The sequence below is a fragment of the Nycticebus coucang genome, chromosome 3, assembly GCF_027406575.1.
Source record: "Nycticebus coucang isolate mNycCou1 chromosome 3, mNycCou1.pri, whole genome shotgun sequence".
NCBI lineage: Eukaryota > Metazoa > Chordata > Mammalia > Primates > Lorisidae > Nycticebus > Nycticebus coucang.
This window is the reverse complement of record NC_069782.1, coordinates 32,561,897-32,850,254: the sequence shown is the minus strand read 5'-3', so window position 1 is coordinate 32,850,254 and position 288,358 is coordinate 32,561,897. Positions and strand designations below refer to the sequence as shown.

At 41.6% G+C, this 288,358-nt stretch overlaps 4 protein-coding genes, 1 long non-coding RNA gene and 1 other non-coding gene across 9 annotated transcripts; 2 read left to right on the top strand and 4 right to left on the bottom strand.

Annotated features, from left to right (window-relative positions):
- Positions 1-36,310: 36,310 nt before the first annotated feature.
- On the bottom strand, positions 36,311-36,372 carry LOC128582828 (U7 small nuclear RNA). The gene has a single exon (XR_008379258.1). It is a non-coding gene; the product is annotated as a U7 small nuclear RNA (small nuclear RNA).
- A 56,726-nt stretch (positions 36,373-93,098) lies between these two features.
- Positions 93,099-98,109, bottom strand: DUSP6 (dual specificity phosphatase 6). The gene is made up of 3 exons (XM_053583592.1): positions 96,680-98,109; positions 95,641-96,078; positions 93,099-94,589 (listed from the first exon to the last, which is right to left on the bottom strand). Exons 1-3 carry the CDS (start codon positions 97,077-97,079, stop codon positions 94,282-94,284), a joined length of 1,146 nt encoding a protein of 381 aa, XP_053439567.1. The 5' UTR covers positions 97,080-98,109; the 3' UTR covers positions 93,099-94,281.
- Positions 98,110-98,327: 218 nt separating this feature from the next.
- LOC128581440 (uncharacterized) lies at positions 98,328-142,603 on the top strand. 3 transcript variants are annotated; one of them, XR_008378838.1, is made up of 4 exons: positions 98,328-98,917; positions 130,926-131,044; positions 135,052-135,270; positions 141,856-142,603. It is a non-coding gene; the product is annotated as an uncharacterized LOC128581440 (long non-coding RNA). The 3 variants fall into 3 exon arrangements; XR_008378837.1 differs by having other exon boundaries at positions 134,898-135,270; XR_008378836.1 differs by lacking the exon at positions 135,052-135,270 and having other exon boundaries at positions 98,660-98,917.
- On the top strand, positions 137,223-138,474 carry LOC128581439 (L-lactate dehydrogenase B chain). The gene has a single exon (XM_053584271.1). It carries the CDS (start codon positions 137,273-137,275, stop codon positions 138,275-138,277), a length of 1,005 nt encoding a protein of 334 aa, XP_053440246.1. The 5' UTR covers positions 137,223-137,272; the 3' UTR covers positions 138,278-138,474.
- A 15,120-nt stretch (positions 142,604-157,723) lies between the features above and the next one.
- POC1B (POC1 centriolar protein B) lies at positions 157,724-270,539 on the bottom strand. 2 transcript variants are annotated; one of them, XM_053585158.1, is made up of 12 exons: positions 269,835-270,539; positions 269,129-269,213; positions 245,377-245,548; positions 240,320-240,499; positions 219,579-219,686; positions 219,339-219,454; positions 210,625-210,758; positions 208,010-208,078; positions 206,786-206,938; positions 198,852-198,932; positions 162,516-162,734; positions 157,724-158,073 (listed from the first exon to the last, which is right to left on the bottom strand). In XM_053585158.1, the coding sequence occupies exons 1-12, from the start codon at positions 269,847-269,849 to the stop codon at positions 157,969-157,971; spliced, it is 1,437 nt and encodes a 478-aa protein (XP_053441133.1). In that variant the 5' UTR covers positions 269,850-270,539; the 3' UTR covers positions 157,724-157,968. The 2 variants fall into 2 exon arrangements, with proteins under 2 accessions (XP_053441133.1, XP_053441134.1); XM_053585159.1 differs by lacking the exon at positions 269,835-270,539 and adding an exon at positions 248,386-248,483.
- GALNT4 (polypeptide N-acetylgalactosaminyltransferase 4) lies at positions 263,768-268,877 on the bottom strand. Its single transcript, XM_053585157.1, has one exon. The coding sequence runs from the start codon at positions 268,594-268,596 to the stop codon at positions 266,848-266,850; it is 1,749 nt and encodes a 582-aa protein (XP_053441132.1). The 5' UTR covers positions 268,597-268,877; the 3' UTR covers positions 263,768-266,847.
- Positions 270,540-288,358: the final 17,819 nt, after the last annotated feature.

The following is a 288,358-nucleotide window of genomic DNA, read 5'->3' as shown; positions in this document are numbered from 1 at the left end:
TCCATGATGTTCATACCCTCTAAGGCGAGAACAACAGGAAATGAGGCGAGCAGGAAGGCTTGAGTTAAATAGAGAGGAACTTACCTGGCTGAAAACATCGCTAAGTTCTGAAAGGTCCAGCAAGAATGATGCCTTAGTTCCTTTTTCTCCAGAGCTCTACAAACATAGGGGAGGCTCCCCACCGACTAGAATGTTCCCTATGCAATCCTGCCTCAGCTCAGGAACAGAATTGTACAGTTTCCAAATGGGATGTAGACTTTTGGCACCCAAGGAACACATGACCTGACAAAGTTCTTCCACCTCTAAAATCTCGGAGACAGTATCTCAGAAGAACTGAACTCAACTGTTACATTTTTTCACGAAACACTAAGCCCCTTTGCTAAGCCAGTCCCTGTGTTAGATACCATCATAATTACTAAGGCACGGCTTCTTCTAACAGAGGAAAGAGCTGATGAGTGTATGTGAGCTTATCCTTGCAGGAGCATGACACTGCAGCTCTCAGAACTCTGTGGACATGTAGCACAACCACCAAAGCTACTGGCATTTCCTCTGCATGACACTCACCCCCAGCTGCTCTAAACTCCAAACCTTTGTGTGTGCTTTTTCTTCCACCCCAGTGCTCTTCCCCCAGTTTCTTACTGAGATATGGCTCAGGCGTCACCTCCTCCAAGCTGTTCTGTCGTCATAGCTACTAATCCTTTCACCCGCCCTCTAGATTGTGATACTGCTCCATGATTTCTGCCTGCAAGCATTAGAAACTGATTCAAGGTAACCCTCATGAAGGATAACTTATTGGAAGTATATCTAGGGGGCTCAACAGTAGCTAGAAAAACAGGCTTGCAAGTGCCTAAAATCCAGGGGAGTTAAAGCTCAGAAGCTTAATTGTCTACTATCCAAAAACATCAGAGCAAGGTGATGAATGCCCTGAAAATACTCCCTCCCAATGTAGTACAAAGTGCTAGAAGACGGTCTAACTGGCCAACCATAGGTCTTGACCGCCTGACCACCTGTGGCTGCACTCCCTTCACTTTTCCTAGTAGGAATTGGTCACTAGAATTTAACCTCCCACTAGCACATTAACACTCACACAAATATTCTCAGAACTGAAGTCCAGGACAGTCAAACGCAGCGTTGAAGCATTCATTTACATTTAAGTGAAACTTTGGTAACCATCAAACTTCTCAGACAACACAACCCGTGGACTGAGGTAATGGTGCAAGGAGACAAACAAGAAGAAGAAAAATAATACCAGCAGGTCGGGGGTAAGCTTTAAACATAGCAAATAACCTAATACAATAAAACTTAGTGCCTCTACGTGTCCAGGGTCACCATCGGACAGGTGAGCACCGCTGGCTTGGTAAGTCCACTTCAATGCTGCCAGTGTTCCCTGACAGAGTCTACGGTCATTCAAGCCTGCAGTTTTGCATGGTTTGCTTAATCCAATTCCCATTTCATTCTGAATCATACTTGGCCCTGCAACGAGTATTGCTTCATCGAGATGAATAAATGCACACCTTGTTCGAAAGGGTAAAAAGGAGTCTTTGGGAATTCATTGGCAACATTTCAAAGGTTCAGTATTTAGATCTTACAGATGACTAAAAGGTAAGTTGATCTTTCTTTGAGGACACATCGTCATGGACTTTGAAAATGTGAGTCAGGTGCCTTATGTAGTGTCTATTACATTAGGTTTTACATCGGGAAGGGTATGTCAAAAAAAAGAAATTCGCTTCGGATTCCAAACTTCAGATCAATATCCATTAGACAAGTGGTCCGGGAATCAGGTTCTGTTCCCTTCTTCAATAAATATTTCTCAAATAGCTTACATATGTGCCCATGTTTTCTATATCACTAAAAAGGACAAGTCATATAACAAAATTTCTGTACATTCAATTGGCTGGATTCAATTTCCCAGGTGTCTGGGGAAATAATGTATGCAGTAAGATCTTAGCAAGAGTGTTACACAATGCCTATTTTATTTTGAAGGGTTTGTCAATTCAAGAACATTTTATATTCAAATTTAGAATCACAGTAGTATATGGTAGTAATTTTTGCATATTTATCCCAAGATTGCCCCCATCCATGACATAGAGCTCTTAAAAATCATTTTAAAAGCAGGAGAGTTAGATCTCGTTGGTCCAAACCTGGATGTATAGGTTAGCTGCCTCTCTGGATATGAAGGACTTGGAAGAAACTGTCAACTACCCTGAAAATATTTGCTCTTTACTGATGTGAATCTATGATGGGGGACCAGTTTGGCAATTCTGAATTGTTTTCACTGCAGCTGTGGATTACCTGCGGTTTCAAATGAACTACTGTGTATGCTTTGTTTATTTTATCCCTTCTTCCTGTCGGAAAAACAGCTGGAGAACAGACATCCTGCTGTTCAGAGCCTCTGGCTTTAGAATATTAACAGGAAGCCACAATAAGCATCTTCATGACTTCACCTGTGGCATAAATGGCAGAGAAAATAGAGCCCGCGGGAAGGAACTTATTTAAAACAGAATGAAGCCATTGCAGACCATATGTCTGAACATCCAAGTAACTGCCTCCAGTCTAATAGATTGGCTTCCTTCATGTAGCATTCAACCAGGGGAAGAGAAAAAGTCAGTTTCCTATAGACAGGAGTAAAGGCAGGCCTCAAAGCCTGTGGCAATAAATGGAAAAATATATTTGGTGCATTAAACCAAGAAGTAGTATCACAAAATTTCTATCAGTTGCTTTTAGCTTTTAGCCAAAGATGTGGGAGCAGATAGTAGGGCTATGTGGATGGGAGAGGAGGAAGCTAATGGCCTTACAAGATACTTTCATGTGTTTTCCATCACGTGTAATTACTTATCCCAAGGCAAGAGCGCTATGACCTAAGCATCATTCCAGATACCTTCCCATTTGGGGAAAGTAGGGAGGGTGTGAATGGGGAAAGGAGAAATAAGTATAAAGAATCAATGTCCCTGTTCTCTCAATAAGGAGACGGGGCCAGAGAGGTTATATGACATAAGGCTCTTTATGTAATGCCCACATAGTAATGGGTTAGATACATTCCTGGAAGTGGAATTATCTGGTGCAGATCCTTCTTCCTCTCTATAGAATAAGTCTGTGAAAAATAAAATTATTCTGGAGGAAGGATTTCCCCTTAGGCTACTGAATGGGAGGATAAAGGAAGGAATAGCAATCTTAGCATTCATTATTGAGCACACACGGGAACTCTCATTCCGCTGCCTGAACCTAGTAATCACTCACGTGCCTTTAGGGTACTTGATTTCTTAGATCCTGGCATGCATCCAGTTGACTAACTTTGCTACATACACTTAACAAAGAGAATGCAACAGCACAATTACAGACACAATTTCTTTAATGCAGTCCATAGAGATGGGATTCTAGAAATCTAACATCCTATGCAATCACGATGAACACATGAGTCAGACAGGTCTGGGTTCAAGTCCCAGCTGTCCCATTTTTTCCACAGGATGGACGTGGATAAATTACTGTATGTTCTTAAATATAAGGAATTTCCTCCATTTATAATACTTAATTTATTAATTTCATCACAAAAATATTTAAAATCATGTAAAATATCAATTTAGAAATTGTTTTCACTCTCACATTTCATGAAGCAATTTTGATCAAATTCTTAAGACACGGCCTTGACACCAGTGTCACCTGGCAGTCTTTACACTGCATCAGTTTTATTTCCATGTGGGTCGTGTGATGCTCTCATCAGAAATGTTGTCCCAAACCACAAGCGCCCATTCACATAATATTAAGACAACTGTTTTGTTCATTCCTCCTGTCAGTGAATATTTGCACTGTTACATTTACCGAAGACAATATAATAATTGATATATTGCTTCCAAAAGATCTCTTTTTGAAGGCTGCTTATGATACATTTAACCCTTGAAACTGTGAAGTCACTGCTCCACCCTTCAGCACCAAGAATAATTAATAAATATCTGTCACATTTCTTTGTCTTTTTTTTAAAGGTGACTTCTTCCATAAGCTTTTAAGGCCAGAATCATCAGAGGTCATCTGAGGCTTCTGTGGAAGTTGACAAGGTGCCCCATAATTTGAAAGACTTTATAAAGATTGGACTATAATGCATGGGTCATTATGAAAGTTTTGAGATGCACAAAAATCAAGAAACCATAAAATCCATGTAGAGAGAAACCAATAAAGCCCTCCTAGCAACACCGATAAGCCAAGTTGGAGCTTTTGCAGGTGCGTCAGAAAAGGAGCTGTCGACTGTCCCTTTCTGTCACACTTTATGGGGGCAAGACATGATTGCAAGAGGGACTTTACCTAACAATTGCCATCAGTGTAACCTGGCTTATTGTACCCTCAATGAATCCCCAACAATAAAAAAAAAAAAACATAAAAATAAAAAGATATGCATAAAGATGAAAAAAAAAGGGAAATAACAGACCATAACACAGTCTGTCTCAGAACTTTTATAGTGACCCATGTATAAGGTGGCCCCTTCCTTTCTGAGGGGTAGGTTTGGAAACTAATTCATCTTATTCTCTAGCATACGTAGTACTTAATTTCTCTAAGCCGCTGTTTCCTTTGCCAGAGAGCAGAGCTAGGAATGGTACTTCGCTCAGGGAACAGTGGTGAGGAGTAAATGAGACAACACACTACAGTGACATTCAGCGCAGTGCTGTTCACCTAGAAAGAGGCAGGTACCACCTGCTGACACTGCCCAGGTCTGGGGTTCCACAAATTAAAAACATGAAGATATGTCCAAGATGACACATACAGATCTAAAATGAAGCAGATGAGGACAGGTTAAAAGAGCTTGGATTATTATCCCAAAGAAGGAAAAATGAATAATGTGACAAATTCATTTCTAAAACAGAAAGGTTTCTTGCACAAAGAATGATATGTATTTTTGCTCTTCTTCACTCAATAAGATAGCCATGCTATGTGTAAAGGACTTACGTCATATAGAAAGGAGAATTTATAGTCAGTGAAGTTTTGATAAATTGAATCTTTTTCTGACAGAGGCCGTGAAGGATTTAAAAGTGAAAAATCATTTTGTATGGTTCTGTCCACAGGCAATGTTATTGGAGGAAAGATTTTTCAAGGTCCCAAATTATCCCTAAGTCTCTGCACATCAAGATGAGCTGCTATGTGAACTAGTAGAATGTAAAATGCAGGGCAGGGTTGGAAGCTAAAAAGATGACATATTTTGCTGAGCTGGGGATGCTAAGCAAATTTAGCTTTTATTGTCTTAATTGTCTATGCTCAGGGGATTACTTTACCTCCATAGATTGCCATTACTCTTAGAAAAAAAGCATAAACCCTGCAACTACAAAGACTTGAGTTCAATTTCCAACTTTTCTTCTTACTGTGTAGCCCAGAACAGGCTTCTGAAGCTCTCTCTTAGTAAGTTGCATCATCTGCAAACAGTGCAGAAAAGCATCCGCGTGACAGGGCTGTACTAGGGGTTACACGAGATATCTGTGAGATAGTTAAGCTCAGTATCTGGCACATCGTGGATACTCTAAATGTTGCCTCTGTTCTCCCCCCCAAATAGTGCTTCCAAGCACACTCCAGTTTTCAGAAGCCTAAATTATCACTCTGCATTGTCAGCAGACACCGTTTACAACCGGAGGAGATTGATCCCTAAAAACATAACAAAGCCACATCACCGTTTGTTTTATTTTCAGGTAACAAGTTCTCCAAAGATGGAACTGGATGGAGGTGAACAAACTTCAGCCGAGTATGTGGTGTGCTTATAAAGTCTCTCATTCAACAATGTGCTGAAAATGGTTCAGTGGTTTACATGTCCCCTTGAAGGGAACCTCATTCTTGGTCATAGGACTTCCTCACAGTTGAGACAAATATCTTCACAACATCCTCTTCATCCGGATATGAATGATTTGAAATGATTTCAGGTACTCTAGCAAGGTATATAAATTAGGACAAAGCTCAGTGGCCTAACCAAAAAAACCCTATATTCAGTGACTTACATAAGACAGAAGCTCTTTTTTTCTCACGTAATAGTTCAACGGTACAGGTATGACTTTCATCTTTGGGTTCTAGGCAACTTCCATCCAATGAGAAGGGCAGAAAGATTCAGACAATGCCCTATGTAGAAAAACAATACTTAAGAATCACAATACTTCAAATCACAACCCATTGGCCAAATTTAGTCATGTGGACACACCAGCTACAAAGGAGTCTGGGAAATGTGGCTTCATGTTGGAAAGCCGTGAGCCCACCAAGAGCTCAGGGAGTAGAGAAAGGGGAGTAAGAGAGAAGGACCATAAACAGTGTCTGCTTTGCAAAATTAAAGTGGGAAGTTTACCCGGACAGTTTAACTTTTTGTTAAAAGGCAGATCTTGGAAAGTACAGGCAGTACTATGTACACTTTTTCGTCTGCAACTTGATGTGATAGGTATGGATAAAATCCAATGAATAAAGACCCCAATAACATAAATTGAGGCAGTAAGTACCTTGCTGTTTATATAACAGAAACTTGAGTCACTGAGTCTTACTGGGACCAAGTTACATCTGGGAAAATCTGAATATGCTGACCCAGAAAAAAGTTGGAGAAGAGATAGGTTGGATTAATAACAGCAGTTAGCCTCCATCATTTAAAAACTCAAAAGTTATGGGAAGGGCCCCTGAACAAGCCCGGGCTAGCCTGGAGAACTCCAAAAGAAGAACCAGCCCCACTCAGATGCAGAGTTTATAGTTTATGAAACACCAGGTCAGATGAAGAGGAACAACACCCCCCATTTGACTGTGAGAAAATACCTCTGGGCTGAAGAATAATAATTCCTATTTGTGTCAATAATGAGTTTCCCAGGTGCCATTTTATAAATCTTTTCGAACTTATTTTAGAGACTTTAGTGTGTTACTTTATTTCATTATCTGAGCTTCACATATATTTTACTCCTGCAAGGAATCCAGAATTTTTTTTCATTAATTACTCATTCATCAACTTAACAGAGTTTGTCCTAATCTCATGAATGTTCTCATTAATAATCGTTTCTCTTCTCTGGGAGGAACCTCCATGCTTTGCAAAGCACAGGTGATTTTTCCCCTATTTTTTCCAACAAGGCTAAGTGAACACACTGGAATTTTTAAATCCTACAAGAATAAAAAGAAAACTACTAAAACACAAGCAAACCATGAATCACTCTCAATCACTTCTTTGAAATTGATTCAACTAAGAGGAAGTATATCCCTCGAACTGCTTGACAGAAGAACTGAAGAAATTTGCTATGAAATTAAAGTAAACAAATCATTGCCAATTTTGAAAATTATTAAGGGGAAAACCACTTTATTTTCTGATGGAGCAAATGCTAGACTGAGATGCCAGAAAATTCAATTCAGATCCCAGATGAGCCAGTAGCTAACTACATGGGCTTGTGCAAATTTCATAATGTCTTTGGATGTCAAGCTCCTTATTTGTAAAATCAGAACTTGAAAGATGTTATTTCTAAGGTCTTTTCTCATTTGAATAGCCAATGAGTTTATGAAACTGCTGCTTATTGAAATTTTTTAAAAAATTCCAGCATCACAAATGTCACAGAATTATGTTAACTTTTTCCCTACTTTGCCAAATTTAGTAAATGATATAAACCCCACCCCCCAACGACTAGTGGGAAATCCAAATTCTAAAGACAACTTACAAAGTTAAAATGTGTTAAGGGAAAACTAAACTGACTTCTAAAGAGCTCTCTGTTTAGCCTTTATAGTTGCATGTGTCACTTTATTGATTCTTATTGCCAAAAGGGTATTTGGAGAAGGTGGCTGTTGCCTCTAAACTCGGATTATTTGTGATTCATATCCTGCTGCCAGTAAAATGTTTATAGCAGATGATCCCCTTATTAATGTTGGTTTCGAAGGATTAAAGCTAATTATGGCATTGGCCTGGATCACACTTACATTGACATAAATTTGCTCCAGAATGACATTACGATGAGCTCCTGATTCCAACCTCAAGCTCCCCAGCATCTGCTTATCAATCTTCCACATAAAGCCAGGGCTCTTCCTAAAACACAGGTGGTAAAGTGCCTCAATGACCCCACCAGCTTCCTTTCACACCATACAAGCTATGCCATCCTAGTTCACATTTCTGGGGCTTTGTATTGAATACCTGGAGGGCTGGTCCCATGTCTTCTTCGTGGCTATAAGAAAACTTCAGTGCAAATTCTCCACAGGCAGATATAGTTCTATAGCCCCCTCAGGAAGTGGAAGAAAATGTTGTGCAAAGGAAAAAGTACTGTCTCCCCAGGGGGGGATGCAGAGCTGCCTCAGACTGTAGGCAAGATATGGAGCCAAAACCACATAGTGGTACCAGGTAGGCTGGGCTTTTTCCTCCCCCTTGCTCTTATGGCCTGCCGTACAGACCCTATTCCTCTTTCAGGATCAGCTAAGCTCTCACCTTCACTACCAGCTACACCTCCTCCACGAGGCCAGAAGCTTTCTGTTCTCGAGCTGTTAGTGCCCCACTGCCCGCCTCTGCCATGACCCAATTTGCCTTTACTGAGACCCCATTGCTTTCTCTATTCCCTCATGTTAGGACTATTGGTTTGCTTGTTTCTCCCTAATAAATTATAACTTCCCCATGGGGAAGCCATAGTCATCTCTACCCTGGTTGTCTAAGACAATGTCTGTTCACGTTGAGTCCTTAGTAAATGCTCATTTAAAGGAAAGTTGGTCTTGTGCTGTCAAAGCAGTTACAGCATTTAAAATCCATACAACCAAAAGTCTAACGGCAATATCAAATGTTGGCTTTTATTTCAAATGTATCTATTATACACCATTATTTTCCTCCTCAAAAAATCATAGTGGATTAATCATTTTATTTCTTTTTTAATTGAGATGTAAGTTTCATTTTCTATTAAAAATTTTAGAAGACCCGGGCATAGTGGCATGTGCCTATAGTCGCACCTACTCAGGAGGCTGAGACTGGAGGATTGCTTGAGCGCAGGAGTTGGAGGCCAGCCTGAGCAATGTAGCAAGGCGCCATCTCTAAAAAAGAAAAAAGGAAGGAAGAGAGGGAGAGAGGGAGGGAAGGAGGGAAGGGGGAAGAGGTGGGTAGGGGAGGAGGAAGGAAGAGGAAGGGAAGGGAAAGGAAAGTGAGGGGGAAGGCAAGGGAAGGGAAGAGAAGAGAGGGAGGGAGAGAGACAAAGAAAAAGAAAGAAAGGAAGGGAGGGTGGGAAGGAAGGAAAGGTTTAGAAGTACAATGTCTAAAATAATTGATTTTCAAATGTTGTTTTATACCTTTCTCTGCAAATTTCCTTCCTCTCACACTTTCATAAATCTCTTTTTCACAAAATATAAATCAGCTCCATTCTAAAATGAAGAACTGATCCCCATTGACTCTGAAAAAGTCATTCCTTGGCAAAGGAACAAAGGTCTCCTATTTTTAAAGATTAACAATCTAAATGGACACAGCTAATCTGCTATCATTTGGTGAGGACCAAAGCATGCACTAAATATTCTAAACAATAGGGCCTAATTTTCATGTTTCTCAACCTCAACAACAATGACACTTTGGGCCAGATAATTCTTTATTTAGAGGGTCACCTGTACATTATGGGCTGTCTAGCAGTGGCCCCGGCCTCTACCCACTTGATTCCAGTAGCAGCAGGTGTAACAATCAAAAATATGTCTAAATATTGTCAAAGGCCCCCAGCGTGCAAAATTGCCCCCATTTGAGAACCAATGTTCTCAAAATACTTAGGTGGTAGATATAACAATCTATAGAGCCAGATGAGGTAGCAACTATCAACTCCTCACTTACAAACTGTGTGACTTTGAGCAAATTATTTAATCCCCCTAATCTTTAGTTCATTCATCTGTGAAATGATACTAATAAGACTCACTTTCAAAATTCCCATGAAGATAAATGGAAAAAGTACATAAAGTGTTTAGCATAGTCTCTTGTACATTGCAAAAGCTTCATATTTATTTTTGTTGGTTATTACCATACATTATCAATTTTGTTGCAGTTAAAACACCACAAAATACACTTTATTGTAATACTAAATTCAATTTGATTTTTAAAGATTTCTGAACTAGTAGAATCTCTGTAAGTTGACTACCCAAGGGATAGCAACAAACTGGTGCACATAAGGAGCTAGGCCTACTGTCCTGATACACACAGGGCCATGTCTGGTCTAGTCTATGAAAATTAGGTCATAGGAGTTGGGCAATGTGGGGAGGTGGTCAACTATGGAGGTTCTACTGTGTCTCAGACTGTGTTCCTCACTGCAAATATCAATAGTTACCGTACTATAGCTGAGCAAAATATGTAAAGTAAGCAAATTATTGTGATTATGATAAAGACTCTAGTTGTCCTCCAATATCTAATCTCCCTTCTTCCACAATGGTAAGGATCTCAAATATTCAGCAACTTTAAATAGAGTCAAATTTCCCAGACTCCCTCCTAATTAAGAGGGGCCATGTGACAAAGCTCTGGCCAATAGTATATAAGAAGAACTTGGATGCATAACTGAAGTGTATCTGCTCATTATCCCCTGTTATTCATCCTATTGCTCGGAACATGGATGTGATGGCTGGAGCACCAGTTGGGACCATAGCAGCAAAAACCACAACCAGGAGACAGTGAAGTGGAACGTTGGAAGCAGCCTGGGTCCTAAAGATATGCAGTATGGCACGGCCATGTCAGCTCTGAACTGCCTACATCTTGGCTTTAAAGTGAGAGAGAAAGGAAACTGTTATTTAAGTGTCTTTAAGGCACTGTTATTTTGAATCTCTGCTAGTCATAGAACAGATTGAACGTGTTCTACTAGCTCACAAATGTGAGATCAGGCAGCAAGCATGCAGACACTCCAGGCCTGCCAGTGTGGCCCCATTATGCTACAGTATAACAGGTGATTAAACCTTTATGTGTGGACCAGTTTGTTGCTATCCCTTGGGTAGTCGACTTACAGAGGTTCTTCTAGTTCAGAACTCTTTAAAAATCAAATTGAATTTAGTATTACAGTAAATGACCTGTGACTGGGAAGAAGAGCACTGTTATTTATCAATAACAGTTGGTAAAATGGGTTCCACATGAAACATTGAGCTATTTTTTCAAGATCTGAAAAGTATGGCACAGCTACTTTAATGGGGATTGCACTGAATCTGTAGACTGCTTCAGGTAGTATAGCTAGTTTAACAGTATTAATCCTGACCATGTCTGGTAATTCATGCCTGTAATTCTAGCAATTTGGGAGGCCAAGATAGTCAATTGCTTGTGTTCAGGAGTTTGAGACCGGTCTGAGCAAAAGCGAGACCTTGTGTCTAGTAAAAATAGAAAAATTAGTTGGGCATCATGGTGGGCACCCGTACTCTCAGCGACTCTGGAGGCTGAGGCAAGAGAACTGCTTGAGATCAAGAGTTTGAGGTTGCTGTGAGCTATGACATCACAAAACTCTACCCCAAGGAGACAGAATGAGACTCTGTCTCAAAAAATAAAAAAGATAGAAAGAAAGAAAAAGAAAAACAAGGTTGATTCTTCCAAGCCATGTGCATGATATGTTCTTCCATCTGTTAACATCCTCTGCAGTTTCTTTTCTCAGTGTTTCATGATTCTTTCTGAGACATCCTTCACATCCTTTGTTAAATATATTCCAAGGTATTTTCTTTTTGTTTTTTTTGGATGCTACTGTGAAGGGTATTGTGTCTTTGATTTGGTTCTCAGCTTGACTGTTGTTGGTGTATATGAAGGCCATTGATTTGTGTACATTGATTTTATATCCTGAGACATTGCTGTATTTCTTTATCAATTTCACAAGTCTCGTGGAAAAAAATTGATAAAATTGTGCCCCATTACACCCAGCCAACTCAAACTGTGGCTCCATGTCACATGGTTAAAAAAATTCAAAATGGTGGTTCTGCCCCTTTTATTTTATTTATTTTTTTATTTATTATTTTTTTTTTATTTTTTATTTTTTGCAGTTTTTGGCTGTGGCTGGGTTTGAACCCACCACCTGCAGTATATGGTGCCAGCACCCTACTCCTTTGAGCCAAAAGGGCTGCCCTCTGCCCCTTTTAGCAAAGAATTATGAAAGAGATTAATTAGTTCCAGCTAGAACTAACAAAGTGCAGAAATGGGAGTGATACTTCCACCCACCTAAGTTATTGGACAAGCCTATTAAATTCAGGGCCTTTTAAGAAAAGAAAAGCTAGCTGGTTAGGTTTGTACCCACACTGCATCCTATTTAAGGGGAGATAAAAATTCTGTTGTCAGCCTCTCCCAGCCTCATTTAGGAGTTTTCTGCCTGACTATGGAAACCAGCCTAGCAGCAAAGATCATGTCCAGGACATTGCTTTCCCATCCAAGCCTACTTTCTGTGGAACAGGAAAGGTAGTGTCATGGGCCAAATTGTTTTCCCCCAAAATTCATGTGGATATCCCAACCTCTGCCTCTCAGAATATGACTGAAATTTGGAGATAAGGTCTTCAAAGAGGTAATTAAGTTAAAACAAGGTCATTAGGGTGGGCCCTCAGCCATTATAAATGGAGTCCTTATGAGAAAAGGAGATTAGGGTGCAGATAGACAAAGAGGAAGACCATGTAAAAGTCACAGGGAGAGGACGGCCATGGACAAGCCAAGCAGAGAAACCTCAGAAGAAACACACCTGCTCACACTGTAGCTCCATGAGTCCTGACCTCGCTTTTGGACTTTTGTCTTCCAGAACTGTGAAACTTATACCCTTCTGTTGTCTGAACCACCCAGTCTGTGGTACTTTGTTACAGCTGCCCTAGGTAACTACTGGGAGAAGACAGAGTGGTGAGCAGAGCACAGAGGTCAATATGTAAAGGACCACAGTCTTAGGTTCAAAAACCATGTGAAAATGCCTACTCAAAAGGGGTACCAACCAGAAACAAATAGACCAGACACTTATAATTTGGGGAGGAAATTATATTGCTAAAGAAACCACAAGCCTGGCCTTACAAAGCTTATAATCATTTAAGCCCTAAAGCAACCCTCAGCATCCAAATCCTCAACATGCAGGAAGGAGGCTGAGAAAGAGGGCAAATTGTCCATGCCATGCTCCAGATGTGATCAGAGAGGATAATGAAAGATGACAGATCCGTTCCTGAAGTCTAGAACCAAGAGCTGCCAGATGTGCTAGCACAAAACTTACTCCCCTACCAGGACCAGGGTTCTTCCCAATTCTAGTCTAACAGGATCTGGTAACTGCTATAGCCTTGTGACTAGAAAGGATTTGCATTGCATTTTTTCTTTTTTAGATGGGAGTTTTTGCTGCACTGATCATCTTGTGACTCTACGGCAGTGTATCAGATGAGATGGGACCTAACAGAGCTCTACTCTGACCTGACGGAAGGAAGGAAGCACCACCCAGAGACCCTGGACTTTGAGCTCATTGCAATAACTGAATGAGATTCTGAATTGTCTCCCTTGGGAGAGGTTGAGTGTACTGCAAGTGTGGGCAGAATATATACATAGATTATGTAGGTTTCCAACTGGATAGAGCAGGGTAGAGATTATTGGCTATCTCTGAATTTGTTTTTCACTTTTGAAAACCCCCAAATTGTAGCTAGGTATTGATTTCACTGCCCAAAATAAAGACATTACTCAGACTCCCCATGGCCATGTGATTTAAGTAATGACCAGCAGGATGTAAGCAGACATGATGTGTGGAACTTCTGAGATCTGTCCTTACAGGAGGAGTGCATACCTTCCTTCCCCCTCTCTCTATCCCGCTGCATGGAATTGGGATGTAAAGGCCAGCACTTTAGAATGAAGGTCATGAGGAAGAGGGTCATGTGCCCAGTCCACCAGCCTTGGCAGGATGAAAAGTTGGGAGCAACTGGTCCTGGATGACCAGGAAGCTATCATTTCAGCCTCTGTATAGATGTGTGAGAGAGAAACAAATATATGTCGTGTGTAAGCTAGTGATATTTCTGGGTCCCCATTATTCACAACAGAACAGGCAGTCCAACTATTAGACTGATATTCTATGTTTCCTTTTATCTGCAGACCTGGAAAGAAAAAGAATAAAAGGATAAAAATAAAGGCAGAAACCTACCATAGGATTCTTAATTCTAATTTCCCTGATCCCTTGAGAAAATGTTCCACATACATTCCACTCTATAGGAGAATTATTTGGATAGCAAAGAATTCTGGGGAAAACAAAGGAGACTAAGTGGGAAGGTGAAGTCAGAAATGGAAGAGACGTTCAGAATCTGGCTGTAGGGCTTAGAAGCAGACCAAGGTGACTCACCTCCCTGAACACTGCCCTCATGTTGAGTCAAAAGGAAAAATACTGATAGAGATGGAAAAGAAATTCAGATACTTGTCCTGAAATGGGTTATGCTAATTTTCCCAATTATCCAGGTCCATCTTTATCCTTAAATAATTTCAAAGTGAAACGATGACTTTCATAGTTTTTTATGTTGTTCTGAGATAAAGGAAAAGGGAAATGGCATCTTGTTTGAAAAGAGCCATTTGGTACATACATACTCACCAAGAGCGCTGTGCTCACCACACATTGCCCATTTCTATTAATGAGAATGTGTTGATGAAACTCCAGCCAGCATATTCCATCTTTTAGTGAGTCTGCTAGCTCAGACCTTTCAATGCTTAGAAAGCTGTCTTGGGGATACCATAACAATTATTATAGCAAATAGCATGTGTTCTTGTACATATTTGATGTCATAATCATTTTTGTAGACTCCATCAGCCAACACATTTGGAGAGACATGTTGTTTGGCCCAGTCATCTGATAATCGCAATTACATAAATCAGTGAGTATGAAGTGTGAAGTTAAGGAGTTATAGGTAGAGAGAAGCAAAGCATGAACTCTTTTTAGAAGAAATTACCTCAATTCAGTCAGAACTCACTGCAATGGCCCAAGTGAACATACTTCTTTTTCCAGACTGCTACACTAACCACATTACTTTTTGCCCCTACTTGTAAGGCTGGTTACAGCCTAATCTAAACCCCTTACACATTATAATTCTCTACTAAGTGAGCTAAAGAGCACATGGCCTTAGTCACCTGCTAAACATATGACATAAGGTGCAAATTCATTTATTTGAGCCTTAATATTAATGGACCTTCTTGAATTTAAATCAGACAATACCAGGTGATGCTTTCAATCCAAAACAGACATGCCCTGGAGAATTAAGGGACTTTTTTGAGGTTTCAAATACAAAGAAGGCTTCTAACCTGCTCACAATTAGCCACTACATGCTATTAGGAGCTGTTTAATTGGGACTGTCACTCTCAATTAATCAGTGACAAGTGCATAGAAGAGTGAATAACCAAAATTAGGTACACATGTTACCAATTATTTCCATTAGGGATTATAATGCAATCTTATGTTTTGCCTTGGTTTTGCTTTCTTCTGTAGCTCCAAGAAATGATGTAAAATTAAACTAGTGATGTAGAATTAAGCATAACTTTTTCCTTCAAACTGTAAAGGAACCACCTGCAGCAAAGCTCCTGTAGTTCCTCAGCTGTGATACTATGTTCTGTCCTCTGCATTTGCTCTGCGCTGATCAGAATTCCACGTGAGAGTCCCAAGGATAACCAGGTGAGTCTCCTTGTGATTCAAACATAAGACTCATTCCTCTTTGCTTTACTGAGAAATAACACCAGATTTAGCCCATGAGATAAAACTCCCCTCTTGTTCACATGAGTGTTCAGTTTCCTTGTTATGATTCACTAGGCTTCTCAGTGGTAGTCCTTTAAAGAGCATTTTATTGGGGTGATGGGAGGAAAAAGAAGAGAAGGGCTGCATACAATGATGATGCATTGAGCTAAAAAGATCTTCAGCTTAGATCTGCATTTGGAGCTGGTTTAAATAGCCATCCCCCAGAATTGCACTTCAAATTTGAATTTCCTGGTCCTGACAGCTTTAAAATTTATGTTTAAATATGGGTGTTTAAATATACATATTTAAATGCATGCATATTTAAATATAGATTGTTTTTAAATTTTTGGATTATGCCAAGCACTTTATATAAATTGAGCATGATTTAAAGATAAATTTTAAAGAAAATGTGTACCTGAACGTGACTCAATTACCATTAAATATTAACCTGTTTCGTATTTTCATTTGTAGTTTAAAAAAACTGCAAACTCCAAATATATTTGGAAATTGTCATTTTTTTTCCTCATAAACATGATCTACCTCTTTCTGGATTCCACTGAAACATCATCCTACTGTGATAGTTTGACAGGTTACAAAACACCACAGATTTAAAGTCTGACTTTAGACTGTTCCACAGAGCATGGAGATACCATAATATGCAGCTGATGCAAAACTTAAATCACTTCCCGTGACTGGTCCTTCTTATGCTCAAGAGTGCTGAGAATTTGAGTCTTCCAGTTATGGACAAGGTCAAACCAAGAGCTCACGACTTTTTCGAGCACAGAGATCAGGAGTTTTCTGTAAGAGCCAAATAGTAAATATATTAGGCTTTGTGGGCCATAAGGTCACTGTTAGAACTACTAGACTCTGCCATTGCCATGAAAGCAATGCGTAGACACTATGTAAACAAATAAGCGTGGCTGTATTCTGATAGAACTTTATTTACAAAAACAGAACACAGGCTAGATTTGGCCCTTGAGGGTCCTAGTTTGTCAATCCCTGTTTCAGCTCCCAAACCTCTACTTCTCTCTAATCACTTCTCATCTTTCATCTCAACATTCTAGAAACTAAAAAGACTTTGATGTTAAGGATTTTAGGATTGAAGGGAAGGACCCAGAATTATTTGGGGAACTTAATCCCCATTGATCCACATGTCCTACCCCCCAATTTTTATTTAGTAAATTTTATGCAGGTCTCAGACATGTGAATTTTCTTGAACCTTCCCAGTTAATTCTGATTCAAAGCCAGATTTGTGCTTTTTCTGCTCTAGATAATGGCCCCCAGCCTCTGCAGTGTAGAGTCTACACTAACAGTGGAAATATCACCTTTGACATTAGTCAAGGTAACTAACACTAGCTGGTACGACAATACACCCAAAATCTCTATGTCTCAGTCCAGTGAATATGTATTTCTGTCCCATTTAACCCTCTTTTAGTTCATATTTATGCCATTTGGAGTTCTTGGAAAAAAAGAAATGGAGAAGGCGCATCAGCTCTTAGTTGTCCTAACATGTGCAGTATCTCTGCTCTGGCTATCTGAGCTAACCAGATGACTATTCCTATGGCTTCAACATCACTGCCAAGGGCGACTGGAAATTAAAAAGAGAGCACATTGATATTTGGTGAACTCTAACAGCTCACCTGACATGTTTGTGTCTAAACTCCTCATCTGTCAATCTGGGACACCACCTAACTCCTCCAGACCACACAGAAAGAGCAGATGTTCCAAGTACAGGTGGCCATCAATTAAGTTCTGTGCAACTCTAGAATAGACAGATTAATGTCCAAACCAGTTATTACACCCACCTTCTTGCCAAGGTTAAGTTCTTGGAATTTCGGAAGGTAGCAGATTTTTATTAATCAAACTGGGTCTCTTTTAAACATGAAATGAATTCATTTTGTGAAACTGGGTCTGTGTTGATCTTTAGCTTCTAAATTGGATACCCACAGATAGAAGTCATGGCAAAAAAGAAAACGGCAATTAGCGGATGTATGAATTGTCCTCATGTTTACAAAGTTTGAGTGTTTGTTTATATAATACTGTGTGTATCCTTGATACATCATGTTGGAAGATGAGGAAGAAACATGGAGATTGCCAGCTCTCAGCCAGCATGCAAAGCGGCCCATTCCCAGCTCTCATAGGGGAGGAAAATATCTAACTGGGAGGCATCTGCTTGGACACTTACAAACACAAATATAATTTCAAAATGTATAGCCCTCTTTTAAAAAAAGAGACAGAGGAGATGAGGAGACCTCCTTCACCAAAAAAGAAAAAAAACAATGTTGTAATGTTGTAGATCCTTAAATTCCTAGGAGAGAAAATAGGGGTTTCTATTAAAGGATGGATTTCAGTGAGACGTTTGAAAAATTTCTAAAATACCTAAGAAGTTCTGTGGTCTTCCCCACGCAGAAACTTACGAGCCTATGAAACCATTGGCTGAGGAAGATGTAGGTCTATCTGGGAGGAAGAACTAAAGAAATACTTGGGAAAATCACAATTTTCTTTACCAAGAATGACATGATCTTTGTCCATTTGATCTGTTTGTTCAAGGTAAAAAGACACGCTAACCAACAAAAGGTACTGTCTTTCTGCGTACAGCACTTGGTCAGCACAAACTGTGATCTTGAGGACAGCACAAGACTGGTTTCCTTCAACAGACTTCTGGGTTTATCACCAAGTGAAGCTGCTGCTATTTAAACCCTGCCTCTTAACCTTTCATCTCAGGGCCTGTATCTGAGTGCTGTGTTTATTTACCTGATAACTATCTCACCTGTTTATCTTTCAGTTGATCCAGCAGTCTCAATATTTCTGGGTAACCAGCCACTTCCGAGAAAGCACAAAACATTGTTCAGCCAACGTGGCAATATTTGGCTCTTTCACCAGCCCCAAGGAGAGATAGGCTTATACACAACATATAACACGGCTATCTCTAATACGTTCAGCTGTGAGATGCATTATTTAAATGCTGAAAAATCCTGACAAATAAACCCCCTTCTTAAATATAAAGGAATTAATCCCTGATCCATTCACCAGAGAACTAAATGTTAGAATTAACTGTTAAAGCACCATGGTGTACAGCTAGTGGTATCCTCAAAATATTCAATAATATCTTTTAAAGAGTTCAAAGCAAACTTTCTAGCATATTAAGCTTAGAAGACTGGTGTTTTGGAGGAGAGATGGGGTTGTATTTCCTTTAGAATACAGGGTCCCTCTGTATCTCACAATTACACAAATCTTATACATTAGGTTGGTTTCCAATAAAAAACAGGTCACTATCCTTTTGATAGGTAAGAATTTGAAACTGTGAGAAGTTATCTAATAAAGTTTTAAAATGTAATTGTTAATTTAGAATAATGCATGATTAATATGCAAATCTAACAGAAATTGGGAGTTTATCATTCATATACCCCAAAGCCTAGAACAAGTATATCACATTGCACAGTTTAGAGATATTATTTGTTGATTAAAGTATATTGCAAACAAATGCCCTTTCCCCTGATTTCAAGAGCAACAGGAAGTTAAGGAGATATTGCCACTTACTTAAGGCCATGGAGTTCATAAGTCATACATATTTAGAGTAGAAGTGATCTTGAGGGATTATCTGAAAACAGCATCATTTTACAAATGAAGAAAGAGATGCCCAGAAAGGTTAAATAATTTGTGAAAGGAATTAAATCTGGGCAAAACCTCTCTGGGTTCCCATATGGCCTCAATTTTCCAGCTATACATAACAGCAAAGGGTGGTTTTCCATGGATGGGCTGAAGAACTGGACACTAGAAAGATGTCTGAATGACAGGCATAAATGCTCCTAAAGGAAGCAAGGATTATTGGCTTTGAAATAACCCAACTGCTATTCACATGTGCCGAGTGACAACTTCTGGCTCATCTGCTGAAATTTACTTGTCATAAAAATAACAAACATTTTCCACTTGTCCCTAACTTATTCTTGTTAACAATGACAAATGACTCATTGAGAAACAACTTTGACAGCTTCCAATTGCTTGGTGGATTCTCATAACTGCCTTTTACGAGGTCAAAGAGCAGCCACGTTTAGCCCTTCGGGGCCGTTACTGGTCATAAACTCTGTGGCAACAGCCCTTGCTACATCATTCATTTAATTGGTTCAAGAATAACACCAGGGAGACCAAAGTTAACCTGATCACACTCGGTATGCCTCATCCCAGGCAGGAAAGAGAAATGTCTACAGCTCCAACGAAAACCACATAAGCAACCATTTAGGTGAAGGGGAACAAGCCTTTTCCCAATAGTATAGCACAATCCCAAGAGCATTTTGAAAAGCCCCTCCCACTTTTATTTCCATATACAAAAGCCTGCACATATATTTCTACAAAAAAAAGGTACAGAACAGAATCTTTTGTGTCATAATATTTTAGAGCTCAAATGTATTATTTTATTTTCATAGGCAAGGGAGGAGTCCAGAAAGTCGAAAGCATTTGTCTCCTGTAGGTCTCACCACTAGTTCCCAGCAGAAGAATCTACTTCTGCTAAGTTAAACCCTAAGTGTTCTCACTCTCAGGTGGAAGTGAAAAACAAAAGTTTACTGCATAGTGGTGAAGAGTAGAACAGAGGGTACAGAGGATAGGAAGGAGGGGGATAGGGAGAGATTCGTTAACAGATACAAAGTCCCAGCTAGCTGGGGAGAGAGTAAATTCTAGCTTTCTATAGCACTGTAGGATGCCCTTAGTCACCAATAAGATATAGTTTCAAATACCTAAAAGAAAGATATTGAATGTCCCTAATAAAAGAAATAATCAATGTTTGAGATGATGGATGAGCTAACTCCCCTGATCTGATCGTTGTATATTCTATGTATCATGACATCACTACGTGCATCACAAAAATGTGTAATAGCTATGTGTCGATCAGAAAAATTAAGAAGTTTTTTTAATTTAAAAAAAATCCATTTCTCCTGATACCTACTCTAACATTCTTTTTGTTACATTCCTAACTCACAGTGACTCATTAAAACTTCTAACAGGCTGTGTGTAAAAAGGATCTTACATAATGGCAAAATTTAGATTTCTAATTGTATTCTCATCTAATTCTAAGCTATTTCTGAAGACTCTCTGTATGAAAAGTTCTATTGTAGATTACTACTATAACGTCTCTTTTTCTCTTCACTAAAAAACTAGTTTAAAACTGACCAACGAATGTATTACTCTGCCCAGTGACGCTCACTGTGCCTGAACCTAAAGCAAAAATTATTTTGTCACAGTGGAGGAAATTTGAAGGAAATATTTTTCACTTCCTTTCATGATGTTTTAAAGTTGATTGCATAATGACGACCTTTTGAAAAATTGCTGATGCTCTCGCTTTGAAAATTATGATGGGGCCTTTCTGAAGAAGAAGGGGGACCTGAATTTAAGATGAACCTTGAGTTAAAAAGGGAAAGCAGAATGATAAGATCAAAGGCAAAATCAGCCCTACGAACTTCAGGTTCTCTGAAAAATTTGTTCCTTTCCCAAATATCAGTTAGAATAAAGTAGATGTATAGTTATTTACTCCACCAAATACAATCAAAGCATTACCTTCTATATCCATGGAACAGGAATTTCCATGAATTGGTAAGGTTAAAGGAGTCCTTTTTAAAAGTTCATTAGAACTTCTGCCAGTACACTTTTCTCCTCTGCATTTATTTCCAGGAAGCAAGAGGTGAAGATTATAGTGCTGAAGAAAAAAATGTCGTCCTGAGTCACAAAGCTAAGAATGTCTATAGTCACTATCCTAATAAAAAATTTTTCTGGAGATTTATACTTGTGCTGATTCACAACTTCCCACACACTCAGGGGATGAGGGGAAAAGAGTATCCGCCTCTTCCAGTTAACTATAAAATGTATGAAACCAAAAAAATGTGGTTACTTTAGAAATTAAGATGCTCCCAATTAAATGTATTTTTGAATGAGTCATTTGTTGGGTGGGGGAAGATAGCATTATGGAGAGAAGAGGGTACTCCCTCTGATTTTACATTTTAAAAAATCACAAAAGCAAACGGCAAACTGGGTGGCACAAAGAGAGATCATCCCAGCTGATGAGCTAAACTTTCAAACTGTAAACCAGGGAGATGAAAGACAACTGGCCAAGAGACCCGGCTGCGATAAACAGTAGACACCCAGCCCAGGGACATGAATACTCTGATACTTTTTCCTTTGCAAGCAACAATTTCTCTCAAGGATAAGGGAAGGGAAACTGACATTTATTTAGGCCTTACTGCATGCTATCCCACATATCGGATGCCTTTAAGCCTCAGCGTATGACTCATCTCATTTTATACAGACAAGAAAGGGCCAGACAGAGAAAGGGGACCCCGTGTATACTAACTACTATTCTGTGCATTTATCCAACAAGTAAATATTAATTAATTGCTCCACTAGACTTAAGAGAATTAAAAAGATCCTAAGGTAGTTCAAAACTAAAATAACAAATCTAACGTGCGTTGGAGACATCAGGACTAAGGGGAATATAAAACGTTCATCTCAGTTTACCAGCCAGAGCATCGAGGACTGTTAACATGCGCAGAGAATGTAATGATGAGCGGGTTGTTCAGAATCCACATTTGTGTATGAAATAATTCAACATCTGCATTGTCCATTACAGAATCCACTAGCAATATGTAGCAATTTAATTTAAATTTAAATCAGTTAAAAACTCAATCGTGAAAACTTCAGTTCCTCAGTAGCTACACATCAAGTGCTTCACAGCCACACGTGGCAAGTGGCTGTTGTTTTGGAAGGCACAGGTATAGAGCACTCATCATCTCAGAATGTTCTGTTGGACAATACTGTGAAAGTCCAAACACTCTACGAGGAATTTAACCTAGGAGCTCATTCCAGAATTTCTTGAAAAATACATTACATTTGTATAGCACTTCATGATTTTCCAAAGACTGAAAAAGTTTATATATCTGACCCATGCCAAAATTACACCCCTCCTGCGGTAAAGGAACGTGAAATCCAGAGAAGGAAAGGGATGGTCATGTATTAGTTCTCAAGAACAGAAAGGAGAATCCCAGTCTCCCAGGTCAGCCTTTCCAGGGCATAGTGCAAATACACTCCCACAGCCATCCAAAGTGGCTTTGAATCCCAGCTCCAGTATAGACCAGTTATATGCTGTGGAAAAAGTAACTTTTCTGGGCCTCTGAAAAACTAGGTGGATAATGGCAAGTCCACAGAAAGTATCATTAACTACTGGATAGGGAACTTGGCATACTACCCAGCGTGGCTACCTCCTCTTGAACATCAAGCAAGATTTTTTCTTTTAATCTTAATTAAACATTTTTTTCAATGTTATTTTCTACAAGTAGAATCAACAGAAGTGGTTTACAATTTAGGAAGCTGATTCTGGTACGTTGGCATTTCCAACTGTTACATACACTCACCTCTCAGCTGCTACACTTGTGCTACCTCACAATTATCAAAATTAAATGAGAATTTAAATAGCACGTAAGATCTGACAGGTAGACGTTCAGTGGATACGGGTTCCTTCTTCACCTCCCTTCTCTTTAAGTCTTCCTGGCACCACACAATTCAAGAAACCTTGATTCTATCCTGAATGTGTAAATGACTCTGCAAGCTTATTTACCATGTGATGGTGTAACATACAGATGGTGTAACATACAGTTTCCATAGACTATATAGTACAAATTATAATAGAAAATAAAATTAAGTGTTGAGAAATTCATTTTGCAGTGAGATTTAAGAAGATAGCTGGCCCATATATTGACGATCCAGCCAAAGACAGGTATATTCTAAAATGTTTCTTCCAAAATAAAATAAATAGAAATGAAATGTTTCTTCCACTTTGCTTAGAAGATCTGAAACAGACATATCTTCCTAATTATGTTGGGTTCAAGATTCAAAACTAAATCTCAAGGATTTATAACTGCAGGTGAGCTCTCTGTTTGGGAAGCAACTATATTTTCCTTAACCTCAATTTTTCAAAATATGTTTATGCTATATGGATATATAAAAGAGTCCTAAAATAAAAGAATGACGACAGAGTAGTCAAAATTCAAAGAGTTCGTTGTTTTAACCATCTTTTGGCTGGTGCTTGAATCCATTGACCTCAGAATAGGTTAAAAGATGTGAATTTTAAAATACATGCCAAGAATCCACCTGTGGATGGGGAATATTTTGCTTCTCAGAGCTTAGAGAAGCTCCACATATTTGTTTCACTGGAATCTGATACCAACCCTGTCAAGCCTAAAGCAGAGCAAGTATTATCCCCATTTTCCAGGTGAGGAACTTGGGAATTTAAGAGTTTACATAACACAGATAATTATAAAGCAAGGAGTTAGATTCAGGAAACTTGATCCCTCCTTTGATGGCTTTCCTCTTATCCAAATTACCAAATTAAGTGAAGCTTTTATTAGAACAAGCCTCAACACAGTAACTATCTTTTATCTATTAAATGAAAATCAGTATCTAAAGAGCATGGCCACGTGGACCAAACCACAGAGAGCCAGTAAATGGAAATCAGAGAAACCCACAGGGGTTACACAGGCAGCAAAGTGGAGGGACTTGTCTCTGGGCTCCATGATCACTTCTGTTTTCTACAGAATTTTTATTAATCACTGGGAAGAGATATAGACAGAATGCACATGGGGTTTACACATGGCACAAATTTGAAAGAAATGGTGAAAACTCTGGGAAATAAAATCAGCATTCAAAAAAGTCTCAATGAACAAAAATCTAACCAAAGGAAAGTGTTAGTGAGACAAATGGGAGACCCTGCCGTCATGGGCAGTGTTCGCGTCCCCTCAAAGTTTATACCATGAAGCCTTAATCCCTAGTACCTCAGAATGTCACTGTATTTGGAAACAGGCCCTTTAAAGGGGTGATTAAGTTAAAATGTGGTCCTCAGGGTAGTCCCCAACCCCATCTGACGTATCCTTATGAGAAGAGGACATTTGAACACACACAGACACTAGGGATGTCCATGTACAAAAGGAATGTGAGGACACAGCCAGAGACAGCCATCTGGAAGCCGGGCAGGGCTGACCCCTTGATCAGAAAAAAACCAAACATGTCAATACCTTAATCTTGGACTTCCAACTTCCAGAACTCTGAGAAAATACATTTCTGTTGTGTGAGCCACCTAGTTTGTGGCATTTTGTTACGGCAGCCCTACCAAACTAATCCATCCCCATTTGGGAAACAAACAAAACACCTGTTGAGTGTAAGAGGAACAAACTCTGACTGAACAGGGTGAGCTGGCAGGGGAGAGGGAGACGCTTCCACAGATAGGAAGCTCTTGTAAGTTCATCAGGTATTTGACTACCAAAAAAAGCACAGCACACAATGAATTAGTAAAGGTCTAATATTTGCAGTCATGAGGTTTCTGGTCTCAGACACATGGTTTGTTTCAACTCTGTCACGTCCTAGTTGTTTGACCTTGAGAAGGTCAGGTCTCTCTGTGCCTCAGTGTCCCCATCTGTGAAATGGGAATAACATCTACTTCAAAGGATGGTTGAGAGGACCGTGACAGATAATAAACATCTAGTGCTCAGCACAAGGCCTGACATGGGGAAGACAATAAATAAAAGCCACTGTTTTTAATATAGTGTCATCCTTACCGTCAACATTGTAGGATGAGAGTCTCAGCTGCGCTTGAAGAAACTCAGATCCCATCTGAAAATGGTGTCAGTATTGGCTCTTCAACTTCCCCCCTTAAATATGTGAATGAAAATGTCAGCAAACACCACCATTTGAGTATCTGCACTGTGTCAAGTATTGTGCTCCGCCCCTTTAATTTAATCTTCACAGCTGTTCTTTAAACTCTGTGTCATTACCAACATTTTATAAGGAAACTGAAATTGAAACCCGTAAAGCCAGGACGTGGTGGAGCCGGCATCCACAGCTGGGTGTATCCGACTGCAGCTCATCTTCTCTTCTTCCCGTATGCTCAGAGAGAGGGGACTTGCAACAATATCTAATAAGAAAAATGACCTGGGGATATTAAGAACACACAAAAGAACACACCCTTGTTTTTAAATGTTACAAAGTTGGCTACTGAGAAGATGGACTCAGTTTTGCGTTATCAATAGAACCAAACCAAGAGATGGAAGTTATATGGGGGAGAGTGCCCTTCAAGGAAGAACACTGGAATGGTGTAATCAAACACAGAATAGGTTTCTTCAAGAACAGTTGCATAACCACTTCGCAGGAATGCTATAAATTATCAGCCACATAGTTGTGAATAGGTAACTTTTGGGGTCCCTCTTAGACTTAAAACAATTCATGAAACTATATCCAGGCCTCAAAGATACAGAGGCCGCAGGAATCCTGAGACAGGCAGACACTAACATTTGCAATGACTGGTCATCCTAGCAAACTATTACCAGCAAGAAAATGTACTAAATCTCCAACCATGGGGACTAAGATGTAGGACTCCAGTCCCAGAAGGATCGAGGTCCAGATGGGGAAAGATGGAGGGTGATGACAGAAGTGAACATGGTCCAGTATTCTGGCTGCCGGGCTGTAAGTGTCAGACAGGGTGCTGTCTAAAGTAGAATGGGTTAGAGCAGTGGTTCTCAACCTTCCTAATGCCACGGCCCTTTGATACAGTTCCTGTGGGTCGCGACCCACAGGTTGAGAACCACTTGGTTAGAGGCTCAGTGTGGTGAATGGCGTAAATGGCCAAGGTACATAGTGAATGCCCACTAAATGTTGGTTCACATTACTATTATTCCTAAATATAGATTATGTCCCAGGATACGGGGCAGAGCCAAAGCTAATCTTCTTCTTTTCCCAGAAAATGACAGCAAGTAGAAGTAAGGACTTCAATAAACTATGAAAACTTCTACTTTTAAACCAGAAAATATGAAAAATTCTACTTCTGAGAACTGATACCTACTTATGGAAGTTTCTGAACTTAAGAAAGGATGAAGCTTAAATTGTGGTTAAAGTTTCCTGTCGCGGTTCTTCTGTTAAGTAGAATAGTTTACATACATAGTTCAATTCAAAATGCATTTGTGGGTAGGGAACAAGAGTTAAGAATGTGGGCCCCACGGCCATATTTTCTGTGTGCAAGTTCCTTCCCTCTGCGTCATTACTTCCTGGATGATCTTGCCAAGTTAGGTAGGATCCCTAAATCTCAGTTTCCCAACCTGTAAAATTGATGATAGACAGTACTTACCTCAAAAGGCCAGTGCAAGGATTTGTAAAACACAGAAGTGCCTGCATTCATAGCAAGAGTAACCTATTATTACAATTCAAGTTAATCTTCAGCATTGTGACAAGCATAGAGACTTGGTGATAAATAAGGCATGATTCCTGATCCTAGAGAGCATCTGGACTAGTCAAGAAGATTCAAAAGCAGAACTCCAATAAAGTGTGGCAACTCATACCACTGGATATAATAGGGCCAGAAGGCAGAGGTAGCTAATTTAACCTGGAAAGCCTTCCTGGAAGAGGGAATACATAAAGTCTTCAAGTATGAAGAGTCCAGGTACAGTCTTTGGAATCTTTTAGTCAAAAAAGATTTGACCCTAAATGTTAGCAAATAAAATCCTTTCTAAAAGTCCTGATTTGAGCCGGGTGTGGTGGCTCTGGGAGACTGAGGCAGGTGGATTGCCTGAGCTCATAGGTTAGAGATCAGCCTGAACAAGTGCAAGACTCCGTCTCTAAAAAATAACCAGGCATCATGGTAGACGCCTGTAGTCCCAACTACCCGGGAGGCTGAGATAAGAGAATCACTTGAGCCCAAGGGATTGAGGTTGCTGTGAGCTGTGATACCATGGCACTCCCAACATAGTGAGAATGTCTCAAAAAAAAGTCCTGATTTAATAACAACAACAACAAAAATAATAAACCAACCGTTTAAAAGACTGTGATCATAATAGATGGAATATGACAATCATTTTGTCGAATTTCTCTCTAGCTTTTACCCAATTATTTATATGAATGTATTTCAGTTGGCAAGTATTTTCCCAAAGAACTGGAGAAGAAAAATCACTTGAAAACAGGGAATGAAACTCACCTTTCAAAGTATTCAGGAAAGGAAAGAATAAGGAAAAGAAGCTACCTTACAAGTGGAAAAATATGAAATAACTAATGAAATATCACCTGTAACCCTGCCAATAAACAGGATCCTCTTCAAGGGCAGGGGTATTTCTTTTTCTCTCTGTCGCTCCAACTCCTAGTGCAATACTTGTTCATAAATGTTTGATTAATTAACACATAAATATGGCTGAACAACTGGCTGTCTAAAAAATGACATTTTTAAAAACTGTGCCTCCCAGGCATTTTTTTTTTTTTTATTAAATCATAGCTGTGTACATTGATATGATCATGGGGCATCATTCACTAGCTTTACAGGCATTTTATTATAAAAGGTTGGGGTACTTATATACATAAACCAATATGAACTGAAACTTCATCATGCATTTACTTCATTTTTTAGCTTGACCTTCTAGTAAATCTTTAACTTCCTTGATTTGGGCTATAAAAGGAGACCCTCCTTTTTCTGGGTGATTTAAGAGCATAATTTGTTAATAAGCATGTCTTCTTTTCCCCCACAACCATATCATCATTTGTCTTTTTTTCCTTAATGGGCAGTAGGGCTTACATGTGATATTAATGCTGCTTTGTCACTTTGTCACTTTGTTCAAACCCGCCTCTATAATAGCCACCACCAATGGCAGATTTTGGTAGACTCTGAAAATCTCATTTTACTCAAGGCTCCGTATGTCATGGCTTGCAAAACATAACAGCCTACAAATCCTGCAACGTCAATGGTTAGTCCGGCTGCTGCCACTGTACTGGCTGAGGCTCCTGCTCTGCTCCCCACATATCATCCCAGCCAAGAGGTCCTGGCCACCCACTACAGACAGTCAACTGCTTTTTCTTGTTACTAAATGCACTAAGAGCCAAATAAGTAGAAAGTTAAGTTTATTGTTCATCTGCTATTCATTTTGGGTTTTGTTTGTTTGTTTTTGTTTTTATTTCAAAAAATGTAGAGAGTACAAGTGTTTTTTATTACATAGAAGAATCGTGTTATGCTGACGTCGGGGCCTTCAGCTGTTTGGCACTTACTATATGATGAACACCGTGTTCATATTACACATGGATAGTCACAACTTAGTTTTGTGAAGTCAGTCCCATTTTTATCCCCACTTTGCAAATTTGCTTTAACACGGATTTAACAAATATTTCTCAGAGCCCTAATACTTTCCAGGCACTACTTCGGGAGCTGTGGACAGAGCTGGGAACAAAATAACTAAGTACCTGCTCTCAGGGAGGTTATGTTCTAGTTGAAAGGCAAATAGTAAATAATGCAATATAACATTGTAATATAAAGTAATGTAACATATATATGATTTAATACTGTTTCACATATGTGGCAGGGAGCCCAGCACCAGGATTGGCCATTCAGAGCCACCCAAGATGGATCTAAGCATCTGAGCCTTTGCATCTGGGTAGTGATAAGTATTCTAGTGTGAGCTGTGCTGGCAAGAGTCCGTGACCTTGCTGAGGTAGCTGCCTTCAGCCAAGGGCAATTCCCAAAGAGAGCTGACAGATGAGGGCTGTCATCTGGCAACACTCCCACCCAGTAGCTAGGGAGAAATCCTTCAGCCTTAGCTGTTACCCTGTGGCTTCTTGTCCGTCTCTCCCCCACTAGAGTGCAAACTCCGCAAGGGCAGGGTTGGTTTTGATTTTTCTCTGATGTGTCTTGGCTGTCTCAACAGAGTACCTATACATGATAGACACATCATAAGTGTTTGCTACATTCATGACTTACCAATAACCCATTATTCCATCATTTTATTCTATCAAAACCAAAAGCTTCCGAAGAATGAGTTTGCAATGTAAAGGTGTGCAGCACACCCCCTGGGTGAAAAGCTCAACTACCACTTGTTTTTGTTTTTGTCTTTTTCCATTTTAAATTTTAATTTTATTTTTGAACAGGCAATACATTCACCTGGTTCAAAAATTGAAATGATTTAAAAAGCAAAATATCTGACTCCATGTCAACTACAATTTGAACTTTACCTAACAGATGCAAACAATGTAACCTAATCATTTGTGCCCACATATTAATCTGAAATAAAATTTAAAAAATTTTCAAGTTGGAATATAGGATATGTAAAAATAAGTTGGATTTACTATTGGCACAAAACTTTTGTAAATAGGCTTCTTTTTAAAATCTTAGCTCGAAACAGTGATCGGGGATTTGAAAGTCTGTCCATAAGCTCAGTTTGTTATAATGCTTAAAATTAGGCCATTGTTATGGATTGAATTGTGTCCCCTTAATTCATGTGTTTAAGTTGTAAACCCTCAGTAACTCAGAATGAAACCATATTTGGAAATAAGGTTTTATAGAAGTAATTGAGTTAAAATTTGTAGGCAGGGATATGAGGAGTGCTCACAGAGGAAAGACTGGGAGAGGGTGAGGATGGACTTGTGTAATTGGGAAGAGGTGCCTCAAAAGAAACAACAACAAGTTGAGCTCAGACATTAGAATGTCCAGAATTATGAGCAAAGAAATCTATTTTGTTTAAACCACCTAGTAGTCCTCTGTAATAGGAGCCCTAGAAAACTAATCTAGCTATCATAACTAAAAAACCCACAGTATACCCAATGTAATGAGGACCCTCATTAACAATCGTGGATGTGAATCTACATTTTCAACAATTTTCTTTCTAAGTGAATAAAAAATGACTTTCATTCTTAATAGATCTGACTTTATCGTTGCTTTTTCCTTGTCATATGGCTAAACAGGCAAAAAGCCACCACTAAGGGTGGCGCCTGTGGCTCAAGGAGTAGGGCGCCAGTCCCATATGCCGGAGGTGGCGGGTTCAAACCCAGCCCCGGCCAAAAACCACAAAAAAAAAAAAAAAAAGCCACCACTAAGCTGGACATGGTGTAGTATGCCTGTCATCTCAGCTACTCAGGTGGCTGAGGAGGGAAGTTTGCTTAAATATGCGGATTCCAGTCCAGACTGGGCAACACAGCAAGACCCCATATCAACAACAATAAAAAGTCTCTACCATTGTATTATTGTTCACTTTTGCTTACATTATAAGTTTTTTCTTGCTTTAAAGTTTTTCTGCAAGGGTCATTGTCAAGTTACCTGTCTATATGGTGAGCTTTCATTCTTTAAAACAAAATAATATAAATCTGTAAAGCCACAAAATTGTGAAAGCAACAGAAGAGTAGACATACTGGTCTCCTCCCCACCTCCTCCCTGTACATCTCTGTTCTCCTTTCGGGAAAACTTTCATGCTATCCAAGACACAAGGCTATCTGACACACAGACCAAAGGAGGGTCTGGGAGTGAGTCTTAAGCACCAGTCCTTTCCATATGTGCCAGGAAGTTTCATCTCTTTATTACATTTTTTCAGACAAAAATAAATAATGATGCTAGCATTTTCTTTGCAGATCCCAAGTGATTTTCTGCAGTCAACCCCCAGGATGCATGAACTGCCACCTTGGAAACCAGTCTCTTTGAACAAACAAAGAGAACAGCTGTTTCTTGAGTTACTTCTTAGACAAATGCCATCTCTGCCCATGTTCCATTATGTGTAGAATTACTGAAGCTCTGAGTGACCCGTCACTCTCTGCAATGCCTCTTGAGCAGCACATGCCAGCTCTCACATTCCGTATTCAAGGGTATTCACTGTCCTGTGGGTTGTATCTCCTGATGGCCCTGAAGCGTGCCTCTCTCTAGCAGACACAAAATGGTGAAATCACTCAGCATTTCCTAAAGGAAATCCAGGGTTGAGTGTTATTCTTTGGTATTTGGATCTCTGAGTTCAACCCGGAGGATGCACAGTTTAGAAACTGTATAATTGAATTTCCTTTCACCAACCAGCTGGAGCTTGTGTCTGTCACTCATCAAAGCCAGTGTCTTTGTAAAGGGCTTTGAGAACCACATCTTAATGTCACTGAACAGATAACACATTAACTGTTAAGTGACACAGGAAAATGCTCCAGGGTTGTGTTCCTGTCCTGTTAAGGGATGATGAGTGAGTTAGTATTTGCCAGCGCCATTCTTTCTTATAGATTTTAGGGAGGATATAATCTAAACTCCTCCTGTCCCCCGAGTGTTGGTTTAGGTCATAATTTCTCTGTTGTGGTGGTACGATTGTCTTTGTTATTAAATTATAATACTACCTTTCTGAGTTTAAATGATTTTGTGATTGAATTTCCCTTGGGGTGATGGTGTTTTGTTTTAATCTCACTAACAAAATTTCTCCGGAGGGTATCATTTTCTTTCTTAGAATTAAAAAAAAGTTATGATAAAGTATGTTTAAATATTTAGTCCTAAACATTTGTCTTCAAATTGTCTTCCTTTCATTGTTAAGGTCTTCATATGGATATATAATGTTAAGTAGAGCATGTACACATTACCTTCTTTTGAGGTTTTTTTTTTAACTAAATGTAGTTTTATGTAAATATCAATCAACTAAAGAATGTGGGTGACTTTCAGTTTCTCATCTTTATTTTTTGTTTTTTTGAGAGAGAGTCTTACACTGTTCACCCTCAGTAGAGTGCTGTAATGTCACAGCTCACAGCAACCTCCAACTCTTGGACTTAAGTGATTCTCTTGCCTCAGCCTCCTGAGTAGCTGGGACTACAGGGTGCCTGCCACAACACCCAGCTTTTGTTGTTGTTGTTGCAGTTGTCACTGCTGTTTTAGCTGGCCAGGGCTGGGTTCGAACCAGCCACCCTGGGTATATGGGGCTGGCACCCTACCCACTGAGCCACAGGCTCTGTTCAACTTTCTCATCTTTAAAACAGAGGGAGTAATATCTACTTGTCATGATTAGTTTGTAGATTAAATTATGCAACATAGATGAAATAACCCAACAAAATGAGGGAAACACAGTTAAATCTGAATGTATTAATCAAGTCCACCAAATCATAATTTTTTATTTTTTGCAGTTTTTTGGCCAGAGCTGGGTTTGAACCCGCTACCTCCGGCATATGGGGCCAGCTCCTGACCCCTTTGAGCCACAGGCGCCACCCCAAATCATAATTTTTAATAACAAGTAATCCCCTCTTGTTATTTCAAGACAGTTTATTTAGCCAGTTCATTATCGATGTCTAAATGTGAAATTACTAAATACAATTAGTATATTCATAAACTGTATTCCACATGTTTCTGAAAAGGATAAGTAACTGAAATTCATTACCTTTCTTATCAGCCTGTTGATAAAAACCAGAAGAAAAACTTATATTTATACGATGCTTTATCATTTGAAAATTTCTCCCATTTGCTTATTTAAACCTATTACAAACTGTATAATGTTGACAGATGTTGTCATTCAAGAGAAAAACTGAGCTTCAGAAAGGTAAACAATTCGCTCACAGTTTAAGTCCTTAGATTTAAGTCTTCACACTCCAAATGCAACATTCTTTCCACCATAGCATACAGCTTTGTATATGTTGCTCCCCAGAAAGAAGTGAACTTACAGTTTTTTTATTGTTGTTTATTTTTGTGAGTTTAATAGATTTTCAAAGATGTCGTATAAGTTTTTTTAATGTGCATTTTGTTATCTGCAAACAAGGCTGTGTAATTTACCACATGTGTGCCTACCAACTTTCTGTTATGTAAACTGTCTATTCACATCCTCTGAATAGACAGGAAGCAGAATCTTTCACCACATCCTCTTTTGCCTGCTTCTTCACCCTCACAACAAACAGAAATTCTTTTTCATTCCCTGTCATGCTCAGCTGACTAACAATAATCCCCCAGTGCAATACACTTGTTGGAGAAGACCATTCTTATAAAGCTAAGGTATGCAAAAAAAGCCATGAGGGCTAGTGCAGCCAGTAACCTTTAGTGTGCCCAGAATCCCAGACAGCAGAGACTGTTGAGACTCAGCGACTTAGAAAACAGGATGCTCTGTCTGTACAGACCCAGCTAAAGTCCATCAATTTAGTCTCATTTCTGGCCATTTCAGCACTGCTTTGAGTGCCCAAACACGTTTCCCATGTGTCTCTCAGAAAGGGAATTTCCTAACTCAGCAGCTGACCTCCACTACCCTAGACTGTCTACACTCCCAGGGTTTACGCCAAGCCCATCTGGCCTTTGAGATTGGGGAAGGGGGACAGCAGTTCCCTGGGTCTTCATTTCCACACGGCCTGTCTCAGCGAGGGACTTTTCACGGTTGCTACCAACTTGCAAGCCCTGCCAACCTCAGCATTAAAGCAGTTAGGCACAGGGACACTTCCCACATGGAAAAGAAGAAAACACTATATCAAGAAAATCTCTCTCTTTTTAAACTCCTGACCTTATTAAACATTAGAAAGAATGAAACGTTTTGACAGTTTTTAACAGGTTGAGTACAATAAGCCAAAATTAATTCTCAGCTCTAAGTCATAGCCATCTGACTTAAATGATTTGGTCATTACCTTTTGGAAAAACCAGTATGAACAATAGGATTGTTAGTAATTCACAGAGGCCTGGAAAGAAACAACAAATTGTTTTAGCAATAAAAGCTAGCATGGTAGACTAATCCAAGCCAGCCTATCACTGTAAGTTTCTAGCACAATAATGGTGAAAGTGATGAGTTATTTCTTAATTGATACTGGCTCATTGCCTATTACCATGTACAAGGATGCATTTTTTTAAGTGTACATTTCATTTGTTTGATTAAATTTTTTTTATATTTTAATTTTTTTATTAAATCATAACTTTGTAAATTGATGCATTTATGGGGTTCAGGTTACTGCTTCGATTTACAATGTGACATGCTTACATTGAACTTAGTAACACATCCATCACAATTATACTCATTTCTTAATAGTTTTGAAATGTACCATTGCATCATGCAAATTAGGTGAGGTCTCCCCAAATACATTCCCTCCTCCCATATCCTCCTTCCCTCCCCACTCTCTCCTCTTCCCTTCTACTTTCTGGACTATAATTATGTTTTGCCATTCATATGAGTGTGTAGGTGGTTAAATATTGATGTCATAGTAGTATTGAGTACATTGGATACTTTTTTTTCCATTCTTGAGATACTTTACCAAAATGAATATCTTCCAGCTCCATTCAGATAAAGATAAAAGATATGAAGTCTCTATCTTTTTTATGGCTGCGTAGTATTCCATGGTGTACATATCCCACAATTTTTATTATTAAATCATAGCTGTGTACATTAATGTGATCATGGGGCACCATACACTGGTTTTATAGACCGTTTGACACATTTTCATCACACTGGTTAACATAGACTTCCTGGCATTTTCTTAGTTATTGTGTTAAGACATTTACATTCTATATTTACTAAGTTTCACATGTACCCTTGTAAGATGCACCGCTGGTGTAATCCCACCAATCACCCTCCACCCGCCCACCACCCCCTTACTCCCCTCCCTTTCCCCCTTCCCCATATTCTTAGCTTATAACTGGGTTATAGCTTTCATGTGAAAGTCATAAATTAGTTTTATAGTGGGGCTGAGTACATTGGATACTTTTTCTTCCATTCTTGAGATACTTGACTAAGAAGAATATGTTCCAGCTCCATGCAGGTAAACATGAAAGAGGTAAAGTCTCCATCTTTCTTTAAGGCTGCATAATATTCCATGGTGTACATATACCACAATTTATTAATCCATTCGTGGATCGATGGGCACTTGGGCTTTTGCCATGACTTAGCAATTATGAATTGGGCTGCAATAAACATTCTGGTACAAATATCTTTGTTATGATGTGATTTTTGTTCTTCTGGGTATATGCCTAGCAGAGGAATTATAGGATTGAATGGCAGATCTATTTTTAGATCTCTAAGTGTTCTCCAAACATCTTTCCAAAAGGAATGTATTAATTTGCATTCCCACCAGCAGTGTAGAAGTGTTCCCTTTTCTCCACATCCATGCAACATCTCCAGTCTTGGGATTTTGTGATATGGGCTAAGCTTACTGAAGTTAGATGATATCTCAAAGTGGTTTTGATTTGCATTTCTCTCATGATTAAAGATGATAAGCATTTTTTTATATATGTCATAGGCCATGCACCTGTCTTCTTCAGAGAAGTTTCTCTTCAAGTCCCTTGCCCAGCCTGTGATGGGATCACTTGTTCTTTTCCTGCTTATACATTTGAGTTCTCTGTGGATTCTGATTATTAAACCTTTGTCAGAGACATAACCTGCAAATATCTTCTCCCATTCTGAGGGCTGTTTGCTTGCTTTACTTACTGTGTTCTTGGCTGTTCAGAAGCTTTTTAGTTTGATCAGGTCCCAGTAGTGTATTTTTGAAGCTGCTTCAATTGCCCAGGGGGTCCTCCTCATAAAATACTCGCCCAGACCAATTTCTTCAAGGGTTTTCCCTGCACTCTCTTCCAGTATTTTTATAGTTTCATGTCTTAAGTTTAAATCTTTAATCCAATGAGAGTCTATCTTAGTTAATGGTGAAAGGTGTGGCTCTAGTTTCAGTCTTCTACAGGTTGCCAGCCAGTTGACCCAGCACCATTTGTTAAATAGGGAATCTTTTCCCCACTGAATGTTTTTAATTGGCTTGTCAAAGATCAAATAATGGATATACCACAATTTGTTAATCCATTCAGGGGTCGATGGGCACTTGGGCTGTTTCCATGGCTTGGCTATTATGAATTGGACTGCCATAAACATTCTGGTGCAAATGTCTTTGTTGTAAAATGATTTTTGATCATCTGGGTATAATGATGCATCTTCTTATCTAACACCCAAAGGAAACAGGGAAAATATTGTGATTTCTCTCCCCATTCCCTCCACCCTTGGAGTTTTCTGGTAAAACCTGGAAAACCTGCCAAACAAATCCTAAAAGACCTGTAACACTTCCCCTTTTTTTTTAAACAAAGGTTCACAAAAATGTTAAGATGTTTTTTCGCTCACAAGCTAGTGCCAGATAAAAGACTAGAAACAGCTTATATCACTTCCCTGTGGCTAATCTATTTCATCTCCTATCTACCAAAAGGGAAGATGTTTTACGTATGTGTGAATATGTATCCTAACATCTATCACAAAATTTTATACCTTTATGAAATTGTTGGTTTCTCTGAGCCTGTTAGCACCATTTCAAAATGATAATAGCACCCAGTGAAAAGCACTGGTATTAGTGAAATAAACAATTTGATTCTGAATTGGAGAGCACAGTTGCACCTGACGAACAGGATGGCTACATGAGGGTTTAGGTGGTTAATGCACACTAAGCAAAATAGTCTCATCACTGCTAATTAAATTAAGCATAGATTTTTTTTTTAAGTCTATAATTTCAAGAATTTACTTTTTAATTTCCATAGTTCTTTCTCTCTTTAAAGTGTTCCTTGCTTTCCTTTCAATGTCATCTTTTTAGTTGTGTTTTGCTGCTTTTCCCATTTCTATATGGAAACCGAAAGAACACGGAAAGCCATCTGAGTGTTTCTACCTTAGGAATTACAGTGATTTTGTTCCATCCTCTCGCCTTCAAATTGTGTTCCTTCCTGTTTAAGTTGGATAACTTTTCACTTAGAGAAGCTAAATGTATTCTACTGAGTTCTTCCGTTTGCATTCTCCACCATGTGTGGTCAATTAAATCCCAACAGTATGGAGCAGTTTTCATCTAAACTACTGCACTTCCTGGGAAACAGCAGGGCTTATGTCTAGTTTCTAAACATTGTTGGAGCTTAAAGAGTACAATTTCTTCTCAACAGCCTCAGCAGAGAACACATCAAGTTAGACACCACCCCACCGCTATCTAATTTGGCAGAGAAACCCTCTTTTAGGAACCCACACTGTTTTCATTAAAGACCTCCATCATTCCTACTCATCATAGGATTGACTTTTCTTTTCCATAAATGCTTTCATGCAGAGATGCACCTGGATTTTAAAGTGGATGCACCATTCAGAAAAGCGTACAGAAAATTACCTCTAGCAAAATAAAATGGGAACACAAAACAGATGCTGAAAGATGATCACCAAAAAATGATGAGGGTCAAACAAGGAAAGGATATTTCGCACTAATTTCAGCAGAGGTTTTCTTACTGGTGATGGTGATGGTCTAAAAATGGCCAAATCAATTCTTGAAAGTCATAAGATACTGTGTGGTTCTTTTCGGAAGTGTTCTTTAAATCTGATCACTTTAAGGATATTTTCTTTTGTTTTTTTATCTCCTAATGTGCCAGAGATAAAATGATTCTTGTTTGGTGACACATAGAAGAAGAAAGTATGTAATTTATATCGAAGAAGGATTAAAAATATTTTATAACAAAGCTCCATCAACATGAATTTTCCTCTTTAACTATATGGAACTCTTCTTCCTTGAGACTAGCATTTTACAATTGCTGACAAATTTAAGTAGCAATCAGGCTGCCGGGGAGGTATTTCTCTACTTAGAATACAAACTGTGTTCTGGACAATGGGATATATATATATACATTTTTTATATTTACTTAATTTTCTGTTACTTCTTACTTTTTACTTTAATCCAGAAGAGTCTTGTTTATCATAATGGAGCCTCTGTGAATTACAGCTATTGCAACACAACCACACTTTCATAACACTTTCTTTTATAGGTGTAAGCTTTCAAATATAATTGTTTTCCTGTTCAAGTCACAAAATTCACCCTAAATAGTTTCAATTAAAGAAGGTCTCTTATTCTGGTTGCAAAAGGCAAAACATCAAAAAAGAATAAAGCTGAAAAAAGAGAAAATGTTACCCTATTACATAATTCCCAAAGCCAGATAATTTGCCTCTATGACAACTGCATGTGCTCCCAACACTTAGGTGAGAAAAACCATTATAATAAAAAGGATAAATCTAGACTGATCTTCCCAAGCAGTGGTGGAACCTACTATGGCCTTTACAATGACTGATACATAAAAGAAATGCCTTCAGTACAGCTGATTTGAAAAAGGTCTTCCAGAATAGATGCTTACAAGAGACTGAAACAATCAGGCTTTTTGAAAGGGCCCTATAGCTTGCTATGGTCCAGTGACACTGGCCTCTCATCTGTTCCTAAAACAGGCCCGCTGTTCCCTCCCCAGACATTCACAAAGTCTGTTTTCTCTTCTTCCGATGCTCTCGTCCCCTCTGTTCACTAAACTGGGCCCTTCTCTCTCTTCACGCTTAGGTATCCCCTTCTCCCCAGCAGCCAGTGCAAAGTCGGTCTCCCGTTAGTCCCCTCATAACACTGTATCTTCGTAGTTCTAGCCGTAACGTATCTATCCAATACCTCATAGAAGTGAGTATACCAGCAATTGTTGAATAAGTCACTGTATTATACACCATAAAGGAAAAAAGGGTCATCACTTAAGCTATGACACTACTTTAGGATGTATGCTGATGTCACAGATATTCAAATATAGGGGAAATGTGCTCCTTAGAATCAATAGATCGGCTTAGTGCCCATAGCACAATGGTTACAGCACCAGCCACGTACACCAAGGCTGGCGGGTTCGAACCCAGCTTGGGCCAGCTAAACAACAATGACAACTGCAACAAAAAATAGCCAGGCATTGTGGTAGGCGCCTGTAGTCCCAGCTACTTGGGAGGCTAAGGCAAGAGAATTGCTTAAACCCAGGAGTTTGAGGTTGCTGTGAGCTGTGATGCCACAGCACTCTACGGAGGGTGACATAGTAAGACTCTGCCTCAAAAAAAAAAAAAAAAGAATCAATGGAACACTGTATAAGGGTCTGTGTCCCCCACTGATCAAAAATGTCACCCATGAGAATAGGGACCCTACTTACCTGTATTGTTTCCTCTCCAGGCTTAGCAATCAGCATGCTGTCTGACACATGGTACACACTTATTGCCTAAATAAATATAGTAACCTGATGGATATATGACCATGATATGATATTTTGTGGCTAAATAATGTTTTATGAATTTGTCTGATTCTCACTCATACACTCACATTTTTCGCTCTCAAAGAAGTGACTGTATTTCTTTATAGCAAAAGATAGGAAATAAAAATTTCTGCAACCATCCTTCCCCAATGCAATTTCCCTCATTATAAAGTGCTGCTCATTTTGTAAATTTTATTTTATCTGACATCTTTTCATTTTTTTTATTTTGAGACAGAGTCTCACTTTCTTGTCCTTGGTAGAGTGCCATGGCATCACAGATCACAGCAACCTCAATGTCTTGGACTCAAGTGATCCTCGTGCCTCAGCCTTGCAAGTAGCTAGAACTACAGTTGCCCACCAAAAAGTCTGGGTATTTTTAAGAGATGGGGGTCTTGCTGTTGCTCAGGCTGGTCTCAAACTTGTGAGCTCAAGTGACCCACCCAAGTTAGCCTCCCAGGGTTTTGAGATTACAGGCATGAGCCACTTCACCTGGCCTCATTTTGTGAACTTTTCAGTATCTGATCATTGAAAGAGACCACATACTGCCTCACCTGTACAAAGAAAAAAATAAGCTAGACAATCTCAATGGTCCCTTTTAGCTGCTCAACTCTGAGTGGGTGGTACAGAAATTAATGGTTCATAGGGCATAAGTGTACTATTTATTCCACATTGTATGCATTATCTTTAAAAAAGAAGAAAGAAAGAAAGAAAGAAAGAAAGAAAGAAAGAAAGAAAGAAAGAAAGAAAGAAAGAAAGAAAGAAAGAAAGAAAGAAAGAAAGAAAGAAAAAGGAAGAGGCCAGGCACAGTGGCTCATGCTTGTAATCCTAGCTCTTTGGGAGGCCGAGGCCAAAGGATTGCTTGAGGCCAATAGCTTTAGACCAGCCTGAACAAGAATGAGACCCCATCTCTACATATATATATATATTATACAGGCATAATGGTGGGTATCTATTCTATAGTTCCATCTACTTGGGAGGCTGAGGCAGGAGGATCACTTGAGCCAAGGAGTTAGTTTGAGGCTACAGTGAGCTGTGTTAATGTCACTGCACTCTACCCAAGCACCAGAGCAAGTCTCTGTCCCCAAAACAAAAGGAGAAAGAAGTTGTTTAGCCAGCCAATATTTGAATCTATGCTAGACTTTGGATCTACTTTTCATAGATTTCATACATTTTCTTAATTACTTAGTTAGATATGTTTTACCTGAGAATCAAACACTTGATAGTACCGTTACCCCAGCAGAATTTTCCTTGGAAGCAAAAAAGAAGTAGAAATTCCTATTTAGCTAGTTACATAATTGCTTTTGTAAAGTAAAAATGATCTTGGAGAAAATCCAACTCTCATTAAAGCTATCGTTAGTGATTTCTAGCCTTCACTACCACGTATATGTAAAAATATATATTAATAGGAGATTAAGTCAGTCATAGAAATGGCAGAAAATGTATGTTTTGGCATCCTTTTAAATGATGTGTTTTTGTTTGTTTGTTTTTTGTGGGTTTTTTTTTTTTTTTTTTTTTTTTGGCCAGGGCTGAGTTTGAACCAGCCACCTCCGGCATATGGGACCGGCAACCTACTCCTTGAGCCACAGGCACCGCCCTTAAATGATGTTATTAATTGCTTCCTAGCAGTATTGCTCTCCTCCCTTTATTTTTAGTCCATAAACCATGACCTCAGCTGATGTGGGACAGTAGCAGACGCAATGCTTTGCTGACATAAGAAGGAAAGCACCAAAGAAGTTGCCTTGAAAAAATTTCAGGTTACTGAACTGGTTCAACTTAGGCTAATTTAGGCATAGCATTATTTTGAAGTTCTTCAGTATTCTTAGCTGAAAGGAGAGATGACAAGCACAGCCTTTCAAGTGTTACTGCTCTATTGCTTTTTTGCTAGGTGTGAGACAGTGCTCTGCCCTGTTAAATCAAAGCAAATAATGTTATAAAGTCATTTATAGATTTATAGCTCAACCCAGAAGGTTGATGCTAACTGAGAAGTCTCCAGAATTGGATCAAATTTTCAATTCAAATGAATAGAGCAACTACGCGTCCTGTGCCTCATAAATCTCCAAATTTAGCTCAAAGCCTGTTCCCTTCCTCCAGATGGCTAGTAGGGGGTGGGGGAGGTGGCAGAATTAGCAAGCAAACCCAAAGAGACACTGATCCTCTGTATTCGGTGGTGTCTGTCTCCCAACCAGCTTTTACTGAAGCTAGTGACAGAAATTACCCAGGTAAGCAGTGAGTACCAAATATGTGGAAGGTTTTAACCCCTCAGGAATTTCCCTCTGTAGAGCTGTTAAACTGGAAGATTTTCTTTTTCTTTAAAACTAAAACATCAACAACAGGACATTTGCCCGGAAGATATCTAGGGTCACTTTTTTTTTTCTTTTTTGAGACAGAGTCTCACTTTGTCACCCTTGGTAGAGTACCGTGGCATCTTAGCTCACAGCAACCTCAAACTCTTGAGTCTCCCAAGTAGCTGGAACTACAGGTGCCCACCACAATGCCCATCTATTTTTAGAGACAGGTCTCCCTCTGGCTCAGACTGGTCTCAAACTCATGAGCTCAAGCAATCCACCCGCCTGGGCCTCCCAGAATACTAACCAGGATTACAGGCGTGAGCCACCGCGCCCGGCCCTAGTTTACCACCCTTACAGTATTCATCTTCTCAGGAATAGCTTATATCACCTCACATCAAATGACTTAGCACAAATCTTTGGGGTTGTTTAGAAGATGAAACACTTCTGTCATCCTCATCCCTCCCTCATCCCCAGGGGAAAGATGTGTCAGGTGAGGCCGAGGAAGGTAGAAAAGGAAAGAACAAGAAGGAATCAGACTTCACCTCTCTTCTCTTCAAATCTCCAAGTTTTGGGCGGCGCCTGTGGCTCAGTGGGCAGGGTGCCTGCCCCATGTACCGAGGGTGGCAGGTTCATACCCAGCACCTGCCAGACTGCAACAAAAAATATAGCTGGGTGTTGTGGCAGGCGCCTCTGGAGCCTGAGGCAAGGGAATCGCCTAAGCCCAGGAGTTGGAGGTCACTGTGAGCTGGGCGCCAGGGCACTCTACCGAGGGCGATAAAATGAGACTCTGTCTCTACCAAAAAAAAAAAAATCTCCAAGTTTCTTACTATCAAAAAAATGTTACAAAGATACTGGATATATACATTGGCTGGAAATCGCAGTCAATGAAGACAGGCAAGCATACAGACTACAAAACATTTAACGCTGACTTACTACTTGCTTTCCAAACTCTTCCAGTGACATTTAGATCCTCCTTGGAGAAGCTGTATTGATTTCTTTATCTATATTTTCTTATTGTTTTCATTTTGCTTACCCCATCATCCTATCCTTATAACCTGGGAAACTCGGGACTCAAATTAGGTAAAAGAAATTTTTGTTCGAAGGTATTAAATGTCACTTTGTCTCCAGGTGGGTGATAAAAAAGCATTAGACTGCCCACCACTGCTCAGACCATCTTTTCCTTTGCTTCATTCTTGATCTTCTTCTCTTCCTAAAATGTTTAATATTTCTTCTCCATCTTTTCCATCTCAGAATGTTTGATTGTCCTGAAAACACTATGTCTCATGAGTATGGCAAATGATAAAAAGCTATGTGCGGGAGCAAAGCAAAAGGTAAAAAGTAGGATCACATGTTTATAAATATGTGAGCAACTGGAAGGCCCACACACTTCTGGTTGCCATGCAAGCTGGACCACTGCTTCAGAAAACTGTCTAGCTGTACATAGGCCCACTCCACAACTCAGAATTCTGCTCAAAATAGAATATACACATATGTACACCAAAAGACCCATAGAATGCTCACAGCAGTGTTAGTCATTAGCCAAACCCTGGAAATAACTCAATTGTCCATCAACAGTACAATGGACAAATCAATCTTATAACGAAATACAATATAACCATTAAAATGAGAGAAATTACTGCTGTACATGAAGTTACTGTTGCACATAACTTGGATGATTCTCACCACTACTACTGTAATAGTGAATGAAAGAAATTATTTTAGAAAGAGAACTATAAGAAGGGAAATTTTAAAACTTCACAAAAATAATTTATGGCTATAAAAAAGAGTAAAGGTCACCTGAAGAGGCAGAACTTAATGACTGGGACTGAGCAAGAAGGGGCTTTCTAGTTATTGATAATGTAGTTATCGATAACTGGCCGTTGGTTACCTGGGGGTATTCGTTCTCTAAGATTCATAGAATCTAAGATCCACACATACTGATATATGGGTATTAGTCAGGATTCTCCAGAGAAAGAGAGCCAATAGGATATATACACATACATATCACGTAGGATTCACACACATACACACACACACACACACACACTCTCATATAAGATTCACTAATAGAATCAGATCATAAGATTATGGAAGCCAATAAGCCCTATGATCTGCCACATGCAAGCTGGAGAATCAGAAAAGCAGCGAGGAAGGGGCAGGGGCCTGGCGTAAGTCTCAGAGCCCAGAGGCCTGGAAACCAGGAGCCCCCATGACTGAGGACAGGAGAAGGGGGAAAGTCCAGCTCCAAAAGAGACTACATTCATCCTTTCTTCCCCTTTTTTTAGGCTCCCAGTGGATTTTTTACCTGCATCGATTATGGTTGTCTGCTTTATTCCATTCACTGATTCAAATGTTAACCTCTTCCCAAAACACAGATACACCAGGGAAAAATGTTTTACCAGCAATCTGGGTATCCCTTAGCTGGTCAAGGTGACATATAAATTAGTCATCACAGTATATGTAAATGATACCCTGATTTTTTTAAAGCCATATTAATACTGTAACAAGCATTCTTTCTCTCCCGAATTTCTCCTAAATTATACAGCTTAGAATTCAACCCATCATCCAAATGATCTGACTAGCACTGAATCAAACTAATGAAAATCATAACCAGATGTCGGTGAGCTTCTCCATTCACGTTCCACCCGGTGTGTGGTACTAAAAAGTCAGGATTCTATATAGCAATGAGCTAATAATTTTTAAATGGAGATAAGACAGAGAGAGCAATCGTGTAACGATACTTCATAAGTACAGAGGAGACCAGAGGAATATCTGCAGACTGAGTCTGATTGCCTTCTGACTCAAAGCACTTAACTAAAGCTTCCTTAAATATGTTCCACGAGAAAAAGTGGAGAGCACAATGGTTAACCAAAGAAAGTTAAGACGGTGATATCACGACAATCGCCAACACTTATTTAGCTTCAGAGCCTTGCATTTACTGAACGTCAGCCAGCCTTTGCTTTTTACCAGCGTTATATTGCTACTTTATTCCTGCAGTATTTCAATGTACCCTGGCGTCACATTTGGCCTTTCTCAACAAAACTGCAGTCAACTTAGGCTCAACTTAGTATCTACTCCAACCGCAGATTCTATTCTGACAGATAGTTACTGTTCCACCCCCCAAAAGTTAGCCATCAGAGTGAAATACAATTTTGTGAATGGATAAAATTAATTTATAACATAGATTTAGGATGGTTACATGTATTTTACTATTATTCAGATATGGGTTTCAAGTCTGAGATTGGACAGAGATGACACAGAGCTTTATACAAGCTTTCATGAAGAGCCGAGGGGGACCCTAAGGACCTGATTAAACAGCATTATAGGGCTGACAAGGCGGAGGGGCCACAGAAATTGTAATCCCAGAATGAATCTCTCCTAACTACTGTTACCCATCCTAAAATGTAAAGTACACACCAACTAATGTTAATGTTAATCTAAGAAAAATATTTTTCAAAGAACTGTTATAAAATACATATGCATGCATTGAGTGCTTAGATATAATGTACCCAAAGCCAAATGAAACTGATATTTTAAAATTATTATGAGCCGGCTATATCCATATCACTCCTGTCAGCCACTAACACAGATAATCAAACAGTGATCAAAATTGCTTTGGAGGTAAAAATTTTTTCTTTTTCCAGTATCTTCGGGGTCCTTAGGTTATTTGTTATACACCCGTTTTTAATTTCCATTGGTAAATGTGCTTCATTCTTGGAGCCAGATATGTGACCCATGTATAATATTCATTCAGTATATTACCCCTCTCTGGGCTCCATTCTGCTTTCTTTATTTTCGCATTTCCTGATTTCCTAATTTTCCTAATCTGCTGTGCATATTTTAAATGTCTTGACGTATTGCTGGCATCTGTGTAAACCATTTTACACTCTTTTTTTTGGAAAAAGGCAGTTGTGCCAGTTGAGATCCTTCAAGAAGCATACATCAAGACCTGATGAGCCACACGAACGATTTGTTTGGGGAAATTCTGATAAAGGAAAAAGAGAAGTGGAAGCTGCCAGGGAGAGGCCGAGTGCAAAATGCAGATGTGAAGCTACAGAAGAAAGGGGCGGCTGGAGAGGAAAAGTCTCAGCCTGCAGGGAGTTCCGTGGAAGTCTCAGCAAGAAGAGCCAGGAGGTGCTGAACCAGGATTAATTACTAGAAAAATCCTGGATCACCCCATACACACACACAGTGCAGCTATTAGCTGGGGTAGCCCTCAAAATTGTGGCCCTTTGGTGGATTCTCGGGAAGGGTGGCTGAAGCTGTCGTTCAGCTTTGTTCCCCATTACAGATTCTCCAGAAGGAGATGTTAAAAGCAAATTTCCATGGCCATCAAATAAACAAGAAACTTGTTACAACTGTCCAAAATTCATATGTTGAAGCCTTAACCCCCAAGGTAATGACATTGTAGTCATTCTATGCAAATAAATATGTATTAAAACCTAACATTCGTAGCCGGGCGTTGTGGCGGGCACGTGTAGTCCCAGCTACTCGGGAGGCTGAGGCAAGAGAATTGCTTAAGCCCAGGAGCTGGAGGTTGCTGTGAGCTGTGTGAGGCCACGGCACTCTACCAAGGGCCATAAAGTGAGACCCTGTCTCTACAAAAAAAAAACAAAACCTAACATTCTAATGCTTTCAGATTAGAGTAGATCAGAACCACACTGAGATTTATAGAGGCTGATAAACATGAGTTTGCCTTCTTCATATTAGATAAAAATCCATAGGTCATGGGACTGAGCCTTCCTGACACCTGGAATATTGGATTTGCTGCGACATGTAATCATGCTATTACCACTATGGTTATTTTTCATTCTGCCACATGGCAAGATAACAAGGAAGGGAATCTCAGGTTTTGCTTTCCCTTCTGTTTCCATGGACACAGGCTTATAATTTTGTATGAGAGTCAAAATCTGTCACTCTCATTAAGAATGTACTTGGAGCTACTTTGCTAACAGCTTAGACTAATGCAGTAAAGTAATTAGGAACCAGCAAAGATAAAACTCAAAATGAAGGGAAGGGAGTTCCTTCTTTAAAGATATGAACAAGCAGGAGGTGGCTGTGGAGTGAGCTCGTGGCTTGGGAAAGGGATGAATGGAAGGCAATAAAGTACTTAATGAAAGCGGGTGCTGTGGAGCGTTGGACCAACTCTCAGCATGCAGTGTGGACACAGTTTGCTTTTAAACCATAACCTTTTAAACATAGCACATCCTGCAGTGCATCTTACAAGGGTATATGTGAAATTTAGTAAATGTGAAATGTAAATGTCTTAGCACAATAACTAAGAAAATGCCAGGAAGGCTATGTTAACCAGTGTGATGAAAATGTGCCAAACGGTCTATAAAACCAGTGTATGGTGCCCCACGATCGCATTAATGTACACAGCTATGATTTAATAAAAAAAATAAATAAAATAAACATAACACATCCTAATGGTGAACACTATATCCATCTCCTGCTGTCTCTTATACAAATATGTGACTGTATCTGCTTGACAGTCTCAAGAATCATACTTTCAAAACATTTATCAGTCAAAAAATGCCTAATTGGTGATGGTCTCAGCTTTATTTTCACAGGCCTGGGTCTATGGAGCCATGTCATACTATTCTCATCACATAAGGTCTTTATGTGTGACGGACACTGATATAAAGAACCTAAAGGAACTGTTTTGAGATAATAATATTATATTCAAAAACATACATTTAAAAAAGCAAGATTAGGAAGAAATTATTACATGATAGAGTTCTTTGTTTTTCTGGAAGAATTTACTAAGAATGTGCAACTATTATGAAATCAAAATGATTTCAAAAAAAAAAAAAAGTGTGTACCAGCCACATCCCCGAAAGTTGTGGCGTGGAACTGGGCCGTGCATGCAAAACTGCCCATCTGATTAGGTCCAGCCCCCCTAGGATAATCTCCTTTTTTGAGTCAGCTAGTGTGGGAACTACATTCCATTTGCAAAAGCTCTTTGCCTTTGCTATATCGTGTAACCTACTCACCGCCGTGAAATCCATCTCATTTGCAGTCCTGCCCAGACACAAAAGTACCCGAGGCTGTCCACAAAGGGCAGGAAGCTCGGAGGCCCTCTCCGAGTTCTGCCTTTCAGAAGTGAAGACTACCTTTTCACCTGAGACAGAGTGGTGGATTTTTATTACAATGTTGAAATTATAACTGGATTTAATTATTAATCCAAATACTATGCCAGATGAGCATCATTACACATGTTTAACTAGATTTAGAAGCTTTCATATAGAGAGACTTTAGTTAGAGGTAGCCATGGTAACCGGAAATTCCATTACAGTCTTAGTACCAGTATTTTTCTCCTCTGAGTATCAATCCCAGTACTGAGGAAAATATGTGGTGTGTGTGCTGCACGCGCGCAGTCTAGAGGTGGTGAGGGTTGGGGAGGTATTTTGCCTATTTAAGTAGAAAGGTTGCTGTTTTTAATTAATTACAAATACATGCTTGTCAAAGGGCAAATGCTTTATGGAGGACGCAAGAACTAGGCTTTTGGTAGTGGAAAGAATGTGAATATAATCGGGACCAAAAACACAGGAATAGCTATGATGTGTTCATGCATTCAGTCTCACTCCACCAAAAGTTCAAAGGGAAATTGGGAGATATAAGGATGAATTGGATTCTTTTTTTTAAAATTTAAAACCCTTCACAAAGGAGGCCAGAATTCAGGCAAGGGATGCATTTTGGGCTTTTTACAAGAGAGATGTCATGGCATAACCATAATTACCTTTATTCTTCATTTCCTAGAGTTGACAAGGATTCATTGTACATCTATTTTAGGTGGATGAGTATACTGGGTAGGAGTGTGGATTCCAGAGCCAGGCCACCCGGGTTTGAACTTGGCTCCACCACGGACTACCCGTTAAGTGACCTAGGCTCTTTGCTCACGTGGAAAATGAAATAATAATCGTATTGCCTTACAGATCTTTCTTGCAAGCTCAATGAATTAATCCACATAATGTAATTAGACCAATGCCTGGCTCAGAATAAACACTGCATAACTTAGAAATAATCATAAGTAGGTCTTTAATGTCTAATATTACCCTAAACATCATAGTAGATGGATTTTTTTGAGACTCTCTCCTCAAAGAGTTTATAATTTATTTAGGGTGTATGGAGGTGGGAGAAGTGGTCACTTCAATATATGGTAAAAGGTACTTAAGATTATGAGAAAATATTCCAATATATTGCTAAGGGAAAAGGAAAGACATGAAACTACAATAGAGAACAAAAAGTATGATCCCAAATTACTGGCACCTATCTCTGGGCGATGAGTGATTTTAAGAAGCATTATTGGATTATAAACTCAAAAGAGGCTGTAGGTGCAATGGAATTCATGGGCTTTCGGATTACACAACTGTGGGGTAGCTAAATCCACTAAGCCTTTTTCTGTCTGTGCGTCCTTGAGCTTTTGTTCTATATTTTTTAACTTTCTCAGCCTCTATTTCTTTGTCTATAAAATGGGAGAGTACCTGGAACACATTCGATGGTTTACATGCTGAGGTTATTTCTGGAGAATAAACTAATTCCCTCATAGCGTTCATCCTTTGCCAGCTAAACATAACCTGGCTACTCAGCATTAGCCCTACAATGTGATCATCTTGGTCTCAGACATTGGTACATGCTCAATGATGTTCAAGGTGGTAGAAAACCACATTTGTATCTTCATTCATTTGCCAAGAATTTACATGAATACCTGACTTTGCTCTGCTTGGTTCTGGGTGACAGACTTGTTACCAAGCATGAAATAAATATCCCTTTTACATTAGTTAATTTATTCATTCATTTGGCAACAATTCATGAATTATATTCACTCTGCTAAGCTGTGCATATGAAATTAGTTTCTTCCCAATTACCTTTCTTCCAGCTTTTTGCAGAAACTACGTTTGGTTCTGCTTGTGGTTTCAAAAGGAGACCTAAAATTATATTTACCTTTGACTATAAATAGCACTGGAATAAGCTCAAGTCAAATAAATTCCCACTGATTAAATCCTAGCAGGGCCTATGTGACATTTCAATCTTTTCATGCTGTTTTTGAGCTATTTGAGTTGAGGTATTTGGGGTTTGCTTATTTTGAAAGCCAAGCTCAGATGCTAACTCGTGCTTTGTCACACTTGCAAGGCAGCAGTGGAAGTTAAAGAAAAACATTAATTGCATCCAAAAGACACATTTTTAATAAATAGTCTTAACGCCAGATAACCAGAACCTCAATGAAATAATAAGAAAGACATACAGACTCTTTTTTTTTCTTCACAGCCATTTTTGTTTTGTTTATTTTTAAACAAGAGTCTCAGTTGCCCTGGGTAGAGTGCCACGGCGTCATAGCTCACAGCAACATCAAAGTCCTGAGCTCAAGTGATGCTCTTGCCTCAGCCTCCTGAGTAGCTGGGCCTACAGGTGCCCACCACAATGCCCAGCTAATTTTTCTATTTTTATTAGAGATGGAGTCTCGCTTTGCTCAGGCTGGTCCACAGCCTACAGCAGTTTTTTAGACAGTATCTATTTCTAAAACCTACAAAAAATAGATTCAAGAAACCTTCCTCTTTTGAAAATTTGGTCACCAAAAATATAAAGGTATCCTTCACAGAGTTTTAACAGCAAAAAAACTAAAAAACAATCCAAATAATAAAATATATTATATGTCGAATATAATAATAGAAGACAGGTTAAATAAACTGTTGACTTGCACAAAGCAGAATACTATACAGGCATTAAAAATATTACAGATGCGTATTTAAAGCTCTACAAGATACTTTATTATATAGAAATCAGATTATAATATAATATTTACAGGACATTTTGTCCCCACCGTCTTGACCTGCTATTTTGGTTTCTGGGGAAATTCTGGACCCTGACAAGGTTTATAACACAAACACCATAATCAGAATTAGGCCAGCTTTTTAAATTTTTTTCTTCTTTAACTAAGATTATTTTATTGATTAATGATTTTTCATTTATATTGTAATGTTACAGTTTCATTAATTAATGAGGTTTTGTCATACAAGGTCTGACAGTTAAGTTCACATCTCATCTTAGAAAAACTATTACATACCTCACTGCCAAATATCACTATGGTCACCTTCCAATCCTTGAGAAGCTGTGCACCAACAGCAGCATCTCGTACACCCTTCAAAGCAATTTTGGAGCCCTTTTTCTGGAATGGCCATCAGAGCTGTTGTTGTATTAACTTCGATGTCTTAAATGTCATCAAAATGTCTTCCTTTCAATATTTCCTCTATCTTCAGATAAGGAAGAAAAGTCGCTGGGGGCCAGATCAGGTGTGTAAGGAAAGACTGTTCAATCTAGTTATTTGTTTACTGGCTAAAAACTCTCTCACAGACATGGCCATGTGAGCTGGTGCATTGTCATGATGAAAGAGCCACATCTTTTTCATGTCAAGATTTTTAGTTAAGATTTTCCCAACTGTTTCTTTATCAATGTTTACTTGATCTGTGGTGCTTCTCACAGTCAGCTGATGATTCTGATGGACAATTTGACAAATGTTTGAAATGTCTTCGTCAGTTCTGCTTGTTACTGTCCACCCTGACCTTTCAGTGACACATTCTTTCCCTTCAGTAAAACATTTCACCTATTTGTACACTGCCATTTTCATCAGGGCATTTTCCCTATAAACTTGGACTAACATGTCCATGATTTCACTTCCACTCTTGCCAAGTTTAATAAGACATTTAATGTTTATTCATCACTCTAATTCAAGCTCCCTCATTCTCCAGACAGCACCCCAAAACACACAGTGACAATTACAAATGCCACTCAACAAGACACCGCCACACCTGGGCACAAACCCTGCTGGGAGGCACTGGGACCCCAACGTGACCCTCACTGTTCTTACCGTGCTGGCAACACCAGTGCACGGTGGCAAGTTCATGAACTTCATTGTCAGACCTTGTGTCCACTTGTACTGATTCCTTTCTATTCTTGGGAGTTTTCTTTTACGGTCCTTCTTTCCACCAAGTTTTCAATATTCCTGGATGAATATTTTTTTTTCAGGTTTTTTCAGGTCTACGCATTACAGACACGGGACCAATGTGGCTGGAGCACTGAGATCCAAGGAGGAAAGCAATTAGAAACGAGGCTTGGAGTTGCGGAGTGATGATGGCTTAGACGTAGTGAGAGACTGCTGAGCAAATGAGAAGCGTACTTGCATGGGAGAAACATTAGGAGAAAGATCAAGAAGGGCAGCTCACCACTGGAACACAGAGGCCCCTCACCTAGACCAGGAAAAGCGATGTTGACTTTGAACCCTAGAAGATGAGAGGCAAGACAAAAGGCACTCCCAGGAATGTCCAAAATAACAAATAATTAACTGCAGCCAGAGCCCGGAGACTGAGGCAAGAGCAGCGAGCCATGAGCCTGAAAACATAGCCAAGAGCCAAATGAGAATCACCAAGAAGGCAAAACACCCAAAAGTGACTTCTTGACTGAACAGATCAAACAACAAACACAACAATACCTAACCCAGAGGTAACACCTGAGAAAGTGGACCTCAGGAGTCTAGACAATAAGACCATCTACCTTAAGTCTACTCCCCCAGCTCCGGGGGGGGTTGGGGGGGGAATGTGAAGACAGAAGATGCTAGTTCTTGGCCAAGTTTAGTCACAGGATTCATTGGTTTTCCAAAAATATCTTACTTTCTCTTGACTATTATCAAATGAAATTCAATGCATTCCTGTTGTAGCAGTCTGTTCATGAAATATTCTGGTGCCCAGTGTATGGTGCCCCATGATCTCATTAATGTACACAGCTATGATTTAATAAAAAAAAAAAAAAAAAGAAATATTCTGGTGCCCATCCCTCCCTCAGGGGGGAATATACATTCCTGCCCTGGTGAATTCCAAAGTGGCCATGTGATTTGCCCTACCCAATGAAATGTTAGACAGAAATAATACAAGTCATTTTCATACAGAAGCTTTTAGCATTGGTTTGCCATCGGTGGCTCATATTTGTAATCCTAGCACTTTGGGAGGCTGCGACCAGGAGTTCGAAACCAGCCTGAGCAAGAGCCAGAGTTCATCTCTACAAAAAATCGAAAAAGTACCCAGGCATGGTGGCAACTGCCTGGGAGCCTGTAACCCCAGCTACCCGGGGGGCTGAGACAGGAGAATCACTTGAGCCCCGGAGTTGGAGTTGCAGTGATCTGTGAGAGACGGGGTGAGCCATGTTTCTTTATTTTCCTGCTACAAAGACCAAGTGTTCCAGATAGAGACATCTCCATCACACAACCAGGAGTGAGGTGGCAGCCAATTAAGAAAGTATGTGACATATCAATCTGGCTGGAAGCCGCTGAGACTTGGGGGCTATTTGTTATTGCAGTGTCAACTAAACCAGCCTGCCCTGACAACTATATTCACAAACACAGACTTCCAGGGCAAAAGGGATGAGGCCAGGGGTGCTGAGGACACATCACATACCTGGAATCCTTTGTCAGGTGAGGAGTACCTGGGGCATACCTCACTCGGGGATCCCCCACCCCCCAGATTTCACACCAGAACCATGGAAACAAGGCATTTTGAATTTTACATTTTCACTCTCTGCCTGCTCGTGACCAAACAATTCAGTACTAATGACTAACTACTCCAACCAAAAAAAAAAGTGTGACATGGGGTGTAGGCAGCCTGTCTGCGCTCCATTTTCACAGCCCACAGCTATAAATAATACCATTAGGAAGGCACACATTGCCTTAGATGGAAGGCACAGAGAAAAGCACTTTCTCTGATAGTTTAACAACACATTCAGATTTCGTGTCTCAAGGTAAAAATAGGCCTAACAAATGAATTAAATTTGGAAGCTGAGCTGCAGCAAAGAACACTGGCGTTATGAAGCACATCGTAGGAGGAAAAGAGAGACTTATAAGGCCCTATGTTCCCTCTGCTGCTGGGCAGGATAGAAGGGTAGAAAACAGGATTTTCCTCAGAAATAAAAATAATTACCAAGAGCCTGAAATTTAAAATATCATCCTCATTAAACTGATATCCGAAAGGAACCCTGAGAATCAGGCAGGTTTAAGCAAAGGATAAAGTAAGTCTCAACACCTAGGATTTTCTTCTGTGTACCTTCAACCTCAGAAAAATAATTTAAAAGATCCAAAGACAGTAAAGATTGGTGGCTAGTCAGGAGGCTGAGGCAGGAGGATCTCTTGAGCTTAAGAGTTTGAGGTTTCTGTGAGCTATGGCAATGCCATGGCACTATACCCAAGGGCAACAGAAACTCTGTCTCTAAATAAATAAATGGCCTATCAATGAACTGTGTAACTTTTATGCCAGAAAAACATCAGATAACAGCACATGCTTGGGTCTGCAAGGCTCCCAACATGGCCCCACTGTCATCACGGCTGAGTGAGAATAACACAAATTAATCACTGCCTGAATATGCCAGCAGTCCTATGGTCATGGCCATTTACCAGATCTCAATTCTCCAAGCCCAGCCCTTGAACCCACGTAAGGCCTTCCCAAGAGATCCAAATGGCAGCTGGGATGGCTTCCAGACGTAATCAGGAAAAAGGAGAGGGGTTTGTGTTTTCTGTAGAAACAGGCCCAGAATATCTTATTCCTGGGGGTCTGGGCAATTCTTGTGACCAACCCCTTCAAGCATAGGAGATCTAAGTAACAGTCAAAAATAATTGTGCAAGTCCTCAGTCACCATCTAACAATGCAGGGGCTTCTGGATTTAATGTGCGAACAGTTCTGTTCTGCGGCTCGTGGGGCAGTGAGCGTGTTGCAGCATGTTGGGACAAAGCACAGTTTTACTATCATAAACTCAAGGTCTTTTGTCAGAACTTTATATTTTATATTTATTAAATTATTAGCAGAGATTTCCAGAAGACTGAAGACTCTCAACTTCAAGAATGCCTTTTTCCGGCTCCGCGCCTATGGCTCAAGCTGCTAAGGCGCATCCACAGACACCTGAGCTGGTTTGAATCTAGCCCAGGCCAGCCAAACAATGACAGCTGCAACCAAAAAAAAAATAGCCAGGCGTTGTGAACGGCGCCTGTAGTCCCAGCTACTTGAGGCAAAGGCAGGGGAATCGCATGAGCCCAGGAGATAGAGGTTGCTGTGAGCTATGATGCCATAGCGCTCTACCCAAGGCGACAGCTTGAGGCTCTGTCTCAAAAAAAAAAATACCTTTTTCGCAGGGTACGGTGGCTCACACCTATAATCCCAGCACTTGGGAGGCCAAGGTGGGTGGATTACCTAATTTAACAGGCTCGAGACCAGCCTGAGCCAGAGTGAGACCTCATCTCTAAAAATAGCTGGGCATTGTGGCGAGTGCCTGTAGTCCCAGCTACTTGGGAAGCCACAGCACTCTACCAAGGGTGAGAAAGTAAGACTCTATCTCAAAAAAAAAAAAAGCCTTTTTCTAGTTGAACTGTGAAATGGATCAACAACAGGACCTAAATAAAGGCAAAATAAAGAAACTATGTCTACAAACTTGTTTGTTTTTTGTTTGATTTCTTTCTTCCTTTTTTTTTTTTTTTTTTTTTTCTGTAGGGACAGAATCTCACTCTATCACCCTAGGTAGAGTGCCGTGGCCTCACACAGCTCACAGCAACCTCCAGCTCCTGGGCTTAGGCGATTCTCTTGCCTCAGCCTCCCTCGTAGCTGGGACTACAGGTGCCTGTCACAACGTCCAGCTATTTTTTTGTTGCAGTTTGGCCAGGGCCTGGTTTAAACCCACCACCCTCGGTATATGGGGCCAGTGACCTACCCATTGAGCCACAGGCACTGCCCCATTTGTTTTCTTAGAATTAACACAGCATGAACTGTATGATTTTTACCTGGGTTTTAGTGACTTCAGGGTCATTTATGAAAAGATTTAAAGCAAAACTGGAAGTTTTAAATTCACTTTTCATGCTGAAGTGATTCAACGAACACTAATGAGGCTTATTATGTGTCAGGTACTGGACTGGATATGAACAAGGTGCTATTGAAGGTATGTAATACTTGTAAATGTTGCCTATCTTCCATTGATTCGACAATCAGGATACGACCTCTACAACCCCAGAAAATAGGCTCTCCAATTTGCAAGCTCAAAAATATTTTCAGGTAAAGATACATCCCAAGTAAACCTCTATAAACATGATTTCATAGGCATCTATAGGAATATCATTGATAATTAGCCATCATGATAAATCTATGCAAGTTCAAATTCTGCACACATCTTGAACCTAGAAGGAAAAGTAAAAAATCAATTGACCACAGAATCTGGACATGGATTCATTCACTAATCTATTTATTTATAAATTCATTTATTCAATAAATATGTCTTGAATACCTAATGTGTATATCTTGTTCTGGGCATTAAATAACACTATGGTGAATAAAGGGTGACTAAAGCTTCTTCTCTTCACACTTCTATTTAGTGGAAGAAGCAATATAAAAAAAAAGCAAATAAAAAATATAACTTCAGTAAGACTAAGTGCTTTAAAGATAAAGCAGAATAAAATAATAAGAAACTGATGACTGGCAGGCGATATAGGGGTGAACATCTCAGGCCAACTATATTTTAGCAGAAAGAGAACACACGTGTGCACACACAGACAATAAGTTTACATTTAGTTTCCACTTTAATTCTCCAGTTCCAAGAATATTGCTGAAACGAGGGGCCCAAAGAAATAAGGACCAGATCCAGTATGCCTAAGCTCAACTCTGTTAAGTCGCCTAACATCCCCAAAAGGATGTCACAGCTATCAGTGACTGTTCATGGTATATTTTGTAGAGTGAATTCAAGGTTAAGGGAAGAATCATCAGTTTTTGAGATGCAAGGTAAGATAATGCACCATGATAACAGCCTCGTGAGCCATATTAGTGAAAGAAAATTCTGCAGTTCACTTTATTCTTTCCTTTCACATAATAAGAATTGAGTCGGGGGGATCCAAATGATAGAGTTCTGTCATGGTGTGGAGGAGATGCCTACCCTATCACAGCGAGGCCATCTCTATGATAGAAAGGCTGTCTTATGATGGTATAGAGGAAGGAAAAGAAAGTCTGTCTTTTTCTGGACATGAGATTGGTGAAAAAGAGAGAGAAGAGAGGAAAAATGAAGAGTAAATATGTGCCTCTAAATTTTCTGTATTTTCGCTTCTACCAGGAAAGGAAGAAATGTTAAGAGGGTCGAGGTACCAATAAAATCAGCTACACACAAATGAGAGTTGAGAGAGGACTACTTAGCAGAGTATCCAGTCTGAGGTACAGCCACTTGAAGTGACCACTGCAATACCCTGTGGTTAGGCAAGAAGCCCTGAAATTTAGTGTTATCACATTTCCCTGTTGCTTAGGTTCAGAGTAAAATCCAGGAGGCTAACAGTGGAGCCCATAAATGCAAAGTGTAAGACTCTGCAGCAGAACCTCAGAAGGACTCCTAGAACACAAACCAGACCAAGAACCTGCCGGAGACTCTGATGCCAAAGCAGCCAATGGCCACGTTATAGCATCATCAGAGCCAAAAGAAGAACCCATAAGTCCACATGCTGTAATCTCAGCTCTGAAAGCCAAAAGGGAACGCAGTGATAATGAAACTGATGACCAGGTTCAGTGCCCATAGCATAGTGATTACGGTACCAGCCACATGCACCGAGGCTGGCAGGTTCAAACCTGGCATAGGCCAGCTAAACAACAATGACAACTGCAACAAAAAAATAGCCGGATGTTGTGGCGGGTGCCTGTAGTCCCAGCTACCTGGGAAGCTGAAGCAAGAGAATTGCTTAAGCCCAAGAGTTGGAGGTTGCTGTGAGCTGTGATGCCATGGCACTCTACCAAGGGTGACATAATGAGACTATGTAAAAAAAAAAAAGAAAAGAAAAGAAAAAGAAAGAAAGAAAATAAGAAACCAATGATCAACCCAGAAGAAAAAAAATCATTTTATCATAAGGACATTTGCACTAGATTGTTTATTGCAGCTTAATGTAAAATTGCCAAGATGTGGAAACAATGTAAAAGCCCATCAACTCAGGAATGGATTAACAAATTGTGGTACATGCACACCATGGAATACTATGCAGCCACAAAAAAGATAGTGACTTCACATCTTTTGTAATATCCTGAATGGATATTACAGCACATTCTTCTTAATAAAGTATCACAAGAATGGAAAAGCAATTATCCAATGTACTCAGTACTAATATGAAGCCAGTAGTCCATCTGATGAATGCCCACAGAGGAGAAAAACTCATTTCAATTCAAGTTGGGGAGAGGGGTGAAAGGCTGGGGGAGCAGTTGGGTGCTCTCTGTGGGGGCATTCAGCACACCTTTTTGTGTGGGAGACAATCAGAAGAGGAACTTTACCTAACATCATCAAATATTTTGACCCGGTTGTTTGTACCCGCAGATTAACCTGAAATAAATTTATTTTCCAGGATAAAAAGAAAAAAAGAATAAAAGAAAGAAACTAATGACCATGATTTTGAGAGATTAGAAGACATCACACCTAAAGACCCCCAAATCTTCCTCTTTTCCCCAGGGGAAAACTTAAGCAACTGTACAAACTTAAGCAACACTCACCTCCACACTCACAGACTCAAATGCTATAGTCAGGGACAAGAGGCAATGAAAACTACCTGAGATTCTGAATACTTTTTATTCATATAAAAGACTAAGTATTACCTAAAGAGATTGCTTAAATTTTCAGATTGGACTAATTTTAAAATACTGGAATTTTAATTAAGTTTTTCCACAAATGATTCAATTTAGAACCAAATCAAGAAGTTCCTGCTCAATAGATAAGGCAGTAAATACTTTCTGAGATTTAGTTGTTTAATAGGTGTTGAAAACTTTTTTCCAGAGATCAGTGCAAGGTACATCTTCCAGGGGACAGCACCTTCTAGAAATAGGGATTCAGAAGTGCTTGTTCCTGAGAAAAAGAGCTAGGGATAATCAAAATTCTCATAGTAAGTATCTCTTTTCATAAATTTGGACATCAAGTTATTTTAGTTTCTTAGTTTTAAATGATCACAAATGAGTTCAAGAAGTAAATAAGAAATATGTTCTCAAATATCAAACCCTGGTTTTGGAGAAATTTAAATGTAATAATGAAGGCCAGGCACGGTGGCTCACACCTGTAATCCCAGCACTTTGGGAGGCCGAAGAGGGTGGGTTGCCTGAGCTCACCGGTTTGAGACCAGCTTGACCTAGAGCAAGATCTCACCTCTAAAAATAGCCGGGCATTGTGGCAGGCACCTGTAGTCCCAGCTACCTGGGAAGTTGAAGCAAGAGAATAGCTTCAGCCCAGGAGTCTGAGGTTGCTGTGAGCTGTGATGCCACAGCACTCTACCAAAGGCAACAAAATGAGACTCTGTCTCAAAAAAATAATTAATTAAATGTAATAATGAATAGAGGTTAGCAATGTGAGTGTGGCTTTTAGGAAATCTTCTGATTTTATAAATGTCCAAACACTAAGATAAAAATCAAATGAATGTATCTATTTTTTTAAGCAAAATATAAAAATCATCCTGGAAAAGATTTTCTAAGACCAAAGATTCTTCCTCTAAAGAGTAAAAGCGGAAAGCCAGATTAATCAAAACCATTTAAAAATAGTTATTTCCATTTATGCCTTTTCAAAGTTGTACAAAATTGATCTCTGCTAAAATAACTGAAAGTTAGCTTGCTGACAAAAACACAATATAAAAGAAAACAGAGGCATTGTCATTAGTCTCTTTCTGTTTCTGCCTAGTTAAAAAATAAAAATAAAAAAGTTTGTCTGTGTTGTTCTTCTAACATCTTTTTACAATCACCTTTAATGCCTTAATTTAATTTTATGTTAGACCTCCTTAAACGGAGTGATATCTCTATCTTTTAGACCACAAATTAATCAGGTATAATGTAATTAGGCTTTCAAACTAAAATCTTCCTTCTCGGAGCGTGATTTATTTTAAAGTAAGTCATTTGAAAGGACTTCCAGCTTAATTTTTTAAATGCCCTCTCACCCAGCAGAATTTCCATACTTATTAAATCTTATAACCTTTGGTCGCCCTTAATACTTAGAGGTGAGGAAGTGACTGATCACTCACATGTTCCCCAAAGAGTTCCTGCTCCTACTTGCCTATAATAATGGTTTGATGTTGAGCTTAATCTTCTTGCTCACAAGTTACAAGTTGACCTCAAGAGTGACACTAGGAAACAGGGTGTATTAAGACCGCACCATCGTCTCTTACTATTTCCAGTTTACTTCTTTCACGCAGGGCCTTTCCAAGAGGGCTCAATTATTCTTAAATTCTAGGAACACAGGAGCTAAGAAAAGCTCCTGTCTGTTGTGTGGCAGACAGCTCCAAATCTGGCGCTCATGGGTAAAAGGAAATCAAATGGGACCATCCATTAACGGGTCAGTCCAGAGACGTTGTGAAACCCCCGTCTTTTCAAATGACCTAAAGGCCTCTCTGTCCTTTCTTGGGCCTGGGGCTCTCAGACTGCAGGCTGTTTGCATTCAGTCAACACTTCGATTTTATAGGCCTGTGGAGCCAAAGATTACAAGACTTTTGAACTCCAGGCTGCCTTCTGTCTGGCTACACCCTCTGTTTCTGGAGCCCAAATCTCTTTTAACAACTCTACAAAAACAAGCAATTAGAGCAAGGTCTGTTAATCCTCTCCTTTTGACCTGGAGGTAATTATGTATTCAGAACCAACCAGTGGGGAAGCAGAATAGCACACTACCAATGCCTGTGGCTATTTAGAGAAGGATCCAAATGTGCTTCAAGGGAATGACCAGGGCAGATAAAAGGCCCTTAGAAACGTCCTACGGGAAGCTAGGTACAATGCTAGGCTCAATTGTTAAGACAAAGGAAAAAAAAGTATAAATTAAAAATAAACAAGAAAAGTCAAGGAGACATTTTAAAACTTTTCATATATATTGGAGCATTCATTGGCCTAGTAACTAATTTTGTCTTTCTCCACTAGGTTACTGAACATCTGGCTTCTCCATACACTGTAACACGTACCCTTTTTTTTCTTATCTCACATTGTTAATGGACTTCAGTCTAATAACAGCTATGAAATGTTGTCTAGGAGATTTATATTAAATTAAGAACATGATAGTTGTTTTTAGTTAGTGGAAATAAGGGCTATTTCAGAACAGGAAAGTGTATCACGTTCCTCTCTAGTCTACCTTTGAAAATTGCGTTTTTTTCCCAAATCTAAATTATTGCTTAGATTAGTAATTACCATCAGCAAGGGGTTCTCAAGGAAAGAAAAGGAATACTTTTTATTCCTGTCAACAAATATTTTTCTATAAAAAGTGCCAGTGGTCCACTCTACACTAAGCTGGCATCTTTTCAAACAAACCTGCGGTTTTTCTAAGCAGATTTTACACGGATGTGCCAACTATACACTTCTCGTAACATAAGCATCGTAAATTGCAGTAGGCATACCACTATCACTAAGAGAACAGGGAGTTCCCAATTTACTAATGGGCTGTGTTTCAAAACCTCATTTCTTTTTTTTTTTTTTTTTTTTTTTTTTTTTTGTAGAGACAGAGTCTCACTTTATGGCCCCTGGTAGAGTGCCGTGGCCTCACACAGCTCACAGCAACCTCCAACTCCTGGGCTTAAGCAATTCTCTTGCTTCAGCCTCCCGAGTAGCTGGGACTACAGGCACCCGCCACAATGCCCAGCTATTTTTTTGTTGCAGTTTGGCCGGGGCTGGGTTTGAACCCGCCACCCTCGGTATATGGGGCCGGTGCCCTACCGACTGAGCCACAGGCGCCGCCCAAAACCTCATTTCTTAAATATTTGGAAAGCAGAGTGCATTCTCACATGGAAACGCTGTTATGCCTTTGCTCTGACCTCATGCTCCCAGACACCCTGCCCCTCTGACCGGACTCGGGCAGTTCCCTTCTTTAGAATGGCCGTTTACAACCAGCTCAAATGCCAATCCAAGATCCCCAACAGACATATCTGCCCCTGGATCCACAGAACTCCTAAAATGTCTTTTATGGCTTTTGTGTAGTGGACATTTTAGTTATTTCCTCCCGACATTGTTCTACACTCTCAGACCTATAGAAACAACCATAAGGTTTCAATGAGACTGAGTTCATCCCTATTGCCTGGAGTGGGGTATACAAGAAGATATACCTAAATCAGAGCAAATCTTAGGATTTTTGACCAATGGTTGCAGAAGGAGATTTCTCTTCCTGGATTTGAAAGTTAGAGATTATACAGCTCACATTGCCATGGGGAGACATTGTATTTTCATGGAAGCCAGTTTGAGGATGAGGTCGACACCCAGAGGAGGGCAGAACTGAGGGATTCATAGAGAAATGGAGCCAGACCCCTGATGGGGCAAGCTCCCTAATCCTGACCTACCACTGAACTTTCCAGTTACATGAACCATCCACCAATCTTACCATTTTAGCTACCTTGAGCTGGATTTTGTTACCTCCAGTGAAAGCATCCTACTGACAGAGTCATTACCTCTCTCCACTTCACACATGTATAATAATTTTTTGTACCAGTTTTATATTTCCTATGATACCAATTAACTTCCTTAGAGAAATATCGTGTCCAGCTCATCATCGTATCTGTCCAAGGTACCTAACATACACATATATATACCAACTCCATCAGTATTTATCAAGTGAATGCTAAGTAAATGAGACACACGAGGTTCTTTCTGGTCTTCCACTCAAAGTGTTCCTCACCTTTTGCTCTACCTACAGTAAAAATCTCCCTTCCTCTCAAGAAGTTGGGGGTGTCCAGAGGAAAGCAATCTAAATTGTGTTACATTATGTGTGAAAAGTCAACAGATTCAGTTAAGTCCAATTCCTACAGCTATTATACACTTTGCATTTCTGTTAACACTACTTCCTCAAAAATATCTCTAGATAGAAGGGAATACATGTCAACATTACAAATGGAAGTGTATGTAGGGCAAATATTTTTTTACAAAAAAAAGTTCGTATTTAGATGACATCATTATTGTCAGGCCTATTGTAGGAAATGAGGGACATCACTAATGTCAGAACCATCTTAACCATCAATAGTTTTAATAACAGTAATTCGAAGATGGGGACTTTACCTCTTTCATGTTTACACGGACGGAGCTGGAACATATTCTTCTTAGTAAAGTATCCCAAGAATGGAAGAAAAAGTATCCAATGTACTCAGCCCTACTATGAAACTAATTTATGGCTTTCACATGAAAGCTATAACCCAGTTACAACCTAAGAATAGGGGGAAGGGGAAAAGGGAGAGGAGGGAGGGGGGAGGATGGGCAGAGGGAGGGGGATTGGTGGGATTACACCTGTGGTGCGTCTTATAAGGGTATATGTGAAACTCAGTAAATGTGAATGTAAATGTCTTAATACAATAACTAAGAAAATGCCAGGAAGGCTATGTTAACCAGTGTGATGAAAATGTGTCAAACGGTCTATGAAACTAATGTATTGGTGCCCCATGATCACATTAATGTACACAGCTGGGCGGCGCCTGTGGCTCAGCAGGTAGGGCGCCGGTCCCATATGCCGGAGGTGGCGGGTTCAAACCCAGCCCCGGCCAAAAAAAAAAAAAAAAAAAAATAATGTACACAGCTATGATTTAATAAAAAATAAATAAATAAATAAAATAACAGTAATTTGCATGCTATTCTCATCTGATAAGGTTTGTTTTCATAATTACGTCTATTGTAATTACTAATATTTTTCTAAGGGATATTCTGTCCCTAACAGTATTCCAAGGTTGCTCTATTTCTACTAGGTTTTGTTGCAAAACAGACCACTCGAAAGCTGAATGGTTTAGACGTTCCCTGACCTAGGAGCCTTCTGATCCACCAGTTCCAGCACTGTTCCTACCTCCTAATCCTTATGACGCCCATCCCACAAGTCTAGCCCTCCTATGCCTCTGAAGCTGCCTCAGTCTCGAGCTGGGCTCAGTCCTGTCCCGGTTAACGTCAGCTTTGGTTCTGAAAGCCTATAACCCCCAGAGACTGCTCTGCTCTGATGGGCATGACAGCAATCGTGAGAAACTTAGAAAACCCGAGCAAAATGAGTGTCTCCTTATTACATCTTCAGCCACAGTCAACAGGGTAATAGAGAGTATTTCACGGTGGATTTTTATGCACCCACATCTGTTGTAAAGGAATTTTTTTTCTTAAGACACTGATATGAGTAACCTTAATAATGTAAACCCAGGAAGCGAAAGACTACGAAGGAATTTTCCTAGCCCCACTTTGAGGAAAACTAATATCCCAAGAGGAAGATGCACAAAGATTGACCCTTTTGCATATTTGTTTCTAATGATCTCGCTATGAACACCATTAATTTTAGTTTACAAACTTGACTTTTATCCATATAGGAAGGTGTTACAGGTGCCATTTGCTTTTCAAAGGCATTTTTTTTATTTCAATTCTCTCTGCAGTGAGAGGGAAATGAAACAGCTTGCTTAGAGCTGCTCTATAAACGCACAGTACCAACATGTCATCTTTAGTTGCCTTTCATTGATTAAATTTCTTTCCCAGCGAGGACTTTTTGCCTTATAACAATAGTTTCACAAGCTTTACATCCAGCAACAATATCAATAACACCATTTTGTGGAGCAAAACCTATTAAAACTGTTTTAGATTGCTAGCTAGTCATTTGGAATCTTTAAGCAAGCAAAAATAGATTTTTAAAAATCACTTTGGGATATAAGACTTTTAATTGGTGTTGTAAATGTGTCACCTTAAACACACAAGGAAAAAAGTGAATTTCCGATAGAGCATAGCACCAGTGATTTATTATGTCTCTCAGTTCTTCTGGTCTGAGTCAACTTGACACAAACCAAAGATCTAAGGTGGCTTCACTCATGCCAGGACAGCTGAGAAGGTCAGTCTCTTTTCTCACATGGTTTCTTGTTCTCCAAGAAGCCAGTTTAGGCTTTTTCAAAGATGGTCGCTAAGAAGCAAGAGGTCAAGCTCCAGTGCACTAATACTTTTCAATTATCTGCTGTGACATATTTGCTAGTGTTTCATGGGAAAAGAATAGGTTAAACCCAAAGTCAAGGGGTGAAGAAATAAAGTCCCCTGTTTTATGGGGAAGCGTCAAAGTCACATTGCAAAGGGGCATTTGCCTAGGGAAGGAAGGAATGGTCGCAGCCATCTTTGCAAATCATTGGCTCTGTTCCACCTCTGACCACAGTGACCACTGAGCATTCCCCAACTAAGCCCACCATAAATGACAGCGATTTAGGCCCCTAAATTTTGGGAATATTTATATGTTCTACTACCAAAGCTAATTGCAAACATTTCTAAACATTTATGGTAGATAAAGAATTCCAGAATATTTTCAGTTTCTTTTTTAAAACTCGTTTTTTTAATGCTAAAGTATTTTAAATTAGAGATATCTAATTTAACTTAGTGACTTTCCCCCACAATTTCTAATAAGCAGAGTGAAGAACAATGGGCTGTTCGCATATGAAAGTCAAGTGTTAATTAGGTTCTGCACTTGAACACTGGAGCATGCCTTTCCTGCCCCATCCACACTCTACTCACCAATGAAGAGAAGGAAAATAATTTTGATGGAACAATCACCAGAACAGAACACACATTCAGTTTAGAAATTTTGTAGGAGAAAGTAGGTCTTAGCAGATGACAGCACCTTGATATTGGACTTCACAGTCCCCAGAAACATAAGCCAATAAATTTCTGTTCTTTATAAATTACCCAAGCTCAGTTACTAAGTCATAGGAGCACACCTTCATTCTTGGTATGACATAGGAAGGCCAAACTATGCACTATTCCTTTCCTTATGGAAGTTCCCAAAATTCATAGGACAGATTATAAGGCAAAAGTAAAAAAATACAGGGAGAGGAGAGGCTGACGACTTTGTTCCACATTTTAATTTTAAAAGAAAACATTCCCACTTTCCTTGATTGTCATTACTCAAACTGCATTTCCAAGCTAGCCCTTCACAAGAAAGTGGCAGAACAAGTGCCAATACAGAATCTAGCACACCTGGGTTCTAATTTTGCCATTAACTAGCTATCAGACCTCAAACAAGCCATGCGGTCCCTCTGATCTATGCTTTCACACTTAATCAAAAAGGTCAAACTAGGTGACCTCCCTAAATGTTGGTCTTTTAGAAATTAAATAACTGTCCCAACGTCATACCAAGGACTATCAGAAAGCTGGTCAGTATAGCATTGTGGCCAAAAGCATGAACTTTGTTATCAGAAATAACCACAGGTCCAGCTTAGTAACTGATTAGCTACAAAAATCTTAGGCAAGTGTCTTACATTCTCAAAGTCTCAGTGTTCTCATCTGTAAGATGAGAACACTAATTGTATTAGAATATATTAAATATAACACGACATATATCATACGTTCAGTATATGCCTCGCACATTAGCACGTGCTTGGGAATGTGTCTTCTTATTCACAAGAATTTAAATCATATCTCTGAATCCTGTCCTGTCCATACATTGTAAAAAATATAAGTTGGGTCACCTGTAGAACAAAGGAATCCTAAAGTTGCTCCTCTCACATTTTCTCTGCTTGTCTGTTCTGGGAACAAGGCAGAACTTGAACATACAAACTCAACAGAACATTCTAGATCCATCTCCTTGTCCAAGCGATGACACCTCCTCCCACTTTTTTTTTTTTTTTTTTTTAGATAGAATCTCACTATGTCAACCTGGGTAGAGTGCTGTGGTATCAGCATAGATCTCAACAACCTCAAGCTCTTGCTTCAGCTTCCTGAGTAGGACTACAGGCACCCACCATGATGCCCAGCTAGTTTTTCTTTTCTTTTTCTTTCTTTTCTTTTCTTTTTTTTTTTTTTTTGAAACAGAGCCTCACTCTGTCATCCTGGTAGAGTGCTGTGGCAGCATAGTTCACAGAAACCTATAACTCCTGGGTTTAACCAATCCTCTTGTCTCAGCCTCCCACTTGTAGTTGGGACTACAAGTGCCTGCCACAACACCCGGCTATTTTTGTTATTGTTGTTGTTGTTTTGTTTTCTACTTTTAGTCGCGACAGATCTCATTCTTGCTCAGGCTGGTCTCAAACTCCTGAGCTCAAACAATCCACCTGCCTCAACCCCCTAGAGTGCTAGGATTATAGGCATGAGCCACCCTGCCCAGCTTCGTTTCCCCTTTCTAAGGCTCCTAATTTCAAGCCCAAGAAAGAAAAAGTTCCAGAACTTAAAAGAGAGGTGGGGAGACATACAAACCAAGCAGCTTCTTTCTCAATTTGTGGAGGAACTTCTAGCCCCAGCAGCCAGAGTGAAGAATGTCTTCCAGGCATCTGATGGAAACAGAATACTCAGTTTAACCAGTAATTCTGGTCTTTCTATCTTTTCCCTTCATCAAAGGAAAAACCGATGCCTAAAACATCCAGATATTTTTATTCTTCACCTAAAAACAATCATAAAAGAGAAGTAATTGAGATGGTATTTAAGTGGGGAGATTCTGCTACTGAGTCTTTCAGGGTCTCCATTATAATTGCTGAAGATAATAACAAAACAATGATAATAATGAATGAGGTAAGGGGGAAGGGGAAAATGTATCACCTTCTACCATCTTCTAAACCAGTTGACCCAAGAAAGAATTCATACCAAGGCAGAGCAAGGGCAAGAAAGGGCTGCATGCCCAAATATCAAGTGAATAAGCAATTCACTAAGTTACAAAAAGAAGTGAAACAAATGGGTAAATAAAATAATATTCTATTCTCCTTTGACAACTATACCTTCTTAACAACAAAGAAGGCCATTTCAGATTCAGTCTCCTTGGATTACCTGGAGTTCCACACTAGAACATGGTGCTATGGGGACAGCCCTCCCTGCCCCTGCCCAAGCCCTTCTATATCTCCCAGGTCCATTTTGCACCACAGCAGAGTCAAGGGCACATTTACAGATAGCCCAACCACCAGTTTAACTCTGCCCAACAGTTGGCCATTGGCAATCACACAGGCCTGGAATGTCACCATTGTCTACCATCAGACACAAACTCAGGGAGGAAGAAAGGTACTCACCCAGTATCTAGAATCGGGCTTGGGGAGTTGCAGGGTGTGGGGGTATCTGCAACATGGTCTCAAAAGAGGCATGGACTTCAGATGGGTGTGTCCCCTTGGCCTTTCAGGCTCCTAGCCTGTTGTATCACAAGGAAGGTCAGAAAGGGGTCCTCTCAAAGGTGGGGCCCAGGGCAGGGCCACCTCTTGCTTTGATCTCAGGGCAAAGCTAAATAAACCAGAGCCCTCTCAGAATCCTACCAACTTTAGCCCCAGGGAGCTGTGAGATCCCTCTTCACCCCTTCTCACATAGACAGATGGCCTCCATAGAAGGACCCTGTGCTACTTTTAGGTGACACCTCCACACCCACAACCTTAGCCATCAATCACAAACAAATGTCAGGCGACCAGCTTCTCTCTTAAGTCTCATTCCTGACATTATTCTTCAGTCTAAACCATAGCCCAAGTGTCTCATTTTCTCCAAATTCAGAAAGCTTGTCTTTCTTTGATATTTTATCCTGCCCCCGGGTGATCATTCATCTTTCCCCAGAGGAAAAAATAAATAGGTAAATAGAAAAATGGATTAAATAAATAATCATCCACACACAATAATCATCCTACTCCTTCCTCATTTCCCATAAGAAATCAGTACACTAACTCCCAGAGTTCCCTTTTTAAATTAATAACTATTCATACTCAACTTTGCCTTTTTATTCCTGGGCCCTGATTATTTCCTAATTTTATGACTACTTTCTTTTCTTTCAAGTTATCCCTGCCAGTAGTGTGAGACTAAAATGCACTCAACCCAAACCACCAAGGTTACCCCTCTGGCTCCCCTTTCTATGACCCACATGGGGGTTCAGCTCCCCGTGGCGCAAAAGACTAGGACCGAGCCCTCACGTCCTGCCTTTGCTGTTGGTCATCTTCTCCTACTCCTCCACTCCCCACCTGCTTTCTCCCTCTCACTCACTTTATCTTGGCTTGTCTTCATCCGTTCCTCACATACTTCTCCACAGTTTCTGATATAACCCTCCCTGTTCTGAGCAAGTTCCATCTTCCCACCCAGAATTCATTAAGAGCCCTCTTGCTTACAGGCACTGTGCATTGTCAGCAGGCCAGCACACATGGGGCTTGCTTCAGGCCACAGGCTTATTTCTCTCTTGCAATCAGCCCTTTATTATCTTCTACCCTAAGGCCAGGCCAGTTCTGGAAAGACAGGAATGAACAACAGGGCCCGGTGTTTGGGCATGCAGCCTGTGCTTCAAGGACCGTGAGCTTAGTTTAATGTTTTTTTGTTGTTGTTTGTTTGTTTGTTTTTTGAGTCAGTCTCACTATGTTGCCCTGGGTAGAGTGTCATGTCATCACAGCTCACAGCAACCTCAAACTCTTGGGCTTAAGTGATTCTCTTGTCTCAGCCTCTCAAGTAGCTGGAACTACAAGGGCCTGCCACAATACCTGGCTATTTTTGTTGTTGTTGCAGTTGTCATTGTTGTTTAGCTGGCCTGGTGACAATCTTCTAATTTGAAGCAAGTACTGGTTGAAATGGAAGTGTGATTCCCTAGTGTGGTCACATCCCCACGTAGTCATAGATGGGCTATGGAACATGCCAGCCTCGGTGTACGTGGCCAGCACCCTACCCACTGAGCTACAGGTGCCACCTAGTTTCATGTTCTGATCTCACCTTCCTAACATTCTTAATAATGTTGTGCTTGAGCTTTTGTTTTTAAGTGAAGACCCATGGGACAATATACATGCATGTGAGCAAAGGAGAGATTCACTCTCTGTGTGTCCACCCTTCGCTGCCACCCCACTCACAGGTAACATCTGCAATGCCCCATCGGCTTGGAATTCTGATGGACCTATGTGCCTGGGGAAATCCAGGAGAGAAAAAGAAAGCAAAGGCACATGTCTCACATTTATGACTAAGTGGGGATGTGACCACACTAGAACTTGCTTCAAACACAGAGAGAAGGCAATGGCACCTCAACAAGCCCAACCAACCAAGGAACCCGATCATATCCTTTGTTACTCCTAATACTTCCCCATTATCAGCCAAACCTTTACCCAGAAAAGGATGATATAGAAAAAAGGGAACAGTCAATCAGGCAAACAATGGTTGTTCCTTTTCCTTTCAGTTCTTTCTTACTCATCAATAATCGAAAGGTAGAGTGTTGATGAAATACTGTGTAGCAAGAAATAGAAGCAATTGAGCTAGTTTTGTGTAGCATTTCCACTGTTCTGTAAGAATAAAATACATATGCATGTATGAACTATAAAACAAGGAATGTATAATTCCAGTTATTCTGTGCACAAGTTCAATGCTCTATTTGCATATCAAACTGGCATTGCACAGTACAAAGATGAGCAGTACAATTCAGACTAATAATTCTTTTTTTTTTTTGTAGAGACAGAGTCTCACTCTATTACCCTCAGTAGAGTGCTGTGGCGTCACAGCTCACAGCAACCTTCAACTCCTGGGCTTAGGTGATTCTCTTGCCTCAGCCTCCTGAGTAGCTGGGACTACAGGTGCCCGCCACAACACCCGGCTATTTTTTGTTGCAGTTTGGCCGGGGCCAGGTTCAAACCTGCCACCCTCGGTATATGGAGCCGGTGCCCTACCCACTGAACCACAGGAGCTGCCCTCAGGCTAATAATTTTACATGTTAATTTTTTACACTTAGAATTATATCAAACAGCCAGTTGGAAAGATGCTAATGAGTTCAGAGAGAAGCTGTGGAGGGAAGGAAAGATTTGTTTTAGTATCTTTAACTGCACCTTTTTTTCCTGGTACTTGAATAATAGGCGCCCCCGCATGTTTTTTGCACTGGGCCAAACAAGTTGTGTAGCCACTCCTGGTGAACCATAAAAAGAGATTGAGGGATAGAGGCTGGGAGGGAAGGGGTCAGAGTTGGGCCACAGCCCAGCAGGATGCAGACATTTGTGTAAATGCCCTTTTTGACACCAGCATCCCATACTCGAAGCTCCCCAGTGGTGTCCTATCTCAATCGAAGTTAACACCGAAATTCTCACCATGGCACTATACCACTAAGGCCTCCCCCGCCCACCTTTTTCATATGGTCTCGCACCACTCTAATTGCACTTTCCCAGCCCAGGGCCTTTGCACACACCCTCACCCCTCCTAGAGCAGTTCTGCCCACAAATGACTGGAGCACCCACTTCCTCAAATCTTCAAACACCTCGTCAACTGTCACTGTATTAGAGAAGTCTTTCCTGATCAACTCACAAGAGGTCAGACAATGAAGTCCACAGATTCATCCTGGAAAACGTGCCGCACACCTCACTGCTGAGTGCCACTGCAGTCACCTTCAAAGTGCTCCCCCTGGCTGTCTGGTGACTGTCGGGATATTCAGCAATAAGGTATGTAGCAGTCTTTCCAGGATGAGTTCTCACACATAATTGCCTGACTTCATAGGAACTAACAATACCTCACCCCACCTTTCTTTATTTTCACCCTCAGCACTTGTCACCACCAGGTCTATCATACGTGGATTAATTTCTTTTCTTATTCTTGGTCTTTTCCCTTGTAACATAAGCTTCCTAAGGATAGAAGTTTTCTCCAGCTAGGACAGTCTAAATATTTGTGGCATAAATGAAGCTAATACATTTCCTGGAATATTGGAGTCATTTAGATAAAAATAAGGAAAGCTGACTCATTAACAATATGGAGGTATAAAGCTGGGTGAGCTTTCCTATTACAAAATAATCTCTAACTTGGATCCACAAATGGTGCCTGATGTCCCAAGTCAGGAAGCATTCTGTTTAGGGAAATGCACCTCCACAGGGCGCCAAGGAACTTGGCGGCTAGGAGGGAAGCAGTGGACCCTGCTTCTGATGCCCTGTGCACTCAGAAGCCGTAACTAACTAGAGCCTTTGAAAGCCTCAAGCTTCTCTACCATGGGATGACTGTGATTTAAAATACCTGTCAGCCCTTATCTCACAGGTTTCTGTGTGTAGCAAGTGAGATAATAAAAGTAAACATCTTTTCGCAGAGCTGAAATGTTAAAGAAGTGCTAGGGAACCCTATTTTCCCTGCTAATGAGGGCAACAGTGGGGCGGGGGTGGGGGGGACACGGCTGCTGGGCCATTTAGCCCAGGCTGGTATTTAGAGAGAACGGAATGAAAGAACGCAGAGAGCAGCTGCGGGTGCTTGTTGCTCTCTCTCAGAGTGACCCCCATACATCTCCCATCTGACACGAATGTCACTGAGCTCAATTAGAATCAGCCTTTCACATAACATTCAAATTCCTGGACTTCCGAGAACAGCCATATAAGGAACGAACGGCCAGGGCAGATAAGAAGAGAGGAATGAAGAGGCAAAAGGTTACAGAAAATATGGAGATTTTCACATTCCCCCGCATAAAGGACAAGATGTTTCAACAAATCTTATAATTTTGGAAAAGATCTAACTAAGTAGTATTTACCCAAGTGGCAGACCAATCTCTTTCCCACCACTTCTGTGTAGGGTAGGAGTTTTTTTATATTATCCTTATTATGATTATGATTTGTTTTTAATCTCCAATTTGGATTTTGGGGTGTTTAGTTGTTATTTATTTTGTCTTCTATTTATTTAATCTTTCATTTCCTTCTGCGGTATGCACCACGCAAGCTGATATATACCCAGCGCCAAAGTGGTTCTGTGCCCCACACATGCGCTCAGAACTTCATCTGCCTTGACACAGAGCAGAACTTGTCAGAGTGCTCGCCTCCGCTAGAATATATTTTTAAAATTCATTTTCATGCTAACAATACCCCTGCAAAGATAGTGATGCATAGAAAATCAAATTGTGCATGATTTTAAATCAGGAAACTGAAGCTTTTTTTATTAAGACACCCTGAGATTCTTTAAATGAACCTTTTTGGTAATTTCAGGGCTCTAGATAACTTAAGCAGAACCTTTTTTTTTTTTTTTTTAATTAAAATAAAAATGCTTTGACATGTACCAAGGAAAGGAGGTAGAACAGACTGTCAAAAGTGGGCAGCCTGACAGCTCTCCTGACAAGGGAACCCCTGCACTCTATTTTTAGACCAACCTGTGTAATTTAGGAGAGAAGTCACCGAGTCTCCTGATAAAGCTTTTGGGGATGGCTGAAGGATAAGTTTGCAGTGCTGGAAATGGCAGTGCCGCCCACACGGAGAAGGCAGAGCCACAAGACGCTGCGTTTTTGCAAAACCAAAAAAGAAAAATCATCCCCCCAAAGTGTGCATTTCCTGCATAAAATGGAAGCAGCTTCTCAAAGAGACAACACAGAAACCCAGATCTTCTGAAATGGGTGTGAATGCCACGTTACTGGTACTGATCACAAGTAAGAGATGTGAAGAATGTAGACCTCAAGTGAGTAGCATGGAGAAAAACTGGGAATGCGCATAAATAAATATGGAGAGATGGAGCCAATGTGACAGTTTAAACAGTGCCTCCAAGACTTCAATTAACTGGTCCTCAGAGGAATGGGAAGGATGGAGAGTCATCTCCACAAAGGGAACTAAAAATGATTTAGCACAAGGATTGTATAAGCTCACCTCCCAACTTTTTAGTTGCATGACAATCTGAGTTATTTAACCCCTCTGAGCTTTAGTTTTTCTCATCAATGAAACAGGACTGTGGCATTGTCCTTTGCAGGATTGATGTTAGGATTCAATATCAGCACAGAGTAGGCAGCACTCAATAAAATCACAGTGAAAAGCACACCAGGAGCACCTGCTGGACCCTGAATTGGTTGAAGGATACTTAGAATGAAGATCCCGAAGGGCTTTCTGGGAAGTACCATATTTATTCTTCTTGGCAATTAAATAAATAGCCCAGCTGCCTCCTCTGGCTAGACCAATGCCTGATCCTAACTCAAGATCCGACTAAGACCAGTCATTATCTCCCCACAACATCCACCATACACACAAACACACACACACACTCCCCAGGCCACAGCCTCAAGCTCACACTGTGCCAGCACCCAGTCCTGAGCGACTGACCCTGACATTGGCCCTGAAGGGCAATTGTTTGACTGAATGGAGCCTCTTATTAAAAATTAATTTCTGTCAAACCCGATTACATATGAACACAGCCTCATTGTGATCACCACTGTGAGTTCTGGAAACAAACATAAGCCCTACTGTTGCCAAAAGCAAGGGGCAGTTCAGGACAGTTCTGAGTCTCGATTTATGAACGCAGCCAGCAGATTCCCTGAGGCTCACAAAGGCATTTGTTCCCCGAAAGACAGAGAGCCACTTCTCCTGCTGCTTCTTTTCCATGTCCACACCCTGGGCATGTTCCTAGAGACCAAAAAGCACGCTCCTTCATGCAGACAGACCCCCACCGAATCCAGGGTCTGTCCCTTCTGGCAGAGTGTGCTTGCCCTTTAAGAGCTTAAGTTTTCTCCTCTGTGAAGACAGAATAATAAAGACACCACTGCCTGACCCCCAGGGTTGATGTAGGGGATTAAACGAAAAATTAACACTATATGTAAAGCCCCTGGAATACGGAGAGCAAGTGTTTCTATCCTATGTCCCACCAGCACCCTGCCCTTGGCATTCCTGAACTGGGACTTTGTCTTCTGCAATGCTTCTTCTGAATTTGGGGCTCTAAATGGGGGGAGGGGTGTCATTTTCTTGGTAGCAGTGGATTGAAGAAAACCATTCGTCTCATTTTTGGGCCAGAGCTAAAACATACTTTAGACCAAATTTAAGTATCAAACACGTCTCTGATCAAATTTGCTTTTTCTCTTCTGCATTAACTGTTTCTTCTACTTTCATGTCACAAGACTAAGAGAAGCAGCAAGAATTAGAGGTGGCAAGTTCACCAGGTATTCATCTTCCCCCTTACTTTAATATTTTTGCCATTGATAATTAGGGCCTGACATTGCATGATCGTCTAATGGGGTGGAGAGAACTCCAACATTTTAAATGGGTGCTACCCTACTGACTGAGAAAGAATAAAAAGAGTGACAGTGCCCAAGGAAATAAGTGTAGCGAGTCTGGAAGAGGGCAACCTCACAATATGAATCAGATGTAAAATGTGCAAAGTAGTCATTCCACTTTCAGCAATTGTCCAAAGGAAATAATTAAGCAAACAAAACCAGTGATTTTCATTACATTATTGCTGATCACAATGAATAGTCATGAGCAAGCTAAATATTCCTCAATAGGAGTTAAATGAATCAATTATGATTTATTCATATAATTGAAAACAACATAATAAAATTTTTTGAAGATAGGCTCAGCGGTTATGGCACTGGCCACATACACCCGGGCTGGCGGGTTCAAACCCAGCCCAGGCCTGCCAAACAACAATGACAACTACAACAAAAAAATAGCCAGGCGTTGGCAGGTGCCTGTAGTCCCAGCTACTTGGGAGGCTGAAGCAAGAGAATCACTTAAGCCCAAGAGTTTAAGGTTGCTGTGAGCTGTGACACCACAGCACTCTACCAAGGGCCACATAGTGAGACTATGTCTCAAAAAAAAAAAAGAAAAAAATTTAAAGATAAGGTGAAGTTATGCTCAGCGGAAAGGAAAGATGTTCTATAAATTTTTAAAATTTAATAAAAAACCTGGTTGCAGAAAAATATGGGAACATAATCCTGCTTATGTAAAAATATAAAAATACCTCTTTCCACATATTTATATAATCATTTCTTTAAACCCAAATTACCCTTTTCAAACTTTCAAGTGGTTATCGCTGGGAGGAGGATCATAAGAGTACTTTTAAAAAACACTTTATAAATGTATGAATTTTGTAACTTGAGCTTCTAAACATTTATAATCACCCAAATAAAATAGTAATTTTTTATTGTTAAGCATGTTCCAAAGTCTAACTTTTCTCATCTGCAGAAAAAAATTTTTTAATTGAGATTATGTATTGGTAACAGAGTTTCAAAATGCACAAACCAAAACTTGGCAAAATTAAAGGGAAAGGTAAACAAGTTCAACAAACTCTTAAATTTAAACAACCAATTCTTATCCAGTTAATAGATCAAGTAGACAAAATGTCAATAAAAAATATAGAAAATCTAAACACTATCAACTAACTAGATGAACCTAGTTGACATTTATAAAATATTATACCCCCAAACTACAGAGTACATAATATATTCACCAAGATAAACCATATGATAGGACATAAAACAAGTCTCAATTATTTGAACTAAGTTGAAATTATATAGAATATGTTCTTATATCACAATGAAGATAAATAAGAAATCAGTAACAAGGCAGGGTGCTGTGGTTCATGCCTGTAATCCTAGCATGCCAGGAGGCCAAGACAGTGGATTGCTCGAGCTCAGGAGTTCAAGACCAGCCTGAACCAGAGCAAGACCCCTTCTCTATTAAAAATAGAAAGAAAAAAAAAACTAGCTAGGTGTGGTGGCACAGGCCTATAATCCCAGCTACCTGAGAGTATAAGACAACAGGATCTCTTGAGCCCAAGAGTTTCAGGTTGCAATGAACCATAAGGATGCCATGGCACTCTACCCAGGGTGACAGAGTAAGACTATCTCAAAAAAAAAAAAAAAAGAATCAGTAACAGTATCTTTAAAAAAAATAATTCTAGGGCGGCGCCTGTGGCTCAAGGAGTAGGGCGCCAGTCCCATAGGCTGGAGGTGGCAGGTTCAAACCTAGCCCCCGCCAAAAACCAAAAAAAAAAATTCCAGATATTTGGAAATCAAAATAATATTCTTCTAATAATTCATAGGACCAAGAAGAAATTACAGAAATCAGAATATATTTACAACTGAAATAATAATGAAAATAGCACTTATTAAACTTTGTGATGTAGCTACAGCAGTGAATAAGGAGAAATTCACAGCTTTGGATGCTTCTCTTTAAAACAAAGTTCTAAAATTAAGAATCCACAGTTCTTACATTAGAAGCTGCACAAATAAGAGCAAATCAAATCAAAAGTAAGTCAAAAGAAGGAAATGATTCAAATAAGAACAGAAACCAAAGAAATGGTAAACAAACAAAGTGAAAGTTAAAAAAGAGTTGGATGAAGACCATTAAGGTCTTTTTTCCAAAAGTTCTGTATATAGTACATTTAGCATAACAGAGTCCCAAAGATTTTTTGTCCTATCTCTGGGTGATTCATCATTCTATTTAGCAAACGTTCAGTTATTTGCATGTTTCTCCGAGGCAAAACTTTGTAAAAGACTTGTACCATTTGTACCTCCAGAGAATAAGCAAACACAATCGGCCATCGGTATTCTCTGATTTCACATCTGTGGTTCCAAACAATCTCAGATCAAATATATTCAAATGTTTAAAAAACAATTTAAGGGCGGCGCCTGTGGTTCAGTGAGCAGGGCGCCGGCCCCATATACCGAGGGTGGTGGGTTCAAACCCAGCCGGGCCAAACTGCAACAAAAAAATAGCCGGGCGTTGTGGTGGGCGCCTGTGCTCCCAGCTGCTCGGGAGGCTGAGGCAGGAGAATCGCCTAAGCTCAGGAGTTGGAAGTTGCTGTGAGCTGTGTGACGCCATGGCACTCTACCGAGGGCAATAAAGTGGTGAAACTCTGTCTCTACAAAAAAAAAAACAAAAAACACAATTTAAAGCATGCAAATTTTTGACCAGGGGCAGCAGGTTCAAACCTTACCCTGGCCTGATTAACAAAAGTAAATAAACAAATAAATAACACACATTTTTAAAACTAGAGTACAACAACAATTTACATAGCATTTACATTGTATAAAGTATTATACCTAATTTAGAGATGATTTAAAGTATATAGGAGGGTATGCGTAGGTTATATGCAAATACCATGCTATTTTAGATGAGACATTTGAGCATCCTTGGATTTTGGTAGGAGGTTCTGGAACAAATTGTCCATGGATGCTGAAGGATAAATGCATACATCACCTACCTAATGACATGTAGTGACCTAGACTCCTTACAAACATTTACTTTACAAATATTTATTAAGGGCCTACAAAGTACACGGCAGTGTGCTCTACATGTGATATGCATTTCACTAATATGCCAATTGCTCCTCTATGTTCATGGACTCTATAAGCATTTATCAAACATCGGTATGTCCCAAGCACCAGTCGAGGTGATGGGTTAACAATAATATTTATATTTTAGGTATTATTACTCCTATTTTTATAGTTGGGAAAACTAAGGTTCAGAGAAATTAACTAGCTCAGTATCAGAAAGTATAAGATTTTCAGCCTATCTCAAAACCTAGGGTTTTTTTTTTTTATTTTATTTCATATTACTATAAAGGTACATGTGACTGGGTTACATTGTTTGCATTTGTTAGGTAAAGTTCAAGTTGTAGTTGAGCCACTCACCCAGGAGGTGTGCCGTATACCCCTACATTGTGCCCGTTAGGTCAGAACATACCAACCCCCACGTCCTCTCCCCTTTTTGAACATCCTCCTAAGTATCAGAAGAATGGAAAAACAAGTATCCAATGTGCTCAATATTGATATGAATCTAGGAGATGAACAATTACACACCCCCAGCAGAGAAAACTGAAAACCTGGTTTTTAACTAGGTGATGTGACAAGAAAAGATACTATACCCCACAGATGAAAAGGTCCAGGAAAGAGAACATGAAGTGCTTTCTGATGGTGACAAGATTGCCATGGGACCATGTCAAAATCAACTCCTAGACCTGCTTCAAGAATTCAGAAGCTTCCCAGAAAAAGAGGCATTTGAGCAGAGACTTACAAGGAAAAATTTGCAAAGAAGGCAGACAAACCATATCATCATATTTAAACTGCAAAATAACCCTGAAAGGATTACCATACATGTCTTTCTCAAAGGCAAAGTCTAAGGTCAAGAGAGATGATGGGACTTGCTCTGGATCAGACGGTGCCTTTGGTACACACAAGGGTCTGTGTCAAAATTTCACAGCCATTGGTCTCATGACAACCCTGAGGTTCAGACTGCGCCACTACTAACACTGTTGATGGGTGGGTGCTATGTCTTGGCAATAGCTTGTACATTAGTGGTGAAACTGGAATAAATTGTCCTTACTCTCATACCCACGAAATAGATTTTGGAAAAGTTTTCTGGATTATGAGTCCAAAGTACTGGGTTCTAAAGAGAAGAATGACTTTAGTAATGAAAGAGAAAAAATTCACTTATTCAAGCACATGTCAAGGAATTCATTCTTCCAACCGAGGTAAGTCCTGAAAAATAATAATAAAACCCTAAAAGTGATAACCATCACTTCAAATTAAGGATTAGGCTCCAAAACATTTTTTTAATCTTCTTCTTTTAAACTTCACTTTCCCCCACTCCCTCCCTCCAGGCTGACTTATTCAACTACTGAAGCTAAGTCCAAGGACTGGCTGAATCCTAGTTTCTCTTGGAAGGTGTGTCTTGAGGTCACCAGAGCTTCCTCTGCCCTTTCCTGACCTTCGGATGACCCAGGAGGTCCACCCACTTTGGGTAGGGATTCTCCAAGCTTCACATCTACACATCAGTGGGATTTAGTTTTCCTTTTGCTTTAATGGCTCCTTGGAATCTTTACTCATTTATGGATCCACCCACTTCCTTTCTTCTTTCTCTGGCCTTTATGGGCAGTAGTCCATCTCTCCTTCCCACACAGCAGGCTTTCAGGGGTCAACAGTGATTTATTTATTTACATAGTTCTCCTTATGTTTTGTTTGGTTAGCTTTTATTTATTATTTTTCCTTATATGAGGCAAAAAAACAGATTGCGCTTTTTCTTTCACTATCTTACAATTTGGGGTGTCAGCTGATAATCCTTTATCTTCTTTTCCTACATTAGCCTCTGTTTTTTTGGGGGGGGGTGGTTTTTTTTTTAGTATAATTATAGGCTTCACCACACCAGATAATCAGACTTTAAATTGGCCTATCCTTAGGCTTAAAGACATTCTCTTGAAAAGTCAGAATCAATACAAGAATCAAGCCACTAGATTAGCATGTCTAAGACCCAACATCTAAAAATGAAATATTTAAAAAGAACATTTTTTTTTCAAAAAGAAAGAAAGAAGAGGAACAAAGGAATTGAAAAATATCTGACTCAGCTGGCTCAAGTATACACTATTCCTCTCTATCCGATGAGGAATAAGGGAAAGGCTTCGATAGGTATAATTATCACCAGCAAAATCCTGTAATTCGGAAACACACACACAAAAAAAAACGAGAAGGGTATTTAGCATAAAGGAAGTGAAACTTCACAGAAAAATGTATGGCCATGCGAAGGATTCTACAAATGCAACAACAAAGAAAGTATTTAACACATTTTGTACTGAGTTTTCAAAAGCCTGGCACATCTCTCAGTGGTGTCTAAGGGGAACACATCCCGCAGAATGTAGCACCCACTAGTATGGATTTGAGGTTTTGCTTGGAAATTATATCCAGGACAGTTTCCACATATCTTTCCCGAATGATGGAGAAACCGAATTCACCTTCATTTCTTTCGTTCCTCAAAGAACACGCCATGCAGAACCGCACGTTAGTGGTCATCAGCCAGGAAATGTTTAGTAAATGGAATCTGTACTCCATGTATTCCAAGTTTACTTTAAGAAGCCACTTATCTCTTTTAGAAGGACTTCCCTTGCCAATCGCCTTTTCGGAAAGGCCTGGAAGAGACACTCCCTGAGGACGTGCAGAATCCTAGGTCAATAGCATGGGCAGTAGAAATAAACAACTAAACTATCTACATCTTAGGATCTTCCCTTTCCTTCCAGAAGCAATCACTCTTTTTAGAGCAACTGAAACACATAGGCAGGTGTGGACACATGGACCTGGGTGCACACACACACACAGGCACATTGCAGTGTCTCTGGTTGGTTCTTTGAAATCTGACCACAGTTCCTTCTCCAGTGATTGTGTTAAAACACCTAAATTCTTCCTATTAACCTGGATGGAAGTGGAAGACATTATTCTTAGTAAAGCATCACAAGAATGGAGAAGCATGAATCCTATGTACTCAATTTTGACATGAGGACAATTAATGACAATCAATTGTCATGGGGGGAGGAAAAGCAGAGAGAGGGAAGAAAGGAGGAGGTGGGGCCTTGGTGTGTGTCACACCTTCTGGGGGCAAGACATGATTGCAAGAGGGACTTTACCTAACAAATGCAATCAGTGTAACCCGGCTTATTGTACCTTCAATGAATCCCCAACAATAAAAAAAAAAAAATATGGAAAAAAAAAAACACCTAAATTAAGTAATACCTTTGGAGGTAGAAAGGCTCCTAAAATTCACATTGTGCAGCACACTCATTTTGTAAGTGATGAAACTCAGGCCTAGTACGGTAAGTTCATTCCAAAGAATTTCTTTTCCCCCAGAATGTCAGATAAGCTTAGAGTCTCTGCTTCTGTGATAGCTAAGTAGAAAAATCAAAGGTTCTCAGGTCAAGCCAGCCTGGTTTAAATCTCAGCTTCACTATTTACCACCTTGGCAATCCTAGATAAATTAATCTCCCTGCCTTTCCATTTTCCCATCTACAAAATGGACATAAAAAGAGCTGAAGAGATCCAGAATGTATCCCTGGGAAGAGTTGGCGGTTTCTTTCTGTACTCCCCTTATCTGCTTACAAAGCAGAGCCTCCCAAAAGAATTCAACTGTCATAAATTCTCTCCCAGGAGTTTTGTAATCAGGAAAGATTGACTCCTATCACCAGGATAAGAAATCACCTAAACAGACATTGTCACGAAACTGTCCTATCTCCCATCTATTCTCCTAGGGGTCCATTTATCTTTCCTACAAGTCATTTGTTTCCCCATAAATGGTCTTCTTCCCCTCCCTTCACCTGCTAAGCCCAAATTCAAAGCACCTCCTTGAGTCATATTTTTCTGTGAACTTCCTAGGACTTACCTAAATAAAAACCTATCATTTCTCTTTGTTAATCTTCTTTTGAGAGTTTAACTTACAGTCCCTCAAAAGCTAAGCCCAAGAGAGTAAAGAAAAAGGTCTTCCTCCCCCTCAGAGCTAACATGCATTAATTACTTAACAGTGATCTAGGCACTATTCTAAACATACTAAGTGGACTAATTCATTTACTTTTCACTGTATCCTTATATTATTTCAATTTTAAAGATGAGGACACTAAAGCGTAACAGGCTAACCAACTTCCTTAATGTCAGATAGCTAGTAAGTGGCAGAGCCGGAATATGAACGAGTCTAGCTCCAGAGCCCCTGTGCAAAACCACTGTGTGAGAAGAACCTCTGCTTCCCAAGAGGTTACCGAAGATGAGAGGTGATTATGTGCATATCGCGCCCAGCCTGGTACCAGGAAGGGCCGCATAAATGGAGATTTCATTTTTCACTACTGAAAAGTATCTGTCAGCGTGTTGTTGATGAAACCAAAAGTTTCCTATCTCTTATCAAGAGATTCGTGTAGAGCAAAGAATCTAACCTGTAGGTAGTACAACTACTTTTATAACATAGTTATAGCAGTCAGTGTGGCGGGTGTTAGAGTTCCAGGAAAAAATACAAGAACAGGAGAGCCAGAGGATATAAATCTGTCAGGGTTATCCAGCACCGTACAGCAGAACTCGCCATTCCAGGTACTAAAAAGCTGTAGGTTTTATTTCCTTTGTTTTCCCACAGAGCAAGTGTATTTGTCTCAACCTTAATATAAATCTAGATGAAGTCTGCCACAAACTCCCCTGCTTAGGAGTTTAAGCTCATCACCAATGTTCTGATGACAAAGTCAACCCTCCAGGTACCTTCATTCCCATCCTCGGAAGAGAGTGGCTTGTGAGATGGGTATATTACCGTCAAGAGGTATAAAGTAGATGTTAAGAACCTGGGCTTTGGCTTGGTGCCTGTGGCTCAGACAGCTAAGGCGCCAGCCACATACACCTAAGCTGGCAGGTTTGAATCCTGCCTGAGCCCACCAAATAACAATGACCGGGTGTTGTGGTGGGTGCCCGTAGTCCCAGCTACTTGGGAGGTGGAGGCAGGAGAATCCCTTGAGCGATTCTCTGGGAGTTGGAGGTTGCTGTGAGCTGTGAGGTCAGGGCACTCTACCCAGGGCGATAGTTTGAGGCTCTGTCTCAAAAACAACAACAACAACGACAAAAGAACCTGGGCTTTTGAGTCAAACAGACCTGGGAAACAAATACCATCTTCACCACAAGTGGGGGAGCTTCAGCAAATTACTTCAACTCTCTGAATTTCTGTTTTCTCATCTAAAAGATGGAAATTTAATATTCCTGTAAACCTGCCTCAAAGGATAGTTAAGCCAGACTCAGGACAACAGCACAGGCATTTTCTTTTTTGGTAAATTCATAAATTGGCTTTGCAATTTATCAACCTCTTGCAGAAAGTCTATATGACTCTTCCTTTCCCTAAACAGAAGAAAGAAGAAAAACATACCCCTGCTCTTCTGAATTCCTTCTTCTGGATCTCTTTTATGGAAATAGTCAACATGACTTCACTATATACCAGTCCAACTGCTAAGAACTTTACATGCATTTTTTTCACTGAATCCTGATAATAATATTGCGAGGTAAATACTATTATTATTTCCAACAGACAAGAAGAGTAAAAGCATAATGAGGTTAAGCAACTGGTCTAAGTTTACACAGGTAGCTGGTGATAAAGATAATATTTGCACTAGAAGAGTCTAAATCCAGAGCCAGTGTTCTTAACGTTATGCTACTTGTTACTCTATACCTTATAAAACTGTACGTTCATTATTGTTTTCATTTCAAGACTAAAAAGTCAAGAAGTATGTCTAATTTATCTCTTTATGACCTTCAGAACATTCCCAGGATACAGTAAGTTGTCTATACATTATTGAATTAATAAATGAATAAATGCAAACCATAATTCCATTCACTTTGTATCCATCGTCTCATTAAGTCCTCACAACTCCATCAGCTAAGAACAGAGATGGCCTCAACAAACTATAAATACATTCTATGGTCTACTCAGCCAACATCTCTCCTTTACAAACGTTTTAACTCAAATCATTTTTATCAGGTCGTTAGAAGGGCCTTAAAGACGTAAATCCCCAGGATGGGTGGGGTGGCTCATAACCTGTAATCCCAGCACTCTTCAAGGCCAAAGCAGTGGGTCACTTGAGGTCAGGAGTTCAAGTCAAGTCTGACCAAGAGCAAGACCCTGTCTATGCAAAAAAAAAAAAAAAGAAAAATTAGCAGGGCATTGTGGCAAACACTTATAGTCCCAGCTACTCAGGGGGCTGAGGCAGGAGGATCCACTTGATCTCAGAAGTTTGAGGTTGCTGTGAGCTATGATCATGCCACTGTACTCTAGGCTGGAGCAACAGAGTGAGAATGTCCAAAAAAAAAAAGCAAAACCCTAGATAGAGATTAGTGGCAATTCCAAAAACTGTCCTGATAAGAATGATTTTGGAATTGCAATCTCATTGGAATTGGGGGAGAGGTAAGTATTTCTGAAATTATTATAAACCTGTATTTTCACAGGAGGCTCACTGTTTTTAAAATCCGATTCTATTATTATTATGGGTTGCTTTGGAGTATGATGAGAGCAAATTTAAGGGATAATCACTCTTCTGTTTAAGGATATATTAAAAATGCGGGTTTGGGGAGTTTGTAGGTAGCCCAGTCTTGCTTACCATCTTCCAATAAAACTTCAAATCTGTAGACCATATCAAGATTTTTTGATAATTAAAACATCAACCTGATGAGAATAAACGTCAGAAAGGTCTCACGGAGTTGTGAGCAGCGAATAGCCATGCTCAGGGTAGTAGATTACACAGACGTGGCCCCAGAAACAGAGAACCCACCTTGCACTTAGGAGACTAAGAGCTTCGAGTGTAGACGTGATCCAGGAAAAGTATGATGGCATCATTATAAGCCATTCCCTGAAGAGGTCAGTCCAACGTATTGTGGCAGTCACAAAAGCAAGCATTATCAGGAAGGATGTCAAAAACAAAATAGAAAGCACAATTGTATGAGTGTTTGCACACACGCACACCCGGAGACACCAGAATTCATCTGCTCCAGAAATACTGCGTATGGTTACAGCCATTAAATCTCAAGAATGTCATAATGAAACTGGAACCTATCCAAAGAAGGTCACTTAAAATGATCAGGATTTGAAAAGAAACCAAACAGACTGTCAAACACTTCAACCTGAAACGACAAAATAGGAGAGTTGGTGGGCTAGGGTCTAGAAAATCGCAAAATGAACACAGATTGTAACACCAAATCTCAGCAAAGCAGATCTAGAAACCTTGATGAAATTATTATGGTGCTTTTAGGAATAGTTATATTTTCAAGTGCTACTTTATAGGGCAAATAATAAACTAGAAAACAATCACGACTCTAAGGGAGTCTATAGTTGCAAGCCCATAATCATTATGGTACTGTTATAACCGCATGGTATGCTTAGCCTGGTGCTGCCCATGTTATGTAAGACACCTAGCAGGCTCCTGTCACACTGTTCTCTGAAAGACCCTGACAGACAAGATGCTGGATAGATTAAATATTAGAGTAGTACACATGGTATATCTGATAATTCACTAGTGGTACAATCAAAAGAATCACTTGCAGACCTTTTATAGAAAACAGAATTGAGGGTCCCCTTTCCAGTGTTTTTGACTAAGCAGGTCTGGGGGCTTACCATCCCTAAGAGAAAATCCTTTCCACAGATGAACCCTGAGTGTAATTTTTTTTTTTTTTTTTTTTTTTAGATAGAGTCTATGTCACCCTCGGTAGAGTACTGTGGCAGCACAGCTCACAGCAACCTCCAACTCTTGGGCTTAAGCGATTCTCTTGCCTCAGCCTCCCAAGTAGCTGGGACTACAGGTGCCCACCACAATGCCCACCTATTTTTGTTGCAGTTGTCATTGTTGTTTTAGCTGGCCTGGTTCAAACCGGCCAGCCTCAATGTATGTGGCTGGCGCTATAACCACCGTGCTACGGTGCCAAGCCCCAGAGTATAATTTGATTGACTGAAATTAAATCATGTACCACCCTCAAACCAATCACTGAAACCAAAAGTGGAGACACTTGGTTCGGCCTGGGTCCTGTATCCTTCCCTATGATGAGAGTCAGATTTTCTCCCCCCAAAAAGTAGGTGACTAATATTTAGTCTCCTCTACTTCCTGAGTAATAGAACCTCAATTATATTAAGGGAAGCTTGTACCCAACTAAAAGTGTGTATGCCCCAACCTCTCCAGCTATGACCACGTGCTCATTCCAGCCACTACATACACAGTGTTCAAGTCTGGGGTAGGATTTCCAGCAGGTTTCTTTAAGGGAACTGACTCTGCAAGGAAGTGAGCTCCTTTTTCCTCTTCTCCTGCCTTCTTCCTGGGACCAGAGTGTGAATATGACTGGTCATTGAAGGCTCCATTTTATGACCCTTAAGATCAAAGATAGAATAAGCTTGAGACTCAAAGGATCCTGTAAAATTGCCCTACCAGGCCGGGATTTCCCACCTCCTGACTTTTATAGACAGGAATAAATCCTCATGCATTTTGATGATTTTTAGTTTTCGCTCTCTGCTGTAGACTTCTAAACCTAGTCCTCCCAGATTCGGTAGAATTCTATAACTAAATGTAACTAGCCAGGGGGCCTAGGCAGACAAAATCCACAGTTATTTCTACACTTTGCTACTTCTCCTTATATTTTATCTCCCATATCCCTGGGCATTCTCATTTTTTATGTCTGTTCTACAACTTGAAAAATATTCTTGCCATGCCTTGCAAAGACTTAGTCTTTTATTATTTCCAAAGCTAAATGACATTCGTTACCCAAAACTGTAGCATTCTTTCCATCTAGCTGTGAAAAACTTAACCCTTTCAAGACTTGGTTTGAGATGTAGTATACCCCCAGACACTAATAGTACCGCCTCACTTAAATCTAGATAAAGGAGCTATTCCCTCCACTCATTCTCTCTGTTTACACCTGGTTTCAATCACTGGTTTTCAAACATTTCCTAGGCGAAAGCCCCACAAGAGACCCTAAAACTTCTACACAAGGAGGGTTATGAACATCGAACACAGCCATAGGCCATTTGTGTTACTGTCTTTCTGAGCAACACCCTTCAGAGTAACCTGCCCCTAAATGCTCTCTATAGTTTTTTCTTGAGGAAGACCCAAGAAAAAAAGTTTTAAAAAGCATTGTACTGATATGTTCGATGCACGTAATTAATGAAAGACTAATATTTAAAATATCAAAGCATTCCTGATATCAATATGAGACAGTGAAACATCACGAGAAGGCTGTGCCTGGTGGTTGGCCCATGCCTCTAATCCTAGCACTTTGGGAGGCTGAGGCAGATGGATTCCTTGAGCTCAAGAGTGACCAGTGTGAGCAAGAGCATGACCCTGGCTCTACTAAAATAGAAAAACTAGCTAGGGTGTGGGAGAGCATGCCCGGAGGCTAAGGCAAGTGGATCACTTGAGCCTAAGAGTTTGTGTCTGCTGTGAGCTATGATGCCACAGCACTCTATCCAGGGCAACAGAGTAAGACTCTGTCTCAAAAAAAAAGCCACAACCAAAGAAACTTGGCAAGAGATTTAAACAGGCACTTTACGAAATAAAATATCTTACAGCCAATGAACATAAAAGGGCCCTAACTCATTAGGAATCAGAATAATTTCGAATCACAATAAACCACCACATCACATCCATCAACTAGGCAAAAACTAAAATACTGAGTGTGTTGACAGAAATACAGAACAATATGTAAAGTCAAACTGATGGTGAGAATGTCAACGGGTCTAACCACTTTGAACACAATTTTCATGGTCTGAAAGTGGGGATCTACGCTACACTCATTCTACCCCTTGTATATCACAAGGAAACACGTGCACACGCGTCTCAGCCTATATGCACAAGAGCATTCTTAACAGTCAAAACTAGAAAACGAAAAAATTCTATCAATGTAAGATCATCTGCTGCAATGGAATACAATGCAATGCTGCTTTGCATGAAAATGGTGAATCACAGGTACACTCAGTAACTTGGGTGACTCAATCTCAGACATAATGTTTTCTCTACCAAAATGAAAAATTAAAACGGTTTTGGGAAAACTGTTTGATTTTTTATTTTATTAGTCAGTCTAAAAATGTTTTTATGGCATTGCTCTACTGTTAACATGAGAGACACCACCTTCTTTAGTGGAGTTTTCTGGACAAAGTAGGGAAGTGGATGAGGCAAATTGTATGCATGTGGGCTATTAATTCTTTCCTATATACATAACAAAATATAGGGTCTAAAATATAAGTTAAGTAGACAGGGACACACAAGAAACTGTTTGATTTTTTATTTTATCAGTCTGAAAATGTTTTTATGGCATTGCTCTACTGTTGACATGAGAGACAAATTAAGAAAAAAAAAAAAAGAGTAGGCCCAACAGAATAATTACAGCAGCTGTTAAAAACTGTAATATATTTTTTTTTGGGGGGGGGGCGCAATTCGGCCTTTATTCCACTCACCTTCCGAGACGTGTTTTTTTGATCTAACGCAATGGGAGCTCACTCTTACTTCTTACAGTCCTACATTCAAACTATTTTCCAAGAATGATGGCAATGATAGTTTCCCATTTGCTTTTTTAGAATCTTGCCCCCCTCATCAAAAGGTAGATTTTTAGGTCCCCTCTTTTTGAACTTTGTATGCAGAAGTGAGTTCTGAACCCATGTCACTAAGTCAATACAGCTTCAACCCGGCACCCTAAGGGCTGTGCGCTCGCGTGCTCTCGCTCTCTCTCTCTCTCTGAGTTTCGTCTGTGATGGAACCCAGCTAAAATACTGCGAGAAAATTTAGACCACATGCAGAAGAACCAAAGCCCCCAGCCTAGCCCCTGCTCACAGACAGCTAGCACCTTGCCAACCATGTGAGTGTGAGCTGGCTCAGAAATGGATCCTCTGGCCCCCCGTGGAGCTGTCCCAGGCACTACTGCACTGAGCGGAAACCAGTCTTCCCAGATGAGCCCTGCTCACAGGCAGACTTATGAACAAAGTCAACGACTGGTGAATGAAGCTGCTAAGTTTTGGGGTGCTTTGTTACGTAGCAATAAGTAACTGGAACGTAAGATAAAAGGGCATTCCTGCTGTAATTGTCCCGGGGGCTGTGGACTCCCAAAGACCCACTTCTCCTCCTTCCCTCTTCCTTCCTTCTCCTGTTAGTATTTGCAGTAGGAATTAATTTGGACTTAATGAAAAATACTTAATGGAACAAATACTTAGCTTTTTCTCCAAAGACAGGAAAGAGAGAATTCTAGTTTAGAATCAGCAACCTTTTCTAGACTTGCTTTGGGCTGTTTTCGGAGGTCATTAACAAACAATGGATGATATTTCTTCACTTTTCCCTGGGGTGTCTGAGAGTTCATTTTTGAAAGGGTGATGGTTCAGGGGTGGCGCCTGTGGCTCAAGGAGTAGGGCGCTGGTCCCATATGCCGGAGGTGGCGGGTTCAAACCTAACCCCGGCCAAAAACAAACAAACAAACAAACAAACAAACAAACAAAGAAGGCTCAAATTTGGAAAATCTGGTAGTAGAATCTATCTAAAAAAAACAAAGATATGTTTGGGCAGCGCCTGTGGCTCAGTGAGTAGGGCACCAGCCCCATATGCCGAGGATGGCGGGTTCAAACCCAGCCCCGGCCAAACTGCAACAAAAAAATAGCCGGGCGTTGTGGCAGGCGCCTGTAGTCCCAGCTCCTTGGGAGGCTGAGGCAGGAGAATCACGTAAGCCCAGGAATTGGAGGTTGCTGTGAGCCATGTGACGTCATGGCACTCTACCCGAGGGCGGTACAGTGAGACTCTGTCTCTACAAAAAAAAAAAAAGAAAGGGCGATGGTTCAAAACTTTCCTGTTACTTCTGTAATAGGCAGGCGATGTCTACACCTTCTTTAGTTTTCTAGACAAAGTAGGGAAGTGGATAAGGCAAATTGTATGCATGTGGGCTATTAATTTCCTATATAAATAACAAAATATCGGGTCTAAAATATAAGTTAAGTAGACAGGGACACACAAGAACTTTTCCAATAGTTATGTGAGAGTTCCTCTTTTATTTGGGGCATGAGCAGAGATTAACTGGCTGCATTTAGAAACAGAACATTGCCGTCAGCTTGTGAGGGCTCCTGTTCAGTTTTTGGGTGCCTTTGATTTTTACCTTGTTTCATCAAACCAGTGCAATGGGCTTGGATAAATATTTGTGAATTGTTTGAACTTTGTTCTGTGCCCTTCAATACTCTCAGGAAATCAATTTTGGACTTTGAAGAATTTTGAAGATTTGTTTACCAAAAGCGGACTGATTGAGGCCCGATTGCTGGGTAAGCAATAAAAATTCAGAGGAATAAGGGTATTTGAAAGTCTTGCAGGATCTTTTGGGAAATGATTGTGGCTTGTGTGAAGAACTGCCGATACATTTACACTCAAAATCATCCTTTTGAAGCAGCTGAAAGTCTGAAGACTGATTTTTTTAAGAGAATGTTTCAAGGGTGTTTCTGTATAGCCACCCTTGCTGGGTCCTCCTCCACACCCCTCCTTCTCCAGTATTTGCTCATCGGCTGGCTGGTCAGTTCACCTCTTTTTTTGCAGACCTCCACCATATCATCTTCCTTCCCCTTCTCTCCCCTTGCCCCAATCTCCCTCTTCTAGTTTCCCTCTAGCTGGGATCAGAGAGAGGAAGTAAACTTCTTTGGGGTCAGTCTACTTGTGTAATCCTAAAAGGGGAGCATGGGCAAAGGTCAGGTTAGGGCCAGGCTGTGTGGCTGGCAGCCACTTTAGAGATCCTTAGGAAAATCAGTTTTGTTATTTATGGGCCCAAGAAAGGGCAATTTCTCTGTGGATAGGGAGGATGGAAGTTTTGGGGGGATGTCTCGCTGGCAGGTGAGTGCACCAGCTGGGGCCTCCTTGGGATCTGGCTATTGAAGTCAGGTTTGCTTTGGCAGGTCACCTAAACCTCCTCTTCCTCACTCTCTAGCTGGCATCATAGGACTTTATAAAGAGGAGCGAGTACGGATGGCAAGCAGTTTTCCACAGGAAGAGCCCAAGGTTCAAAGCTCAGTTCCGGAGGTAACAAGCAGTGGGGACGCACACCTTTTCTAACAGTGGGCCTTAGGTATCCCTTATAGGTGGCTTCAGGCTTTGTGGGCCTTTTTCTGCCTTAATTTACTCTTTGGAAAATAAAGATAATAATAGGACCTATCTCACAGAGCTGTTTTGAATATTAAATAAGGTGATATTATCTACAAAGTACCCAGAACAAATGTTATTTTCTTGGCTCACCTGCTCTGCATCTAATTTTATCCTTTAGTTAGTGTCACCAATCCAAACCAGAAGTCTGAAATTATAAGAGAATCCAAGCCTGATAAGTAAAGACTCCCTCATTTTAGGGAAAAGAATAAAGCAAGCTGGGTGCCTTGCCCAGGGCTACCGAGCTCATTAGTGAGAGTGCAGGTCTTTTCACTGTCCGGTCAGGCAAGTCTCTGTTTTCATTCCTTTGAAGACTGTGTTGGTATTTTTATCCCCAGATAACCCTTTCACATTCTGATTTTAATTGTAAGAGCAGTCCACACCATTGTCCACCGCATTCCCTAAGCCCCCTGTGGCTTCCACAGAACCGGAAGATAACCTGCTCTTTCAAAGCCCTCCTCACCACCCGGCCCCTTGCAGATGGGCAGGAAAGGTAGCGCTTTCTCAGAGACCTGAGGAAGCTGCTATGGGGACAGCAGGTGAGGAGGGCGGCGGTGGAACTGCAGCTGCTGGCAAAGGTTGCCCTAGTAACCGTGCGGGCTGCATTCAGGAAGCATGCCCAACTCCAAGATGCAAAATGATCGCTTCCCGCAGCTCCTGCCAGCACAAAGGAACCAGAGGAGAAAGGGCGGCTGAGCGAGGTGGGGGCCCAGGCCGTCAGCTACAACCGTCCACCTTCCATACAAGAAGGAAAGAGAATAGCTCTTTGAATCTTCTGGCCTATGCGAACCGTAAAGCCACCCACTTAACATGAGTCCTTTTGTGGGAATAGAGAGAAACAGGCACCCCTCTGTTCACCAGGCTTATGAAACAATATACGAGGAGGTGGGGGAGAAAGCTCAAAACACTGCAACTTTACGGGGGGTGGAGGCCCTAAATTCTTCTTACTCTCTCTCCTTTATTCAGACTGGTGACAAAGACCATTTGCTCCCAATTTATTGGAAACTTTTTTTTTTTCCACAGCTTGAGCTGCTTAAATGCAGCAAGCTCCCTCTCCCCAAATTGCCCCCAGACACTTGCTGAATGGGGCAGGCTCAATTATGCTCCCTCCAAGGTTCAGCTCACACTGTGACCCTGCATGGCTTCCTGCTATTCATATGTGTTACTTCCCCTTTGTGGTAATGGCTTGTGGCACTTGGCCAGAAAACATTATTAATTTCAGAAGTGGACTGACAAACAACAAACCCACAGTGAAACGAGAGGAAGTGCTGGGGAGGCCAGCTGTCGGCTCCAGCCCAGCAGTAGGAACTCAATGTATGCAGGTTCTAGGAGGAAAGAGATAATAATCCACAAAGAGGAAATGCACTAAAATTATCCACAGCCCATATTAAAAAAAAAAAAAAAGAAAGAAAGAAAAAGAAATCAGAGAAAAGAAAAGGGGAGGAAAAGCGCCCAGCTACTTGAGCTGCAGCTGGACAGGAAATTGCTAACGCTGCTTGCAAATCCCTACTTTGAACAGGCAGTTTAGGGAATGCCAGGGGCGGAAACCGTTTCAGAGCTGGATTAACACGAGCCAAGTTGAACTGCAATCCACTTCTCCTTTCTGTGCTCCTGCTGACTTGGGATACCCAAATAGGAGAGACTGAGTTGGTATTTTTCTGCACTGTTTTATTCTTACAGTTGCTTAAAAGTCACACTGGACAGTGTGAAGTGACTTTTGAAGTGACTGCCATGGAATGAGGGCCACTTGTCTCCTAAAACGTAGATGACCAAGCAGTGCAATGACATCCCATGTGTGCCATGTGAGGAAAAAGCTTGACCCCCTCCCCAAGAGACCAAGAGAAAAGAGCCCCAAATGTGATCCAGCTCTTTAGATTCCAAACACTCGCCCTTTACTTTTTGGGGGGTAGGGGGTTGTGTATTTTTTACACTTGGGAAAGGAGAGTTCTCAAGGAAAACAACAGGATATTAAAGTCTTTGCTTGAAAGAAACCATTCAAAATAATCTCTACAAGGTTCAGTAGGGGTTTCTGACCCACATGGCAAAGTTTCATCTCAAGTGCCCATGTGAAGTTCCACAGCCACATCCAGGCTCAATGAGACAACTTATACCTTGCACAGGGGAAGAAATGGAGACACCATTTTGGATTTATTATTCCAAACACTAGGCTATCTGCAGGTAGAAATGCCAGATGGTGGCTCAGCGCTTGTAGCTCAGTGAGCAGGGCGCCAGCCACATACACTGAGGCTGGATGGTTCAAGCCTGGCCCGGGGCTGTTAAACAACGATGACAACTTCAACCAAAACCTAGGAGTGTTGTGGCGGGTGCCTGTAGTCCCAGCTACTTGGTAGGCTGAGGCAAAAGAATAGTTTAAGCCTAAAAGTTTGAGGTTGCTGTGAGCTGTGACACCCCCACACTCCAAAGGTTTGACAAAAACAAACAAAAAAACACATTCAATAGCCAAAATAGGTATTTATTAATAACTTAAGATTTTACATTCTTATAATAAATTCCAGCTCAAAACTTTACACCACGAACGTAATGGAGCAATGTAACTCTCCTTCCTTCACAATCATATGCATTTCACCTATCAAATGGGTACCCATGCTCACACACACACTTCCAGTTTTGTACAAATTTTTCTTTAAAAAGGAAAGAAACCAACCCACAGTATTGCATTTGAGGTGACACTCCCTGAAGAATTTTTATACAGAGGTAATAAACTGTTTAGCACAGCTGAAGTTAAAAAAAAAAAAAAAAAAGTGAGCCCATGATTTGGTGTCTTTCCAAGATATCCCCCTCAAGACAACATAAGCCAAAATATTTACAAAGGTAAGGCATAGTCAGATTACATTAAGAGGAAAAAAATCACGAGGAAGATACATGAAAGAGACTAAAGACTGTGCCATAACAAGGGCTTGATCATAACTGTGTCCATGAAGATGTCATCAGAATTGGTAATATCAAACATGCTGCAAATATACCCTTTGGATTAGAAAAGAGCAAAATTTTCCATTTTTTGTGTGTTAAGAAGTGGCAAACTGCTCTTTCGCCCTTTGGATGATTTCTCTTAAACCCATCAAAGAAAAAAACAAAGCACAATTCAAACAAACATTGTCAAGTGATTTAAGATCAAATATTTACAATAATTGAATAGAGTATCAGATTTTTCTTCTAAACTGATACCAAAAATCCAGAGCTGACATCTCTCTTTGGCTCCTCTATATGCAAAATTGAATCAGTCTTCACTGAAGACAATATATAGTCAGTTCCAGAATCAAAAGGAAACAGCCATACAAGGCCCTATAGAACACATGCTCCTACCCTACCATTTGGTCCTACCCTATATACCTGGAAGTCCACGAATCCCAGTCCCTGCATGGGTAGGCTGTGTACATGGAGGCAGAGCAAGCCTAGTGCCTGTATCTATACAGCATGTCCTGTTCTTCCAAAGAGAATGGAGCAAATCTCTCTTTGTAATAACCAATTCCACACTTGGTAACCTTGTCTAATACAGACAGCTGGTGTCATTTTGACACCTGGGGCCACAGATAAAGAAAGTAGCCCAGCTGATGCTGCCGAGAGAAACTGCTGAAGAAACAGACATATCCTAGTGAGGAAGGGCAAAGGGCCTTTCACGTGGATTGCAGGGAGTCCACCTGGTAGACGTTCTGGTTGGAGGGGGTGGTAAAATACAGCTGCTGTGATGGAACCCGGTTGTCACAAGGGCTGCTGAGTCCCAGCGTCCTCTCGAAGTCCAGCAGCTGGCCCATGAAGTTGAAGTTAGGGGAGATGTTGGACTTCTTCATCTTGACAATGTCATAGGCATCGTTCATTGACAGATTCAGCTTCTGCATAAGGTAAGCCACGGTCACAGTGACTGAGCGGCTTATGCCAGCCAAGCAGTGCACCAAGACGCCACAGTTTTTCCCCCGAGCTTCATCTGTGAATACAAGAAGAAAAGGCAAGATTTCAGTAGATCGAAAAGCATCCTTTGTGAATGATCAGTCTAAAAGCCGAACTTTAAAAAAAATAAATAAATACAAAAGATAAAAAATATTCGTGTGTGGCAGTTTTGCCCTGCAGGCAAGCAGAAATTATATCACTGAGACAAAACGTGTACACTGGACCCAATTACATATTTCAGATTATTTTCTGAGAAGGGAGCTTTTGTGTTACATTCCTGCCAACAAAAAAATCCTAAATGTGTGCGTTCTCTGCCTCAGCATGTGAATACCAGAAACCCTGCAATATGGTTGTGAATGCCTTTTATACAGACAAGCAGACTGCAAGGGTCTATTAAATTATTCTCCAAATGTTGTGCAGCTAACAATGGAGGTATTCAGGCATTTTAAAAGAGAGAGGGAAGTCACAGGAGACAGCCCATTAGGAGGAACAGGATGTCGACATGGCCTGAAAATGAGTTCCTTTGTAATAGGAAATGCATTACAATGCGTGGAGATTCACTTCTCCCAGGCTTCCAGCCCACAGTTCTTCCTGCTGGGCTAAGGTTACCCACAAGCTCACTGTTACAGTATCACAGAATCATTCAACTGGGTAAAATTTAGTAGCATACCGCTTTCCAACAACTCACTTGATGTCCTAAAATAACTCCAAGGTCTTTTAAATTATAAAGCAATGCTAGAATTCCTATCTACAGCAACTGCTTCTTTCTAGCCTTCCCTTGAGTCCAAAGACTGTGGGAAAGATATGTTGTCAGATCACGAACGCGCCCCCTTTCAAGTGACTGAATTGAAAGATGCAAGAAACAGCCTTTCAATTACACCTGTGGTGTACAGCCAAAGGCACGTTTTCTTTCCTTAGCAGGAAGATAAACCACACGTAAGAATTACAGACCTGCACACTTAAAACATTATAAAGACCTGCATTACCACAAATCAACAAGCAGTAAAGACGATTAACAGCTTAGCTTCCATGAATGGCTGGGAGTTTTGCATTTAAATGTCGGAGCGAAAACTGTTAATTAGTCTCACCTATGAAAGAAATGGCCTCAGGGAAAAACTGGGACAGGTTTTGGCTCCAGTGATCCGAGATAGGGATTTGCTTGTATTTAAACTCTCCCGCATTCTCAAAGAGATTCGGCAAATTAGGGGTGACGTTCAAGATGTATTTGATGCCGAACTCCTCCAGAACGTCCAAGTTGGTGGAGTCCTTGGCACAGCCCAAGTAGAGGAAGGGCAAGATCTCCACCGGGAAGGAAGGTTGGCTGTTGGACAGCGGGCTGCCGTCCGAGTCCGTTGCGCTATTGGGGTCTCGGTCAAGGTCGGACTCAATGTCCGAGGACGAGTCAGAGCTGATCCGCAGGCCCCCGAGCCCCAGCACTGGCAACGGCGGCGAGCTGCTGCCGCACGAGCCGTCTAGGTTGGTCTCACAGTGCAGGGAGAACTCGGCTTGGAACTTAGTGAAGCCACCTGCAAAACGAGAAAAGCGATCGTGTAACCCGAGAGGTCCGTAGTGGTTTTCACAGCTTGTGGGAACCGCAGCCAGGCGCAAGAAACAACTCCAGCACCCTAACAAACCCCTCTACAAGGAGAGCTACACAAGTAAGAGAAACACACTTAACCAGGCGGCCTCAAGAACAGAACCAACGGGCTCGCCTCCCCGGGGAACCCTTAATCTTTTGAATCCGGAAATGCCCATTAATAGCAACTTTTTAAGTATTTTGAAAAGCCAGGAGATTTCAATCTGCACCTCCCTCCCATCCTGTAAGTTTTAGTTCAAAACTGAACGGTAAAAAGCAGGAGAATGCTGTGGGTTAAAAAAGACTCAGAACTCGTTAGGAAGAAGCCGCGGGCGCCTGCGGCCGGAAGCGGCGGCGGGTGCGCGGGGCCTAGTTCTGCCGTGCGGAACGCGAGCGGCTCCCGGACCCTTCCTGGCCGGCGGGTGGCCCCCAACCCCGGCCCCTTGCAGAGGCGCCGAGCCAGCGCAGCAGAGGCATTTTCAGCCCGCGCGCCCAGCCCGCAGCCCCACGCCCCTCTCCCGGACCCGAGCGCGAAGCTCCCGGGCACGTACCTTCAAGGTAGAACGCCCGGCAGCCCTCGTCCTTGAGCTTCTTGAGCAACAGCCCGAGCACCGACTCGCCGCCTGTGTTCTCGTTCCAGTCGCTGCTGCTCTCGTCGTAGAGCACCACCGTGTCAGTGCCGCAGCGCCGGGTGAACCGGTCCCGGTCCTCGCCGCGCGTGAAGAGCGCGCGCACGGGCAGGTTGCCCTTCTGCAGCCGCCGCAGCATGATGCCCGGGATGGCCACGTTGATGGCCGACTCTATGTGCGACGACTCGTACAGCTCCTGCGGCCGGCAGTCCATCAGCAGCAGCCGCTCGTTGCCCAGCTCCAGCTGCTCGTTGAGCCACGCCACCGTCTTGCTAATCGCCATTTCGGACGCGAAGGGCACGGGTCTGAGCGTATCTATCATGAGGGTCGAGCTGCGGGAGAGGGCGGGTGCCTACCAGACGCCCCTCGGGGCAGGCATAGGCTGAGCGCACCGCGCGAAGCCGCCGCTCTCGCTCTGGGAGCGGAGTTTAGTTCTGCCTCGCCTTACCCAAGCCGAGGCTGCCGGTTGGGGAAGGCGAGACTTAAGTTCTCTCTGCAGCCGGCTGCAGTCGCTGGCCTTAGTGTCAATGAATCTCTCTGAATGAAGCTGCCCAGGCAGTTTTGTTCCTCCCCAGTGAATGAGATCCAATTAATTCGGACTCCGTGCTACGGAGAGAGGAGGAAAAAAAGTCTAGCGGCTCCTAATCCCTCCCTCTAAAGCTGCACCTCAAATCTACCCGGGAGTCTTTCTCCCCGGATTATTCAAGACTCGATTTGCTCACTGTCCCTTAGACTCAGCCCTCGCACACCCCCTGCGCCAGGCAGCTCCTCAATGGATACAAACAGCGAGCGCTCAATGGATACATTCTCCCCGCCAGCCAATGAACGCGCTGCGGAAGGGGTTGTTGCCGTGGGGACGGGCCGGCTGGAACAGGTTGTGTTGATGAATTGTTAATGAGTTTGTCATTCACAAAAACGGAAAGGAATTTCCGCTCCGGATAAGCCCCAGTGCAAACAAGCTGCAACAGCGGGCTCGGCGGGAGGAAGGAGAAAGAGGAGGCGGCGGCAGAGGAGGAGCGGGGCACATAAACCAGGGCACTTCAGTTGTCTCATGTTTCCTTCTGTTGAGAGTTCACACTTTGCGTCGGAACTTTTGCGCACAAATGGTGCAATTAGCATGCACAAAAGCCCTTGTTCGCGACGCTTGTGCTCGCGAGCTAGCTTTAGGAAAACTTGTGCTGACTTTTTTTTTTCTTTTTATTCCCTTCAAACTCATTTGGACCGGAGTTCGCCGTAACCCCCCGCCCTCTGTTTGGCTGTGTGTGGCATTCGTTTGCTAGTTTGTTAGCAGCTCTGTTTGCTCTGATGTTCTTTTAGCCGAGACTGTGTTGGGGCTGGTGAACTAACTGGGCTTTAGTGACCGACGAGGTGTTAAATGCTAATCCAACATCTTTCGAAACAAAGTAGGATTTTATTGTAACATTTTAAAGCAAACAAACAAATGTCTAGTTGTCCAGAAAACCAGAAGAAAGCTTTTTTGTTGATGGTTCAATAGCGTTTTATGTAAAAAAGGTAGTGTAGCGTGCAGAAACTCTCTGGGCAGTCCAATGCTTCTACAGTATTCCGCTCCAGCGGACTGGGGGTTTATCAGCCATTGTTCCGGGGATCTAAGTCACTTCCCCATCAAGGGGGCTGCGGGGTTGTGCTCGTTAATGATTTCTGGGCAAGGAGCTCGGCTTCTGATGGGGGAGCCAGTTTGGCGAGGCTGCCGGGGAGAGGAGTGCTGGGCTCCGTCGGGCGAGCCGGCTGTCCTAGTTACCCGCAAGGCCTGCAGTCTGCGGGGGCTCAGCAGCCGGGCTCAACGATTGGTTACAATAAAACAGGGAGGTCTGTCTGAGTGGGGGGGCGCCTCCCCTCCCCTGCCCACGCTGCCGCCCCCTCCCCAGTCCGGCGCCCGGCACTCTAGGGAGCACCAGCGGCGCCTGCGCGCTACGCTCGGTGCCGCCGCCCGGCTGTCCCCACCTCCCCGCTCGGCAGGCAGCGGGCCGGGCCTGGCGGGACCCGGTGGACTAGTGCGAAGCTGACCGCAGGAATCCAGGCTCCTTAGAGGCCTGGGCGGGTGGGGGGCGAGGAAGACTGCCTGCTGGGCCCCCCCATCCCCCGGCTCCTGGCTCCCAAGGAATCGTGGGGAACGTGTCTGTTGCTCTGCAGAGCCAGCAGGTAACCAGTGGAGGTGCGGGCCAGGCCGGCAAGGCGCGCTCCGCCGGGGCGTCGCAGGGCGGGCGGGCCGCCTGGAAGCCGGATGGAGGCGTGGCCGGGCGGGGGCCGCGGCGGCGGGGAGGCGCAGTCCCGGCGCGCACAGCTCCATTGTTATATAAAAGTGCCGAGGCCTGCCCTCCCCAGAGGAAAACCACCTGTGTGCGGCCGGCGCAGCGCGGGAGGGCTGTGGCCGGAAGGCGCTGCCCCTAATCTGGCCTCCCCTCCCTAAGCCCCGGCGGAAAAGAGGCAACGCATTGTCCCGCCGCTGCCCGGGAGGCGGAAGCGGGGGCTGCGGCCGCGGCCGCCGGGAGCAGCTTTTCGGAGCTTCCCTCCTGGAGCTCTGCGTCCACCGTGAACACGGCGAGGGCGCCTGAGGTCGCGGTGTCTACCCTGGCCCAACGGCCCGCACCCACCGGCCTGCCTGCGGACGCCCCCGCCGCAATTTGCATTTTTAGTCACCCGCCTCTTCCCTGGTTTGGGAAATGGAGGCTATAAAAAGGCGGCTGCGAGGCCCGAGTTGCCAATTTTGGAGCTCTGCTGCAGGCAGGCCGCCCCTGCAGGAGCGTGTGCGGCGAAGGTGGGGGTTGCCGCGCTCGTCCCTCGGCGCCTTTTCGGGGCAGCCCTTGGAGCAGAACTCTAGTGTTTCACGAGGCATCTTCCACTTTCAGCTGGAGGCGACGCCCCCAGTCTTCCTATCTCTCACGATTTCCCACACCCAGACGTTTAACTCACTGGGATCAGAGGACAGGAAGGAAAGAGGCCAGGTGCCCTTCAGAGGCTCTAAGAAGAGCAAATCTTCCGAGCCAGGACCTCCAACAGCGAAGGGAGGGAGAAAGGTCGAGTTTCTACTTACCTAGTTTGAAAGTGCAGTTACCCGAGCATGAGCATAGATTTGAGAGTATAATCCCAACATTTTGCAATGTGAAAGATGGAAAACATTTCCTTTTACCCTATCGCCGCAGGAATGTCAGCCCTTCCTGGCTCATTTAATAAAATGTCATTCTTACCACACCTTCCTAAGAAGTGCCGGATGAAGAACCTCTTGAGTGGGGCGGCCCGACTTTGAATTGTGCCCCCCCCCGCCCCCCGTCATCTCTCTCTAGATGCATGACCTTGTTTAAATCATGTAAGTTGCAGTTTTCCACCTTGTTAGAATGAAGTTAAAAATACCTGCTTCGTAGGGTTTTGCTGGGGTGATAAAATGGGTACAGTGACATGCTCTGATGTGGTGGTGGTTTGTTATTAGCTGCCAGTAATATTTTTATGGTTCTGAATTGAGAATCTGCAAAATGGTCTCGGTTTGGGGGGACATTTCTTTCCATCCCAGAGGCACCTTTCGAGGTTTGCCTGATGTGCTCTTCTGCAGCAAAACCCTCTGAGGATCTTACCTAGCCACTGTCATTCGTTCCAGTTCAGCTGTGGAGAAAAGCAGATGTCCTAGACGAGGCTCAAAATCCTTCAGCATGCTTAACAGAAAAAATGCACCCGGCTGTTTTTCTGACTTCTCCCTGCTGTCCACTTTTTAAACACCCTGGTCTCAAGCCACACCAAAAGGACAGAATAGGAAATATAACAGGCAGGGGCTTGTTTCTGTGTTTACATTTATAATATTGGTCAGTCTTAGGAAAACCCCTAAATTATCCCCATTTACAGAGGTTAAATTATCCCCATATACAGAGATTAAAGAATTTGCCTGAGGTCACAGAGTAGCAAAAGGTACTTGAGGCCAGACCCTTAAAGATCGCCACATACGCAGATTACAGTGTTGTGGACTCCATCCTCCCTGTTGTTATTCCCGGCCAAAACATGAAGGATTCCAAGGTCGGCATTTTGCATTTTGACTGCCAAACTTCATCTAGCTTCACATGTTTTGTTTCACCCTCCCCACAGATGTCCGGGATCGGACGTTGAACTTGTCGCTGCTCCTTTTACACACCACTGGTTTTCTTTGCCCGCAGTTTTTTGTTTGTGCAGCACTTGGTCAACCATTCACCAAGTGCTGCATGGTCTTTCTTGGAGTATGGCCTATATTCTGATCCTCACAACTCCACTGCTCATCTAGTGTGTCAGCACCCAGCACAGGGCCTGGGTTCAGGCCTCTGTCCCTCATGACTGGTCTTCTGATGGACAGAAAGGCCCTTATCCTGGCTGGGCCTCCCTTGGTGTATTCATTCATTCATCCCCTCACTCCCAAGTTCTATGAAAGTAGCAGCGAATGGCCTGCCTCCCTGGGGCTTACCTTCTGGTGCACACGGACAGAAAAGAAAATTAATGGTCATACAACATATTAGAATATGAAAGCAGTATGGAGAAAAATAAAGCAATGAAGGTAGTTCAGAAGTGTGTGAGGTTGTGATTATGTACACACGCACCTACCTCAAAGGACTGTGAGGCGTGGAGACGACGGGGGGGTGGGGGGGGGAGGGCCTACACAGAAAGCGTTAGGTGTAAAGTGTGTACCCAGAAGATGATCTGAAGAAAGAAACACTGCTTCATTTCTGCATAGTGCTGACTTGCTGTGGCCGTGGGTCCTGTTCTTCCTGCCAGTCTCCCAGGAAGAGCTCTCTCAGGAGATAAGGGTTCTTTAGTTGGAAAAGCCACCGGCTTCTTTCAATTCCAGAGGCCTGGAATTCCTTTATGAGGGACGTTGACTCTGGTGTTGCTGTCCAGCTAGAATAGTACCCTTATGAGGGTACCTACTTCCCTGTATAGAGGGCTGTGTTTAAAGAGAAGGTAGTGGGTCATCTCTGGCCCATTCTCATAAGTGCGAAGGAAGATCCCATAGACCCCACTTTCTGTGTGTATGTGCAGGTTGAGTTCCTCCTGTATTTCCCCCTAGAAATCTCCTTAAAAGTTGTAAGGCTTTGGTTATAAATTTTCTCTAGGCCGTTGGAGAAGTATTCCAAGTTTGCAGGAATTTTCCTGAGTTTGAGGGCACTTGTGATTTATGAGACCCAGTGGGGCAGCATGACCTTTAATCTTGGGATAATCTCTAGGAATACAGTGACATTTATTAACACATCATGTGAAAATAGTTACACAGATTTTCAGTAAATAAGGAGAGGGTGTTTGGAAGATTTAAAATGTAGTCCTAGGGCATATTCCAAATTTATTTTTGGAGGTCTCAGGGAGGCACGTAAAGTGACAGTGGCTTTCAGAGCAGCTAAACTTTAGAATTGCATTTAACCATATGTAAAGGATGTGCTGGAAATAGGGTGAAGAACTCACCCTGAGGTCTCCTGACAGGTGCTTGGGAAAGATAACAGAAGTTATGTCTGAACAGCAGGAGCTGAGGAACCCAAGAGGCCTCAGGGACTGACAATAGGAAACACAGGTCAGACACAGAGATAGGCTGTGCCTGGAGAAAGCCAAAGAGAATTTCAAATAGCCTCCAATTAAAATACCATGAGGGCAGCCCTGGGAACTGCAGAGCCTGGTATGCAAGCAAACTGCTTCCCACATGGAAGCTCTGTGCAGCTGGCCCCAGGATGAGGAGGAGTTGCATGATCTTATGGAGCAGAGGTTAATGATTTCCCAAACAGTACAGGTCTGGGGAAAGGCAGGTTCAGTTAACCCCCCAGAAAGAGGTAGCTGGACAGCAACACCAGAGTCAACTTCTAAGGCAGTGTTTTTCGATTTTTTTTTTTTTTTAATCTCACAGCACTCTTGAACCTATAGTTAAAAGTTCCATGGGACACTTAAATGATGCTGATTAAAAAAAAAAAAAAGTAAAAACAATATATTTACTGTGCTTTGAATGTCTTTTGAAAATAAGTTAATTATTGATCTTTATAAATTTTTGAGGCACACCTAAGACCCTCTCCTAGCTCAACAGTGTGCCGTGGCACACCAGTTGAAAATCACTGATTGAGGAGGAGGTTGGAGGTTTCCTATAGAGGATATGGCACTTTCACACCTTACCAAAACAAGATGACCTGAGCAAAAATCCTATTCAGCCCATTTGGCTAAACTGATCTCCGAAAGTTTTCTTGCATTTCTCTTTCCCATCACCTGATGGATGAGGTATTAATTTACATACAGGATCCCACAGAGACTTTCTTTAGAATATATTTTTTAAAAGCTAGGCAGTCTCTAGCAAGGACGTTCATGTAAGGATAACGGTGTTAATTTATTCTTTTCAGATGCTTTTTAATTCTATCCCTTCCATTGGGAAAACATTCATTGATTCTTCCCTCTTGTTCTTTATTTTTACAAAGCAGGAAATGTAGAAGTATATATAAATGTGTATGTAAGAAATCGTCACGAAGTTGGCATTTCTGCAGTGCTGCCAAGCTCATTTACCTTTTTTTGGAAAAGAGATGACGACACCTTGCTTCCCATTGTACTGTTTCCAAAGAAAGCCCCAGCAGTGATGCTGAGTGGGAAAGTATGGCTTATGCTGCCATCCAGAAAGGCGAGAGACTATATATATATATATAGCCATAGTTCCAGAACCTTCCCCCATCGTGTCGTCAGCACCACGTGTGTGGTGTCTTGGCCGTCAGCCAGGCTGCGTCTGCACATGGAGTATTTGCCTCCTTGTGTGGGCCATAATCACTTTTCTATCTTGTGTCCTTTATTTACGCAGGTGTGAATAATACATATAGCTGTTTTATAAGAGAACTCATTGTTTTTCCAAATAGGTACTACTTCCTGCCACCATATTTCTGCCTTGGATATCAGTGGAAGTAATTGTGTGTGTCCATAATACAGAAATGCTTTAACTCAGTTTTTCAAACTTAAAATACTTACAGATGATTCAAGAATATACAGGTGGAACCCCAGGGCTCCCCAAACACCAATCTGTCTAAGACTGCTTAAGGCCGCTTGTTAGGCTAGTTACAAAAGTTACATCCGGATGTATCATGAAAATAACGATGTGGCTACAATCTATTCTACACTAACTGTTGTGCATGGTAGATGCAACTATTGCAATAACCCTGCAAAGGAGGTATGTTGTTAAACCGTAATTGTATAGAGGAAAGCCTGGGCTCAAACATCAAGTAATCATGCTGAAATTCAAATTTACAAGTCAGTCCCTTCAAAGCCTCTTTAGTACACTCTGCTCCCTCCTGAGGAGGGTGGCCCTAAAGCTTGGCTTTGTACAGCCTAGTATGAATTCAACCTATGCAGTGGCAGCTTCTACTATATAATTTATTAAATTTTATCCTGGTGGTCAAGTCTGGGAGTTCTGAAGTCAGACCAACCTGGATTCTCATCCTGGCTCACCTACTTTGAACCCAAGTGATTGAGGGAAGTCATTTAATCTCCCTGTGCCTCAGTTTCCCCATCTATAAAATGGGAATGCTATATCATGGGGCTGTCGTTGTCCATAAAATTTGATATTTGTAAAGGGGTAGAAAGAATCTTAAGACAATAATAATTCATCAGCTGCTATTTATCGTTAACACACACTGATTTTAATAAATGTTAATTGTCATTGCTGAAAAGGGATCATATGAAAGACACTGCAATGTCAATTTAGTTCTCAGAAAAAGAAAAACAATCCATACAAAAAAATTTTTTTTAAGTTTTGAAGGATGAGTCACATGCTTTACCACCTGCTTTAGTTGCTGACATAGCAGCCAAGAAATTCAAGTTTTTCCATATGCCGAGAGGCCTGGATGGAGGGAGGGCGTTGGGAGCACTGACCGCATCCAGGGGATTTCTGGTCGCACTGAGGCTCACCTGCATAAGTAGCAGGCACTTTCACACACACACACACACACACACACACACACACACACCCTTCCCCGTGGCTGCTGGCTCTCACCCTGTTCCTATGGACTATGTCTTCTGCAAGAGGGGAATCAGAAATCTGCTTGGCTGAGCTATCATCTCTCAGTGATCTGAGTTCACTGCAGCTGATGGGAATGTATGTTTATGTTCCGAGTTCAACATATAAGAAGTCCCATCGTCTGGGAATTTCCTTCCTCCCTCTGACTTCATGCCTAGCAGGAGCTTTTCGGATGTAGGGATGGGGGGAAGAGGAGAGTGGGAGGCGTGACTGGGAGGAAGCTTCCATTCATGGACTGATGAAGAAGGCAGTGCTGGAAGCCACATTGTAGATGTGTACCGAGCAGGTAACCAGACACCTGCTTGGCACAGTTTCTGTAATAATTTTTGCACATATATGATTCCAAGATTTTTTTTTTAATTTCTGACAAGTGTATGTCATTTGCTATACACCCATCAGGTTTTCCCAGACCCACTAGAAGTTTTAGTTTCCTTACCCCTGCCTCAAAAATCTAAACCCTTGCTAGGCCATACCCCTGCCTAATCAGTTTACCAAGGAAAAAGCCTTTTATGATGGGATTCCTCTGATATTGTCTCTATGGTAATTTCCTTTTTTTTTTTTTTTTTTTTTTTGCTTAAACAGAACAAATTTATTATCTTATAATTCTGTAGGTCCTAAGTCCAGTGTGGGTCTCGCTGGGCTGAACTGAGGTGTCAGCAGGGATGCGTTTCTTCCTAGAGCAGTGGTTCTCAACCTTCCTAATGCCTCCTAATGCCTTGACCCTTTAATACAGTTCCTCATGTTGTGGTGACCCGCACCCATACAATTATTTTCGTTGCTACTTCATAACTGTGATTTTGCTACTGTTATGAATCATAATGTAAATACCTGATATGCAGGATGTATTTTCACTGTTACAAAGGGGTCGCAACCCACAGATTGAGAACTGCTGTCCTGGAGGCTCTAGAGGGAAATCTGTTTCCGTGATCATCCAGGTTCTTGGCTGAGTTTAGTTCTGTGGATGTGGGACTGGGGTCCCTGTTGCTGTGCTGGTGTTCCTAACTTCTGGAGGCTGCCTGCGTCCTTAGGCTTTTGGCCTCCAGCAACACAGGCCATATGCCTCCACTTCACCTCTCCTGCTGCATCCTCCACTGTCACATGTCTGACTTGTTCTTCTGCTTTTAAGGATTCATGTGGTTACATTAGGCTCACCCTGGTAATTCAGAATATGCTCCCCCTCTCCAGGTCTTCAAAGTCCCCTTTGCCATGGAAGGTAACCTATTTATAGCTTCTAGGCATTATGGCCTGGAAATCCTTGGGAGGTGGCCATTCTGCTCACGACATAGTCATCTTGGGGGAGCGAGGGGTTTTGTTGGAAAGGATAAGGGGTAATCTTTATGGAATGATAGAAATGTTCGGGTTGGTGATTGTACATGTGTATATGTTGTTAAATCTTCTTATATAGTTTAACTTCTACATTATTGCATTTTCTCTTTTCAAGTGTTTTATATTTTGCTTGTAATAATTTACATTGAAGCTACTTTGCACTGTCCTGAGTGCTTTATGTACCATCTTATACATTTTTTTCTCTTTGTACTCAAGTGTCATCGCAGAAGTTTGCTCTAAGTGATGAATTTGATGATGCATTATAGTCCATTCGATTATTTCAGGCACATGTTCTTCTGGTTTGTGGCTATTTTCCATTCGAGTTGAAATGCCAAGGTGGTGTCTCTATTTACTGGTCTTTTATCAAGGATGTTACAGAGGATACAGATGCAGAGATGCTCGGGGTGAGGTGCATGGGAAGGGACTCAGAGCTCCCACATGCACTGGGTGCATCGCCCTTGGAACCTCCACTAGATGTTCCAGGATTTTACTTGTAAGTAATTCAGTATAACCTACTGCAGTATTCTAGAGCTTTAGGCATCAATAATTAGCTGACATTCTTTAATGTGATTCAACTTGGTGACCTACGAGGGTTTTCTTTTTTTTAATTTGGCATAAGGGATGTCAAAAAATTATTTCTTTTGCTGAAATTGATATGCTTACAATAACATGGGATTATGAGAAGATGTGTGGGGCTCGGGGACCTTGCCTGACCGAGATAGAGGAAGGCAGGCAGTGACTGACATACGTGACGGTGCAGCCTGCAGTGCTGTAGCCCAGGGTCCAGCCTCCGGAGAAGGTGACCAGAACAGCAGGTTTTCGTTTTGGAACGTTGCTGCCTTAGCCTCAGCGTGTCCCTTTCATGCAGGATGCTGTTGATCAGAGTACTGAGGGCAGAGAGAAGGACCGTGCATAGTTTGTGTGACCATACCTACCTGCTAAAACACATTTTTTTCCCATCTAGCTACATTTGCCATGAGATTCTCTTTTATAGTGAGAGTGAGTTAGGGTGCAGTGTGGAGGGTTCCCTAAATAGAGGGCCTCTGACCACTCAGTCTAGTTAGTAGTCAGAGGCCCCTGATTTTTATCAAATGAATCTGACATAGACCCTACAGCCACATAGGTTCAAAAGCAAAGCTTTAGCAAAATATAGATGCCCTAGTCCCATCGCCAGTAATTCTGATTTAATTGATCTAAGGTGGATCTCAGGCATTGGTGTTTTTCAAAAGCTCCCCAGAGAATTCTAATATGTGGTCTGAATTGAGAAGTACTGATTTAGAATAATTCACAACACTCACACCCCCACCCCCCACCCCCATCAACCCCTCACCCAGTGAGTGGACGGGAAAGTTTCCTAGCCAGTCTGGTGTGCCTCAAAATTAAATGTTTAGAAAGACCTGGACTTACCTACTCCCAGTCCATTCAGTGACCTCCCTCATGGAACTCTGATCGGAGGGCCAAGGGATGGACCCAGGCAACTATATTTTAGTTCAGCAGCCAGGGAGCTTCCTGTAAGGATGGACCACACTTTCATCCAAATGATATCCCAGACAGCCAGGTTCCCACCCATCTGCTCTAGTCAGAAAGTATAGAAGTTTTTTTGAAGGTTAACTAGAGAGATGAATCAAATGGTACCCTCTCCCTGCAAGTATCAGAGGAGGAAACGGTTCATCTACTTGTGGATAGGAGGGAAGGTAGAGAGGGCGCTGGGAAATGCCTCACAGAAGGCGATTTCTGAGTTAGATCGCCGTGGATAAGCAGACTCTCCTTCCCCATCTGAGAGGCGGATAGAAGAAAGGCGCTCTAGACAAGAAAACTGATGGCATGGGCCTGCGTTTGGAGGGATGGACAAGCGTGACCCCTGGAGAATGGAGGGCAAAGGGTGGCAAAGAACAGAGCAAAGGTCCTTTAGAGCCAGACGAAAATGGGCTTTGGATGTCACACTAAGGAGTTTGGAATTTTTCTTTAGGTGAGGTCATTAAAAATAGTCATATAGGGGTGTGATGTGATTTCACAATATAATTCTGATAACAAAGGGGCAAGTAGATTGGAGGGGAGAGAGAAACTGGAGGCAAGAAAACCAATTAGGAAGGCATTGTAAATGACTAGGAAAATGATGTTATATGGCCACCATCGTCCTCTTCCTAAAATAATGTTCTCATCAACATGCTTAGCTTTATTCCTCTTACTTCTGGGGCTAGAAGAAACTACTTAGCCCTTCTGTGACTCAGAATCCCTCCCTATTTATAGACGATGACAAAATACTTATCTTACCTCACACAGGGAGGTACTGAGAGGTGCAATTTTAGCCAGGAAAGAGGGGGAAATGTTGCTCTAAATGCCAGTGGCAATTCCTCTGGGTGGAGGCCGGGTGCGGGCGAGGGGGAGACACTGCTTCCCCCAACAGTTTATTATAAACATTTCAAACCTACAGAAAAGTCGCAAGTTGAGTAAAAGCATCAGAAGTTCTCTTTGAACGGAAGCTTATGCAGAAACCCCAGGAACCACCCAAGAAGTGGCATTTCTAATATAAGAGTCTTAGCTTTCAGGATGGAAGTGCCATTGCAACTTGCTTGGTTACAAACACTGTTCCACACAGTGAGATTTTGTTTAAGGGAGGCGGATTTCCATTTGTTCCTATTCCTATTGCTAAAATGGGGATGGGGCCCCCATATTAGAAGGAGTTACACCCAGTGGTTGAGGTGGAGAGCTGGGCATGTGTTTTCGGCTTGCGCTGTGCTCTTGAGTCCTTGGAGTCTGCCCTCATGAGTAGAGGCATTTGGTTGTAACTCTTCCATCTGCAGCTCAGCCCTTTTCCCCTCGAGGTCACCACATCAGCACCTTCAACTACTTTGAATTCTTTCCTCTTTTTGGAAAATAATGACTGGTGTCTATCATGTAATGCACAGCAGACTAAAATTGCTTTCAAGTCTTGCCAAAATGACTATGTCATCTACCTTTTAAAAAATCTATACTCTCTGTAGTTGCTAAGTTGGAACAAGATCTTCTGGGAGGCGAGATCAGTCACATGGATGTGCTCCCCTCAAGGAGCTAACAGGTAGGACTGTGACCGTGGAGAAGACAGGAGGGTAGCGTTCCGTGCCCCATGAGAACAGCGTCAGCCTCCAAGGTCCGAAAGGATGATCCTGTTCAGTGACTGACGGAGTACTGCCGCGCAGGGTAGGATGATCCGAACTGATATTGAGGAACTCCAAAGTCCTTTATTTTATGTATGAAAACTAAAGTGGTTATAGAATGATATGATAAGAAGACTTGTTAGGAACACGTAAGAGAAGATAATAAATGCTCCTTCCTGAAGTATATTTATGTAAGTAATGAACGATGAGTTCTTTCAAATGGAAATATGTGCTCTAGTAGGGCACATTATTCTGGTTCATTTGTTCACTCTTAACATTCATTTCTTAGAAAACTTACTGGTGCAATTTATCAAAAAAGCAAGGAGGAGATTACAAAGTACAGAGGAATAAGGCTTTTTAGTCCTTGCATGAATTAATTCTTATTTTAAGGACAGTTGCAGTCTCATATCATGGTCTGTACTTGGACACAATCTTCCATTTCCTTGTAAGATTCCTTTACTGCGAAGAGCTCAAGGATGCCAACTAGAAGCAAACATTGCTGTGTTGACAAGAAGGAATGAATTGTAAAGGGAAAGCAATGAAGGTTTATCCATTTATTAATAAGGGAACGTGGCTGCCATCTGGTTATTCTAATTTCTGAGCCAGTCTTTAAAGGTGACTTATTTGTATCTTTTTTAAAAAGTCTATGCCAGGTAGTTTGAAACTCCATGATATAGTTTACCCACAAATTAGATGAAAGCCCCTTTTCAAATGTCTGCATATGTTACTCTCTTGTTCTTTTCCTAAAAAGTAAGGCATTATTGATGGATCTGTGGACAGGTGATACTTGTATATGGAGTAACATGTGAAAGGAAGGAAATGGCTTAGAGTAAAAGGAAGTCTCTCCCAGCCAGCCAGTTTCTCACCCTCAAACCAACCCCTTGTGTATCTTCCCAGGGAGAGTCCGTGCCTGTATAAGCATCATTAATGTTATTATGACACAATCGTGGCAGACTAAACACACGGGACAGCAATTTGACTTTTCACGTAACATACTTTGGAGATGGGCTCATATCAAACAACCTAGAGCTTTCTCCTTGTCTTAAAGGCTACACAGTGATCTGTGGCATGGACGCAGCATAAGTTATCGATCCAGTCTTCCTACCAAGGGCTATTGAGGTTGCTCGTAATTTTTTTGCTATTATAAGCAATAAGTGGAATGAATGCATTTTTACACATTGATCCTCCTTGTGTGTGTGTGATGTGTCTGTAGGATATATATTTTTTTCTTTTTGTAAGACAGGGTCTCGCTTTGTTGCCCAGACTGGAGTGCAGTGGTGTGATCTTGGCTCACTGCAACCTCCAGCTCCCAGGTTTAAGCAACCTCTTGGCTCAGCCTCCTGAGTCGCCAGGACATTGGTGCCACCACACTGGGTTTTTTTGTTTGTTTTGTGGAGTCAGGGTCTCAGGCTCGTTTAAAACTCCTGGCCTCAAGTGATCCTCCAACCTCACCCTCCAAAAATACTGAGATGACAGGCATGAGCCACCATACTGGCCTGTAGGATAAATTCTTAAACACGGAGTTATTTGGTCAGAGTGTATGAGTTTATAGTTTTGGTAGGTCTCACCTCATGCCCTCTTTTGAGATTGTACGTGTAACAGTTTGTATTCCACCCAGTAATGTATTCCCATGCACCTTAGCTAACACGAGGTGCTTCTCAAACCTTTTGCTAATGTGACAGATGAGTATTGGCATCTCTTGGTCACTTTAACTTGCATATTTCTTATTAAGAGTCAAATTGAGCATGTTTTTTTATGTTTAAAGGCTATTTGAATTTCTTTTTCTTTGAACTGTCTATTTACATCTTTTACTCATTTTTTGAGTGGATTGTTGATTCTATTTTATTTTTATAGCTTCTTTTTCCTCCCTCCCTCCCTTCCTTCCTTTTTTTTTTTTTTGACAAGAATTTCATTCTGTTGCCCAGGCTAGAGTGCTGTGGCATCAACATAGCTCACAGCAACTTCAAACTCCTAGGTTCAAGCAATCCTCTGCCTTCAGCCTCCTGAGTTAGCTGTGACTACAGGTGCCCACCACGACACCTAGCTATATTTTTTTTATTTTTAGTAGAAATAGGGGCTTCCCACTCCTGCCAAGACTAGTGCTGAGCTCTGGTGACCCTTCTGCCTCAGCCTCCCCAAGTGCTGGGATTACTGGTGTGAGCCACTGAACCAATAGCTTATTTTTCAACCATAATATTAAGTTAATTTTAGCCACTGAACTTATATGCCATTAAACTTATATGCCATTAATCAACCATTCATTGAAAATAGAAAAAGAATGTAGAGCTGCAATTCTAAAAGCACACGTTGAAACAAGTTATGAAGCCTAACTTTTCCTTCTCAACTGACATTGTAATGAACAAACCATCCTCACCCTTGAGGCTCCCTCAGGGTCTGAGAACCTAGGGTTCTATTTGTTTTTCATGTATTTTAATCCCAGAAGACTTGCTTGTCTTAAACTCTATGTTTGAAACATAGATAAGCTGTGCAGACTTCCCGAGGAATTTTAACTCTTTTACTGTCTTACCATACTCACATAGTACCAAGGCCCCTGACATTGCTAAATATCTGAAACCTCTATCCTCATTCTGAACTCTTCCACGCAAAGATGTGATCTCACCCATGAAATAAGGAAGTAGAAAAGTCCCCTTGCTTCTTTCTGTCTGGGGATGGTTGAAACAACCTTTTTTTCTCTCTCCTCTGCCACATGTTGGGAGAATGAGAGTTGTCTTGTGCCATACATTAGGTGTGCAACACCAGACTGGGCACAGTAGCTCACGTCTGTAATCCTAGCTCTCTGGATGCTGAGGCAGGTGGATGACTTGAGCTCAGGAGTTCAAGGCCAGTGTAAGCAATAGTGAGACCCTGTCTCTACTAAAAATAGAAAAGCCAGCCAGGCATAGTGGTGGGCGCCTGTAATCCCAGCTACTCGGGAGGCTGAGGCAAGAGGATCTCTTGAACCTAAGAGTTTGAGGTTGCTGTGAGCTATAACGCCATAGCTCTCACTCTACCCAGGGCAACAGAGTGGGACTGTCTCAAAAAAAAAAAAAAAGTAGATAAACAAACACTAAGGTAAGTTGATAAGTTGATTAGCAAAAAAAAAAAAAAGATCCTTGCATACTCTTTGTGCCATCTGAAACCATAGATAAACAAATGAAGTCCTCATAAATTCAGTATGTGGCTGGCCCTCAAACTTCAGGTCGGACAACTCTGGTTTAAAGTATCTATAATCCCAAAATAGCACATTGCTTTTTTTTTTTTTTTTTTTGCAGTTTTTGGCCGGGGCTGGGTTTGAACCCACCACCTCCGGCCTATGGGGCCAGCGCCTTACCCCTTTCAGCCACAGGTGCCGCCCAGCACATTGCTCTTGGGAGCTGATCTCATTCAGCTGCTCAGTAAAAGATACATGTTTTACACAAAATGGAGTATCCTAAATGAAAAGGATTTTGAATTGTAGTTCAAACTGACTTTTCTCAGGTGCAAATCCTAAATGTACTGAAAATAAAATGGGTGGTAAAGACACAAAGCAGACAACAGAGATGATGAGACAGAGATGAGGAAGTAAGTTTGCAGGAAGAGCTCCCATATCAAACTAGACCGGGCCGCCAAGCCAGGAAGAGATCTGGTAGCATCCAGTCATATTGCGGCGAGATGAAAGTTTCATGGGGAAGTTAGATTAGATGAGATTTAGGGAACACATTTTCAACGCAGACATGCTTCACTGGAGCAACTCTCATTAATCTTAATGGGAATTCTAGAAATCCATTCATCCCTCTTATTAAGATGAAAATGGACTGTAGGAAGGAGGCCCAATTGATAAAACATGGATTTTTTTTTTTTTAAAGCAATTGTCTTAGCCAAATTTCCTAGAAAATAAAAACTGAGGCAAAGATTACTACTTGCTAAGGCTATGTTGGGAGGTGCAATTCCAGGGCTATAAAAGTGAGAGAGAAAGAGGTGAGGAAGGAAAGGAAGGAAGGCAAATACCAGGTGGTGTGTAAAGGAACTGGCTGTTACTTAGCCAGGAAACATCCCTCCTTGGGCCTTGCCCTTCACCTTGAAACAATCCATCAGATAGGGAGGGCTGTGGCAAGGAACACTGAAGGAAGGAGAGATTTATCTTATAAATCAAAATTTAACTCCTCTACGCTTCGGGGTTGTTACTCAGCCAGAGCAGGAGCCACTGGGTGAGCAGATTCCATACCTCCGTTAGCTACCTGGAAGAAGTGGGAATAGAGCAGCCGTAAGGTTGAGGTCCATGAAGCTCATTGGGTGAGACCTGTGTCCTGGAGCCACTGAAGTTCCCCTTGCAGGGGTGAATGTGATCTTCCCAGAGCTCCACCCTCTTCCTCAGGAGGCTGAGACTTTAGGGCCCAGGATGGCCATATAAGAAGAGACTGAGGCTTGGGGTGGTTGGATGGGGATGAGGAATCTTGAGATACACAAGAATTGGTCTGGTGTAGTCATGACTTAAAATTATAGAGAATAGTTTTAAAGTTTATTTATTTATTTTTTAGAAGATCCAAGAAGTGGTGCTCTTGTGGAGATTATTATTTTTATTTTTTAGACAGAGTTTCATTTTGTCACCCTTGGTAGAGTGCCATGGCATCACAGCTCACTGCAACCTCAAATTCTTGGGCTCAAGCTAGTCTCTTGTCTCAGCCTCCCAAGTAGCTGGGCCTACAGGTGCCCACCACAATGCCCGGCTACTTTTTTTTTTCTTTTTTTTAGAGACAAAGTCTCTGGCTCAGGCTGGTCTCCAACCTGTGAGCTCAGGCTCAGCCTCCTCTAGTGCTGGGATTACAGACGTGAGCCACCACGCCTGGTCTCATGTGGAGATTAGTATGAGTGACTTTTCAGATTAAAGAGTCACCAAATCATAATAGGTACGGGGGTGGAAATTCTATTATTAAATAAATTTATGATTGCTGAAATATTTTTTAGGATCATTCAGATTGAATTCTGGACTGAGTTTACTCATGCTCGGTTGGATGATTATTAAAGCTGATTTTTAAAAGTGTTCATTAAAAAATGCAAAAATACTGTTAACCACAGCCCTTTGTTTCTAAGCAATACATAACAATTTGTGCTAAGACATGTGTCCCAGCTTTTCAGTGCATATTTTACCAAAATAATTATCGCACTAAGGAAAAAATGACAAACTCTAATCTTTCTGCACATTTGTGTGCTGTGGTCTGGGTCTAGCAGAGGGAGGGCAGATGGCGGTGATGGAAGTAGGAAAAAGAGAGTCTGTTAATAAAATGAGCTTTATACATCTAAAAATAAAATAATAACAAATGCATATCCTAGCATATACATCCAGATGACATTTGGAAATTTGCACGGAAGTAACAGAAGGACTCTAGGAAGCCCTTTGAAAAAGTTCTTTCGAACTTCATGTGCTCTTGGATTTTAGAAAACTTACTTCAGTTATTCAAGTGACATGAAAACGATTCATTTTCATCTGCCTATCTGTGGAGGGCCTGTGCCAGGAGCTACACATGAGCATTTGCCCAGAGGTTGTATTATCTTTAAGACCTTTCCATACCCCACTGCAAAAAAATACCTCCAGCAAAAATACTTTGTGTTTTCCTGCTTAAGCCATATTTTTATCCACATGTGTTAATACATCCTCTCGCCTCTAGCTTCCCTCTAGACATTTGCTAGTCCCTCATGATGAGGTCAGGGAGCTTGCACTGTTAGCATATGAAGAATATTCACTTACTTATTTCAGGTTCCGCAGGAGAAAGGAGGCAGCTCCAGAAATTCTTTTGCCCCAGTAGAGACTTTGGAAGGTCTAAATAGACTAACACAGGCTTGAGCCCCGAGTTTGGATGTCTAAAGTGAATCCAGACGGATGTGGATTTACATGTTGGTACCTGAAAGCGGGTGCAGCCCCCACCCTAGAATGAATGCACACTTCCAAAGGGCTCATTTCCAGAGGGTGGGGGAAGAAACTAGAGACAGCTATGTGCCCACACGCTCAGCCATCTGCCATTCCAACCACACGTCTCTCCCCCCATTTCCTGCACATGATTCATCTATTCTTTTTCTCCCTCTTCAAAGATAACTGTGTAGGCATTTAAGGAGGAGAGAGTCATTAAGAAAAGTGGAATCTGGAGTTATTAGGATGAGGTAGAGCAGATTAAACAGTCTGGAATGTCACAAAGCAAACAGTGCGGGGTGCGGACTCTGGGCCCGTGTCTCTCCTACGGGTGCCTTTCAACAGGTTGTCCTCCACCGTGAGCAAGTCGACAAGGACGGCTGTGTGTAAACTACGAGCACATGAGTTGCTAAAGAGCAAAAGAGAACAGCAGAAGTCAGGAGGAGTGTTCTGTATTTTCCACCTGAAGCTGCTGTTCATCTTCCCCTCCATCAGAGACGGCGTCTGTCTGTGATGCCGAAAGTACCAGCACGTGGGATCTTTGTGACTTTTTCCATTAAGCAGAATAAAAAACTGTCACTAAAATCATGCTTTTGAAGGGGACCCTGAACAATAGCCATAGAAGGTAATTATGGCCGTGTTGCCCACCCCAGAGGGCACTGGTGGCAATATGGCATGTGGGACAGGGACACATGGGTGTCCACAAAGAGTGCTTGGTAGGTATTTGTTGAACTGCATCGGATTAGAGCCACGTGGTCCTCGGTTCATAGCGTGGCTCTGCTTCCGGCTTCTGGGACATTAGGCAGTTGCTGCACTTGTGGGGATGGGTGCCTCGTGTGTGGGTTAGGAGATAAGGACATGTACATCGCAGGGGGGAATAAGCACAAAGAGAATAATGGATGTAAACTACTTCATGTGGTCTCTGGAATGAGGTGTTAGGCAAATGCCAGGTGAATGTGAACATTCCTTATAAATGCCCTTCAGTTTCTGCCACACCCCTCACCCTAAGGCTAGCAAGCCAAAGAGCTCAAAGGAGAATTAGGGACCTCTGGCCCATGCTATTCCTTTCTCCTTGGAGAGGAGAGCCAGATACCATTGGAACCTGGCAGCTGGACTGCATTCTCATCTTGATGATCCACCACAGGGGGAGACGCAGAGATGCGGCAAAGCCTGACTAACAACACCCTCACCATCACCCCCAGATCACTTACCAGATCACAAGTGTCAAGGGATCTTATTGCTGAGTAGAATATCTCATTTCAGAATGGGTTCTTAAAGATTCCGGTATGGTGCCCCATTTCTCACCTGCAAAATGGGTGTTAGAACAGCATTTACACCCTGGGTTCTTGTGAAGATGAAAAAAGATAATCAAAAGGACTGAACACAGGACCCGGGACAGTAATACACATTGGCTACTGTTATTATTTTGCCTTCTGTGTTAGTATTGCTTAACCTGTTTATGGATTGATGGATTTTCACTTAATAAATGAATTTTCAGGAAATGATTGATTTTCATTTAATGAACATTTATTCACTCAATCACTTCATTTATTTCTTTATCATGAAGCCTTTTATGCCGGTACCATGCTGGGCTCCAGAGATGCTGAGGCTCGTTGGGCACAAAGGTAAAGACTAGGCAGGGAAAGAGACACATGAACTATAAAGCAGGAGAGACCAGGTGTAGTACGTGTCATCATGGAGACATGTATAAAGCACTTCTGGCACCCAGGGGAACTAAGAAGGGCTCCCCAGAAAAACCTCTTTGGACTAGATCTTGAAGGATGAGCAGCATGGGGAGTTTGAGCCTGGGAATTCCAGGTAACAAAAACAGCTTGCAAAAAGGGATGGAGTTGTGAGAAAACGGGGCTGGGGAGCCAAGAGAACTTTGGTGTGGATGGTGTTGAGCCATTCTCCCTGACACCGTCTGTGAATTCAGACTCACCTGCAGCTGAGCCCTAACCCAGGTGCTGGGCCCAAGTCTGCTCCTTCAGGGACTGTGAGTAGCTTGTGTAACTCAGTGTCAGGTCAGCCAGGCTCCAGGTCCTGTCCTGAGCTCCTGCTCCATTGCCAACTGTGAAGTTTCCACTTGATTCTTGTCACAAGCTCTTCTTTTTGTTCCATTTCAGTAACTGGGTTTCTGCCCTGTTTCTTCTTCCACATTCTGTCTCTAAGTTTCTTTAAGAATGGAATTCTGCCTCTTCTTATCAGACCTCCCCAGGGTTTGAGTTCCCCCTAGAACCTGATCCTTGTCCCTGGGCCCTTGGTCCATTCCTGGTTATGACTGGCCAGATTCCTCGTTTACCCTTCTGCAGGTGGAACATAGATAACAACCATCTGTTGGACACCCCCTCCGCCCCCCCCCGTTACTGCCTAAACAAAAATTCCCATCTAGGATCTGTTTTAACTGCCTGGAGGAAGTACCTGCCTTGCCAAGTCTGATTACTGACAAAATTCCTAAACTCCATTCTGAATATTGCTGATGAAAAGTTCACTACTTTGATATTAAAAGTAGCACCAAACATAAGCTTTGGGGGATACAGGTGATACCGTATGCTTTGGTAAATTCCCCCCAAGTGTTTGGGCTTAATAGAAGACATTCAATAAAATGTATTGGAGTATTTCCAACGATTGAACCTTGGCGCTGTGGGCATGAGCCTTTCTGTGCCAGATGAACATTTTATGGCATATATAATTTTCCTTAATATGGCTCGAGGAATTAGGACACCAGTCATATGCTACCAGCCACAAATTTAAAAAATCAAACTTGGAATAAAGTCACAAGAGGAAATGAGGACCATTTGGAAATTTGAGAACCCGCATGTTCTCTATGTAATTTTTTTTTTATTTTCAGGAAGAATTTCAAAGTTTCAACCTGTTTTAATGCTTGCCCATCTGGTTACTTTATTAATGAAAACAGCAGCATCTTCTAATGCTCTTGTGTGAGGCAACTGTACTTTCCCAAAAAAATAACAGAAAGAACTTTGGGATTTGATGGACCATATTTTGTCTCTCTCTCTCTTTTTTTTTTTTGGAAAAAAAATAAATCCCAATCGGAGAGCATGTTAGAGAGACTATGTGCATAGAAATATTCAGTGAGTCATGCCTGGTGTTGTAGGTCTATTCTGGTGTGTGGGGTTTCCAGAACAATTACATAAGTGTTAGCAAAGCCAGGAACTTTTGACATTTGTGGCAGCTTAAAGGAGTTCTTTTCATCACTGAAAATATCCTAATTGTTGTTTCCTTAAATTTAAAATGTATAAAACTGGTGAAGCAGCATGAATTGATTTGGAGGCATTTCTGTTAAGTATGCTTTGTTGGCAAAGAAACTGAAAAGAAATTATTTGGAGTGAAATACAGGTGATCAAACTATAACAAATATGGTGATCTAATTATCCAGCAAAAATTTTCTGAGAGTGTAAATTGTTGGTGAGACATTTTTATTTCTTTTCCTTAGACAAGCCATAAAGATTTCCTTTACAACCTGAGCGTCCATAGCATATTGTTTACTTGGACACCCTGACATAGGGGAGTTATTCAGTAACATGACTTTGAAAATGCTGCGATTCCAGAGCTACTAGAACATACTGATAACTTGCTTTAATCTTTCAAAGAATCACCTAGAGAATAAGATGCTATTCCAGTACAACTAATATGTTTGTAAAAATGTGTTACTTATTTTTTTAAGCTACCCAGATACCAGGGTCTTTTCTAATATGAGAAACTAGAGAAAGACCCAGCTAAACCATAGTTGGTGCATCTTTTCTGTCTCAAAACTGTGCTCCACAAATCCAGGGTTAAGGGTTTTCTAGGGAGGGTAGTCTTTGGTTCATGCGGATGCTTCGCCAGTGTCTTACACAACTTTGCCACTGGCTTATTTTCCTGCAGATAAGAGATTATAGTTGTGGGTGTTACTGTATTTATTGGTTCAGAAGGCATAGTGCAAAGGACACACAGGCAGAGCAGGCACTGACTCATATAGAGTTTGCTCTTTGCTCCTGCCCTGTGTGTTCCTTTGGCAGGGAGGGCACAGCCTGCCAAGTGCTCTGTGCACCCAAATGCTGTTGAATTCTTTCCACATGACCACAAGTATGTGAACACCTCTCCTCTGTAGCAGAGCTGATAGCATAGAGCACCCCGGGAGTCCTGATGGAAGTGGGTGAGGCTGTGTGAACTGCGTGGGCTGTGGTCACGTAGGTGATGGTGTAAATGAGATCACAGCCTTGGTAGGTATCATCCTTAGAGTGCGCTTGTTGATGTTGGAGTGCTCTGCACTGTCCAGGACTATTTCCAAGAATCCACTTGAACATGTACCCCTGGGCTCTACGATACAAAATGAAAAGGAGGAATGTCGTGTCCCTGCCAAGTTTCCTAGATAATGCAGATCATTTTTTAGGATGAGGTGACATCTCAAGGCTGGGATTATGGAGATGGAAGAAGGCAGGCTTAGCAAGTAAGAAAATGCTCCTAGAACTAAGGTCAAATCAGAACGTACCTTCTAGCTAGACCAACAGAAGGGAAGTGGAGCAAGCTGCCTTATTTTATTTCACTGACAAACTGTTCATCTTACTCTTGGTGACAGACACCAAGTCCAGCTAGTGCTATCTCTTCTGATTCCAGAATTTGTCCTGTCTTCACCATTTCTCCAGCCATGGAGTTCTGTCTTCAGAGGCTGTCACTCACCGGCATTACCGTGGTGACCCCTAACTGGTCTCCATCCTTCAGGCTTGCCTCCCAAACCCATATCTCACCAAAGGCATATTTCATGTCTTTCCATTGTTTGATAATGGGAATTTGGGGGGAGTATTTCTGTCAGCTCTCCAGAGCTGGACCAGAAGATTCAGAAATTTGATAGAAACTAGTAAGGTATGGATGGAATAGATCTGGGGCCATTCAATGGTGTTGGCAGTGCTTTTCCCAGAACGAATGATATTCTGTAATTTCTCTACATTCCTACCTTCTTTGTTAACTCTAGAGAGTGAACATTGTTCCATCTTGGGCCAGGTAGCTGTTTGTTGGTGAATAAAGGGAGCTTAAATTTAACAGACTTTCCATTGAGGGAGAGGTAATCCTTCAAAAGGAAATCAAGGTTGGGTTGATCCTGGGTTGTCAAAAATTGGCACGTCCCACAGTATGTTGATTATAGAAGGGGCATGTAGGTGCAGCAGACAACACAGAATAGCACTTCCATAGTTGGCCACTTCCTTGAGTTGACCTACTTTTCATAGACTGGACATGCACCACGTGTATGTATCAGTACAGTAGGCCTAGTTCCTTCTTCACCTTTGTATGTTGACCAGTTTGTTACAGTCCCTTGAGTGGTCAACTTACAGAGGTTCTATGAGATTTATTCCAATAGCTTCTTAATTTCTCTCTCTTCTTCAGTAGACATTGACGTTCTTGAAGGAAGGATCATTCATCTTTGTATGCCTGGCCTCTCATAGACACTCATCTACACATACGATATGTATTCATTGTATGAAGGAATCCATGTTCGTGTAAGTGAAAGTTTTGTTTTGACTAGTCTATAAGCTTTCAGATCCTTCTTCCTGACCTAGAACTGTCCAACACTGAACTCAGAAACACTCAGTTCACCCACCTTCTGGGTGGTCCCCAAGGGGCAGAAAGAAATTCAAAGGGGGCAGTATCTGTGGCTCAGGGAGTGGGCCCCAGTCCCATATACTGAGGGTGGCAGGTTGGAACCCACCTGGCCCTGGCCAAAACTGCAAAAAAAAAGAAAGCCAAAGGACTATATGTTGAATAAAAGACCTCTCTTTCTGCTTCCATTCATCCACTGATCTTAGCACCATTTCAGTCTTCAGAGACTCCTAAAATGCATTCGTTCCCAGGATGCACAGTAGTTCTTGATAAACTAATACTATCTTATTTGACAATATAAGAGGAAAAATGTGCTTTGAAATTAGACAGGGTTCCAGTATGAACCCACCAATCACTAGCTTTGTGACCCTGGATACTTTTAGCCTCTCCAGGTCTTTGCTTACACACAGGTCCATTGAAGATACTGCAGGTGTAAACGAGGTATTAATAATATATGCAAAGGCACTTGTTATAGTGCTTGACATTTGACAGGTGTCCTGTGAATGTCAGCTCCATTCTGCTTCAGTCGTTGACAGTGACAGAAGCATAAGGAAAATTGGCAGTGCTAGAGTAGGTGATTTAAACTGCAATGGAAACCAGAAAAAGCAGAATGAGTGTACCACGTTAATCTAACATGGATCAGGGTCAATTATTAACTTTCTACTGACTGAATAAAACATACCAAAGTTTTAAAAAATGTAACAACCAGACTGTATTTTCTAAAACAATATAGAATTGGTATTTCCCAAACTAGAAGCTGCACAGGCATCACATTAAATTGGAAGAGATTTCCTCTCTAATGAGTGTTGCTGTTTGTTCTATGCTAATAAGCATTTGGATGAAATCCTGGGTGCATATGGGTTGTTCGTCTATATCACCACAGTCTGCACCTCTGCAATTCTGGGACCTTCTTTTTTTTGTTGTTTATTTTAGTTTAATCAATAAAGAAAAAGCTCAATTAATTGTACTATATGATGTAATAAAAAATTCCTAGAAAAAGGAATCAAAGAAACATCATTGACTTTTATTGGATCTTTGTTTTTCCTTCACATTAAAAAAAAAAAAATCACAAATAGAAAATTCCAAGCACTATAGTTGGGATATAAATGGAGTTCTCTCAAATTAAACCAGACCTGCATTGTTCTGGGATGGAATGAAACCAACTCAACAGGTCAAAAGGAGGGCCTGATACCCACCCCTCTTGTCTTAAGGATTATTCCCTTTACTCATTTTTCCCCCTTCTCCAAAATTCTTAGCTGCTCACACTTTCCAGATTGTCCCCCAGGAGAATGAGCACGTGTTGTCCTGGTGTGGAGATGGCTGGTATGCTAATTCATAGTTTGCAGGAGAGGGAAGCTAGGAGGTGGAACTGGAAGATAGTGAGCTAAAAGTAGCGTAATCCACCTCCACACCCCTCTCTTTAGCACAGCACCACATCTTCCCTGGCCAAAGTGAAGCAAGGGTGCCACGGCAGTCTGAAGAGAGACCCTTGATTTTGCACAGGGCACCCACTTTTCCCCTATAAGAGAAATGACCATCAGTTCCACCGCCTTCCCCTAACCTGGCCATGGGGAGGCTGATACCTGACTGAAGTCAGGTCTCTGAGGTGCTCTTGACCTGGAATTTCAATGTCAAGGGAAATGACGTGAAAACTGAGGATGGTTGGAAATCATTTACCCTGGTGGCAATAAAACTGAGGAAGCTGCATATATTCATAAAACCTGAAATTCCTAGAGCATCTTTTGCACTTTTACAGAGCAGATTCTTTGGCTTCTCCTTCCGGGAGCAATTCTGTATCCTTCCAATAAATTCATTTCTTTGCTTAGGATATCCAGAGTCAGCTTCCGTTAACCTCAACACAGAGTTCTGACTAAAATCGCCTCTCAATGCTTCAGGTCCCAATGTGCACTGCTAAGGGCTGAAATGTGGGGGTTTGGGTAAGAGTCACTTGGGTCACACATTTGCTAAGGCGCAAAACTCAATTTCTCTCAAGCCGTCCATCTGCCAAAGTCAGCCTTATGGCGTCCCTAACAGAGAAGTGGCCGTACAAGCCTGGGAAGGAGAAGACGCCCCCGGAACAATTTTCCTGCTGTTAATTTGGTTGAAATCACCAGATTCCCTAATTCTGCCAATGCAATTCCAATGAACCCCATAGATTCTAGAAATATGTCAGTGGTGCTGGTCTAGGTGGGTACGATTTCATCAGTCTGTGAGAAGCAGTGACGAAGTTGCACGATAATTATATAACAGATTATGGTGGAGAAGCATTTAGAAAAGAAAAAAAAAATCACTGTGTGGGAACTTTTTCAAACCACAACCATCCATTAGAAGCCTACATTTCCCAGAAGAGCCTCATTCCTTCATTTGGGTGGCAGTTTTAAAGTCAGCTGGAACCACTGTTTCCTTGCAACAGCAACCGAGCTAGTCAAACTATATTTTATTTTACTAAATAAGTAGCATTTCCTAGTGAGGGTGCTTTGTGTCCCTAGGATGTTATCTTCTTTTGAAGTTATTTTCAGCTTTGGTTTGAAAAGTGTCCTAAGTCAGCAATAACCAGTCTTCTCCCCATGGAGTTTAGGGAAAGGGGGGAGCATAAGAGAGGATGTTCTTGCAACATGGACCAGAGCCAATTATTTCTCCTCTGCCTCTCCCTCCTCCTTCCTTTGCTGTTCTCATCTCCTCCTCTTCCTCCCTCCTGCTCTTCCTCTTTTATTAGTTGGTTTTGCTGCAGGTGCACTCCAGCCTCCTGAAGAGGGAAGCGATTTCTGTGTATTGTTTTATCCAAAAATATTTGTTGAATGACTATGAAATGGCAGGCACTATCTCCTGTACCAGGCCATGGTAGGCAAAGTCTCTGCCTTCAAGGAGCTTCTGTTCCAATGGAAGGAGACAGAAACATGATGATTTCAGATCTGCCTGGCTCAGAGGGAGCCCCTGGGTCTAACGCTAACTGGGCAGGGGACTCTGATGTTTTTACTTTCAAGGTGGAAATGGCTTTTTGTGTAAAGTAGCAATTACTTAGACAAACACTTCAGGCAAGGAAAATCAGATCAGGAAATGGTTGATTTCAGAGAAGATCAAAGAAGGAAAATTTTCCAGGGAAACGTTTACTTTCATAGATTCATTTCAGTATTTTTTTGTTCTTCTCATTTGGGACCTTTGCCTGACTCCCTCACATTTGTGAAATGCTGTGTGACTGTGCAGACTCCCTCTGTGCACGGTCTCAGAGGTCCTGTGATCTCACCTGGCCCCGTGAGAAGGCCCGAGCAGGTATTATGATGGTCGGACAGATGAGAACACTGAGGCTCAAAGGACTGGCCCATGTGCACTCAGCCAGCTCAGGTGTGACTGGAAGCCGGGCCTTCCCCGTCCGTGGTCAACCCTGACCCTCTCTTCTCCCCTCCCACCCACTACATTGCCGTCTTTTTCATGTCCTGAAAAGGCTCTGCTGCTGTGGATTTGGTTGGGATTAGCCATAATATTTTGATTGGGAAACTGAACATTCCTCCCCCAAAGCACACATCCCTCTGATTTGCTACCATCTCTGTTAAAAATTATTCTTTTTAAAGCTTTTTTTTTTTTTTTTTGGCCTTGCTCAGAGACCATTCAGGAAAAGAACCAAATCTCTGATAGTGTTTGTTCCTTAGCGTGGAGAGTCATAGGAAGCAATCCAGAGAGGACACAACGAACTTAATTACTGTTTTGCAGCAGAAACACTAGAAGCAGGAATATTGATGTTATGTTAACAACAGCAACCTCTGAATTCATGACAGCAAGAGTCTCCATCTTCTCTGACCTATTTGCCTGATCCATCCATCCCTGTAAAAGTGGATCAACTTACTGCAGGACAGGAAGGCAACCACATGTAAACAAAACCTTATTATTAATATACTAGCATGGCCTCCACCAATGGAAGCTAACATTTATCTAATACTTATTATAAGCTAGACCCTATACTAAGAGTTTCATGTAATTATCTCACTGAATCTTTACCTCAGCCTTTGAGCGCAGTGTAATTATTAGAACCATTTCATACAGGTCGGAAATTGAGCCTCCAAAAGGTTAACTGTTTCACCTAACAATACACGGTGGTAGAACTAGGGTTTGAAACCAGGGCCGTCTGACTGTGAACTTCTCTTTCCTAATCACTGTTCTCATTGGGAGCACAGCTTATGAGAGTTAGACTTTAGCTGGACTCCACATTCTAGACATGAGGAAGCAGAGGCCTTGGCAGATTTAGGATCTGCATAAAGTCACATGTGCATCTTCACCCACAGAACGAGACCTGCTTCCCCATTGCCTCTCCCAACCAGAGAAAAGCTGGGGCGAGTCTTTTGGTATTTGTCTAAATTTATAGAGGAATATCTTTTAAGAGTTTCTCCAAGCTCTCACCTGTAATCCTGGCACTCTGGGGGGCTGAGGCAGGAGAATCATTTGAGCTCAGGAGTTTGAGACCCGCCTGAGCAAACTGAGACCGTTGTCTCTACTAAAAATATAAAAAATAGCTAGGTGTGGTGGCAAGCACCTGTAGTCACAGCTACTTGGGAGGCTGAGGCAGGAGGATTGCTTGATCCCAGGAGTTGGAGGTTGCTGTCAGCTGGGCTGAGGCTGTAACCCAATTACAACGTTATTATTTCTAAGCATTTGAAAGCTAGCCCGTATTCCAGTAGGAATCTCCAATTCCACCTGTCTTTGTTCTGATAAGAGCAAACCTGGAGAAATAACTGTTTCATAAGAGCATATTTATCTCAAGCTGTCAGGGGAGTCATCTTTGAAAAACTCATAAACAGGAAGTTAACTGCTGTAATAAGCAGATGGTGATAGTGCAGGTTTTATTACTTTTGTTTTGGTTGCTTTTCTTCTTCTTCTTTTTAAAGAGTTCATTAAACCAACCTGAATGTTAACAATCCATTAGCTCTAAAGGAAACATTTTTAGCTCAAGAAAATTCCTTTTTCCTCCCAAATCTGAACCCATAAACACAAAAGCTCTTTGTCTTATAAAAAGTCTTAGAGCGAGTTGTTTCCACAAGATTAGCCCTATTGATCTGAAGCACCTGTGCTTCTAGAAAATGTAGGACATTATCAATTTTTAACATTTGTCCAGGAAGCTGTGCTTGGACTAATGTTATTTATCCAGCTGGGTATACAGACCAGGACAGAGAAGATCAAAGTAGCTGGGGATTGTGTAACATCTGAGATCTGCCCTGATAATCAATCAAGCCTGCAGCATGTGGACCTGATTACAAAACACCATCTCCCCTGCCCTTCCAGGATGCTGATAAAAGTGGAAGGCAGTGCTGACTGTAATGGCCATAACCCACTTCAAGGATTCCAAGGACCCTTTTTTTTTTTTTTTTTAGGTCATTCAGTTGTTATGCTTAGTTTTCCAGATGGTGAGCACAGGGAAGGCACAAGATGAAAACCCTAACATGCAATTTGCATCAGTGAGGCCCTTGGGGTTGTTAAGAGAACAAATACAAAGGGGTGTGGGAGGAGGTGAGTGGAACTGTGTGTGCCGCCCCCAGGTAGGTCTGCTCTGGGGTGGCCCTCTCCTGGAGGAAGGCTGTGTGCAATTGTGTCTGCATTCCTGTCCCCTCTGCCTGCCCTCGCTGCAGTGGCCGGAAAGCAGCGGGGCCCACAGAAGATGCTCAATAGAGAAAACAGCTCCTCCAGTCCCAGCATTTAACCTTGGGTGTTCAGTGAACACACTGGTGGGTGGCAGTGGAAGGGCCCAGACAGGAAAAGGAAAAATGCTAGTTGGTTTGGCAAGAAAACAAAAATGGAAAGAGCCCCCAGAAGTTTAAAAATAAATAAAAATAAAATCAAAACCCCAAACCACAGGCTGCCTTTACTTGAGAAGTGAGAAAGTGAAGGAAGCAATTTAAACCAGAACAATGCAAGAGTGGCGGGCAGTGCAGGGAGCTCCCACCACCTTCCCGGGTAGGACGGCAGGGGTGGGAGGATCCATTCAAACCAGGCACCTCCGAGCGTGGCACGGGATTGCTCTCCATGACGCCTGGCCTCCCCCAGCTGCTTGGAAAGGAGCTTGCACAAAGGGAGGAGGGGAAGGGATTGCCGAGAGGCTGCTGGCATGCCGCTTTCCTTTCTGAGTTTGAATGTTTCTCAGAACTTTAAAGGCTGATGGCTACATTTAATCAGGTTTAATCATTGAAATGAAGGTGATGTTCTTATGCAACACAAATGAAGAGTAATTCTGCCACTGTTTTCCCTACAAGGTAATGAATGGCAAGGGCTCCCCGGAGTAGCCTGGCAGTTCGGTAATGTTACAAATTCGGGGGAGGCAGGAAATATGAAAGTCTGGTTCATTGCTAATATTGTCTTCTGGGGATTTTGGCCTGTAGGTTAAGCAGGCGGGGTTCCACAGCTGGTATTGTGTAATAACCAAGCACTCGCTCACTCTCAGTTCAGAGAAATTCTTTGTACATGGCATCCTAACTGCATTCTATATTTAAGACGGACGTTTTCTCTAAGGAACTCCTAATGTTTTCTGCAAAGGATCTTGCATAAACAGCCAGGGACTTGGGCTGAATGAAACATTAGTTTGTTTCGAGGTAGTTTGGCAATCTGAATGTGTGCCAGTTTAATCATTTTAGGAAGGTCCAGGTCCAGGTCTGACTCAGACGGGCCTACCACCAATTTATTTTCTTTAAAAATAAATGCTCAATCAACAGTGATAAGACATGTATGTCCATATGAAAGGGTGAGAAGGGCACTATACCTTTTTAATTGTCCTTCAAGAAACCCATAACATTGATCTAACCATGAGAAAAACATAAGATAAACCCAAACTGAAAAACATTCTTTAATTACGTCACCAGTACTGCTCAAGGTCACCCCCAAACAAGGCAAGTCTGAAAAATCGTCACATTCTAGAAAAGCCTGAAGAGATGAGATAACTAAATGGAATGCAGTCTCTTGGGTGGGATTCTGGAACAGCAAAGGGCATTAAGAAAAAACTCAGAGGCTCAGCGCCTGTAGCCCAGCAGCTAGGGGGTTCGAATCCAGCCCGGGCCCGCCAAACAACAATGACAAATACAACCAAATAATAGCTGGGCATGGTGGTGGGAGCCTGTAGTCCCAGGGGCTTGGGAGGCTGGGGCAAGAGAATCGCTTAAGCCCAAGAGTTGGAGGTTGCTGTGAGCTGTGACGCCACGGCACTCTACCGAGGGCGACATAATGAAACTCTGTCAAAAAAAAAAAAGAAAGAACTAAGAAAATCTGAATATAGTATGGACAGTAGTCACTAGTAGTAGTAGTATAACATCTTACCTAATGATAGTCAAACCGGATATGGGATATATAGAAACCTGCTGTACTTGCTTCGTAACTTTTCTATATACTTAAGCTATTTTAAATTGAATTTTTATTAAAAATAAATGTCACTAGTTAAGTATGGCTGATGATTCTGCAAAATCAAGAACTTGAGTCACTTTCATGTTTCAATTCATGATTGATGTAGACTCCTGTTCCCAGTGTTAAATGTTTTTGATACTTTACCAAGAGGATAATTGACACATAAAGATAGGGCTGTCATGCCTGTGATCCTAGCACTCAGAGAGGCTGAGATGGGTAGATTGCCTGAGCTCACAAGTTTGAGAGCAGCCTGAGTGAGAGCGAGACCCTGTCTCTAAAAATAGCCAGGCGTTGTGGCGGGTGCCCATAGTCCCAGCTACTTGGGAGGCTGAGGCAAGAGAATAGCTTGAGCCTAAGAATTTGAGGCTGCTGTGAGCTATGATGCCAGGGCACTCTGCGGAGGATGACGAAGCGAGATTCTGTCTATGAATAAACAAACAAATAAATAATTACAATAAAGGTAGAACAGAAATAAAGAACACAAGTTGTGGGGTGATGTGACAAAGGAGAGTTTCTCTTCTAGAACTTATTTACCTGGTCCTCCACTCCAGCACCTGGCCTATGAACTTGACCAGCTACCTTCTGCCGAGATGCTGGCTAATAAATGAGTTTCTAGTGTTACCTTATAGGGATTTATATATCTTAACAGGATATCTTGGAGAGGGAAAACAGGTGCTGAGGAATGATTTTAATATTGGTGGAATTTCCAAGAATGACAGTGGTTTCCTTGGTCCTATAGAAAAGTTATGAAGCAAATATAGAAGGTTTCTATATATTCCTCAGCCAGGAAGGGGCCAGCCCCTCCTTAGGAGACACAGGGTCAGCCGGTTACTACTAAGACATTGGCCTTAAATTCTGATTCTTAAGGTTATGACTTCCTAGAGACCATCAGGGATAACCTGACTACTCATCTCAGGCAGGGCAGATACAGTCAGTGTGGGAGTCAGGAGCAGCAGGAGGCCAGCCTCTGAGAGCTGACCTGTACCTTACTTTCTGGTCTTTAATAACTTGAGACATTGCTGCCAGCTATAACCAAACATTGCAACCATTGTAATGAGAAACTGATGGACTTTGGACTCAAAGTGCTACATTCAAGTCCTTATTTCCAAGTTTACCATTTTCTGGCTGTGTGGCTGAGGTCAGGCTACTTAATCTTACTAATCTTCAAGTTTTTCATCAGGAACAAGTCTGATGATAATCCTGCCTTGAAAGATTGCTGGGAAGATTAACTAGGTTCAGTGCGTGAGAGCCCCTTGCCCAGTGTCTGGAATACAGTAGGTGCTGAGCAAATGTTCTTTCTCTTCCCCGCTCCTTCCTTTCTCACAGAGCCAGGACAGTGGGGACAGGCACGGCCTGGGCAGAGCTCAGCCTCCTCCACAAATGCCTCTCTCTGTTCTCACTAGATTAACATTTCTAATAGGATCAAGAAATCTTCTAATTCATTGATCACTAATCCTGAGGTTTGCAAATAATCACTTGTGATTTGTGGAGAACCAGGAACTTAATGCTCTTATCGGGTTTACATTTATTCACCATTATTTTCTGTTATTTAGTGGGAAGGTCCAATCTTGTCTCACCAGAAATTGTCTAGGTGGCTCTCTGGCTGGACAATTAAAGCTAAGTGAGCCCAGGAGCTATGTGAAGTACACCCTAAAAGAAGCGTGTTTAAAATAAGACAGGAACCCTCCTCTAATAGGATGCTTTGCAGCAAAAGGAGCCACTACTGAGATTCTCTCAGTAGAATTGCAGGAAGAAATAAACCAGAAATAAGGCACCTAAGAAAGCGAAGAGAGGTGGGAAGAAATAAAAATAGAAGAGGAAGCAGCCAGTTAAGGTAAACAGGAAGAGATCACACCACACAGGGTCTGGGTCACACATGCTGGGGAAAGCTTCTGAAACCCAGACTCTGAAGACGGAGGGATGTTGAAGGGAAAGACTTTGCAACATATAGATCATTCATATTTCTGAATGGCAGCCACCTTCACAGTAAATGTCTTCCTGTTACAGTAAGCCTGCCAAGTGTATCTGTCACTCTAGGCCTGTGGGGAGTGTACAGTTTTCCTCTAACTGACATAAGAAAGCATTTGTCCCTCTGTACACAAAGCCAGCATTAAGGTGAAATGATTGAACTTTCATTATTGCTGCACTTTTCTGTAACAGTGATACCCATCAAACAGTCCATCACTTCAGCCAAACATGACTTCAAAGAATTCCAGAGAGATTATTCCATATTTGACCCAAAGGGGTATTCTGAAGAGTCTTCTGAACCATTAGGTGGGGGAGAAAGACATGAATTTTCATGGTTTTACTACAGAGTGTTCTTTGCTATATTATTTTAGAAAACTTTTAAATAAAATACTTATAAGTGTTCATGATGGGAAATTCTGAATGTGAGGACCAGCTAAATACCACCCTTTAGCTCATTAACTGATGATAAGGCTACTAAAATTGCTGTTTTCTTTTTCTCTTAAAGTTGTGTTTCCATTTTCAATATAAAAGTATGCTAGAAATTGTGAAAAACAGGAAAAGAAGAAAAAAATCATAATTATACAACCTTAGCTAGGTTTTTTTTTTCTCTGAGTAATAGTTTTCTTTCACATGGTGGCAATCAAACTGTGTATACAAATTTAATATCCTGATACTTTCACCTGCTATTGTCACAAGGATTTGGGGGATTACAAGTTTTCTCTTCAAAAATTTTCATTTCTGAACAACACCCTACTATCATATAGTTACATTGTTGCTTATATTAAACTATTCCCCTATGGTTGAGATTTAGTTTGTTTCCAGATTTTATTATTAGAAATATCATTGTGTCAATGTGTCAATAGTACTACTTTTTTTTTTTGGATACAGGGTCTCACTTTGTTACCCAGATGTGACGGCAATTGGCATGATCATAGATCACAGCAACCTCAAAATTCTGGGCTCAAGAGATCCTCTTGCTTCAGCCTCCTGACTGTCTGAGATTACAGGTATGTACCATACGCAGCTAATTTTTCTAGTCTTTGTAGAGATAGGGTGTTACTTTGTTGCTCCGGCTGATCTTAAATGTCTGACCTCAAGTGATCCTCCTGCCTTGGTCTCCGGAAGTGCTGAAATTATAGACAGGAGCCACCACAGTCAGCCTCTAATAACATTTTTAAAAGATCCTGGAAGTGGTATGATTTTGCTATCTCAAATTACTTATATAACTGATACTTATTGAGTACACTGACATATGCAGGATGCTGAGACCTCTGAGTAAGATACAGACCCAGTACTCAGGAGACTGTAGTCCTGTAGGGGTGACAGATACTTATGCGTGCATTTTAATTCACCTTGAGAAGTCCTATGATAGAAAGTGCTAGAATCTAATGTACAGAAATGATTTACAAAATGATAATGATGATGTAGACAGCACATCTGATAAAATCATTTAAATGCTGGTTTCCGTGACCCGCATTTATCAAAAAATAAAATCAACAGAGCAGCAAACATTTTTCCATGGATTATAAAAATCCATGATAACCCATGTGTGTCTAGGCTACACCAGCAAATAGCTGGTGATTATCAAGTCCCTTCTAATCACCAAGACAAAGTTCCTCCTGGAACAGAAATTTCTTCTATAGTGAGGTTTTAATGTCACATCATCCCAGGGCAAATGCTGTCAGACAGAATGACTTGGTTCTTTTGAACAGACATGGATCAGATAGAGAGAGCTCTTTTCAGATAAGAGATAAGTTCAGCTATACTTCTGTTTCTTACAAAAGAAAAAAAAAATAGCCACATAAGTTTGGGAACCAGGACAGAGAAGGGAATTCCAAAATTTTCCATAGGTAGGATTTTTCACATATAATTCCTGATTCCCATCACTGCCTTCAGCAGCCAGGTCCACAGACCTGAACAATGATTAATGTTTAAAAAGGTACAGTGTGTTCTGGTGGATGGCTCTGCTCATTTCCTCTTCCTGACAGCATGCTGTGATCGCAGGACTCAACCAAGGCCTTTTCACTGCATGTGCACACACAAGAAATGGTGCCCAAACCACAATGATATTTCTAATAATAAATGTGGGATTAAATTTGCTTGAAGATAAGGAAGTTGCAGCCTTAAAAAAAAAACAAAAACAGCTCGAATTGGCTTGGACCCCGGCAAGAATAAGTTTACTGTAGTTGGTGGAAATAATGAAAAAATCCTTTCAGCTACCACTGAAACCTGTGTAAGGATTTCAGCCAGGAAATGAAGGAAATGCTGCATTTAATTGAAAATGCAGAAGGATTTAAAGAAGCTGAATACGAATTCTCTGGTGAGAATTTGACCAGGGTGCCACTGGCATGGGCTCATCCTATCTACAGTCATGGAAGAATTGCACAGTCTGCCCATCAAACCCAGACTACAAAGTGCTTTCAGCCCTCCAGCCGTCCTCTTCCTCTTTGTGAATCCCATTTTTCAGTAATCCCTGGAGTGAGGTATCCTGAGAGCCGTCTCAGTGCTTCTACGGACAGTTCCCATAAAGGATATGCCGAATCTCCTTCCTACCAATCCAGCTAGTTCTACTTTTCAACCTTTATTCAAAATTCCAGTTATCTGAGAAGCTTTTCCTGATGACCTTACGGTCATTGCTTCTCATTGCAATCCTTCAGCAGTTGTTTATCGGGTGATTTGCTGACTGGCTGTGTATTTACTTGTGCCTGGCCCTGGGCTTGGTGCTGGGGCTGCACCGATGAGTAAATCCCAGTCACTGCCCTCATGGAGGTCACAGTTCACATACACAAACATCCTAATAAAATGTGATAAGGGCTGATGCGGAAACACAAAGGCATTCATCTTCTGGGGTGTCAGAAGCCTTCCTGGGAAAGCTAATGCTCGAGTTGAGTTTTCTGGGATGAGTTGACTTTGTGTAGGTGAGAGGTGGGGGAGGCGCAGAGGGTGTATGTGGTAGGTGGTGGCCAGGAATGGAAGAGATGGGCCCCGTGTGCCACGTTATGCATGGGTGTCTTAGTAACTTTCCCTCCATGAAAAGTTCTCTGATTGGGGGTTCTTTTTCTACTGTTGACTTAATAAGCTCTTCCAGGGACCATGTTCCATTCTGGCTTCTTCCCCATGAGTCTGTTAATACCCCCCAGTGGTTTCAAAGACTGCTTTTTGCCATCCTGGGAAATGCATTGTCAACCCACTGACCACCTCCTGGCCACTCTGCCCACCAGTGCTAACAAGACCCTGTGCGGTCATGGAGAGATGTGTCAGGCTTTCAATGACAAGCCTTTTATCAGCTGTGGGGATAGGCCCAGTAAGACATACAGTTCCGACCAGCGTAGGCACATGCTAAGTGGAAAAATTATGTAAACCACATGCCCAGAAGTTTCCCATCAAATACCATCTTTCTATTGTTTAATATTCTTAGCCTTTGCTATGATAATTGAAATCTTGCATTCGATAAGCTCTGCATCAGTATTTCTATTAAGACTTCATTGAATCGCTTGAGCCTGAGAGTTTGAAGCTGCTGTGAGCTATGACACCACGGCACGCTACCAAGGATGACAAAGTAAGGCTCTGTCTTAAAAAAAAAAAAAAAAAAAAAAAAAACAACTGGATTATAATAAAATTCACTAAGCAAGTATAGAATGGATTTTCTAACATATAACAGAAAGTAATCACTTTAAAAAATTAAAATCTCAAAATTGATGTGATTGGTGCTTTCTGCTGATGTGGTTGCTACCTCAGAAGTTGCCGGGGCTGCGTGATTCACTGCCCTCTCATGCTGCATCTGACTTTAAAGGTGGGAGGCTGAGTGGTTTGGGAGGCTTTAAGGGATTTGTTGAGTCCTTCTGCTTCACAGTGGGGGGGTCGGGTCCCGCAGACTGGGGTTGAGGGTGGCTGTGTGTGTTATGCCTGGCCTCATATTCGGCCTGCAGGTGAGCAACCTCCCCATTGCAGGGCCACCAAATTGCCACCTTTCACGGATGGTCAAATCCCAATCCCTCCCTGCCACCTGGGGTCACGCGTGGAGGCGGGAGGAGAGGTAAAACAACAACAGGGTAAACTCAAACCCCCCAAAAGACAGGAAAAAAGAAAAGCACCAAGCCGGTTTTACAGGTTCTGTGGTTCCAAAGCTAACATTTCAAGGTTAGGGCCTTAAAGTTATAGAGGAGGCAGCTTTCCACCTGAGCCCTTTTTAATGGAAACAGTCAGGATCCTGCCTGCTTCTAGAAAGAAGAAAGGAAAATCCCAGAACACGAAGCCAGCTGGAGAATTTTGGTCACTGAATGCAAAGCTTTTAGAACTACCAAATAAAATACATGGTCACGTTATTTCCAGTGACCCAGCAGGAGGGCGAAAATCCTATCTGAGAGTGAAAATGAGACTAAGGGGCTATTTTAAATTCCCCGAGTAGAATTTCCAAATCCTGGCGGTATACTAACAAGCAAACGCCCCATGGGTGAGATAGTGAAGTAAAAGCCTTTTCCAAACCCCGGGCTGCATCACGGAGGAGGCAGAAAGGCAAGCAGGATTTCCTTGTTTTGTGAAACGTCACCGCACCCAGGTCAGGGAATCTATTTCAAATACATTAGAAGAGTTTGCATGTGAACCCTTTGTGGAAGGAAATAATATTTCTTCAGTGACTTTTACTCTAAGCCTCTGTGTTCTTATTCATCAATTAGAGATATTAATACTTAACTCGAAAGGCAGTTATAAAGGTGACGTGAAATAAGCTTTCCAAGGCCTCCCACAGTAGACTCCTAAAGGTAATTTGCTTTCTCCTTTACTTCTGCTATTCTGACTCCTTGGCAGTTGCTTAGATAACCAGTTCTGGTATTTCTTTGTTAATTTTTCTTTTCTTGGCAGGATCTGGAAAACGCACCGAAAACAGAAACCTTGTCTGGTGTGCCACAAAGGGCTGGCCCAGCAGGTGGACAGGGGTGCCCAATGGACACTCCTTTCTTACCTGTAAGGAGCTGCTTCACTCTCCTCTGACTCTTCTTCCCTCCCAATCACACAGGGAGGATGACAGGAAATCATAAGATGCCTTTCTACACTTCAGTGGCCTTTGCTTACACTTAAAAAACAACAGTCCAACAGGAATGGAACTAAAAGGGGGAGGGTATTTCTTAACATATGTTGACCAAATGAAGGGACAATGCTTGACTTTCTCAACCAGGACAGCATTACTGGGGAGATGACTCTCTGGATGGCTTCTTAAGTATAATCCTAGCAGAACGTAAGTTCAAAGCTATTATCTATCCATCTATCCACGAGGGCATTTTACAGATAACTCCACAGCTTTGCTCAACATAGCTCGCTGATCTGTTGCAAAATACCATCTTCCTTGCAGCTGCCTTATTGATACCATCAGCCACCAGGCGAGGAATGTCTGGGGAGACTTGAACTGCTATAGATAAATTCTTTACTCAGATGCAGAAGGACCTTCACGATCACCCAGTTTTTCATTTCCCAGATGAGCAAGCTGAAGCCAGAGAAGTTATGATCTGCTCAAGATCACAGACTAGTTAAAGTTGAGCAAGATGGATGAACTCACATCTAATGGCTTCTAGAGCCATCCATTCATTACAAAAATGTTTATTAAATGCCTAACACACGCCTAGCGTGTTGGAGATACAAAGCTGAGTGTGGCGTGGTTTTTACACTCAGGGAGCGTTGATACTAATAAGGGATAAGAGAAAAGTAACAGCGGTGTAGAAGCGCAGGGTGATGGATTTGAAGAATACTGTGGGAGTCAGGACTAGGGTAAGGAGAGGAAGTACCACTTGAAGTCCAAAAGTTAAAGAAACAGCAAAAACTCAATCATCAACATAAGGAATATTATCAAGATAAAGACAGTATTGTCAGTATTACTGGTTTGTCCTTTTGGCTCAGGCTCCAACATAGCTCAGCAAAACTATTGCCATTTTTGTCTTTCACATTTTTTTTTTTTTTTTTTTTGGAGACAAAGTCTCACTTTGTTGGCCCAGGTTAAAGTGCTGTCACATCACAGCTCACAGCAACCTCAAACTTCAGGGCTCAAGCAATCCTCTTGTCTCAACCTCCCAGGTAGCTGAGACTGTAGGCGCACCACAATGTCCAGCTGGTTTTTCTGTTTTTAGCAGAGACAGGATCTCAGTTTTACTCAGGCTGGTTTCAAACTCCTGAGCTCAAACAATCCACCTGCCTTAGCCTCCCAAAGTGCTGGCATTAAAGGCATGAGCCACCATGCCCAGCCAACATTTTAATACTTTGTTCACCATAATTTTTTGCATTTGATTACTTTAAAATAATTCATTAAATTTTTTTAAATCTTGATTACTGAGCTTTTTGATTTTCTCCAAACTTCCCCTAAATTTTACATCTTAGGCAAGGGCCTCACTTTTGTCTCTGGGAAAATCTAACAGAGGCCAAGGTGGGACTGGGAGGAAAAGAAGAGTCTGTCCTTGGGTGGCGCCTGTGGCTCAACGGAGTAGGGTGCCGGCCTTATATGCTGGAGGTGGCAGGTTCAAACCCAGCCCTGGCCAAAAACTGTAAAAAAAAAAAGAAGAGTCTGTCCTGTGTGTTCTAGCACAAGTGCGAAGTTTTAATTCTGGTTCCAGGAGGCCTACAGAGAAGCTCCCTTAATCTATTTTGTGTGTTAATTTTCTTTTCTATTTTTCTTTTTTTTTTTTTGTGGGGCGGCACCTGTGGCTCAAAGGAGTAGGGTGCCAGCCCCATATACCAGAGGTGGCGTGTTCAAACCCAGCCCCAGCCAAAAACTGCAAATTTTTTTTTTTTTTTGTAATGGCTTGCTGTGTTCCTTGTTTAAATGAAAGAATTTCTCAGGTTTAAAACATATTTGAGAAATTCTTACAATAATAAAATAGTAGACCCAAACAGGTAAAGCCCATGGCACACATCATGACATTTGAGCATCAGGCAGGGGGGAGGGGGGAGTAAAGAGATGACCAGACAAGGCAGAAAGGTATAAAGAAGGTGCTAAATTCTGACTGCCCACCAAAGACGTGATGAGCTTCAGGGCTCAGTGGTTTGCTTCCTCCTAACCTTCCTCTGCAGAGCCCTGTCAGCAAACTCTTTCGACAACACGTTTGGTCATTTTACTAGACCAAATGGCTTGCATTCCCCTCTTTGTCTGCGGGAGAGAGGGACTAAAAGGATAATTTTAAAAAATTGACTATCCAGATCTCCTGCGCTCCACTTTCACAGCAGCTAGTGAAACCTTCTCAGTCCTGTGTACAATGGCAACTCTTAAGGAAAAACTCATTGCACCAGTTGCAGAAGAAGAAGCAGCGGTTCCAAACAATAAGATCACTATAGTGGGTGTTGGACAAGTTGGCATGGCATGTGCTATCAGCATTCTGGGAAAGTCCCTGGCTGATGAACTTGCTCTTGTGGATGTTCTGGAAGATAAGCTTAAAGGAGAAATGATGGATCTGCAACATGGGAGCTTGTTTCTTCAGACACCTAAAATTGTGGCAGATAAAGATTACTCTGTGACTGCCAATTCTAAGATCGTGGTGGTAACTGCAGGCGTCCGTCAGCAAGAGGGGGAGAGTCGTCTCAACCTGGTACAGAGAAATGTTAACGTCTTCAAGTTCATTATTCCTCAGATCGTCAAGTACAGTCCTGATTGCATCATAATTGTGGTTTCCAATCCAGTGGACATTCTTACATATGTTACCTGGAAACTAAGTGGATTACCCAAACACCGTGTGATTGGAAGTGGGTGTAACCTGGATTCTGCTAGATTTCGCTATCTTATGGCTGAAAAGCTTGGCATTCATCCCAGCAGCTGCCATGGATGGATTTTGGGAGAACATGGAGACTCAAGTGTGGCTGTGTGGAGCGGAGTAAATGTGGCAGGTGTTTCTCTCCAGGAATTGAATCCAGAAATGGGAACAAACAATGATAGTGAAAATTGGAAGGAAGTCCATAAGATGGTGGTTGAGAGTGCCTATGAAGTCATCAAGCTAAAAGGATATACTAATTGGGCGATTGGATTAAGTGTAGCTGATCTTATTGAATCTATGCTAAAAAATCTGTCCAGGATTCACCCAGTATCAACAATGGTGAAGGGGATGTACGGTATTGAGAATGAAGTCTTCCTGAGCCTTCCGTGTATCCTCAATGCTCGGGGATTAACTAGTGTCATCAACCAGAAACTAAAGGATGAAGAGGTTGCTCAGCTCAAGAAAAGTGCAGATACCCTGTGGGACATCCAAAAGGACCTAAAAGACCTGTGACTCCTGAACTCTAGGCTGTAGGAATTCAAAAACCACAATCTGATTAACCCTGAGCCTTTAGCTTTCATCCAGGTACATGGATCATAGTTTGCTTTTATCTTCCTTAATATGTGAATTTGGGCTTACGGAATCAAAGCCCAGGCTTGATTTAATGCTTGCAAAATGAGCCCTTGAACAAATAAAATTAACTATCTTAGTGTGAAAAAAAAAAAAAAAAAAAAAAAAAAATTGACTATCCATGGGGCGGCGCCTGTGGCTCAACGTGTAGGGCGCCGGTCCCATATGCCGGAGGTGGCGGGTTCAAGCCCAGCCCCGGCCAAAAAAAAAAAAAAAAAAAATTGACTATCCATAATAGAGAGGCAGCTTTTCTTAGACAAAATGCTTCGAAGCAATGCACCCACGGTAGCACCTACTCCACTTTTCAAAGCAATTTTGAAACTCTTTTTTTTTGAAATAACCGTTAGAGCTGTCATCGTGCAGCACACAAAAACATGCAACAACAACAATGAACTCCGGGCAGCACCTGTGGCTCAGTTGGTAAGGCGCCAGCCCCATATACCGAGGGTGGCGGGTTCAAACCCGGCCCCGCCGAACTGCAACAAAAAAATAGCCGGGCGTTGTGGCGGGCGCCTGTAGTCCCAGCTACTTGGGAGGCTGAGGCAGGAGAATCGCTTAAGCCCAGGAGTTGGAGGTTGCTGTGAGCTGTGTGATGCCATGGTACTCTACCGAGGGCCATAAAGTGAAACTCTGTCTCTACAAAAACAAACAAACAATAATGAACTCCATGCAGCAGGGCACCGCCAGGTGTCGGCACGGACACAGCTGTGAGACACTGATGTATCAAGGTTGTGAAACCTCATGGAGTTGTCCGTTCACTGCTGCCAATGTAATGCATGATGACAGGGCGGCGCCTGTGGCTCAAAGGGGAAGGGCACTGGTCCCATATGCCGGAGGTGGCGGGTTCAAACCCAGCCCTGGCCAAAAATCACACACACACACACACACAAAATAAATAAATAAATAAAATAAAATCTAAAAAAAATAAAAATAAAAATAAAAAAAAATGCATGATGACAAGTTGCAAACTTAACTGTCAGATGTTGTTTGATGACAGCTCTGATGGTCATTCCAGAAGAGTTCCAAAATTGCTTTGAAGGGTAGACTAGGTGCTGGTTTCCCAGAAGGAGTACTTCGAAGGTGACCATAGTGGTATTCAGTACTGAGGTATGTAGCACTTTTTCTAGGAGGAGTTCCCAAGGTCAATTGTCAGACCTTCACACATAGATATTGGAAGCTATTGACCATACATTTATAAGAAAATGTTCCCATGTTTGTTTAAAAGAAAAGTTAGCCAGGTGCAGTGGCTTACACCTGTAATCCTAGCACTCTGGGAGGCAGAGGTGGGCGGATGGCTTGAGCTCATGAGTTCGAGACCAGCCTGAGCAAGAGTGAGACCCTGTCTCTAAAAATAGCTGGGTGTTGTGTTGGGTGCCTGTAGTCCCGGCTACTTGGGAGACTGAGGCAAGAGGATCACTTGAGCCCAATGGTTTGAGGCTGCTGTGAGCTATGATCCCACAGCACTCAACCCTAGGGCAAGTCAGAGTCCGACTCTGTCTCAAAAAAAAAAAAAAGTATTTGCATATCTAGATTTCTGTCTACATGTTTAAGATTGGTAATCCTTATCAGGATGGATTATGGCTCACTCATTCTGTTGACTGTATTTTCTGATTTTTCTGTAATAAACAATGAGAAATTGGTGATGAGGGAGCAACAGCTGAAAACCTGCTCACTGTTTCTGTGCTGTGTGGCTCCCTTAGGTATTTTGTGACCCTTCAGATGCCCTGCAGCCTGCTTCGTGTACTCTCAGCCTGCTCTGAGCTTCCTAAACTGCGCGAACCCTGGTAATGCCATGTGCTGATCACCATCAGCCCTACCACTACCACTAAAATTCTCCCAAATAAAAATAATGGGATATTTTATTCCTGTGATTATTTATTTTAAACTACGTTAATATAAGTAGTTTGCATGTGTTGACACTATCTAATCAACCACTCAAGGGGGGGATCAATTATCAAATGAAGCAACCTCCCGAATCTAAATCAGTTTCTTACAGTTGGTGAGTTAAGGCATGTGGAGTATGCTTCACGCGTGTGTGACACCAAACCTGAGGGCAGGCCGTTAGCATAAAGAAATGTTAGCAATAAGCTGTGAGTCAGAGGTGGTAAGACAGGACCCTGCAGGGGCAGGGACCCAGCAGCCCACGCCCACTCCCGTCTGGAGTGTCTCAGCCCTGGGTCTCTCCATACCTTTCAGGAGCATCTGGCTTGATTCACCTACAATGTAGCCTATATAAACCTGCTGTGAATATGTGTACACGTCTGCTTCTGACTACCCTTTCCCGCGAGATGCTGGTTGGCATACACAGCAGCAGAGAGGGAGCTGTCCAGAGCCAAAACAAGCACTTGTTCCTGCCTGCTAACACGTGCTGCTGTGTTTGGCCTATTTGTTCTGAGACTTGCTTGGATTGTGACACACGAACTGGTTTGGATCAAGTAACAGCTGCTGGCCTGTTAAATAGGAAACTCCCAAAATGTACCAGAAAAACCTCATAACTGTCTGTTGACTAGATTGATTTAGGCCATTTGCTACAAATAAAAACAATACTATTCTTTGATATGTATAATGGATATTGTCTCAGTAGTGTATAAAAAGGATATGAAATCAAAATATTTAGGCTAGGGGAGGTGGCGCACACCTGTAATCCTAGCACTCTGGGAGGCCGAGGCAGATGGATTGCCTGAGCTCACAGGTTTGAGAGCAGCCTGAGCCAGAGCGAGACCTTGTCTCTAAAAAAAGCCAAGCGTTGTGGCGGGAGGCTGAGGCAAGAGAGTTGCTTGAGCCCAAGACTTTGAGTTTGCTGGGAGATATGAGGCTGACAAAGTGAGACTGTCTCAAAAAAACGTCAAAATATTTAGAGAGTTTTGCTACTTTTATGGGTCTGTCATATGTCCTTGTAGTTTTAAAAATACTCTGTGTATGACATAGCATTAAACAACCCTCAGCCATCCCTCTAGAGTCACTGCTGCATGGAGATTCTGGTGCTGCCTCTCACACAGGGCTACTGAGTATTCATTAGGAGGACACCTGCCTTATTTCCACACTGTCACTGCCTTGGAAATGGCTTCTCCAGAATTTGAATTTCTGGCCCCAAATTGGCCTTTCTCTGATCTATTTGCAACATATGCATTAGTAATGTTTGGATTACACTGGATAACTCTGGAGGTTAAAGCTGATTCACACAAATGGATATCTGAGTAAGCAGTAGAAACATGACCTAGAATAATCCCATGAGTTGATACTGCATAAACATGTTTTATAATCTGTTTAACAGCAAACTTGATACTTCCTGAACGTGTCTGCCATAGCACACCTTTTTCTGTGAGAAGAGAGAAAAAAATAATATTTTCCTTCCCATTCATAGTCAAGGAAATTATTAAACTGAGAAAATCCGGTGGTGCTCAGTTAGACACTTTCTCGTGCTTTTCTTTTCACCCTGTGTGTTTTCTCTTCTTGCACAGGGCTGGAGTGAAAGCAACGCTCATACGTGCAGTGGCGATATTTATCCTCAGATTTATTACTTTAAATACACTTGCCTGGCTCTGAACAGAGATCAAAGCGAACGGCACCAATAATGGGACAAATTGACAATGTGTGTCCTCTGATTTGACGCACTGAGAGGAACACAGCACCATCTGTGATCTCCCTGGTCAGTCGTAAGGAAACATCATCCAAACCCAAATTGAGGGGATTCTGCAGAATAACTGGCTTGACATGTTCAAAAATATTGAGGTAATGAAAGACAAGAAAAGTTTAAAGAATCATTCCAGAATGAAGAAGGCCGAAGAGACAGAAGTAAATGTAGCATGCGATCCTGGACTGGATTCCAAAACAGGACCAACATGTATTGGAGCAACAGGTGAATGGGAATGGGCCGGGTTGATTAGACGGCGATATGAGATGATGATACTCTGCCCTTGTCAATTTCCTGCGTTTGAAAGGTAAATTGTGGTTAAGTGGGAGAACGTCTTTGTCTTTTAGGGAATTCACAGTGACATTGCTTCTTGGACTGTGGTGTCGTGTCTCCGACTTTCAGGAAGCGTCTCCAATTTGTTTCAGGAACACAGATCGATAATGGAGAGATCGATACTGATGAAGCGGAAGTGACAATCTGTCAGCAATTGAACCTGAGCAAAGAGCACAAGGCAATTCTTTGCATCATTATTTTATCTTTTCTGTAAATTCGAAATTATTTCCAAATAAAAAGTTTTTAAAAAACTATCAAGTTACATCTCGGAGTGACTCACTGGGTTACATGCCATTATTATTAAAATGAGAATGCTCACTGTCTTTATAATACAAATGGTAAGAACAGTATCTATGTATCTGTGGGTAGCATACAGATAAACAATTTATCTGTAAAATCTTTGTGTATTTTACATATGCATATGTATATAATTAGTCTGGGATCCTGCAGACCTGCTGAATTACAATATGTGTGAACTCCTAGACGCTCCAGAGGTGATTGTGGTCCACAGTCAGCGTGGTAAGCCAGTCTCTGAAAAAGAACTCTCCGTTCCTAGGTAGGTCTGGGAAGAAGGAAATTCTACTTCCTGGGCTTGGTTTTCTCTTACTCATCAAGTCCTGTGCTCCCCATCTTCTCTCTCTTGCTATTTGACACACTGAGGTGTAAATACCTGATAATAACTGGGTGTAGATTCCCCAACTATGTTCCTCAACGCTAAGGTGCTCCCAGAAAATAAATGAATACAAAAGCGGACAACCTTTCAAGTTCTTGGGCTAAATCAGAACATGATGCTTGATGCTTCCTGCATGATGCTTCCTCCCTTGAAGCTCCTTCCTGGAAATTTATAATATGCATTAATTTATAAATGGCTTTAAAGTAGCCTGCTTCATTTTGTTTAACTCAGTACTTGGAAAATATTTTTGGCCACTTGACAAATGTCACATTAACACCCAGTGACACTTGTGTCGTCCAGGTTTGCTTAGTTTAGAAAGCTGTGTGAACCACTTAGGATGCCGATGAGAAATATCTAAAGGTAGTCAGGCCTCAGGCATGGCTCAGTCAAGGGCTGGCTCAAGTGGGTTTTAGCCCCAGAGTTACTTTCCTGGTGAGATTTACAAAAACTGGTGAACAGCCAGCAACTGGGTCTGTGACTTCTCCGTTCTCAGTTGGGGAAAGAATATATTTTGCACTGTCCTCACTCTGGTCATACCATCCCTGATTCAGTTACTGGATTGAGGGAACAGGATTGCCCTGGTGGCTTGTACCTATCTGGGTTCTCCCGATGGCTTCTAAGGTCCTATTCATTCATATACAGTGGCTACGTGACTAGGAGTGGAATGGTGTTGGAGAGGTAATTAGAATGTTCCCCACAATGCAGAACGTCACGCTGTTCTCTCTGGTTACCTGTTCTGGGGCAAGGATGGGGACCCTGAGTGTAGCCCTCTCCTCTCTGGGGTGGAGTGTGGAGGGTGGGGCAGAGGCACAGGCAGAGTTCCCAAGAATGATCAGGGGCGGCGCCTGTGGCTCAGTCCGTAAGGCGCCGGCCCCATATACCGAGGGTGGCGGGTTCAAACCCGGCCCCGACCAAACTGCAACCAAAAAATAGCCGGGCGTTGTGGCGGGCGCCTGTAGTCCCAGCTGCTTGGGAGGCTGAGGCAGGAGAATCGCTTGAGCCCAGGAGTTGGAGGTTGCTGTGAGCTGTGTAAGGCCACGGCACTCTACCCAGGGCCATAAAGTGAGACTCTGTCTCTACCAAAAAAAAAAAAAAAAAAGAATGATCAGAATATCAGTGCATTGAGTTGCCTTTTCCATGTTTTCCTGGGATTGGATCTTTCTTTTTCTGTACACCTGCTCAACTTTTCTGCAAGCCCCGGCTCTAGAACATACTAGTAGCTGTTCATCTACATTCAGGACCTTATGAGAAGAATACTGAACAAAACTTGCTTGCCTCACTGGAGGTTGAATTCCAAAGGTTATTTTCTCTAAGCCTTAATCTCAATTTTCCCAAGTAAAATTCTCATCAAGATAAGTCTTCACAAAGTGCTAAGAACCGAACAACGTGTCACTACGACACACGCAGTAATTTACAAATAGCATTGGTGGATTCAAGTATTTGCAAGTAACTTTGCATGGTCAGCCGTATTGTAATCGAGAAAACTACAGTGCTAGGTCCACATAGGGGCGTTAGAGTGATCGACTGCAAACAATGTACAGAAATGAACACAAGTCAAATGTTCCTCCTTTTCCTGTGAAATAGCTGGTGTCAATGTCACATGTGCAGTGCTTTCATGTGACAACAGCTGGCTTTGAAGGTGAGTCACATCTGGGCTGGTTTGAAATTTTTGTATGGTCACTTTGGGGTGTGAATGACCCTTTACAGCCTACCTCTGGTCTAATATCTCCCTCAAAGAAGAGTCAGGACCTGATATTTCTGAGAGTTACTTGAGGCTCAAAATTCTTCAAGGCCATCTTAGACTTGTGAGTCTCCCCTGGTCCTAGAATTACTTGTACATTTACCTTAACAGTAGATGTAAACCAGAGGACCGTAGAGTCTCTGGGTAGGAGATGAACTTACAGGGTCTATCATCTCAGCTATAATTTCCCCAAAGCAGCAGTGAAGCTGATCCAACCTATACCAGGCATTGTACTGTGTGTCCTCCAGCACACGCAGAACTTGTGATATCAGACACACACCTTTCCTTTTTTTTTGAGACAGAGTCTCACTATGTCACCCTCGATAGAGTGCTGTAGTGTCACAGCTCACAGCAACCTCCAACTCCTGGGCTTAAGCGATTCTCTTGCCTCAGCCTCCCAAGTAGCTGGGACTACCGGCACCTGCCACAATGCCCAGCTATTTTTTGGTTGTAGTTTGGTGGGCCTGGGCTGGATTCTAACCCACCAGGTCTGGTGTGTGTGGCTGGCACCCTAGCCACGCAGCTACAAGCACAGAGCCACCTTTCCATTTTGAACAGTTTTCCCTACCTGATCAGCCATACAGAACCCAAGGATTATCAGAACTAAACTTATGAAAATGAACTAAAATGTTTGATTATCTGCATCTTCTTGAAGGGAATACAATGTAGAGTCTTCCATGGATCTGACTGCCCCTTTCATTGGATAAGCTCATGAAAAGTATTGGCCCTCATTTCAAGTTACTCAGCTAGTATTGGGAAAAGAAGTAAAAGAAAATCTTAAACTACAGATATGTTTATATTTATTATCTGAAAAATGTAAATGTTGATATGCATATGAATACTTGGGCTGCAAGTAATAGAAAACCTAATATGGTACAACCTCCATAGCTGACTACCTCCCTACATCGATCACCTCCTCAAGTCAACTTAATATTCATAGACTAGAGAAGCACCACACGTACTCAGTATATAGGCCTAGCTCCCTATGTTGACCACCTCCGTGTGTCGACTCGTTTGTTACAGTTCCTGGGGTGGTCAACTTACAGAGGTTCTCCTATAGTTGATTAAACCATAAGGATGTTGTTTGATGAGGCATCAAAACATGGGTTCAAGTACCATGTTTGGGGAGATTTTTTAATTCTGTTTTTGTCACTCTAGGTTAGAATCTGTAACTCTGCCTCCAGAATTCTGCTTGGTGTTTTCACAAAACTGAGTTTAAGACTGAAAGTCTTGAAAACCTTCTTGAGTCACCAGAAGACTTCCCCCCTGCATCTCAGCAGTCAAGGGTCAGGCAGGTGGCCAATCTGAGTGACAAGGGAAGCAGGAAAGTAAGTGTCCGGCAAAGGGCAGAGGGATAATCATGACCAGGCAAGTGTTTCAGAGTGTTTTGAATTTTTAAAAATAGAGTTTTATTTTATTATAAAAGTTAATAAATACTTTAAAAAGACAGTTTAAAAAATAGAAGGAAGAGGGCGGCACCTGTGGCTCAGTCGGTAGGGTGCCGGCCCCATATACCAAGGGTGGCGGGTTCAAACCCGGCCCCGGCCGAACTGCAACAACAACAACAACAAAAAAATAGCCGGGCGTTGGGCGGCACCTGTGGCTCAACGGGTAGGGCGCCGGTCCCATATGCCGGAGGTGGCGGGTTCAAGCCCAGCTCCGGCCAAAAAAAAAAAAAAAATAGCCGGGCGTTGTGGCGGGCACCTGTAGTCCCAGCTACTTGGGAGGCTGAGGCAAGAGAATCGCTTAAGCCCAGGAGTTGGAGGTTGCTGTGAGCTGTGTGAGGCCACGGCACTCTACCGAGGGCCATAAAGTGAGACTCTGTCTCTACAAAAAAAAAAAAAAAAATAGAAGAATTTTCTAATGCCATTGCCCAAAGATTTTCTCCATCACTCACCATTTTAAACACTACTCTGATCATATTGCACCTAGAATGTGATTTCCTTTTTCTTTTCCCACCACATACGTGATTATTTTAGGGTTTCTAAGATTTTTAAAATGTATTTACCATTTTGAAATACATTATAAACTTGGAGAGAGGAGTGGCTCGGGAGTACAAGATGGTGTTTGGGGCATGGGTCCTGGCACTAATCCATTGCTATATTTCCATTTCCTCAAAACAGAGAAGTCTGCTTAAGTTTACCATTCCTGAATCTGCGAGATCACAAGAGCTGTGCCTTTGAGACACACAACTTATGCTTTTTACTTCCCATAGCAGACCACAAAGGCAGGTGGACCAGATGAACTGGAGGTCATTGCCATGTGAAAAGGATGTCAAGTACATAATAATATCATGTATAATATATGATCTATAATGTAAGGCCAGATCTTTCAATTCTTCAACAAAAGCCAGAAATCTAGATTTTCACATGAAATTGTTGACTTTTGAAAGTTGGCACCTAATTTGAAAACTAAAACAAAACAAATCACTGCAGAGGCCGATAGAACATGTCTCTTGAGTGTCAGTTTGTAACTCCAGCTAACCTGGCAGCCAACTTGATCAACACTGGGCGAAAGATGTCCAGAAGAAGGTAAAGAAAACTCACTGATAAGAAGACATTTTGACTTTACAGCAACTGATTTTTTTTTTTTTTTTTTTTGCAGTTTTTGGCCGGGGCTGGGTTTGAGCAACTGAATTATTTACAGTGAGTTTAAACCACCGAATGCTTACATTAACGATTAATAAACATAGTCTAGGATTTTATGCTCCCTGATTTTTTATATTGACGGTATGATTACTTCCTATTGCCAATCTCAAAATGCCCTTGGGAGTAAGCTGAGTTTGATGTGCTCTCTTGAATAAGCACGTACTGTATTGGAAACAGCTAAGTCAACTATTGGCAATAACTAACCCTCCTAGGCCTCAGCTTCGTTTTACATATTTCTTTTTCATGATCACATGTAATTCAAAATCAAGGCTTATGTCTCTTGCCTTAATCACTCAGTTTCAGGTGAAAATGGAAACAAAAATGATGAAAGTCTTAGACAGGTGTTCCCTTGAGTAAGAGCTGCCACCTCAAGCAGTTTATTTTCTCCCACCCTTAATGCTGCGTTTTTAATCTCTTCTTTTCAGAGAAAGAACGATCAACACTTTTGAGGTTCTGACTCTCGCTTGCTAGAAGCGGTGCAGAAGGAGGATTTAACAACTTTGAACTTTTCGTGTGATTTTTGCCTTTGACACAGTTGTTATTAGCGTTCTAAAAAGGCAACAGCCCCCTGCAAGAACGTCAGGTTTCTAAATGATTCATCTTCTCGCAGACCTTGATATTCAATCCAGGTGTAGGAATAAACCGTGGAGCCCTGGGGTTCTAGCCTCTGGGCTTGGAAAGGCTTCAGTGAAATTCTATAGCGAAGGGCCCAGCGCTTCCTCTGACTTTCTCTTTGTTCTACTGACTTTTTATCTCTGAAAAGTAAAGGGATTTCCTCTGGGGATTAAGCAGAGGAAACAAGCTAAGATAGTGACGGTATTTCATTCGACTTAAGAGACACAGGAGTATCTCGAAGCCATCTCAACAAGAAGTCCTTTTCTGAACCCCAGACTGTTTCTGTACCCAGCATCCACATCTAAAGAACCCTGCCCCATTGAGGGTTTTCATTCTTTTGTCTTCTGGCCCAGGAATATCTGGGAGCAAACCAGAGTGGTTTCTTAAGTAAGGCAGAAGGGTCTCTCATCCAAGTGATATATGCTGTTTTTTTATTTTTCTTTGTATTTTCCAAAAGATTTTGTGCAAGATTTTACACGCACTATTTTGTGAACACCAAAGCATTTTGAAATAATTATCTAAGAATCAAAAGCTGCCTCTCTCATCCTGCCATATCTTGGTTTTAAGTCCATGAAAAAATCAGAGGGAGAAGGAGACAGATGATTAATTTTCTTACTGAGAAGACCTAAGACTGAGGGCAGCGCCTGTGGCTCAAAGGAGTAGGGCGCCAGCCCCATATGCTGGACGTGGCGGGTTCTAACCCAGCCCCTGCCAAAAACTGCAAACAAATAAACAAACCTAAGAATGAGATAAAAGCAGAGTTTCCTATTCACAGAAGGCTTCTAGGTTTTTCAGGATGTCCAATGTGCTACTCTATAAATTGTCCTACTCTTTTTATTGCAAACCAAAAATCTGCAGAAGGGTTAAGTTCACAATTAAGGAACAATTTGTTTTCAAGCACCTATACAAATGGCAACCTGACATATCCATCTTCTGTCAACATATGGCAAGATAAAAAAAATGGCATATATATCATTATATATAAAGAGAAAGAGAAAGAGAGAGCTGTTATTCAAAAGCCATTAAACATTCCTGAAATATAATAACATAAATCACATTTCCATTAGATTTGTTTCTCAAGTTTTTACATTCCGATTTGTGGTTGACTTTTACTTTAAAAATATTCAGTGGTAACCCGAATAACCAAATTCTAAATTAAGTAACCATGTTTTTAATTACTTTCAAAGTAAAACAGGGGTTCTTAAAATTTTGATTAATGATTAACTTCACATTTTTCAAAGAGCCAGTTACTTTTCACATTTCTTATTTTAATTTTTTTACCTTTTTTTTTAACTTATTATAATTACTTTTTACATTTTTAGGGAGATGCTTAGTTCATACTTTGATTGCTTTGGCAGTATCCCATCTAATTTGACATAGTGCATTTTTATTTTTATTTTAAGACACTCTTTACTACATGTTGGGTTTTTCTCTCTGGCCCAGATACTATTTGGTGGGGTTTAAGTTTTCCTTTTCATATTTTATATGTGCTTGAACAATTTAGTATATTTTGTTATTTCTAATTTTATGATATCTCTGGATATTATGGCATATAGAGTTATGAATAATATTGTTCTTACATCGTGTGCTCCAGAACACATTCAGTGTTTGTTTAAGAAACCTTGGGCTAAGAAAGAAAATTTGTTTTGACACCCTCATAGATGTTTTCATGTACGTTAAGTCTGCCTTATTCATTTTCTGTAATTTTGTATATGAATTAACTAAATTCTACTTTTGAAATGTCTTTTATTTTTTTTTTTTGCAGTTTTTGGCCTGGTTTGAACCCACCACCTCTGGCATATGGGGCCTGCGCCCTACTCCTTGAGCCACAGGCACCGCCCCTGAAATGTCTTGATATTCCCAATTATGTGTTGTATTTCTGCCAGTTATTTGTGTATTTTTTGCTTTACAAGTTTAGCATTTTTTAGATGATCAAGTTATTTTTCCTATTTCTTTTATTGTGAAATCTATCATGAATCTAAAAAATAGCAAACCAAGTTTTTATTTTATATAAGAACATGTTTGAGATGTCCCCACAAAGAAAATGCAACTAAAGTACTTTAATGTACTTTACTAAGAAGAAAGAAGTTGTGCTCACTTCCCTTTCCCCCACTCTGCCCATTAACCTCTGCCTCTTGGCAAGCCATTGACCTATTTCCTAGTAAGCTCAGCCTGCAATTGTGTTACCTGGCTGAGTCACAGTTGGGGCTTATGAAGGTCAACCTGGCAATTACACTGTGTTCTTAGATTCAATGTACATTCACAAATCCTCTGGAGCATGAAGTCTAAAACCTCGTGACTTGCTGAGGCAAAAAGTTGTACATGTTATAGGCCAAAGCATGTATCGGTGGTATAATTTCAATTAAAAATCTGTTATTGACCCACTTGTTTTTATTGTTGTTAAATTGTCTCACAGGTTGATCACAATTATTTGTCAGTAACCTTCAAATATTAGAATCATTTATTTTTCTCTCAGCAGCCAAATATTTCTACCCAGGGACAGATGGTTTATCTTACAATCCTCTTAGCTGCATCGAATTCATGGGAATAACTGCCTCCAAGTTTGCTGTACACACAAATGAAATGCTCAGTGAGGATCTGTATTATCTTATCTTTAGAGATACAGCAGCAAGCAAATAATACCTGCTCTTCAAATGGTCAAAGGGCAAGGATAGTATGAATTCCAGGCAAGTCTCTTTTTGAATGACATATACTTAATTCACATTCCAAGCCCTTCCCCCACTCCCAGTAGGCTTTGGCCTTACCTTTATTTAGCATAATCATGGCCTTAGTATTTGCTGGCTGAACTCCTCAGGAGTTGCTCAAAGGCCAGCCTTTGGCCAGAACCTTGAGATTTTTATGCATATGGAAGGGTAGTTTCTTTCATATAATTATTCTTTTGCTTGAGTCTTTAAAAATGCAACATCAACTTTGAATTAAATATCACACTCTCCTTCACTACTACTTAATATTATAGTCCCTGTATCTCTTCAGCAGTTATGGTTGAAATCATACTATTTGGAAATACAGCCCAGAGAAACAGAATGATTAATAAATAATCATTAATAAACGTTATCTACCTTTATTGATCACTTACTCTGTGACAGCTACTGTGCTAATCATTTCAGAAACATAATTCACAGCATTATTTTTATCTTTTTTTCTTTTTTTTTCTCAAGACAGACTCTCATTATGTTGCCCTTGGTGGAGTGCCTTGCCATCACAGCTCACAGCAACCTCAAACTCTTGGGCTTGAGTGATTCTCTTGCCTCAGCCTCCCAAGTAGCTGGGTCTACAGGCACCCACACAATGCCTGGCTATTTTTTTGTTGCAGTTGTCACTGTTGTTTAGCTGGCCCAGGCCGGGCTGGAACCCGCCAGCCTCGGTGTGTGTGGCTGGCACCATATTCGCTGAGCTACAGGCATGCAGACTATTTTTACCTTTTATAGTTAAGAACACTAAGCTTCCTGAATACTTTTCTTTTTTTTCTTTTTGGAGACAGTCTCACTTTGTCACCCAGTGGAATACCACAGCATCATGCCTCACAGCAACCTCAAACTCTTGGGCTGAAGTGATTCTCTTGTCTCAGCCTCCCAAGTAGCTGGGACTACAGGTGCCCGCCACAACACCCAGCTATTTTTGGAGATGGGTTCTCGCTCTTGGTCAGGCTGGTCTAGAACTTGTGAGCTCCAGCAATTTACCCACCTCGGCCTCCCAAGTGCTGGGATTACAGGTGTGAGCCACTGCGCCTGGCCTGTGACTACTTTTCTAAAGGTTATATTGCTAAAGAATGGGATAGCCAGAATTTGCACCAAGTTTTTCTGCCTTCAAAGACTGTACATGTAACTACTAAGCTATACAACAAATATCAGGTCATAGTGATGCCCACTCAGCCTCCAATATCACGCATCTAATTTTCTTTTCTTTTTTTTTTTTTAGACAAGAGTCTCGTTTTCTGGCTCTCAGTAGAGTGTTGTGGCATCATAGCTCACAGCAACCTCAAATCTTGGGCTCAAGATCCTCTTGCCTCAGCCTCCAAGTAGCTGGGACTACAGGTGCCCGCCACAATGCCTGACTATTTTTAGAGACAGGATCTTGCTCTTGTGCAGACAGGTCTCAAACACCTGAGCTCAAGCAATCTATTGCCTCGGCTTCCCAGAGTGTTAGAATTAGAGGGGTTAGCCACTGTGCCCGGCCTAAATATTTATTCTTAACAAGGTAAAAGCAATAGAAATAACAACAATTCTTCTGTCCATGGATGGTGACATCAGAACTTAAAACAACAATGAAAAGGAAGTGGCCCCAACAAAGCCAAAGTCCCCTGTGCACCGCCCTTCTTTGTATTGATCACATGATGCTGAATTCAACCGTCTTTCCATTTACCATAGACTGGAAGTTCTTGGATGGCAGGGATGATGACTGCTTCATTTGTTTTTCTAATGGCCATATGAAATGGAAACAATTTCACCCGAGTTCTAATAGCTTTGGGCTTTAAGTGAAGCAAAGAGCAATGTTCTAGAAACACTTGAATAAACAATGCTGCTCATTTATTCAACAAGTAATTGCTGAGTCCTCCTACGGACCAGACAAGAGGTCATGTCAAGCAGTGGAGGGGGATGAAGATGCTAGGCAGTGGGGCATGTCTGGCCTGATAAAGCGAGGCCCCTCCACCCAGCCCTAATTCATGGCTCCCACGGAGGCATGCAGGCCCAGAAATCACAGATCTTCTCATTTCAAGCCAGAGATCAAAATATTAATATGAAATCCCCAACTTTTAAATATCAGCGGGTAAATAAATTTTATTTTTAATTCTCTGAGCCAAGCAAAATAAATCAGCAGCTAGATGGATCAAGGTTCATCCCACAGGCAAGGGGCTTGCTCTGTCTCTGCAGGCAATGAATGGCTCAGGCTTGTATTACTATTCCAAAAACTTAGGAAAACCCAGACACACTATCATATAAATAATCATATATAGTTAGAAAGGTAAAACAAATTTACCTATCGAATTTACCTTCTTTGTACACTGTAGCTTTGAAGTATACTCTATAATCGATGATTGAATAAAATCTTCCCTAAGCTTATTTTTCAATATTCCACCAGGGTTTACTAATTGAACTTCTTAAACTATTTTTTCCTTTACTATTTAATTGGAATTAATCTTCAAGATTAAAATAAGAAGTAATTTACTTGCAAATGAGATGCAAACTAACTTTTGGCATGTTAAAATAATTAATTGGGAAGCCAATAGACAGGCTTTCTGAGCACCCTGAGCTCCTATCTCAGCAAACCAGAACCACCAGAGTGAGTATCATATCCCAAGAGACCGAAATTTAAGCTTAACACATCAGAAACCACCAAGGAACCTCTAAGGAGGGACTTTAAGATGACTGTTTCACTTAATCACTCAATCAGATATTTTCTGTCTTGTTTCCTCAAACACCTTATAAAAGTTTTCCCCTCGTCTCCTCCCCTCCAATGGGGCCCAACTGTTTGCAGTTTGGTATTGCCTGATTCAGGAATCGCTGTCTGCTCAAAGGAACTTTAAAATTTTAATGTGCCGCCTGCAGTGGGGGATGGAGGTGAGGGTGGGAGGGGTAGGTGAATGGAGTGGCTCATGTTTGTAATCCCAGCACTGTGGGAGGTTGAGGAGGGAGAATTGCTTGAGCTCAGCAGTTCAAGACTTGCCTGAACGAGAGTGAGACCCTGACTCCTAAAAAAATGAAAAACCCAGCTGGGCGCCACGCTGTAATCCAAGCAGCTTCCTGAGGCTGAGGTAGCTGGGACGCCCACAGTCTGAGGTTGCAGTGAGCTATGACGCCATTGTACTCTGCTCAGGGCAGAGGGTGGGACACTGTCTCAGCAACAAAAAAAGCAAAGCAATAGAAATAAAAAATAAGCAAGGAAATAAAAAAAAATTCAATGTGCCTCAGTTTATCTTTTCACTGGTGCACGAGAAGTTATCTGTTTTAACATCTACTTTAACAACTTGAATTCACATCCAAGAGAAGTAGCTAAGCAGCTGGGGAGACAGGTGCTGAGCGCCTATCGGGATGAGTTCTGTTCCACCTGGTTGAAGCATAGTCACTATGAAGGATGTGACATAGTATCAGATGACATGGCTGGAGATGGCTGTGGCTCCTTGAGTGTTCTTCCCTATCACAGAGCCTGAGACGCAGCCACTCACCTGAAATTTTGTATTTTGAAACAGGCTGCGGAGGAATCAACCACGATGACAAGCGACTTCAGGGGTAGAAGAGGAACTAATCTGAAACTTAGAAGTTGTTTTCAAGGCGGCGCCTGTGGCTCAGTGAGTAAGGCGCTGGCCCCATATACCGAGGGTGGCGGGTTCAAACCTGGCCCCGGCCAAACTGCAACCAAAAAATAGCCGGGCGTTGTGGCGGGCGCCTGTAGTCCCAGCTACTCGGGAGGCTGAGCCAAGAGAATCGCTTAAGCCCAGGAGTTGGAGGTTGCTGTGAGCTGTGTGAGGCCACGGTGCTCTACCGAGGGCCATAAAGTGAGACTCTGTCTCTACAAAAAAAAAAAAAGAAGTTGTTTTCATGTATTTGCACAACACGTCGTGTGCCTGCCCCAGGCTGGGAACTGTTCTCAGCTCTAAGATCCATCAAAGCCTGACAGAGTTCCCACAGGGCCCAGGGGACATCAGATGGTAACAAGTGTGCTGAAATCCCAGTCTGGTCGGGGGCAGGGAACATATGGAGGGTATTTCATAGAGGGCCCCTCGGAAAAGGAAAAGGCCTAGAGTGAGCAGAGGCTGATGCTGTGAGGCCTTGATGCCCAAGGGCAGAAAGTTCCAGGTAGAGGGAAGGGCAAGTGCCCATGTCCTTAGGTGGGGGTAGTTTGCAAAGAGCAGGGAAAGCAAAGGGAAGCGAAGGGAAGCGAAGAAGCCACCATGGCCAGAGGGCAGTGAGGGAGGTGACCCAGTGGGGAGGAAGGGCATGATGGCAGAGGAGGGGTGGGGATGCGGACAGATCATGTAAGTCTTGGGCTTTTATTCTGAGTGGGATGAAAGGCCTGAAGGGTTTTGAGCCAAAGAGCCACAAGCTGACTCAGCTTTTCAAGAACAGCTGTGGCCTGCTGAGAAGGGTGACAGCTGGCAGACCAGCCAGGAGGCAACTGCAGCCACCCAGGCAAGAGACAATGGGTGCTCGGTGGGACTTGGAGGTGGGGAGAAGTGGTCAGGTGTTTTCCACATTCTGACAGGATTTGCAGAAGGAATGAACTGTGGGGTGTGAGAGAGAGGAGCCAGCGACAAGGCCACGTCCTCAGCTCGAGCACTGGAAGGAAAGTTACTGAGACGAGGGAAAGGAGAAAAGCGTTCCTAGGCACGGCAGGGGCGGAGGGGAACGGTAGCAGCCCTGGTTTTAGACAGGCTCCAAAGTGGAGATGGTGATCAGGCAGTTGGATATTTAAATTAGGGAAGAGAGGGGCTGGAATCTGATGAAGATCAAGGAGATTGCCCAAATGCTAAGAATAAAATAAAAAGAGAAGAGAGTTGTAAAAAGTTATAAAAATTCCTTGACAAAAGTTCAAGGAATTTTCATTCATATCATCACTATTTTTTATTTTTTTTGAGACATCACGATGTTGCCCTTGGTCCTTGGTAGAGTGCTGTGACATCACAGCTCACAGCAACCTCAAACTCTTGGGCTTAAGCGATTCTCTTGCCTCAGCCTCCCAAGTAGCTGGGACTACAGGCACCCACCACAATGCCCGGCTAATATCATGACTATTTTTATGTCACTTATAAAGTTCTGTGATGACAGTAAAAAGTATGTAGTGACATCAGCTTATAAGAAGTGCCAAGAGCTATATCAGTGGTTTCTGAAGTGTGGGCCTCAGGTAAGACCATCACATTAGCCACAAGCCATAGAGATGCAGATGCCTGGGCTCAGGGACTCAGTGAATCCAACTCAGGAACTCAGGAAAGTGTTTTGACAAGCTCACCAGGAAGATTCTTTTTTTTTTTTGAAATAGAGTTTCACTTTGTCACCCTCCGTAGAGTGCTGTAGAGTCATAGCTCACAGCAATCTCCAACTTTTGGGCTCAAGTGATCCTCTTGCCTCAGCCTCCTGAGTAGCTGGGACTACAGGTGCCACCACCATGCCCAGCTATCTTTTTAGAGATGGGGTCTCGCACCTGTGAGTTCAGGGTAATCCACTGGCCTTAGTCTCCCAGAGTGCTAGGATTACAAGTGTGAGCCACCTCCCTCAGTCTTGGGAGATTCTTATCTTACCTTGAAGATCGGGTGAACTAGATTATAAACAAGTTTACTATTTCCAGTTTTTAATAATTTAAAAAGGAAAGGAACAACTTTTTTTTTTTAAAAAAAGGAAAAATACCTTTATTGTTTAAAGCATGAAAAGGAGTAAACAAAAATTGGTATGACATTTCATTCTTAGTCTTCTCAGTGAAGTTATAAAATACAAAGGTGCTTAGTCTTTGAAAGCTCTTAAAAATGTCTAAAAGGTCACACTTAGTATGATAGAAAAAGGCACTTACAATGGGTGAGATGATTTAAAAAACACACCTCAAAGATATAATTGAAATTACTTTGAGAAATTTTCTAAATATAGACTCCCACATAAATAGGACTTCAGGATTTCTCCTTTTCCAAAATGTAGACTAGCCTGTTCCCATGTTACCCACAGACATCATAAATCTGGACTGCCTTTTCTCACTTTTGTTCTTGATACAGGTGAATAGGAAAGCAAGTTAAAATTAGTCTGCTTTTCTTTGTTTTAATCTTCATTTTGCTTAAGATAAAACAAAATTCTTTATTTGTAACCAAAATCTTTTAGAGTGCCCTGCTCATTTTCACTTCATTACAAATCACAATTCATTAAAAAAAAAATACGATGATGTAAAAATTTTTGAAGTACTTATTATTTAGCCGCCTATGCAACAATATTGGTGAAGCATGAATACGTGTGTGTGTGTACTTAACTATCACTGTTTCATCATTCCAGCTTTTTAGCATATTGAAATCACACTAACATAATTTTTGTGTACTGTGATCACAGGTTTGGAAACAACCCAAACCACTGGGCACACTTGTCTGGGATACAGAAGACAGGCGAGCTTTCTGCGCTTTTATTTTTTATTTTTTTGTTTTTTTTGGCCGGGGCTGGGTTTGAACCCACCACCTCCGGCATATGGGACCGGCGCCCTACTCCTTGAGCCACAGGCACCGCCCGCTTTCTGCGCTTTTAGCTCTTCATTTTCCTTCATGTTGGCCAAATGATCAACAAAGTGCCCCTTGAGTTAAATAAAACCCCCCTGCCCTGTGTTACCTATGTGCTATTGCTAATTAAAGTGAGTGTACTCTTGCTGCGGAAAGTCTGTGTTCTGGGGATTTTTACTAGACCATCTATCTTTTCAAGGCATTAGTAAGAAAGGATAGTTTTTTTTAACTGATAGAAATGTAACAAGTACAGACCAACAATTCATTCTCTGCACACAGCATGATGTTTTAGAGGTGAGTAAATTATTTCACACCCAGGGTGTGTTCACTCAAGAAATACATTCATTACTTTAAATAATTTCTGGAACACAGTAATCTGAAAGGATTTAACAGTGAAATCCAAAGATTTGGTTACGTCCCTGGCAGGATTTGGCCTACACATGGAAACTGACTTTTAAAATAATATGGGAAAGGATATAGTCACTTGAATGCTTATCGTTTTATTACTACAATCATAAATAGCAGTGATTTAACGTAGTCTTTGGCATTGATTTATTTATGTGTTTAGTTCTCAGATGTGCCTTTTCTGCCTGTTGTTCAGTTGCTCACCCTTTTAAGAAATGCCATGAGAATCAGTGAGTGGTTGTGTTGCGAGGAGTGTCTTGTACCACCCTCCTGAGTATATGTAAATGTGTTCACTTATCGTGTCTCTGCTCATATTTTTCTATTCAACTTTTCTGCTGGAGAGCACTGAAAAGCTTTTGCTGGTTTTCAAGGCAGTCTTTCAGCTTATCCTCTGTCAAAGTCAGTCGCTGCTCCAGGATTGAAACAGTCTGCAAAAAAGGAGGACAAAACCATCAAGGCCTGGTGTGCGGGTGGTGGGGACCATGATGACAACTCTGCATGGGGAACCCTTTTCACGACTGGGACACCCACTCTTCTGCCAAGAAACGGGCTCAAAATTGAACCTGAGAACTTACCTTTCTTCTGGGCCCTCCCACAGGGCAAGGCACTATCAAAGTAGTTGGAGGAAAAGAAAAAAAAAATTGATATGTTTGAGGAAAAAGGAGTAAAAGACCAGGCTTCTGTAGATAATTCTTATGCCAGCTCTTCTGAAGCATCAAGGCCAGGGAAGAGGCCACACTCAGCTGCACAGCAGCGTGGGGTGGGGGGTGGGGGGTGCCCCACCAGGTGCTTCTGAAACGTCATCCCGGGTCATTCTGTCACAGTTCATTCCAGGGAGAACCATATCTCCATCACTCTGGACAGAAGGATGTCTGGATTCCTTTGAAAGTATTACAGTAACTGCCAGCAGTTCCCTCACCTAGAAGATGCCAACAGTACCTCATAGGGTTGTTGGGGGACTGGATGAAGTAATGTGTGTAAAATGCTCGCACCAGGGCTGGCACACGACACACATGCCGAATATGTGTGTACATACATACATGTATATGTTACATTTGGGGAATTCTAATTTTTTTACATTGACTACTTTGCTCACGCTTGTAATCCCAGTGCTTGGGAGGCTGAGGCGGGTGGATTGCCTGAGCTCACAAGTTCGAGACCAGCCTGAGAAAGAGTGAGACCATCTAAAAAAAAAAAAAAAAAACCCAGCATCTGGCAGGCGCCTGTCATCCCAGCTACTTGGGAGGCTGAGGCAAGAGGATCGCTTGAACCTAAGAGTTTGAGGTTGCTGTGAGCTAAGATGCCACAGCACTCTAATGAGGGTGACAAAGTGAGACTTTGTCTCAAAAACAAAAAAATTATAAGATGAAACAGATTATTCCGGAATGTACAGAAAGTACATGTGTCACATATGGCATTCTCAGAAGAAAAAACATCCTTATAACCATAAAACCTAGATCAAGAACTAGAACTCTGCCAGTCACTCCAGAGAGCCTTCTTGTGCCTGCCACAGTGACCTCCCTGCTGTCCCTGCATAACTGCCACTGCCCTGACCTTTAGACTGATCACCTTCTTGGGTTTCTTTTTTTTTTTTTTTTTGTAGAGACAGAGTCTCACTTTATAGCCCTCGGTAGAGTGCCGTGGCGTCACACAGCTCACAGCAACCTCCAACTCCTGGGCTTAAGAGATTCTCTTGCCTCAGCCTCCCGAGTAGCTGGGACTACAAGCGCCCGCCACAACGCCCGGCTATTTTTTGGTTGCAGTTCAGCCGGGGCTGGGTTTGAACCCGCCACCCTCGGTATATGGGGCCGGCGCCTTACCGACTGAGCCACAGGTGCTGCCCCTTCTTGGGTTTCTTTATGGTTTTATTTCCTGGACATATATCCCAAGGCACTATAACTTTATCTTTCCCATTTTTAGAACTTACTATGTTACTTAAAATCTCTTTCACTCGACAGGAGCCCACCCTCTCCCTTCCTTTTCTTTATAATTTGTCTTTTGACAGGTTTAGCCCATTTGACCTGTAATGTTTCCACCAGTCAGGAGTGAAGGGATGTTCAACCTACTATTCCATCCTCAGTATAGTCTGCAAGTTGGCAGCTGGATTCAGAGTCTCGATCAGCTTAGAACCCTTGGTAAGACCACAGGTGGTGGTCTCTTCTTCCATTAGAGGGCACATTAATAATGTTTAGTTGTTTCTTTTTGTGGTGTTATATTCAAGGCCTTGATCTAGTCTTGGGCATTTCCAAATGATGATACTCTATCATTTAAAAAATGATTATTTGAGATAACTTATAAATAAGAGACACTTTCTCATCTACTATTTGGTTACCCAGTGGTGGAGTTCATACAGGAAAGGCAGGGTACACGTTTGACTATCTTAGTCAACAAGTTTCAAGATAAGACAACCTGATTCTCTGTCATCCTCTGAACATAACCAATTTTTATAAAATATTATTTCATAGACTTTCCTATTCCATATTATAGATAATGACTAATTAAAAATAATGGTGATGCTGATAATACTTTCTACTGTTTGTTAGTACCTACTGTGTACCAGACATTTTGCCAGATACTTCATACCTTACCACAGTTTCATATACTAAGGTTGTTGATATCAATATTATCAACACATTCAGCACTGGTTAACTACCTTTGTCTGCCATTTAAATGTAATTTCACTTTAATTCATTTCTAATTATAGTTCAGTAGAGATAGTTATAAACACCCTGCAACTTAGGCGGGTAGTGTTAAGTCATCTGTAATTAAAATGAATCAGAACGTATTTATTTTACTTGCTGCCTGCCCACAGACTCATCGCTCCCCTTTTGCAAGTGTGCTGTGCCTACTTTTAACCTCTTTAATATGTAACAGGAATCCAAAATTAAAAACAAAATCATAGAGAAATTCATTAAAGCTGAAAATGATTTATTTAACCTTGAATTAGGTAAAAAGAAGGAGAAATGGATCATGAAGCTGAAAGAGTAGGTAAAGGGCAGATTCATTTGGGAGGGATCCTAATGAGGGCTTGACCTTGACAGATGACAGTCTAGGTGAGGAATTCATGGCAATATGGAAAACAAGCCAACTACAAATAATTTGACATGAAGTTGAGACGGCAACAAACTTTTAGGGAAAGAAATGTCTGACAAATACAGAGAAAGTCATCTCCAGCACAATACATGGTGTCACCATATGTAGGAAAATTGACATGGTCATGTTATGTTTTATATATGTATCTCAACAAAGAGAAATATTTTGTAGGTATTTTGCAAAATTTTGTAACACAAATATTTCCTAAATAAAGATACATTTAGCTACAATTTCTGATTTTCCCTATGTATGTATGCCTGGCAATTTGGGGGACATCCTGTATTATGAAGTAAAAATGGGTGATTTTCATATGATTTTCACTGTGCAAATCCTATGATCACTCCAAGTTATCATATGGTTCTTTCCTACACTATGTCAGGATCCTGAAACCATATACATGCCTCTTACCTTCAGATGGCATCTACAAGACAAACATATCTGTTTAATTAGTGGTTCTAAATACCGCTGTGCAACAGAATCATATGGGGTGCTTAAAAGACTGATGTCAGAACCTCCTCCCAGACCAGTGGAAATGGCCCCCTCCAGGTAAGAACTGGACATGTGTGTGCTTTTTAGCTGCCCTGATGATCACAGGCTTGAGCACTGTATTAGGTAATTTCTATATAAAAGCTATTTCAACTTGACATATTTATTCTGGACAAATAATTGACAGCTCTCTAGTTCACATTTTAACCTTTCTGTCTATATAACTTGCAATGACATCTCTCTGACGAATATCAGTATCCTTATTCTCCACATCAAAGAGGAACAAGAGAAGATTTCTTCAAAGCAAACAGTGAACCAGCAGAGCTGGAAGAGAAGCCTTTGGTGCTTCCCTCCCATTACTTCCCTTAAACTACATCCACCCTCCTGACCAAGAGCTGGAAGACTTCTGGTACTTTACTTAAGATCCACTGTATTCCCTCTTGGAGAGATAAATCGGCCTTGAAGGACTGGGCAGTATTAGGAAATGGGAATTCAAAGCCATCACCTCTAGAAAATTACTAGCTTTCGAATGAGAGAAGTTATATAGTGGACAATGAGACCGTTTTCAGAGTAAAAGACTATGAACACAGGTAACATTTCACACTAATCAGAAATGGTTACTCCCAGCAGATTTTTCTCATGGCCCTGAATATGTCTTTATCAATGACCTGATGTGAGCACAGCTGCATCACAAATCCTAAGGGCAGGAAATTACTGCCTACAGGGGTGTCCAACCTTCCGGGTTTCTCTGCACCACATTGAAGAAGACTTGTCTTGGGCCACACATTAAATACACAAACACTAATATAAGCTGAAGAGCAAAAAAAAAAAAGTCTGTGCATCATTTCATAATTTTTGTAGTATCTGCCACCATAGGTAAACAAAAATAACCTCATATAAATCCACATGCAGCCCATGGGGCATGGGTTGGACACCTTGGGGCCCCAGAACCAACATGTTTATAGCATGGAGTATTACTGCTGTTCTTCAGAGCCCTCGCTGTACCATTCTGTCCACTGGAGAAGAGAGAGCACTGTGTGTGTGTGTGTTTGTGCACTGTGTGTGTATTGTGTGTGCACTGTGTGTGTGTACACACATGCATGGGCTCTGAGGTTATCTCCATGAGATGTTGCTCAGGGCAGCTCAGCCAAGTCTCCCTTGCTATACAGATTGCCACCCTGAGTATGCCTTGCTAATAAGGAAAATTTTCCCTCTGTACTATCAGTTTTGCAAGCTGCTCTAGCCAGGATTGTTCTGGCATCTTACCCCAGAGCAAAGCAGGCCAACCCACCTGTGTCAAAACATTGAGCTGGTCCATGATATGCTCTAAAGCATCAGTCACAGCAAGAGGGATGCTTCTCTGGCTGTCCGAGGGGAGGTCACTCATGTCTTCCGTTTTCTTTTTCACGGTGGTTGGTGAGCATTCCGATATCATTAAGGAAGGGTTCAAGAAATATCCACAGATCTCCTCAGTCTTGTCTGGCAGGGTTTTGCCAGTGGTTTCTGTAGTCTTTAACACCACAGAAAAGACAGGAAGAATTATATTTCCCAAACTTTAAAATAATGTATATAAAAATTTCAAACATTCCTCTTCTAAAAAGCCAGCCTCACATTTGATTATTTATTCTCAATTACAACAAATTATGGATATTACAATTATAATAAGGAAATAAAGCTAACAGAAAATAGAGAAAATTTACAATTTTCCTCGATTTTCTTTTCAATAAAATATACTTTGAATACATCTGCCTTGAGTGATCAAGTTTTCTACCATTAAAAAGATTGTTGCATGGAGTTTAATTGTTGATTTAAAAACACATCATCCATTAAAGTGACTATTGTCAAAAAATGAAAAACAACAAGCGCTGGCGAGGATGGGGAGAAATCAGAACCCTCGGGCGCTGCTGGTAGAAAGGTCAACGGTGCAGCTGCTTAAAACGTGCAGCGTACTGACTGTATGATCCGGCAATCCTACTCTCAGGAACATTTCCAAAATAATTGAGAGCTGGACTCTAACAGGTGTCTGTACCCCAGTGTTCGCAGCATCCTTATTCACAACAGCCAAAGGTAGCAACTACCCAAGTAGTCGTCCACAGAAGAATGTACAGACAAAACGTGGTATAAGCATACAATGGAACATGTTTTCACAGATAAACCCTGAAAACCCTGAAAACATAAACCCTGAAAACATGCCAAGTAACACAAGCCTGACACCAAAGGCCAAACGTTGCATCCTTCCACGTATCTGAGGTACCTAGAATGGGCAAATTGTAAGAGACAGAAAACAGAGTAGAGGTAATCTCTTACTAAGGGGCAGCGGAAGGGATGATGGGGAGTTATTCCTCAAGGGGTACAGAGATTCTGTTTGGAATGATAAAAAGTTATGGAAATATGTAGCGGTGATGGTTACATAATATTGTGAATATTGTGACTGTATATAATGCCAGTGAATTGTACACTTAAAAATGGTTAAAATGGTAAATTTTGTTATCTATATTTTATCACAATAAAAAATAAAGATGTTCCTCCCAACATATGAACTATCTAAAAGTAAAACTGAGAAAATAATTCCATTTACAATAACCTCAAAAAGAATAAAATTGTTAGTATTAAATTTAACAAGGGATCTAAATAAATAAAAAGATATCCCATGTCCCATATTCATGAATCATAAAACTTAATATTGTTAAGATGGCAAATACTTCCTACAGTGATATGTAGATTTGATGCAACCCTTATCAAAAGCCCAGCAGCCTTGCAGGAATTGACAAATTAACCCTAAAATTCAGAATAGCTAAAATAATATTGAAGAAAGAATGCAGAGGACTCCCATTTCACAATTTCAATATATAAAACTATATTAAATGAAACAGAATTGAGAGTCCAAAAATAAACCCTTCCATTTATGGTCAACTGATTTGTGACAAGGTAAGACGATTTAATGGGAAAACAATAATCATCTTAACAAATGGTATTGGGAAAACCAGGTATCCACATTCAAAAGAATGAACTTGGGCCCTTACCTTATACCATACACAAAATTAACTCAAAATAGACCATAAAGTTATGTGTAGGAGTTAAGAAAATAAACTTTTAGAAAGAAATGTAGTAAATTTTGACTTTAGAGTAGACAAAGGCTTCTAAACACCACACCAAAAACACAAATGACAAAGAAAATTGGACTTTATCACAATAAAATTCATGAACTTCAAAAGATACTACGAAGAAAGTGAAAAACACAACTCAGAGAAGAAAATATTTGCAAATCATATATTTGGTTAGGGATTTATAAGTAGACATATAAAGAACTCTTAAACTCAATGATAAAAAGACAACCCGGTTTGGCGCCTGTGGTCAAGTAGCTAGGACACCAGCCACATACACAGGAACTGGTGGGTTCAACTCCAGGTGGGCCTGCCAAACAACAATGACAACTGAAACCAAAAAAATGGCCGGGTGTTGTGGCAGGTGCCTGTGGTCCCAGCTACTTGGGAGGCTGAGGCAAGAGAATTGTTCAAGAATACGAGGTTGCTATGAACTGTGACGCCACGGAACTTTACCCAGGGCGACAGCTTAAGACTCTGTCTCAAAAAAAAAGACAAATAACCCCAATTTAAAAATGGACAAAGGATTTCAAGACTCAGTAATTACACTCATAGGCATATACTCAAGAGACATACAACTATACATCTACACAAGACTTATATATGAATGCTCACAGCAGCAATGGTCACGATACTCAACAAAATGTAAACAACTCGAATGACCCAAAACTGTAATAATGAATGGCTAAACAGAATGTAGTATATCCTTATGACAGATTATTTTTTGCCCAAAAAAGGAATAATGTACCTGTGCCACAACATGAATGAGCCTTGAAAACATTAGGCGAAGTTAGAGATGTCAGACACAAAAGGCCACAAATGATATGAAGTGATGAAGACGGACAGATACGTGAGTTACACTGAGCTCAGTGGCTACCAGTGGGCTGAGGAGTCAGGGAATGAGAGAACAGCCATGGATATTGGTGGTAGTAAAAATGTTCTAAGTGCTTTTGGGGATGATAAAAATCTTAAAAATTAAATAGTGGTGATAATTATACAATTTTGAGAACATACAAAAAATTTCACTGAAATGTACACTTTGAAAGGGTGAAATTATGCCATACATATTATATCTCATTAAAGTTTTACAAAACAAAGAATACCTAAATGTATGACTTACAGTAGTTTGATAAAAAAATCTTAATTAAATTTTTCTTTTTTTTATTGTTGGGGATTCATTGAGGGTACAATAAGCCAGGTTACACTGATAATCTTAATCAATTTTAAATTTATGGTTATCACATAGGATATGAGGGTTCCTGTCAGAGCTTACTGCAAACCAGGAATATAAACTTCCCATGACAATGAATGCCTGTACAGAGCTTACTGTGAAACATACACTTCCCACGACAGTGAATGACTGCACAGAGCTTACTGTGGAACATACACTTCCCACGACAGTGAATGACTGTACAGAACTTACTGTGGAACACACACTTCCCACGACAGTGAATGACTGTACAGAGCTTACTGTGGAACACACACTTCCCACGACAGTGAATGACTGTACAGAGCTTACTGTGGAACACACACTTCTCACGACAGTGAATGACTGTACAGAGCTTACTGTGGAACACACACTTCCCACGGCAGTGAATGACTGTACAGAGCTTACTGTGGAACATACACTTCCCACGACAGCGAATGACTGTACAGAGCTTACTGTGGAACATACACTTCCCACGACAGCGAATGCCTGTACAGAGCTTACTGTGGAACATACACTTCTCACGACAGTGAATGACTGTACAGAGCTTACTGTGGAACATACACTTCCCACGACAGTGAATGACTGTACAGAGCTTACTGTGGAACATACACTTCTCACGACAGTGAATGACTGTACAGAGCTTACTGTGGAACATACACTTCCCACGACAGTGAATGACTGTACAGAGCTTACTGTGGAACATAAATTTCCCACAACAGTGAATGACTGTGAAGACCTTACTGGGGAGGGTACACTTCCCACAACAGTGAATACCTGTACAGAGCTTACTGTGGAACATACACTTCTCACGACAGTAAATGACTGTACAGAGCTTACTGTGGAACACACAGTTCCCATGACAGTGAATGATTGTACAGAGCTTACTGTGGAATATACACTTCTCATGACACTGAATGACTGTACAGAGCTTACTGTGGAACACACAGTTCCCACGACAGTGAATGACTGTACAGAGCTTACTGTGGAATATACACTTCCCACAACAGTGAATGACTGTACAGAGCTTACTGTGGAACATACACTTCTCACGACAGTGAATGACTGTACAGAGCTTACTGTGGAACACACAGTTCCCACGACAGTGAATGATTGTACAGAGATTACTGTGGAATATACACTTCTCACGACAGTAAATGACTGCACAGAGCTTACTGTGGAACACACACTTCCCACGACAGTGAATGACTGTACAGAGCTTACTGTGGAACACACAGTTCCCACGACAGTGAATGATTGTACAGAGCTTACTGTGGAATATACACTTCTCATGACAGTGAATGACTGTACAGAGCTTACTGTGGAACACACAGTTCCCACGACAGTGAATGACTGTACAGAGATTACTGTGGAATATACACTTCCCACGACAGTGAATGCCTGTACAGAGCTTACTGTGGAATATACACTTCCCACGACAGTGAATGATTGTACAGAGATTACTGTGGAACATACACTGCCCAAGACAGTGAATGACTGTACAGAGATTACTGTGGAACATACACGTCCCACGACAGTGAATGACTGTACAGAGCTCACTGTACAATATACACTTCCCACGACAGTGAATGCCTGTACAGACCTTACTGTAGAACATATACTTCCCACAACAGTGAATGCCTGTACAGAGCTTACTGTGGAATATACAGTTTCCATGACAGTGAATGACTGTACAGAGCTTACTGTAGAACATATACTTCCCACGACAGTGAATGCCTGTACAGAACTTACCGTGGAATATACAGTTTCCACGACAGTGAATGACTGTACAGAGCTTACTGTAGAACATATACTTCCCACGACAGTGAATGCCTGTACAGAACTGACCGTGGAATATACAGTTTACATGACAGCGAATGACTGTACAGAGCTTACTGTAGAACATATACTTCCCACGACAGTGAATGACTGTACAGAGCTTACTGTGGAATATACACTTCCCACAACAGTGAATGATTGTACAGAGATTACTGTGGAACATACACTGCCCAAGACAGTGAATGACTGTACAGAGCTTACTGTGGAACATACATGTCCCACAACAGTGAATGACTGTACAGAGCTTACTGTGGAAGATACAGTTCCCACGAGAGTGAATGACTGTACAGAGCTCACTGTACAATATACACTTCCCACGACAGTGAATGCCTGTACAGACCTTACTGTAGAACATATACTTCCCACAACAGTGAATGCCTGTACAGAGCTTACTGTGGAATATACAGTTTCCACGACAGTGAATGACTGTACAGAGCTTACTGTAGAACATATACTTCCCACGACAGTGAATGATTGTACAGAGCTTACTGTGGAATATACACTTCCCACGACAGTGAATGCCTGTACAGACCTTACTGTAGAACATATACTTCCCACAACAGTGAATGCCGGACAGAGCTTACTGTGGAATATACAGTTTCCACGACAGAGAATGACTGTACAGAGCTTACTGTAGAACATATACTTCCCACGACAGTGAATGCCTGTACAGAACTTACCGTGGAATATACAGTTTCCACGACAGTGAATGACTGTACAGAGCTTACTGTAGAACATATACTTCCCACAACAGTGAATGACTGTACAGAGCTTACTATACAATATACACTTTCCTCGACAGTGAATGCCTATACAGAGCTTAGTGTGGAATGTACACTTCCTACGATAGTGAATGATTGTACAGAGATTAGTGTGGAACTTACACTTCCCATGATAGTGAATGCCTGTACAGAGCTTCTGTTGAACATACACTTCCCATGACAGTGAATGAGTGTACAGAGCTTACTGTGGAATATACAGTTCCCACGACAGTGAATGAGTGTGCAGAGCTTTCTGGGGAGTGTACACTTCCCACGACAGTGAATGCCTGTACAGACTGTTCGGTGGAGTGAACACTTCCATGACAGTAAATGCCTGTACAGAGCTTACTGTGGAACATATGGTTCACACGACCGTGAATGACTGTACAGATCTTACTGTGCAGCATAAACTTCCCTCGACAGTGAACGCCTGTAGAGAGCTTACGGTGGAACATACACTTCCCACGACAGTCAATGATTGTACAGAGCTTACTGTGGAATATATAGTTCCCATAACAGTGAATGACTGTCAAAAACAGACCTTAATGCGGAATGTACACTTCCCACGACAGTAAATGCCTGTACAGAGCTTACTGTGGAACATACACTTCCTGTGGGTACTGTATGTTCCACTGTAAGTGGAACATATACACTTCCACAACAGTGAATGCCTGTACAGAGCTTACTGTGCAACATACACTTCCAATGACAGTGAATGATTGTACAGAGTTTACTGTGGAACAGACAGTTCCCATGACAGTCAATGAGTATAGAGAGTTTACTGTGGAGTGTACACTGCTGACGACAGTAAATGACTGTATACAGAGCTTACTGTGGAATATACACTTCCCATGACAGTGAATGACTGTGCAGAGCTCACTGTGGAACACACAGTTCCCACGACAGTGAATGACTGCATAGATCTTACTGTGGAACATAAACTTCCCACAACAGTGAATGAGTGTTCAGAGCTCACTGTGGAACATACAGTTCCCACGACAGTGAAGGACTGTGCAGAGCTCACTGTGGAACACACCATTCCCACGACAGTGAAGGACCGTGCAGAGCTCACTGTGGAACATACCTTTCCCACGGCGGTAAATGCAGGTATGGAGCTTACTGTGTGTTGGGCTTGTCTCAAATGCTTTACACATAATAGCTGATTTAATCTTCACCATAATCCTGTCAGGTGGGTTTTATCTACAATTACTCTCATTTTACAAATCAGGAAGCGATAGAGGTTAAATAGCCCCCCAAGGGGTCCTCAAACTGTGGCCCGCAGGCCACATGAAGCGCTATGATTATATTTGTTCCTGTTTGTTTTTTTTTTTACTTCAAAATAAGGTATATGTAGTGTGCATAGAAATTTGTCCATATTTTTTTTTTAAACTATAGTCCAGCTCTCCTACAGTCTGAGGACAGTGAACTGGCCCCCTTTTAAAAAAGTTTGAGGACCTCTGAGAGATGCCGAAGTACTTCGTGTCCTGAAACTTTTGGATCAAAGCCACTGCTTTCCATTACAAAGATGAAAACTTTCTCGTTTCCCTTTGTCATAGTCTTCCTAATTCACTGTTTCTTTAAATAATAAAAGAACAAACTCAAAATCTATGATTCATAACATGTATGAAAAACATCTAGTGTTCCTACTCGGCTAAGTGCATCTGCTCAGGGTCTTCTGGTTGTCACTTCACAAATATTTCCGCAGCTCCTGCCTGTGCCAGGCTCTGTTCTAAGTGCTGAGGATGCAGCCGTGGGTAACATGACATGACCACAGATCTTGCCCTCCTGAAGCTCATATTCTGGAGCCTTCCATCATATAACTTACTGGCTTTTCTCCCCCAGGGATTTGTGAACTTCCATGTTTTGTTACCTTTTTGTTTTCTTGTCTAGTGGGTTATATTTATCTTGAAGAATGGTTCTGATCTTTCAGGCGCTATGCGCTGTAACCTCCAATTTCCCGCCACTGGGATGTGTCTGACACTGTTAGAGTATACACCTCAGTAACCCCAGGGCAAATGACTTTTCAGGGTAGGGAGCATCCATTAAAATCCACACCTTCAAAACAATCCTGTTACTCAGCTCTGAATTGCTTGACTCTGTATGAAAAGCCAAAACTGTACTGAAAATATCCAGAAGCAAAGCTCCTAGCAAGCACAGGTCACAGGAGAACAGGTTAACATAAAGGATTTGTAACGTTACGCATCAGCCATGCTCAGAAGTACCTATGACCGACCACCTATTCCTGCTCCGAGCTAGGGGAACTGGGAAACTCCACACAGCACTCACGGATACGGGTCTCCTGCTGCTGAGCTAGCAGCAAAGACTAAAATGAAACATTGAAAAGGTGAGTGTGGAGAGACAAGAGACTCACCATGAAACCTGTCTCTTGACCACAGTCTGCATTCTTCACCCCACAGAGCCCCTCATTCCCTGAGGACAGCATTCAGATGCCCATGCACAACAATCATTCTCACTCCCAAACAGGTAATTCCTGCTGAGGATAAGCTTTTCCTTTTTTTTTTTTAAATTAAACATTGCTTCTGCTTTGCCTGCAATGGCTTTTCTGTCGTCCTAGCTTGACTATGTCCTTCTGGACCTACGAACATCAGCTTAATCATCACATATTCAGAAAATGTAGCCCCTGACCACTACAGATGCTGGCAGTTGCATTCTCCAGAACGGCATCTTGCTGCTTTCTTGTATAACTGATGAATAATTTGCATTTATGTATTTATTCTTTGTCTATCGTCTCTCTTCCCCACTAGATTGTACTACACTTATTCTCACCACATATCTTTTGAACCTAGCATCACATCTGGTACTTTACAGAAACTTGAATATTTTAAATATGTTAACCACTTACGTGAAAATTTTTACTGTTCTCACAGATGAAAACCAAATTCTCTATAACCAAGAAAGTTTTTTTTTAAAACAACATGGATCACGATATAACTAAATATATATATACATGGCCACAATGTATATGGCCACAATAATCATTATTGTAATAACAGCTCTAGCCTTTCTTGGGAAAAGGCCCCAGACTAGCAGATCAGTCACAAACTCTTGGACTTTGCCGTCAGAGTAGCTAGTGAGAAAGGACAATAGCTGGATCACTGACAAAGACTTAAGACCATAAATAGTCTAAACAATAAAAGAGATCTAATATAGCCTTAATAATGGTTCTCATGTTTGGGACCAGGAGAAAATACATTAATATGATATGTCAAAAGGAAACAAAAGAAAAAAAGGGGAAAAGGTTATAGGCAGAGAGAGAAAAAAAGATTACAAATCTCCATCCTACAGCATTAGATAGCTGACATATCTATCTTTCCTCCTCTCTGGGTGTTAGAACCTAGATGCTGTCAGATTCTTTCTCACCAACCAACCCTGCCTTTGCATTCTGTCTGCACAGGAGAAGAATGAGATGCACAGCTTGGAAAAGTTTCCATGCATCCATTCTATTTTAAAAACTGAAATAGGAAAAAATATTTTGGTTACAATTCTGGGCTAAGAGAAGTCTGCAAGTGAGGCTGTAGTACTTTCTTCTCCCAGAACACTGAGGTCTCTTCTCTACGTTGCTAATATTCAGGTTTGTTTTTATTTTTGTTTTTTGTGTGTGAGATAGGGACTTGCTATGTCACCAGGGCTAGAGTGCAGTGGCATCCTCATAGCTCACTACAACATCCAAAAGCTGGGCTCCAGACATCCTCCTTCCTCAGCCTCCCATGTCACTGGGACTATAGGCGTGCATTGCCATGCCTAGCTCAATTCTATATTTTTTGTAGAGACGATGACTCATTATGTGGCTCAGGCTGGTCTTGAATTCCTGGCCTAAAGCAATTCTCCCATCTCAGCCTCCCAAAGTGCTAGGATCACAGGCATGAGCCACCACGCCCGGCCCAGCTTTTGAGTAAATGCTTACTGAGCACCTACATCATACTAAGCATTTATCAGTAATAGATGTGAGTAGGGTTGATGCCTGCTTTTGAGGATTCTCTGTCGTAGTGAGAAAATTAAAACAGGGAAGGGCCCAGATCCACCTGGGCCTGGTGCCTCTCCAGCTCCTGGGTTCTCAGCTGCCTTGCCTTACTGCATGCAACACAGACAGGGCTCACAGTAGCTGCATTTAACTGACTGCTCTGCATCAGCTGAGCCACTCGTAAACTTAAATATTAGTAATTTGACAGTATTTGGAGAAAAGTAGAAACTGGATGTCAAATCATTCTTTGCTGAAAACCAGAACCTTAAATGACTGCTCGGTGCACAACTAGGGAGCAGCAGCACAAGTGTGGATCACCCAACTGCAAAGCACTTCTGGATTTTGAGCTCCTAAAAGTACATTTGATGGCTTCTGGTTGAATAACATGAGGATCACCACAAGAATTTTCTGACAAATGTGAGTGCAAAATAGGCATTTCACATGTAAAGGGATTAGTGAGTCGAACTTCAGATAGATTTTTAATGCACTGGTTAAAGTCAGTCGATTTTGGTTTGTAAGTACCATTTCTAGTCTCAGTTTAATTCTGTGAGTGGAGAACAAGTAGGCAAAAGACAGAAAAATCTATTTAAAAGTGGTCTTGACTCTTCCTGCCAAAACGAGTTTCCCAGCATCAAAGGTTCTAAAACAGATGTGGCTCAGGCTGGTTTTGGGATGGTCACTTGTTGGGGATATTCTGAGAAGCTTATAAACATCAGATCAGGAAATTCTACTGAATGCCTTTAAAACCCTTTCTATTCCTGATATTCTGAGATTTTTAAATCATCACACACATATACAGAAATACATATGTATAAAGTGCCTGTATGAAACAGACTAACATACCAGCAACAACAAAAGCCTTTTACCTGGACAAAAATTAAAGCAAATATTATTTTTCAAAGAAAGAATGTATCATATATTTTCTGGGTGGTGCCTGTGCCTCAGTGGGTAGGGTGCCAGCCCCATATACCAAGGGTGGTGGGTTTGAACCTGACCCCGGCCAAACTGCAACAAAAAATAGCCGGGCGTTGTGGCGGGCACCTGTCGTCTCAGCTACGTGGGAGGCTGAGGCAAGAGAATTGCTTGAGTCCAAGAGTTTGAGGTTGCTGTAAGCTGTGATGCCATGGCATTCAGGGGGACAGAGTGAGACTCTGCCCCCAAAAATAAATAAATAAAATAGGAATTAGAAATCTCAATAATTTCCATATAGGATCTAAAATAACAAAGTGCCATTTGTTCAAACATAATTACTTTATTTAGTGCCTACATGCCAGGCAAACTCCTCGGTGTCAGAGACACAGGAGTGCCCTATAGTTGCTGTAACAAATTACCACAATTTAGTGGCCTGAAAAAAAAAATTTATTGTCTTACATGTGTAGTTCCAATTGTCAGAGGCCAAAATAAGTTTTATGGGGCTAAAATCAAAAAGTTGGCAATGCTGTATTCCTTTTGGGGGGCTCTGGAGAATCCATTCATTTCCTTTTTCAGGGTCTACAGGCTGTCCACATGCCTTGGCCCTTAGCTACATATGACTCCCATCTCTGCTTCCATTGTTATATCTTGAGTAATTCTCAGGCCTCCATGATCTTAAGTAATTCTCAGGTCCTCCTCCAAGGACCCTCATGATTATTGGGGACCCATGCAGATAATTTAGAATAATCTCCCTAGCTCAAGACCCTTAACTTAGGCCAGGTGTGGTGGCTCATGGCTGTAATCCTAGCACTCTGGGAGGCTGAGGCAGGTGGATTGCCTGAGCTCACAGGTTTGAGACTAGCCTGAACAGGAGTGAGACTCCTTCTCTAAAAATAGCGGGGCATTGTGGTGGTCGCCTGTAGTCCCAGTTACTCAGGAGGCTGAGGCAAGAGAATCGCTTAAGCCCAAGAGTTTGAGATTGGTATGAGCTATGACACTGGGGCACTCTACCAAGGGCGACAAAGTGAGACCCTGTTGAAAGAAAGAAAGAAAGAAAGAAAAAAGACCCTTAATTTACTCATATTTGCAAAGCTCCTTTTGCCATGTAAAGAAATATTTTCATAGATTCTGGGGATGAGGACATGAAGAGCTTTGAGGAGCCATTGTTCTGGCTGCTTTAAGGAATGAATAAATGAGATCCAGCTGTCATACTCCAATGGGTGAAGGAGAAAAACAAATATATAGAGATGTGGTACAATGTCAGGTAACAGGTGCAATGAAGACAGACAAAGCTGGGTAAGGTGCTGAGTTACGATGTAGCTATACTGATGATGCAATTTTTCTACTAATTATATTTTTTTTTTTTTTGAGACAGAGTCTCAGTTTGTCACCCTTGGTAGAGTGCCGTGACATCACAGCTCACAGCAACCTCCAGCTCTTGGGCTTAGGCGATTGGCGATTCTCTTGCCTCAGCCTCCTGAGTAGCTGGGACTACAGGCGCCCTTCACAATGCCCGGCTAGATGATGTAATTTTTAATGGAGAAAGGGTACAGCCTAAATGTTGGACATGTTAAGTTCGAGATGCCTATTAGATTTTCATTAATGCAATTGGAAATATAGGATTCTAGATTTCTGCAGAGAGGTTAGGGCTATATATCTGTGTGTGCATGTGTATGTAGATGTATTTGGGAATTACTGGCATAATGATCTTTACATCCACTGGTCTACAAACACTCAGGGAGGAGACAAATAAGAGAAGAGCTGCAGAGACTCTAGCAGGAGAAGACACGTAAAGTGGACTCGCAGCCCTTGAGGTAGCAGGGGCAGTGGACCGGTGGTCCAGCAGCCAGCTGAGGAAGGAGTCACCAAGCAGGGAGTGATCACCAGGATCAAGTGCTGCAGAGAGCAGATTCAGATGAGTCCTTGAGCCCCTGACACAAGTGGAATGGTGGGGACAAAAGCTTGATGTGAGAGCTCTGGGAAGAATGGAAAGTGAAGAAATAAAGAAGGTGAATCTAAGCCACGCTTTTGAGAAGAGTTTTATCATCAAGGAGAGCAGCGCAATGAGATAGCAGCTGGAAAGGGACGAGGGATAAAATAAAGTTTTATTTTTGAGATGGAAGTAGATTGCAAACGTGCTAATGGAAAAGGCTGAGAAGAGGGAGAACACTGGTGGCACGTAGGAGAGTGAGGGGATAACTACTCAGCAAAGGGGCTGGCTGGGCAGCAGTGAGCACTCTGTGTTAATAACTTACAGCTGAGACCAGGCAGGAAGCCTGGGTGTAGGTACAAAGGAGGCAGGTAGACTTAACCCAAGCTGGTGTTTTTCTGGGTGAGAACAACAGAGGAGAAGGGGACCTGAGTGTGGCTACAGTGGGGGACCACAGGATGTACGCAGGGGAAGGGCACTGTACAGGCAGGAAGCTGGCTGGCCGGGAGCCCCTCAGGGGTTGATGAATTATCAAAACGAGAGGACTAGAAGAGAGGTGGCTAGGGAGTGGGAGGCTTTACACCAAGTTTGCCACCAGCACAAGGGGTTCAGACAGTCACTGAGTTCGTCTGAGAACACGGCTGGCTGTTTTTCAGAAGTGACTCAGAGTGTTGCTCTATATTTCCTTCTTTCCCCAAGATCCAAAGCCTGTGTGGACCAGGACCAATTAGCGAAACAGAAAAAGAAGCTACCGAGTCACCCAGATTGGGTGTGTGTGGGGGGTCCTCAGAACCACAAGGCAGAATTCATTCACAATTTCTAAAATTCTTAGAAACTTAGGCTGTTGATCCTGAAAAAAGAAACCACATTTTTTTCTCTTTTTTTTTTTTTTTTTTTTGTAGAGACAGAGTCTCACTTTATGGCCCTCGGTAGAGTGCCATGGCATCACACAGCTCACGGCAACCTCCAACTCCTGGGCTTAAGCGATTCTCTTGCCTCAGCCTCCCGAGTAGCTGGGACTACAGGCGCCCGCCACAGCACCCGGCTATTTTTTTGTTGCAGTTTGGCCGGGGCTGGGCTTGAACCTGCCACCCTCGGCATATGGGGCCGGCACCCTACTCACTGAGCCACAGGCGCCGCCCACATTTTTTTCTCTTGCATACCCACATAGTAAACTATGTATCCTTGCAAGAACATGCCCATCCGATCAAGTCTCATTGATTTAAAGGTATTTCTAGGATATAATCAAAGAATGTCATGTGAAATTTTATCTCCCAAACTGAATCTGCTGACTTGAGAAAGACTTGTTTGTCCCTCAGGAGAAATTATATATCTTTTCTTCAAAAAAAGAGCCTTCAGGCATTGGGGATAAGGTTTTATAGAAGGCTTTGCTTTTTCTTCTAGAAACCAAATTGGATATTTTACTTTTATCAGAAGACCTGAAAAATATACCCCTATGCAGTTATCAATGAGAATATCCAAATGATTGATTCAATCACCTTGGAAAAGACAGCCACAAATCTACTTTTTGCTTTTTCCTTTAATCTTTTTTCTCATCTTCAGAGAAACTTATTAATTTGGAAGCCATTAATGGGTAAGATACAACTTGGACAAATAAAATCAGTATAAAAATTTCCTCCTACATTTCAGTTCTTATATGATTAAGAAAACAAAAATTATCAATTCCTTAAAGGAAAAGCTGTCTCTTAATGTGCTATGCTGATCTAAAACTGCAGTGCATTAATTAATGATAAGATAATTAATTAATGATAACATCTTATCATTCATTAAAATATAAACATCACTGGCTTGGAGCCTGTAGCTCAAGTGGCTAAGGTGCTAGCCACATACACCAGAGCTGGCAGGTTCGATTCCAGGCCAAACAACAATTCCAGCCCAGGTTCGATTCCAGGCCAAACAACAATGACAAAAAATAGCCGGGCATTGTGGCGGGCGCCTGTGGTCCCAGATACTTGGGAGGCTGAGGCAAGAGAACTGCTTAAGCCCAAGAGTTTGAGGTTGCTGTGAGCTGTGACGCCACAGCACTCTACCAAGGGTGATAAAGTGAAACTCTGTCTCTAAAAAAAATAAATAGTAGTAATAATACAGGGACCAGGACCAGGCTCAAGCCACCTATAATCCTAGGCCCAATCCTTTTTCTGAGGTGGGAAGACTGCTTGAAGCCAGGAGCTTGAGACCAGCCTGAACAACATGGGAATACCCTGTCTATACAAAAATTAGCCAAGTGTGGTAGGGAAGCTACTTAGAAGGCTGAAGTGGGAGGATCACTTGAGCCCAGGAGTTTGCAGTTGCAGTGAGCTATGATGACACCACTGCATTCAGCTTGGGCAAAAAGTGAGATCCTGTCTCAGAAAAAAAAAAGTAGTATAACAATTATTTACACTTGTATTAAGTATTATAAGTAATCTAAAGATGATTTAAAGTATGTGGGAGGATGTGGATAGGTTATATGCAATTACTATGCCTTTTTACATTAGGGACTTGAGAGGGCCCTGATTGGTTCCCATGTATATCAAGGCATTACCGTTTATTAGAACTCTTTGGTATTTTCTGTTAACATTATTTTATTTGTCTATGGCGATGCATGCAACTCCAGTTCATGCTTACATATGTACTCCATTGACTGACCATTCCACCATTATGTACCTTCTACTGTTAACTACCATTGACCGCTACAGTGAGCATTCCCATACAGGTGTCCTGCGCACAGTAGGAGATTTTCTCTCGAGCTGAATAGCTAAGGGATAGTTTTACCAACTACTGTTCAGAACAGTAGAATCAACTAACTCCTCTACTAGGAGAAGAAAGTTTCCCTTTTATCTATAATATCACCAAGAGTTAATCATAATTCTGGAAAAATTTTGCCACAGCATCTCATAGTTTTAATTTCATTGTATATTTCTTTGATTACTGATAACTCAGGCATATTCTGTACACTGATCATCCTTCTGTAAATGGCTTATTCATACCCTGTGGCCACTTTTTCATGGGTCTATTTTCCTTTTTTCTAACTTATAGTTAAGAGTTCTTTATATTTTCTGGATACCAACACTCTGTTGTTTGCAGGTGTGACACATTTATCCTGCTCTGTGGTTTGTCTTCACTTTTGTTTTTGGGGTTCTGGGATTTACAAAAATTTTTGTTTTTAATGTAGCCAAGTTTATCAACCTTTCTTTTATGATTTATATATTTTATGTTCCGTTTAAGCAATCATTACCTATCCAGAATGCCTAAATATATCCTTATGTTTCTTTTAGAAACTTTGAAGAATTGATTTTCGCATTTAAGTCTTTAACCCATCTGGTCCTGATTCTGTTTGTGGTTAAAAGTATGATTGTAATTTTATTTCCTTCCATATAGCTGGTTGTACCAGCAACACATAGTGAACAGTGTACTTGGTCACGAGTCCATAGACCTTAAAAATCAGGTCTTTCATATATCAACTGTCCATATTAGTGTGTCTGTTTATAAATGCCCCATGAAGGATTCTATTTCTCCTTGTAACAATACCACACCCAGAACTTAATGAGTCTCCAACCTTCAAATTTTTTCAAAATTGTTTTGGCTACTTTTGGTCTTTTGCTCTTCTGTATAAGCTTTAAAACTAACATTTTAAGTTTCATTAAAAATCTTACTGGGATGTGCATTGGAATTGCCTCAAATTTGTAGATTTATTCAGGGGTAACTGCCATCTTTATGATATTATGGAGCCTCCTTATCTATAAATATGGTATTCCAATAACCACAGAATGTACATTTCATGTTATCCTGACATGGAGGCCACTCTGCTCGTCTCCGTATTGTTTCCATTTTAATATGTGTGCTGTGAAAGAAACGCATCACCACCACTTTTGTCTCTTAGTCATGTGTACAGAAAGCCAACCAAACATACCTACTTATGTCTTCAAATAACTTCCCTCATTATTGTTGTGAAACACGAAATTATCAGAGAATCAGAAGCATTATTTAGAATACATCTCTGAAAAATTATTTTCCAGGCTTACTTATTCTCTAAGTACTCACTTAAACAAGACATTCATTTCCTTACTGTATTTGTTTGAATGCTAGTAAGAGATAATTTTAAGGCAGAAATTCGTCCAATCATTTAACAAAGCTACATTCAAAAACCTGGCAAGCTTTACAGATTTTTTTTTTTTTTCTGAGACAGAGGCTTGCTCTGTCACCCTGGATAGAGTGCAGTGATGCGATCATAGCACACTGCTATCTCAAATTCTTGGGTTCAAGAGATCCTCCTGTCTCAGCCTCCAAAGTAACTGGGACTACAGACATGTGATGCAATGCTACACTGTTTTTTCTAATCATAGTAGAGAGGGGGTCTTGCTCTTGTTCAGGTTGGTCTTAAACTCAAGTAATCCTCCTGCCTTTGCCTCCCAGAGTGCTACGATTACAGGTATGAGCCTCTACAACCATCTTAGCTCATCTTAAGAGAACAAATCCTTCATACTTATTGTTCTATTCACCATCCAGCAAGATATGGACATTCTAGTACAATTAATGGTAACTGTAAGATAACTATCCTTATATAAAATCATTCAAAAACCAGATAGTGAGGCTCGGCACCTGTGGCTCAAGCGGCTGGGGTGCCAGCCGCATGCACCTGAGCTGGCAGGTTCGAATCCAGCCCGGTCCCACCAAACGACAATGATGGCTGCAATCAAAAAAATAGCCAGGCATTCTGGCAGGCGCCTGTAGTCCCAGCTACTTGGGAGGCAGCGGTAGGAGAATCGCTTGAGTCCAGGAGTTGGAGGTTGCTGTGAGCTGTGATGCCACAGCACTCTACCCAGGGGGACAGCTTGAGGCTCTGTCTCAAAAAAAAAAAAAACGAACAGATAGTGATAGCTTACTAAATGAACTCAATATATATAGTATACATTATATTAGCTGACTTCAATTTGCCTTTAAAAAACAATGCAGTCTTTTCTCTCTTCCCCAAACAGATACAACTTGCTCCTCCTCCAAGTCTCTGTAATAATCTAACTTTATTTGAGGCAACTGTCAACTTTTGCTGTGACATCAAAATTACCTGTAATATGGTGGGTTACATAAATGGGACATCAAGTCACACAGACTTGGGTTTAATTCTCTCCTCTTCCATGTATTAATTGTATGGCCTGAGACAAATTATTTGACCTCTCTAAACCTTAGTTTTTTCACCTGTAAAACACTGATAATAATACTGAGCTACATTATATGGTGGTTATGAGGATGTGTATATAAAGAGTTTAGTCTATATGTAGGTTGCATTAAATTACTTATTATCATCACTACCATTATATCATGCCCTTCCTCCAACTCTACTAAATTCTAAACTGTTTCTTTCTAGAAAGCAGAAGCTGCAGCTGGCTTTCTTTCCTAGTCAACAACATGCTAAGTACCTCCGATGTAAAAGGCACATGGAAAGTAATAAATAAAATTTCTTGAATTAAAGATTTTTCTATCCATTCTGTTCTGAGTTTTTTATTTGTCTAGTTTCTTGAATGAAATAATAAACTACTTCAAGGCAGGTAGAACTTCAGTACAAAAATGAATGAGCTATACTAATTAAATATTAACATAAATATTACCTGAGTTGTAAATGAATAAAGTATGTGCTCAGTGTACATTTAAAATGAAAATTACTGCTCAAAAACCCCAAACAAAAAAATTAAGACATTTTCAGATATAGTTTTCAAAAGAAAAAAAGGTTTCCATTTTCAGGCAGCTAACTGAAGAGTATATATGATATTTAAAACAAATACTTGGTGCACAAAGATCCAACAGCTATTTAAAAATTCCACGGGCTCAGCACCCATAGGTCAGTGGGGAGGGTGCCGGCCACATACACTGAGGCTGGCAGGTTCGAATCCAGCCTAGCCCAGCTTAGTAATAATGACAACTGCAACAGAAAAATAGCCAGGTGTTGTGGCAGGTGCCTATAGTCCCACCTACTTGGGAGGCTGAGGCAAGAGAATAGCTTAAGCCCAAGTGTTTGAGGTTTCAGTGACCTGTGATGCCACAGCATTCTACTGAGGGTAACATAGTGAGACTCTGTCTCAAAAAAAAAAAAAAAAAAAATTCTGATCCCAGTTGGATTCAGTGGCTCACACCTGTAATCCAAGCACTCTGGGAGGTCCAGACAGGAGGATTGCTTGAGCTCAGTAGTTCGATACTAGCCTAAGCAAGAATGAGAGAGACCCCATCTCTACTAAAAATACAAAAAATTGGGTGGGTATGGTGATGCATGCCTATAGTCCTGCTATTTAGAATGCTGAAGCAGAAGGATCACTGGAACCCGGGAGTTTGAGACTGCAGTGAACTATGATGACACCACTACACTCCAGCCCAGACAACAGAGGAAGCCTCTGTCTCTAAATAAAAAATAAATGATTGATTAAAAATTCTACTCCTACCATTTTAGTGGATGAAAGATAATTCCCTAACAATTATATGGGAAGCCAATCTACTATCAAGCAATTTGATCTATGAACTTCATCTAAAATATTCAAACGTTTGATAAAGATTATATAACCAGACACAATTTAAAAACTATGGCATAAAAACTTCAGAAGGGGGTGGTGCCTGTGGCTCAGTGGGTAAGGTGCAGGCCCCATATACCAAGGGTGGCGGGTTCAAACCCGGTCCTGGCCAAACTGTAACAAAAAAATAGCCAGGCGTTGTGGAGGGCACCTATAGTCCCAGCTACTCGGAGGCTGAGGCAGGAGAATCGCCTAAGCCCAGGAGTTGGAGGTTGCTGTGAGCTCTGTGACACCACGGCACTCTACCGAGGGTGATAAAGTAAGACTCTGTCTCTACAAAAAAAAAAAAAAGAAAAAGAAAAAAACTTCAGAAGGAATAGCATTCTTAAATTGATTATGACTAGAACATTAAGAACAAATCTTTCATTATAAATAACTAAAACTAAGATGCTATGATAACACTATATTTGGTAGGGATATCATCATTTTCCTCTAGGCATTTGTGTAATAAAATGTGTTTTCCTCCTTTTTTACTTTGCTGGTAGAAGAAACTTAGAAACCCAAGACATTAAAAGTAATGAGATTTAATAAAAAAAAAATGAAAAAAGTTATCAATGTATACAGTTATGATTTAATAAAAAAAATAAAAATAAAAGTAATGACTGTGTTTATAAAGAGTTTTTTTTTCCTCACCAATTACCATGAGGAAAAATGGTCCAGGAAAAACAACACTCAAAATACAATCACAAAATTTAAAAATACTTTTCACAGATGCCCTGAGTCAAAGAGAATACGAGCTACATCCTATAACTTTGTAATCAGAGTTGAAGAATCATGACACATCTTCCCTCTCACGCATGCTCACGCACACGTATGCTCAAATTCACACACAGATGAGTAAGAAAGGAGTTCTTAAAGAGGAAGTCAGACACCACAGAAGTATGTCACTATTCACAACCGTTTATGCAATGATCCCTCCTGATGAATGAGGTGTGATTAATGCAGCTTATCTGTTTACTATAATCATTACCACACTCACCATGGAGATGTGGGAGCCTGGTAGCTTGATCGATCAATTGAAGAGTCTCAAATTTGTATTTCTGAATTGGATGATCCATACTCAAAAGCTGTCTCTCACTGCCTTGGTAAAAACTGCAATTATGTATCTAGCAGCCCCAAACTTGGGATCCTTTGGAGACTTCCCTCTCCTCCCAGGTCCCATCAGTAATTAGAGCTTCCCGACTTTCTCTCGTCACTGCCTCACGAGCCAGTCTCCTGATGCTTAGGTCCAGCTTCAGCTCTAGATCAGACATTTATCACTTAGTGCCTGGATTCCTCCTGCAGCTGTCTCCGGGTCCTCACACCCCAGTCTCACCTCTCTCCAATCCCTCCTTTTTCATATCTCCAGCCTAACTGTTCTTAAGTACAAATTTTCTCTTATTATTCTCCTTCACTGGCAAAAATCTTCACTAGTTGTCGCAATTCTTATGGTGAATCCAAACACCCTTAATGGCATTCAAGGTTCACCTTTCCTCTCCTCTCTGGGCTCTTGCAATCCTTCACTCCCACCCAGTGCCGTGGCCACTCTGAAACGACCGCAGCTCCCTGAACTTCCTCCCTTCCTTCTGCACGTGCTCAGCCTCCTCCTTGTTCCCTGATTATCAGGAAAATTCTTGAAAGAACCAGCTCGAGTACTACTCACTTCTGGGAAGCACTTGCTGAGCTTTGTCCTTGTTCCCTTTATTATCAGGAAAATTCTTAAAAGAATGAACTCAAGTATTACTCACTTCTGGGAAGCTATCTCTGACTAACTTACTGTCCCCGCCCTGATTCTCCACCCCACCCCTCCCACCATCCTACCCCACACATTCTCTTTATTTAACCTTTCCACTAATTATTCCCATAGCAATTTAGGCACCTATCACTATTACTGGACTCAGTCTTCCCTTTGTACATCCCCATTGCTTTATATATAACAGATGGTTAAGGAACGTACTGAATCAAAGAAAAACGTCTACTCTCGCTGACTCCTTTGCTCACCCTTGTCCTCCACTCACTCTTCACCTCACTCCACACTGCTCTGCACCTGTATTGCTCTCCAAAGGGTCACCCACAATCTCTGCTAACTTCATCATTTTCCTTCTCTGGACTCAGCAAAGTTGACTCCTCTCACCCTGTTGAAACACTCCTGCCCTGGCTGCCATCACACCACACTCTGGTTGCTTTGCTTCCCATTAGTCCCCTCTACTTCCTTTGAAGACTTAACGCTTTTTCATCAGACCATTTTATTAAAATTCCTCAAGGACTAGTCCTAAACCCTCTTCCGACTCTATACTCTGAGATAATTTTATTTAAATCTGCTGCTTCAATTACTGCATATATGCAGAATACTCACACATTCTTATTTCCCCCTGGAACTTTCTTTTATGCCCCAGATATGCATTCAGAACTGCAAACCTGGCGTGGACTGCTGTACATTTCCAAGGCCCATCAAACTCAACATGTCCACATTGGAATATGTGACTGCAAATTTGGTCCCCTCCTTAGGAAATCTGCTGCCTTGGTGAGTGGCAGATCATTGTACAAGCTAGGAATCCAAGAATTATCCTTGACAATCCCCTTCTCACCTTTGACTCAGTATAAATCCTATCAATTGTACAACTTACGCATCTTTCAAATGAACTTCATTCTCTTGATTTTTGCTAAGATATTCCTGGTCCCAGCTGCCTGCAGTTTTGTCTAAACTGCTGACTTATTCTCTTAACTGGTTTTCATGTGTCTACTTAGTTACTTATTTTCAAACTGCAAAGGGCAAAATCATGACAAGTAGGCCTGGCTCACAAAGCACCTTGCCCCACTCCATCCCTGGGCCTTAGACTTCTTTTTCTTTCTTGCACACAGTGTTCTTCTGCCCAGAACATTCCTGCATCTCCAACCTCTCACCTCTTCTCCTCTAGAAGCTTTACACTGGCACTGTAAGGCACACGCAGACCACCTGGGGACTGTAGTAAAATGCAGGGTCTGATTTGGTAGGTCTGAGGTGGGACCTGGGAATCTTCATTTCTCCTAAGCTTTCAGGTGATGCTCAACCAGACCATCCATTAATACTTTGAGTAGCAAGGTTTAGTCTTCAGCCAAAATGTCTGTCTCAGGGAAACTTTCTCGATCCCCCACCTTAAAGATTCAGTCACATGTTCCCAGTTTACCCTCTCACCGTACCAAGTAACTGTCCATGACGGGTTTTGCTCAACATTATAACTCAACCGCATTTCCCCCTCTACTCCTTCCACAGCTCCTACCCAGTGTCTGGCACCTTAGTTTCTGGGAAGTGAATGCACAAAGCCTGTTGAACCAGCCCCTGACTTAGTTTAAGTCACTTTCCTTCATGACGCTAACCTAAGATTCATTGCCTGAGCTCAGCTCAGCACAGAGATCCAGCTCACTTCAGTTAGCACTCCGAGAAATTTTCCATTTCTGCTGAGATTCACTCAGCCAGGGCTGCACAGCTATGGTCAGACTAATTAATTCCACATGCACTGGCTTTTCCACTCGAACAAGCTAGCTGTCCTTGTCGCCACGTACAGTCTACCAGTAGCCCAGGTTCCCTGGTGCCAGGCATATCACAAGCAAATCCTAGCTACTGTGGTCAGATCCCAATCTTCCATCCTGGTGTGAGGAATGGCTTGGGGAGGGGTGAAGGTGGGAGGAAAAGACACAAATTTCCAATAGATACTTTTTTTCATTATAAACTACTTAAATTCCATAAAATTTCATTTTCACTTATGTGTAGGAAAAATGTGACTAAAAATACTGTAGAAAAAACTATATAAGTTAATGGCCTGATAGAATAGCTAGAACATACGCATGAAATGAGTTGTGGTGGCGGAATATACGGGGAGAGAGAAAATGACAGGCTGCGGCGACGTCACTGTTGCCATGAGAACCGCTGGAAGCGTGAGAAAGCAAAAACCGAAAATAAACAAAACACATTCACACGCACAGTCATAGTTTGGGATGTAAATCTGTGACTGACATTTTCTTTGACTAATAGATACATAAAAATAGTCACAGTGCTTAGTACCAGAAATAGATTTCAAAGCTTAATTACATATTATTAATATATCTTAGAAAAAACTGTTGCTCTCTAAATCAAAAGTTTCAAATACATTTAAGGTGAATGATAGAATTGAGAAAAACATGTTTAATTTTAAAATAAACTACGATAAACTTATCAGTATACTCAATTAAAAAAACAATAACCTTTCCTTTTAAACATAAACGCATACACCTAAAACTTCTCATGCCTTTTACTTGTGTGCCGGAAAGAGACTGCTTTTCTCAGGGGAGGAGGCCGGGACGCTCTGATACCACGTAGTGCCCACAACGGAAAACAGTCTTATGTTTATTGCATTTATAATTCACAGAACACCAAATAGAGAAGTGATTTCCAGAAAACAAAAGAATAAAATAATTTCTAAAAAGCATTAACATCTTAGATTTCTTTCAGTAATTTTACTGTGTATTGAATTGTATAAAAAAGTACACCAGAATTTTCTAAAAGTACAAATCTGGCAGAGTACATTTCATAGTCAAATTCTTCAAATGTCAACTAATTTTCCAAAGCATACAACTCTTTTTACTTTATCTTAATGATGCATTTCCAGTTCTGTTTAAAATAATTATTTTAATTATTTATCATCTTGAAATTTTATTGAACTATTATTATACTCAAGTTATACATCTTATTTCTGAATTTCAAGTAACATTTACTCAGCAACGTATTTTATCTGATGTTAGATATCATTCAAAATAAACTTATTTCAAATATTACCAACCTTAGAGACAAAGTAGGACTTAAATCCATATTAACTGAACCTGCGGCTTCAAACAAGAGAATTATCCACGTGAACTACAAAATTCCTTCGAAAGTTCTACCCACAGGGACAAGGTGCGACACCAACACACACAGCTCTATTATACAACTCAGTATTTTTCAACCTTTTCATCTCATGGCACACTTGAACCTATGGTTAAACTTCCATGGCACACTAAAATTATGTTGATAAAAAAAAAATATATAATACTATGCCTTGAACTTCTTTCAAAAATAATTCAATTAATGATCTTTAAAAATGTCTGCGGCACATCTAAGATCCTCTCAGGGCCACGGCACACAGGTTTCACTGACATAATCAGTCCAAGAGAGGTGAACTGAGTCTGAGAGCTATGAACTGGAATGACGGGGTCCCTCGGAACTACGGATACTCATGATCTGAGGAACGATAACAACAAGTGAGAAAAAAAGGCTAGAAGAAGATGGAAGAAAAAAGGGTTCTGCAAATGGCCTCAAAGTTGTGAAAGTGCCTCAGATCACTAGGAAAAAAACAAAATATCCTGGGCTTAGGTGGGGTAGGAAAAAAAACTATATCACACTAAGTCTGATGCTATCTTTTATTCCAAAAGGAAATACTTGCACACAGCAGAATGAGCAGCCATAACAACTCCAAAGGAAACTTCCATACATGTGGTTCCTGCCACAAAGAACATCCTTTTGTAAAACACGAACAAGCCAAAAAATGAAAATGAGTGACGGGGCAAGTGTGGGGACCTAGGGAGAGCAGTAAGAGAACAGTGACAAGGCCCTGCCAAGGAAGGTAGAGCCACTACATCCTTAGGAAAGAGATTTAAGGATCCCGACAGATCAAATAATTCCTCATATTAGGAAGTGACAGCCACACAATGAGGCTCGAACAACCCACGACGAGCACACCACGTGGCACACCTTCTGGGTAATCAGTAAGAGATACGTGTGTTGGAAACATTAAACACTAAGTTAAGGGTTTGTGCTCGCTGAAGTCTGGCACATGCCAAGGATTTACACACTCGGCAAGTGGGAATAGGCATTGTGTAAAATTCCAAAGTTGCCTCCACACCCAGTTACTAACAAACATTGACTCTGGGGCCCATTTCCCCACCTGCTCCCAAACTAGAGGTCCTTTTTTTTTTTTAATCCTTTTCTTTCTTTCTTTCTTCTTTTTATCCACTCCCCAATCAGAGATACTGATCAGGCCTCTTTGGCTACTATACTACAGTGAGAAACATTTACTTAGGTTAAACCCTCTGACAATAGGGAAGCTGAAGCCAGGATTCAGAGCGGCAAGGCCCGCGGCTTGGGGAGGTAGTACAGGGTGGGGGTTCTGTGTCTCCGCTCTGACCTTGGTCTAATCCAGGCCTTGCTTGCCTTTGTCACCTCCTATGTGTGTGACGTTGGGCGAGTTATCTAACTTCTGTTTGAATAATTTGTAGAATCAATCTAGTGCATGTTTAGTAAGGAGGTAAAATTCTTAGTAGTACATGAAAAATGGTGGCTATTTTTATGGGAACCACGGACATATAATAAGAATGCTCCTAAATTTGATTCAGTGAGACTCTGAGGTGACACATTTGTAAATTTGCTAGATTTATATATATATATATAGTATACATTTATATACTTCAAAACATGTACATAACACATACAATTCTATTTGCCAATTAGAGACATAAATGAAAGGAAAAAAGTCTTGTCCATATAATAATACATTCCTAAACAAGGAACTCAAGATGCCAAAGTTGGCAATTCTCCTCAAATTATTTTGTAAGTCTAATGCAACGCCAGTCAATCCTCCAAGGGGATGAGTTTTGGAAACTGACAGAATAATTTTGAAAATCATGCTGATAAGTCATGAGACTATCAAAGAACTATGGAAGAAAAAACACTGCACTATATTTTAAAGAAATATTCTATATCTGGCTTGGCACCTGTAGCTCAGTGGCTAGGGCGCCAGCCACATACACTGGAGCTGGCAGGTTTAAACCTAGCCTGTTGTTGGGCCCGCCCAACAACAATGACAATTACAACAAAAAAACAGCCGGGCATTGTGGCAGGCACCTGTAGTCCTAGCTACTTGGGAGGCTGAGGCAAGAGAATTGCTTAAGCCCAAGCGTTTGAGGTTGCTGTGTGCTATGATGCCACGGCACTCTACGGAGGGTGACGTAGTAAGACTCCGCCTCAAAAAAAAAAAAAGAAAAGAAAAGAAAAATATTCTATAACTACAAAAATTAAAATGGGATCATAAGGGATCAAGAAAACAGATCAGTAAGACAGATAAGGAAGTCTCTAAATAGACAAATAAATAAGAATTTAATGTTTAAGGAAGGTAAGTAAAATCAGTAAAGAATAATACTATACAAATTGAGGGCACTTTGCTAATTATAAATCTGTACCTCATAACTAAATATATACATCTGGAATTTAAGGTTTTATTGTTAACAAGAAAATACTAGAAGAATAGCTAAGATACATTTGGGGATTAAAGAGGGCCTTTTTTCCACACAGAATCCAAACCAAAAAAATTTTTTTTCAAAAAGTTAATGCAGGTAAACCCATCAACAATCAGAAATAAAATTCCAGGGGAAATGACAAGCAAGGAAAACAAACTTGCAGCATATGGCAATGACTTAAGGATCAATTTCAAAATGAACAAAACAATAGGAAATTAGCTAAAGCATACAAACACGCCATTCCCAGAAATACGAATGACGGTAATCACGAAAGTAAATGAAAGCTCACAAATCACAGAAAAATAAAATTATTATAACTGGATAACATTTCTTCCTTATTAAAAATTTTAAGGCTTTTAAAATACTAAACAATTTAGAAATAAACATAATGCCTAATGTGTTTAAAAAGATAGGAAATAAAATATCTCATATAGTACTAGTAAAAACCTGAATTTATAAACATATTCTAGAGTGGATTCACCTTATAAAGCTTTTTCTTAAAAGTTCCTATTCTTTAAGCCAATAATTCCTGTTACAGAATGCATCTTTTATGTCCAAATCCACCCTTTGCAACTCTGTTTTGTGATGCTGACACCGGCGCTCTGAAAACTAGTTTCTCTTGCTGGTTGGTACCCTGTCAGGCTCTGCCCAAGGGGGGCGTGAGAAGGAGACAGAGGTGAGGGAGACGCAGACACTCCTCCTTCCAGTCTGCTTGCTGTTCCTGTCAGCCTCTTTCCAGGAACAGTTCTTTTTTTTTTTTTTTTTTTTTTTGTAGAGACAGAGTCTCACTTTATCACCCTCGGTAGAGTGCCATGGCATCACACAGCTCACAGCAACCTCCAACTCCTAGGCTCAAGTGATTCTCCTGCCTCAGCCTCCCAAGCAGCTGGGACTACAGGCGCCCGCCACAACGCCCAGCTATTTTTTGGTTTGCAGTTCAGCCGGGGCCGGGCTTGAACCCTCCACCCTCGGTATATGGGGCCGGCGCCCCACCAACTGAGCCACAGGCGCCGCCCAGGAACAGTTCTTAACCCCCAGGGATACACTACACCAGCTGGCCAGTGCCCCTCTGAGGGCTGGGCCCAGACCCTTAGGGCTCATCTTCCTGAGGCTAGAGGAAAAGGCCTCTTCTCTAAGAACTAAGAAACCCACTAGATAGTATTTAAAAGAACATACTTTAAAGCTAGGTAAAGTTCAAAAGCCTACTTTGCTATTTACTGGCTGTATGACCTTGGGTAAATTCCAGTGCCTCAGTTAGTATGTCTATGATACATATAAGAAATTCAGAAGGAACTCGGTTCAATGTATGAACACATCTTCCCCTGTATAAAATTAGAATCATATTGTTCGTTACATACTTTTTCTCATATTATATATGGTAAAATTTCTGAATCTTTTGAGAGAAATTGGGGCAAATGCCCTTTTACCTCCGTTATTGCTATGGGTATGTCCTAAGGATAAGACCTTTCCCTTACATAACCACAGTATGATTATCAAATCAGGAAATTTAGCAATGATACTGCTGTCCAATATTCAGTCTACATTCAACTTTTGTCAACTGTCTTAATAATGTACTGCAGGGCAATTTTTCCACAAGTCCAGGATCCAGAATCATACACATTGCATTCAGTTGTCATTAAACACAGAATGACTATATAATATCCCATCTGTTGATGTCCTATACCAGTGGTTCTCAACCTTCCTAATGCCATGGCTGCTTAATACAGTTCCTGTGGGTTGCGACCCACAGGTTGAGAACCGCTGTCCTATACTTTTATTTAACCAAATGTTAAAAGGCATTTGGTTTTTGTCCCTTTTTTGTTAATACAAACAATGCTGGAATGAGCAATGTTGAACAGAAATCTTACTTCTCTTTTTTTTTTTTTTTGCAGTTTTTTGGCCAGGGCTGGGTTTGAACCCACAACCTCCAGCATATGGGGCCGTGCCCTACTCCTTTGAGCCACAGGTGCTGCCCAAATTTTCTTACTTTATTTAGGGTAATTTGTATCATTCAGAATCCAGCAGGAAAACAGAGAGCATGGCAATTATTTTAACAGAAAGAATTTAAGCATAGGGAACTGGCTAAACACATTTGGAAGGTGGCAAAGGTGGAAAGGGAGCTCTGGAGTAAGAAGAGACAGCAAATGCGTGAAACCACCACCTTGCTAGGGCCAGGGAACAAAGGAAAGAGATTGGACTGTTAGGAACTAGACATGTAGAGGCTTCTTGCTGATCTGAGATGGTTTGTTCCTAAAGAGAAAAAAGGAATGTTCATTAAAGAGACATTCTGGAAAGGAAAGGAAATGCCGAGCATTCCTTCTCCATCTCCTCTTCCACTTAAAACAAACAATAACTCTTATGCACTTCAGCAAAATAACCCAAATAAATACATAAAAAGTAAAAGAATCTTACCACCATAAACACTGAAACCCATAAAAATTCTGTAGTGATTTGAAAAGTTGTTTAAAATGTTCATAGGATATAAAAACTGAGCTTTGTAGTGGCCATCATTACCCTGAGCAAAAGAAAAACAAGAATTTACTGTTTTAAAAAAATAAACTGGAGGAATTAGAAAAAAACAAACAAACAGGAAATCAAATTATACTTAAACATTCTTCAATCTTAAAAGTAAATTCAAGTCAATTTGAAATCTAGTGATAGGGGTTTGCTGGCTGATTTAAATCAACAGTTTCACTTACAAGTGAGGCGGTATGATTATGTAGAGTGACACTTCTACTGATGCCTAGCTCAGAAAGTAAAAGCAAAGAAACTGAAGGACACAGAAAGAACCAGGCCAACACTGGGCATAACAGACGGTTCACTAGGAGGATGAAGTTTAAATCTCACTGAAGCCCTAACATATTTTACATAACTCGATGTCATAAAGTACAAAGAATCAACTGAAAAATTTACTTAGGCAGACTTGCTGACTACTTCTACCAAATAATTAACTGTCAGGTGGCTAAAGAAAGGTGCAACGCTTCACTAAGAGGTACCAAATAACTCAAACCAGATGGGTACAGAGTATAGGTCATCTGAAAGCTCAGTTTGCTCTTTTCCCTGAAACTCCAACAGGCCCACAAGTGGCATTTAGCTCCACTGTAAACTATCCTCTGGGTCGGCAGGAAGCTCGTTATGGGCTGACAGGCGGGGAGACAAGCGCTTTAGAGTGCGGACACCAGTAATTTCCTGTGTGAGCAGCTCTCTGCTGTTCCTGCATTCCTCGGGGTGCATTTCTTCTCATCCAGAGGATGTTGCTCTTCCACAGGAAGAGGAAGGAACCAGTTGTTGCTGGATGTGTGGGCTGAGAGCTGTCGGGCATTGTCCACGTGCCTCAGCCTCAGCTGTGGGAACCGGGGATGTAACGTAGATTCCCAGCTCTGGGACAGTGATATTACTGTAGCCGCCAGAAGACACAGTTTAGAAATACAGTATCTCAGGAAGTTGGAAAGCAGAAAATAAAACCTGGAACTTCAACACTTATAGTTCCCAGAAATGTGCTGATTTTCTAATGGAAATTTACTCTGTTGGGCTCCCAAATAGCATGTTTTATAAAATCCTTTTGTAGAGGTAGAGTTTCCTTCCTTTTTTGTATTTTTTTTTTACACATTTCATATAAAAAGTGAATGTCCTAAATCATTTTTGTCAAACAGGAAAAAGAAAAAGGACCAGTTTCACTACATGAAGCATTATTTAACTAGGACTATTTAAAAAATTTTTAATTAGTATAAAGGTTTTGGTAAATTTATCAATTTTTCTTTCCCTGTGGCTTTGCAAATTAAGGGAAAGAAGCTCAAATTAATAAATTTGTCAGTATATCTTAAACAGTTTGAATTTAGTGAACAGTTGAACTTACAATTTTTATTAAAAAGCTTATTTTATTTAGAGAAAAGAAGAAGCCTCTGATCCTCTATTAATCTCTTCTAATAATGATTCTTAGTACATTTTGTAGCTATCCAGATCTGCACAGTGTTTTAAAAAGGTCAGCCATCACATTCACAACTGTTATTAGTTTTTTTTTTTTCTGTTTTGTTTTAAGAGACAGAGTTTCACTTTGTCGCCCTCGGTAGAGTGCTGTAGCATCACAGCTCACAGCAACCTGCAGCTCTTGGGTTTAGGCGATTCTCTTGCCTCAGCCTCCCAAGTAGCTGGGAACACAGGTGCCTGCCACAACACCTGGCTATTTATTTATTTATTTATTTATTTATTTTGCAGTTTGGCTGGGGCTGGGTTTGATCCCACCACCCTCAGTATATGCAGCCAGCACCCTACTCACTGAGCCACAGGGCCCCCCCCACCAACTAGTGTTATAAGTTTTTATAACATATGAGTCACGATGTACTTCAAAAGCCAGGATCCAACTAATTTGGAAATAGTCTGTTTCCCAATTCTAATATTTTCTCTTTATCTATTTTACAGATTGTATCTGAGAAAATAGAAATACACTTTCTATTTCTAAATAGCAAGAGATCTGTGAAAATATTATTTTTTATTTACATCTGTTAGTTATCATATATGTCCTATTTTTTTAAATGTCTTTGACAGTTTAATTACCTTCTTTCCATTTTGAAATGGAGTATTTTTTTTTTTTTTTTTTTACTATTTTATTTTATTGGATTTTTTTTTTTTTTTATTGTTGGGGATTCATTGAGGGTACAATAAGCCAGGTTACATTGATTGCAATTGTTAGGCAAAGTCCCTCTTGCAATCATGTCTTGCCCCCATAAAGTGTGACACACACCAAGGCCCCACCCCCCTCCCTCCATCCCTCTTTCTGCCCCCCCCATAACCTTAATTGTCATTAATTTTCCTCATATCAAAATCGAGTACATAGGATTCATGCTTCTGAAATGGAGTATTTTAAAATTATTTCTCAAACCTCATAAAAATTCCTTTTACTCCAATTAAGCATCTTACAGTTTAACATTTAACTTTTTGAGATAAAAAATTAATGTGTCTTGCTCGACATACTTACTATCATTTGAAGTGAAGACTAAAAACCTCTTATAAAAAAAAAGGATAAATTGGGTAAGCACTTGCTACAAAGTCCACAGACCAGGATCCTATAAATGTCTAGTTTTATTTCCCTTCAAACCCTTAGAGCAGGGGAAGAAGAAAGACACGGCAGGGCCACTGAACCAACACTTAATGATACCATACAAATGGTATGAATAAAAGCTTAGGAAGCAGCCACAAAGTTACAGACATAGTTACAGAAGTTGTATGAACTAAACTTCCAAATCAAATGCCACTATATAAACTGCCACAAAGTTTGAAAATTTTAATTTCCTAGGACCATTTTATACTTTCAAAGTTATAAATTTTAGTTTTGAGACATTTAGGTTTGCATACACTGTGTTCTTTTAGTCTTTCCAAATCTTTGCTTACATAAGCAGTTGGGAACTAAAATAAATCTGAACTAGTTACGCAATGTTGTCTAGTAACCAGGATGAACTGTTGCCACAACATTCATGGAAATATTCTCTCTGTATCTGCAACTTTACTCTGTGTGTCCATGATTTTGTCAGAACATTAATATTTTTCAGATACCATATACCATATGACAATCTCCATGAAAGTGTATAACCTTTTACTTTCTAAAAATAAGCTGATATTTAAAAAAACTTCCAAACAGAAAACAATGTACTCTGCTGAAAAACAAAAATCCAAGTGACATTTAGCAAGGAGGAGTGCACTTCCGAAACTCCCGGAAACAGCAAAGTATCTCTTGCACCTATTCAACCAATCACTTTACTGATCTTTAAACGGAAGTCAGGAAAACCACGATTCTTTTTCTCTCAGCAGCTCCTCTGCCAAAATGATGCAGAGCCAGGAGATAGCCTGAGAGTGCTCAGGACTACAGCTCACGGTCCCCAGGGAAAGCAGATAGGGAATCCCAACACTGACAGTCAGTCTGTCAGGAAATCCTCTCGGCTCTGCCTTCAAATACATCCAGAATCCGATTGCTTATCACCACCTCCTCTGCTACCCCCTGGGCCAAGCCAGCACTGCCGTCTGTCTGATTATTTTATTAGCGTTCTCATTAGTCTCTCCATTCTCCCCCAGTCACCACCCTTAGCGTATTCTCATATTTCTTTATGGCTCCCACATCACTCACAACCTGGCCTTCTATCACTGCTCCCGCTTGCCTGGAAAACCCTTCCCAGATATTCACATGACTTATTTCCTTCATTCCTTTAATTTTAGTTCTTTACTTAAATATTACCTGTCATGTGACTGTTGTCCAGGCCATACTACCTAAAATTGCAGCCCTCTTTCTATCTGCTGTCGGTGTATTTTTTTCACTCCTGCATCCACCATACTATAAACAGTAAAATGTAAGTTGACCACCCAAGGGCCTGTCACAAACTGGTCAACATAAGCAACACTGTGCTGATAATTGCACGCAGTGCATGTCTGGTCTGTGAAAATTAGGTTGACTGAAGGAGATAGTTGATATAGGGAGGTGGTCAACTACGGAAGTTCCACGGTCATTTGTTTGTTTATTCATTCAGAAGATGAAGGAAAGGGAAATTTATTACTTTGCTGGCAAAGGAGGAAAAATGGCAGACTACTGGTCTCAAAATACCAAGTTTCCTGTTTTTAATCTGTGAATTACCTGCCTCTCTAACTAGAATGTAGAATATAGGCTTCTCTGGGGCAGGTATTTTTTTGTTGTTGTTGTTGTTTACTTTCTCTAAAGTCAAGGATGGCGAGTGGCACAGAGAGACATGTACATATAGGAGAGGCTATCCTCCCTGGATTATTCCATATCTGCCATCCATTGAGTTAGGTAACTTAAAGACTTAAAACTAGGGCGATGTGCTTTTATGTACCTTTATTACCAGGGCATAGAATTTTTATATTCTTTTGAGACATTTATTTGTACCTTACTTTCTCTACCTGGAATGCTCCCATCAAAATGCTTCCCAGCTTTGGTTAGATCAAGAACTGGTTAGGTCAAGAACTGGTCAAAGGTCTTCTTCTAGAGAAATCTATTTCCTCTAGCCCATTAATCTCTTCTGAATATTCCCATTAACAAGGTTTCACTGACTGTCATGTACACTTGGCATCCAGTGTATCAAAACTGACATTTATTTCTTATCTAGTTATTTCTATCTGGCTAGATTATATAATTGTTAGGTTTGGGCAGCTGGCTTGACAGCCCCATCAGCATCTCACGTAATGCCTTATATGTTATGTCTTTAACTATTTTGACTTATGCAACAACAAAATATTGCAGACCCTTCGATTTTGTTCTATAATGTCATTGCAAAGTCTCAGTTTATTGTAAATAATCTGACTTGAAAATAATGTCCTGAATTCTAAAGAAAAGTATATTATATTCACATTCTGCATAGTTGCCAGGATGGGAACACTATGTCAGTTCTCTAAGAAGAGTTCAGTTTTTCAACCATCAAGGGAACACAGCAAGATTACCAACTTCATTCTGTTCATTTGTAGGACAAACAATAATAAAATTAATACATCAAAATTTAAGAATATAATTTATGGAAGATAAAAAATTTTATTTATAGTAAGTTAAAAAAAAACAACAAAAAAACCCTAACCTCTGTATATTAAGATACAGAAGAGAAATTCCTGTCTTGCTTGTCTTTTTTTTTTGGTAGGGGTGGAAGCAGTCTGAAACATCGCTGGCTAGCCACATCAGATGGCGATACTAATGCTAACTGCCCTGGTTAATTTTAACAACATAACCGTGGTCTAGTTCTAACTAAATAAATGAAAACATTAAAAGACTGACATGGAATCTTGAATTAAATAATCTTTAGAAAATCAGTATATAATAAATAATTTAATTTAATTGAGTAAAGATTCAGGAATTTGAGATCAAAATTTTTAAACTATGTCCATATGACAGTCATTATGTTTCTTTACAGAAACTTTTTCTTTTTAATCAAACTTTAAAAATTCAGACTGGTAACAACTTATTCTTCATCTCCAAAAACTGTATCAAATTTCCTCTCTGGCATTAGAGTCACATATGCAATCCACAAAGATACCAACTGTTACACTAAATGCCATAATTTCTTCTCTGTAGTAAGACGACATCAGAGCATAGATATCAGTATATTTAAGTCTACAAATTATCCTGACTATAATTAAATCACGTGAAAGTAGGAATAGAAGCTAATTTTTTTTTACACCACAATAAATCTTCTTTAATTCTGCTAAGAAATTTGACAAATTAAAGTTTAAAGAGTAATCTTTCTACGCTCCATCTTGCCAAAATAAACTTCCAAGGAAACTTCTTTCCAGTCTACGAAAACCAACCAAACCAATCTCCCAAAGGAATAATAACCGCAATAGCAAAAAACAAAAACTACCTTTTAACACTGCTTTTTTTGACTTCTAATTATTTATCTGGGTTTTAAAATTCTAATCACATGCAAACTGCACATGAAAAGTATTTAATGCAATTGTGCTTCATACCAAAGCAGAGACAAATTTACTTTGTAATTATGTCTCATCTGTTGTACAAAAACAGTCAATGTAGAGAGCAGACTATTGATTGAGAATTACTGACGACTGCATTAATTAGAAAGCAAATAGCTAAAAAAGTAATTTTAGTTCTCTAATAAATTATTTCTTATTGAGCTAAAAGAAAGATGTATACATTAAAAATTTAAAGAAAAGCTTTTTAGAGATATTCTTTTTAAAAATCTAAATGCTTTATGAGTATCTATATCTTCCGAATACATTAGTAAAACAAAGTCCTTACGCCTTGCTTGGAGCCAAGCAACTACTTTACAGATTGATAAAGAAACTGTCTAGATGGGGCTTCAACAGCACAATCCCAAACCAATTTATAGCAAACAAAATTTTGTTTTTCTGTGTTTTCTTGTTTGCTTCCTTTATTTTTATGCAGCATCAAGTACACGACTTAAAGTAATAGTGGAGTCTTTCTTTTAATGTATATATGTTAGGTGGAATCATGTGAAGTCACCAATATTAGACTGTTTCTACCTACAAAATGACAATTTCATATAATTCAACTTCCTATTTTCCCTTATCTGGATAATAACTGCACTCTTCTATCATTCTGTTTTGTAGCAAAACTGTTAAATGTCACATTTGTTATGTGGAATTGTCCTCTCAAAGTGCCACATACACTGTATTCCTTGAGCTAGAGTTCTATAATGTAGATTAATTGACTTTGGCACGCCTGGATCACCAGGAAGGGACAGAGATCCTGTTGCCCACATGCCTCTATGACAGCCGGTGTACTCTAGGTGGCAGTTATGGCCACCTCCACAGCACTGTTTGTCGAGACTGTCTGGATTCCTCACGTCGCAAGGCTTTGCAAAGCCTGGCAAGCAGAGAGTGAATCTCAAAAAGCGGACCAACATTTTTAGTAATCTGTAATATTTTTTACGTGAGGCATGCTCAATTTTACTCTACTGACTACCTCATCAGCAGGCAACGCATCTCACAAACCACCTTTCTTTTGCTCCCTCTCAGTACAGGGAGAAAAACCTGTAATATGAGGCTCAACCTAAAAGTTTCAACTTGCATTTTGAGCGATTTACTGAATATAAATCTATTGAATACCTACTATAAACCAAGCACTGAGGTAAATTTTAGATGTCTAGTTAATTTTTAACTCCATTAAGTAAGCTATTAATGCAGACATGCTGATAGGAGTATTTTGTAAACAACTGCAAATATTAGAAATACTTCTGAATTTCAAGATAATCCATCAAAAGAGATTAACAAAGGGAAGTAGCTACTTTTCCTATAGCTTCCAAGGAGAAGACTAGTTTAGTTTAGCACCTCTGAAGGACAAATAACACAGTAGGGAATGGTGTCCTAAGACAGCAGTTGAAACGTCCCCTGGTGGCATCTTCGGTAGAAGAGGCAGAGAGCCTGGGTCAGGTTGAGCTCAGGGTTCTTTACTGGAGCTGCTCCCCCTCGTGGTCATTCAGGTACATTGTAGGTATGGTGGCTATTCAGGCTGCTCACACCACATTTCATTCCCTCCCCCATACTTTTTAAGGAAAATGGATTGTGACAAACAACTAAATACTTACATAAAAAAAAAAATACTTACTGTGGTAGAATCAAAAGAACAGATATCCACAACAGGGGGAGTAGAGCTCTGCATATCGATTACCTCAAGCTTTGGATTAATCTGTGTGTATACGTAAGAAAAGTTAATATGAGAGTTTTATAAGATGAGAAACCAAATGCTATTTGTAAAATCCTGGAGGGTACTTCCTAATATATTCTAAAAGTAAAATATATTGCTATATCTTTAATATGGACACTAAAATTTTTAGTAAAATGTTAGCCTAACCAATCCTATCAATGTAAAAATCATTATGACAAAGTTGAATTTATCCAAGAAATAAAAGGACTTTATTTCATTTTAGAAAATCAATAAAATTTATCTGCAGAAGGATATTAAAAACAAAATAAAACAACCCACCTCAAAAGATGCAGAAAAAAATCCTAGCCACTTGAGTAACATAAAAGGAAATAAAAGATGTTAAGATGTAGGAATTAGAAAGAAAGAAATTACATTGTTATTCATATGTAATACAATTATCTATTAAGAAATCCCAAAAGAATGTTACTAAATAATTAGAATAAGAAAGAAAACTTAATAAGATTTCTAGACCCAAAATCAATATGCAAAAGAAATGCATTTCTGTATTCTAGCACACAATTAGGAAATGTAAATTTTTAAAAGACACCATTTATAATACTCTACAATTTTTATTTTTATTATTATTGTTATTTTTTGAGACAGAGTTTTACTCTGTTGCCCTTGGTAGTGTGCCGTGGCATCAGAGCTCACAGAAACCTCAAACTGTTGGGCTCAAATGATTCTCTTGCCTCAGCCACATGAATAGCTGGGACTACAGGCACCGGCCACAATACCTGGCTATTTGCTCTTGCTCTGGCTGGTCTCGAACCTGTGAGCTCTCTAAAATTTTTTAAAATATATCAGAATGAACATACAAAGATGTTTAAGACCTTACAGGAAACAAAGCATGTTATTAAATATAGATCAAATAAATAGAAAGCTATATATATAATAAAGAGCCGAGAAGCAGAGTGCTATATACGCATGAAAAATAAATATAAAAGAAAAATGATGACATAAATCAGCAGAGGAAAGATCATCTGTAGTTGAAAAACTGTCTCATTATGTGGATTCCTGTCTAATCCTATATCCAGAGATAGGCATTTAGAAACTAAATGTTATGTTAAAACTCTAAAGTTAATAGAAGTATATAAGAATATCTTTGCAGGGGTGGTGCCTGTGGCTCAAAGGGGTAGGGCGCCGGCCCCATATGCCAGAGGTGGTGGGTTCAAACCCAGCCCCAGCCAAAAACTGCAAAAAAAAAAAAAAAAAAGAATATCTTTGCAAACAGTAGCTGAAAAAATTATCTTAAACAAACATGGCAAAGGCAAAACCATATGGCAAAATAAAATAAAACAAAAAGCCCAAAACTGATGTATCCAATGATACCAAAAGTCAGGATTTCTGTTTAACAATGGGCATCACAAAGTTAACAATCAGATGATGGAACAGGAGGAGATATTATGATGTTGAAAATGAAAAAAGGACATTAAACCTATAAAACAATATGCAAAGGACAGTAATGCAGACCTAAATTATAGAAGTGAAAAACCTAATAATCAGCATATGAAAAGATGTTTATAAACATTAGTAATGACAAAAGTAAAAACTAAAGCAAACTACCACTTACTGCTTATTAGGCTGGAAAAACTAGAAAGCTCAACGATGCCAACATTGTTTAAAGCAGTATTGTCAGTATTGTTTGCAATGGCCAAAAAACAATTGGAAATATCCCAAATGTTTATTAACAATAAAAGAGACTGTGGGAATTATCATTGTGTTAAATTCATTAGAAAACTATATAGCAGTGGAGATGAATGAGATATAACTATGTTCAACAACATCTGAATGTATGAACTCGGGATTTTACTTTTTTTTTTAAATTTCAGTTTAATGTGAGGGTGAACTCAAGATTTTAATGTTGAACAGAAGAGTAGTCGGAGAGCAGTGGCTCATGCCTATAAAACTAGCACTTTGGGAGGCTGAGGTGGGAAGATTGCCTGAGGTCAGGAGTTCAAGACCAGCCTGAGTAATATAGTGAGACCTCATCTCCACAAAATATACAAAAACTAGACAGAGATGGTATGTGTGCTTGTAGTCTCAGCTACCCGGGAGACTAGGTGGGAGGATTTCTTGAGCCCAGGAGTTTAAGGTTCAGTGAACTATAATTGCACCACTGCACTCCAGCCCTAGGTGACAGAGTAAGACCCTGTCTCTAAAAAACTTGAAAAATGAAAACAAAAGTTACAAAAAATATTCAATGATTCCATTTATATTAAGTTCAAAATCATTCGAAACTAAACAATATTTAATTGTAGATTCAAGTACATATACTAAAATTACAAAGAAAGGCAAGGGAATTATTACCTAGAGCGGTAACTACCTTGGAGGGAGGCTTTTTCAAAATTCAAAAAGATTCCCCCAAAATTCAGACATCAAGAATATGAAGAAGTAAGTCAAGGACAACAAAGACAACAGAACTTTCTATGAGATGATCCGTACTGACAGTAAGTGCATTGAAGAATCTCAAAGAAGAAACTGGGCACTCAGCTAGTGAGAAAGGGTTCCTATGCAGGAAACACAGCTTACAATGGCTCCTTAAGAAGAGGTCTAGAAAATAAAAACAGGTGAGTTAAAGAGCATTCCTCAGCATAGCAGCAGAATCTGACATGATACTTTCATATAGGGTAGAAAGAAGAGACAGAGAGGTTGGCAAGAGACAAATGGTGAAGGGTGAAAGAATTTGGCAAGGCTAAAAAGAACTGGAGGCTAAAATGTGCTTTAGAAAGAGAAATCTGAGAGAGACACGCCAAGTATCAAGAATAAATTAGGGATGGAAGTGAGGACCCCACAGCAGCAGTCCGGGACCGTAGCGGTGAGGGCTGAGCCGTGATCAGAGGACTGGAAGGGTTTTGAAAGCACTTATCATGCTTGATGGGCATAGCTCTAGTTTTGGAAATTATAAGAACACTTTATAATTACCCAGCCAACGTGTTGGACAGTGATGTGCATACACCTAGTAATTGCCATATTAATGAGGGATATGTCTGCAGGAGAAGAATGAGCTCTCAGCTCAGCCTGCCAAAACTTTTGCTTCTTCCTAGCTGTTTCATACAGGTAGCTCTGTATGAGCTCTGAGTCTGGAGTTGAGGCAAAGGTAAGAGCTGAGGGCGATTCCTTTTCCTTTCAATCTCAGGCTTGCTGTCCAGAGAGACTGCTTGCAGACATTTGCAGACATTTCATTCTCTCTTATCTACTGCCACCTAGTGTAGATAGGACATTTTTACCTATGGAAATATAATCTGCTTTCTCCATTTGAAATTGGGATTGCTGGGGTGGTGCCTGTGGCTCAAGGAGTAGGGCGCCGGTCCCATACGCCGGAGGTGGTGAGTTCAAACCTAGCCCTGGCCAAAAACCACAAAAAAAAAAAAAAAAAGAAATTGGGATTGCTCAAAAAAAAAATTAATCACATGGAAAGAATCAGAAAAATTCTTGACCTTCTACAAGGTGGAAAACTCTGATGTAACCAACAGTATTTTACTGCATTATGGCACAGTTTGCTCCCACATAAATGAAATAGAGCCAGAAATTCTTACTAAGTGAATGTTTACAGTCCTCTCTATAAAGAAAATATGCTGACAGGGTGACACAGTTAAATTCTTTGCTCGTTCACCTCCAGGAATACTAATAGCACCTTCTAGCTCCTGATCTTTATTAAAGGCAAGAGCACTTTAATGATCAAAGTTGCCTTGAAATGGAGTGGGCTGCCTTATAAGAGGCTGAGTTCTCCACGGCTGAACAAGGATGTATAATTGAGATTCGTGAATGAGGAAAAGGTCAGAGACACCCTCCACACATCCCACTTTGAGGTTCTGTGTGTCAATCACACTGAGAGGTCCACAAACATGAACACCTCTTTTGACGAACTCCATGCGCCTTCACTAGGCTACAAGCTCCCAAAGGGCAATTGGTACGTCCACCTTGGTCGTTGCTGCCTACTCCAAAGCTAGTGTAACATTCGCCACACAGATACTTTAATATCTATTAACAAGGCAAAATTTAATTTTGATTACATTGAAGCATTTCACAACAGTGTTTAAAAAATACAGAATGGAGCCAGAGTCCCTGGGTTGAAATCCCAGTGCTGCCTTCTACTAGAGCTTTGATATTTAACTAACACATACTTCAGAGTGCCCTGGGGATAAAAATGTTACTTCTTAGAGATTTTAGGAATATTAAATAACTCAATTTGTGTAAAGTGCTTATAACACAGTATGTGTTAGATTTTACTATCATTATTATTATCACGAAAAGTCTGAAGATCACTGAGGCCTAAAACAGTATAAATGTGTACCAAAGCTAGAACTAAAAGGTGAAATAGTAAGCAAGTAGTCACTTTTAAAAAATCATAAATGATGATGTTTTTAACTTTATTAGATCACTGAAATAAAACCCCAATGTGAGACTTGAAGATTGTAAATTGGTCACTTGTAGTTTTCAACAATGAATCCTGGTGGTCCAGGATACCATGAAATAATAGTATATAAATATTTGGTTAAGTTACAGGACATTTTCCTTCCTGCTAAGTATCACACAGTATTTCTATACGCAATTTATAGATTAAAGCAATCTCAAGTGGTTATAATAAAATTGAAAGTCACAGAACAATTGTTTTAGCAAAAGATTCTTCACTAATTATAATCTCTTCTTAACAATATTCTCAGTTCTTCTTGAATAAATATTTCAGTGCCTCACTGTCACCAAGATCTATCATCATCCCTTGAAATGGTTCTCCTGTCTTCCCATCAAAATATGCAAAAGAGAAGAGGGCTGCTTAGGAGAAAAGTGTCACGTACATACATTCAATTTCCCCTTCAGGAAGGAGGACAGCACAATTTGGCTCATGACAGAACTAGTGATGTGCCACAGCACAATGTGGGCAGCGTTCTGAGACCTGGTGTGAAAATTAGGCTTCTTTTCCACCCAAAAGAAAAATGAAAGGCATTGTTCTCATGTTGCTAATTAAGATGGAGAGCCTAGGCCAGGGTCCCTACAGATGACCCGCAGTTAGACCAGTGGAAAGAACACCAGCGGGGCTGTGGCTCCCAGCAGAGATGTGATGTTTCTGCCTTCTTTCATTTGGCCCGCCCTTCTCCTTTACTTCACAAGCAGTCTGGCCATGGACCCCTCCATGTTGTAGTAATTAGTAATTTATATATTTAGTCACTGGTATTCTGCAGACTGCCAAATGGATGACTTTTACAAAAGGCCAAACAATTTTTTCCTGGTACAATGATATTGTGTAATTCAGATGATCCTCATAAAAAACATAAAAAAATATAAATCATAGAATTGCTATCTTGCCTCAAACTCAGCATGAAATACTCATGGTTACAGCAAAAAGAGAACCTTAGAGAAAGAAATTAATTTCTTCACTTACATACTATTTATTCTATATATTTTAATAACACCTATTTTTTTTCTTTCTTTTTTTGGAGACAATACACAGTCTCACTATGTCGCCCTTGGTTGAGGCCGTGGTGTCACAGCTCACAGCAACCTCCAACTCTTGGGTTTAAGTGATTCTCTTGCCTCAGCCTCCCAAGTAGCTGGGACTACCAGCGCCTGCCAAACGCCCAGCTATTTTTGTTGCAGTTGTCATTGTTGTTTAGGAGGCCCAGGCCAGGCTCAAACCTGCCAGCCTCGGTGTATGTGGCCGGCACCCTTACCTACTGAGCTACAGGTGCCAAGCCAATGATACCTATTTCTTTCTTTTTTTTTTTTTTTCAGTTTTTGGCCAGGGCCGGGTTTGAACCCACCACCTCCCATATATGGGGCTGGCACCCTATTCCTTTGAGCCACCCCCTATTTCTTTTCTTTAAATCATGGATACTGACCTTAAAACAGTTTTTCTAATTTTTAAATACTTCCAAAGTAACATATGTAAGCTCACTTTGCCTAAGGCTTTAAAAAAAATTTGATCTACTCAATTAAGTATCTCAAGGTGAAATTTACTATTCACAAACAAACATAAAACAACTTCTATTCTGACTCATGCTAATCCATTCTAGGTTAAAGTTATGAATTGTAGTCTCTTGTTCTGTTTTGAAATAGTCTTTAAAACACATTTGGTGCTTAGCAATTATTTATTCATAATACTGAAGATGGTCTCTGTCAAGAAAATTTTACATTTTTGGCTTATTATAGGAGATTTTTTAAGAAAAAAATAAGCAATTGGTTGCTCATTTGCAGGATCCTATCACTTCTCTGGCATTTTATATCACAGGGCATAAAAGTATTTTAGAAAGATGGGTCCACTGCATACCTAGTCTAATCCACTGTGTGTGCTTATAGGTCATTTAAACAGTGTACACAGAAGCCGACTTCCCTGAAGCCACAAAAACAATATTAGTCACAAGCACAATATTCTGTAGAGTATAACTGAACACTAATTCCATGATGAAAAGTCAGTTTTGAATAGAATTTTTAAGTGTAAATGTGAAAAATACACGGTTGAGAGTGGCTGTGCATGGCCAGGCTCATCCTGACCTCTCAATACAAAGTACCCCAGCAGGCTTATGGTTTTCTGTCTGGCCCGTCAGGGTGGAGCTGCTCAGACAACTCACTGACATTTTAAGGAAAGTCTGACACTCTTAATGGGGCTGACAGTAAATCACAGAAAAAATGGCTTGAGTCTCCATGCTGAGGGACTGTGGGGTCAGAGTAACGTCACCTCATGAAGTAAGGAGTACGGAGCTCCGGCTCACCCTACAAGCTCGGCCACACCACACCCGAGGTGGCTGAGTGGGCGACAGGGCAGCGATCTTCCTCCTGACTAGACCCAGCAAGCCACTGACTACTTGGGCAATGCAAGGAAAAAACACTCCAGTTAAACCAAAATAAATTTAACATATATTTTATATGAACTTATGTGATCACAGGAGACAAACAAAGGCACCTATTAATTACAGAAACCGAAGGAAAAAAATGTGAAAAACAAATTATATCACACTCTTTCTCTCAAGAAAAAAAAGAAAACTGGGCGGTGCCTGTGGCTCAAAGGAGTGGGGCGCTGGCCCCATATGTGGGAGGTGGTGGGTTCAAACCCAGGCCTGGCCAAAAACTGCAAAAAAAAAAAAAAAAAAGAAAGAAAAGAAAACAATGGCAAAGAAAGAGTAAAGCACAATAATTTAAAAAAATTCAGAGGAACAGGTCCAAGTGACTTCTGATATCAGATCTTGGAAGAGAAAAGGGCTTAAGGAATCATACAAAATGGCAAGAAATACCACCTAAGTATCCAGCAAAGATGAATTTCTCTTTGAAGAGTAGAACATCTAAATCTGTAGCATCAAAAGAACTTGTAAAAAAAAATAAGAGCCTATAGCTAAGTAGATAATTATATATTCAAACATATATGTAGGTAAGCAATAAAATGGCCTCAGTTATTAGATTTAATACCTGAAGATTTCTTTCCTTTACCTAAGATTTTTTTTGCTATAAAAGGGTTTTAAAATACCTATTTTCAACTGTTACAAAAATTCTTGCCATGCAGCCCTGTTATGACAGCCGTCACATGACTTCCCTGACATGCCTAGAATATGAAACCAGTTCAGACTTTACATTTATCACTCGCTTTAGATTTAATATCTCATTTCGTATTACTATCAACACAATTTTCTAGTTTATTTATGGGTCTTCCAGGAACAAACGTAAGTAAGAGGTGCCATCACACACGACCATATATGTATAGTTTCATTAGTAAAAACAATTGAATGTTTCTCAAAGTGCTGCTATCTTAAGGCAGGACTACGTTTTGTATAATTTAGTATAATTTCAAGCACTTAGTTGACTAAAATGTATGCAAAATGTAGGATAAACATACACAAAATACTCACTTCAACAGTCTCGATCTTTCCCTCATGGGGGTGTGGTGTTCTTGGGTAGACATCAAGGAGATGCGGTGGTGAATCAAAATGTAATCTTTTGAGATTTCTTTTATTAAGATCTTTACAAGACAAGTCATCAAAGTTAGTCCTCCATAATAAGAGCTATAAAGAAAGTCAGTGATAGTGGCACTTATTGACTTGCATATGTAAGCAACAGAACTGATTTTTGAAAAAATACATATATCCAGAGTTATCCCCCAAAGTAATCAGAAAACCTAGAAATTTATTTCAGAAAGATTACTATTTCCGAACACTTTCTTTTAGGCATGGTGGAGGAGAGAGTTAACATTTTGAACTGCCTTCAAAACTAGTTTAAAATTCATGTTAAGAAAATAGCTTGTCTCAATGCCCATAGCTCAGTGGTTAGGGCGCCAGCCACATACATAGGGTCTGGTGAGTTTGAACTCGGCTTGGGCCTGATAAATAACAAATAACAACTATAACAAAAAAATAGCCAGGTGTTGTGGTGGGCACCTGCACTCCCAGCTATTTGGGAGGCTGAGGCAAGAGAATTGCTTAAGCACAAGAGTTTGACGTTGCTGTGAGCTATGACACCAGGGCATTCTACCAAGGGCGACATAGTGAGACTCTGCTTCAAAAAAAAAAAAAAAAAACAAAAGAAAATATCCTTGTTATAATTCCTGTGGTGTTAAAATAATAAACAAAAATCTTGTTATCTTAAAATCCTTTTTTCCTCCCAAGGCCCATAAGCATGTTTTTGGCTTGATCATCCACTTAATTCAATAAATCTGACTTCAAATGATATTGGATCATTTCAAGTAAATGCATCTCCACTACATAAATGATTTATATTTATAGTCCTTAAGAAGCTTTAACATTTGTAGAAACAAGACATAGAGACAAAAGACAAGGCATAATTTAGGCAGAAGGGCTATATCCTCACTGAAAGTTGGCATTCAGCAAATGTCAGATACATACATAATTAAGCGTAAGAATGAGCAAAAGAAAATAACTATCTGAGTTCCCCAAACTTACCAGAACTAGTACTATTTCAGCTACGAGATACATTTCATGGCACTAAATTATAATATAAACTTACTGGTAATAATCCTAATATATATGTACAAATTAATCAGTTATAAAAATCTTAGCTGAGGTCAAGGATTCTTTTATCTAAATCAAATCAGAGAGAGAGCTAAAAGATATACAAACCTGTGCGTCTGCACCTCCTGATGCAAACAGCTCTCCACCTTTTGAAAATGAAACAGTAAACACGGGTCCCTAAGAAATAAAGAGAGATAAAAGAAAAAAGCACCAGGTGATACTTTCATATGGCTAAGAGGATTATAAATACCAATTTTCATCCTAATTTATGTAGACTACTTATACAGTAAGTCTGATAGAACGTATCTAGTTAGCGGCAGAAAACATATAACCAAAGAGCCAGCTCAACTATATTAAAACACAAACAAAGGATGCTAAAAACAGGAATTCTAAAATTTAATAACCGTTTTCTTCTTTTAAAAAAAAACTTGTACATGTGTAAGGTGTAAGAATTGATGTCAAAATTTTCTGGCTTCAGCTCAGCACCTGTAGCTCAAGTGGCTAGAGTGCCAGCCACATACACCGGAGCTGGCAGGTTCGAATCCAGCCCGGGCCCACCAAACAACGACAACTACAACCAAAAAAACAGCTGAGTGTTGTGGCGGGCGCCTGTAATCCCAGCTACTTGGAAGGCTGAGGCAAGAGAATCCCTTAAGCCCAAGAATCAAGAGTTTGAGGTTGCTGTGAGCTGTGACGCTACGGCACTCTAACAAGGGCGACTCAAAAAAAAAATTTTTTTTTTCTGGTTTTGGATTCTGTATTCAACCAATGGCTAGCAGAAACCTGATAAATAAGCAGGTGAGGCTATATAAACAAAAGACATTTCCCGGCCACAACAGGCTGCACCGAGCTCTCCTTTCACATAGGCAACAGCCAATCACTAGAAGTTGTAAGAGCAGGGTACAAATACAGGTACGAGGAGGGCTATGATTGATGAAAATTATATCAATTGTGAGAACGCTAAACTGAAGTATGAATGATGTTTGCAGGCCAGTTAGGAAGTTACTGCTGGTATCTAGGTGAGAGTTAATGAGGACTCAACATTGAGCAATTACCGCAGAGTTGGACAGGACTGGACTTGGCAGAGGCACAAGAAGCATATCCTCAAGGGCAACGTTTTTAATCAAAATAAGAATAATTGCTTTAAAAAAAATATTAACGTGGGCGGCGCTGTGGCCGCCTAAGGAGTAGGGCGCCAGTCCCATATGCCGGAGGTGGTGGGTTCAAACCTAGCCCCGGCCAAAAACCACACACACACACAAAAAAAAAAGATTGTAAAAAAAATATTAACGTATTCTGTTTGTTTTTAATATGTCCTTAATCTATACATGACAAGTGTTGGAGAAAACAGCTCATATTTCCCACATAGGCCATCCCACAGATTTAGGTTATCATAGCTTCATGAACACCTCCATCAGCAGACTACGAAAAATTCCATCTTCATGTAGAGTGTTCTGCTAAAATACTGTGCTTATCTTTTCCCCTATTATTTTGTATTTCTTTCAAGGATACTTCAACCCTTGGCCACTTTTATTGGTTGTGTTTACTTTTCCTAATCCGTGGATAAGCATATAGCTGAGCTGGTTGTGTTTATTTCTGCTTCACCCTAATGCTTCTGCAGAATAAATGATAAAGCAAAGCAGGAAGCCAGCCAGGATATAGGAAAGTAGAAAGAACCCGTTTTCTTCCAGACCACAAAGCTCATTCTATTTCTAGATACAAACAGCTTACACTAGGTTAAAAGGAAGTACCTAGCACATCTGAAAAACAAAAAACAAAAAACAACAAAGAAGAGGATGCATACTAAAAATTGAGAGAAGCTTAAATATTTATCCAGAAGGGAGGAATAGTTTATATACTTAAAAAAATTTCCCTTAAATGCATTACATGCTGGGAGGGGTGCCCTTGAACAGGCTCTATAAATAGCCTCTCTTTCCCCCATTCTAAATCATTTGAGAAATAAGATATGAGAATAAGGGGTATGAGAACCAAAATATCACTTTTCTTACAGACAAGTGCTTGTTCTTTCAAAAATAGAATGTGCCAGGAGGCACCTACGGCTCAAAGGAGTAGGGCACCGGCCCCATATACCGGAGCTGGCAGGTTCAAACCTAGCCCTGGCCAAAAACTGCAAAAAAAAGAGGTTGTGCCTTTTATTTGTAAGGCAAAGAGGTTTCTAGAACTGATGTGAGGAGTCAGGTGTGACCACCAAGTCACAGGCAACAGTAGACCAGGGCAGGTCTCCCCACAGAAGGATCAGAGGAAAACAGCAAGGAACACTCACTTTCCAGGGCAGGAGAGTAGACGGTGTCGGGGGTTGCCAAACTTCTCCTCTAAACTCACCAACGAGATCAGGGGAAGCAGTGAGCAAGTGGCGTAAGCGGCAAAGGTCTCAGAGATAGTAGGAGAGTCTCCAAATGAAACAAAGCTCAGAAACAGCGAATACACATCACAACAGTAGGGGAGGAGTCATTTAATGTCCACTGAAAGATACACACTGATTTTGACAAAAATTACAATAAATAACATTTCTAAGAGTTGCTTCCAGAGTACAAAAACATAGCCTTGGAAGTAAAAAATTTTTGTGACAGCAGCAATGTATGTGTGCTATGTCTGGAAAAATAATAAAGGCATATAATAAATGGAACAAAACTTTCCAATACATAGTATTTTATATTTTTAATATTAGTACATATGAAAAGCAAAAATCTTAGTGTTAATACCGTATGTCCTTGAAGTGTATATATTAGCCTTCCTTCTAAGAGATCCAGAATCTTCAGTGTACCATCTGAAGCAGCAGAGATGAGGAAGTTACCCGAAGGATGGAATGATAGACAATTAACTCCACCGCTGTGAACTGATTTATAGAAAATAAAAAAATAAAAAGTTCAGAGAACAATTTTAAATTTCAAAGGTATCCCTTTTGCCATGTTAACAACATGAGGTTGAAAACAAGTATCAATTACAACAACACTCCCACAACACCAAAATTCTATACATGTAAGCTTACTAAAACGAGTAAGTATTTTGGCATCTTACAGCATTAAGCTTCCAACTAGTGAGACAGAATAACTAAAAAACAAGACCATGTCATGGAAAGATAATCTTATTGACCACATAACTATAAAGTCTTTGTATATATTATCAATATAACCAACAGGTGATTACTACTGGCTCATATAAGGCATAGAAACTGGACTCAAATTAAAGTTAATAACCAAGCAGTGGCTTGGGATTCAGGGGTGAAGAATGTGGAGTATATTCTCATACAAGAGAATTCGTTTCTGGACACCATCCTTCCAACAGGAGGCAGTATAACACAGTAATAAGAAGTTTGTTCGATGCACTTATAAGCAGGAAGACCTCCCTCAGTTCTACCAATTATTTGAGAAAGTTATTTTCTCGTTAAGCCTCAATTTCCTTATCTTTAAAATGGGGGCAACAACAGCTTCCTTGCAACTGGGCATGGTGAGTCTGGGGAGACAAGACTCCAGGCATCTCTGGCTGCTGGGATCTGCCCAAAAACATTCCTTTGAGGACACAGGGAATCAGCAAGAGACTTCTGGACCCCAAGAGAAGGACAAAAGCAGTGGAAAACTGGCAAGTGATTGCATGTGTTCATTTGGTTAATCCCGCTGGCAGCTGTAAATACAGTAGCAGTGAGATTGCAAATTGACAAGGCCTTACCGGTGAGCTGCTTTGGTTTTTTTGGACTTGGCACTCAGTTGAACTACCTTGGGAGAACTTGGGCAAGAGTGTGGAGGACTTTGAGCGTTGTATAGGGCCCCAGACTGAGCCACTGAGGCAGACAGAGCTAATAGTGTTAAGCTGTGGGCTGCACAGAGCCATTGTGGAAGAAGTGCCCTGGCAACTTCTGGCCTCAGGGTCGCAGAGTGGGAGTGGTGGGGAAGAGCAGCTAGTAATCTAGTGACTGAGCAGCCTAAAGGCAGGGACTGAGATGCCTTGCAGCCTTAGCCCTCAGGGGCATAAGTGAGACCAGTTTTGGAACACTGGTTAAGTGGATAGCAACTTCAGGAGTAATCCCAGCGACAAGCACTTTCCTGGGAAAGCTTCTGCTCAGCCAAGTTTAACAGTTTAAAGTGCCTTTTACACGGGCTGAGGAGAGATTTAGGCTCTCTATCCTGCAGGGTTTGAGAAATCAGCAGAGGCCTCCAGTCTCCACCTAATACAGGTGTATCAGCATTGTGATTAACATCTCATATCCCAGAAGATCACCTGTGCCAAGACAATATTCAGCAAGAGATATATACTGCTTTGTTTTGGGGTTCTTTTTTTTTTTTTTGGTTGTTGTTGTGTTTTGTTTTTTAATTTCAACATTTTCCCTATAGATTGTTCTTTTCTTTTTTTCTTTTTCTTTCTTCATTTTTCTAGTTTAAATATAATTTCCTATTGTGCCTTTTTTAACAATTAGAACTTCATTTTAGCTAGTGCTTCTGCCCCTATTATTTGTTTTTTCCACCAATTTTATCCCATAAAGTTTTCTGTTTGCTTGTTTTGGTCTGATTTATAGCATTTCTGTCTTTCCTCTCTACTTGGTGGAGGTGGGGTACTGTGTCCAAATAGGCTAGCAAAGAGCTGCTGACCTCAAGGGAACCCAACCAACCTGGCATCCCCAGAGGCTGGGGGTTTTTAAGGTCAAAGTACCCTACTATACACCTATATTGGTCTGTCTCCCTCTTTCTGTGCCTCTCTTCTTTTTGTCAATATTCCCTTTTACCCACCCCCCTCCTTCCTCTTTTTTCCCTTCCCCCCCCCTTCTCTTTCTTTTTTCCCTTCTAGCTCTTCAGCTTTCTCATCTTTCTGGTCCTGTACCAAAAGGACTCATCAAAACCCTGGTCCAGAGGCATGGCAACATAAAGAGCAAGAGGAAGTGAAAGGAAAATTAGGGCAAGGAAACACATAGAAGAAATCACTCCTGAGAAAGAATCAGCCAAAAAATCCTGGCAACATGAAAAACCAGTCCAGAACAACACTCCCCTCCCCCCCCCCCCCGGGACCATAATGTAACTACTGCAGAGGATTCCATCTATAAAGAAATGTTAGAAATGACAGAAAGGGAATTTAGAATACAGATGATGAAAACAATGAAGGAAACTGCTGATAAAGTGGAAAATAACCAGTAGGAAATCCAAAAACAGAATCAAATAAGAGATGAATGATATGAAGAATACAGAAAGGATATAGCATAGCTGAAGGAACTGAAGCAGTCAATTAGGGAACTTAAAGATGCAATAGAAAGTATCAACAACAGATTAGACCATGCAGAAGAAAGAATCTCAGAGGTAGAGGACAAAGATCTTGGGATAACTCAGATAGTTAAAGAGGCAGAAAAGAAGAGAGAGAAAGCAGAACATTCACTGACAGAATTATGAGATTTTATGAAGCATTCAAACATATGAGTGACAGGTATGCCAGAAGGGGGAAAAGGATGCCCCAGGGAATGGAAGCCATACTAGAGAATATTATAAATGAAAATTTCCAAATATCACCAAAGATTCTGACACACTGCTTTCAGAGGGATATCAGACCTGAGGTCGCCTCAACTCTAACCAAGCTTCTACAAGACACATTGTGATGAACCTGTCCAAAGTCAAGACAAAAGAAAAGATTCTTTAAGCTGTCAGGAGTTAAGTGCCAGTTGACCTACAGGGGCAAATCCATCAGGGTGACTGCAGACTTTAATGAAACTTTCTAAGCAAGAAGACAATGGTCATCTACCTTCAATCTACTTAAACAGAACAATTTCCAGCCCAGAATTCTATATCCTGCTAAGTTAAGCTTTAAAATTGATGGAGAAATCAAATCATTTACTGATATACAAACATTGAGGAAATTTGCCACAAGACCAGCTCTACAGGAAATACTTCAACCTGTTCTACACACTGACCATCACAATGGATCAACAGCAAAGTAAGAACTCAGCAATTAAAGGACAGTCCTAGCCTCCACACTGATGCAAAAGATAAAACTAAGCAATGGGCTCTCACAAAATAAGATGAATAGAACACTACCACACTTATCAATTATCTCAATAAATGTTAATGGCTTGAATTCCCCAGTGAAGAGGCATAGATTGGCTAACTGGATTAAAAAACACAAGCCATCTATTTGCTGTCTGCAGGAAACACACCTAGCTTCAAAAGACAAATTAAAAATCAGAGTTAAGGGTTGAAAGACAATTTTTCAGGCAAACAGAATTCAGAAGAAAAGAAGAGTTGCAATCTTATTTTCAGATACACGTATATTTAAAGTAACTAAAGTCAAAAAAGACAAAGATGGTCACTTTATATTGGTCAAGGGAAAAATATAACAAGAAGTTGTTTCAATTCTAAATATTTATGTACCCAATTTAAATGCTCCCAGATTTTTGAAACAGACCTTACTCAGTCTGAGTAATATGATATCCTATAATACCATAATAACAGGGGACTTTAACACTGTACATATCTGGACAGATCCTGGAAACAGAAATTAAACAAAGATATAAGGGACTTAAATGACACCCTAGAACAACTATGCTTGATAGATGTATATAGAACACACTATCCCCAAGATAAAGAATATATATTCTTCCCATCGCCGCATGGAACATTCTAAGAAATTGATCATATCCTAGCACACAAAACAAACCTCAACAGAATAAAAAGAATTGAAATTTTACCTTGTATCTTCTCAGACCACGAGGCACTAAAGGTGGAACTCAACTCCAACAAAAATGTTCAACCCCACACAAAGGCATGGAAATTAAACAACCTTCTGTTGAATGACAGTTGAGTGCAGGAAGAAATAAAACAGGAAATCACTAACTTCCTTGAGAGTGACAACAATGAAGACACAAACTATCAAAACCTGTGGGATACTGCAAAAGCAGTTTTGAGAGGAAAATGTATTGCTTTAGATGCCTACATTCGAAAAACAGAAAGAGAGCACATCAACAAACTCAGAAGCCATCTTACGGAATTGGAAAAAGAAGAACAATCTAAGCCTAAACCCAGTAGAAGAAAAGAAATATCCAAAATTAAATCAGAAATCAATGAAATTGAAAACAAAAGAATCATTCAGAAAATTAATGAAACAAGGAGTTGGTTTTTTGGAAAAAATAAATAAAATAGATAAACCTTTAGGCAGACTAACTAGAAATAGAAAAGTAAAATCTCTAGTAACATCAATCAGAAATGATAAAGGGGAAATAACAACTGATGCCATATACAAAAGATCATCTCTAAATACTACCAGAAACTCTATGCCCCAGAAATTTGACAATGCGAAGGAAATGGATCAATATTTGGAATTACACCCTCTCCCTAGACTTAGCCAGGAAGAAATAGAGCTTCTGAGCAGACCAATTTCATGCACTGAGATTAAAGAAACAATAAAAAAGTTTCCAACAAAAAAATGTCCTGGTCCAGTTGGCTTCACACTAGAATTCTATCAAACTTCAAGGAAGAGTTTATTCCCATACTGTAGAAATTATTCCAAAAAATTGAGGAGGAAGGAATCTTTCCCAACACATTCTATGAAGCAAACATCACCCTGATACCAAAACCAGGAAAAGACCCAACTAAAAAGGAGAATTTCAGACCAATTTCATTAATGACTATAGATGCAAAAATTCTCAACAAAATCCCAGCCAACAGATTACAGCTTATCATCAAAAAAGTCATACATCATGATCGAGGGTTTCATCCCAGGGATGCAAGGCTGGTTTAACATACGCAAGTCCATAAACATTATCCACCATATTAACAGAAGGAAAAATAAAGACCATATGATCCTCTCAATAGATGCAGAAAAAGCATTCAATAAAATCCAGTATCCTTTTCTAATTAGAACACTGAAGAGTATAGGCATAGGTGGCACATTTCTGAAACTGATTGAAGCTATCTATGACAAACCCACAGCTAATATTTTATTGAATGGAATAAAACTGAAAGCTTTTCCTCTTAGAACTGGAACCAGACAAGGTTGTCCTCTGTCACCATTACTTTTCAACATTGTGCTGGAAGTTCTAGCCAATACAATTAGGCAAGACAAGGAAATAAAGGGAATCCAAATGAAAGAAGAGGAGGTCAAACTCTCCCTCTTTGCTGATGACATGATCTTATACTTAAGAGAATCCCAAAGACTCAACCACAAGACTCCTAAAAGTTCTCAAAAAATACAGTAATGCCTTAGGATATAAAATCAAGGTCCACAAATCAGTTGTCTTTATATATGCCAGTAACAGTCAAGATGAGAGGCTAATTAAGGACACAACTCCCTTCTGCGTTTTGTATGGAACTTGAAAAACCCCGTATAGCTAAGGCAGTTCTTGGTAATGAAAATAAAGCTGGGGGCATCACCATACCAGATTTTAGGCTGTACTACAAAGCCATAGTGCTCAAGACAGCATGGTCCTGGCACAAAAATACAGACATAGATATTTGGAATCAAATAGAAAACCAGGAAATGAAACTAACATCTTACAACCACCTAATCTTTGATTAAACCAAACAAGAACATACCTTGGGGGAAAGACTCCCTATTCAATAAATGGTGTTGGGAGAACTGGATATCCACATGTAAAAGACTGAAACTGGACCCACACCTTTCTCCACTCACAAAAATTGATTCAAGATGGATAAAGGACTTAAATTTAAGGCAGGAAACAATAAAAATCCTCAAAGAAAGGATAGGAAAAACACTGAAAAAAAATACTGGCCTGGGGAAAGACTTCATGAAGAAGACTGCCATGGCAATTGCAACGACAACAAAAATAAACAAATGGGACTTAAACTGAAAAGCTTCTGTACAGCTAAGGAGATAAAAACCAAAGCAAATAGACAACCTATACAATGGGAAAGGATATTTGCATACTTTGAATCAGACAAAAGCTTGATAACTATGATCTATAGAGAACTCAAATTAATCTGCATGAAAAAAGCCAACAATCCTATATATCAATGGGCAAGAGACATGAATAGAACCTTCTCTAAAGAAGACAGACAATGGCTAATAAACATATGAAAAAACACTCATCATCCTGAATTATTAGAGAAATGCAAATCAAAACCACCCTGAGATACCATCTAACCCCAGTGAGAATGGCCCACATCACAAAATCTCAAAACTGCAGATGTTGGTGTGGATGTGGAGAGAAGGGAACACTTTTACGCTGCTGGTGGGACTGCAAACTAATACAAACTTTTTGGAAGGAAGTATGGAGAAACCTCAAAGAACTTGGGCTAGACCTCCCATTTGATCCTGCAATCCCATTACTGGGCATCTATCCAGAAGGAAAAAAAGTCCTTTCATTATAAGGACACTTGCACTAGACTGTTTATTGCAGCTATGGATAGGATTGGATTAATGGAATGGATTAATAAGGAATGGAATGGATTAATAAGCTGTGGTATATGTACACCATGGAATACTATTCAGCCATTAAAAACAATGGAGACTTCCCCAGCGAGAATGGCCAGCATCACAAAATCTCAAAACTGCAGATGCTGGAGTGGATGTGGAGAGAAGGGAACACTTTTTCTTTTTTTTTTGTAGAGACAGAGTTTCACTTTATGGCCCTCGGTAGAGTGCCATGGCATCACACAGCTCACAGTAACCTCCAACTCCTGGGCTTCAGCGATTCTCTTGCCTCAGCCTCCCGAGTAGCTGGGACTACAGGCGCCCGCCACAACGCCCAGCTAGTTTTTGGTTGCAGTTCAGCCGGGGCCAGGTTTGAACCTGCCACCCTCGGTATATGGGGCTGGCACCTTACCGACTGGAGAAGGGAACACTTTTACACTGCTGGTGGGACTGCAAACTAGTACAACCTTTTTGGAAAGAAGTATGGAGATACCTCAAAGCACTCAAGCTAGACCTCCCATTTGATCCTGCAATCCCATTACTGGGCATCTACCCAGAAGGAAAAAAATCCTTTTATCATAAGGACACTTGTACTAGACTGTTTATTGCAGCTCAATTTACAATCGCCAAAATGTGGAAACAGCCTAAATGCCCACCAACCCAGGAATGGATTAACAAGCTGTGGTATATGTATACCATGGAATACTATTCAGCCATTAAAAAAATGGAGACTTTACATCCTTCGTATTAACTTGGATGGAAGTGGAAGACATTATTCTTAGTAAAGCATCACAAGAATGGAGAAGCACGAATCCTATGTACTCAATTTTGATATGAGGACAATTAATGACAATTAAGGTCACGGTGGAGCTGGGGGAAAGGAAGAGCAGAGAGAGGGAAGGAGGGAGGGGGTGGGGTCTTGGTGTGTGCCACACCTTTTGGGGGCAAGACACAATTGTAAGAGGGACTTTACCTAACAAATGCAATCAGTGTAACCTGGCTTATTGTACCCCCAATGAATCCCACCCCCCCCAAAAAAAAAAAACAACAGGGACTTTACATCCTTTGTATTAACCTGGATGGAAGTGGAACACATTATTCGTAGCAAAGCATCACAAGAATGGAGAAGCATGAATCCTACGTACTCAATTTTGATATGAGGACAGTTAATGACAATTAAAGACACGGTGTGGTTGGGGAAGGGGAGAGCAGAGAGAGAAAGAAGGAGGGAGGGTGGAGAAAGGAAGAGCAGAGAGAGGGAAGGAGGGAGGGTGGGGCCTTGGTGTGTGCCACACCTTTTGGGGGCATGATATAATTGTAAGAGGGACTTCACCTAACAAATGCAATCAGTGTAACCTGGTTCTGGTACCCTCAATGAATCCCCAACAATAAAAAAAAAAAAATTAGGGGCAACAATGGTATTTCTCAGTAATGTCATGAAGATTTAGCATAGTGTCTGCTACATTAAGTACTGAATAAGTGATAGCTACTTACGTGAAACAATAATGTAGTTTTAATATAAATCCAATATGAACCAATAAAACCAAGTCACTTTTCTTTTGGTTTCAATACATAGGCATAGCAAGAAGTTGTTTGTATCATTTATAACGTCTGTTTGTGCTCACTGAACTCCCTGTGATTCAGAACTCAGAGTCATTCCTGACTTCTTACTCAATGTAGCTAATCAGAGTTTGAAGATCTCACCATACCTTATTTTTTTCCAGCCCTAACATCATTTTTAAGATCTCTTCACCTCCCTCTTCCCTGAAGCTTCTCAGATCCTGCTGTTGACGGGAGCCAACTATTTTCTTTTCACTTTTCTTTTTTTTTTTTTGCAGTTTTTGGCTTTTTTTTTTTTTTGGTGGTGGTTTGAACCCACCACCTCTGGCATATGAGGCCGGCACCCTACTCCTTTGAGCCACAGGCGCCGCCCATGGGAGCCAACTATTTTCTTCTCTAGCCAGTTCAGAAGCAGCCAGGTCCCCTCATTAAGAGGCCAGAACACACTGAGGGGGAGCATGGGGCCCATTCAATAGTTGAATTTTTTTTTTTTTTTGGTTAGGGAAATTATTACCTTGATAATGCTGGAGCAATTTGTTCAATCTTATATCCCAAATTTTCACGGTTTGATCAGAACCTGCTGAAGCTATGCATGTACCATTAGGGTTAAAATCCACAAAATTTGCAAATCTAGGAGAAAAGAATAAGATGGTCTAATATTTTGATTCCTTTAAACACATTACTTCATTTAAATTATTACCATTAAATGTCTCCTTAGCAATCTAACCCACATAAATGAACAGAGAGTACTTACCCCACAGAATCGGAGAAGTTATTAACACACTGCTTGTTTGTGGTGTCCCAGATTTTAATAGTTTTATCCTCACTACATGAAACAATTAATCTTCCATCAGGTGAAAATCTGGAAAGCAGAGGAAAGAAGACTGCATTTGTGAAAGTTTCCTGACAAGCACCACCCTCACCTCCACACTACAAGTCAGGCTGTAGTGTAAATGCCAGAGACCACTGTCACCACACCGTGCAGATGACATGTCTCCCAGTAATGTCATCCTGACAGACCACACTGACAGACCATTAAAAGCCCAACACATGCTGTGTAGCCTAACCACTTTTCTTTGTCCCCTTTTATTCTTCTATTCAAAGAATTCAGTTTTTATGGCATCTGCTCTAGGTCTGTGATTTAATTCTTCACTCCTGCCAAGCCAAGTACCGTGTATTTTTCAAGTACTCTATTTCTGTCATTTTCCAGTGTTAGCTGTGTGACCTAAGAAGGCCTTTATTACTCATCTCACCAAGCCTGTAGTGAAACTTTCTGTAAGGAAAATACTGGTATGTTGAGAATTAAAATTAAGTGACATCACCAGCAAAAAGACCTGACTGCCCAAACCTGTCACTTCCTGGAGTGGCGAGGCTGGACAGCACCAAAGGACTGAAAATAGGACAAGTCATTTATATGGCACAAAAGTCCCTTCTTGGACAGCCCTACCCTCCCTGCACCCCATTAATGAGCAAATGAGAAAAATCTCAGACTTCTTGTCTTCTGCTTATAAGCTATCTATGCCTTTAACAGTCTTTCTGGGTTGTTTTCTTTCTTTTCCTAAATGCCTTTGAAAGTTAGACAGAAGTGCAGAGGACCAACAAAAAAAGAAAACTAATTTTAGACTATTTGGAAACTATGAATAGTATTTCATTACTATTATTTTAGCAATAACAGAACCCAAAAAGGACAGATTTAGGTTATAGACTGATTATGTTTCAATTTTATTTGTAGTTACTCTCTACGCCCAGAGTCAAGGTTATTACATGTCATCAATTAAGGGTATGGAATATAATTGAAGGCTTTACTTTTTGTTCTCTCCCACCCTCATTCTTAAATAATTCTGACAGAAACACTTTGAATCTGGCATTTGTGAATTTACTACAAGAAACAAAAAGACACCCAGAAGCATAATGAAGTTTTATGTGAAATAATATTTAAAAATTTAAGAAAATAACCTTGCAAGGAAAAATATTCATGCTGGTAGTTTATCCTGATTTTATAATAACAAGTAATATTTTATTAATCTTTTCAGGAAATATGTGAAAAAGATTCAAATATGAAGGACAGTATTATAGAAATGCTCCAAATAGAAGAAACTTATTTTACATAGATTCTGAAGAAGAAAAATCTATGCAATACCCCCATGAAAATAAACTGCACAATAACTATAAATAACTAATGCAAGGAATCAAATTATGTTTCTTTTTTTTTTGAGACAGACCCTCAAGCTGTCGCCCTGGGTAGAGTGCCGTGGCATCACAGCTCATAGCAACCTCCCACTCCTGGGCTTAAGTGATTCTCCTGCCTCAGTCTCCCAAGTAGCTGGGACCACAGGCGCCCACCACAAGTCCTGGCTATTTTTTGGTTGTAGTTGTCATTGTGGTTTGGCAGGCCTGGGCTGGATTCAAACCCGCCAGTTCTGGTGTATGTGGCTGGTGCCTTAGCTGCTTGAGCTATAGGCCTGGAGCCCAAATTATGTTTCTTAAAGCTACTTTAAAAAAAATTTTACTTAACATGGCTTGGCGCCTGTAGCTTAGTGGCTAGGATGCCAGCCACATACACCGGAACTGGGAAGTTCAAACCTGGCCTGGGCCTGCCAAACAACGACAACAACAACAACAACAACAAAATAGCCAGGCATTGTAGCAGGTGCCAGTAGTCCCAGCTACTTGGGAGGCTGAGGCAAGAGAATCACTTAGACTAAGAGTTGGAGGTTGCTGTGAGCTGTGACACCATGGCACTCTACCCAGGGCGACATAGTGAGACTCTCTCTCAAAAAAAAAAAAAAAAAAAAAAAAAAATTACTTAACATGAGTATTTTAAGTGACAAGAATACTTCTGAGAAGACTTGATTCTTCTATTTCAAGAAAGCAATGATGAAGAAAAATATTAATAAGATGGAATGGTAAGATAATAATAAAAAACAAAAATATTCACCCTACAATATTATTGACCAAAACCACCATCACATCATGATTGTACCCACATTTATTGAGTACACAAGTCCTAGAATGGTTCTGGAGACAGTAATGAGAGCAACTCATTTAATCTTCAAAATAACCCTATAAAACAGGTGCTTCTGTTTGCCTTGATTTACAGATGAATAAGCAGAGGCACACAACGGATCAGTGACTGCCAGACTCACTGAGTCAGTAGAGATGGGCTCAGAGTTGAGCCAGGAAGTCTGTTCCCATGGACCTCTGAGCCACTTTGCTTAAGTCTCTGGCCAAAAGGAAAGTGTAATCCACTGCTCACATTACTTAGAGCACTAGAAGTTCCGTGTGGTTTCTGCATAAACAACAAAAAGTTCGCAAGTGGAAGGGAACCATGAGGCAGTGCTCGTAGGACCATTCTTTACTAAAAATCTATGTGTACTGACATGGCTATCAGTAAAACAGGCATGGTCCCTTCCCCTGAGGAGTTTATGGGGAAGATATTCACCTGCTGATCCACTCAAAGATGGATCAACTGAGCACCTGCCCCTACCTGGCACTGGGTACTGCCCTGGGAAATAGGAATAGAGTCATGAATGAGACTGATAAGATCTCGGCCCTCACAAGTCTTTCATTCTAAGAGGGAGGGCACACAAATATCATTTTAGAAGGAGATATAAAAGGTTTATAACAAAAAGGTATCAATTGGTCACCAGAAGCTCCATAGAAGAAACAGGATTTTAAAGAAACTTGTAGATAAGGAAATGCACAACGCTTAGTCAGTTAAAGACTGTTCGGAGTGGGAGGTTCTCAAGCCTGGGGGAAACTTCCCAGAGAAGAAGATAGGAACCTCAGATAAGTAAGCAGGCAGGTTTTAGTAGGGAAGATCCTGGGGCCTAAGACAAGGTTCAACTGAAGGTTCTCCCTTCAACTGAATCCAACATCAGGGCACACAGGGTTATATCCTTCCCCAGGCCCTGAATACTACATCATAATCACTGCACATATGCTCTCTGAAATCTATTTTTGAGGATGACAGTTTGTATTTTCTCCCCTTCCCTTTCATGTTTAATCAGATACATCAAAAATAGGTTAATACCAACAAATCAGGCTTATCTTTGCTGACTTTGATCTGGAAAGGTAAGTCCTTCATTGTCAGCACTCAAATAACATCTAACTGAGCTATTAATTTTAAGAATGTAAAGAGGATATAACATTTCTACTAAGACATTAATAGATTTCTGACTTTCTAATTTAGTACTACTCAACCACCTTTTAAAACTTCCAGAGAGTATATTACCAAGATGAATATTACGTTAGTCAGCAGTGACTAAAGGATCAGCAGACACGAACTGTCTGTAAGACATTTGAGAAGTTAACTGAACTACTATTGAATCCTTTAAAATTCACTGGCACTCACTCAATAGAATGAGGAAATTATTAATCTTCTTTCTAAAAAAACTGACTCACAGGTCCTTGAGAATAGTGCAAATTATATAACAGGAGTTCTTTAACTTAGAATCTATGCAGTCCCTGAAACTGTATGTAACATTTTATGTCCATATGCACAGCCACAGAGTTATTCATTCATTCAGAACCAAAGGATTCAGGAAACGTTTTAAAGTATTTTCGTAAGAAATCCAAATTTTCCTTTGAATATTTCTTATCCGTACTGATAGTCTATAAAAAAACATATTTCCAGCCCTCGGGACTCTGGGACCAAACAAGGTAAGCACTATTTCAAGTTCCACAAGGAAAATCATTAGTAAAGTAAGTAGGAACTCTGAAGCCTAGTAGCTCTTCAACAAGAGGAGGAAGCAATAAAAAGTAGTGGAAATAAGACTGCCCAGTAAGTACTGAGTCCTGAATTCTAGGGAATTCTGCAATTGCCCAGCTATGTAACCTTGTGAAATTCACGACCATCCTGTCCAGTGTTTCCTAGTTGTATAATGTGTAAGTCTGGATTGTAATTAGTCCTAAAATTTTCATAGACTCATTAAAAAAAAAAAAAAAACTTGCAGTCTCCAAGTTTGCTTTGGTATAATGTGGTGTTTACAGACTGAAGGGGAAGTTTGAGGCAATAGCAAAATATTTATGTTTTTGAACTATTGGTCAGTATTAGAAAAAAAACCACCTGATGACTATCATAATAGAATTTGTTTTTGCAAGTGTTCAGAGACAAAAAGAAGATGAGAAAGATAAAAAATTAAGCATACCATGAAACATGCTGATTATCTATTCAGTCATTTACCACGTATGTGCCCCAACTTCACTCCTGGAATCTCCATCCCTAAGCATAATTGGCCACTGGGTGTCTCCTCTTGGGTACCCTGCAGGCGCCTCCAACTCTGAACTTGTCCAAATATGAACTCTTCGTCTTCCTTCCCAAACACTTCTCCAGAGTTCTCTTTTCTCAGTTGAATTGTCTCTCAAGCCAGAAACCCAAGAGTAAGGCTTTGTGACCCAGGCTGGAGTGCAGTGGCTTCTTCATAGCTCACGGCAACCTCAAATTTCTGGGTTCAAGTTATCCTCCTGTCTCAGCCTCCCAAGAAGTTGGGGCTACAGAAAGGCATTCACTTTCTGTGACCTATTTTTCTAATCCTATCCCATTATCATCATATTTTAATTACTATAGTTTTAATCTGTGTTTTGAGAGCTGATTGGACAAGTTCCTTCCAATCTTTTTTCTCATCAATTCTTTCTTGGCTATTCTTGCTTATTTACTGCATTCATGTGCATTTTGAAATTAGCTAATTGGGTTCCACTAATTCCTTTGATAGAACTTTCAATTCCATCAACGGGGAAGTAATGGCTATCAGACCTACCCACCATAGGCTTGATGAACAATCATATAACAGGGTAAGATACCTGAAGAAACTTTTTAGGCAAGACACAGCTGGCATTTTGAGGACAGGATATGAGAGTGGAGCACAAAGAGCAGAAACCTCCAAAATTTTGTTTAGGAGGCTCCTTGAGTCTTCAGTCATACGGAGCTGCTCATGCACAGTGCAGCAAGGGTTGGCAGACAACTACTACTGGGAGGCTGCGAGTGGAACAAAGATTACGGAAGTTACATAGTGCTGAGAGATATTCAGGTTCTGACCAGACTTCGCTGAACACTTTTGGTATTCAGCTGAAACCTTAGAAAGGTCATTAGTAGTACAGCCCAAGAGTATCGACTACCCCACAGGGGCCAAATCCAAGCCTCAACAGAATCTAGCTGGACCAGGGGAAAGTTAATTTCTTACTACAACAAAGCTCAACATTCTTTAGAAAGTGACAGCATGGTCCATACTCTCAAACATTTACTATGTTTGGGCATACAATAAAGGAACAGCATAAAGGACACATAAAGGAGCAGCAGGAAATTTGACCCAGATATGGCACAAATGTTAGAATTAGGAGACAAAGACTGTGCAGCAGTTTTAAGTATGTTCATGGATTAAAGGAAAAGATGGGCACCATGAGCAAGCCAAGAGGGAATCACACCCAGAAAAGGGTAAGCTTAACAGCAGACTGGATTCTGCTGAAGAAAAGACCAGTGAACTTGAGGAAAGGCCAGTAAAGACTACACAAGCTAAATGGAGAGAAAAAAAAAAGGTTGAAGAAAGGGGACAAAGACTCAACCTACTGTGGAAGAATATCATGTGGTCAAGTGTAAACATGGACTCTCAGAGAGAGATGAGGAAGAAATTAGGGAAGAAAAATGTATACAGAAAAGAAAAATGTTTTCCAGATATAATGAAAAATATCCATCCATAGATCCAAACAGTTACAAAAAAGACAAGAAAATTATATAAAACTGTATGTAAGCCCATCATAGCCAAATAAAACAAAACAAAAAATCTTAGAGCAGCAGAGAAAAAAAAGACACATTATATATAGGAGAATAAGATTAAAACAACTATGGCCTTCACATAAAAAACGATGGAAACCAGAAGATAATGGAATGATGTTTCAGTCCATTAGGGCTGCTAGGACAAAATAACAAATGCTGGGTAGCATATAAACAGCAGAACTTTATTTCTCACAGTTCCGGAGCTGAGAAGTCCAGCATCAAGGCCTAGACATTTGCCATCTGGCGAGGGCCTGTCTCCTGGTTCATGCAGATGGTATCTCCTTGCTGTGCTCTCACATGGTGAAGGGTCAGAGGCTCTCTGGGACCTCTTTTATAGGGGTATGAATTCCATTCCTATGAGCCCTCATGATATAATCACCTCCCAGAGATCTCATCTCTTAATAGCACTCTTTGGAGTCAAGATTTCAATATATGAATTTTGAGAGGAAAAAAATGACATCTTTAAAGTACTGAAAGAAAGATTACCCACCAAATTATAACTCTACACCTCAGCAAAAGTATCCTTTAAAAAGGAAAAACAAAAAGCTGAGAGAAGTCATCCATCACCAGGAGACCTGCACTACAAGAAACGGTGGGCTGGAGAGACAGGACCCAGATGGAAACACGGATCTACACAGTGAATAAAGAGTGCTGGAACTAGCAGATGTGGGGGTAAATAAAAAAAGACTTCTTATTTTCTCTAGAAGAAAAGTGGCTACTTAATGTATTGCAAACTTACACCATATGAAGAAATAAAACTGTCAAGAAATGGTTAAAGAAACATACAAGTACCTAAGTTTTAATGATATATATATAGAATGGCATACAATTAATTCAAGAATAGACTGTGATAAGTCAAGAATGCGTATTGTAACCTCTAGAAATTACCACTAAACAAAAAAACTTACAGGGTAAAGTTGAAAAGATAATACAGGAGGTTAAAATCCAATGCAAAGAAATATTTGATTAGTCTAAAAGAAAAAGAGAATAAAGAAACAATAAACAAATGAAACAAATAGAAAACAGCCAGATGTAGATTTAAATCAAATCACAGGGCAAGTCATATACATTTATATGGACTAAGCCGGTGGTTCTCAACCTTCCTAATGTCGTGACCCTTTAATACAGTTCCTCATGTTGTGGTGACCCCAACCATAAAATTATTTTCGTTGCTACTTCATGTGTGCAAAAATATGTTTTTCAAAAATATGTGTTTTCCGATGGTCTTAGGTGACCCCCATGAAAGGGTTGTTCGACCCCCACAGGGGTCGCAACCCACAGGCTGAGAACCACTGGACTAAGCGGTTCACTTAAAAGGTGGAGATTTCCAGAGCCAACTACTCTGATTTTTTTCAACTAACTCCTCCTACTTTAGTTCCAGGACTCACTAAGCAGCATTTTGATTATATTCTGACTTTGTTGGCAAAGGAAAAAGTCCCTCAGGAATGTCAATGTTGTAGACTCTCTGGCAGTTAACACTGCCATTATAAATAAGTAAACTGGCATCTGGTATATATTCCGGACTCTCTTCCTAAATTTACTGAGCATGACTCAGTTCCCCCTGAGCTTTCTGGCCTCTGGGTATAAAGTGAACATCAGACCTCTAGTCCTGCAGACCCTCGGAAGGCCTGGATAAGGACGGCCTCCTAAGGCTGTTCTCGAAGGAAGATACACACACACTCTGGGAAGCTGGACCTGGATAGTCAGTTGGGCTCTCTGGATATTGAAGTCAACTCTCTTGTTCTAAATGCAGTAAGATGATCCAAGAAGAAAGATGATAATAAATTATGAGAAATAATCTGTAAGCATGTTATAGAGCATATATACGAAAAGTTGCCAAGAAGATGAAATTCTTATTTATTAAATTTAACCAAAATATTCAATCAAAACATATTCCTCCAGGGAGGCTTCTATAGTTTCACATGAATCACTCCAAACAGTAAGAAAACAACTAATTAAAAAACAACAACAAAAAAAAAACCTAAGTCACCAGAAAGGTAAGGGCAATCCATTAAGACTGAATGTGCTGAGCAAGCAATTTGTACATCTGAACAAGAGACCACCGAAGGGACGAGAGAGAGAGCAGTGAAGCCACATAAACCTCTGCATGCAAAACACACATGGACGGTACTCGTAGATTGGCTATAAAGACTCAAAAAATGACTCTGCCTGCAGAAACCCATGAAAACTACTGCAAAAGTTACCTGCACTTTAAAGTTCAACTTAAGCCTGCTCACCAAACTTTACTGCTTCATTCAATCAAATTTTTGACAACTTTGACTCTAGCCTAACATGTACCTAACGCATCACATCTAACTCTCCCTTCAACACTCTTTCCTGTTCCTTCCCTGATTGCATGCAGGTCTTGGCTCAAATGCCACTCTGGTAGATATACTTTCCCTGACTTCTGTCTGTAAAAGAGCACCTCCTAGCTCCAGAATTCTCTACCTCTTGTTACCCTATTGATTTTCTCCAAGAGTGCATATTGCTAATGTATTTCTCAACTGTCTCCCTTCAGCAGAAGTAACTACATGAAAATAGAAGTTTGGCTGTTTTGCTTTTTGCCCTATCTACAGAATGTAGAACAGTGCCCAGCCAGAGAATACAACATAAAAAATGCTAGTAATCCAAGGTTTAACAGGGAAGATAAGCCTAAGCTGAAAACCAGAGCTCATAATAGAATGCAGCATGGTGGCATAAAGGAATTGGAATAAAATTGGCAAGGAGAGAGTCAGAAATGTTTCTTGGAGACATAGAGCAGGATGGTGAAGGAAGGGTGGCAGCAGGGTAGGGCCTTGAAGGAATGGTGGAAGCAGAGAAGAATGGTAAAGGAAGGGTGGAAGGAGAGTAGGGCTGTGAAAGAAGGGTGGAGTAGAGGAGGATGGTGAATGAAGGGTGGAAGCAGAGGAGAATGGTGGAGGAAGGGTGGGAGCAGAGCAGGACAGTGAAGGAAGGTTGGAAGGAGAGTTAAGTCCATGAAGGAAGGGTGGAAAGCAGTGGACGACAATGAAGGAAGGGTTGGAACAGAGCAGGATGGTGAAGAAAGGGTGGGAGCAGAGCAGGACAGTGAAGGAAGGTTGGAAGGAGAGTAGGGCAATGAAGGAAGGGTAGAAGCAGAGGACGAAGGTGAAAGAAGAATGAGAGCAGAGCAGGACGATGAAGGAAGGGTGGGAGCAGAGCAGGACGGTGAAGGAAGAGTGGAAGGAGAGTAAAGCCATGAAGGAAGGGTGGAAGCAGAGGATGATGGTAAAGAAAGGGTGGAGGCAGAGGAGGACAGTGAAGGAAGAGTGGAAGCAGATCAGCACCGTGAAGGAAGGGTGGAAGCAGAGGAGGACGGTAAAGGAAGGGTGGGAGCAGAACAGGATGGTGAAGAAAGGTTGGGAGCAGAGCAGGAAAGTGAAGGAAGGGTGGAAGGAGAGTAGGGCCATGAATGAACAGTGAGAGCAGAGCAGGAAGGTGAAGGAAGGGTGTAAGAAGAGCAGGACAGTGAAGGAAGAGTGGAAGGAGAGTAGGGTCATGAAGAAAGGGTAGAACCAGAGGAGGATGGTGCAGGAAGGGTGGGAGCAGAGGAGGGTGGTGATGGAAGGGTGGAAAGAGAGTATGGCCGGGAAGGAAGGGTGGGAGTAGAGGAGGATGGTGAAAGAAGAGTAGGAGCAGAGCAGGATGGTGAAGGAAGGGTGAAAGGAGAGTAGGGCCATGAAGGAAAAAATGGAAGCAGAGAAGGACAGTGAAAGAACAGTGGGAGCACAAGAGGACTGTGAAGGAAGGGTGCAAAAGATAGGGCCATAAAAGAAGGGTGGAAGTACAGGACGGTGAAGGCAGGGTGGGAGCACAGCAGGATGGTGAAGGAAGGGTGGGGTAGCAGAGCAGGAGAGTGAATGAAGGGTGGAAGGAGAGTAGGGCCATGAAGGAAGGGTGTAAGTACAGGAGGACAGTGAAGGTGGGAGCAGAGCAGGACGGTGAATGAAGGGTGTAAGGAGAGTAGGGCAATGAACGAAGGAGAGAAGCAATGGGAAAGGTGAGGAAGGGTGCAAGCAGATCAGTACCCACCGTGAAGGAAGAATGGGAGCAGAGGAGGACGGTGAAGGAAGGGTGAAAATAGAGGAGGATGGTGAAGGAAGGGTGGAAAGAGAGTAGGGCCATGAGGGAAGGGTGAAGCAGAGGAGGACAGTGCAGGAAGAGTGGGAGCAGAGCAGGACAGTGAAGGAAGGGTGGAAGGAGAGTAGGGCCATGAAGGAACAGTGAGAGCAGAGCAGGAAGGTGAAGGAAGGGTGTGAGAAGAGCAAGACAGTGAAGGAAGGGTGGAAGGAGAGTAGGGCCATGAAGAAAGGGTAGAACCAGAGGAGGACGGTGCAGGAAGAGTGGGAGCAGAGCAGGGTGGTGAAGGAAGGGTGGAAAGAGTATGGCTGGGAAGGAAGGGTGGGAGCAGAGGAGGACGGTGAAGGAAGAGTGGGAGCAGAGCAGGATGGTAAAGGAAGGGTGAAAGGAGAGTAGGGCCATGAAGGAAAAATGGAAGCAGAGAAGGACGGTGAAGGAACAGTGGGAGCATAGGAGGACTGTGAAGGAAGGGTGCAAAAGACAGGGCCATAAAGGAAGGGTGGAAGCAGAGGAGGATAGTGAAGGAAGAGTGGTAACAGAGCAGGATGGTGAAGGAAGGGTGGGGTAGCAGAGCAGGAGAGTGAATGAAGGGTGGAAGGAGAGTAGGGCCATGAAGGAAGGTGGAAGTACAGGAGGATGGTGAAGGTGGGAGCAGAGCAGGATGGTGAAGGAAGGGTGTAAGGAGAGTAGGGCAATGAACGAAGGGTAGAAGGAATGGGAATGGGAGGAAGAGTGCAAGCAGATCAGTACCCACTGTGAAGGAAGGGTGGGAGCAGAGCAGGATGGTGAACAAAGGGTGGAAACAGAGGAGGATGGTGAAGGAAGGGTGGGAGCAAAGGAAGATGGTGAAGGAAGGGTGGAAGCAGATCAGCACTGTGAAGGAAGGGTAGGAGCAGAGGACAACGGTAAAGGAAGGGTGGGAACAGAGCAGGTCAGTGAAAGAAGGATGGAAAGACAGGAGGGCCATGAAGGAAGGGTAGAAGCAGAGGAGGATGGTGAACGAAGGGTGGAAACAGAGGAGGATGGTGAAGGAAGGGTGGAGGCAGATCAGCACTAAGAAGGAAGAGTAGAAGCAGAAGAGGAAGATGAAAGAAGGGCAGAAGCAGATCAGCACCATGAAGGAAAGGTGGGACTGGAGCAAGATGGTGAAAAAAGGGTGGGAGCAAGAGCAGTATGGTGAAGGAAGTGTGGAAAGAGAGTAAGGCCGTGAAGGTAGGGTGGAAGCAGAGGAGAGTGGAGGAAGGGTGGGAGCATAGCAAGATGGTGAAGGAAGGGTGGAAGGAGAGTAGGGCCATGAAGGAAGGGTGAAAGCAAAGGAGGTTGGTGAAGGAAGGGTGGAAGCAAATCAGCACAGTGAAGGAAGGGTGGAAGCAGAGGATGATGGTGAAAGAAGGGTGGGAATAAATCAGCACTGTGGAGAAAGGGTGGGAGCAGAGCAGAATGGTGAAGGAAAGGTGGAAGGAGAGTAGGGCCATTAAGGAAGGGTGGAAGCAGAGGAGGATGGTGAAGGAAGGGTGGAAGCAGATCTGCACCATGCAGGAAAGATGGGAGCGGAGCAAGATGGTGAAGGAAGGGTGGAAAGAGAGTAGGGCCATGAAGGTGGGGTGGGAGCAGAGGGGGTTGGTGAAGGAAAGGTTTAAGCAAATCACCACAGTGAAGGAAGGGTGGAAGAAGAGGAGGGCCATGAAGGAAGGGTGGAAGCAGAGGACAACGGTAAAGGAAGGGTGGGAGCAGAGCAGGAAGGTGAAGGAAGGGTGGAAGGAGAGTCCGGCCAAGAAGAAAGGGTGGAAGCAGAGGCGGATGGTGAAGGTACGGTGGGAACAGAGGCGGATGGTGAAGGTACGGTGGGAGCAGAGGAGGAAGGTGATGGTACGGTGGGAGCAGAGGCGGATGGTGAAGGTACGGTCGGAACAGAGGCGGATGGTGAAGGTACGGTGGGAGCACAGGAGGATGGTGATGGTACGGTGGGAGCAGAGGAGGATGGTGAAGGTACGGTGGGAGCAGAGGAGGATGGTGAAGGTACGGTGGGAGCAGAGGAGGATGGTGATGTTACGGTGGGAGCAGAGGCGGGTGGTGAAGGTACGGTGGAAGCAGAGGCGGGTGGTGAAGGTACGGTGGGAGCAGAGGCGGATGGTGAAGGTACGGTGGGAGCAGAGGCGGGTGGTGAAGGTACGGTGGGAGCAGAGGCGGGTGGTGAAGGTACGGTGGGAGCAGAGGCGGGTGGTGAAGGTACGTTGGGAGCAGAGGCGGGTGGTGAAGGTACGGTGGGAGCAGAGGAGGATGGTGAAGGTACGGTGGGAGCAGAGGAGGGTGGTGAAGGTACGGTGGGAGCAGAGGAGGATGGTGAAGGTACGGTGGGAGCACAGGCGGGTGGTGAAGGTACGGTGGGAGGAGAGGAGGGTGGTGAAGGTACGGTGGGAGCAGAGGCGGATGGTGAAGGTACGGTGGGAGCAGAGGAGGATGGTGAAGGTACGGTGGGAGCAGAGGCGGATGGTGAAGGTACGGTGGGAGCAGAGGTGGGTGGTGAAGGTACGGTGGGAGCAGAGGCGGGTGGTGAAGGTACGGTGGGAGCAGAGGAGGATGGTGAAGGTACGGTGGGAGCAGAGGCGGGTGGTGAAGGTACGGTGGGAGGAGAGGAGGATGGTGATGGTACGGTGGGAGCAGAGGCGGGTGGTGAAGGTACGGTGGGAGCAGAGGAGGATGGTGAAGGTACGGTGGGAGCAGAGGCGGGTGGTGAAGGTACGGTGGGAGGAGAGGAGGGTGGTGAAGGTACGGTGGGAGCAGAGGCGGATGGTGAAGGTACGGTGGGAGCAGAGGAGGATGGTGAAGGTACGGTGGGAGCAGAGGCGGGTGGTGAAGGTACGGTGGGAGCAGAGGAGGATGGTGAAGGTACGGTGGGAGCAGAGGCGGGTGGTGAAGGTACGGTGGGAGCAGAGGCGGGTGGTGAAGGTACGGTGGGAGCAGAGGAGGATGGTGAAGGTACGGTGGGAGCAGAGGCGGGTGGTGAAGGTACGGTGGGAGGAGAGGAGGGTGGTGAAGGTACGGTGGGAGCAGAGGCGGATGGTGAAGGTACGGTGGGAGCAGAGGAGGATGGTGAAGGTACGGTGGGAGCAGAGGCGGGTGGTGAAGGTACGGTGGGAGCAGAGGAGGATGGTGAAGGTACGGTGGGAGCAGAGGCGGATGGTGAAGGTACGGTGGGAGCAGAGGCGGATGGTGAAGGTACGGTGGGAGCACAGGAGGATGGTGATGGTACGGTGGGAGCAGAGGAGGATGGTGAAGGTACGGTGGGAGCAGAGGAGGATGGTGATGGTACGGTGAGAGCAGAGGCGGATGGTGAAGGTACGGTGGGAGCAGAGGCGGATGGTGAAGGTACGGTGGGAGCACAGGAGGATGGTGATGGTACGGTAGTAGCAGAGGAGGATGGTGAAGGTACGGTGGGAGCACAGGAGGATGGTGATGGTACGGTGGGAGCAGAGGAGGATGGTGATGGTACGGTGGGAGCAGAGGCGGATGGTGAAGGTACGGTGGGAGCAGAGGCGGATGGTGAAGGTACGGTGGGAGCAGAGGAGGATGGTGAAGGTACGGTGGGAGCAGAGGAGGATGGTGAAGGTACGGTGGGAGCAGAGGAGGATGGTGATGTTACGGTGGGAGCAGAGGCGGGTGGTGAAGGTACGGTGGGAGCAGAGGCGGATGGTGAAGGTACGGTGGGAGCAGAGGAGGATGGTGAAGGTACGGTGGGAGCAGAGGAGGATGGTGATGTTACGGTGGGAGCAGAGGCGGGTGGTGAAGGTACGGTGGGAGCAGAGGCGGGTGGTGAAGGTACGGTGGGAGCAGAGGCGGGTGGTGAAGGTACGTTGGGAGCAGAGGCGGGTGGTGAAGGTACGGTGGGAGCAGAGGAGGATGGTGAAGGTACGGTGGGAGCAGAGGAGGGTGGTGAAGGTACGGTGGGAGCAGAGGAGGATGGTGAAGGTACGGTGGGAGCAGAGGCGGGTGGTGAAGGTACGGTGGGAGGAGAGGAGGGTGGTGAAGGTACGGTGGGAGCAGAGGCGGATGGTGAAGGTACGGTGGGAGCAGAGGAGGATGGTGAAGGTACGGTGGGAGCAGAGGCGGATGGTGAAGGTACGGTGGGAGCAGAGGCGGGTGGTGAAGGTACGGTGGGAGCAGAGGCGGGTGGTGAAGGTACGGTGGGAGCAGAGGAGGATGGTGAAGGTACGGTGGGAGCAGAGGCGGGTGGTGAAGGTACGGTGGGAGGAGAGGAGGATGGTGATGGTACGGTGGGAGCAGAGGCGGGTGGTGAAGGTACGGTGGGAGCAGAGGAGGATGGTGAAGGTACGGTGGGAGCAGAGGCGGGTGGTGAAGGTACGGTGGGAGGAGAGGAGGGTGGTGAAGGTACGGTGGGAGCAGAGGCGGATGGTGAAGGTACGGTGGGAGCAGAGGAGGATGGTGAAGGTACGGTGGGAGCAGAGGCGGGTGGTGAAGGTACGGTGGGAGCAGAGGAGGATGGTGAAGGTACGGTGGGAGCAGAGGCGGGTGGTGAAGGTACGGTGGGAGCAGAGGCGGGTGGTGAAGGTACGGTGGGAGCAGAGGAGGATGGTGAAGGTACGGTGGGAGCAGAGGCGGGTGGTGAAGGTACGGTGGGAGGAGAGGAGGGTGGTGAAGGTACGGTGGGAGCAGAGGCGGATGGTGAAGGTACGGTGGGAGCAGAGGAGGATGGTGAAGGTACGGTGGGAGCAGAGGCGGGTGGTGAAGGTACGGTGGGAGCAGAGGAGGATGGTGAAGGTACGGTGGGAGCAGAGGCGGGTGGTGAAGGTACGGTGGGAGCAGAGGCGGATGGTGAAGGTACGGTGGGAGCAGAGGCGGGTGGTGAAGGTACGGTGGGAGCAGAGGAGGATGGTGATGGTACGGTGGGAGCAGAGGCGGGTGGTGAAGGTACGGTGGGAGCAGAGGAGGATGGTGAAGGTACGGTGGGAGCAGAGGCGGGTGGTGAAGGTACGGTGGGAGCAGAGGCGGATGGTGAAGGTACGGTGGGAGCACAGGAGGGTGGTGAAGGTACGGTGGGAGCAGAGGAGGGTGGTGAAGGTACGGTGGGAGCAGAGGAGGATGGTGAAGGTACGGTGGGAGCAGAGGTGGGTGGTGAAGGTACGGTGGGAGCAGAGGCGGGTGGTGAAGGTACGGTGGGAGCAGAGGAGGATGGTGAAGGTACGGTGGGAGCAGAGGCGGATGGTGAAGGTACGGTGGGAGCAGAGGCGGGTGGTGAAGGTACGGTGGGAGCAGAGGAGGATGGTGAAGGTACGGTGGGAGCAGAGGTGGGTGGTGAAGGTACGGTGGGAGCAGAGGCGGGTGGTGAAGGTACGGTGGGAGCAGAGGAGGATGGTGAAGGTACGGTGGGAGCAGAGGCGGATGGTGAAGGTACGGTGGGAGCAGAGGCGGGTGGTGAAGGTACGGTGGGAGCAGAGGCGGATGGTGAAGGTACGGTGGGAGCAGAGGAGGATGGTGAAGGTACGGTGGGAGCACAGGAGGATGGTGAAGGTACGGTGGGAGCAGAGGCGGGTGGTGAAGGTACGGTGGGAGCAGAGGCGGATGGTGCAGGTACGGTGGGAGCAGAGGCGGATGGTGAAGGTACGGTGGGAGCAGAGGAGGGTGGTGAAGGTACGGTGGGAGCAGAGGCGGGTGGTGAAGGTACGGTGGGAGCAGAGGCGGGTGGTGAAGGTACGGTGGGAGCAGAGGCGGGTGGTGAAGGTACGGTGGGAGCAGAGGAGGGTGGTGAAGGTACGGTGGGAGCAGAGGCGGATGGTGAAGGTACGGTGGGAGCAGAGGCGGGTGGTGAAGGTACGGTGGGAGCACAGGAGGGTGGTGAAGGTACGGTGGGAGCACAGGAGGGTGGTGAAGGTACGGTGGGAGCACAGGAGGATGGTGAAGGAAGCGTGGAAGCAGGTATCATGCCAGGCATGAGAAGCACCACAGGTAAAGGCACAGAACATAACAGGAAGCCTGTACACATTAACTAAGGTGAGTGGCAAAAGTGACAAAAGAAAGACAGGTGGTAACAGGAAGGCAGAGCACATGTGCCAGAGCAAGGAGGTCTGAGTGCTGAGAGGCTGTAAGTTGAGGAGCAGGTAACCTGATTGGTTCTGTATAAAAGCAGGGATGAAGGGAATCTGTATTAGAACATTTGGGAGATTTTTGAAAGTGTCCACAGGGCCAACAATGCTAAACCCCTTAGGCAGTGGAGATTAGGATGGAGATGACAGGTGTCTTGACTAGATATGGAGATCGCTCACTGTTCTAAAACTCTGCTCCTGTATCACATAGTTTACAGTTTTGTTTTGTTTTGTTGAGACGGAGTCTCACTATGCCACCCTCAGTAGAGTGCCGTGGCATCACAGCTCACAGCAACCTCAAACTCCAGGGTTTAAGTGATTCTCTTGCCTCAGACTCCCAAGTAGCTGGGACAATGCCTGGCTAGTTTTTGTTGCAGTTATCATTGTTGTTTATTTGGCCCAGGCTGGGTTCGAACCTGCCAGCCCCAGTGTATGTGGCTGGTGCCTTAACCACTGTGCTACAGGCGCCGAGCCAGTTTACAGAGTTTTATGGAGCAAAGAATAATCTGCAAATCGGGCAGCCTCAGAACCAGAATAGGTTCAGAGAGGCTCTGGCTGTACAGCATGGACGGAGAGGATCTATGGAAGGAAAAAGGAAAGTGAGTACAGAGAGAAGACAGATGTGAGGTCCAGAAACAGCTGGAGTACTCGCAGCTGGGTGAATGCCTCAGGTGAACCCGTTTGAACAGCTGGCCCTTGGTGATTGGCCAAAAACTCAGAGATGGCTGCAGGGGAAGGTCACTGTCTGTTTACACTTTCATTTAGGTTACAGCTCACTGGGCAGGGAGACATCTTTAGGCCAGACTCAAAATATGTAAAGAGGCAGCATTAGGCTAAACTTAATGGCCTAGAATGTTTGTCTTGATTTTTCCTCACACAAATCTAGTCTGATGCCCCACTCACTCCCTTATCATCTTGTGTGTCATTTCCCCCATAGGACATGCCATTTCATAATTATTTAGCATCTATTGTTTTTTTCCATTGAACTACAAGCTCCTGGGGCCAAAGGCATATTCATCTCCTTGTACTCAATACAGATATGTGGTACAGAGAATGGCTTTGCTATTAAAGGAATATTTTGAATACCAAAATTTCACATTATTGGTGATTTTTTATAAATTATTCTGACTTATGGCTCACGCCTGTAGCTCAGCAGCTAGGGCACTGTCTAAATACACCTGTCCCCCTGTGGGTTGGAACAGGCCTGGGGCCTGCTAAACAACAATGAAAACAGCAACAAAAAATGGCGTTGTGGCAGGTGCCTATAGTCCCAGCTAGTTGGGAGATTGAGGCAAGAGAATCGCTTAAGCCCAAGAGTTGGAGGTTGCTATGAGCTGTGACTTCACAGTACTCTACCGAGGGTAACATAATGAGACTCTGTCGCAAAAAAAATTATTCTGACTTACATTAATAGTACCTTCTCTTCTATATAAATGATTTCATACAAGGGCAATGAATAAAGTACTCCTAGAATTCACTTTTAGGAAAGATTTTCTCTTACATGGAAAACTCAACAGCATTCCTTCTGGTTATTAGAAAAGAGCACTATGGGGCAGCGCCTGTGGCTCAAAGGAGTAGGGCACTGGCCCCATATGCCTGACTCATATTTTGAGTCTGGCCTAAACCCAGCCCCAGCCAAAAACTGCAAAAAAAAGAAAAAGAAAAAATAAATGAGCACTACGGCAGCCACTATCATTCCACTAATACCTCAGCTGCAGGAAACTCAGGCTACCTGGTTCTAGATACCACAATTGTCTGCCCATTCCCTTCAGGGACTAAGGTTGACGTAGGAGTGAGACTTATTATAAACCAACCTTCATTCTTTTTGGAAGGAAACAGAAGCATATAGTCCACACTGGGTAAATAAAAGTTATTATCATCATTTGGAGTGCAAATAAAGCACTTTGTGGGCGGCGCCTGTGGCTCAGTCAGTAAGGCGCCGGCCCCATATGCCGAGGGTGGCAGGTTCAAACCCAGCCCCGGCCAAACTGCAACCAAAAAATAGCCGGGCGTTGTGGCGGGCGCCTGTCGTCCCAGCTACTCGGGAGGCTGAGGCAAGAGAATCGCTTAAGCCCAGGAGTTGGAGGTTGCTGTGAGCTGTGTGAGGCCACGGCACTCTACCGAGGGCCATAAAGTGAGACTCTGTCTCTACAAAAAAAAAAAAAATAAAGCACTTTGTTTTGCTTAGTTAAATCAATATTCAATGTTTTTGCTTACTGTTGAGCAAAGACATACTGTTGCCAAACACACTCAGGGCTGGTTCCCAGTGGGGGATGAATTATTCTTCCTTCCTGGGACCTGACCCAGCTGTCGGCACTTCTCTGTTCTCTGCCTCCTCTTCTTACTTAAAACATAATTTCATAAATAAACACAAATGATTTGACCAGCTTCTAGAGACCTCACATGTTGTCTCCTTAGGTAGGAAAAAAAATTATCCCACCTAAGGAGATCCCAGGCTGTTAAATAAAGTTTAGCCTAAAAAATTACCAATTCAAGTTACACAGTATTTTTAAAAATTTAGTAAGAATGAGATATCCAATGGCGGTGATGATGATGATAAAGATATACATAATGGTTACTAGGACGCAGGCAGTGCTCTAAGTGCTATCTGGATACTTATTAATTTAAATACCATAACAACCTATGTGGCAGGTTACTACTGTCATGATCCTAATTTAACAGGTAAGACAACTGAGGCACTGAGAAGTTAGGTGACTTTCCCAAAGGCCACACAGCTGGTAAGTGGTGGGATGGGCTATTAACCTGTATATCTGGGGTCAGGGTCCATATTTTTAACCGCATAGCTATCTGGCCAATATAGAAATGATACTTGGTTGCCAGAGCCAACAAGTGACTGACAGCTTTAAGAGAAAAAAAAACTACTGACTAGAAGTGAGAACTTCTGTCCGTCCTTTTAAAAATCCCAACCATAAATAAAATAAAATAAAAAATATGGACTATAAAAAAATTCTTTTTATGCTCATTATCATAAGTTATTCTCAAGACTTCCTGAGCATACTGTCCCACTGAGAAGGTAAGAGTGAAGAATGTAGGCTCAAGGCAAGGCAGAGAGTGCTGGCTGGAGCTCCCGCTCTACCACGTCCTAGAAGGAGACACCTGGCGTGTTACGTGACATGGCAGGCACAGAGCAGGATGGACACAGGGCTCACAGTCTTTCCCTAGTGACAATGTCTGAGCCCTGGGCCCTTCCTATGGGAACTGTCCACTCTCCCGAGGCCTAAAACATGAGCTTAGTATGACTCGTGTTCCACGGCCAGGGTGACCGATTTCAGCCAGGCCCCTGACCTACACTGAGGCCACCACAGTATTTCACTGCTAGACAAAGGGGCGAGCACAGGACTTCGGCCAGGACAGAGTCATGAGTCACCCTGGTACTTTTCTTACTGGAGCTGGGAGAGGGCAGTTTTCCCTTCCTGTCACAAAGCTGTGAGCATTGAGGCCTGGAGCTGGCAGGACCTTACACCAGCACGTTTGAGAGAAGGAAGCCGGCATGCAGAGAAGCCCCCAAATGAGATACAGAGAGACACGGGACAGTACTGGGGCCCCCAGTTCTAGCCCTGCCTTCCCTGCAGGGAGGCTAGAACTGGGGGCTAACACATGGGCAGTTAAACACTTGGAGGGGAGAAAAAGAATTTGGACTTCAGTCACTTTCAATTAGATGAGGTCCTAAATTCATCTCTTTACCTCATTTGCCAAATGGGGAAAACAAAACAACCCTTTGGTCCCAGGCAGTTCTGATGGGGAAATGTGATATGCACTAGAAGTATTCTGGCACGGTGTCTCTGTGGACAGGTGTTGTTAGTGGACAGGTAATAGCACTCGCCTGCCAACAAACAGGAGTCCTGCAGACACCTCTTTCTCTGTCACATCTGATGTGACAACAAGTATTGTAGGTGTAACTTCACACTCCATCCGGAATCCATCTGCTTCTCCCAATTTCCACTGACGCCACTTTGGTCCAAGCCAGGCCTTGTATTTGTGGTCTGTTCTTCATGCAGCAGTCAGTGTGACCCCAGGAAAGCGCAGGACAGAGGGATGAGCAGGCTGCAGTGTCAGCACAGCCCTGACCTGGCCGGCTGGTCTGGGCTCTCCCACCCCGTGCTGCCCTCCATGCCTTCCCCCTCACAGCCCCAGGCTCCCACCTCAGGGCCCTCCCCTTACTTCCTCTGTCCAGGACCTTTCTTTCCCAAGCCTCACCCCCTCCATCTTTTCTGTCTCCAAGGCCACCCTTTCTGCGAGGCAGCCCTTGGATTAACGCCATCTGACCTATTACATCTGCTTCCCTGTTTGTTCACTATCTGGCTTTCTAGAATGTAAGAGCAGGGGTCTTGACTACTTTGCTTACTGCTGTTCCTAACACTTAGCATGGGTGGATGAATGGATGAATGGATGAATGGATGAATGAACACGCCCTTTTTTCCCCTGTTCTGGAGGTTGGGGGAAAGCATGGACTATAGCAGGAAAAAAACATGGAAATCTTATTACGAAACCTTCTGCACTTACTTGGCACAGCGTACCCAGTGTGTGTGTCGGTACAAGGAATATAAGAAACGCTGGCGATACATGTTCCATACTTTGATAGATTTGTCTTCAGAAGCTGTAGCTAAATACTGGCCATCAGTTGAGAAGTCCACACTTCGAACTGGAGCTGTATGAGCTTTAATTTCTGAGGATTTCCCTTTCCTGGAGATAAACAGTTCAACATATATAACTCTTTGATTTCATTATAATAAACATTTTATCCCTATCCTGATTTTAAAGCTGATAAAATGGTTTAACTCCTGTAAAACCTAATAAAGTGTGAAAAGGCTATGTTGTACTGTACTCTTTGTCAACACTGTTTCATACCAGTTTTGTTCACCAAAGTCATAATTGATATTTAAAAAGAAGGATCTTGTTTGTCTCCACCCTGAAAGGCATATGCTGCTTTGTTTCAATAGGAAGCTAAGAAAACAGTATATTGAACAAATTTCTACCATGCATTTTAAGTTTCTAAAGTCCCCCCAGAAATGGCAGTATATAGTTTAAAGAAGTTATAACCTTAAAAAAAAAAAAAAAAAAAAAAGCCAAGGTTGATTAAATCAATGGCACAAGGCTATTTTCAGACTGATAGTCTGGACTGGGAAAGAGAAGGCCTTTATCATTTGCCTCTATACAGACTGTCCCTAAGTGATCTGACTTCCCCATGACCACCTCACTTCTACCCACCAGTAAGGAGATCTAAGTCCCCGGCTGTGTATCTAAGGCCTTGCTTACGCTGTGGGCCCAATCTCATGGTCACAAGCAAAACATAAGGAATAAATGATAACAACATATGTCTCTTTTCAACATCCTGAAATTTCAGGTGCATTGTTTTTCCCTTGGCTAGATGGACAAAAAGAGGATAAAGAGAGACACAGAAAATAATGTAAGGCATTTGAGAAGAAGTAGCTCTTAAAATAGTTAGAAGCAGGCTAGACAGTGTTTGATTGAGGGCATATTCATTCACTCACTCAGCAGATGCTTGTTGGGTGACTGCTAAGAGCTGGAACAGCAGTAAGCAGAACAGTCAAGACCAGTGGTTCTCAACCTTCCTAATGCCAGAGTCAGATAATAAACAAATAGGAAGTCAGACCGTATCAGTACTAAGCAGAAAAACAGAGGTGGGCAGGAAACAGGCTGAAGTTTTAAACAGGGCACCCAGGGGCTGCCTCATGGAAAGGAGCAAAGATAGAAAGGAGAGAAGGAGGGAGGTGTGAAGAAGTTTGGGAAAAGAGTATCCAGGACAGGGGAAGCAAGGGCAGAGCCCTGTGCTGGGAACCTGGGGACTGTGAGGGGAAGCCCAGAGAGGGCCAGGCCAGGTCAGGGCAGCTGGGGACACTGGCAGAAACGGCATTTCCCATGCTGATATGTGGGAAACCCTAACTTGGGCCAGTGTTCCCAACGCACCTTATACTGCATATAGGACTTAGCAATTTTCCCATTGAGAAAGTCATAATTACACTACTGATACCTTACAACTGCTTGAGAAAGATCAGGATGCAGAATTTAGTTCAACCTAAGGTATCTGACTGGGATTTTCGGATGTTCATGCTGACCTCCCACGCACCTGCACCTCATCCTGTGTTCTGCTACCGTGGTGGGTCAGAGCAACATCCGCTCCAGCCACAAGCCTGGAATTCACCTCAACCCTTCCCTCTTCCTCTCCTCCCACATCCAGCAAGTCAGCAAACCACATCATCCTCACTTCCTCAATATCCTTGGAATCCTCTTCTTCTTTCTATCTCTGCTCTGCTTGCCTTAAGCTAGATGTATCCTCGACATCCTTCACCGAGGTTACTACAAAAGCCTCTTAAGTGGTCTCCCTGCTCTAATCTTTTATCCCTTTCCAGTCACCTACATACTGTGCTTATTACCTTGCTAGAGTACAACTCCAAACACATAAACCCCAGGGGAGACGCAGCACTGGCTTTCTGCCAACAGAAAGCATGCCGCCCAGGTGCTCTGGCGAGACATCCTGCCACAGCACTGCACTTTGTACCCAGAACAGTCATGGAGCTTCAGACACACCTCTGCATTGCACTTACTGCTTTCCTCCGGCTGAACTATTTCTCCCATTCTCAAGCCCCTTTGACCAAGCCAGACAGGCTTATTCCCTTGCTATGTGCTACAGCTGTTTCGCTTACTACATTACACAGTGACACTTGAAGAACAAACCTGTTTTTCTAATAAGCTGTAAGGTTTTGAAGACAGAAATGATGCTTTCATTTCTTTAAGATCAGAATCTAGCACAATGCCAGGCACATAGAAAGAGCTCAACACGTTTTGTTGACTTCCACTAAAAGAGTCAATACCTAAAAGTTCTTAGATCAAACCTGGCTCACCCTTCCTGTGGCCTCTGGAAGGCAATGGTGACCTTATTATCAATCTCTATCACCTCATATACTCTTATGTCAGGAATAACTGAAATCAATATTAAATAAAAATTAGGAGGGAACAGCCAGGGACTAGTTCAGTCAAGTCTCTAGGGAGATTTTTGTGAGTAGAAATTGGGAGTATGGGGCCTGAATTCAATTATGAGGCCTGGAGAAAATAAAAAAAAGACTTGACATCTACAAGGACCAGGAAGCTGAGTGACAGCCAGGAACACCAGTGGCTGGCTCTGCAATGTGGTTCCGACCCTGCACTCCAGCAGGCTCTCCGGCTTGCCTGCTTTCTGAAAGGCCCTGCTCTCAGCGGGAGGCTGGCCTAACCACAGATCCTGTCTGAGCAGGAAGCACTGAAAAAAACCAGATAGAAGTGCCTTTGTTGTATGGGTGCTTATCTGGTGTCTAGTTCCTCATTTTGCCTCAGTATGGGCTTTCTGCCTCCCACGTATGTAATTACCAGTCCGTTCAGCCGAGTTCTCTTGCCTGCATGCTGTGGTGACCCCAGGCTGGCCTGCTTTCATACTGCTTCCATCTAGTCTTTCTTAGCGTCCAGCCACTAGCTGTGGTGTCCACCTGCAGATGTGGCTGCTAGCGCACCTGCCAGCCCTTCCACGCACACTGCTCCTCTCTCCTGGAGGTGCAGTCTGTTTACTTCTCCCCACCTTTGAATCTAGGCTGGTTGACATTATTTTGACCAACGGGATACAGAACAGGGGATATGGCAAGTTTCAGACCTAACCCTGAAAAGGTCTTGCAGCTTCTGCTTTCCTGGAACCCAGTTTTCACTCTATGAGAAAGTCCAGGTTATCCTGCTTGAAAGAGCACTGGGAGAACTGAGCTGCCCAGCCCACAGCCCCACCACAGCCCCTGACACGGGCCCCATCTAGCCCCGCTGCTGGCTGAATGAAGTTGTATGAGTAATCTCAGCCAACACCAACAGGGGAGGAGAACCACCCAGATGATTCACAATATTGTGAGAAATGGTACTTTTTGTACTAAGGTACTGAGCTTTGGGGATTGTTAGGTGGCAATAGATAACTGATCCATCAGCTTCCCTTTCATCGACACATTCTACCATTACTCTGGCCCCACTCTGACATGATTAGAAAGAGAAACCAGAGCTGTCTACACAAGCTAATCACTGTACTTAGATTAGCTACGAAAAATTAATGACACAGCATGCTTTTGCCTCATCTACTTTTACACAGTCTATACACCGAGATTTCCTTGAATCACTAATGGGAGCCTGAGGTTATGCTCTGAAGATAGCAAAATACTAATTTTAAATTCTCAAAGTTAAGGATTTGGAACACAATTCTCTTGGACCCTACGCCAGCTTCATCTTTATGTTAATTCCCCTCTGCACTGCCATCCACATTATCATTATGTTGCTTCTCTTCAGCAGTTTTTGCTACCATCAGGATGATATTCAGGTTTCTCATCATGGAGTTTCCCTGGGGCAGTGGCAAAAAAAAGTACTCACTAGCAGGAGAATGACCTGTGAGTTTTCTTTCATTTGGAAGTGACTGGGCCTGTTCAGTCATATGCAATAAATCAAATCCTTCTATTATAGGCTCAAGGAAATGCTCAAATGCTTAAACTCTGAACTATTGATGGGAGTTGAGGGGGAAATGAAAAGGTGTGGGATTTCTTCTACAATAAAAGATGTGGGGGGTGAAATTGATAAAACAGGATTGGCAGAACAAGAGTAACTCTTGGAGCCAGTTGACGGGTGTATGGGACAGTCATGCTATTCGTTCTATTTTCATGTATGTTTGCAAAGATACATGCTCAAGCGTTTCACAGCTTTAAAAAAAATCATGGCAATAATTGTTTAAAATAAATAGGCTATTAGCTAGGGTTTGAAAAGTCTCTTATAGAGAGATTTGTTATAACAAGATATGACCTTACACAAATGTAATGATTTACACTTGTCAGAAATTTTCTTTAAACAAAAAAATTCTGGAGTCCAATAATGAGTGGCAAAAAACAAAGAGCAGTTTTGGTAGAAATCCAGGGGCTCCTAAGGGATCTATAAATGGGTGTCAGGAGGTTAATAAACTGTACATTTTTGGTTTTACATGTTGATGTCTATCTTTCCAGGGAGGAATCTAAAGCTTACACCAGATTTAGGAATAAATTGATAACTACCCTCCCAAAATACTTAAGACATATTAAGCATATTTCCGTGACTAGAAATAGTTTTGTTTTGTGTTTTTTAAAAAAGAGACATAATTTGTGGGTGGAACCTGTGACTCAGTGAGTATACCGAGGGTGGCAGGTTCAAACCTGGCCCGGGCCAAACTGCAACAAAAAACAGATGGGCATTGTGGCGGGCGCTTGTAGTCCCAGCTACTTGGGAAACTGAAGCAAGAGAATCGCGTAAGCCCAAGAGTTGGAGGTTGCTGTGAGCTGTGACGCCACAGCACTCTACCAAGGGTGACAAACTGAGACTCTGTCTCTAAAAAATAAATGCATAAATAAATAAATAAATAAATAAGAGACATAATTTGTGACTAAGGCTCATCAAGCATGGGTAGGTAACTGAGGAGGTTAGACATTCTCAGGAAATGCATGAGGAGCAGCTGGGCTCCAGCTTCGGTTCACATTTCTAGATCCAAAACATATCAAGTGTTTGTTTGTTTCTCTTACTTATCAGGAATCCAGAGTCTAACGGTTCTGTCTCGTGAGGCAGATGCCAATAAGTTTCCGTGTGGAGAAAACTGCACGCTGGTTACAACGTCTTTGTGACCCATATATCTGTAAGCTCTAGCTTGTGGCTTGAAATTCCATAGCATGAGAAAGGTGTCCCAAGAAGCAGTAGCTACCAAGAAATAGAAGAACAAAACCACAGTTTGTTAAAATGTAAACATGTGATCATCTCATTACAATGGGCAACTGTCTAATCAAGGCATCCAGTTAACAGTCGGGCATGGAGGTTGTAAGGCTGACAGGTAAAAACAAAAGTATTTTGCGAAGCTACTCAAAACAACATCATTAATACGCAAGGTTGGCTATGTCCTATGTAACCACACAGCAGGATTACTGGCCCTCGTGTTCAGTCAGTGTTCAGTTAACTATTAGGCAGAAGACAATGCAGGGTAACAGAGGGCACGTGCAACTTAGATCTGTCTCTAGCTCTCAGGATGACTGGGCAAGTTACTTAGCGTCTGTGTTATGGATGAGATAACTTTTAAACTATTTGAGTGGAAATAATTTCAAGCTTACAGAAAAGCTACAAGAATAATATAAATAATACTAATCTACATTTTACCCAAATCTGCCCATTGTTAACATTTTGCTTTATTTGGTTTGTAATTTGCCCTGCACTCCTCTATTTTTATTTATTTATTTATTTATTTATTTTTGTTAAATCATAGCTGTGTACATTAGTGCAATCAAGGGGTACAATGTGCTGGTTTCATATACAATCTGAAATATTCTCATCAAACTGTTCAACGTAGCCTTCATGGCATTTTCTTAGTTATTGCATGTAGACATTTGTATTCTGCCTCTAGTAAGTTTTGCCTGTACCCAATCTAAGATGCACTGTAGGTGTGGTCCCACTCATTACCCTCCTTCCACCCTGACTTCCCCCCTCCCTTCCCCTCCCTTGGCCCTTTCCCCATAGCCTTGTGCTATAGTTGAGTTATAGCCTTCATATGAAAGCTATAAATTATCTTCATAGCAGGGCTGAGTACATTGGATACTTTTTGTTCCATTCTTGAGATACTCTGGTAAGAAGAATATGTTCCAGCTCCATCCATGTAAGCATGAAAGAGCTAAAGTCTCCATCTTTCTTTAAGGCTGCATAATATTCCATGGTATACATGTACCACAATTTGCTAGTCCATTTGTGGGTCGATGGGCACTTGGGCTTCTTCCATGACTTAGCAATTATGAATTGGGCTGCAATAAACATTCTGGTACAGATGTCTTTGTTATATTGTGATTTTTGGTCTTCTGGGTATAAACCTAGTAAAGGAATTATAGGATCGAATGGCAGTTTTATTTTTAGGTCTCTAAGTATTCTTCAAACATCCTTGCAGAAGGAATGTAAGTGTGCATTCCCACCAGCAGTGTAGAAGTGTGCCCTTTTCTCCGCATCCACACCAACATCTCTGGTTTTGGGATTTTGTTATGTGGGCTACTCTTACTGGGGTTAGGTGATATCTCAAGGTAGTTTTGATATGCATTTCTCTGATGATTAAGGATGATGAGCTTTTTTTCATGTGTTTGTAGATCGTGTATCTGTCTTCTTTAGAGAAGTTTCTCTTCAAATCCCTTGCCCACCCTGAGATGGGATCACGTATTCTTTTCTTGCTAATACGTTTGAGTTCTCTGTGGATTCTGGTTATTAAATCTTTATCGGAGGTATAACCTGCAAATATTTTCTCCCATTCTGAGGGCTGTCTGCTTGCTTTACTTACTATGTTCTTGGCTGTGCAGAAGCTTTTTAGTTTGATCAGGTCCCAGTAGTATATTTTTGATACTGCTTCAATTGCCTGGGGAGTCCTCCTCATAAAATATTCACCCAGGCCGATTCCTTCAAGAGTTTTCCCTGCACTTTTTTCAAGTATATTTATAGTTTCATGTCTTAAGTTTAAATCTTTTATCCAGTGAGAGTCTATCTTAGTTAATGGTGAAAGGTGTGGGTCCAGTTTCAATCTTCTACAGATTGCCAGCCAGTTCACCCAGCACCATTTGTTAAATAGGGAATTTTTTCCCCACTGAATGCTTTTAATTGGCTTGTCAAAGATCAAATAATGGTAAGTAGCTGGATTCATCTCTTGGTTCTCTATTCTGTTCCAGACATCTACTTCTCTGTTTTTGTGCCAATACCATGCTGTTTTGATCACTATCGATTTATAGTACAGTCTCAGGTCTGGTAGCGTGATTCCTCCTGCTTTGTGTTTATTGCTGAGTAATGTTTTGGCTATTCGAGGTTTTTTCTGATTCCATATAAAACAAAGTATCACTTTTTCAAGATCTTTAAAATATGACAATGGAGCTTTAATAGGAATTGCATTAAATTTACAGATTGCCTTGGTTAGTATAGACATTTTAACAATGTTGATTTTTCCCAGCCGTGAGCATGGTATGTTTTTCCATTTGTTAACATCTTCAGCTATTTCTTTTCTTAAAGTTTCATAGTTCTCTTTGTAGAGATCTTTTACGTCCTTTGTTAGGTATACTCCCAAATATTTCATCTTCTTTGGCACTACTGTGAAACTCCTCTTTCTCTTATATGAACGCGCATGTGCACAGGCACACACACCTGTTTCCTGAACCATTTGGAAATAAGCTATATAAATCATGGTACCTTTATTCCTAAATATTTCAGTGTTATTCCTAAGAATAAGGCTATTCTCGCCATAGCACAGATACTGACTGCAGGCAACTGATCATAGATGCAAAATTTTACTAACTATACTCTAATTTTATCAGTTGATCTAGTAATACTTTTATAACTGCATAAGTATCTTAAAAGTCTCTTTCTACTCTGTAATTTTATAGCATTTGCTGACTAATAAAAGAATAATGTGTGTCAGCCATTAGTTTAAGGCTTTAAGAAGGAAAACAACTGCAATTGATGGTGGAAATAAATGTTTGGAAAAAGAATAGACAAACAAGCAAATGAAAGACATTTTTAACTCCTACCTAAAAAAAAACTTTTGTTGTATGCATGTAGCTCCAGAAATAGCTCCCATAACAGAAACTGGGTCAATGAGAACCACTATGTCTAGAATGCAGAATGCCTAGAAAAAAAATGCAACTTTATAAACTTGAAATACAATTAGTTTCACTGTTAGAGGAGAAATAGGACCTGACTATAAAAAAAAAAATCACTAAAATCTTCTAAGTTCTTTTGCCCACATGTAAAATTCATTTGGACTTCACCTATCCAGTATTTCCATGTAAAACTGTTAAGGTGAGTTCATAAATTTTGAGCTGAAATGCTGCTTATTGCCTCCTTTTTAAAAAAGTTGATGTTCTGGCTGGCTGCAGTGGCTCACGCTTGTAATCTCAGGACTCTGAGAGGCTAAGGCAGGTGGATCGCTTGAGCTCAGGAGTTCGAGACCAGCCTGAGCAAGAACAAGACCTTATCTCTACTAAAGAAATAAGAAAAACTAGGCAGGCATTGTGGTGGGTGCCTGTAGTCCCAGGTACTTAGAATCCTGAGGCAAAAGTAGCTTTGGGGCTTAAGAGTTTAAGGTTGCTGTGAGCTACGATGATGCCAAGGCATTCTACCCAGGGCTGTTTCCAAAAAAAGAAAAAAAAAAAAGTTGATGTTCTGACACAGTTTATCCAAATTATGAAATAGAATGATCTTAGGCAAATGCAGACAAAAGTAGAGAAGAATCGGACCTTATTTGAGTTCTATGTATTATGCTGCAAACAGGATGTGCAAAAGCCAGTAAGATGCCTCCGTTCCTTCAGTGAATCCCAGGATAGTAGGGAAGACATCATTAATAACATCACACACTGCAGAGGACTGTCTTATATTATTAACTCTTTAATCTTAGATGGAGTGATTAGGTGATCCATTGTGAGGAAAAGACATTTGGACAGAGAGCTGAGTGAAATGAGGAGTGAGTGATCCGGCCTAAGACAACAGAGAAAGAACACCCTGGGAGGAAGAAACCCCTCGTGCTTAAGACAGCATTGTCTCACGCAGTGGGGTGCGTAAGACAACAACAGTCCTGGAAGACTGAGAAGTGGCAAGAAGGGCAATGTTTCCGCAGGAAAGCAGAGAGAAAGACACCCGTGGAAAGGAAACCAAGGAGGGAGAGGGGCCGTGGTGAATCGCTTGTTTTTTATTGTAAGTGCAAAGGGCAATTATGTAGGATTTTGAGCAGGAGGATCTCATGTTCTGGTTAAAGGAAACTGTTACTCTGACAATGAGGAAGGAATAGTCTTTTCAAAAAATTGTGTGGGGTCAACACGATATTCATAAGGAAAAAAATGAATCTTGATTCCTATACTTTACACTATATACAAAAGTTCATTCCACATGGGAATGTAAATCTGAATGTGGACAGTGAAACAATCAGCTCTTAGAAGAGGTCATCATCATGACCCTGGAGTAGGCAAAAGGAACATGAACATTATAGTCAATAAAGTAAAAGTAAAAGGAAGATAATTTGTACTAAGCTACAATGAAGAGATGCTGTTCATTGAGAGATACCATTAAGTGAAAAAGCAAGTCAAGTGGCAGAGAAGATAATTCATAATACAGATACTCAGCACATAATAAAGTGCACAGGTGCGAAATCTGTCAAGAATCTTACCAATCGGGAGAAAGGAACATTAGCCAATAGGCAAACAGGCAAAAGCTTAAACACTTTATAAAAGAGGATATCCAATGGCCAATAAACATAGGAAAAGGTGCTCGAGTCCATGAGTCACCAGGAAATGCAGACTGAATCATGAGGAGGTATCCCTACAGCCTGATCAGAAGGATTATGATGGAAAAGACAACACCAAATTTCGGTAAAGATGTGGAAGAGAACTCTCATATCATACTAGTGGTTATAATCACTTTGAAAATCTGTTGTGAAATATCTATTGAACCTGAATATACACCTTCTATTTAACTAGGCAATCCTATTCTTAGGTATATAACTAAGAGAAGTTCTTCTTTTTTCTTTTTTTTTTTTTTTTGAGACAGGGTCTCACTTTGCTGTCCTCGGTAGAATGCCATTGGCATCAGAGCTCACAGCAACCTCAAACTTTGGGCTCAAGTGAGCTTCTTGTCTCAGCCTCCTGAGTAGCTGGGACTATAGTTGCCCAGCTGTTATTTTTAGAGATGGGGTCTTGCTCTTGTTCAGGCTGGCACTGAGCTCCTGAGCCAAGGGATCCACCTGCTTCAGCCTCCCAGAGTGCTAGGATTACAGGTGTGAGCTAGCACGTGCGCAGCCCAGGAGAAATTCTCACTATGTTTAGCAACAGACATGTACAATAATGTTTGTGGCAGTACTATTCAAAATGGACCAAAACTAGAAACCCAACTACCCATCAAAGTAAAATAGATACGTAAATTATGACATATTCATGCTATATGCCTCCTAGGGAATTAAATTCCATCTATATAACGCTCAAGAAGAAGCTAAACTAATCCATGTAGTTAGAAGCAAGCATAGCATTTACCTGGGTGGCAGGGAGGGAAGGCAATGGCCAGGACGGGAACGCAGGGAGCGCTTTGGAGATCCTGGGTAAGGTATTTCTTGCTCTGGGCAGTGGTCAAATGGGCCTGTCACACTGTGAAATTTTACCAAGTTATACTACTCTGATATGTGCATTTTGGGTACATATCTATATTTCAATAAAGCATTAGGAAGAAAATCATAACTTTTGTGCGGAGTACACATTCTCCACACATTATGTTGTGTGCAGAATATACAGGGGGCAAAGGACAGGACTGAAAAATGAAATCAATTAAGAGGCCATTACAATAAACTAGTCAGCAGGAGACAGTGGGCTGAACTAGGCCTTAGGGCAGGGAAGTGAGAGAAAAAGTTAAAATCGAGACATATCTCAAAGGTGGAGTCTGTGAGGCTGATAATGATTGATGTGAGGGAGAGAAAAAGAGAAGCAAAGGTGCCAGGCTTTGACCGGGCACCCAGGAGAATCTTAGTGCCATTTACAGAGATGGGTAAGACCAGAAAAAGAGGTGGTTTGGAGTGATGAAGGGGACAGTAGAAATCAAGAGTTCTTTTTTTGGACACAGTTAATTTGAGTTGCCAATTAAGACATCAAGTGGAAATGTCAAGTGGGGAGAGAGATACACCCACCTGGAGCCCAGGCCCAAGTTTTGACTGTCCAATGTGATGGTTAAAAGAACAAACTGTAGAATTAGACTCCCTGGGTTCAAATACAGGCTCTCACTTACTGCTGTGTGCCCTTGGGAAGTTACTTAGCCTCTCTGTGCCCTTGGGCAAGTTACTCAGCCTCTCTATGCCCAGGATACTTCATCTGCAAAATGAGGTATTATAAATACTAAATGAAATAATACTTGTAATTTGGGCCTGCCCCATAGAATATACTCAAATGTAGTTATTAAAAGGTTCTTTTGTTACTGTTAGCAGCAGACTGGAGAAACTGAGGGCTGGACGCAGTGGCTCACCCCTGTAATACCAGCACTTTGGGAGGCCGAGGTGGATGGACTGCCTGAGCTCACGAGTTCAAGACCAGTCTGAGCAACAGCGAGACCCCCATCTCTATAAATAGCCAGGCGTTGTGGCAGGCACCTGTAGTCCCAGCTATTGGGGAGGCTGAGGCAAGAGAATTGCTTGAGCCCAAAAGTTAGAGGTTGCTGTGAGCTATGACACCATGGCACTCTATCTGGGTCGACAAAGTGATACTCTGTCTCAAAAAAAAAAAAAAAAAAACCGACTGCAAACTGAGTAAGGCTCATTTAGGAAGAACATATAAAGAACAGGCTGAAGGTACTTAATCTTCAGACAAGGAAGAGCAAAGGAAGGAGCCATGAAGAAGGAGGGGACAAGGGAACTGTGGTGTCCAGGAAGATAAGAGAATTCCAAGAAGGTGAAAAACCCTGTGAAATGCTTTGAAGAGACTGAGTAGACCAGCTCTTACCTTACCTGCTACATAATTTGCCACGTCCAGTAAAAAAATGTACATGTGAGGCCCTTGAAGAAAAATGATTAAGAATTTCAAGACAGTAATAGCAGAGTAGTAAACTAAGCGTGGGGCCTGTGCCGCTGTGCAGGTGCTATGCTCATGAAGTTGGCCCTGCTCACAAGGACCAAATGTTTGGCAATGAGAATTGCTTCAGTGAAGTAGTGAGATCAAGGCCAGAAAGATATGAGTTGAGGAGAAAATCAAAAGGAGTTAATATAAAAGTTTTATAAATTATATTTACATATTAACTCCCTCCCATTTAGATACGTGTTACATATATACATATCTAATTCCTTAATTCACTTAAGGTTTACAGGGTCACTATGATAATAGCCATAAAAATGCTATTATAGGATTATAAGCAGCAATTAATTGGGGGCAATTAAGGGGATAAGAATGTGAAGTTTAACTGAAAAGGTGACACAAGGAAAGGGGAGGTGTGAAAAAATTTAAAAAGTTAGAGTTGGTGGCTACATCCCCACATCAAGTCAACACTTGCTACACAGATGTGCCTCAGCATATGATGGCATGACACGCTGATAAACCCATTTTAAAGTCGAAAAATTATAAATCAGACCATGGTCAAATCAAGGCCCACCTGGGTATCAGGATGAAGGCTGCTAAAGAGAAGAGACTGAGAGAACAGGATGAACAAATGGCTTTGGGGACAAGGACAGCCTACCCCAGGTGAAGAGGCATCTCAGAGACCTGCTCATCATGGAATATGAGAAAAAGACCTGTCCCAATGACTACAGTATGGCTTAATGTACACTATATTTTCTTCTAAACTTTAGAAAACCCAGAAAAGAAAGAGTAATAATCTATAAAAACTCTACGAATGCATTCTTGTTAAAAACTATGAAAACCAAATTGACTTTTTCTCTTATTTAAGCTTCTTTCTTGGGAAAGAATTGTCCCACCAAAACATCAAACCAGGCCTAGGAAAGGTATTTGACTATTTATGTCAATGTGTACTGTGTCAACATGGAATTTGCTTTCACACATTTCCATTAACCACACCCTACGTAAACATTACCGCATAACTCAAATGTCAAAGCTTGCACTATGGTTTATTCTGAGATAAAATGTTAAAGGAAGGAAGTTTAAAAAGAAAAGGTTAACTACCAATTTTAAAAACTTATGTACATTCTATAACAATAATCCATTGTTTCAAGAAATCCTCATTAGAAAGAGCTCTGACAAGAAAGAGCAAAGTCTTACCCAGGTCAGTGCTTTATCCCTGGAAGTGAGTGACAGCAAAGACCACACTAATGCAAAATACACATGTCTTCCAAAGGTACGTACCAGTACATCTGGTAATGTCCAAAAACCAAACACTTTTATGTCACCTTATGTACTAGTAACTTCCTTGAGTCAATCCAAGCTCTCTCACTGATTTAATGAAAATCAACTACAGTTACCCAGAGGTTTGCTCTGTTTGGAATACTACTTTCTGAAAAGAAATGGGACTGACTGCCTCCAATTTTTTTGTTTCCTATAAATTATCTTAAGTATCTTTTCAACTGGTAATGCATATACTTGACATAGAACGCTAATATTATAAGCCTAACCCTTCCAATCTTTAGCCACCTGGTCTCCCTTTCAAGATGTAACCAGTGATACATTTTCTTGAGAATCCAAATGAGTCTATCTTCATGTGTTTTTTTATACAAATAGTAGTATATTGGATGGAGCTGGAACATATTCTTCTTAGTAAAGTATCTCAAGAATGGAAGAAAAAGTATCCACTGTACTCAGCCCTATTATGAAACTAATTTATGGCTTTCATATGAAAGCTATAACCCAGTTATAACCTAAGAATATGGGGAAGGAGGAAAAGGAGGGGAGGGGAGGGGGGAAAATGGGCAGAGGGAGGGAGATTGGTGGGATTACACCTATGGTGCATCTTACACGTAAAACTTACTAAATGTAGAATACAAATGTCTTAACACAATGACTAAGAAAATGCCAGGAAGGCTATGTTAACCAGTGTGATGAAAATATGTCAAATGGTTATAAAACCAGTGTATGGTGCCCCATGATCGCATTATTGTACACAGCTGTGATTTAATTAAAAAAAAGTAGTATATTTATTATTCTGCATTTTGCCTCTCCATCCTCCCCTCTCTCACTCCACTTAGTGTGATATATATTGAGATCATGTTTGTTAATACCTAGTGCTGCCTTATTGGGGTTTTTCCCCTTTATTTTCACAATTTAGCCTTACAGAACAAGTACAAAGTAGTATAAGAAACTCCTACATATTCTCTATCCCAAACCTCACCATTGTCTACATTTTGTCTATTTGCTTTATCAGATTTTCTCTCCATATAAATTCTTTTACATACGCATATTTTCTCAACCACCTGAAACAAAGTCAGAAACATAATGCCTTTTTACTACTAATATCTGTATAATTCCTATGTACAAGGATATTCACCTACATAAATCACAGTATAATGAACAAAGTCAGGATATTAAGTAGTACTATGTATTATACAGTTTGCCCGCCATCCCTGGTGTTCTGCATCTGTGGATTCAACCAATCTCAGATCAAAAATATTCCAGAAAAAAAAGTGTCTGTGCTGAACACGTACAGACTTTCTTCTTGTCCTTATTCCCTAAACAATACCTACTATTTACATAAAACTTTATTGTATTAGGTATTATAAGCAATCTAGAGATGATGTAAAGTATATGGGAAGATGTGCATAGGTTATGTGCAAGCACTACACCATTTTATAGAACGAACTTGAGCATCCATGGATTTTGGTATCCTTGGGTGGTCTGGGACCAATCCCCTGTAGATAATGAGGGACAACTGCATATTATAACTTACCCACAGTTCATATGTGCATTTTGTCAATTATGACTATTTCCCCGTCTGGTATACGCACTGCACTGATTTCTGTGTCGTTAGTCTCCTATAAACTAAGAGGAATTCCTAGACTGTTTTTTGTTTTTGTTGACCTTGGTATGACCAGGCCTAAGATTACAGGCCTGTTAATTTTGGTAGCATGTTCCCTAATTTTTTTAAATGTCTTCTCATGATTAGAATCAGAACATATATTTTTGACAGGAATATCACAAAATTATGATGTACCCGGAGCACTGCATCACATTAGTCTCCTGTCCTAATATTGTAATGTTAACTTGGATCCTTGGTGTAGGGGATTTCTATCATGTAAAGTGTAGGGATCATGGCGAAACCTGCCTTTTCCCTTGGTTGGTTTGCTCAAAGGTCAACTCACAATTACGGCAGACTAATAAGAGAAAGGTTTATTTCCAAACGCCACGCGCATGGGAGGAACCACAGAAGGATTACCCAAAGTCTCAGTGATGGTCAGAGACCTTTACAGATGCCTTTTAGAAGGGAGGGGGGAGAATGTGGAAAGTACAGGTGTAGCAAGAGGTTACTGGGGGGGGGGGAGGTGTAGATGGGGAAAACAGATTGATTTGTAAATTAAACGGTTTGGGGCCAGGTCTGTGGCCTCAAAGGAAGTCAGTAGCCCCTTTTGATTCCCAGCCAGAATACTCAGGTAGAAGAAAGACCTCTTCCAATGCTTTCTGATTTTAGTTTAGTTTAGTTTAGTTTAGTTTAGCGACAGAGTCTCACTCTACTGCTCTCAATATAGTGCTGTGGCATCACAGCCCACAGCAACCTCCAACTCCTGGGCTTAGGTGATTCTCTTGCCTCAGGCTCCCAAGTAGCTGGGACTACAGGCACCCACCACAACGCTTGGCTATTTTTTGTTGCAGTTTGGCCGAGGCAGGTTCAAATCTGCCACACTCGGTATATGGGGCCAGTGCCCTACCCACTGAGCCATAGGCACCACCCTGTAGGGGGGTATTTTAAGGCTACATAAATATCTTCTTCCTCACCAAACTGCCACATTCTAACTTTAGCATCCTTTGATAATTTTCCGACTCATCATTCTTTCTATAATTTACTAATTATTATTTAATTAGTTACTGAATTAATGTTTTTAAAAGTATTTTTATAAGAAAGAACATCTCTTTTCCTCCATTTATCTGTTTATCCTTCCACTTATTTATATGGGTATGGATACGGATTACTTTATCAGTGGATTACAACCCTTCACTGTCATTATTTGTTTTGACTCTCAAATTATTCCAGACTTGGCTAGTTAAAGTCCCTCCAAGATAGTTTCTGTGATCTTCTCTGTTCCCATCATTTGAGTGTTCCTTTCTTTCTAGAACTACACGATGTTCTAAGATGTCCTTTCCCTGTCTCTTTTCCCCCAGAAAGCTCTCACTTCTTTTAGTGGAGAACAGCATGTAGAAACCCAGACCTGGGCACTGTTTGCTCTTTGCTACTCGTGTGTCACTGAACAGAGCTAAGAAATAAGGTGTATTCAGAAATCTCAGCAGGCAGAACTAAGAAATTAACTATACATTGAAGCTGTATCTGTATGTATACATGTCGATAGACATATTAAAAACCATAGATTATAATCTGACACCACAGAATACTTGTCATTCTTCTCCCACAAAAAGAAACCTGGCTCCCCTCATTGTGCTAAATATATTTTTGCTCAAGTCTACAATACAAATAGTAGTTCCAGAATCATGAAAGCACACCCTTGCAAAATGCAATCCCATTAACTACGCTGCAGGATTCAGTTGGAAGAAAAAAAAAAAAAGACCTGGGAAGTAATTAAATTATGGGTGTCTCCTTTTTCATCTTGTCACACTTAGTTTTATCCTTTGTTAGGGCAGGTCTCCTTCACCTTTGAACTTAAATGAGGGCACGCCTGAGGTGTTTCAGGCGTGGTACTGATTTTGAGGGCTTGGCTTTCTGATGTCTCAACTCAATGCGCAGAGTGTTCGGAGAGCTTTCCCTTCTGTTGGAGCTAAAGACCTAGATTCCTAACCCTGCAAGGTCACGACATCAGCATTCAGCTCTTAGTCCAGCTGCAAGCATCACTGAGCAGGCTCAGGGATTCCCACCCTGCAGATCCTCAGCTCAACCAGGCTGTCTCTCTGCTTTGGCGCTACCTCTCTGATGTGCAGCAGGAAAAATGACCCCTGGAAGAAAGCCCAGGAGGTTATGGGACTCACCTTGTGTGTTTCTCTTTCTGCAAGGATCATAGTTTTGCACTCTCAATGCCTGAAAACAGTTGTCTCTCATTCTTTGTCTAGTTTCACATTCGTTTCCAGCAACCAATTACCGTCATGAATCTGCCTTATTTTTTTTAATTAGCCGTATGGTATCCTATTGTGTTAGCTATACCTTATTTAACTAGTCTACTCCACTGCAGTCTTACGCTTTTACAAAGGACGCTGCAATGTACATGTGTCATTTCCAACACAAGTAAAAACATCATTCTGATAAATTCCTAGAAGAACTATTGCTGGGTCTAGGTCAAAGGGTACATATTTTAAGAATTGACTAAAAAACTCCACATTCATGATAATAATTTTACATAACATTATACATTTGAATTATATTCCCTCACAGGCCTTTTCATTCCACATTCAAGAGAATTGTTAATTTAGATTACTTTCATATAGAAATCCCTAATTTTTTAAATTATTTCAAAAGCCCTTCTGTATATTTTCTATTTCCATTATGTCCCAGTATAAAATCCACTAACTAAACTCAGCTTTCCAGGTTGAAGGCACCACGATTTTACACTTTCCGCTGCATTCATTTCATATTCACACTGGCCACTGGGTCCCAAAAGAAACGCTGGCCTGCCTTCTTCAGGGAAAAGCAAACAAGGAAATCTAAAGAAACCTATGAGAAGGAATTACCTGTAAATATTTTTAAGAAAAGAAAAAATGCTATCCCTAAGCACACCTGTCTATACACCTCAATGGAAGTGAGGGAGAATGCCGCACAGTAAAGAAGATACTCTAATCTTAACCAGATATGTAACAGTATCAGGGTGAGTCCGTACTATCCAAGCGCTGCACAATAATATAATTAAGTGATGGCTTAAAATTCCTCTGCCTTGAATGAAGGAATAACTAAGCATGTCTTCTTTCTAGCCTAAGTAATTAGCTTGCCGGTATAAGCGAGGTCTAAAGGAGCTAAGGGTGCTTTAAAAAATAGTCTTTAGTGGGCAGTGTCTGTGGGTCAAAGGGTAGGGCGCTGGCCCCATATGCCAGAGGTGGCAGGTTCAAACCCAGCCCTGGCCAAAAACTGCACAAAAAAAGGAAAAAATAGTCTTTAAGTAATGACAAGCTGAAGAAGTTGGATTAATTTATTCAAATCCCATGTCTTTGAGGACTGGCAATAACAATAACACAAACTCTTCCCAAGTCGTTGCTATAGGCCAAGTACTTTTCAATACTTTCTAAGAACTATACTTTTATTTAACCCTTATAAAAAGGTAGATCAATATCTTTGTCCTTTTTTATTTACAGATGAAGAAATGAGGCTTAATGAAGTTGAGGAACTTGCCAAGGTCATGGAGATGGAACATGGTGAAGCTTGATTTTTAATCCAGTTCTATCAGACTCCAAAGCCTCAGCTTTTAACCGATAAGCCAGTGTTCCACAAAGTACAGCGGATTTATATATTATCTCCATTAGAATTACTGGGAACCCTGTTAAAAATGCATAATTCCAGTAAATTATGTATTCTTAGGGATGAGACCCAGCAATATGGATTTTTGAGAAGTTTTTTACTTAATTCTGATACACACTGAAATTTGAGAAATAACTACAATTTGTTGCTTCCTTAAATGTTATATTTTAGCCCTTGGGAGTAACTTTTTAAAACTATAACAGGAGAAGCTCAACAAAGCTACTTCCTAGGCTGCCATCAAGAACCATATTAGAAAAAGAATTTTTGGCAAATTTTTATTATGGTTTCACTTCAGGGAAAGTTAACAAAAAATCCTGATTTCATTCTGCTACTATTCAGCCCCCCAAAGAGAGAACTAACTTGTTTTTTACCATCATCTATTTAACAGACACCCTACGTGCTAAGCAGGAATGAAGTCAATGACAGGATAATCTTGAAAGACAAAAGAGGGGAAAGGGACAATTTCAATGTTAAAATTAAATAATTTTAAGTTGAAACTTCTAAAGAATGGCTCAGATTCTGCAAATCAGGTAGAAATACTTTTAAAATTCTTCTACTGTTTAAAATTGAAGATGGCCCTCTGGAAAAGACATTGACTGGTTTGCCGGAAAAGAGGATGGCTCTGAAATCAGACTCGAGAGCAGGCTCAGTCAGGCTCCGCTTCTCACTAGCCACACGGTTTGGGTTTCAGACAAGTTACTGAACTTTCGGCTTCTACAGTCATAAAGGGACAGTAGCACTTAACAGGCCATTGTTTTCTCCCATCCTCTTTTCTCTCATCACCTCCCAACCTGTTCTGTGAAACCTAAGAACCCACACTCTCTAAGAGGATATAGAGAAAAAACAAATCCACCATGCTTCCAGGTTTTTGTTTCCTCCAGTCATGACCTGGCCTTTAGCCTCTCTGGTCCCAGTCCCTGTGCCATCCGTCACTCCCACAATGCTCTGGACATCTCTCCTTGCTGACCCTGACAGCCATGCCTTCCCTCCTTCCAAAAGCTCCTGGTGGGCCACAGGAACACCTGCTGGCCATCTCTATCATATCCACTCCTCCTCTCTGGAAGCCTCTTCTCTCCCTTAATTAACACTTTGACTCTGCTGGGGACACTAAGTTCTCTGGCGAGCATTTTCTTGTTCACACATCATCTACTTCAGGTCACAGTCTTCCTCTCTGTTCCAACTTGTAGCATCATGAATTCATTCGACAGATTCCTGACCCCTCTGAAGAGTAAGACGTAGTGGGGGAGAGAGAAGCTCTAAGTAACAAAACAAACAAAATCTCTAAATGGAGAGCTTAATGTTAAGCGGAGACGTAGGCAAATACACCGTATCTAAGTAGGTAAGCATATCACTTGAAATTGTGCTAAGAGGTATGAGAGGAAGTCATAAGAAGAAGTCAGTGTGGGGGTGGAATATGTGCTTTAGACGGAGTGATCAGTGGCCTTTTACGTGGGGCATGAAGGACAAAGAGCGGGTCCAGCCTAGAGTGAGGTGGTGAAGAGCACTTCAGACGGAGGAGGAACAGAGCCTGGAGAGCCCTCTCCTTTCATGCCTTCTCAGAACTCATTCTACAGCTGTGGTTAGTCACCAGCAGAACATGTCCCAAATCACTGACTGAAATCCACCAAGAAAACCTGCTCTATTAATCACTTTCATCTCACCCAGAGCTCCAAACAGAAGGACTTTCCTCACCACCTTCAGGTCACAATCCAGTGTATAATCTTCATTTTTCTCCTTATTCAATTTATAACCCCCCCTCTCATATATACATATTCAATCCCTTGACTCTCCTTTCTTTCAAAATCCCAGTCTCTCTGGCTGTTCTGAGACCACAGCTGTACTACTGAGCATTGCTGGATACCTCCCCTCCCTGACAGGCTGGAATTTCACACGAGTCTTACCACTGCAAAGTTGCATGTGAGTCTCTATTAGTTCCCACCTGACTCTCAGTACAGATTATTTAACATCTTCTTTCTTCTCCTCCACTCTGACCTTGGCTTTAACAATGATACCTTCCTATCTTTCTAATTATTCCTTCTCAGAGTCTTCTGCTACCTCCTCTTCTGATCTAAAGGTCCGAGATCTGCAGGACTCTGACTTGGGCCATTTGCTCTCCCTGTTCCATATTCTTCCCAGGGGAGTTCACCCATTCCCATGACTTTAAATATAACATCTATATGCTGATAATTCCTACATTTCTCTCTTGCCAAGACCGCTGCTCTAGTTTGAAGACCACCATCTTTTCCTGCTAGTATTACTACAATAGTTCCTAAATGATTTCTCTACTAATGTTATCTCCACACATAAGCCAGAATGATCTTGAGATATAAATCAGATCATGCCATTCCCTTACTTAAAATCCTTCAACAATTTCCACAACTTTTAGAATGAAATCCTAAACATGTCTTAGTTTCCTGTGACTGCTGGAATAAATGACCACAAACTTGGAGGCACGAAACAACAGAAATTTATTCTTTCACTGTTCTGGAAGCCAGAAGTCTGTGTTGTCAGGGCCACATGCCCCCGAAAGCTCTATAGGGAATCTAACTCCTTTGCTTTTGGGGTCCTGTGCCTCTAGGTGCTCCTGGCCGCGAAGCTGCATCACTGCAATCTCTGCCTCCGGCTTCACATGGCCTCTGCTTATCCCCTCAGTGTGGCTCTTACAAGGACATTAAATGTTACTGGATTTAGGGCCCACCCCAATAATCAAGGATGGTCTCATTCAGAGATCCTTAATTACATCTACAAAGATCTTTTTCCCAAATAGTCATGTCACAGGCTCCAGGGATTTGGACACGAATTATGCACCATCATTTAACACACCCCAGCTGTCTCTGCAGCTTCATCTCCACCTCTCTCTCTCTCCCCACTGTCCCCCTCTGCTTGCCCAGCTATACCCAATCTAACATTCTTTACTTCTTTATCTAGGAAGTAACTTCCCACCCTTGGTCTGTGCCTATGCTGTTCTCTTTCTAGTCTTTACCTGGCTAACTTCTCCTTTACACCTTCAGTTAAATCTAACTTTTTTTTGCAGTTTTTGGCCAGGGCTGGGTTTGAACCCACCACCTCCGGCACATGGGGCAGGTGCTCTACCCCTTTGAGCCAGAGGCGCCACCCTAAATCTAACTTCTGCAGAGAAGTGTTCCTTGACCCTGTACATTTAAGTATGTCTCTACTGATATCCTCTCTCAAAGTACCCTGTTCCTTTCCTTGACAGCATTTGACTGTTTTCCTTTGTTACATCAAGTTGTATTTACATGTGAATTTGTGTATTTACTGGATAGCATTTGTCTCTACCACTGAACCAAGGAACTCTTCCTACTGTCTAATAAAACACATCGGTTTTGTTCACCTCTCCATGTATACCCAGAGCACAGGATAACATCTGGCACATAACAGCATTCACTAAACAAGGGAGCACTAAATAAATAGAGTACCTTTCCTCCTTTTGAACAGGATTAGATAAATGCAAATAAATGTGTTAGAATGGTGACCAGAAAGCTGAGGATACCTGCAGCAGGTCTCTCTCCCAGCTTAGCCTGGGAGAACGCAAAGCTTGGCACAAAAGGAAAAGTAACAGCCAATTAATTACTAGTAAGTTAAAACTCTACCATTTAGTTCTACCATAGACAAATGTACAACTCAGAAACTCATTTCACCTTTTATAATAATGTCTATCTCCTGTCCAAAAGGATTGATTGAGGTTTCTCTGAATTTTAGGAAAACTCCAATACAAACTGATTTCTACGCCCTACAGAATACTAAGCAGAGAGACTCACATATATATTTTAACTTTCTTAATTCTGTTACTTAAAAAAATGACTCAAGTAGTAGTATTAATAATAAGCTCTGCTGGCTGGTTCTAAAGTCTAGCAGGCACACAGAAAGAAGAAATCTTTCATGGAACACCTGAAATTCTCCAGCCACTCTTCCTAAAGTATTTTTTTTAATTGAGATGTGATTCACATAACATGCAATTTACTCTTTTAAAGGGTACAATTCAGTATTTTGACCAAAGTTGTGCGACTACTGTCACTAATTCCAGAACACTCCCATCACCACCACGCCAACCCTTCTCCGTTAGCAGTCATTCTCTCTTCCTCCTCCCCTAGACTCTGGAAACCACTAATGTCCTCTCTTTGTGGATTTTCCAGTCTTTTTTGTGAAACTGAAATAGAGAGATGAAGTGGTTCACAGAATTGCAAGAGTCACTTAGGAAGAAAACAAGGGTAGAACACTAAGTACGTATGGTAACTTTTAAGTGTACAAAAAAACAAGAGATGAGTGAAAATATGTTTCGATCATCTGCATGTGTTCTAACTGTGACTATAAGACACCTAATGTTAAAACTGAGTCCTTACAACAGCCAGTCTCAGGCACTGTGTCTGGCTGGGGACAGCAAGGAGTGTGTGTGGGGGGGTTTAGTCACGAATCACTACGGAGAGACAGGTGCCACTGCTAGAAGGGAACTACACCGGAGGATAGGGGAAGCGTGAGGATATGTGGTTAATAGGACGAACACTTTTCTTTCTGGCCCAGGGTTTTGGAATTGCCCAGGTGCCCACTTGCTTCCTTTTATAACGACCTCAATGGGTCCCTGATCATTTCCAGTGTGTTCATGAGTTAATAAAATCATAGTGCTAACACCACTTCAGAATACTCACCTTGGTTAATGACACCTTTGGGGGGAAAAAAGAAGCTTGACGTTCTCAATATTCTAAGGTCTCCATTTTCAAATAAGTAAAACAATTATAAACTTAACTTACCTCTGTTACCATCATAAAAGTATAAACACGAGCATGATCCCATAAGCTAAAATCATCACAATCCATTTGCAAAAATAATCAGACACACATTTTATTTTATATGTCTTAATTGACCTTGCAAACACATTAACAGAAAAAAAAAATGGAAACCACTCATTACACAGAAAAAAATTCAAGAGGTTAATTTGAACTCAACATTCTTGGTGCTCATTTAAAAATACTATTAAAACAGCAATTCAAAAGGACAAGTCAAAACTAAACACTTCATTAATTAAAATCAAGATCCTAAACCCACTAGCTACATAACTTAAAATAATCTCATCTTCAACTTAGAAAAGCTTGATTCCACAACGCATAATGAATACACAAAAGTCTACTGCAGTGAGTAAACAAATTCGTTTTTACAAACAAGTTATTTTCATTTAAAGAAATCCTTCTGATGACTAAATTATCATTTTTTAAAAACTGCTAAATATGCTTATTTAGATACTAATTGATTCATAGAATTGGACATTGAAGGACATAGTGAACTGAAACTCCTTGCCCACAAAATACTTTCCTATAACTGTTACTAAGCATGTAAATTAACTTAAGAGATCAAGTCTTAATTGTCTACAGCAAAAGAGAACTTTGGTATTAATTAAAATTTGAGAATCAAAATATATTTTGTTTATAGCATTAAGGTATGTTTTTGGAATTAAATTGGAATGGCCTATTTATAAAAATGTGAAAGTTTCATTGTTCTGTTACATACACTTTTTCAAGAATGAACAGCCTAACTGTTCTGAATTATTGATGTAAATAAAACACCAGCCTAAAATTTCTTCCTAAAAGATTATTAAGTCATACTCAGCAACTTAGAGTAAAAGGTAAATAAAGAATTTAGTACTTTACTTTTGAAAGTCTCTGTTCCCTTTCGATAGGAGCATCAAGATACTAAAATAAAAATAACTCCAGTAATTCCAGAATATGTCAATTTTAGTTCTCCCATGTGACAGAGTGCTAATAAGAACAACAAAAAAATAAATAAAAAGAGAAAATAAAACAATAAGTAAAAACTACAACATTTTTAAAAACAACTGACTGGTCAAAGGGAGTAGGTAGGTTTAGGAGATCTCTTTTGAAAAATCCAGAGCATTATTATAAATCCTTCTTAAATTAAACCCAGGGCCAAATGCACTGTATGCAGAATCTGGACAACTCTTGGATAAATTTTAAGGTCGCTGAATAACTTACAAAATAAATGAACACATTTTCATTTTAAGAGGCAAAAGAGAAACAAAATATTCAAGATTGCATAGCAATTTCAATTTTTGAAATGGTTATCCTACACCATTTTTTTAATTCATATTTTACAAAATTCCTCCTCTCCAAGTCATGAAGTACACACCAAAAACAACTGTACTCATGAATATTTTGGACTAATTCATTATGAAGCATGAATTCTTCATAAATCTAGACCAAAGTGAAAACATTAAAATTTAATTTTAAATCCAGCCTGTGATTTCTGGATATAACATTAGGATAAAAATCAATAAAAATCATTTCTTTTTTTTTAAAAAAAAGCTTGTTTACTTCTCAAATAATTTAGTCTGGAAAGTATTTATATTCTTAGTCAAAATATTACTTTTAGAGTCTAAAGGTTTTAAAAACAAAGTTGGTTTGACAACTGTCAAAATGAAATGGCTACAAACACCAAAATTTCATAACCCACAGAGATAAACTACTTCAGTCAAGCTCCGTTCACTTAATTTTTAAAACCATTTCTCTCTTCCAGCTTCCTAAGTGGACTGAACATTGCCCAACTGTTCAACATTACCTATGTCAGAGCAAAAAGATAAAAAGTGTTGTAAAGATGGCACAGTGACTGAGAATGGTATAATGTACAACCAACATTTCTGAGCTGGAAGGAATCTTTGAGATCTAATCCAGCACCCACATTTTACAGATGAGGAAACTAAGGTACAAACATCTTAAATGACTTGACCAAAGTCACATTCCACAGTTGAGCCTTTTATTCATTCAGTGAGTCATTTACCCACTTATCAGAAGCTGCCTGGATGCCAAACTCAGTGCTAGGTACTGAAAGAAAGCTGGAAGGCAGTATTCACATCTGTCAAGGCTGTTTTTTTTCCTTGAATGTTTAAGATAAATCCTTACATATACTGATCAACAAGAACTTGTAGAAGACTTCCCCAGCCTTCGTGAATCTGGCCCACTTTCACTTTCACACATTTCAGTAAACACAGTTGGGTTTAACTTCAGAGAGGCCTCAATTGTGTTTACTTTAAATGACTGAGCATTAACAAAGGGGGCCATAGCATTCTGAAAGAGTCCCTTTCTAGTATGTTCATAACTTAAGGAAGTGCAATCAGAAAATGCCCTACACAAAGAAAACAAGTGAACAGAGAGGACAGGTCACAGCAATTTGAGGTATCTATATATAAAATAGATTAAGTCCATAGCGCAAGTGTACAAAATATGGAATGTAAATATGTCCCCCTTTCATTTAGATATGAGTATTGTTTTCTGAGATGCCTGTATGTTAAAAAGATCTCAAACTTATGCCCTTTAATACATGGTGCATACACCTAAAACTAGGCCTTTTTCCTTAAGATCAACTTTCTTTGATTTCCATTTGATCAGAGAATACTAGATTAAAAAATAAACAAAACCTAAAATTTAACGAGCTGGCTAAAAGAACTTCAAATTTTTTGTGTTCAAAATAGCAATAGCTCGAACTGTACATTTATGAATTTTAATAAAAATGGGATGTGCAGCGAACTTACCCATCAACATAAATCACACCTCATTTTGCTTGACTTTTACATTACATTACATTTAATGTTAAGTCTGGCACTTAAAGGCTTTGTATATCTCAATTCACAGTCAACTTCTTTAAGGCAGAGTAAGAGACTCATTGACAAAGCTTTTAAATAAAGCAATCCATAAGTAAGGCACTTTGAAACATTAGACAGCATCAGTCCCTGCACCCAGTTTCAGTGTAATACACTAGAAAGAACCACAGCTTCTCAGTGCTCTCAGAGATGACGGTCAAGTGATTTCTAAAATATGATCTTCACTGAGGTTCTCTGAAGGCTCTTTGACTTTCCTGTAGCTATCGTCAGCTCATGATGAAAGTATTGCTTTGCTCTTCTATTTCTCAAAACTCCAGATTTGATTTTTATCTAGAGCATCACAAGTTCTCATTTGTACACTGGGTCGGCCCTCAGGTGTCCGATAAGCACTAAGACACAGTCCTGAGTGTGGATGAAAAATGGTTCCATCTTCTTTAAAATGCCAGATAATGTTTGTTGGAATAGGCAACCCATCTTTAGGACAATTCTGCATTCCCACATAATTCTTTTGCTCTGGAACCTCTGCACATAACTCCGTCACAGAATTAAACCTTATTTCTTTGTTTGAAGTATATTCAAAGAATTGATTGCCTCCTTGACCATGGCATCCAAACAGTGAAAGGTTAGCACCTGTGGGATTGTTGTCAGGAGAGTTATAATCTAAACATTCAGAAGAGATCCCCAAACTGCGAATAGCCCCATGCCAGCCTGGCCTATCCTCTGGAATGTGCAAATTAGGAAAAACAGTTTTCAAATACCAATCGAAGCTCTTACATCTCAGCCTTTGGCGTAATAGTTTTCTTTCAGAAATATCACCATAAGTCTCTTTCCTTGCCGGAGGGTTTCGATTGTAGAAATGCTCTTTGTACTCGTCCATCCAGACTTCTGCTGCCCGAGCAGTATTCTGTAGGAAATTGGGGCGAGCATATGGTGCCCTCTTGGGGAACACGTGGCCCACGTGGGAACATGGGTGGATCTCCAATTTGCCACCACACTGCCACACCCTAAAAGACAGCTCCAGGTTTTCACCTCCCCAGACTTCCATCCCAGTGTCATACGTTCCAAGGTACTGAAAATACTTCTTACTGACAGCAAACAGTCCTCCAGCCATGGTGGGTGATCTGATGGGGTCAATTCTTGATTTCCGCCTGTCCCTTTCGTGTTTGGGGACAGAATGCCACTGAAAGGTTAAACGCCAGTCAAACCCACCAATCATGGGCTCCCCTGTTTGCATGTAGAATTCAAAATTATTCCAATCAATCGTGTCTATAACAGGGCAAACAACTACTGTTTCATCTCTACCAATCCTTTCCAAAAGTGGTTCCAACCAACCAGAATTACACTCACAGTGACAATCCAGGAAAGTGAGGACATCCCCAGTGGCAAAAGTGGCACCGATGAGGCGGGCCCTAACCAGTCCCTCTCGCTTATTTGTTCTAACCAAGCGAACTCTCTCAAGATTACTGATGTAAGTCTCAAGCTGTGTCTTCAAATAAACTCTGTCACTCAAGTCATCCACCAAGATGATCTCCTTCAAAAGGACCGCAGGAGAAGTTTCTAAAACACTGTGAATGGTGCGGAGCAAAGTTGACCAGGCTTCATTATAGAAAGCAATAATAACAGAGGTGGTGGGAAGTCTCCTGTAGTTGAACTTCTTGGATTTACACTCATACATTCTTTTGTCCTCTATGTGGCGGTGCAGGGAAATCCTGTCACTGAGGTAAATATTGATGGCATATCTCTCAATGAGTTCTTCTTGCTGCTTCAGTTCACCCTCGTTGAGCTGGAGTTTGCTGGCTTTCCCCCACTCCCCAAGGGCATGGTAATCTGCAGGGGGCTTTTCATAAAGTGGACGCGACAAATCCTCTGCCTGTTCCTGGTGATCCGGGAGCCGTCTTGAACCCAAATCCCTGGCACGGCCGGTTCCTGGGGAAGCATGGAAAGAGGAGACCAAGAGCTCCACCAGGATATAGGCCACTGTTAGAGTCGCCAGTAGCAGGCAGCTCCTGCCTGCCCAAGTCCACCTCACGGCCATCCGGATCCTCATGGCCAGAGCGCAGAGGCAGCCACCCAGCCACTACGCACAGGAAGGGCTGCGGAACGGCAGCCAGAGCTCCGGGCTCAGGTAGGGTGCACTTTCCAGCAGGTCCTTCCTTTCATGCAGGCGCGCGGTTCCCCTCAGAGGCAGAGGCAGCCACCTGGGCTTTCCAGGGCTTACCTGAGACCTCCCGCTTCTCGGCCTCCGGCACAGCCCAACTCCTCTCTCCGCACTTCCTCCTGTTAGCCTCAACTTTTCACGAACTCCCCAGCCAGCACCCCTCCCTCCGCGGGCCGAAGACAAACCCCTCCCCTTCCCACACACTCCTCCTGGTGGTTACTTCGCGAAAGTCGCCTGCCAGGCCGGGAGCGACAGCCGGGCGGCTCTGGGCGGCGCCGGGGACCGCGGGGGACGGTTGCTCCCAAACCCCCATACAGGTCTTGTAGTTCTCTCTCCCAGGGGCCCAGCCTGCACCGGAGTAAAGGGTTCCGACCAGTGGAGCGTTTGTTTTATTACAAAAGGAAACAAGAATGCAACTTACCAAGCTGTTTGCCGTTGGGGCTGAAGTCCACAGTAGTGATCGCAGCTTTGTGGCCTTTAAAATAACGCTCCAGAATCGGGTCCTCCTGAGAAGGAAAGTTGTCACGTTTTGAAAGCAGGTGCAGACCTCGACTTCTGGGGGTCGGGATCAACGCTGCCCCTCCCCGGGGGTCCTGCCTGGGAACGGCCACCTAGGCGGTAAGTTTGCGGGGCCAGGGTGCCCACTACCCCTACGGGGAGATGCTGGCCGCCAGAGGTCCCTGCACCAGCGATAAAATCCTCCATCCGCGCGTCCCAGAATCAAGCGCATCTCATGGACCACCTGGGCAGCTCCTTTGAAATGCGCGTCCCGGGGCCCCGCCCGCCGGGACTGCGCGGGTGGCGCCCGGGGTTTGGTATTTTAAAAAACCTCCCAGGTGATTCTGACGCAAGCGCTCCACGGAAACTCTCGGAGAATTCTGGAGGCCATGGGGCCGCCGGGCTCTGTCCGGAGCGCTGGGACAAGCGCTCGGGTGCCGGGGCTGGGCTGGGCGCTCCAGCGACCCAGGTGGCAAGAGAGTGAGACGGCGGACGCCTGGGGGCCAGGGGCGTAGGGCTCAGGACCCGGCTGCAGACACCTGCCTCCGTCTCTGGCCAGGTGCCGGGCGGCCCCCGCTTGGCCTCGCACCCAAGGCTCCGAGGAGGGGGGGGTCCCCGCCCGTCCTTACCGTGGCGGAGGCCATGGGAGGAGTGGTCGGTGTCGGGATCCTGCTGGTGGGGGAAACCGGGGGAGGGGAGGGGACAAGGTAGGAAGGGGAACCGTGCGGTGCCCGGAACCGTCTGCCCAGAGCGGCAGCGCCTCCCGGTCACTACAACAACGGCGGCCCAGTCAAACCCCGCGCTCCAGGCATGTCCAGTCGAACCCCGAGACTGCGCGAGCGCGGGAGAGCCTGGCCTCCGCCGGCGGGCGGTCTGAACACTCACAGGTCAAGGAAGGCCTCACACCAAGCCTCCGGTTTACTAACACTCGCGTTTCCCCCTGTTCGACGTCCGGAAGGGGGCCAGTAACCGGGACAGGAATGAGACGGATGAGCGGGAGGGGGTTGGGAGCCTGTGATCTAGGCGCTCAGAGTTCTATTACGTGTTAAAGAGACCGCGCCCGCGAGTTTCAAGCTGGTCCCCAACAGTTTGTAATGATGAGGGAGCGAGATTGATATGGAGAGGGACGGCTTGCTAGTTATTAATATATTCAGAAATTAAATTAATTATATATATTAAATTAATATATTAGGAAACTAAACTAAATCTCTGGAGGACAGATTCGAATTTGTTTAGTCCTCTTTTCCAGTGCCCTGCATGGCGGAGATTTACAGAGGGTGCCTCCCACCAAAGTATCCACATTTTAAGAACGAAACTGTACTAGAATTGTAATACCCAGTAGATACCGATAACAGAAGGTGAGTACAAGTCACGTTGAACACCTCTTGTAATTGCAGAAGTCAAACGTGCCTTGAGTAATACAAATTTAATATAGTTTTTTCTTTTTTAAAATGTGTATTCCTTTTTTTTTTTTTTTTGGCACTCCTATGTGTAGATGCCGGATACGCTTGATCAGTAAATGAGCCGACGAGTAAGTGTCCATCCTCTTAATGCTTTTCTGTGTTTCTGTTCTCATCCGCTCCTTTGGTATGGCTTAGAGCAATAAACTTACACAACAGCATATTTCAAGACTTTAGGAAGACTTAGAAACATGGTTTTTATTTGAAGTTATTGGACAACCTTTGTACAGCCTTTCTTACACATAATAGCATTTGTGCTTCAGAAAAACTCTGAAGTTGGTAGAATTTTAAAGTACCGTCAACGTTTGCAAATTACAAAATTTATTCCTGGATATTGATCTTAGAGATTATGCAGACAGAGCTCTTCAGTTCTAAGTCCATATCCTTTTTATACCCAGCCTTAGAAAGTCTGATCTGAAAATTACATGTAAAGATTCTTGACAGCATAAAATGGCTTGGTACAACACAGCTGGTAAGATACATTCCTTCATTACAGATTTTGTAACTGGCTAGTGATTAGTTAATTCAAGTATATGTTTGTTGAATATTTGTCATTTGTTTAGCTTTAAGGGATACAAAAGTGACAGATTTTCCCTTCCTCAAGAACTCACGTTCTGGGCGCCCATTGCACAGTGGTCAACTGAGCCTGGGCAAGCTAAACAACAATGACAACTGCAACAGAAAAGTAGTTGGGCATTGTGGTGGGTGCCTGTATGCCAGCTTCTTGGGAGGCTGAGGCCAGAGAATCGCTTAAGCCCAAGAGTTTGAGGTTGCTGTGAGCTGTGATGTCAGGACACTCTACTGAGGGCAACATAGTGAGATTCTGTCTCAAATAAATAAATAAACTCACGTATCTAGGTTGATGAGTCTCATATTTGAGCATTTGTAATGTGGTTTAGGGGCCCTATTCTCAGAGACATATTCAACATTATTTGGTGTGGGATCCAGAGCTCTCTTGGTACAACAAGCTCCATGGATGATTACTATGGGAGCCTCAGCCAAGTATGTTGAGAAACATTGCTCTACTCTTGGAGATGATGTGCTGGGTATTGATACCAGCAACTTGTCAGCAAACTGTGGTAGGTCTCTAAGTTTTGCTATTTAGCCCCACCCTAGGTTTGTCTTACTAAAAAAAAAAAATATATATATATGCTTGAAAATAATGCTGGCTACTGGTGAGAATGTAAAATGATATAGCACTGTAATTTGGCACTTTCTCAAAAAGTTAAACGAAGTTAAACATGAAATTACTTTATAATCCAGCAATTCTACTCTTAGGTATGTTACCAGCCTCCAAGTAGAAGTATTTTTCAGATTCTTTGTGATCATAAGAATAAAGGATTTTAGGACACACCATATAAGCCAAGCAAGCAGCTTTTATTGAAAGTGAAAATGAAAGTACCTTCTCTCTCTGAGTCTAGAGAGTGGGCAGGCTGGAAAAAGAGCAATTGCAGCAGAAAGAAAAGGGGATTTTTGTCTTATGAAGTCTCACTAATTGAGGGGAGACTAAGGGGTTGATTTTTTCCCTAAGAATTTGGGTAGTAATGCCTAGAATTGGGATCCCTACCATTTTCATACTTTATGTAGTTGTCTCAGAATGTCATGGCAATTTGAAGGGCAGAGGACTTTTAAAACCACAATGACAATGACATTGTAATGAAACAAAGTTTAACCTGGATAGCTGAGGAGCCAGTTGAAGTGGTCCTTGTGTGTGGTTATCAACCCCCACCATAGTTAGATTTTAACACCTGCACCCACTCTGCCAGCCCTTGTATCCTGCTCCTAACTTAGTTGCCTAGTTAGCTTCTGCCTGAGGGTTGTTTATTTTAGCACCTGCACCCACACTGCAAGCCCCTGCATCTGGTCTCAGCCCTGTCTCCTCACAGACATATCTCACAAGTATTGAAAACAGATACTCCAACGGATACTTGTGCAGCAGTGTACAAGTATGTACAAGCATGTAGAAGCATGATTTACAACAGTCAAAAAGTGGAAACAACCCAAGCATCCAACAGATGAATGGATAAACAAAACATGATATATACGTACAAGGAAATGCTATCCAGCCATAAAAACAGGAGTGAAATTCTGATACATGCTACAACGTGAATGAACCTTGAAAACGTTATGCTAAGTGAATAGACACAACAGAACTTGTAATGTGTGATTCAGTTTCTACGCGGTACCTGGAATAGGTGAATTCAGAGACAGAAAGTAGAATAGAAGTTACAGGGAGGTGGGTTATGGGAGACTGGGGAATTATTGTTTAATGGTTTCTGTTTGGGATGGTGAAGTTTGCACAATTTTGTGAATGTACAGAATGCCAGCGAATTTTACACTAAAAAAATGTGCAAAATGGTAAATTTTATGTTCTGTATATATTTCACCAAAAAAAAGAATGCTGGAAACTGAAGTGTAACCAAGACCTTAGGATTGCTTATTGCCATGACATAACTAATATTGGGTACAGCAGATGAACAGAAAAAGGAAGAAAAAGCTCACTTAAACGAGAGAATTTAAGTGTAGATTTTTTGCTAGTCTTTTAGTAAAAGTTTTGTTTTCTTTTTTTGGCTTTTCCCCCAATTATCGAAAAACACATTTTTAATTGAAAATATGGGGGATGGGACAAAAATTACCTATCATTCTGTCACTTGATCTTTAAAAATGTGCTGTCTACCTAAGATGTCCTCATTACATGCTAGATACTCTTAAATACATTACAGATTTTTGACATTTAACTCTCATAACAATCTTATTAGATGCTATTATTACCATTGCCATTTTACATATGAGAAAAGTGAAATGCAAAGACATAAAGCTATTTGCCCAAGGCACTTAGCTAGGAAGTTGAAGAGCTGAGACTTTCAGACACCAGTCTGCCTCCAGAATCCACTCTTGAAGTCATCATGCGTTTTGCATGATTGCAGGCGTTTTGTAAATATGTAAAATTTTGTATTTTTGCCAAGGTTTTAATAGTAAGATTTTTTTTAAAAATCGTATATTTCCATTCCATTGTCTTCATTTGTCATTCCAAACTGCTTTCCCCAGAGTTCTTTTCCATATTTGATTTTGTTCTTTTCTGCTTTTCCTCACTTTGCAAACAGCAAAGGCTCAGAGATAGACATTTGGACATGTGGTCACAGTTGGGGAAGTATGTTCTAACCTCAAGCTTACTTAGGGGCATGTAATTCCTCTTGCAATAGTGATTGTCTGGGACCTTCCCACGTTGCAAACTTACTGTTAATATGGATGGGAGCCACAAGCACGAGCAATATTTGAAAACCCAAAGTGTCCTTGGAAGGTAGGTGTTAGGTAGGGCATACTGACCTTTACTTAGCCCTTCTATTCCCATTTCCCTCAAACCATAAGTTGAATTTGTGCTTCAACTCAAGTGCTCCATTTGAGCACTATAAAGGGTTATTTTTATTTTAACACCACTCATTCCTAGGCCTTCAAATTTGGAAATGCAGGCACAGCACTGAAGCGCCATCTACTGTTCACATTACTACATGGCACTTGGAGAGAACGTGCTTCCCAGCCTGTTCACAAGCCCTGGAACTCTATTCTTTTTTGTCGTCGTCGTCGTCGTCGTCGTTGTTGTTTCATTGAGGGTACAATAAGCCAGGTTACACTGATTGCATTTGTTAGGTAACGTCCCTCTTGCAATCGTGTCTTGCCCCCAAAAGCTGTGGCACACACCAAGGCCCTCCCTTCTTCCCTCTCTCTGCTCTTCCTTTCCCCACCCCCCCTCCTTCTTTCTCTCTCTCCTTACCCCCCCACCATGACCTTAATTGTCATTAATTGTCCTCATATCAAAATTGAGTACATAGGATTCATGCTTCTCCATTCTTGTGATGCTTTACTAAGAATAATGTTTTCTACTTCCATCCAGGTTAATACAAAGGATGTAAAGTCTCCATTTTTTGATGGCTGAATAGTATTCCATGGTGTAATATATCACAGTTTGTTGATCCATTCCTGGGTTGGTGGGTATTTAGGCTGTTTCCACATTTTGGGCGATTGTAAATTGAGCTGCAATAAACAGTCCAGTACAAGTGTCCTTACGATAAAAGGATTTTTTTCGTTTTGGTAGATGCCCAGTAATGGGATTGCCAGATCAAATGGGAGGTCTAGCTTGAGTGCTTTGAGGTTTCTCCATACTTCCTTCCAGAAAGGTTGTACTAGTTTGCAGTCCCACCAGCAGTGTAAAAGTGTTCCCTTCTCTCCACATCCATGCCAGCATCTGCAGTTTTGAGATTTTGTGATGTGAGCCATTCTCACTGGGGTTAGATGGTATCTCGGTGGTTTTGATTTGCATTTCTCTAATAGATAGGGTTGATGAACATATTTTCATATGTTTGTTAGCCATTCGTCTGTCTTCTTTAGAGAATGTTCTATTCATGTCTCTTGCCCATTGATATATGGGATTGTTTGCTTTTTTCATGTGGATTAATTTGAGTTCTCTATAGATCCTAGTTATCAAGCTTTTGTCTGATTCAAATATGCAAATATCCTTTCCCATTGTGTAGGTTGTCTCTTTGCTTTGGTTATTGTCTCCTTAGCTGTACAGAAGCTTTTCAGTTTAATGAAGTGCCATTTGTTTATTTTTGTTGTTGTTGCAATTGCCATGGCAGTCTTCTTCATGAAGTCTTTCCCCAGGCCAATATCTTCCACTGTTTTTCCTATGCTTTCTTGGAGGATTTTTATTGTTTCCTGCCTTAAATTTAAGTCCTTTATCCATCTTGAATCAATTTTTGTGAGTGGGGAAAGGTGTGGGTCCAGTTTTAGTCATTTACATGTGGATATCCAGTTCTCCCAACACCATTTATTGAATAGGGAGTCTTTCCCCCAAGGTGTGTTCTTGTTTGGCTTATCAAAGATTAGGTGGTTGTAAGATGTTAGTTTCATTTCCTGGTTTTCTATTGGATTCCAAGAGTCTATGTCTCTATTTTTGTGCCAGTACCATGCTGTCTTGAGCACTATGGCTTTGTAGTACAGCCTAAAATCTGGTATGGTGATGCCCCCAGCTTTATTTTTATTACTAAGGACTGCCTTAGGAACTCTATTCTTGACACAGTTGCTCCAAAGTATAGGAGAGCACATGGGAAGGAAAAGTTTGAGATGGATGTGAATCAATAAATAAATCAGTACATTTTTGAATAAACAATTATGTTTTAATCAATGGCCTCCAAACTTTATCAACTATATAGGATACACGGAATATTTTATCTTCCCATCTTTTTGTCCTGTGGCTCCTGCTACTCTACAGGCTCTGCCCTCTCCCTTGTAGAGTATTTCACTAACCTCTAAATTGCTTTGTGACCTTAAAACTCTCCCCGTACCTGTCTGCCCTGCACACTGTCAACCAAATACATAAGAATCCCCAAGGTAGCTAGTCAGAAGTACAGATCCTGGGCCCCACCCCAGAGGTTTTGGCTTAGGTCTGATGGGAACACTGGCTATCCGTATGTTTTCAAGCAAGCTTTCTCGGTGATTCTAATATATACCAATATTTGGGAATCATTGTGCATCTCGTGCCGCAGGTCTTCTTTAGAACACACGTCAGGTGCACACTTCAAGGGCCTCACACCACCTCCTATTTCATATCTAACTACGCATGTCTCCCAAGCCAATCCCTAAGCCGTTGAAGTCAACCATGTACATCCACCCTTTTTTAGCCTTTGCTGCAACTGCTCCTGTAGCCGTAGATGCCTGTGCTACTCTCTTCCTCCAACTTCCACACAAAGAAACCCATTTCAGGACCTGGGAAGTTATATTTATGTGAAACTATCTTCCTCTGTCCCCATCCCACCTTTAAAAAATATGATTTTTCTCCCTCCCATTCCCAGTCTTATGCTACTTAGAGTTCTGAGCACGATTTTATGTTGCCATGTCACATCTATATAATGTTTAGGAATCTGCCCACACTCATTGTAGTGAAAAGCCAGTAAGGCCAAGAACTGCTATGTATTCACCTTGGTGTCACTCTGCAGGTGACACAGGCCAGACACATAGTAGGGGCACTGTAAACGCTTTCTGTGCTGTTGGAGGACCTACCTGGTGGCTGTCCAGCTCTGCATTCACTAAAAAGGCCAATAGAAGAGAAAACGTGATCATTGTCTGTTTAACATCTAACTGGGGAAACAGGACTGACCACACATACCAGTTAGTGAAATTAATCAACACAGAAACTCAGTTATGTGAAGTGGTAAGTCCATAAAAAATGGTCAAGTCCATGAGATAATAGGAATGTTACAAAATAGCTATAGAGTAACCACAGTTCTGTATTTTAATAGTATAAAATATATTTAAATCATTTGATTGGTCTTTGGAGATATTCTTGTATCGGAAAGACTTTATAGGAGAAGAAGGGCTTCAGCTGTGATTTTAAAAATTAGTATTAGTGGGCTCAGTGCCTGTAGCTCAGCGGCTAAGGGCGCCAGCCACATACACTGGAGCTGGCGGGTTTGAACCCAACCCGGGCCTGCCAAACGACAATGACAACTACAACCAAAAAATAGCCAGGTGTTGTGGTGGGCGCCTGTAATCCCAGCTACTTGGGAGGCTGAGGTACAAGAATCGCTTAAGCCCAAGGGTTTGAGGTTGCTGTCAGCTGTGACACCATGCACTCTCCCAGGGTGACAAAGTGAGACTGTGTCTCCAAAAAAACAATAATAATAATTAGAATTAGTGGTTGCTAAGGGTGGAGGGCAGAGGAATGGGAAATGATTACTAATCTTTTTTAGAGTGATGAAAATGTTCTGAAATTAATGGTGATAGTTTTACAATTTGATAAATGTGTGAAACCCCTGACTTTTACACTTAAAACCACTAGATCAATGGTTCTCAACTTTGTGGGCATTAGAATCACCCAAAGGGACTTGTTCACCTGAAGAACTTGCCAAAATGGTGCAGTGCCTGTGGCTCAGTGAGTAGGGCACTAACCCCGTATACCGAGGGTGGTGGGCCCCGTATACCCTGGCCAAACTGCAACAAAAAAATAGCTGGGCATTGTGGCAGGCACCTGTAGTCCCAGCTACTTGGGAGGTTGAGGCAAGAGAATCGCCTAAGCCCAAGAGCTGGAGGTTGCTGTGAGCTGCGATGCCATGACATTCTACTGAGGGCGATAGAGTGAGACTTTGTCTCTTAAAAAAAAAGAAGAAGAACTTGTCAAAATGCAGATTGCTGGAGTCAGAGTTTCTCTTTCAGTAGGTCTGGGATGGGGTCTGAGAATTTATGTTCATAACAAGTACAAAGTCCAAGGTGTAGTGCTTAATGCTCTTGATGAACCATCCTGTGACAATTAGCAGACTAAATCAAAAGTGGGCAGGAAAAAAGACAGAGTAAAATGGTGTTTGCCAGGTCTGGGGGGGTTGTGACATAGGGAGTTACTGTTCCATGGGTATAACAGTTTCAATTTGTGAAGATAGAAGTGGTTCTTGAGATGGATGGTTACATGGTTACAAAACAATGTGGATATACTTAATATCACTTAGATATATAGTTAAAAATGGTTAAATAGCCAATGTTACGTGTGTTTTAATGCAATAAAGAAAACTAGGGGGTGTGTGTTGAAAGGGAACAAGGCACATGAGTGAAGTCATCACATTTGTGGAATGAACTTCAATACAATGGAGGGCTCTGTAAGAATGAAGGATTCTGGGCTGGGTGCAGTGGCTCACGACCTGTAATCCTAGCATACTGGGAGACTAAGGTGGGTGGATTGCTGGAGCTCAGGAATTCAAAACCAGCCTAATAAAAAAAATTGTCAGGTGTTATAGCAGGCACCTGTAGTCTCAGCCACTCTGGAGGCTGAGGCAAGAGAATCATTTGAGCCCAAGAGTTTGAGGTTGCTGTGAGCTATGATGCCAGAGCACTTTACCCTAAATGAAGAGAATGAGACTTATCTCGGAAAAAAAAAAAGAAGAATAAAGGACTGTGGCCTATTGGAGTGGTAGTAGAATTGTAAAGAAAGAAGATAGATATGTGTGCAGGTGTAGCATAATTAAATGAATTATGGAAGGGGGCAAAAGAAACTGAGGTGCTGTCCTTGGTCCTGAAGCAACAGTATCTGCTGGCAAATGGCTATCTTACCAGTCCTAAAAAACTAGTAATTTCTCTCCAGGGATTATAGTTTAATGTTTAATCTTTTATCCCCAAGATTCTGTAGCTTATACTGTCTCAGAAAAAATATTTTTCTGCCTCAGAAAAAATAAAATCACGGTAGTAATTCACAATGTACCTAGCTAATCCCTTGTATTTTGACAGCTGTAAAAGAATGTTGACACTTAAAAGAATGCTTCTCCCTTTTCCAACTAGAAAGAAAAGAGAGCGCGTGCCTTGTCCATCCAAATCAGAATATTATACAGGGGAAGGCCAGTTGCCGTGAAGCATCATTAACCAAGTAACCATACAAGAGGGATGAGGAGGAAGATGGAATTGATGTTGGCTGGCAGGTCTTGGCTACAGTGTCACACCGTAGAGAAGCTTCCCAGAGCACTCTGCTTACTGTGGCTCCTTATCCCAGTCATTTTCTGTCCCATTACAACAGTGTGTTCTCTTCACAGCCCTTGCTGTTTCCTCTACGTGGAATGTTCTCCCAAACCTCTGCATGCATCACTTCCTTCACTTTAGTTAATTCTCACCACCTTCTCTACAATTAGTGCTTCCACTCATTCTGTATCGCTCTGTACTTTTGTTTTTCTTCATATACATATTCCTCCCAACTAAAACCTTGGGTGAATGATTTGAATAGGTATTTCTCCAACGAAGATATGTAAATGGCCAATCAGTATATGAAAAGATATCCAGCATCATAGTCATTAGGGAAATGTAAATTGAACCCACAATGAGAGACCTGCACACCCCCACCAGGATGGCTGTAATTAAATAGTCCAATACTAACAAGTGTTGGTAGGACGTGGAGAAACTGACGCCCTCTTAAGTTGCTGATGGGAATGTAAAGTGGTGCAGCTGCCTTATACCGAGGAGTGGAACTGCTGCGTCCTGTGGCAATTCTACCTTTACCTTCTTGAGGAACAGTTTGGAAATTCCTTACAATGATAAATATGGAGTTACTGTATCGGTCAGCAATTCCACTCATGTACCTATGATTGGATACATACAGCCGTACAAAAATGTGGACATAAATGTTCATGGCGGCCTTACTTATAAAAGCCAAAAATGCAAACAACCCCACTGTCTATCTGCTTAAGGGGTAAACAAAATATGGTGCATCTGTACAGCGGAATATTATCTGGCAATTAAAAGGAATGAAGTACTGGTTCATACTCCAACATGGGTGAAGCTCGGAAACATTATGCTAAGCAAAGAAGCCAGACACAATGTTTTTGTTTCTGTTTTTTGAGACAGAGTCTCATTTTGTCGCCCTCAGTAGAGTGCCCTGGCATGATACCTCACAACAACCTCAAACTCTTGGGCTCAAGCAATTCTCTTGCCTCAGCCTCCCAAGTAGCTAGGACTACAAGCATTCACCACCACGCCTGGCTATTTTTAGAGACACAGTCTTGCTTTTGTTTAGGCTGGTCTGGAATCCATGAGCTCAGGCAATCCACCTGCATCAGCCTCCCAACAATGTATTATTCCATCCACAGAAAATGTTCAGAATAGGCAAATACATAGAGCCAGGAAGTAGATTCGTGGTTGCTAGGGACTGGGAGGTGGAAGAAATGGGGAGGAGTGAATATTAATGAGAAAGGGGCATCTTTGGGGGATGGTGAAATATTCTAGAATTAAATAGTGATGATTTTACAACTTGATGAATGTGCTACAAAACCCTGATAATTATAATTAAAAATAATTAGGCCGGGCACAATGGCTCATGCCTGTAATCCTAGCACTCTGGAAGATCGAGGAGGGTAGATTGCTTAAGCTCATGAGTTCAAGACCAGCCTGAGCCAAAGTGAGACCTAATCTCTAAAAATTTTCGGGTGATGTGGTGGGCACCTATAGTCTCAGATACCTGGGAGGCTAAGGCAAGAGAATTGCTTAAGCCCAAGAGTTTGAGGTTGCTATGAGCAATGATGCCTTGGCACTCTATCGAGGGTGACATAGTGAGACTCTGTCTCAAAAAAAAAAAAAAAGTTTTGTTTTAGGAAAAATAAGCAAAATTAACCACTTATCTTTCACCAGAATATATACAATCGGTAATCCTCATGGGAATGAAGGAACACCTCTCAGGCAGTATGTCAGAATTGCTCCTGGGACCTTCACTAGGATATAAGCTCCATGAATGCAGAAAGATAAAGTCTTGGAAATCCACTACATGTCAGAACAATGTCTGACACAGAGAAGGTACCTAAGAAAAATGTGTGTCTTAATGAATAAATAAAAAAGGAGGAGATGATTTCTGTATGAAAGGATTAGGAGGTTTTTTATTGAGTCTTCACTGTATATTACAATAGAGTTGTGGTTTTTGTAAAAGGAAACTAGATTATTTTAAAGGTTAGTTCTTCTATGTAAGAAAACAATTCCAAAATCTCAACAGTTTCTAACAGTATGGGAATATATATAGACATCTTTTGAGACAGTCTCACTTTGCCTTCCTTGGTAGAGTGCCCTGGCGTCATAGCTCACAGCAACCTCAAACAAACTTCGGCTGAAGCAATTCTCTTGCCTCGGCCTCCCAAGTAGCTGGAACTACAGGCACCCACCACAATGTCCATTTATTTTTAGAGATGGGGTCTTTCTCAGGCTCAGGCTGGTTTCAAATTCATGAGCTCAGGCAATCCACCGGCCTCAAGCTCCCAGAGTGTCACTGTGCCCAGCCAGGAATATATTTTAAACTAGGTTACTCTAAGGTTTCTTTCCAATTATAAAAATTATTCTAGTTTAGTTAGTAATCTTATAGCAGAGCCATTTTCATCATATTCATGTTCCTGAAAAAATGACTTTCATTCCATAAACTTGGTCACTAATTGGTAGCCCACCCACTGAAATAAGTGTACAGATATGTTTTGTTTGCTCATTAAAGTGTTCAACATTTGAAAAAATTTAAACACTCACAGGTGAGCCAAGCACTCGGCTTGATTCAAAACACTTCTTCCTGTCACTATTGCAAGTGGCCGGAATCAGGCCCTTAAATGATTTCCTGTCTCTTTGGATCAGTTATAAAAGTCTAAGTTATGCTGCTGTTATAATGCCAAAATCTCAGTGACTTAAAACAAGAAAGTTTTTTGGTCCCATCACATCTCCATCGGAAGTCAACTGGGGGCTCAGCCCTTTCATCCTTGTTTTCCTCTCAGACATTTGCTGTCAGAAAAGCCAGCATCAGGAACTGTTATTTTTGGTAACTGATAGCTGGAAAAGAAAGCAGATGGAGCCCATGGTGGCTTTTTAAGGTTTCATTGACCAAAGACAGACATCTGTCTGATAGAGAAGTAAAATTCTCCCAGGAGAAATTGGTAAACAGTGATCCAGTCTAACATAGTCTTGGATTGAATGCAAAAATAAATCCATTTTATTAATTTGATAATATCAAAATTTTTCCTACATGAAAATTGAGAAACATGTCAACTTTTGAACCATTTTTTATACCCCAACACACCTGAAGATTAATACACTCAGAACTTTGATTCTCAGTTGAGGCCACACACCCCTGGATGAGACAGGAGATGGATCATAATTGTTTTATTTTGGAAGGTGGAGATTGGAGGCAGGAAAAATAGATTTGAGTTTTATTTTATTTTCTGAGCCAGGTTGGAATGCAGTGATGTCATCATAGCTCACAGCAACCTCAAACTCTGGGGCTCAAGTGCTCCTCCTGCCTTAGCCTCCCAAAGTTCTGGAATAACAGGTGTAAGCCACCTTGCCTGGCTTGAGTTTTATTTTGAAATAAAGTCCCCATAGGTGATTCTGTCTTATTGCCCCAGGGTATTGCGTCCTCATTCCCATAAGGAAGGATTATTAACTTAGAGGCCAACTACTAACTATTATTTTTAGCAATTGTGATCTGGCTTCATAGGCCCACTGCTTTTAGAGAACATGCAGATTCGTATATATAACTAAAGATCAGCACGAAAACATTATAGTCAAAACATAAAGGATTAATAAAGGACTCAACTATGTTTGTTAGTAAAAAGTAAGTACTAATTCATTTTCAAGTCAAGATGAGTAAGTAATTGAGAAAATGAACTCAGAGAGCAGCCTGGAAATTTCCATTAATTTCCAAAATATCATTGACAGTCGCTCATTTTAGAATTTAGCATTACAGAGGTAGCATAAGCATTATTGCCACCTTTTGCCTGGCAGATAGTGTTTATTCAAAGTTAGATCCCTGCCCCTCCCTTTCCTGGGTTTCTGAGGTTTAGGCAAACACTATCTTACCAGAGTAGGGAGAAGGGAGGCAGCTAAGAGGTCAGTACTGTGGTCTCTCCACGGACCCAGTTTGGGCCTCAGAGAGACAGGACACAGGAAGCAGCAGCAGAAGCTGTTTTATGATTGAGCCCGGTGCCACACTGAGCTGCAGTGCTGTGGGTAACCTGCAGGCAAAGTAGAAAACTGTGGTAAAGGCAGGGTCTCTCTCCTAGGTCCACGCAGACCACCACATGGCCCTGCTACAGTGCAGAAAGCAGAGACTGACCTTGCTGGGTGGCTGTGAATTATCCAGTTCAATGGAGTAATTTAAACTAGTGGTTCTCAACCAGGCACAGTTTTCCCCCAGGGAACATTTGGCAACGTCTAGAGACATTTACGGTTTGTGGGTGTGGGTGTGGGTGCTACTCGCATCTGTGGGCAGGGATGCTGCTGACACCCGGCAAGGCCCAGGACGGGCAGCACAACAAACAATCCAGCCTCAAATGTCAATAATGCTGAGTTCCAGAAACCATGATTTAAATGAAAGCACTTAGTACATTACCTGGCACTTGTTAAAGGCTCAATAAATGTTGATTTACCATGGGTGGATCTCCTGGTGTCCTTAAGGTTTCAAATAATTGTAAATACCCTAAATTCACCACACATGGTCTATCGAGGGTTCTCTGTACTTAAAAAAAAAATCCTTTTTTTTTAGTTTCTTGAATTGGTATGAGATGTGATAACTTATATACATGAAATATATATTTTCTCTAAGAAACTGTTATCAAATTATGGTCCATATCAGACGGCATCTTAGACTCCTGGAAAAGCAGTAAACTACATATTCCCCTAAGGTTCTAGGCCTTTATTTCCCATTTTAGATCAGGAATGTTTGAAATACTGCCTGGAGACATGATAAAGTAAGCTATTTATATATTAGCCAATTTATTATCACCAGTTACATAATCATTAATTGACTGTCCTCCTCCTGCTGCTGACTAATACCACTGTCAGATTCTGTACATACTAATCTTTCTCAATGATGCATATGCAGAACAAAAGAAAATCACAAAAATCAGCTTTGGTAGAAGCCCCGTCCAGCAATCATTTCCATCGCCTCCTTTTAGAGATGAGAAACCAGATGCCCACGAAGACTCATTGATTTGTCCAACTCCATTCAGCTAATGAGTGACAAAGGTAAGCCTCCAAGTTGAGGATGTGGATTCCAGTTCAGGGCTCCTCCTCAAGTAACTGAAAATGTGTAATCTTCATTCAAAGACCATTGCACTCCATGTTCTATGGAATATATTTTTGGTTCTCAAGACACATTGATATATTCATTCTACAATTTTTATTTTATTTTTTGAGACAGAGTCTCACTATGTTGCCCTCAGTAGAGTGTTGTGGCGTCACAGCTCACAGCAATCTCAAACTCTTGGGCTTAAGTGATTCTCTTGCCTCAGTCTCCCAAGTAGCTGGGACTATAGGCACCCACCACAATTCCTGGCTATTTTTTTTTTTTTATTGTAGTTGTCACTGTTGTTTAGCAGGCCTGGCCGGGCTCAAACCCACAAGCCCCCGTGTATGTGGCTGGCACTGTAACCACTGAGCTATGGGCACGGAGCCAGTTCTACAAATATTGATTGCACTAGTCTGAGCCAGGCAATATATTAGTTATTGGGTATAAAAAGACAAGTAAAATTGAGTGCAAGGGTAGAAAGTTCACTTATCTTCTAGGCCTAACAAATAACAAGGATGAGTGAGGTAGAGTTGCCAAATGTAATACAGGGTGCCCTAACTGAAGTGCATTGAAAGTTAAAATAATAAAAATAAATAATTGTTGATCTGAACTTCACATTTAAACCATGTGTTTTGCATTTATATTTACTAAATCCAGCAACTGTAGCTAGCTGGGACCTGGGGAGAGCAGGAAGGTGTGTGCTTTAGCTAAAGGGGACAGCCACTTCTCAGTCTGAATAATAACTCCCGCTGGGCATGCAACATCAGAGTTATGAAATCATTGAAATCATCATGAACTGGAAACCCAGACCTTTAGTTAAAATCTCCCTAATCTTAAAAGTTGAAAGTGCTTTGAAAAGAATTTTGAACGTTATGTGAATCAAATGAAAAAGAAAAAGAAGATTGTGTCTGTGGATTGTGATAGAATTTAAGCAAGCACAGAAGCCTTCTCTTTCCCATCTGAATGTAGAACTGGTTGAGCCATACAAGCTTTAGGCATCTGAGGTCAAAATGTCAGCTTTGATACTGATGATGAGCTGGAGAATAAGTCACTCAACTCAACTTCCCAACCAGTGGATTAGGTCCGTGCTTTGTTCACCTCCCTCAGCCCCTGACTTTCAGACTCTACGAGGGGCTTCTATATGCTGCCAGTACTCTGATGAACATCTACATGAGATCCAACTCCACAGTGGTGAATTCTTCTCGGAGTTAGGTGTGCACATGGGTTAGGACATTATAGAAGGACTCTATTGCCCTTTCTGTCTCGATTTCTGCTGAGGCCTCTGGACAATAGCTGGTCAGTACCCCATGTTCTAATTGGAAGGGTCAGAACACCTATACAGGACTTCCAGGGAGGGAGCAACAAACCAGTTTTGAGGCTTGCAACAAACATCTATCTCAAAATCGAGTGTGGAAGTAATGGAGCAGATGTCAGTGTGTTTCATCTCAGCCCTACTTCCCACGCTCCTGGGGAAGGGTGAGGCGTCTCTTTCCTGCCCCCACTGAGCCTGCTGAGAGGTTGGACTGTATTCGAGATAAGTGCCTCCGCAGGTTTGCTGAGCACAGTGACAGCCCTATGGCTGCAATGCAGAACACACACATGGAATTCAAAAGACAAGCGGCTGGCTGGCTGCTCTCAGGGCAGAGCGGGGAGACTAGACTGCCCTGGGAGCAGCTGTCCTCCCATTGAGGATGGAGGCAGATTCGGGAGTGTCTCCTCAGCCCTGGAGATGAGCAGTATGGGGGAGAAAGAACACTCCTGCAGCCTCAGAGAACTCAAAGGGATGCCATAAACCAGCAGGAGGATGAAGCTGCAGGGTCCCAGGAGCTGGGAAAGAATGAAGATGACACACAGAGAAACACACACTGCTCACATCACAGAGAGCACGGCTACGTGTGTTTTCTGAGGACCTCCACAGAAGTGCCCAGGAGCCGGTTTTCCCTGGGGCTCAAACCTATGGAGAGCTGGTTTTAAATATTTAAAGAGAAGGAATCATTAGTGTCCACCTAAGTAAGACCTTCCTTGCTTCTTGTCTCTCCCCCCCTCCTCTGCTTTAACCCAAGAGGAACCAGAGTCCTCTTAGTAAAGTGAAGAAAGAGGGGAAATAGAGGGAAATACCACTATGCCCAAGTTAGATGGGGAAACATTTTCCCACCCAATACCCACTGCAGCTTCTGGTGGCTAGAGTCAAGGAGTGGTGCTTTAAGGTCGAATGAACTTCAGAGGTTTGGCTAATGCGTACAGATTATCTATTTATTTATTTTTTATGGAGACAGAATCTTACTCTGTCACTCTGGGTAGACTGCTGTGGTGTCATCATAGCTCATAGCAACTTCAGATTCCTGGATCCAAGCAATCCTCTTGCCTCAGCCTCCCAAGTAGCTGGGACTACAGGCTCCAGCCATAACCAGTCTATCTGTCTTCCTTCCCTTCCCTTCCCTCCCTCCCTCCCTTCCTTCTTTTCTTCTTTCTTTCCTTCCTTCCCTCTCTCCCTCGCTCCCTCTTTTTCTTTCTTTTTAAGACAGTCTCACTGTGTTGCCCTCTGTAGAGTGCTGTGGCATCACAGCTCATAGCAACCTCCAACTCCTGGGCTCAGTTGATCCTCTTGTCTCAGCCTCCTGAGTAGCTGGGACTATAGGTGCCTGCCACAATGCCCAGTTATTTTTTTAGAGATGGGTTCTCACTCTTGCTCAGGGTGGTCTTGAACTTCTAACCTCCAGCAATCCACCCATCTCGGCCTCCCAGAGTGCTAGAATTACAGGCGTGAGCCACCACTCCTGGCCCTTAGTTTTTCTATTTTTAGTAGAGACCGGGTCTTGTTCTTGCTGGTCTCAAACTCCTGAGCTCATGCAGTCCACCTGCGTCAGCCTCCCAGAGTGCTAGGATTACAGGCACAATCCACTGTGCCTGGCCTGATATAGATATTTTAATTACTGAAATCAAGCTATTTTGTAATTAGAGGTGACTGGAAGACATTTTGTTATCAGCCAAAGAACAGATAAGATGTAAAGCCGCTCCCCTTCTCCTTGTTTCCCACTAAGTTTTTATCTAGGAACAGGGAGGAAGGTGGGTTTAAATAGGCAAAAGAATAAAAAAAATTCAATTCCCTTTTTTGTCTTTAATTTTTGTAGAGGCAGATCTCACTCTGTGACCCAGGCTGGAGTGCAGCAGCATGATCATAGCTCACTGAAGCTTCAAACTCCCAGGCTGAAGTGATCCCCCTGCCTCAGTCTGCTGAGTAGCTGGGTCCAAGATCGCGCTTGGACTCAAGCAATCCTCTTTCCTCAGTTTTTCTTTTTTTTTTTCCCCCACTATTTTTAGTAGAGATGGGATCTTGCTGTTGCTGAGGCTGGTCTTGAACTCCTGAGCTCAAGCAATCCACCTGCCTCTGCCTCCCAAAGGTGCTTGCCACCATGTCCAGCTAATTACAATTTTTTTTTTTTTTTGAGACAGGATCTTGTATCAAACTCCTGGCCTCAAGGAATCCTTCCACCTTGGCCTCCCAAAGTGCTAGGATTGCAGGGGTGAGCCACTGTGCCTGGCCAAAGTTGTCACTCAATGAAAGTCAATTTTTTGTTAACATAAATGCCACACATATTTTTAGTTGAAATGCTACATATATTTTTAGCTGGTGTTGCTGAAAACCCATCTCACATCAGCTTGCATAACAGTTTTGGGCACAGCTTGATCAAGACCCCAGCTCCTCTTATCTCTGCCCTCCCTCCATGCTAGTTTCTTCTGCACACTGTCATTCTGTTTGGTGACACGGGGGCTTCCAATAGCAGGTATAGCTCTGTGCTCCCTGGTTGCTTCTGAAGGGCAAAGCATCATTCTCACAACCACAAAACAAAGCCCCTCAGTTTCCTGCTGTGAAGAAGCCCCTGTGTTCAGGGAGGTGCCCTGTACCAGCTGGAGTAGGCCTGTATTAACTAATCCAGTCAGTGGAGCATAATGCAACCACCCAAGACCCTCCACAGACACTAGAGAGAAGATGAATCCAACTGAAATGCAAGGCTGCTGCTCAATAGGGCAGAAATAGCATAGATGTCAGAGAGATGGGAAAAATAAAATGTGCACCAAAGGAGGTGAGGAGGGACTGAGTAGCAGAGATGGCCTTTGAGCCATAGCCTTTAAAAAG

Bases quoted from the DNA above. Each gene is read 5' to 3' on its own strand.
- DUSP6 (XM_053583592.1), bottom strand. From the start codon at position 97,079: ATGATAGATACGCTCAGACCCGTGCCCTTCGCGTCCGAAATGGCGATT. The intron at 96,079-96,679 runs GTACGTGCCCGG...CTCGTTTTGCAG, and splicing joins CCGGGCGTTCTACCTTGAAG to GTGGCTTCACTAAGTTCCAA. The intron at 94,590-95,640 runs GTGAGACTAATT...TTGTATTCACAG, and splicing joins TGAGGCCATTTCTTTCATAG to ATGAAGCTCGGGGGAAAAAC.
- LOC128581439 (XM_053584271.1), top strand. From the start codon at position 137,273: ATGGCAACTCTTAAGGAAAAACTCATTGCACCAGTTGCAGAAGAAGAA.
- GALNT4 (XM_053585157.1), bottom strand. From the start codon at position 268,596: ATGAGGATCCGGATGGCCGTGAGGTGGACTTGGGCAGGCAGGAGCTGC.
- POC1B (XM_053585158.1), bottom strand. The intron at 210,759-219,338 runs GTAATAATTTCC...TCTATAAATCAG, and splicing joins ATTGCTCCAGCATTATCAAG to TTCACAGCGGTGGAGTTAAT. The intron at 162,735-198,851 runs GTAAGTATTTTT...GTGGTGTTAAAG, and splicing joins GTTCTTTTGATTCTACCACA to ACTACAGAAACCACTGGCAA.